The sequence below is a fragment of the Dendropsophus ebraccatus genome, chromosome 3, assembly GCF_027789765.1.
Source record: "Dendropsophus ebraccatus isolate aDenEbr1 chromosome 3, aDenEbr1.pat, whole genome shotgun sequence".
Classification (NCBI taxonomy): Eukaryota; Metazoa; Chordata; class Amphibia; order Anura; family Hylidae; genus Dendropsophus; species Dendropsophus ebraccatus.
In genome coordinates this window covers 180,459,832-180,748,189 of record NC_091456.1, presented here as the reverse complement: position 1 = coordinate 180,748,189, position 288,358 = coordinate 180,459,832, and the positions used below count along the sequence as shown (strand labels likewise).

General features: G+C 43.6%; 1 protein-coding gene across 1 annotated transcript; it reads left to right on the top strand.

Moving 5' to 3' along the window:
* The first annotated feature begins 103,383 nt into the window (after positions 1-103,383).
* On the top strand, positions 103,384-252,056 carry PIK3C3 (phosphatidylinositol 3-kinase catalytic subunit type 3). Its single transcript, XM_069963251.1, has 25 exons — positions 103,384-103,536; positions 104,341-104,529; positions 107,524-107,667; positions 108,693-108,822; positions 122,560-122,646; positions 127,327-127,422; positions 138,560-138,631; positions 138,754-138,858; positions 139,417-139,509; positions 140,232-140,417; positions 151,945-152,099; positions 154,183-154,270; positions 155,086-155,153; positions 155,237-155,342; positions 156,911-157,027; positions 159,986-160,117; positions 160,603-160,731; positions 161,932-162,001; positions 162,415-162,479; positions 165,708-165,792; positions 166,605-166,679; positions 187,584-187,752; positions 196,046-196,136; positions 238,926-239,051; positions 251,213-252,056. Exons 1-25 carry the CDS (start codon positions 103,469-103,471, stop codon positions 251,225-251,227), a joined length of 2,661 nt encoding a protein of 886 aa, XP_069819352.1. The 5' UTR covers positions 103,384-103,468; the 3' UTR covers positions 251,228-252,056.
* The last annotated feature ends 36,302 nt before the right edge of the window (positions 252,057-288,358 follow it).

The following is a 288,358-nucleotide window of genomic DNA, read 5'->3' as shown; positions in this document are numbered from 1 at the left end:
GTCTACAATGCTTTTGAAAAATTTAATAAAAACATAGAAACAGAAAACCTCTCCTGCTCTGGACAGTTCCTAACATAGACGGAGGTGGCAGCAGAGTGCACTGTGTCAGACTAAAAAAATATGAAGGATTCACCTTTAGTTTTAGTTAAAAACAAACAAACCATGAAAAACTGCAGGTACTTTAATAAAAAAAAAAAAAAAAAGGTTTGAAACCGCCCTTTTCTGTATGAAACAACATTATTTCAGAATACAAAAACAACATAAAGTTGGACAGTATGAATATTTTATAATTCTTTTTAATCTTTTACTCCAGAGAGAAAAAAAAATTCTGAAAGTTATACACATTTGAAAATAATTCCTATTTAAAAATCTCAAATCTTACAAGACTTATCAGCTGCTGTATGTCTTGGAGTCTGACACAGTGCTCTCTGCTGCCACCTCTGTCCACATCAGGAACTGTCCAAAGCAGTAGCAAATCCTCATAGAAAACCTCTCCTGCTCTGGACAGTTCCTGACATGGACAGAGGTGGCAGCAGAGAGCGCTGTGTCAGACTGGAAAGAATACACCACTTCCTGTAGGACATACAGCAGCTGATAAGTACTGGAGGATTACAGTTTATTAAATAGAAATAATTTACAAATCTTTATAACTTTTTAACACCAATTTCTTTTATAATATATTCTATGAATATAAATATAAAAAATACCAATAAAGTAATAAGTAAAATAAAAGTGTAGTAAATAAGTAAAATAAGTAAGACATTAATCATTTAAAAAAAATGTAATATTTTTTGTTTCCTATGACCTTAGATCAGTTACACAGTCACACATCAGAGAAACAAATTTACGATACAAAGCAAAAATAATAAAAGAAAGAAAGAAAGAAAAAGAGTAAAGAATAATACTTAGTAATTTTTCCATTTATTTGCTCAGAACATTTTCACCTCCAAATGATGAAACAAGACGAATCGACTCCAGCTTTGAATTAGCAAATGAAAGATTGACAAACTAATAATCTCTTATTAGAGGTATGAAAATGACACAGCGATGAATAAACCTGAAACGGAGGAAAATGATACGAGGAAAAGGCTCCAGCGCTGATTGTCCTGTGTATATGGAAGAGATTTAAATATAATTCTTTGTTCAATAGGTAATCAGGGAAGATTAATGAGCAATTCACAGACTGGGGAGAACCAGAGTTTATTTAAAACAAGACTTGCCGGAGAATTAATGATCAATTGCGCGCAGGGAAGATATTTTTAGGCAAATCGAGAATGGGAGGATGTCAATGCTTTAATCAATTTTATTAGGGTCGGGGAGGGCTTGAGGAACCTTTGGCGCGCCATTGCACAATTAACGCGCAACTGATGATGATGGGATCTAACAACAACAATAATTATAATATTAGGAATATTCAGAACGGGAGACGGTTATGGGGATTAGCAGGAAGAAGAAAAGGCTACAAAATGTGAGGTTGTGTGGAATCGGAACAAGAATTTTTTTATTTTTTTTTTTTAAAGTGATGGGTTATTTTTGCTGTATGTCTATCGGTGATCGGTGTTGGACCGGGGCGCCGGGCCCATTGGAAGAAATTATTCTGTTTCCTTCTATATAGAATACGTGTCTGTCTGCTTTAAACTGCATCAGAATAAAGGCAGGACTGGTCAATAAGGTGTGTGAACCAAACTATTAGCTGTAAACCCCTGATTAAAGATAATGGGGGGGATTTACAAAGACTGGCGTACAAGTACGCCGGTCCTATGTTAGGCCCCATCCCCTTTTCTCCAGCAGGATTCACTAAGAGTCGTACGCCTCTTAGTGAATCCCGCCGGGCGCATGAATATTCAGCAGCTTCCAGCAGGTGTAGATTTGCGTCATGATTTATGCCTGCCAGCAGGCGTAAATCGTAATAAATGAGGCACGGGAGGAGGCCACGCCTCATCACGCCCCCGCAAGCTCCGCCAGCCCGCCCATCGGGCACAAGGGAGGCGAACGCCAAGGAGAAGGGTGAATCTGCACCTTCTCCCTGGCGTATGCCTCTGGCATATGTTTCGTAAATCCCCCCCATTGACTCCAACGTCAGCTCTAAATGTAAATACAGATGCTGGATTCATTCCTGCTAATTGTCTAAAGATTGGGAGTAAAGAATGGCGAGTGAGAGAATTAATAACATGTAGAAGTACTTATGTTGTATATGTTTTGTTTTGCCCTTGCCAGTATTTCTACATCGGCAAAACAAAAAGACAATTAAACATACGGTATAGAGAATACTGCCACTCAATAGTCACAGGAAAAGGGTCTATGAGAATGATAACCCATATGAGAGAAGTACACGACGGGGATCGCAATGCTCTACAGTTTGCGGGCTTGAAGAGAATCGGGCTTTCCAAAGAGGGTGGAGACAGACACCTAAAACTGTTACAGAGAGAAGCATACCTCATATCTTACCTTGAAGCGTTAGGTCCACTAGGCTTGAACGACAGAAACGAGCTACACGTGTTCCTTTAATGTTTTTAATGTGTTGTGAAGTTACATGTTTTATATTTTGTACGTCACCCAGGGGTGGAGTATATAGTCATGTGATGTGTAACATGATGCTGTCAATCACCAGCTAGAGGAAGTGTTCAGCTGAACACGAAACGTGCGTCGCTGTGACCTGATTGCCAAGCTCCCTCTCCCTTCAAATTTTTATGGATTTTTCATTACAATAAAGAAGATATTACGTCCTGGGTGAGTGCCGATTTCTTTATTCTATGTACTGAATTGGATTTGGATTTTTCGTGATCAGAGCACCCCCATATAGGATGTGTTTATAGTGTCTAGTGAGTGATACAACAGCGGGTTAAGCTAAGCTAGTAGTGCCGAGTTTTTGTTCTTCTGGAGAGTAATTGCCGCACCTGATGTTTTCTGACTCTGAGCACACTGAGAGTGAACCCGAAGCAAACATGGAGACAGCAGAAAGCGTCTCGCTCAAGAATCTAGACACTGCACTTGAAGCAGAGAGAGAGGATGCCCAGGCATTTTTTGCGTCATGCAATACAAAAGACGAGCTTCAAGTTCTGAGTACAAAGTCTTTGGAAAATAAAGTTGTGGCGTTAGCCGAGAAGGAGGTGAGACTCTTCTGGACGATTAAATCCCTGCAGTCCTATGCTGATTGTGGGAGAGTTCCCAGAGGACTGAGAGGTTATAAACCACCTTCACAATACCAAGATGACCAAGACTTTGTGAATTGTTGGAATACCGCATATGAGGAACATGCTAAAAATCTAATGCTTATAATTCTACGAAGAAACAAGAAAGAGTATGAATGGGTGTCTGCCGAACTCTCCAAAGCAAAAGCAGAACTAAAAGAAAGAGTGGCGGAAGATCAACTAAGAGTATTTCTAAAGAAAACAGAGAAACGTTTGGTGACTGTTCAGACGGAAACAAAAGAAAGGAAAAAAGGGAAATTCTTAAGGGACAAAATGGACTACGATAAGGGTCGCATTTTTAACTGGTCCAATAAACCAAATATCAGGAGATTGGGCAGTAAAAACAACACTAAAAAAGGGAAAGGAAATTATACCGATTTTGGAACAACTGACTCGGATTCAAGTGTGTCAGATAAAGAGACGCCAAGAGGAGAGGCAGAATTAAAAGGCCAGCAACAACAACAACAAAAAAAGGAAAAACTCCCTTTAGAAAATCCATCAGAAGGGGAAGGAGGAAAAGGAGAGGCAGAGAGGAAACGCAAGCAGAAACGCAAACATGTCTCATGGAGGAAGTAACATCTGTCCGTAATGTGGTGAACATCTCTGGCGTGGACTTAGATGAGGCTTGCTTGTCCCTTCTCTCAAAAGGCCTGAACTTCGGCATTAAAGAGGACTTTAATTTCTCTAGATTTGAAATAGATCTATATAAAAGCATTCGTAAAATAAATCTCCATAAATTTTTTACAACGCAAGTAGGAGGAAGGGAAAATCAGGGTGAACGAGAGGAGGGGGAAATCCCAGCGGTGATAGGGCCACTAGGTTTCAGTGTGTCGGACAATATGTCTTTAAGGGAAAGAGAGTGCATTCATATCCTGCATGATCTAGAAATGGAGGTGGAGGATAGTAGTGCGACAGTCCCGAGACCGACTGAGTTCAGTGAATTTAGAGGTGGTAATAAATCAACCTTTAGTCCTCCACTAGAACCGGGTGGCGCAATTGATCTGTTTACCCAGACAGTCACCAATGAAATCAAAGCACTTGTCTACCCCAAAGCCGGGTCCAACTTAACCTCCAGTGAGAGTAGGGCGCTAAAATGGCTGAAGTCCAGAGCGGACCTCACTATTAGGAGGGCGGACAAGGGGGGTTCCACGGTAGTGATGTCCACGACCTATTATATCACAGAGGCAAACAGGCAGCTTAACAATACGACCACATATAAAAAATTAAAAAGTGATCCCACTCCCAGAATCCTAGAAAAGCTACGAAGCCTGTTGAGAACGACCGTGGAGCAAGGTTTGCTCTCCAGCAAAACGGCAGAAAAGCTTATACCAGCATATGTCAAAAAACCTAAATGGTATTTCCTCCCATCGTCGCGGGGATCGGCTCGGCGACTGAAGCCTTATCCAAGTATACGGATTGGCTATTGCGCCCGCTGCTGCCCACCATCCCCACTTACCTTAAAGATACTGGTGAGTTCCTTCTGGCACTCGAAAAGGTCCCTTGGAGGGAAGGGTTCCACCTGGCATCTATTGATGTCGAGAGCCTGTACACCCGCATCCCACATGATGCGGGTGTGCAGGCGATCGAGGAGTTCTTACGGGATACAGAGAAATCGGATGAATTTATTTCCTTTGTGTGCAATGCCCTTCTATTCATCCTGGGTAACAATGTATTTAGGTTTGGCGAACAGTGGTACCAACAAGAAGTTGGTACCGCGATAGGCACACCAGTTTCATGTGCCTACGCGAATATGTTCCTAGCCATCTTTGAAAAGAGATATGTATTCTCTGCCAACAATCCTTTTTGTGTGAACATTAAGACATTCCTGCGTTTCATGGATGACGTGTTCATAGTGTGGGAGGGTACCCAGTCCGAATTTACGGACTTTCTCAAGTACCTGAATACCCCCAACACTATGAACATGGCATTTACAGGAAATTTTGGTGACCAGAGCTTGGAATTTTTGGACGTAATGGTGAGGATTGACCAGAATAGAATAACAACAGAGGGCTATAGGAAACCCACCACTAGCAACACCTTGTTACATTTTAAGAGTTCGCATCCATTAACAGTTAAAAAGGCCATCCCGTATGGACAACTCCTAAGACTTAAGAGACTGAACAGCCAACCAGAGGGTTATCAGAAACAAGCAAAAGAATTACTCACTAGACTAGAAGAAAGAGAGTACCCTAAAAACATCTTACATAAAGCTTATCTGAGAGCAGAAAAGAAAGATAGAGCACAACTAATGAAAGGAAGAAAAAGGGAAACAGAAGAGAAAATAGATAGATTTTGCTTTTCTTTAGACAATACACCCATGAATGGCGCCATAAAAAATGCCATTAATAAATATTGGTACATCTTACAAAGTGATACAGCACTTAATGATAAAACTAGCACAAGACCCATTGTGACATATAGACGTAATCGCACATTAGCAGATAAGTTGAGAGAGCAGAATAGTGCAGAGAGACATGAGACATGGCTCGAAAAAGGTTCACCTAAAGGGAACAAGAAATGCCATAATTGCACACACTGTAGTAAATTCATTCCTGCTAATTGTCTAAAGATTGGGAGTAAAGAATGGCGAGTGAGAGAATTAATAACATGTAGAAGTACTTATGTTGTATATGTTTTGTTTTGCCCTTGCCAGTATTTCTACATCGGCAAAACAAAAAGACAATTAAACATACGGTATAGAGAACACTGCCACTCAACAGTCACAGGAAAAGGGTCTATGAGAATGATAACCCATATGAGAGAAGTACACGACGGGGATCGCAATGCTCTACGGTTTGCGGGCTTGGAGAGAATCGGGCTTTCCAAAGAGGGTGGAGACAGACACCTAAAACTGTTACAGAGAGAAGCATACCTCATATCTTACCTTGAAGCGTTAGGTCCACTAGGCTTGAACGACAGAAACGAGCTACACGTGTTCCTTTAATGTTTTTAATGTGTTGTGAAGTTACATGTTTTATATTTTGTACGTCACCCAGGGGTGGAGTATATAGTCATGTGATGTGTAACATGATGCTGTCAATCACCAGCTAGAGGAAGTGTTCAGCTGAACACGAAACGTGCGTCGCTGTGACCTGATTGCCAAGCTCCCTCTCCCTGCAATTTTTAATGGATTTTTCATTACAATAAAGAAGATATTACGTCCTGGGTGAGTGCCGATTTCTTTATTCTATGTACTGAATTGGATTTGGATTTTTCGTGATCAGAGCACCCCCATATAGGATGTGTTTATAGTGTCTAGTGAGTAATACAACAGCGGGTTAAGCTAAGCTAGTAGTGCCGAGTTTTTGTTCTTCTGGAGAGTAGATGCTGGATCATTTTGGGTTTTGTTGTGTTGAAAGGGCTATGCTACAACATTGTGGAATATGGGCCCCCTTTGGGATAATAATTGAAAAAAAAAATTATACTTACCTTCCCCAATTCCCTACCTAATCCAGTTTCAGGTGATTAGAACTTCCTGGTTTCATTTCAACATGCATGAAGCACACGCTCAGCCAATCAATAGCTGTAGTGATGACCTGTCTGAGCTAGTGATTGGCTGAGTGGGCACTTTCTGCATGTTGATAGTAAAGTAGGAAGTGCAGATTACCTGGCACTATAGACCATTGGGACAGACTCAATGGGGGAATGGGGCAGGTAAGTATGGTTTTTTTTTTTTTAACCCTGCTGAAACCATATACAATGATTGTGTGGAGTTAAAAAATCCCTTTAATATTTGTTTAGAATGTTGTTACAGCCTAGGCCCAACTGAGTTTCCTCAGTTGGGTGGGTCAGCCTAAGGCTGTTGGGGGTTATAGTCCTATGTGGGCCAGTCTGATGCTGTTAGTAATGATAGTCCTATGTGGGCCAGTCTGGGGCTGTAAGTGGTTATAGGTCTATTCAGTGACATATTCCCATTTATAGCTACAAAACTAACATCTTTCGGATACGTATAGTTCCACTACTTTTCATACTACTTCATGGTTATTGTATTATAATGTTCTTTGTGCAATTCCCCTGCATTACACATTACACCATACTGTGGCTCCGCAGCTGTTGTTGCAGCTGTTATTCGGCTTTTCTATTCACTTTACAGTAAGTTCAGCTTTTCAGTAAAACAACAAAAAAAATTTTTATTCCAAAACACAAAACTTTATGGGATTTAAAAAAAAATAAAATTAACCCTCACGGGTCACAACAAAAACACGGAAGTCAGACATTGTAGCACGGCTAAAACAACTACAAAACCCACTAAACCTAAAAGAACCCGTGCACGCATAAAACTAAAAGACTATTCATGCTACCACAATAACATTGGCTTTTCGCACCTTTTCTAAAAACATGGCCTTTTAACATTTTAATCCAATGATTTACACAAATATATAAAAGTATGTAAATAATACAAACGTAAAAGCTAGAGATGATCAACTCCAGTAACTTCCAGCTTTGTGTCACATGATCAGTCAGACTCATAATGTAAAGCCCCTATTGTCCGTTGTCTTTCTACGCATTGAAAAATCTAAATCAACAGTAGATGTGATATAAAGCAAGTTTGCAATTTACATTCATGTTTTTATTTTTTTACTAATCATGGAAAACACGGCACTTCCTGTTTTCTGACAGTTTTTTTTCTCAAAAAACAGGAAACAGTCAGAAAACAGGAAGTCCTGTGTATCTCAGGCCATCTTAGCGTTCACAGAGAGAAGGCAGTTGTGATTAATGGACACATTGAGCCGTGACTCTCTGTACTGGCCGGAATTCCTATGTTTTTTTTTCAACCAGCACAAGAAAATCTGCCTTTAAGAGACTGGACCTGGACACAGTAAGTATACCTGTTATATAGCAGCCTTTAGGAGACTGGACCTAGATACAAGTAAGTATAGCTGTTATATAGCTGCCTTCAGGAGACTGGACCTGGACCCAGTAAGTATAGCTGTTATATAGCAGCCTTCAGGAGAATGGACCTGGATACAGTAAGTATAGCTGTCATTTAACAGCCTTCAGGAGACTGGACCTGGATACAGTAAGTATAGCTGTTATATAGCTGCCTTCAGGAGACTGGACCTGGATACAAGTAAGTATAGCTGTTATATAGCTGCCTTCAGGAGACTGGACCTGGATACAGTAAGTATAGCTGTTATATAGCTGCCTTCAGGAGACTGGACCTGGACCCAGTAAGTATAGCTGTTATATAGCAGCCTTCAGGAGAATGGACCTGGACCCAGTAAGTATAGCTGTTATATAGCAGCCTTCAGGAGAATGGACCTGGATACAGTAAGTATAGCTGTCATATAACAGCCTTCAGGAGACTGGACCTGGATACAGTAAGTATAGCTGTTATATAGCTGCCTTCAGGAGACTGGACCTGGATACAAGTAAGTATAGCTGTTATATAGCTGCCTTTAGGAGACTGGACCTGGATACAGTAAGTATAGCTGTTATATAGCTGCCTTCAGGAGACTGGACCTGGATACAGTAAGTATAGTTGTTATATAGCTGCCTTTAGGAGAAGGCACCCGCTGCACGGAGCGAGCAGACAGCGGGAATCAGACGCCGAGATTTCTGGTTCATACGAACCAGAAATCCGGCAAGTTTGCTCATCTCTACTGAGCAACTGCTTAACCATAAAGTATAACCACAAAATACAGAATAAAACCCCCCAAAACAAATGGATTTTTTGTGATTTCAGAACTGGGGTGGGCAGGTCAGCATTTATATATATTTCTGGTTATTTTTTCACCCGAGTTCCCCTTTAATATAGAAAACACATCATAAAACCCTGAAGGAAAAAGCAACCAGTACTTGCAGTGTTAATACCTTAACTATAAAGAAGAAAACCATAGGCAGGTTTTGCCTACTGTTATCTTCTTTACACCACACATCCATAAAACAAGCTGGTCCTGTACTCACTGATGGCGAATAGATCTTTTTATAATCGAGCATGTGTCTCTTTAAGACCCTTGGAAGGGGCTTCGGAGCCATTGGACTATAGTGTCAGCTTATTTGTGGAGGAATAATTGCAGACAACATCTAGTCCCATCTCACACTGACAATAATTGTTTGCCGGGCTGGAGTTCTCCTTTATATTTTGTCATAAACCGGCATGAAGCCTCATCCCTGCCAGCTTTTAGTGAAGAGATCCAGTCTATTCATTATGAATTGGGTCACCACCCTAACATCATCTCCTGACGTCTCAGCCTGGAATATGGCAGTAGGCAATTTCTGTGCATCATAAGTGGGCATTGAGATGTTAATCCACATATCTGCTGTATTTTTTCAAGTTTTTTTAGGTTAAACAACTCATTTCAATCCGCCGAGTATATATGCAAGTGTCTCCTGATATCAGCTGCGGATAGGATTGGGGTCAGACATCTATTTCAAAGCGAACGGCTTCTAATGTATAAGTTGTGCATGGAGATAGTGAATAGATGTTCCAATTCACGAGGACAATACAGCCGTAATTAAGGGAATGGCAGGTGACAAGTGTTATTGTCTGATGAAAATACACAGAAGCTTCTAGAAAATCACCGATCCTTTTGTAATATTTCAATAAGGAGACAATATAGTACAAGGGGGCACGTTCTGCCTCCGATGTATTATTCAGATTTTATTGTACGTATACTGGAAACATCCTCTCTATATAGCTCAGGATTGTAAGTGCATGCATATTTAAAGAAGTTCAGTCCATTTTTATGAGGTGGTATCAGGGAGAGATGTAGCAGAGCTGAGTGAGTCATCTAGGTTTTTTTTACTGTACGATGACAAAACCGAAAACTAATATTGATATAATGCTCATAAAGAAAATATGCGGCACTCACCAGCGCTTCTCCAGACCTGGAGAAGAAAAGTAAGGGTGAAACAGCTGTCACCTGTGATGCATAGAAAATACGTAGTTGTTTTTTTTGCAATATAAAGTGGTGAGTGCCGCATATTTTTTTTTATTGAGCACTGGTTGAGCGGACTGTTTTTATTGAGCTGAGCACTCCACTCGCAATTTGAGAAATGTTTCACCTGACAGCATGCAAGGGATTGCTCTTCACATGCCAGTCTCTCCTCGAAGGAGCCCTTGCTGTGCCGGTTTGTCTTTTACTTTACTTTGGATCTAATATTAATATAGCATTTTCTGATCTGTCCTCTTAAAAACAGTGTACCACTTTTGCTGTTTGACCAAAAGAGACATGTTGACTAGTGTTGAGCGAGTATGTTTGGTCTACTATAGTGCTCAATTGAGCATTAGGGTGCTCGTTCAAGCTTGATGCCCGACCAAGCACCTCGAAGTGGGGAACAAAATAGTAAAAAAACTATAAAGCAGACATACTTACCTGTCCACACTCCTCCCTGTGCGGCTGGCTCACGTCCCTTGCTCAGTGACAACCTGCTCAGCCAATCACTGGCTGCGGCGGGAGAGCAGTTGAGCGGGCTGTCAGTGAGTGTGGGACCAAAGCATAGGGAGCGCGGAAACATAATAATGATTGCTTAGGCTACCTTCACACCTACTGCATTTGCAGCAGATTTAACACTGCAAGTCCCCAGAGAAATCCACTGTGATATGCAGCACAGTTATGTCCTATAGCTATGTTTTTAGCGAGAATGTAGCCACTGCCGAGTCTTTATTTAAGATAATGCATTACCTGTCCGCACTCCCGTCCGCTTCTCTGGCTCTCGGGTCACTGGTGTCCCGCTCAGTCAATCATTGCGCTGTCCTGTCGCAATTGTATTGAGTTTAGCATAAACCTTTTACATTTTTTTCATTCAGATGTTTGCATATTTTGTCCCCTAAAGGGATGTTAAAACAGATATACAAAAATTTGAACAAAAAAGTTTAATAGGTTTGTGCACAATACACTACAACTCTGAAATTGCCAGCATCTCGCCAGAGTTCTTATGTGTCTTCCAGAAACCTATTCAATTTTTTCGTTCTAATTTTTGTATGCTGGCGTCTCCCATTGATTTCAAGCAACAAACTCTCAAGTATTTGACTGCCCACTCAAGACTAACTCTGATCCATTTCGGTATTATTAGACATAGGGACATGTCAAAAGTTTTGATGAGCCTGGGTGTCTGGGTGATTAGGAAAACGATTTTGCTTCTTGCCAGTGATTTCCATCTAGCAATTCCATTATCTATGGGGCCACCTAGATGGAGATTATTGAAGGCGGGGAATTAAAACGAGCTACTCAATTACCTCTTGTTCTCCCGATTATTGGAGTTCTCACTAAACAAAACTTCTGCCATGCCCTCATACGCATACTTTAGCATACTCTAGCACTGGCATCATGGTAGATCACATCAGTATGATGCCCAGGCTCCCACTGTATCTACCCCGTGTGGAGAATCTGACTTGGTCACTAAATAGGCCCATCACTAGGCGGTTGAATGGCCACTGTCATAAAAATAAACTTTGCATATATCAAGTGAGTATATGAAACTATGTAACGTATCTTGTAATGCTTTTTTTATCCACACCCAACATGAGTAGAGATGAACAAGCCAGCCAAGGTACGGGTTCATATGAACCCGAACCGTCAGCATTTGAATCATGTTGTCTTCTCAGTTCATGGGGAAAGTGGAGACAGCCTATGTCCCATCTGGAAAACATGGATCCAGTCTAGGTCATAGCTGAGTAATCAGGTTACGGCTACCCATATAAGTCTATAAAGAGAAAAGGAGTGGAGAAGAGTTTCTGTAAAGATTGGAGAGAGACTTCTGTAGCTTGTATTAGCTTTCACCCCAGTTCTGGATTCACAGTTCACACTGCTTAGTACTGCTCTATAATGTCATGAAAATTTCCCACAAGGCACCACCAGTGAGGTATCTATAGAATTCTGCTGCACAGTAACATTTGCAGTAAACTAGACCATTACAATCCAGTGCAATCCAGTATACATCATAATATAATGCAAAAGTCCAATAAAATCAATGGCCATGACACAACACATTTAGTGTGGGTCCGTACACACAGCTGTAAACAAAGTACAAGAAGTAATCATGGAGTGTGGATGATTGGATGAAGGTGATATTCAGTGATGGGTCTCCAATCAGCATTGGCCAATGAGATGGTGCCGAAACTTTTTATCTTGTTCCATTCGAATGAACCATTTAGAGATGATGAGAAGAGATTCTGGACACTTTTCTCATTCTGTTGATAGAAAATAAGTTTCGCCACAATGAAGCCATCTTTAAGGGATGATACTGTGTCTTGCCACAGAGCGTCAAGTATTAAAGCTTTTCTTCAGCAAAGACATATCAAATCAATGACATGGGCAGCAAACAGTCCGGATCTCCATCTGATTGAAAATTTATGGTGCAAATTTAAAAAATTGCTTTATGAAAAGCCTCCGTCCTGCAATCTGTCACCGCTTTACGAGAAACGGGGAGAATATTGTTTATCACTGGTAAGATATATATGTATGGTTCTAAAATAAAACTTTCAATAATGATTATAAAATAACAAAAAAAACTGTTAATTGTCATATTAAAAAAAATGTACTACCTCAACCTCTACCTATAAAACCCTTAAAGCAGGGGTCTCAAACTCAATTTACCCGGGGGGCGCTGGAGGTAGAGTCTGGGTGAGGCTAGGCTGCATCAGGTTTTCCACAAGAAAAGCTCTTACAAAAACATTCCAATGTCTTCAAATGTTTTTATTTTTTCATATGTTAAAACCACATATAGTTGCTGACTAGAGAAATGTAATTATTATTATTATTCAGATTCAAATGTCTGTATTGACAGTTCCTTAACATTTAACTTTCCGAACATGAATGGAACATTGAACATAAACTTCTAAATGGAACATGGCTTCTTCTGCCTACATCTTGCTGCCAGAGATCTGGCAGCGCTTACTCTGGCATAGCCGAGCCACATTTGGCTTAAGGGAGGAAGCAGTTGAGACCCTCAGTAGGGCTTGAAGATGCTCATCAGTAAGTCTGGACCTGTACTTGGACTTATTAAAGTTCAAGGTAGAGAAGAGCTTTTCGCACAAATATGTGCTCCCAAAAAGACACATGGTCCGCTTGAACATTCGTGAAAGCTCTGGGAAGCTGGGGGGGGCAATTCCCTCAAAAATTGCCCAAGCTTGTCTGAAGGGGTTAAGCGGCCGGCGGAATTACATACACGCAGCGGTTGTTCAGACCGCTGTGTGTATGTAGTGAAAGTGATCTGCCAGGACCTAGCCGACTGGGAGCGTTATTAACACTGTGAGTCGGTACGTGTGAAACTTCCCTAAAACGATGTGAGCAAGCACAAAATGGGGCGCACACTGGCCGTATTGTTTTAATTGCTGCACAACCTAACATAAAGGTCACTGTTCACACCACAAGTCTGGCACCAATAAATGCAAAGTCTGGCACATTCTGGGCTAGCCAGGAATCCCTATTACATGAACGCAGACAGCTGCTATCAGATTCCTTCCTTTCAGCCTGCACTACATAGAGCACAGAGAGCACAGTGTCAGTGACACAGGGCCGCACTTACAGTAAAGTTACCATTGAGGTGGGGGCCGCAAACTAGTGTCCCGAGGGCCGCAGTTGGCCCGCGGGCTGCGAGTTTGAGACCCCAGCCTTAAAGGGAAAGTCTTATCAAAAAATAACCTATTGTACAAATCAAGTTTTTAGGTAAACAGAACTTTTAAAAATGTTTGGAAACTTTTTTATTTTTCATTTTACTATCTATATTATAAAATAATCCGAAAGTCTTCCAAATCTTCTCAGGCAAGATGGCTGTCCCAAAACAATGCAGAAAAATAAAAATAAATAAATAAAAAATTTACAATTAGGAAATAGAAACAGAGAAGAAGAAAAAAAAGAACATGCTTTAGTATCTGCCTCCAATTGGTAAAAGAAAATCTAGGCAGTACATTCCCTTTAAGCACAGACTTAACTACTCAACAGCATGGCAGCACTAGGTTTGGTTTCATTGGATTTTCAGACATATCTATTTCAGCCTTAAAATATGAGAAGTATTTTGGAGGTAACTAAATCATGGTCAATACTTGCTCCTCGCTGTGTATTAAAGAAGAACTCCAGACTGAGCGATATTTGGCAGACTGCTTGGGAGCTGGTGCCAGTATCTCGCAGCTTTTGTCCCCCGGTGCCTGGCCCCGTCTGGGTTGAGTGGAGACCTGGCATGTGAAGTGCCAGGCCCACTCAGCCAGTCAGGGGGTCTCACCTCGGTCGCTGACTGCCTGAGTAGGACTAACACATTACAGGTCCCCACTGAGACCCAGCACCTGCCCTGTACACTGTAATACCACCACCACTAGACACACCACTACTAGACACACCTGCCCTATACACTGTAACACCACCACCACTAGACACACCTGCCCTGTACACTGTAACACTATCACCACTAGACACACCTGCCCTGTACACTGTAACACCACCACCACTAGACACACCTGCCCTGTACACTGTAACACCACCACCACTAGACACACCTGTCCTGTACACTGTAACACCACCACCACTAGACACACCACTACTAGACACACCTGCCCTGTACACTGTAACACTATCACCACTAGACACACCTGCCCTGTACACTGTAACACTATCACCACTAGACACACCTGCCTTGTACACTGTAACACATCACCACTAGACACACCTGCCCTGTACACTGTAACACCACCACTAGACACACCTGCCCTGTACACTGTAACACCACCACCACTAGACACACCTGCCCTGTACACTGTAACACTATCACCACTAGACACACCTGCCCTGTACACTGTAACACTATCACCACTAGACACACCTGCCTTGTACACTGTAACACATCACCACTAGACACACCTGCCCTGTACACTGTAACACCACCACTAGACACACCTGTCCTGTACACTGTAACACCACCACTAGACACACCTGCCCTGTACACTGTAACACCACCACTAGACACACCTGTCCTGTACACTGTAACACCACCACTAGACACACCTGCCCTGTACACTGTAACACCACCACTAGACACACCTGCCCTGTACACTGTAACACCACCACCACTAGACACACCTGTCCTGTACACTGTTTCACCACCACCACTAGACACACCTGCCCTGTACACTGTAACACCACCACCACTAGACACACCTGCCCTGTACACTGTGACACCACCACTAGACACACCTGCTCCGTACACTGTCACATCATCACCGCTAGACACACCTGCCCTGTACACTGTAACACCACCACCACTAGACACACCTGCCTTGTACACTGTAACACTACCACTAGACACACCTGCCCTGTACACTGTAACACCACCACTAGACACACCTGCCCTGTACACTGTAACACCACCACCACTAGACACACCTGCCCTGTACACTGTAACACATCACCACTAGACACACCTGCCCTGTACACTGTAACACTATCACCACTAGACACACCTGCCCCGTACACTGTAACACCACCACCACTAGACACACCTGCCCTGTACACTGTAACACCACCACCACTAGACACACCTGCCCTGTACACTGTAACACCACTACCACTAGACACACCTGCCCTGTACACTGTAACACCACCACTAGACACACCTGCCCTGTACACTGTAACACCACCACTAGACACACCTGTCCTGTACACTGTAACACCACCACTAGACACACCTGCCCTGTACACTGTAACACCACCACTAGACACACCTGCCCTGTACACTGTAACACCACCACCACTAGACACACCTGTCCTGTACACTGTTTCACCACCACCACTAGACACACCTGCCCTGTACACTGTAACACCACCACCACTAGACACACCTGCCCTGTACACTGTGACACCACCACTAGACACACCTGCTCCGTACACTGTCACATCATCACCGCTAGACACACCTGCCCTGTACACTGTAACACCACCACCACTAGACACACCTGCCTTGTACACTGTAACACTACCACTAGACACACCTGCCCTGTACACTGTAACACCACCACCACTAGACACACCTGCCCTGTACACTGTAACACATCACCACTAGACACACCTGCCCTGTACACTGTAACACTATCACCACTAGACACACCTGCCCCGTACACTGTAACACCACCACCACTAGACACACCTGCCCTGTACACTGTAACACCACCACCACTAGACACACCTGCCCTGTACACTGTAACACCACTACCACTAGACACACCTGCCCTGTACACTGTAACACCACCACTAGACACACCTGCCCTGTACACTGTAACACCACCACTAGACACACCACTACTAGACACACCTGCCCTATACACTGTAACACATCACCACTAGACACACCACTACTAGACACACCTGCCCTATACACTGTAACACCACCACCACTAGACACACCTGCCCTGTACACTGTAACACATCACCACTAGACACACCACTACTAGACACACCTGCCCTATACACTGTAACACCACCACCATCCAGAGTTCTTCTTTAAGCCTTTATGGACATAACGTTTCTGTCGAAACCCCAATACAACCTCAAAGTAAGACATACGATAACAGGCACCAAGCCACAGTCTCCAACTCTGTAACCTCATTGGGGCAGATTTATCAAAGAGTTTATGGTCAACCATTCTAATGGTACACAGACGGTATCAAAAAGCCTGTTTTCACTAAAGGCCAATTTTAAGAACCTCATGCACCACTTTTTCTGGCATATTTGGAAACAAGTGAGACTTTACCCTTCCAGTATTTTTTACGTTCAATTTTTTTTTTTTAATTATTGTTGTTTCTTTTCCTAGCACCCTATAGGACCGCTGAAGAGTGCTAAAGATTGCCAAGTGCTGTCCTCAACGCTGAATAGAGCGAGTGGTAGTGTATGTAAGTAACCACCACTCAGTGGCTCATGTTCTGTTGACTACTCTTGAGCAGCTCTCTCTATCTGAACCCGAACGCTCTGCGTTTAATTCCTGGCAGCTGTAGAAGTTTGGCGCTGCCCTGGGGCTGCTAAGAAAACGTGGGAACAACCTATGGCCTATGGCTGTATCCATTTTCCAGGATTCCCTAGGGCGGCATCCAACTTCTCCAGCGGCAGAGAATCAAACACCGAGCGTTCAGGTTCAGATAACGTTGTTGACCCTCGATCATTTGACATATCCACTCAACACGAGTCGAGGTCCTGGACAGAGATGATTGACAATGTTAAAGAGCTTCATGCTGCCATGCTCTGCTCCCCTCTACTTCCACTGATTGGCGATCCCCACCAATCAAAATTCTTTAACACCTCCCAGATAAAAATTTATTCTAATGACAGGTAATCGTTAAAAAATGTATTGGCTGTCAGCAACACATCTGTCTGTGTACTAGGGGATGTGCAGCTGACAGACGATTAATGTGAATGATCATTGAATCCCTGGTCAGATGATTAACAAGATGATGATTCGATTACAAACAACTCGGGCTGTGTAATATCCTGAAGGCTGGTTTCACACTACGTTTTTGCAATCCGTTGCATGTGTACATCCGTTTTGATCAGTTTTTCCATTGACTTCCATTATAAAAAAAAATAAAAAATGGATCAAAACGGATCCGTTTTTTTTAGCGGACACAAAAATGAGGGTGACCACGTTTTTGTGTACGCTAAAAAAAAGGGATCCGTTTTGATCCGTTTTCTTTATAATGGAAGTCAATGGAAAAACGGATCAAAACGGATGCACACAGTTGCATCCGTTTTTTTCAACAGTTTTTCATCCGTTTTTTTTTTTTGCATACCCAGCCTTACTCTGTTGACAGCCCCTTTAATAAGGGAGCTTAAAGGTGTACTCTGGTGAAAATCTTTTTCTGTTTCAAAAAATTATATAGATTTGTAATGTAGTTCTATTGAAAACTCTATATACTTATCAGCTGCTGTATGTCCTGCAGGAAGTGGTGTATTCTTTCCAGTCTGACACAGTGCTCTCTACTGCCACCTCTGTCATGTCAGGAACTGTCCACAGAAAGAGAGGTTTTCTATGGGAATTTGCTATTGTCCTGGACAGTTCCCGTCTTGGACACAGGACACTGTTTCACAATAGCAGGAATCCACCACTTCCTGGAGGACATACAGCAGCTGATAAGTACTGGAAGACTGAAGATTTTTAAATAAAAGTAATTTACAAATCAATATAACTTTCTGATTTTTTTTTTTTTTTTTTTGCTGGAGTACCCCAGTATAGGGATATGGTTGGGAGCAACTTGCAATCACTCGGCACCGTCTCTAGTAGTACATCAGGATTAACCAATTATATTCCCTCTGCATCCTTACATTTCCAGGAATATAAGAGAAGTAAATCCAGTGTGTGTATATATATATATATATATATATATATATATATATATGTTGACATTCACAATAAGACTTAGGTCAGTAGCCTCGGTCTTAGAAATTCTGAATCAACTTTTCTAGAACTTAAGAACAGTCGCCTCTTCCTCCCAGGCGGTTTTTCTGCTGCATATATCAATGAGTTTTTTATCTTACAAAACAAGGATGCAAGTCAGCAGCAGGGGAATGTTAGATTCTGGAGGAAACGGTATGCTTCACTTAACACAATGTTTCAGTCTAGCTAGATATTTTAGCTTAGCTGGTCATCTCTCATAAGAAAGCACTGTGAAGATGAAATTGTACACTTTCCAGTTAGTTACAGTAGATCTGTGTGCCAGTAGCAAATGCATTTTCTGCATCATCTTTTCCAGGCTGTTTGCCTGAGGATTGACTGCCATCTAGTGGTGAGAAGGAGAAGCTGTCACAATGATAGGAAACAAAGGTAGAAAATTTGTATATAGTGATGGTGAAAACCAAGAAAGATAGAAGGATAATTGTTACACACTATTCCTGATGTGGATGTAGCAGAGACGAATCTGACGTAACTGAGTTTGTCATCATTTTATATTCACCTACTGCTATATCCGAAGGTGTATGTACCATAGAGATAATAACCCATGTGGCTGCCATAGAAGTGAGGTCCATTTCATACTAATCTTAATAGGTGGTAAGGGATCTGGACTCTATAAGCGCTGCAAAGTTTATTAAAGGCGAAGTCTGACGAAAATTTTTATTACAGTATTGTATTGCCCCCCAAAAGTTACACAAATCCCCAATATACACTTATTACAGGAAATGCTTATCAAGTGCTTTTTTTTCCCTGCACTTACTACTGCATCAAGGCTTGACTTCCTGGGGAAAAAAAATGGTGATGTCACTTCCTGGTTAAAAATGGTGATGTCACTTCCTGGGGAAAAAAAATGGTGATGTCACTTCCTGGTTAAAAATGGTGATGTCACTTCCTGGATAAAATGGTGATGTCACTTCCTGAATAAAATGGTGATGTCACGAGCCGACTCCCAGAGCTGTGCGGGTGTCCCTCAGTGTCCCCCTGCCATCATCCTCTCCAGCAGCCACAGCCCGCACAGCTCTGGGAGTAAGTGCAGGGAAAAAAGCACTTTATGAGCGTTTCCTGTAATAAGTGTATATTGGGGGGATTTGTATAACATTTGGGGGGCAAGACAATACTGTAAATAAAATTTTTTGCTGGACTCCTTCTTTAAGACTTGGATTTCATATGCCCATTTTACTGGCCTAAAAATCAAATTAATGGAGAAGTGAATCTTTTAAAGAGGTTTCCAGAATATAGCTACTTTTCTTTCCCAAAAACAGCACCACCCCCCATCCTCAGGTTGTGGGTGGTATTACAACTCAGCTCCATTTTTTCTAATAGAGCTGCAGTACAAACACATGAACTAAGTATGTAGTGTATGGGAACTGCCAGGACCTGCCGGGCTCGCAGCGAGAATCTCGCTGCGACCCCGCCCGTGTGAATATACCCTAAAGGGGTATTCCGCTCAAACATAGCTTTTCTTATGTTGATGCCCATGGTGAGACTAACAATTCCTTCCATACTTGTTATTATCAATTCACTCTCCTTCCCCCAGTTCTGAGCTGCTCCTTTCTGCTAAAAACACAAAAATCTGTGTGTGAGCTTTTCTCCCCTCCTCACCCCTCCCTTTTGAGACGGCCGATGTAAACAAGCACAAACAACTTTGTAGCTTCTTTGTAATGCTGGAAGGGATAATCACAGTGAGTTCATCAGCAACTTGACCTCAGATTAACCCTTCCAGCATTACAAACATAACATCTGCTACAGATACAGACTGCCAGAGACTTTTTTTACATCGGCCATCTCGGAAGGGAGGGGAGAGGAGAGGGAAAGGGAGAGAAAAGCTAACACACAGATTTTTGTGTCTTTAGCAGAAAGCAGCAGCTCAGAACTAGTGGAAGGAGACTAAATAGATAATAACAAGTATGGAATGAATTGTTTGTCTCTCCATGGGCAGCAACATATGAAATGTTTTGTTCGAGTGGAATACCCCTTTAAGGATGCCCTTGGTGGAGATTTTCCAGGTCATGTATAAGTGACCTGGGGTACTACTGTGTATCCTTAGCTCCTCAGTATCCCACCCATAAACCCAAATCGTGTGTATAGGGTGTAAATAGATTTTTCCCTGGAATATCCCTTTAAACTAGAGAACTCCTTTAAATACTTGCCGCTTCTCTATGCCCAGTATAGACATTCTGTGCAGTAAAATTCATACGACTGGGTTATGATAAGTAATACATAATCTAATGCTAAGGAGAAAAGTCTAACCTCATGGTTTTTTCATTCTGAACATCACATGATAATTATATAGCCGGGATTGATCGTGTACTGATTGTAATTACAACCCTAGCCTTTGGAAAATCCAATTATAAATTATGGTTTGAGACTGCCGCTCAGTCGTTTTGTAGATCCAAGTAAAAAACACAATCTTTCCTACTGCAGCTTTGCCAAATGTCAACCGGTTCTCAAATCTTTTAAATGTTGAGTTTATATTCCGGGTTTTAGTGCTATATTAGGATTCAATAGATGTAATACGTTGCATATATATAAAGCGTAATGTATTTGCTTTAGGCGGCAGGGTTTACAGGGGCTAGACTGACTTCACAAATAAAAGTAGTAAGAAAAAAACATAACTTTTGGAAGGGAAATACAATTATGAGAATTTTTAGCTGAATTAATACAATAACATCAAAGCTACAAAAACAATTGCAAATTACAGCAAATAATATCTTAAAGGGGTACTCCAGTGGCAAAAAGAAATTATTTCAAATCAACTGGTGTCAGAAAGTTACACAGATTTGTAATTTATTTCTATTTAAAAATCTCCATCCTTCCAGTACTTATCAGCTGCTGTACGTCCTGCAGGAAGTAGTGTATTCTTTCCAGTCTGACAAAGTGCTCTCTGCTGCCATCTCTGCCCATGTAAGGAGCTGTCCAGAGCAGGAGAGGTTTTCTATGGGGATTTTCTAATCCTCTGGACAGTCACGGACAGAGGTGGCAGCAGAGAGCAATGTGTCAGATTGAAAGTCAACAGTCAACAGTGACTATTTAAGAAAAAGTGAAACAGATCACTGATTTTAGGGATACCATAATCAAGATAACACTGTTGGCTGCCGGTTAAAACGCTTAATATAGTTTCCTGTGTGGCTCTACTGCGCATTGTTCCCACCTAGCCAGAATCCTGTTCCACACTGATGAGGGGCAACACCCCAAAACAGCTGTATGTGGATGGTTACCTGACCTTGGTTTTTCCCTTGTCATTACATTGACTTATAGGGCCAGTTAATATGGTGGTTTTGTTGGTTTCCCTACAGGAGCCACCCCTTTCTGGAGGGATATCTGGCTAGTCTGGTGTTTTGAGACTCTTTAATGAGGCTCCACAGGCTATTTTGTGCATATTTAAGAAAAATAACATTTTTACATAGTTACCCAGTAATTGGGTTGCAAAATGACCAGTAAGTTCAACCTTTTTAACCTACAAACCCATAAAGTGGATAAAATTATACCTTGGTTCCGTCAGCCAAGAGGTGTTGTTTCCAGGGATTAGTGATGCCGGACGTGTTTGACATGACTACCACATGAAGAGGCCTCACGTCATCTCGGTACAGACCAATGAAGACATGCACCACAGTCAAGAGGGGGACAAAGCAAGAACTCACAAAGGACCTCCCCATCCCAAACAGACACAAAAACTAGTTGTAGCCTTAAAGGGGTATTCCCATATGGAAATGTATGGCTTTTTCATTAATGGCTGATAGATGTGGGTGCTACCTCTGAAGACTGAGGACACCCTGGCTGTCACTGGCTGCAGCTGCATGGAAGTGGGTGGAAGGCTAAAAATAGTTGAGTTATACACGGTTAATAAAAACATGTGTATCAACCACTTGGAAAACCCACCTCCAAAACAACTTTTTACACTTTTTATTTAACACACTTTATAAATCACGGGCATGTTTGAATCCTTTTTTTTTTCAAGCTCCTATAGCTTTCAATGTGACCTGCTAAGCAGATTCTCTTTGAGACTCTAACACGTCCTTTCCTTTTTTTCATCATTGATTTTTATGCTGTTTTGTTGTTGTTACGTTGTTATGATATTTTCAGCATTCCCCATTGAAGTTAATGGGAGCCAGAAACCATGCTCTTTTTAGCATTGCAAACTGATGCTTGTCTGCCCATATAAATACCTACTTAGGATATGTTCCCCCTTCAGGAACATAACGGGCAGAGGCGGCCATCTTGTTATATATACAGATGCTAATAATGATCATGATCTTTATTAGTGTCCATCTATATAATGAGATTGCTGCCTTTGCCTGATATCAATAATGGGAGTTGTGCAAACACTGTAGATGTAGATGGAAGATGTCCCAGTCCTAGACTATGTTTCCACTTTGGAAAAATATTGTGGGACATTGGCCGTCTCATCAAATATAGATGGCTGCTAACAATCATCATCATTATTAGCGACCGTCTATGTAACAAGATGGCCGCCTTCTCCCGCTATGTTGGCAAGGTGGAAACATAGCTGTAGGCTGTTATATAAACTGCATAAAACAGCCAGTTTGACCAATTTTTGTGCCATTTGGTCTATTTTTGGAGCCATTCTTTTCTTTAAAAAGAAATCCTAATTTTTTTATTTTTTTTTTCAAAACTTTTTTTTCGTCTATGGTAAGTGCTATTAAAGGGGTAGTGCGGCGGCCACACACAAAAAAAAAACACAGACACACACATAAAATATACTTACCATCCCACTGGTTCGAATTTCCTGCCAGCCGCATCCCCACCATCTTCGGCTGCCGTCCTCGCTTCCGGGTCCGGGTGCAGTGAATGGCAGAGAAAAGGCTGCTGGTGCGCATGTGCACCGTAAACCTTTTCATTGGCTGGAGCGCATCACATGGCTTCCAGCAAGCTCAGCCAATCAGCAAGAAGTAAGATTTCAGGAAAAAATGGTACTGCGATTAAAGGGATTAAAACTACATTCATTTTCAGCTTCTCCTGCAGATACTGTTAAATACTGTGTGTGTGAACATAGCCTAAGGCTATGTTCACACAACGTTCTATTTTTATAAAGAACGGATGCTGTTCTTTTCATATTGTATTGATATGCCTCGAAATCATTGGAACAATGGCCATTATTTGGCACTCAAAACAACGCCGGTTGTCCAATACATGGTATGAAAACCACGGCCGTTGTTGCATTGAGTTCAATGCATATCATTGTGGTATGAAAAGAACAGCAGTTGTTTCAATGGAAACCAATGACACAGCCTAAGGGCCCTATAATACGGCTCGACAATCAGACTAATCAGGACGATTCAACCAATTATTGCTCCGTGTAATAAAGAGAAAGATCAGCCGGTGAAACGATCATCGGCTGATTTCTTTAGGTTTAGACCTAAAATCATCAGGCGCCTACCGCAGATCACTACGTATAATAGTGCTGCACGGCCGACAGCTAATGATAATAGTGTAAAAGTATAAACAATAACTCACCTTACCGAGTTCTCGGGCATCCTCGGAGGCCTTCCCCGCTGTGTGCAGCTCTGCTTCTGCTCTAGCCAATCACTCAGCCAATCACTGGCCTGTCTCGGCTTGTGATTGGCTGGCGGCCTGTCACTGCAAAGACCGGAGCAGGGACAGCTGCACATAGCACGGAAGGCCTCCGAGGACTCCCGAGAACACGAAAAGGTGAGTTAATATTTATATTTTACACTAAATGCAAGGGCTGCACGGACATTGCTAACGATATCTGCGCAGCCCTTGCTGCCCGATAATCGGCCCATGTAATAGTTTAGTAAACGAGTGCTGATCTAGCAGATTGGTGCTCTTTTACTGCTTATCATCGGGTCGTGTAATAGGACCCTTAGGGGCCTGATCAATAATGTAAACGAGCGCCGATCTGCTAGCGCCGATCGGGCATATTCCACGGCCCGATAATCGTTAAGCAAGGGCTGCAGGGACATCGTTGCCGATGTCCTTGCAGCCCTTGTTTTAAACACCATACATTACCTACACATGTTGCAGGTCTTCTCCTGCGCTCTTTCTTCCTCCCGATCCCGCGCGCAGCAGCAGCTTCGGAGCGGCCTGTCTAAGCTGACAGACCGCTCAGCCAATCACTGGCCGCGGCAGTCCTGGCCAGTGATTGGCTGAGTGGTCTGTCAGCTCAGACAGGCCGCACCGAAGCTGCTGCTGCGCGTGGAACCGGGAGGAAGAAGGATCGCAGGAGAAGCCCTGCAACATGTGTAGGTAATGTATGGTGCTGTTGAAATCGTCGGTCGCCACCGTGCATCACTATTCCACGCAGCGATGCACGGTCGATGCCCGATGATTTTAGGTTTGCACCAAAATAAATAATCAGCCGATGACGCGATCATCGGCTGATCATTGTGTCTATTCCACGGAGCGATACCCGAATCGGGCCGATTATCTCTCCGTGGAATAGGCCCCTTACCCTTGTATACAAAAAGAAAACCTTTGCTTTGTATTGGAATTTACAGTCCTTGCACAGACAAAGTAGCTATAGAATCCTGAAGTGTTAGTTCTCTCAGCTCTCAACTCCCCCCCCCCCCCCCCCCCCAAAAAAAAAAAAAAAAAAATCTTCACGGGGAGAAGAGCTTCTCTACGCCAATAAATGTCATCAGATAATCTGATTCCTTCAATAAAACAATGTAAGTGCATAATTTAACCTACACGGGGGAAGCGGATGGCGGAGAAATAATTTATGGATTTTAAACGTAGGCTCGGTGTAATCTGCGATCCAGATGAAATTAGAGAGACTTCCATCAGTTGGAAACGTTCCATAATGAGAAGCAAAAGGAGGAGGGCAATAAATGTCACCATTGTCAATAGATGTCTAAAACCTGCGCCGAGTCAACACGCTGAAATTATCTCCGTCTCCTGCGGTTTAAGCACCTTGCGAGGTAGTTGTGTGTGTGATCAATTACTGTGGATTTAAATGAGAAGATAAGAAAAGCTTATGGAAATGCCGAGAAAAAAAAAAACGTCAAATAACAACCCGGGAGCAGGAAGTGGTCGAATCAGACAGATTGTATCCATTGGCAGCAAAGTTTAGGTGTTGGATGCTTTTACTGAATTTATAGTCTGGGTTTTATGTGTTTTATTATAGTTATTATATAATACAGTAAATCCACACAATTATTATATTTATTACGAGTAGTAAGAATAGGTTCACGTTTTACTCTCGTATTGAAATATTCAGGGTTTTTTCTTAAAATTTTTTTTTTTTTTAGATAGGAATACAACAGAGGCATGTTGCTGCCCATGGTGAGACTAACAATTCCTTACATACTTGTTATTATCTATTCAGTCTCCTTCCCCCAATGGTGAGCTGCTGTTTTCTGCTGAAGACACAAAAAAACTGTGTGTGAGCCTTTCTCTTTGTCTCTCTGTCCTCCCCCTCCCTTCTGAGACAGCTGATGTAAACAAGTCCCTATCTGCAACTTTGTAATGTCAGGGGATTTATCGTAGAGAGTTTATCAGCAACTTGACCTCAGATTTACCGTCCCGGCATTAAAAAGAAGCTACAAAGTTGCAGATAACACCTGCCAGGGACTTGTTTACATTATCTGTCTCGGAAGAGAATGGGGAGGAGGGGGAGACGGAGAGAAAAGCTCATACACTGTTTCGAAATATAGGGGGCACTACCCATCTATTTAAAAAAATTACAGTGACATATACTGTCCAAAAGGGGTCTCAAAAGACCCTCTTTTAGCATATATAGGACCTTTAAGGGGTATTTTGCTCAAACATAACTTTTTATATGTTGCTGCCCATGGTGAGACTAACGATTCCAGCCATACATGTTACTATCTAATCAGTCTCCTTCCCCCAGTTAACCCTCCCAGCTTTACAAAGAAGCAACAAAGTTGTAGATACAGCCTGCCAGGGACTTGTTTACATCAGCTGTCTCAGAAGGGAGGGGGGAGGAGGGAGAGACAGAGAGAAAAGCTCACACACAGATTTTTGTGTCTTCAGCAGAAAGCAGCAGCTCAGAACTGGGGAAAGAAGAATGAAAAGATGATAACAAGTATGGAATGAACTGTTGGTCTCACCATGGGCAGCAACATGTCAAAAGTTATGTTTGAGTAAAATACCCCTTTATCTAAATCTGAATAGTCCGAAGAAAAGAAGGGAAAAAGGGAAAACGATTGAAACCTTTATATATGTTATAGGCAGGGCCGTATTTACCTCTAGGTACCCGTGGTCCAGTGCCTAGGGCAGCACCTTGCAGGAAAGCAGCAACAGGGAGCAGGGGAGAGAAACAACTTGTTTTTGTTGTTTTTATTTTTTTAGTCTCCCACCTCCTATTCAGACTTGCCAGTAAATCTGGTGTCTCTTCAAGGGTGGTGGTGGTGGGTGGTATTGGTCAGGTCTGGTGTGGCAGTGTTAGGCTGGGTTCACACTTCATTTTTGCAATCCGTTTTTTTTCATCCGTTTTTTGTATGCATCCGTTTCGATCCATTTTTCCACTTCCATTATAAAAAAAAATAAAAAAAAACGATCCAAACAGATCGTTTTTTTTTTTTTGTTGGACACAAAAACATAGTCAACCTCCTATTTGTGTCCGTAAAAAAAAAAAAAAACACCCGTTTTGATCCGGTTTTCTTATAATGAAAGTCAATGGAAAAATAGATCAAAACGCATTTTTTTGCAAAACAGATGAAAAAACGGATTGCAATAAAGTAGTGTGAACCCAGCCCTAAATGTGATGCCTGCTGCTATTACCTACCAACCCTGTGGTAAGAATTTCTTCCGACAATATGTTTATGTTTTAAGCAGTTAAAAACCATTAAAACCACGATTCAGACAATGTTTTTACATGTAGAGAAATGCATGTGGCCGCAATCACGCTCCCCCACACTCCCCAAGATGGGGCGTCCTCAGGTTTAGTGCCTAGGACAGCAGCAGCTAGTAAGGAAAAAATATAAGGGCGGACTACACGGACCAGGTAGAGTTTTTCTGCCGACAATCTTCTATGTTTCTAGATCGCTCAGAATCACAGTCCTATGACCCTCTCAGATCCTTCTGTACATTAGACATAGGCAAGTGAAGGGCATGGCTGTGTCCTTCACTCCCCGCTCAATCCAACTGACTGCAGGAGACGGGTCCCATAGACTTACAATTGCTCGTCAAAAACACCATGAATTGGTGTTATGAGTTGTCTTCTGCCTGAATATAACTATATAATGCACTAACGTCAAACACGTGGCACTCCAGCTGCTGCAAAATCACAACTCCCATCGTGGGAGCCAGTTAGATGGCTGGACAACAACTATATCACAGCTTAATCATGTTGGGGTCAGGAGGACATCATGTCTTCCACTGGATCCTCCCATTCTCCTTGGAGGAAAGTGCACAAGAACTGTAAGTGGTGTAATGTTCCAGATGCAGAAAAGATTGGTTGCATCCCCTCATATAGAGAAGATGACCTAGACTCAACTGGTTTTCCTTTCTCTGGGAAGAGAAGGTCAGGGCTAGGGAGGTTCTTCCTACCAACTACAATGCTCCTCAATGCAATGTAATATACAGTGATCCCTCAACTTACAATACAATATTTTCAACATACAATGTTCCTTTCTGGACCATCGTAACTTGAGACCAGACTTAACATTCAGTATACAATGCTACAGACACACATGTAAATAACTAGATGAGCAACCAATGAAACTGGCCATTTTACTGGTAAATCCCCAGTATTAGTGAAGTCCCTGCAATGGTTGGCTGTCTAGTAGTGATTCGCTGAGTATAGTGTGATACTACATGTCCTGTGCTGCTCTGTACCTGGGCCAGTTTTCCATAGAATTTTGGTCTCAACATACAATGGTCGTCCTGGAACCAATTAATATTATATGTTGAAGGACCACCATACTCAATCACCATCATTTAAAGAAGTGCCCCTAATAAAACAACAGCAGGGGGAAGCATACTACAACATAACACAATAATAACACATCTGGTAGCCTACAACCAATACTGTCATCCCAAAGAACCACGTAGTGGGACACTGCAATAACCTTATCTAGTGTGTTGTGTAAGGCAGGCTGTGCCTATTAATATTTTAGACCTGCTTATTATACGATTAAGGGTGTCTGTATCCTGGAAGGGGATCATGCAGTCAATAAACGGCCCGGCGCTCTACCGCCAGGTATACAGACAACCCCACACGTGTATTAATAAATGCATTAATAGAATAATTGATAGGTTGATTGATTGGAGATATATACATATATACAGTACAGTAATAATGAGCCGCTCGTGAAGCAGCGTGACACATGTTCTTTCTTACCTACGGCGGTGTAAATAATTAAACCTGCTGTTTTGTGAGATTGACACACAGGCAGACGGCATTAACATAAAATAACTTATTACAGAAGTATACCGAAAAATAATTTAAGCCGCACGAAATAATGAGAATAACAATCCAGATTGTCAAAACAATAGAAGAAAAACCTGCATTTCCTTGTTAACAACTTGCAAATTCCCAGCTTACTTTTTAGAGACTGACAGATCAAATACAAAACAGCAGTGTTATCATTATTACTACTAGTATTATTATTATTTTTATTATTATTACTACTATTATTATTATTATTATTATTATTATTATTATTACTAACCCCTTAAGGACCGGGCCTAAAATGGCCTTAAGGACCCGAGCAAATTTTATGAATATGACCTGTGTCACTTTATTAATTAATAACTTTGGGATGCTTTTACCTATCCGGGCTGATTCTGAGATTGTTTTCTCGTGACATATTGTACTTTATATTTCTAGTAAAATTGAGTCGATACTTATAACGAATCTTTATGAAAAAACACAAAATAACGTGAAAAATTGTAAAAAAATGCATTTTTCCAACTTTAAACCTTTTCTGCTTATACAGAAAATGGTTATGCCACATAAATTATATATTAAATAGCATTGGCAACATGTCTCATTTATGTTGGCGGCATTTATTAAACTATATTTCATTTTTTTTAGACAATAGAAAGCGTAAAACATTAGCAGAAAATTTCAAAATTTTCAGTAAAATTTCAAAATCAGATATTTTTAGGGACCTGTTCAGGTTTATAATAAAGTGTATTTGAGGGGACTGTATGTTAGAAAGCCCCACAATGCACCCCATTTCAGAAACTGCACCCCCCCAAACTCTGCAAAAGCACATCCAGAAAGTTTTTTAACCCTTTAGGGGAGTCAGAGAAATAAAAGCTAAGTGTGTAAGAAATTTGAAAATTTTATTTTTCTGTGCAGAGATTTTATTGTAATCCAATATTTTTCATAATTATAAACCTATTACCAGAGAAATGCACCCCAATATTTATTGCCCCGTTTCTGCAGTTTATAGAAATACCCCATATGTGGCCCTATTGCGCTATTTGACGCAACCACAAGCCTCAGATATAAGGGAGCGCCTAGTGCATTTCAATGGCTCCGTTATATTTGGTCATTTCTGACTGTACCACTTCAGCTTGGCAGAGGCTCTGGGGTGCCAAAATCTAAAAAAACACCTCTAAAGGGACACCATTCAGAAAACTACACCCCTCAAGGAATGTAACTAGGGGTGCAGTGAGCATCTGGACCCCACAGGTGCCCCACAGATTTTCCCAACAATATGGCGTGAAAAAAGACAAAAGTATTTTTTACACTAAAACGTTGTTCTAGACTTCAATTTTTCATTTTCACAAAGGGATAAAAGGGAAAAAAAAACACAAAACATGTAGCGCAGTTTCTCCCGAGTACATAAATACCCCACATGTGGACATAAAGTGCCAAGCGGGCGCAGGACGAGCGTCCAAAGAGAAGGAGCACCAATTGGCTTTTGGAAGCTGGATTTCACTGGAATGGATTTCAAGGGTCATGTCGCATTTACAGAGCCCTCGTGCTGCCAAAACACTGGAAACCCCCCACAAGTGACCCCACTCTGGAAACTACACCCCTCAAGGAATCTAACAAGTGGTTCAGTAAGCATATGGACCCCACTGGTGACGGGCACAAATGTGGAACAATGTGACATGAAAGTGAAAAATTTCATTTTTTCACTTTCACGGCACAAATGTGCCCGTCATCAAGGGGTCCATATCCTCACTGTACCCCTTGTTAGATTCCTTGAGGGGTGCAGTTTCCAGAATGGGGTCACTTGTGGTGGGTTTCCACTGTCTTGGCAGCACGAGGGCTCTGTAAATGCGACATGGCGTTCATCATCCATTCTAGCCAAATCCAACCTCCAAAATCCAAATGGCGCTCCTTCCCTTGAGAGGCTTGCCCTGCACCCGCACGGCGCTTTATGTCCACATGTGGGGTATTTACGGACTCGGGGGAAATTGCTCTAAACATTTTGTGTGTTTTTTTCTCTTTTAACCACTTGTGAAAATGATAAATTCAAGGCTAGACCAACATTATAGTGTAAAAAATTAAATATTTCATTTTCACGCCACATTGTTCCACATTTGTGCCCATCACCAGTGGGGTACATATGCTCACTACACCCCTTGTTACTTTCCTTGAGGGGTGTAGTTTCCATAATGGGGTCACTTGTGGGGGGTTTCAACTGTCTTGGCAACACAGGGGCCTTTTAAATGCAACATGGCCCCTCGAAATCCATTCCAGCCAAATCCAGCCTCAAAAAAACTAATTGCGCTCTGTCCCTTTGGAGGCTTACCCTGCACCCGCATGGCGCTTTATGTCCACATATGGGGTATTTCCGTACTCAGGGGAAATTCCGTACTCTACAAATTTTGTGTTTTTTTATTTTTTAGCCCCTTGTGAAAATGAAAAAATCAAGACAAGATTAATGATTTAGAGAAAAAATTTAAAACAAATTACACTAAATGTTGGTCTAGCCTTGATTTTTTTCCATTTCCACAAGGGGTTAAAAAAGAAAATAAACGCAAAGCGTGTAGGGTAATTTCCCCTGAGTACGAAAATGTGCCATATGGGCACAGGGCAAGCCACCAAAGGGACAGAGCGCCATTTAGAGGCTGGAATGGAGGATGGAGGCCATGTCGCAATTACAAAGCTCCTGTTCTGCCAAGACAGTAGAAACCCCCCACAAGTGACCCCATTCTGGAAACTACACCCCATAAGGAATCTAACAAGGGGTGCAGTGAGCATATGGACCCCACTGGTAACAGGCACATATGTAGAACATGTGCCGTGAAAATAAAAAATACAATTTTTTTCATTTTCACGTCCAAAATGTGGCCGTCACCAGGGGGCCATATCCCCGCTGCCCCCCTTGTTAGATTCCTTATGGGGTGTAGTTTCCAGAATGGGGTCACTTGTGGGGGGTTTCTACTGTCCTGGCCGCACAGAGGCTTTGTAATTGCATCATGGCATCCTCTAATGGGAATAGCGGCCATACCTATTTAGCTGGGGAAGAGGGACAATTATTAATTTATTTGGGGGTATTAGGCCAATTATTAGTTTACAAGGTTGAAAATGACAGGTGTCCATCAAATTCAACCTGTGTTGATCCAGAGGAAGGCAAAAAACCCTAGTGAGGCAGACGACAGTAGCCTCATCACAGGGAAATTCCTTCCTGACTCCATAATGGCGATCAGAATAATCCCTGGATCAACGTGACCCCTGAAATAGGAATAAGGGACAGAATTTAGAAAATGTATAACTCCAATGACGTGTGGTGCGCCTTGAAGCGATCCAGTATGCAGAGGACGGGGCGATCAGGACAGGTGTCACACTGGAACATGGTGTCCTTCCTGATCCCCCTGTTACGCCACACTCTTACGCACTTCTTCTGGGGTCTCCTGTTTTCCAGTGTGGGGGACGTCACCTGGAAAATGTTGTCCTGGTGCGATACGGGGTCCTTCACATCCAGAAGCGCTGGGTCCGCTCCATGGCTGCTAAATATTAGGGCTCTGTTACTGCTTCTGATATGTTCGGATCGTGCCGCAAGCTACAGCAGCTCGGGCAGCGAGGGACCGGAAGAGGGGGTGCTGGTATAAAAGTTATCCCTCTACAGGTGGTGGTAACCTTTATCCAGCAGTGGGAAGATCAGTTCCCCAACGATCTCCCCACTAACTCCGAGGATGGGAGGGGGGGAGGCATCTGGGGGCTGGATTTGGGTGTCCCTTCCTACATACACTCTAAGGGTACGTGCACACTGCGGAATGGCGAAGGATAACCCTTTGTGCATTCTGCAGCTGGCACCCACCGGCAGACTGATGCGGGCGGGCGTTTCCGTCCGTGTCATAGACTCCATTCTATGCACGAGCGGATTCCGCTCTCTGTCAAATGTGTTCATTCTTTGGACGGACGATGGAATCCGCCCATGCATAACATGGAGTCTATGACACGGGTGGAGACGCGCGCCTCCTTCAGTCCGCCGGTGGGTGCCAGCTGCGGAATGCACAAAGGGTTATCCTTCGCCATTCCGCAGTGTGCACGTACCCTAAATCTGTAAGTGTACCCTGAGGTACTCTCAAAGAGTTAGTAGAATTTCACGCCATACTGTCATCTCTTATTGGAACGGTACTGGCGGAAAAGACGTGTCTGGGGGGCAGCGTACGCTACGCTACCCCCACACACGTCACTGGATGATGAGGATGATGAGGATGAATGGAGGAAAGAAGGACCCCCCATTCATTCTCACTGGTTGTTTCGGTATCGGAGGCAATAATAGCATATGCGTCCGACACCGAAAATACCCTGGGGGCCATCTTTATACGGGGAATGGTATATGGGGTATGTAAATGTGTAGTGGTGTAGTGTAAAACTTTATTCCGTGTAGTGTAATGGTGTTTTTACATGTTTTTTTAAGATTAAGTATAAAAAAAAAAACCTACGCCAAGAAAGGAGTTGCTGATAAATGCCGCACTTATGTGCGGCACTTATAAGCAGACCGTGGCTGTAGGATATAGGAAAAAAACACTCTACGCCAAAAAGGAGGAGTTGCTGATCAGCAGCGCACTTAAGTGCGATGCTGATCAGCACTCAGCGGCGATAGGGTGGGGAAAAAAAAAAAAAAACCTTTCTTCAACCCTATAGCCACTGATATGTGTATTATATACACTTATCAGCCGCTAGGGGGCAGTAGAACGCAAATTCCGGAAAAAGCCGAAGTTTGACAACGCTGGAGCCAATGATTGCCGATGGGGACCGCCAGAAAAAGACGAAGACGCCAACGAAGACGAGGACGCGATAGGAACCCGGAAGATGCGATTGGGATGCTGGATCCGGTGAGTATGGGTCAATACCTGCTGTGGACACCTCAGCTACCTAGCTGAGGTGTCCACAGCAGGTATTTAACTCTTTCATGGGGTGCTTATATCGCTGTGATCGGCGGGCCGGTCACGGCAATCGGGATGTGGCACCGTGGCCACCATTACTTTTAACAGTAATGGCGGTCGGTGCCGTCCTCGGACAGCACCGACCGCCATTGCTTTCCGGGCCATCGGGTCACCAATGACCCGGAAAGCTGCAGATCGCCGCCAATGGCTGATCTGAATTGATCAGCCAATAGCGGCGATCGTCAGCACGGGAGGGGTTAATCACCCCCCGTGCCGACAAGCAGGGACGGCCTGCTATACATTATAGCAGGCCATCTTCCCCGATCGCTGCGTGTGTACACGCAGCGATCGGGGAAACCGCGGGTGTAAATGTACGCCCGTTTGCGTTAAGGCAAGGGTTTTGAGGGCGTACACTTACGCCCGCGGTCGTTAAGGGGTTAATATTACTAGTACTACTACTGTTGTTTTTTTTTTATTACTACTGCCACTATTGTTATTACTACTACTATTTTTTTTTCTATTATTATTATTATTAATACTAATACTACTATTATTACTATTTTTGTGTTTTTTTGTTACTATTGTTATACGTATTATTACTATTATTTTTAGTACTATTTTTATTATTATTATTATTATTATTATTAGAGAGGAGCAAAGCCAATCTGACAAATTCCGATTCACAGTGAATCGAGCATTAAATTAGCTTTGTAGCAATTGGCAAATTTGCCAGATTCGCTTCGCAAATTCGCTAAACATGGCGGCCGCACATCCTAGCTTATAGTACTGTCTTTTGGTAGGAGCAAGCGATTATTCATATTCCTTTGCACCAGTTCAATCAGTTGTAAGCCCCACTGTGATGCCAGACCCCCCACCCCACACACACACAACCTATATATGAAGTGATTGGCTTCCTGGAGGCGGCCAGTCGGCTGTGTATAGTGAGAGCAGGTTGCAGCAGGCAGTAAGAGCAGGGAGAGAAATACAGAGAGATAGGGACAGAGAGCATAGGAGGGCGGATTTGGTCAGTCCAAATACAACCATACCCATGTATATAGCTTTTCTAATATTTTACTATTTCAAAAACAGTAGAACTTTTTTTTTTTTTTAGAAATAATTATGATTAGCAGTGCCTTATTGTGACTCCTATAGCCGTATGGGAACTCATTTTTTGCTCCATGGTCTATAGTATTTATTGGTACTATATTGATGTAGATTGGAACTTTTGATTGCTACGAAACCAAATGTTTATTTATTTATTTATCTACTTACTTATTTTATTTATGAAAAAGGGTAAAAGGGAAGGAGTTAAACTTTTATTTGGGGAGGGACTTTGTCATATTTTTTGTTTTACATTTTTTTTAAGTCCCCCCAAGGAACTTTTATAAGCAATCATTAGATTGCTTAGACTGTTCAATGCTATGCCATTATATAGCATTGATCAGTAATATCGGCGTTCTTCTCATAGAGTCTGTCTGAGGTAGACTTTGACCAGACTGGCAATAAGACCGCACACAGGTAAGCATTATATCTCCTGCAGTCAGGGAAACCGATTGGGACCCCCACACTGTTGACAGTCTTTCCCCTGGGTACTCTATATTACAAGAGTTGTTTCCTTCAAATAAACTGGTGCCAGAAATTTGTAATTTTCTTCTATTAAAAAATCTCAAGCCTTCCAGTAGCTACTGTATGTTCTGCAGGAAGTGGTATTTTCTTTCCAGTCTGACACAGTGCTCTCTGCTGCCACCTTTCTCTGTGACAGGAACTGGTCTCCAGACTGGAATGACTTCTACTTCCTGCAGAACATACAGCAGCTAATAAGTACTGGAAGACTTATTTATTAATAAGACTTAAGAGTTATTAATAGAAGTGAATTACAAATCTATGACACTTTCTGTTGATTTGAAAGAAAACATTTTTGGTGAACAATCTCTTTAATGGTCAGTATGCCTCTGAGCTATATCTAAAGGTGGCCCTTTTCATTCGCTGGCAGTTATTAAAAATAGAGAGGGGAAGGGTTAAACTAGAGTAAGACTGATCTAGTCCCGGCTTATCCCTTTAAGAACAGAATAATTAAGTGGTGAGGATCCAACATGTCAGACCCTTCTCTCCTCTGACACCATCTGTTGGAGGAGAGTCAGGAGGCTGCTATACACCTTAGACAGTGAGATGAACCTAGTGGTGGTGAGTTTGGCTTACTAGCTTTTGGTGTATGGACACCTTAGAGGTACTCCGTCCAAAATCTTTTTCTTTCAAATCAACTGGTTTCAAAAAGTTATATAGATTTGTAATTTTCTTCTAAATAAAAATCCCATACTTATTAGCTGCTGTATGTCCTGCAGGAAGTGTTTTTTTCTTTTCAGTCTAACACAGTGCTCTCTGCTGCCACCCCTCTGCTGCCACCCCATTTCAGGAACTGTCCAGAGCAGCAGAAAATCACCATAGAAAAACCTCTCATGCTCTGGACAGTTCCTGTCTTGGGGTGGCAGCAGAGGGGTGGCAGCAGAGAGCACTGTGTCAGACTGAAAAGAATACATACATATATACAGCAGCTGATAGCTATGGAAAGACTTGAGATTTTTAAATAGAATTAAATTACAAATCTATATAACTTTCTAAAAGATTTGAAAGAAAAAGATTTTCACCAGAGTACCCCTCTAAAGCATATTTCTTGCCAACCAGGGAAAAGAAAAAAAATGTCTACCGATGTCTACACATGGAGGCTGTTTTGCTAGTATGAGAAAAATTTACTTTTTCTTTAATTTAAGTGGAAATTTTCCAGAGTACTAAAAATGATACAGTATCACATCCCATTTCCCCATTGACTGACAGGTGTCCTTTAAAGCTTCTTTTGTTGGCTGCCTCCATCTTCCAGTACCCCCCCCCCCCCCCTTTGTGACGGCTTTGTCTGAGGTGGGTAGACCACTGCCTAGGCTGATCTCCAAGCCAGCGTTAAGTACAACATGAATAAAAAATGTTTTGTTTTCGATTGTAAGAGGTGAAAATGATAAGAGATAAAGCCGGATTGGTATACATGTGATTCTGCAGCCCTTTCAATTTATGTAGCTTAAGCTTAATTAAAGTGAGAAGCACTTAATCCTATATGTGAGCTGCCTGGGAAGGCTTAGTCAGTAGGAAGCATTTTCTTTAAAAAAAAAAAAAAAGTTGGGTTTACACACAATAAGATAAAAAAAAAAAAAAAACTTACAATGACGACTGATATGCAGCGCTCCGCTACTTAGTCTGTAGCCAAGATCCAATTTACATTCTGTCTCATATTTCTGCTACCAAACAAAATATGTTTCTTTTGCTCCATTTTGCTGAGGTAACAAGGCAAAAAATAAAAAATGAGAAAGCGGCCAGATTAAGCACCAGTACTTAATCTTAAAGCTGCCATAGTGAATATATTCTGTAAAATAATTCCCTTTTAAGCGATATGCAAAATCAGGAAAAGAAAAATGGCTTTGCTTTTTAAAACTTCTTTTTTTTTTTTTCTTTTTTTTTAAATACGATATTTCCATTGGGAGATAATTGTGTTCTTTTCTAAGATGGTCAGCCTTAAAATATATGGCCGGATTATTTCAGAGGAGTAAACATCTAATATACATATATTCCATTTACTGAAAATCAAGAGAAACATTGATGATTCCATTTGGGGGTGGGGGAAAGGTTATGAGACTGGTTAACTTCAAGCAATATTTTCGGCTGAAAACAAAGGGATTTCCCATTAGATAAAAGAGGCATGGGCCTATGGAAGATCTTAGGTCCTTAGGATCAAGGTTGAAATATAGTTCTATGGGTACTAGTGGCCTCATTGACAAGAGTCCTAGACATGACCCAGTTGCTCTTTACTTGGCTTTCCCCATTCATCCGTTTGAATTTCCCATTAGGCTAAACAGGCCCATGCCTATGAAAGACCTTACAGAAATGGGCAATGGGGTCCTTAGGATCAAGGTTGGATTATAGTTCTGTGGGTACTAATGGCCTCTTTGACAACAACCCTAGACAAGAACCACTTGCTGTTTACTTGGCTTGCCCCTTCATCCGGTTGGATTTCCCAGTAGGCTAAACAGGCCCATGCCTATGAAAGACCTTACAGGAATGGGCATTGAGTCCTTAGGATCAAGGTTGGATTATAGTTCTGTGGGTGATAGTGGCCTCATTGACAACAACCCTAGAAAAAAAAAACTGTTGCTGTTTACTTGTCTTGCCCCTTCAGCTGGTTGGATTTCCCATTATGCTCAACAGGCCCATGACTATAAAAGTCCTTATAGGAATGGCCACTGAGTCTTTAGGATCAAGGTTGGATTATTGTTCTATGGGTACTAGTGTCCCCATTGACAATAACCCTAGACATGACCCAGTTGCTCTTCACTTGGCTTTACCATTCATCCAGTTGGATTTCCTATGAGGCTAAACAAGCCCGTGCCTAAAAAAGATTTTACTTTTGGCCACTGAGTCCTTAGGATCAACCACTTGCTGTTTACTTGGATTGTTCCTTCTTCACGTTGGATTTCCCATTAGGCTAAACAGGCCCATGCCTATAAAGGACCTTACAGAAATGGGCACTGAGTGTTTAGGTTCAAGGCTGGATTATAGTTCTTTTGGTACTATTGACTATTGACAACCATTGACCATTGACAACAACCCTAGATAAGAACCAGTTGCTGTTTACTTGGCTTGTCCCTTCAGCCAGGCCTATGAAATCCTTTACAGGAATGGGCACTAAGTCTTTAGGATCAAGGCTGGATTATAGCTCTATGGGTAGAAGTGGCCGATTCATGACAGCCCTAGCCACTCCCCAGTTGTTGTTTACTTGGCTCGCACCTTCATTAGCCTTTGGCCAACTTAAATCTGAAAAATCCATGTTCCCATGTTCTCCTCCTTATAACTTATTTATTTTTGCCCTTCTCTCTAATAATGTTTCCTTCAATCTCCCATGCCTGATTTCCAACAGACAGGGAACTCATGCCCCTTAGAGATGAGCTTGACTCGAGCATGCTCGGGTCAGATCGCTCTGCATTTGAATATCAGTGACTGACAAAGATGGGTGCAGCTCTAGAGAGTCCTGGAAAACATGGATACAGCCATAGGCACGAGTGATGCTCTCTACTGCCCATCCAAATGTATAGTAAAAGTTCAATCTCGGCACTCACCATAAATACTTCGTAATTTTATTGCAGAAGATTTCGTATTCATCACAATTGCAACAGGACGTTTCGACATTAGCCTTTTTCAGCTGTCGGCTAACGCTGAAACGTCCTGTTGTACTTGTGATGAATATGAAATCTTCTGCAATATAATTATAAAGCATTTATGGTGAGTGCCGAGACTCAACTTTTACAATATTGCTGGAATTTTTTTTCTACTATGTGCACCACCCATAGACACAGTAGTGCCGTCTAAAGACTTTTTTTCATCCAAATATATAGTCGCGCCATAGGAAACGATTGTTACACTAAGCACCAGGGACCCTACTAGCTTCCATGACTACTGGGATACAGTATTATTGGGGCATTTAGGAGTCTTGAAGGACTAAGGTACAAAAGTTTTCATCTACATTTTATGCAAACCGTGATGGGTTACATAGAAGGACTCGTATCCGAGCTCGATCAGAAGGAAATAAGCGATGCAGGCAGAAGACGGGAATGTATGAATAAAACTATTATCTGCTTACGAAGGGGGTCATAGGGGTCGAGAAATGAAATGGATTTCAAGCTAATATTAAAGTAGGGCTATGTGATAAAAAGCTATAATAATTTAGACGATCGCGCTGAATGCGGGGATTTGTGAGTTATCTCCAGAGTATTTCATATGTAAATTGTCATTAATTAAATGCGCCTTGTTGTTTTCTAAACTATTACTAAAAGTGCTGCATAAGGCTTTAGATTTTAATTTAAAGTTTCTGCTTTAAGACTTTTTAAAAGCGGAGGACACGCGGGTTGGTTTTAGCAGGCAGCTGTCAGGGATTAATACCTGATGCTTGGAGTATTTAGATTACTCCTCGGTTTGATTAGCTCTTCAGTCAGTTTTTTTTTGGTTTAGTTTTTTTGCCTCTTGTATAAATCATATTAAATAATAATAAAAAAACTAAAAAAGGCTTATTTTTCTAGTACGGATACAAACATTTTATTCACAGTCACTTCTTCAGTTTGATTCAACACTACAAAAAAGAAAAAAAAAAAAGGAAGACATGATCCAGAGGGATGGAGCGCCTTTTGGCATCAAGTCTAGACATTTTTTGTAGGGTTTTGAGTTAACTTGATGTTAAATAATTTATGAGGTTTTACGCCCCTTTGAATGACATTTTGATAATTATTTTGATATTTTAAGACTCATGGAAGACATTTTCTAAAAGTATAGGTTTGCATGCAAAGTTTTCTTTCAGGGACAGGCAGAACGTCATCCATATGTATTGTCATAATTTAGTCTGGACTCTAATTTCCTTTTATCTAAGTTAAGGTTATGAGGTTAAAGGGCATAAGGTAAGAAGGTCAGCAGGTAAGAAGCATCTACAGTATATGTCCCTATAGCACACGGGGTGCTAATGATGAAGATAAGTAACTTGAGCCTCAGCGCCATTTTCGAAAACTTGGTAGTTTATTAGATATGCAAATGAGGTAGTTTGGTGCACTAGGGCGGAGCTACCACCCTCAATGCACTGATCCATCTTGGTCCACTTCTTCTAATGAATATTGGGGCAGCACTCTGCAGTGACCACTCCGGTGCTCATAACTCCAAACCACCAGATGAATATTCAGCAGAAGGGGTGGGCTGAATGGGGTAGATAGGTGCGCTGCCCTGCCCCCAGTGCCCCAAACCATCTAATAAGCATATGGATTAAAGTAAAAAGTTTCCAAAAACCACGCTAAAGATCAAGATAAGAAACTTACCTTCATCCTAAGTGTCCCTTGCGTTATAGGGACATATCAGCAGGTTTTATGCTTCTAAACTGCTGCCCCTCTTTGGACATTGCTTTACTTGCTTAAAGCGTTTCATGACTAAAAGCAAATTATAACGTTTCCCCCTGTTGAGATCCTCAGTGATCAGCTGTAAGCTGAGCTCCATTTTACATGGGCTGATGGGCTTGAGATGACAAGAACCGACCTTGCGCCCACCAGAGGAAATGATCCTGGGGGCCCACCAATAAAGAACCAGTAAGAAACTACATGTTGGTAAGAGTTAGTGGAGGTTCTGAGCTAGGGCCCCCCGGAGGATCCTCTGGTCCTCCAGTGGGCCAGTCCAACACTGACCCTGTGATCAACTGATGCCTCCTATAGACTGGAAATCTGTAGCTGATGAGCCAACTTACTGTTGTTGATGTGTGTCAACTATTCTGCAAGAAGGGCTTCCATTCTGCTAAACATGGCTCATCCATGAATTACATCAGGGATGGAGAACCTTTGGCGCTTTAGCTGTTATGAAACTACATTTCCCATCATGCCTCAGGCATTTTGAGAATTGTAGTTTTGAAATAGCTGGAAGGCCGAACGGTCCCCATCCTTGCATTACATGGATGGCCATCCATTGGAAAAGCCACCATTTAACGTTACTGCACTGAAGAAAAATTGAATCAAAGGATGAAGCCTCTCCATGGATATAATTATATGGATTTGTAATTTATTTCTATATAAAAAATCTCAAGTCTTCCCACTCTTATCAGCTGCTGCTTGTCCTGCAGGAAGTGATGTATTCTTTCCAGTCTGACAGTGCTCTCTGCTGCCACCCCTGTCCATGACAGCAACTGTCCACAGCAGGAGAGGTTTTCTATAAGGATTTACTACTGCTCAGGACAGTTCCTGTCTCAGACAGAGGTGGCAGCAGAGAGCACTGAGTCAGACTGAAAAGAAAACACCACTTCCTGCAGGACATACAGCACTGGAAGACTTAAGATTTTTAAACAGAAGTAAATAAAAAAAAATTATATATATATATATATATATATATATATATATATATATATATATATATAAACGTTCCAACACTAGTTGATTTGAAAGAAAAAGAGTACCCCTTTAAAAAAAATGACATTTTGAGACACCCCTGTCTTACCAAGACAACCCTTATCTTTTACGTTCATGAAGCAACCCTTTAAATCCTTTACTACATCTACATCTACTACTTTCCCACCTCCACGCCTATTCCCATATTCGGCGGTAGTAAAATAAAAAAAGTAAATAAAAAAAGAAAAGAAATACATTGAGCCTGACTTCTGCCGCTGTTTTAAATAAAACAATAAAACAGATTTTTAAATCCCCGGTTATGGTCTTCTTGTGATTTCCTATTCTCCCCTAGCTGTGCAGTAACATAACCTGAACTAGCCAAGAAGCATCTTGATAGCTATTAGTCTACCGGTAAATCACTTTTATGTCGGAAAGCGGAGATCTCCAGCCTTGATTCTACGGAGCCTTCTGACTTTCCGCCATTGTCATTAATACTATGTACATGATGCCCGTGACTGTTAATTTGATACTAACTTAGAAATACAGTATCTATTCTTTATGATGGACAGTCCCGCGAATGGTTATTGTGTAACGGCATTGCATGGAATCCTGATAGACTGAGAAGCGAACATCATTTTTACAGCCACAAAGAAGTTAAATCGGAAGACTTAAAGTTGGAAAGGTGAAATAAATTGAAACAGATATTATTGCTTCCAAACACTCTCAGAAATAATGGCACCTTGACATTTTATCAGTCAGTCATGCGGTCATTCACGGTGGTATCAGCCAAGGCTTGAAGGATTGAGCAGTAAAGAAAGGATTGTCAGCCATAAACATCGCTCAAAACCACGAAAGCCCAAATGAAAGCTTAAGTAATGGAGGACACAATACCCTTGATATTCCAACAATTACCTGCAACAACAGGCTCAGTTCCGAGCCATGGCCATTTTTTTAAAAGTCTTTACTTGTCAAAGCCGGATAACAAAAAAATAAAAGGGAAAAGACGGGAGAATGTCTGGAGGACCAAACCCGAGTGGGTAATGTTAGTGTAATGTACTTAAATGTTCATTTGCTTTTGATATCTCAATAGAACGATCTGTTAAAGGAACATTGCATGTGAAGCTCATGGATTGTATTATGAGTAGTGGAGGGCTCGAGAGGGCAGTGCTTGGCTCACGTAGTCAAAGCTTGGTTTACCGGTATGTTCCTTTAAATGGGACGTTACTGTCAGGACTGGCAAGCACAGATAGGACAGAGACAGTGGCCCCTGAATCTGAACCCACCCACTGACCCTACCTAATTGCCTCGGTCGACCCTAAATGGTCGCGGACAACCACGAAGGCGTTCCCTACGCTGCGTAAGTGAAACACAGAACAATACGGACAGACAAAACACAATATAGAATAGTAGAACAAGCCAAGTCAAACCACACGGGCAACGCAGTACGAAGTCGGTAACACAAGGGATAGTCGAAAGTCAGGCGGAGGTCAGAACACGAGTAGTCAGGCAGAAGGAATTAGGACGGGATACGCAGGAAAAGGACAGGGGGAGCTGGGATCAGAATACACTAATAGCGAGCGATTACTAGCTGGCTTTAACTTTACTTTATACTGGATCAGGAGCCCGAACCAGACACTAATTGGTCCGGTCTCCTGATTCCAGCAACAATGCAGCTGCGGCGCTGCAGACCAAGTGGCAGAGTGATCTGCCACTCAGCCTGCAAGAAAGCCGCATCAGCTGTGCCGGCCGGCTGACTATCACATGAGACCGCGGCGTCCCCTGTTGCTAGGGACGCCGTCGGGTCTCCGTGACGTCACTCGGCTCTTGCGGGCGGAGCGTCGGCGCGCTCTCGAGCCGGCCGCCGGAGCCGAGCCCGAAGAAGACGCCGCAGGAGCCAGGTCAGGTGAGTTCCTGACAGTTACATTAGGGCAACCAAGAGGTGAGATTAGAATTTCAAGCTACCAATGTAAAAAGGTCTACCAATCTACAAATATGGGCCAAACCGGCACTGCAAGAGTGGTGGAGGCAGGAGGAGGAGACATCACTCTGAATGACTTACTGTATATTGACTTATAGGACCACTTAATATGGTGGTTTTGGTGGTTTTCCTACAGGAGCCACCCCTTGGCTAAGTCCTTCCCGGAGGGATATCTGGCTAGTCCTGTAATGAGGCACCACAGGCTCTTCTTTTACATATTCATGTTTCCCAGGGGGTAATGCACCTAGGATTTCACTGCATTGAGCGCTTTCACTATGATCCAGCAGTGTTATCGTTTAGCTGGTCTACCTGAGATCAGCGATCTGTTTCTCTTATAGTTTTACTAGGCATTGCTTACGCCTAGCCAGAATCCTGATCTACACTGATGAGGGGCAACACCCTGAAACGGCTGTATGTGGATGGATACCTGGCCCTGGTTTTTCCCTTGTCATTACATTACAATTTATAGGGCCACTTAATATGGTGGTTTTGGTGGTTTCCTTATAGGAGCCACCTCTTGGCCGGGCCCTTCCCGGAGGGATATCTGGCTAGTCCTTTGTCTCGAGACTCTTTAATGAGGCTCCATGGGCTCTTCTTTTGCGTATATTTATGTTTCCCAGGGAGAAATGCACCTAGGATTTCACTGCATTGAGCGCTTTCACTAGCAGCGAGCAGTATTATCGTTTGGCTGGTCTCCCTGAGATGAGCGATCTGTTTCTCTTATCACTCTAAATGGTCAATATAGCCTAGGAGGGAGGAGGAAAATCAAACAATGCTGAACACAGTGTACATAGTCGGTGACATCTCATTTGTAACACCTTTAAGGGTAAGGGCTGCTTCCCACCAGAAAACTACTTAAAGGCAACAACCACCAGAAAACTGCTTAAATCCCATCCATGCAGCAATATTTGCCTATATGCCATACTATGGAATCTTGAATTATGGGAAAACTAACCCAAACTAAAAAAAAAAAAAAAAAAGGATTTTGGTAAAAAGTACAACAAAAGTAAGAAGTATAGACAAGAACTGGAAGCTTTGAGCAGCGAGATCCCCAGCACCACAGGGGAATCAGCAAAGTACTTGTTTTTTTGTTTTGTTTTTATGTCACCCTAATCACTTATTAATGTTCTTTCCAGGACAATCCTTTTAAAGAGAGTCTCTTAGCTCTAGAGCATGCTGAGAGTTCACGAGTTGTAAAGGCGGTGCTCCCTCTCCCACCCTTTCCTGCTTTTACTGGTTTACTGAGCTCAGTCAAGACAAGGAGGCATGGGGGAGGAAGGAGGCATGCATGCTGTGGCTTAGCAATGCCTCTAAGACTGTTGAGCTCTTAGTATAATCTAGAGCAGACAGGTTCCCTTTAAGCAAGTGCATTGAGTACCATATTTAAAAAAAAAATTGTGCATATGGCTATTGAAATGTTTCGGATGCTTGATCAATCTCAATACCCGACCAAGCACCTCATAGTTGTCGGGTAAAGGTGGCAAACACCATCAGTAACTGATGGCTAAACGATCATTCGACCTATACGACCTTATACCTCCTGCCCATTTTTGCGTTCTTTATACATTTTGTCCATTGAAGGGGCGTTTAAACAAAATATACAAAAAACAAAACTATATATACACAAAATTAAAATGAAAAAATGTAATAGGTTTCTGCAGGACACATTAAGGCTATTTTCACACAACGTATCCGACTGGCCGTTCCGTGACCCCGGCCGGGTCACGGAACGGCCGGTCTGTGCCCGGATCATCACGGCCGGTACTTGAGTACCGGCCAGATGATCCGTCTGGCCACAGAGCTTCCCATAGCGCACAGTCAGAGCCACTCGCTTCACTGTGTAAACTGACAGGTCTTTCTGCGGCCGGAATTCACTGAATTCCGGCCGCAGAAAACTGAAATGTCAGTTATTTGCGGCCCCGTATGGGATCACGGCCGGAGCATAAACGGGCATATCTTATATGGGATCCCATATAAGATAAGGTTATGATGCGCTCCGAAAAAAGTATGATGGCAACAACGGCTGTACTTTTACGTAGTGTGAACATAGCCTAAAACTCTGGTGGGATGCTGACAATTGCTATCACACCGCTGGAGTTCTAATGTGCCTTCCAGAAACCCATTACATTTTTTCATTCTAATTTTGTATATTTCATTTAAACATTTTAATGAAAAAATGTGATAGGTTAACCAGGCACCCTCCACTATGCCGAGCAGGGGGCACTTGGTTAAATGCTTGAATATCCCATTGATTTCAATGGGGTTTTTCACCTGTGTCAAACACTCCAACATTTAAAGCAAATGTACAATCAGGTACATCGCTTCGGGTTTTATAAATTCACGGATTGGCGCCGACTCAAGAATGTGGTTCTTTTTTTGAACCCCAGCCCTCTTATGCACATAGCGCCAGTCTATTCCTAAGCAGCGGTCCAGCACGGAACACTGGGGGCTGGGGGCTGGCAGTGTGACGAAAACCCCTCCCCTCTGTGATGCAGCTCCATTAGAATCGATAGAGCCGCATCACAGGGTGAGGGGGGGTTTTGTCACACTAGGGACCGGCGGGCCTGCCCCCAGTGTTCCGTGCTGGACCATGCTGGACCACGCCACTGGCATCCTCGTGTCGCTGTCCATTCATTGATGTAGAAAAAAAAATTATGGAACATTAACCTTAAGTGCTCGCTTATCACTAATAGATACCAAAGGTTTTCCACAACTTCTGTTCCTATCCTCTTTATCCCTCCTCTATATCCTCTATATCCCTTCCAATACTCCCAATCCTACCAGTCTCAAGTGAAACCTTATATTACCTAGATTATATTAAAGTAAAAACGCAACCCAACGGCTCCGTGAGCCGCACTAATATACACCATAATATCAAGCGTTAAGGTTGCAAAACACGAGCAGGCGAGGAAGTAAATATCCTATACACCAACATATAAAACGGCTTCCATGATATTAGCTACTGTAGCACATTTTATTGCAAAACATATAAAGGTGTGGACAGAGCCGTAAACGCCGCCATCTCGGTTCTACTTATTACTGATGAGCAGCCGCTGAATCCGATGCATAAATTGTAGGTGAGGCCCCATTAAATGAACAGATCATATCTGTGAATCAGAGCAACACGGCTCATCAGATCAATCTTAAACGGGTTTAGCCGGAGTTTTCCTTGCATCCAATAACAAATAAATGACTTTCTGCTGCTTTCCCTTTTATTGAAAGCAAAGTAAATGTGCAGAAGCGTTCATTCAGATCTCCCTCTAGGGAACAGACGGGGAATTAAGATCTGTTAGCGAAAGCAGCCGAAGGTTGTGAGGAGAGAGTGAAATTGTAGAAAACCAAATGACATAACTATAAAGGAAAGAGAGACATCATACAACAGCAATATTTGGAGAAAAAAAATGGATATGATAATGGAGGTCTTTATTCATCTGGGTCAGGATGTACTGTATCTAGTAGACAAGATTCAAAATCAAGGTTATTCCGGACATATATTTGAAGGAATATTCCAGTACTGTAGAAAAAATACAGGGGCCTTGGTGAAATTGAAAAAAAAAAAAAAAAACAATGCTTACCGTCCCTTAGTCCTCTTCTGGTTTCACTACAGCTTTGGTTCTTCTTTTTTAGGTCCCCCTTCACTTGTCTGTTCTCTCTGGATAGGACCTTCTAACTGAGCCAATCACTGGCAGCAGTGTCAGATCTTACCATACCGTTCTGAGAGATCCTGTTCTCGAAAGCAGGTTGAGGAGACAAGCCGCAGGAGATCAGAAGAAGAACTAGAGCTGTAATGGGACCAGCAAGGAACTGGGTATCAATTTTTTTTATCATTATTTTACCAAGGTCCTGCCATTACATAATTTTTTTTTACAGTGCCGGAATAGTCCTTTAGGCTATGTTCACACAACATGCGGACAATGGCCGTTGTTTGGCATTCAAGAACAATGGTCATTGTTGCATTAAAAAATTGCATTGAAATCAGTGAACAACAGCAAGAAATAATTGACATAATTTGTTGGAGATGCAACTCGGCACCGGGGACACTCTATCATATAGGGTGGACATGCCCTGTTATAGCCAAATATTGGCAAGATGTGATACAGGCCATAAACAGAGTATGTAAATCCAAATTAAGACGTGGTCCAGAAGTAATCCTTTTAGGACTACCAACTAAAAACATCCCGCTGAACAAACATACTCTGTGGCCACATTTATTTGCAGCGGCTAAACTCCTCATACCACTACATTGAGTCAGTCAGCCCCAACAATAAAACAATGGGAAGACAAAGTACAACAGATACTGTATGCAGACTAGAAGAATTAACAAGTACGGTCAATCACACCCATGAATAATTCATCAAAACATGGAACCTCTGGTCAATGTATAGAAACAGTAGAAATGTTATAGAAACAGTCCGTAAATGCTAAGGTGAAAAGCACTAAAACGGGAAATCCCCCCCACACACACACATTTTTTCCCATCCCCTCTAACCTACACACATACCCAGTCTGTCTTCTTAGTCAAGTTTGTCCTCCCCCCCCCTTACCTACAACTACATATTCTTTAAAACTAATTTAACTTCCAAACACAATACATGTAAGTTAGGTTCATAACTAGAGATGAGCGAACCTGGAGCATGCTCGAGTCGATCCGAACCCGAACTTTTGGCATTTGATTAGCGGTGGCTGCTGAAGTTGGATAAAGCCCTAAGGCTAAGTGGAAAACGTGGATATAGTCATTGGCTGTATCCATGTTTTCCAGACAACCTTAGAGCTTTATCCAAGTTCAGCAGCCCCAGCTAATCAAATACCGAATGTTCGGGTTTGGACCCTGAACCTGGTTCGCTCATCTCTATTCATAATCTTATGTTCACCGTTACTTGATGTCCTCAGTTGTGAGCAGTTAGCTCACGAAGTTCAAAGAACCACAACTGTTTTGTTTTCTCATGCTTATCTCAGAAATGTTGCATTAGAACAAACTGTCAAATGAACAAAGCCTGTTAAAATTTATATGAGAAATCTTGAACTGTAACAATGTTCCTTTATAACTTTAAAAAGAAAAATAAAGAATTGATAAAAAAAAAGAAATAATTGACATGTTTTGAACATGGATGTCTAGGAGAGTTAGCTGTGTTTTTAAGCATTATCACGTACCATACTTAGTCTTATTTTAGTAGTTCTCGATAGTTCTCCAATTCAGTTCTCCGATTTGCAGCGGATCAGCCATTAAATTAATCTTGTAGCAATTTGCTAATTCATTAAACATGGCGGACACACATGTAAGCTTATGGAACTGGAGCAAGGGGTTATCCATAATCCTTAGTGCCCATCCAATCAGCTGCAAACCCCACGGTGATGTCAGCACCTCCCCTTTATATAAGGTGATTGGCTTCCTGCAGACGGCCAGTCGGCTGTGTATAGTGGAGAGCAGGTTGCAGCAGGGAGAGAAATACAGAGAGATAGAGATAGAAAGGAGGGTGAGTTGTGGGTGGTTTTCTGGGGGAGTATTGAAGCCATTCTATACCAAGTAACTGGGTCCTGGAGCACATTATACAGAGTCAATGGATGCTGGGTGTGCATTATACCAAGTCACTGGGTGGTGGGTGCATCATACCAAGTCACTGGGTGCTGGGTGTGCATTATACCAAGTCACTGGGTGGTGGGTGCATCATACCAAGTCACTGGGTGCTGGGTGTGCATTATACCAAGTCACTGGGTGCTGGATGTGCATTATACCAAGTCACTGGGTGCTGGGTGTGCATTATACCAAGTCACTGGGTGGTGGGTGCATCATAACAAGTCACTGGGTGCTGGGTGTGCATTATACCAAGTCACTGGGTGCTGGGTGTGCATTATACCAAGTCACTGGGTGCTGGGTGTGCATTATACCAAGTCACTGGGTGCTGGGTGCATTATAGGAAGTCACTGGGTGCTGGGTGTGCATTATACCAAGTCACTGCGTGCTGGGTGTGCATTATACCAAGTCACTGGGGGCTGGGTGCATTATACCAAGTCACTGGGTGCTGGGTGCATTATACCAAGTCACTGGGTGCTGGGTGTGCATTATACCAAGTCACTGGGTGCTGGGTGTGCATTATACCAAGTCACTGGGTGCTGGGTGTGCATTATACCAAGTCACTGGGTGCTGGGTGTACATTATACCAAGTCACTGGGTGTTGGGTGTGCATTATAGGAAGTCACTGGGTGCTGGGTGTGCATTATACCAAGTCACTGGGGGCTGGGTGCATTATACCAAGTCACTGGGTGCTGGGTGCATTATACCAAGTCACTGGGTGCTGGGTGTGTTTTATACCAAGTCACTGGGTGCTGGGTGTACATTATAGGAGGTCACTGGGTGCTGGGTGTCCATTATAGGACGTCACTGGGTGCTGGGTGTGCATTATACCAAGTCACTGGGTGCTGGGTGTGCATTATACCAGTCACTGGGTGCTGGGTGTACATTATAGGAGGTCACTGGGTGCTGGGTATACATTATAGGAAGTCACAGTGAGCACAGTGTCCATCTTTATACCTCACTGGGTGCTCATTTACCAATGTCCACTGCTGTCCTGGGAGAAAATGGATATTACGCTGCTGATCAACCAATGTCCACTACTGTCCATGTTGAAAAACGGAATGACTGACAGGCTGATTGACATTTTAATTTTCCAATTTTGACACTGTCACAGCAACAGCCGTTGAAAAAAAAACGCTACTCTGTAATAGTCCCACCATTGTAGCTACTACAGTTTGCCTGTTTTAGGCTATGTTCACACTACGTATATGTCCGGCCGCATATTTTCGCGGCCGGACATATACGTGTTAAACTCCAGCCGGGAATTTACGCAAGTTGCGGCCGGCTACGTACGGACCGCGAACTTACGCCCGTAGTCTACTTACGCGCCCTACGTAGCGATCTAACAGCGGTCTTTTACTTGGGAATCTTCGCCTAGCCCCGGACACCCCACAGAACCTTTTGGATCGGCAAAGAAAAGTGGAAAAATGAAGGTTCATTTTTTACGGCGCCGCATACGATCCAGGCGTAAGTTCGTACGTAGTGTGAACTGTGCAGCCGTACATCGTATAATTTCCATTGTACGCAAACTACGTAAGTCTCCGGCCGCTTATTCACGGAACGCGCTACGGCCGGAAACTTACGTAGTGTGAACCCAGCCTTAGTGTGCGTTCACACATACAGGATCCGCAGAAGATCTACAGCAGATTTGATGGTGCAGATTTGAAGTTGCAGATTCAAGGCAAATCAGATCTGGGCCATGAAATCTGCTGCTGTTATCGCACCCTTAATGAGATTTGTTTGTATGCGATTTGCGATTATTATTCCTGAGTTCTGAGTGATTGGCTCATCTCTATTTTTAAGTATCATCACTTACCATACGTACCAGTCTTATTTTAGCAGTTATCAATAACAGTAACGTTTTAATATACAGTATATCACTTGCTGAGGGGTGTTTCAAGAAGAGGGGGCCCTTTTGGGTTCTTGGCCCTATGAGTTGTTTGTGTGTTTTTGTGCCTTCTTCCCCGTATAAAAACAGCACAGTTAACTCAATACAAGTGTAGAAATGCAAACAATGAGCTCTCACACCACTAGAATATTAACAGAAGACATGAAGATCGTCTGTGACCTTGAGGAGACGCTCCTGGTTTCGCCCGCTCTATGTCCCCATCTGTAAACCTTCTTTTTGGAACATTCAAAACATTTTTTTCATTAAAAAGCTTTTAGGTGTCCTGGTGGCCTGGCAGCGGCACTCTATAACTATTACATTCCGTGATGGATCACAACATAGCTCATCGACCAAGCCAGGGCGCTGAAACATTTTTCTCTCTCCTTAACATGCTTGCCTATTGCCGCTACCTACGTCTTGTGAATTATCATCCATCAATTTTTTTTTATATTAGGAATTCAGACTTTCATTTTTTTTTATAAATTAGCACAATATAGTAAGATTATACCATGTAATAGTTATATATTAACGCGTGAAATAAACTTTCGATGGAATACAGGAAAAGTTTTAAAAATTTTACAAAAAAAAAAATAAATAAAAATAAATGAACAGCAATTTCGTTGATGAGATTTTAGTTCAAGAGAAAAATGTGTGAACCTCTAAAGGTATGAGGCAAGCTTAACGTGTAGGCATTTTGGCAATGTCCAAGAGAGTATAGCCAGAGGTGCCTCCAGCTCCTCTGACCTTAACCCCTAGATGACTAAGGATGTACCAGTGCACCCTGAAAGTCTGTCCCCAGATGACCCTGGGTGTACCGGTACGTCCTGAGCCGAGCGCGCTTTATAGGAGGTGGGGGCCGGCTGCAGTGCAGCGATCGCGCTGCAGCATGTCATTAACCCCTTAGACTCCGCGATCACAGCACGACCGCAGTCCCCTGTCACTTACCGATCAGGAATCCTGCAGTGTGACTGCGGGGGTCCCGATCGTTGTAATGGACTGCTGGAGGTCTCTCACCTGCCTCCGTGCGGTCTGATCATCTTTCTGGTTTCTGAAAAGAAGTGAACGTATTTTTTTGTAAGCCTGAACAACCCTTTCAAAGGGAAAGAGAGGAATCTACCTGCTAATATCTCCCTATTGAGGCGCTGAAGATGAGGGTACATTTTTTACCTTCATCCCGCTGTGCGGTTTCTGTGCAGTTTGTAGTTTAATACCGCATCTAGCAAGGCCGTTTGGAGCACTGGGGGCGTGGCTACTGTAGAAAATGGCGTTGGCCCCCAGAGCACTGATCTCCCCGCCCCTGTAGGCCGGGGGGTGGGCTCGTGGGGCAGACCGGTAGCCCTGCCCCCAGTGCTCCCAGCGGCCTTACTAGATGAGTAATGAAACTACAAACTGCACAGAAACAACGCAAAGGATAAAGGTAACAGACCTCAGCGCCCTGTGAGCAACAGGGAGATATCAGTAGGTTAGATTGATCTAGAGGTGAAAATCTTCATCAGGGTATACCTTAGATATCTGCTCTGGATGTTTTTCCAAATCTGCAACATATCTCTCCTTTAGAAAAAAAAAATCTGTAGGCAGTAATGAGGCATCAAAACTACTGACAGCCCCAAAAAGATGTTAGTGGATGGAAACTTACAAAAAGTCTTGGTCGTATAGCTTGCTGTTTAATGTCTCCCAGGAGATGGGGACCCCTCCCCTCAGCTGTAGCCTTCAATCAGAAGACCACTAGAGCTGTTAATCATTGCTGTGGGGAGGGGCTGGGACAGCTATTAATATAGTGAAGACCCCGCCTCCTGGGCACTTGTAGAGGTGAATACATTAACCAACAATTTTCACGGTCAAGCAGGCTGCGACCTCAGGTATGTTTCCACTCCCAACGTTGACGTCTTTTGGAGGCTGTCAGCAAATTTTGATGCTTTTCGAACAGGTTTTCAGTTTGTAGAAAAAAATGTCAGCGGTATGAGAACATTGATGGACATTCACATTACCCTTTGCTGATATCCATCCCGAAACAAATTTGAAAATAAATGAACTAATCAAGATTACTTTGGAACAAACATGTTAAAATTCCAACGTCAGCATGGTGGTCCGGATCTAGTAATATACGATAAACCCCATTGTTCCAGGTCTACATGGTGTACAGCGAGTGAACCTGTCTAAATATAGAGCAAACAGCGCAGAGTGCCAGACAGCGGAGGACAGGAGGTCAGCGGTGTATCGGGAGCAGGGAAGGCGCAATCTCATTAGCTGCCACCGTGTTTTGACAATAGCAATTATTCCGATTACAATGAAGTTTTCTAATAATGAGAAACTTTATATTCTCCGCTGATAAAGTGCAAAGCCAGCCAATTATCCACAGTAAAAACCTGGAAAAAATCCATATATATCAAATACAAGATTTAACTGTTTCCTTACTAAGCATGTCTTATGTGGCAAAAAAAACAGGTCTCTGTGAAATCTTTTTTCTGGCACCATTATTGGATCAGTGGAATTTTATACATCGCGGAAAGTAACTTTCAGGTTTATTAGATATCATTAGAGATGAGCGAACTTTCAAAAGTTAGGTTCGGCAGGGTTCACCGAAATTTACAGAAAGTTAGGATTTGTCCAAACCAAACTTTAAATGAAGTACATTAAAACAGCTAGACAATTGCAGCTACAATAGTGGGACTATAGGGGTGTTTTTTTGCTGTGAACACTGTCAAGATTTTTTTTTTTCAAGGCAAAAACATGCTTTCTAATGTCCCATTAATTTCAATGGAAGAAGCAGCTCCGCTTGTTCCACGTATTAAAAAGCACTTTTGCGGCAAAATCAGGTGAAAAAAACACATCAAAAACCATGGCAGAAAAGCGTGATGAACACCAACAGGGAGCTGCGTCTCCATTCCTGTGTTTATGCCCCTAAGGAGCTGCATCTCTTTTCCTGTGCTTATGCCTATGTATGAAAGTAAAAGAATGGCAAGCTGTGTGCAGCATGTTGTAGGTGATCCTGAGTGGGCTAGCTACCCGGAGTCAGGCTGGCAAGCTTGCCTGAGCCCCCTCCAAGTACCCTTACTGGCAGAAGTTCATTTACTCACCCAGTTGCAGACCAGGAATTTTAAAGAGAGCCATGATTTGGCCCCGAACACTTGTCGGCACTATCTTGTACCCAGTGAGGAGGTGGAGTACACCGCCCATAAAGGGGCCAAGCAGATGTTGGGCTGCCACAATAATCCAGCCAGATGTGTTGCTTCCGGAACCTAGTTCCTTGGTAGAAGAACATAAAGTGTGGGAAGAAGAAACCTAACAGCCTATGCCGGCCCTGGTGACCGTTGCCAGGATTAGAATCCATCCCCACAGCGGCTTAATCAAGTGGTCCCTCGTACTTCTAAAGGAGTCCCCATCTCACCTTCTCTTGAAGTGGAAGTCCCCAAGTCGGCAGACATCATCTCACCTTCTCCTGTAGTGGTAGTCATTTCCCCAGAACCAGAGGAGATATCTTCCATTGTATTGGCTGCCACTCCCAACTATGTGTGACATCAGGAGTCCATACCTATATGGTCGTTATGGGATTCCCTAGCATATAACTCCAAAGTATACCTATAATGGTGTAATCTGTCATATTCAGGGTGCCATATTAAATGGAATGTTTGAATGGGCACTGTCATAAGAAAAATAAAGTTTTGATAAGTGGAGACCTACCTGTTGAGACCTTCACTGAGATCCTCCAGCAGAATGAGCCAGGAGAAGTGTGCGATAGTTTGCAGCACTGTCCTTCCAAGTGCCTCCATAACAAGTTTGTGGGGCTTCTGGACGGAGATGACTGACAGTAGGGAAATGAAGCCCACTACCACGCTCCTAACGTATTCTCCTGATAGATGTGAATCTCATCAGAGAGAACACAACCAATCAAATGTTTACAGGTCAAAAGTTTAAGGTACATCTTTCAGCCCAATGGAATAGCACGTATGTCTGTGCTATTCCATCTAGAAAACCCCAATGTATATTACCCAAATGGAAGAAAATATTCCACTCTTTTAACCTCCATTAGGTAGCAGAAGTCTATGGATATGTTTAAAGGCAATCAACTACCTCCCTGGTGGTGTGTGAACCTGCCCCAGTACCTAATGGCTGCCAGACACAGCTCTCCAACATTTTAAATTGTTTACCATGACATACAAGGCCATGCACACCCTCTCCCCTCCGTACATCTCTGACCTGATATTCTGCTACTGTCCCTCACGCAACCTTCGACCTCCAATGACCTTCTTCTGCTCTTCCTCCTTGTTCATACCTCACACAAGCCTCCAAGACTTTGCCCGAGCCTCCCCGAAACTCTCAAAATCCACCATCTAGACCTTCAAAAGTAACTTGAAAACCCATCTCTTCAAACTAGGCTACAACCTATAATAATTCTGTATCACACTGTGACTGGCTTCACTTTACCTTCTGTCTCCCTCCCCTTACCTCATAGATTCTAAGCCCTCGCGGGCAAGATGCTCCATCCTCATGTACCAGTCTGCTATTTATCTTATTCATGTAATATGTTTTTGATCTTCTAATGTTTCTGTGTGTTAACCCCTATGACTCGTATAGTGCTCGGGAATCAAGGGTACTTTATAAATAAATAATAATAATAATAATAGAGCCCTGTGGAAAGTTCCATAGGGCTCCATTCTAATTCCCTCCACCGCTACTTTAGCAGCTGCTGCACGTGTTTGCCCCTTCATTCTAACGATCGGCGGGGGTCTCAGCACCCGGACCCCGACTGATACAAACCTCTGACATGTCGCTACGACATGTCAGAAGTTTGTTTAAATAGGTACCCATTAATACAAAGGCCTGCACTCAGGCTGCCAATCAAATGTGAGTGGCTGGGAAGAAGGAGTAGGTCGCTTCGCCCCAATGGTCAGATACCAGGATCTGGGACCGAGGATTTAAGATTTCTTTTTTTTTTTTCTTAGTAGGTAGGAAGGTTATTTTAGCTAAATTCTCATGTTCTCATTAAATGAGACTGTTGGGATATCGTTTTTATTCTATCTCACTGTGTACAAAAAGAAAATGTGTTCATTGGAGGAAATTTTTCATAGATAATACCGTATCATGATATAATAAAAATTAATTTATAATCATATTTATTATATACTGTATTAGCAGCAGTAGTAATAGTAGTAATAGTGGTAATGATAATAATTTTACACTTAACAATTTAATAATACAACAAATCAAATAATGGTAATAATAATAATAATAATAATAATAATAACAATAATAATAACAATAATAACAACAACAATAATAATAATAATAACAACAATAACAATTATTATTATTATTATTATTATTATTATTATTATTATTATTATCACCACTTCTGTTATTGTCATCATTTTAATGATTATTTATCAAAATAACATAAAAATACCAAAAAATAAAAATACCAAAGCTATTAAAAAAAAAACGACTCTTTTCAAAAACATGTAATACAAAGGAATATATTCAAAAGCTCACTATATATTTTTGGAATTATACTATGAATTGTATTATTAATTATTATTAATTATTATTATTATTATTATTATTATTATTATTATTATTATTATTATATTTAAAGCTGCAAAATAAAACCTCACCACTAAAAGAAAGAAAAAAAAAAACTATCTGTATGTAAAGCACTTAAAGGAAAATACAAAAAAAAATATTTTTTTTCCAACATTAGAGAAAAAAATTACATATAGCCGACATAAAGAAGAGCAGAACGGTTGTGAAATAAAAGAATTGATGTATCGCATTGTGCACCGAGTAAAACTATTTTAAAACGTTTATTTATAGTTGAACAATATTGCGGCAGGCAAGATAAAGGCCATAAAGCAAAAGGAAAGACAAAGAATAATTATGGGAGTTATACGTAGCGGAAGATAAAGGCGAGAGCGGGTGAGAGCACAAAGTCTCCCGGTCACGAAAGCTTCCGATGATGAAAGTCCATCGATATAGCGTCTGCCCACTAACCAAAAGCTTTTTCCAAGTACACAAGCCATGGCTGGCTTGATACAAATCATAGGCTTTTATAACAAAGTATCCATCATGGAAGGTGAAGTTCTTATGGGCGCATTATTCTCTCTTTGAAACCCTAAAGAAATAAGTGAGAACATGCCAATAATTTCACTTTTTTGTCTCTGGGTAGTTTTCCCGCAATAGAGTTTAGGCTATTTATTCTTGGGCATCATAAACCTGAGTCTCCTTTTTTACTAGGAGATATGTTTTACAGCCAGTGCCAGTTTCCCAATATCCCAGCCGGAGCCTCGCGCAGAATGGAGAAGCTGTGATCTCTTTCCATTCCGACAAATAATAATAATGGATACGTATGGTCTAATTATCCAAGTCAATGGGACTTTTAATGAGTTGAATCACAAGTTTGGTCATGGAGAGTAAAGAGATTCGAGTAATATGTTAAATCTAACATTTTTCCTCTTCTCTTTTTTTTTTATTTTTTCCCCACTCCATGTTGTGGATACAAATGGATATTGCCTGGTCGTATGGGGTGGTATTAAATTGCTTAATGAGATATTATTTTAATTTTTTTTCCTTCAATTAAAATTCAGCAGTATCACGTTGAGAAGAAGAAGAAGAAGAAGCAACTAAATCTTCAAGCCAAAAATACGTGTAAACAAATAAAGTAATTTTATAATGGAAATAATGACTATAGGAGCTCTACAAAGAGAGGAATTAGAATATCCAGCATGACGAGGATCATAATGGGGGAAATTACAGGTAAGTATGATAAGGCTTCTATGGATAATTTGGCCACTATGGTGACAAAGGTCCCAGAGGTAAAGTGTGTGATGACCAGAAGGTCTATGGGTATGACTGAGATGATGGATCACAGTACAGTACAGGTATAGTTCCAATTAGGGATGGTCCGAACCCGCCGAGGTTCGGGTTCGGCTGAACCCGAATGCTCGGCATCGGATTCCCGCTTTCTGCCCGCTCCGTGCAGCGGGCGGATCCAGCGGGAGGACCGCCTGGAAAACTGGGATACAGCCTATGGCTATGGCTGTCTCCCAGTTTTCCAGGCGTTCCTCCCGCTGGATCCGCCCGCTGCAAGGAGCGGGCAGACAACGGTAATCATTGCGGAGGGTTCGGGTTCGTACAAACCTTGTCCGAACCAGGTTCGGACCATCCCTAGTCCCAATGGTTCCATCAGCTCTGGAGTGCATATACAGTACAGTAGTAGTAAAGTCAGTGCACCACTTTCTCCCGTCCTGTACTGTATAAGACTGCTGGAGTGCATACACAGTACAGTAGTAGTACAGTCAGTGCACCACCATTTCCCATCCTGTACAGTGCTGAGATGGGATGAGGGGACTCTATACAATAGAGCAGTGATTTTAAACCTTTTTTGAGCCGTGGCACACTTTTTATACTTAAAAAATCCCGGGGCACACCACCAACCAAAATGGCACAAAATCACACTAAAACAGTACATCTTATACATATAGTTAATAATATAGATTCTAAATGTATTTATACTCACTCAGTGTGAAACCTGGGCCTGTTTTCTTCTCCCCCCTGTGCTTCTCTCCACCACACTTCTCCCCCCTACTCCTCTCCACCATACTTCTCCCCCCTGCTTCTCTCCTGTGCTTCTCTCCACCATACTTCTCCCCTCTGCTTCTCTCCTGTGCTTCTCTCCCCCATGCTTCTTTCCTGTGCTTCTCTCCACCATACTTCTCCCCCCTGCTTCTCTCCTGTGCTTCTCTCCCCCATGCTTCTCTCCTGTGCTTCTCTCCACCATACTCCCCCCCCTGCTTCTCTCTCCCATGCTTCTCTCCACCATACTTCTCTCCCCTGCTTCTCTCCTGTGCTTCTCTCCACCAGACTTCTCCCCCTGCTTCTCTCCCCCATGCTTCTCTCCTGTGCTTCTCTCCACCATACTTCTCCCCCCTGCTTCTCTCCTGTGCTTCTCTCCCCATGCTTCTCTCCTCGTAGGGCCCAGACGTGCTCCTCCAATCAGCGGAGACCGGGAGTGTGGTGCGCTGCGGCGGGCCGTAGCGCACACGCTGATTGGATGCATGCATCACAGCCCTCCGCAGCGCACCACGCAACCGCCCACATTATAATCCGCCACTGATCGCTGCACATTGGCGGGGAACAAAACACATGGGCACCATAGTTTGGGGAACTTTCCCCGTGGCACACCTGACCATGTGTCACGGCACACTGGTTGAAAATCCCTGCAGTAGAGGATGAGTGAGTAGTTAGTGACTACTGTACTAAAATTTCTAGTTTTGTTGAACATTTCATGTTAAGGCCATGTTCCAACTACGCAAGTTCCGTAGTAATCCTGTCCATTGTAACAGCGGCCGTGATAACTACAGAACTTACGTAGTGGTACTTTCTAAGGAATCCCGGCCAGAGTGTATACACATAGGGGGAGATTTATCAAAGGGTGTAAAATTGAGACTGTTGCAAATTGGCCACAGCAACCAATCACAGCTACTCTTTCCTTTCACCAGAGCTGGAAGCCGAGCTGTGATTGGTTCCTGTGGCCAATTTGCACCAGTCTAAATTTTACACCCTTTGATAAATGTCCCCCATAGTATACACTCCGGCCAGGATCCCTAGAAATTGACACTTTCACACAACTCCGGCCGCATGCTCCATTGTGTGCAGCGGGTAATTTGGATGCAGGCACGCACGGATGCGCCCGCATCCAAATTCAGCTGCAGTAAAGATCATCTGGCCGGTGCTGCAGTACTGGCTGGGATAACACTGGCCGGTCCGTGACCCGGCCGGGTCACGGAATGGACAGTGTCTTACATAATGGGAACATGGCCTTAAAATGTACTGTATAGTATAGTGATGTTCTGTCCTGTACTACAGAGATTTAACTGGGTACTTTTCAATGAATAAAATGATACTCTAGTTAATTATTGGGGAATGCTGGAACCAATTGAACACATTTACATTATTTTCTATAGAAAGACATTGCTCGGTTCTCAAACTGCCCTCCGGAACCAATGAAGTTTCAGAACAGGGGGATTACTGTATTAGTAGTTGTATTGTGCAGAAGCAGTTTAATACCTGAAAACACTATAGGCAATTCATCTTGTGGAGTTAGTCAATAGAAGAGTGATGGTGGCCAAGATATAACCACACCCAATCTGCCTGATCATGAGATAAACAGTACAGTCATTTTAATCCCTTTCTTGCAAATGTGGCATTACAATTCAGCTCTATTCACTTCAATGGAACCGGGTGCGAAACCACATCCAAACTGAGGACAAGAATGACACTGTTTTTGAAGAAAGCGGCCATGTTTTTCAAATCCGGAACACCCCTTTAAGACTTAATAGACAGGAATAACCGCTTGTTTGCTCTAATAATTTTATTTCTACTATGAGGTTCGCACGGGGTAAGAAACACAATGGCTCCATAAGGTCAACATTCAAAATCCGGTGTCAAATATGTAGACTAATATGCAAATATTTTATTTTACCTGAAAGGACTATTTTATACTTTTCCCATCAGGAACTTGTCATTTTTTTTTAATGAATTCTCTATATCTCGCTGCCTATCAAAACTTGCTGCCTTCACACTGTTACTCAGCTATCGAAAAGCATTTGATCAATCCCCCTAGAGTGCCTATGTGTCTTCACTGCGCAAACCAAGCGGCTGACATAGGAATTAAGTAAGTGAATACCAGAGTTTCCTGTGGGGACGAATAATTTAAAATCGAGTCACACAGAAGTCAGATTGGTAGACCCTCATTAATATTCCTGAGCGTACTGAATGCTATCTCCAGCCACTGCTAATTTACAGGTTTCATTGCTCAATTAAGCAGAAAATACAATATGCATTCTCCTGAAAATTCATTTTTTAAATTTTCGGAGTTAAAATACGCATGAACTTGATATAAACTGGCACCACACCAAGAAGTATACTATCAATTGATTGTTAAAAAGAATAATAAAAATAATAATAATAATAATAATACGGTAGACCGCACCGAGCTCTATCTCTATCCTGAGATTAAACAAGCAGGGATCGCGGCTTTAACGTTAGATCGTTCTTCTTCCGAGTTCCCTAAAGAGACCCTCAACTTTGCTGACTTGTAGGCTTCAGTTTTTTTGTTTTTTTTTTATCATGTCTTAATATATGTCTATCACTCTTCTTGTGTTCATTGTACTAAACCAAAGGGAGTGAAATCAATTCGGCTTACCCTCACCGCACTCTTTCTTTGTTAGCATGAAAAGTGAATGTAAATGTAAATGTCTGGCAGACAGACCCCGGCTAAGGTAGGTGGAAGGAGTCCTGAAGAACGGATCTCATTATGAAGAAGACTGTGTTCGATGACTAAACCCTTGTAGTCTCATTGCCTGCAGGCTCCAGCTAAAGCAAACTAAGTTTTACAAATTAGACAGAGGTAAAAATATGGTTTTATTGGCAGCCGGATCTCACTTGAGTTCTTAAAAATTTATGAGCTTGTATATAGATGCCACCCGTGGACTCCTTGGTAACTAGGGGTATCAGACTCATGTGGTCTTATAACTATCCTAAAACAGGCGGGAAATTATTTGTTCTGTGTTCAATGGAATAATCAATTCTGTTCTATTAACTTGGAAGTTGATAGCTTAAAGGGATATTCACATCTCAAAAAGTTTTGCCCTATCCATAAGCTGATTGGTGGCGGTCCAATCACTCGGACCATCTATAATCCAGAGAACGAGGACAAAATTATCCCTGGAGTAAATGGTGGGCACTAACCTTGGCAATATTCAGAGTGAGGGTTGGTTGGATGTGCATAGTGCGCTACATTCATCATACAGACAATAGGTCCCCATCCTTGAGAACTGTGGGGGTCCAGCCATACATGTGCAATAAGCCTTCACTTCCTTTTCTACAGGACCTTTAAACATTGCTTAGAACAGTGCGCTCAGTTTATTTCAGGGATAATTTTGTCACTGTACTCTTGATCACAGGCCAATTAGACGGGCCAATGGCGGTCCGATCAATGATGAAACGAGTACCGATCTGTTTACTGAGCCTATTACATGGCTCAAAGATCATTTAGCAAGGGCAGTGTTGACATTGTTAGTGATGTCCATGCAGCCCTTGATCTAAACTGTTATACATAACTTCTCCTGCCTTCTACCTTCACTTCCACACAAACCATCTTTTTTTTTTTTTTTACAGGTTTTGTATCCCAAAAATTCCGCCACCAGGTCTGGTTTTTGTTTTGTCATGTGAAAAACCCAACAAAATTACTATGGGCACATTCAAAATCTGGTGGTTTGAAAAAAACCCTGGTGTGTACAGTTTTTGAAAACCTGACAATCTTGGTAAATGAGGTCAACAGTCCTTTAACAGTCTTTCAAAGTAGCAGGCATAGCAGCCGAAACAATCCCCATCATCTAAGAGGTTCCAACTCAACTCACAAGAGGCGTGCAATTGATGACTAGGTATATTTAAAGGAAAACATGAAAAACTGGGATTGCATTAGCCAACTCATTTACTTTGTGACATTTATTGTAACATTACATGCAGCACCTGACTAGGGGCCAATCATTTTGGTCATAATGAGAGGGGTGGAGAAGTGTTTAAAACCCAGTTGCATTAAGCACAAGGGGGCCCTTTGAAACCTAGTTTGTGCATAACATGGCTGCTTAAGTGCAGCTTTACTTGAAAGAAACTACTACCCAACTGGGTATGCGTTGGCTATCCATCCAATGGAGGGCCTCCCCCTGAACAGCTGGTATCTATATTGATAGCTAAGTATATCTTGTTCTTGTTTACTTCCTTGTATAACCTCTTTCTTTGTCTTTGTATTTGTCTATGCTACTAAAGTAAACTATGTTTTTTTTTTGCTTAGTTATTGTACAGTAGTTACAGTGTCCGGACTGATTTATTCACAGAATCCCATAAAACACAAGGTTCAAGGATCAAAAACTGAACCAATGTCTGATTAGTTTATCTGGAAAGACAGACATTTTTGAGGCTGAAAAAGTGTGTGTGACCCCCCCCCCCCCTTCCCTTTGTATCGTTGCATCAGATCTGCTGGTCTCCAATGTTATTCTCTGTATTATTCTATGTGCCTCCTTGGGTTAATAAGGCATCCACATATGTACGTACACTATACCTGGCTCATATTTGGAATTCTCTACCTGATCCTCCCACCGGCCGATTTTTGAACATCCACTCGCTGTGCTTAAAGGGAACCTGTCACCCCCCGTGCTGGGGCGACAGGCTCCCGACCCCCCGTTACAGCCCCCTATACTCACCTGATCCCGCCGGGTCCCGCTTCTGGATCCGGTCGGGTCACGGAGATATCAGCTGCTGCAGCCCGGCGCGCGCGCTGAGAGATGAGTCCAACGCTCATAGAAAATGACAGGAGAGTCCAGCGCTCAGTCATTCTCTATGAGCGTTGGACTCATCTCTCAGCGCGCGCGCCGGGCTGCAGCGGCTGATATCTCCGTGACCCGACCGGATCAGGCGAGTATAGGGGGCTGTAACGGGGGGTCGGGAGCCTGTCACCCCGGCACGGGGGGTGACAGGTTCCCTTTAAGGACTAGGTCATTCATCTGTTTGACCAAGTACCTTCATGGTCTTTACAGTGGACTATTACACAAAGCTTAAGGACAAACCTGATCTACACCATCACAGTTCAACCCCCCCCCCATCAAGTTTAATTGATGTAAAAAAATTTTGCTGTTCAACTGCATAATATATAAATAAAAAAAGAATTGGGGGGGGGGGGGGGATAGTGCGTGAATGTTACCAAAAGAGATTTGGGTAACAATGACATTGAGGATATGTCTGATGATGTAATAAAATCTGCATAGACAAACGTTAAAATCCCAGACCTTACACTTTATGGCGGGGAGGGGTAACCTTTCAAAAATGGTGGTTAAAAAAAAAATTAGGCATAAAAATAAAATAGAAATAAAAAGTCCGATATTATATACATAATGCATTATTTCCTAACATATGAGGTTAATGAGCCGAAACTTAAATTATTCAAAAATTATACTTTCATGACATGTTCTTAACAAGAAAACAATGTTACATAAAGGAAGCAAAAGGAGATCTATAATATAAATTACGGTAGGTCTTTATTGTAAAATCCAGTCTGAGGCTGAACAAAAAAGCCTTGTATGCGGTCAGCATGCCCCCTGCAGCTCCTCAAAGAACACTCACTAAAGCCTTAAGAAAACAAGAAAATACAAACCCATTTCACCTATCACCGCTGTGATGAGTACAAACTATGGGGAAGATATTCATTAGAGTGTGTGGGCTGGAAATCTACAAACAAAATGATGCTCACTTCACAATTTACAAAACCCCTTTCAAGTCTGGAAATGAAAGGAAAACAGCGGGGTCATTACTTAAATCCAAAACATAACATTTCCTCTATAAAAAAAAAAAATCCAAAAGCTTTTTTTTTATTATTGACCACTTCTATGAGAAAAAATTGTCAGGAAAAAAAGAAAATTAGGGACAAAAACTTAGTAAACACAGAAATGAAATTATCGGTCGAATAAACGTGAATAAACTTTAGAAGTTTTGATGTGTTTACATGTGTTTAGCAAACCAAACATTTTGGAAAGTTCATGATGAGTTCCTAAAAATGGCAGACGCACTTATTAATACAAATCAAAAACAGGGTATGCTTACCTGTCTGCTGTCCCCCGATGTCCTCCTACGGGTCTCCGGTGTCTCCTGCATGTTCCATCATGCTCAGCCAATCAATGACTGAGACGGAACAGTGCTGCAGACAGTGATTGGCTCTCCTGAGACGAGAGTGACAGCCTGCTCAGCCAATCTTCGGATGCGGTGCTGTCTCAGTCAGTGATTGAGTGACTCTTGAGACGGAAGTGACAGCCCACTCAGCCAGTCACTGACTGATTGAGACAGGACAGCACCTTAGCCAGTAATTGGCTGAGGGGTCTGTCAGACTCATCTCAGAAGTTACAGCCTGCTCAGCCAATCAATGGCTGTCCCATGTCAGTCAGTGATTGGCTGAGTGGTCTGGAGGTGGCTGCGGTGGACACTGGAGACCAGAGAAGGAGGATCCCAGGGAACCATGGACAGGTAAGTATTGATGAGGAAACTTACTAAACTGCACTAAAACAGCTAAAAACTTGCAATAGTTTAGCTATTTTAGTGCGGTTAGTTTGAATTGTCACTGTCGTTTAAATTTTTTTGCAGAAATCAATAGTACAGGCAATTTCAAGAAACTTTGTAATTGGGTTTATTAGCCGAAAAATGCATTTTTATCATGAAAAAGCAGTTTGAAGCTCTCCCCCCTGTCTTCATTGTTCTCTATGGAGAGGGGAGGGGTGGAGGGAGATGAGGCACCAAAACAGGACAACAAAGAGTTAATTTACAGCTACATCACCGGGCTATCTCCTCTGACTTTGACCTCTGAATACAGGCTTTCACACAGCTCCCACTGTGTAATCATTTGTTCTCTGCTGGCGACTAATATCCCTCCTCCCTCTCCATAGATTAGACAGGGCTCGACTGATGTAAACTAGCCAAGATTTACACATAATGAGCAGTAAAGAAAAGGGAGGAGGGGGGGGGGGCTGGGGAAAGGCTTTTTGAATACAGATAATGGCATATTTGCCTAATAAACCCAATTACAAAGTTTCTTAAAATTGCCTGTACTATTCATTTAGATTTAGCCGAACCCAAACTTTTCTTCAAAAATAGGCAAACTGTCGAACTGACCTTTTAAAAGTTTGCTCATGTCTAGTCACGACCCACTAAGGTGGTCAGGCATGCTCAGTAGAACAGCAATTTCCAGGAAGTACTGGCAGTCCGTCTCCCCTGAGCCTGCAAGCCAGGAGGATTGTGGGTAAGTGCGTGCAGCGTTACAGGTCAGAGAGGAATCATGGAAGTGATAGTACACATGATTTTACCAACTTTGCTTCGTGGCTCAAACCCAGTAAAAATAAAATTCAGCATATTGTATGCCACCTTTGGATAAGTAGTTATGACTAGACTTTATCAAAGTAGTCCGGCTATGCCTTGCAGTAATGGGTAGACAGTCATACCGCCACATTACTGACATTTATTGCTAACAAGCAAAGAGTACATGAAATGAACCAGGGATCACTGGCGCCCAGGGCACGGACTGTACTCACATAGGCACCGCTCGCCCATAAATATGCATTGGCAGATAATAACTCTCCATATCCCATAATAATGTAATGAGCTCTACTATGGTCTTCAAACTTTTTTTTTTTATTCAGCACATATTTTCCGCCTGCTTAAACAAGCGGCACTGATGTTTATTTAACTGGCTATTATTCGGCAGTAATACAAATGTATGACACCATGCTCAGAGCAAGCGGAGTGCCCGCAACTGACAGCCGACCACATTCATTTTAGCAGCAAACACTGACATCGCTATCCATTACGTGGGTTTTACCAGCTAGTTATAAAGCCAAATGCAGAAGAGTTTGTCCTTCCTGGCAATGAATAGCTTACACTGTCAGATCAGCGCAGCAGATGTGGGCCTGCACATTAATACATCTTCAAGGAATAACGCCGCTACTGACCTGTCTCCAAATAAATATTCAGCACTACCTAAGCAAGCTATAAATCCAGGAAGGTAATCTCCATAAGGTGAAAACGTACACTGTCCAAAAAGATCCGTACAATATGTAAAATAGCTCTTACCAGACGGAAGAGAACTATCTCCCTGGTGCCACTTGTAGGTCAATAACCAACCATTTAAAGGGGTACTCCGGAGAAAGAAGATATTTTTAAAACAACTGTTGTCGGAAAAGTTATAAAGATTTGTAAGTCTTTCAGTACTTATCAGCTACTGTATGTCCTGCAGGAAGTGGTGTATTCTTTCCAGTCTGACACATTGCTCTCTGCTGCCACCTCTGTCCATGTCAGGAAGTGTCCAGAGCAGGAGAGGTTTTTTATAGGGATTTGCACAGAGCACAGTGTCACACTTGAAAGAATACAACAGTTCCTGCAGAGCATACAGCAGCTGATAAGACTGGAGATTTTTAAACAGAATTAAATTATACCGTATTTTCCAGCGTATAAGGCGACTGGGCGTATAAGACAACCCCTGACTTTCAAGAAGATTGTCAGGGGTTTGTCTTATACACCTGAAAGTGTTAACCCCTGCCTGACCGCAGCTGGGGGTTGACTGCAGCTAAATTGAAAAAAAACAAGCAGTTAACTCACCTGTGGCTCGTTCCCGGCCTCTGCGTGCCTCCTGTCCCGTTTCCAGCGTAGGCAGTGTGACTTACACTGACTGTGCCAGGGATCCCCGAAGCTCCAAAAGCAGCCGAGTGCCTCCGAGCTTCTCAGATGAGATGCTCGGCTACTTGGGAGAACTTCGGGCTTCCCTGGCGCAGTCAGTGTACGTCACACTGATTGCGACGGGAAGGGACAGGAGGCGCGTGAAGGCCGGGAATGGGCCAGGAGGCACACGGAGGCCGGGAACAGGCCCCAGGTGAGTTAAAACAGTTTGTTTTTTTTGTAGTGGTCGCCCCATACGGTGGGGATGCCGCCATTTTTTTAGCTCCTTCACTGTATGGGGCAACCATACCCAGCGTATAAGACGACCCCTGACTTCTAAGAAGATTTTTCGGGGTTAAAAAGTCGTCCTATACGCCGGAAAATACGGTAACTTTCTTTTTTATTTTTTGGGGAAAAAAAATCTCTGGAGTACCTTTAAAGAGCCTTGAAGGTTGGCTTGGGTTATCATTAGAGATGAGCGGATCGGGTTCGGGTTAGAGTCGATCCGAACCCAAACGTTCGGCATTTGATAAGCGGGGGCTGCTGAACTTGGATAAAGCTCTAAGGTTGTCTGGAAAACATGGATACAGCCAATGACTATATCCATGATTTCCACATAGCCTTAGGGCTTTATCCAACTTCAGCAGCCAAAGCTAATCAAATGCCGAAAGTTCGGGTTTGGATGGACTCGAGCATGATCCAGGTTCGCTCATCTCTAGTTATCATCCATGCCGCCACTAAAAAAATCTGGCACATCTGAGGCTAAACTAATGTGGGTTCCCACCACAATTTAGGCCCCTATGGGTGTGATCAGAGCCCTAAAAAAACGTTTTGGCAAATTTTCCGGTATAATATTATTCATATTTTTAGTAGTCTGTCATTTTTTTATGTGATCTGTCTGTATATAGAGATCTGGGTTGTGGTTTTATATGTTTTAGGATATAATCTGGGTCTGAACAATGTAGAGGTCTAGACTAGGATTAGAATATTTTTAGGGTCCAGTCTGTGGTGGGGTGCCTGTCATGACCCCAACCTGTATATTCTACGTCAGTGCCTTCTATGCCCATCCCTGTATGCTCCGACGTTGGTCATGGTGGGAGTTGTCGTTTTTTCTGCAGCTCGATCAGTAAGTATGCCACATTCAATGGTTTCTTGACAGCTCTGCCAAAGATTTTGCTTCACCTACTACATGGACTGTTCAAACCTACAGTATGTGGTTGAATGTGCACACATAAGTCTATAATGGATGAATTTAAAGGAGAAGCCCCAAGTACAAAAAGTACAAAAACGGCAGGCAGGCTGGTGGAAACAGCAAAATAATAAAAAACTGAACTTACCCGTCCCTGTGCCTCCCCTGCGTCACTCCCGAATCCCATTCCCATCAGCCGGTGACAGATGGAAACTTATACCCGTTACGTACCCGGCTTCTCCAGCTGAAATGTCACATCCTCAGCTGAGTGATTGCCCAGGAGGAGAGATACTGGATGTACCCAGATTCCAGCTGTCACCGGCTGATGTGAATGGGACCCAGGAGGGGTACATCGGAGGAACCACGGCAGGTTAGTTCAGTTGTGTATTATTTTCCTGCCCCCACCAGTTTTTGTACTTCCGTGGGACTTCTCCTTCTGCCCTCTACTCACCATGTTCATCCCATGGTGCAGATAAGGGCACTATCTCACCAATCGCTTAGGTGGCAGAAAGTAAGTGCACCCCTTGTATACATGTATACCATACACCATTGCTACCTACGGCTTCCACCACAATTTTGGCTTCCAGAACAGTATAAAAAGTTCTTCCTTCTGAATTAAACATACAAGGAAACGGTAAATATGACAAGTCGCCTGCGTTCTTACCAAGTTACCATCTTAAGAGCAGTCAGCTAATGGTCGGCGCGGAGATGTATATTTCATCAGCATTAATACTCTTTGTATAATTTTGTTTTAATCAGCAAAGCATAACAATTACTATATCTGAATATCAAATACATGTTCACATGAATAAAACATTCCGGCAATAAAATATTTACATATGAAAATGTTTTATTAATTCCTTTGTGACCTGGGCAGAAGTTTTCTTCACTAAGTTCTTCATGTTTTCTCTGTTTGGAGCTCATTATAGTTACTAATGGGATGCAAATTGTAAAAGCCGCTATATGGTAAAATTAGTTTGTAATCCAATTTTGCAACCTCCCATCTACCTTAGTAATTATGTTACTCATACATACAAATATACCGCTCTTTATCTAATATTATTCAAATTAGTCATTTCTGAAGTCAAGCTATGCGGGCCTAGGGAAGTCTGGGACGTGATCTTATAGTGTGTATAGGTGTTATAAATCGGGACCTGGATGGAAGACAAGGACAGACAGACAGTGTTAGCACTAGCGCTAAGCCCCCCAAGACTGTCCCTGCCTACTTGCCAGACCAACCCTAAGGGTCCTATTACATGGGCCAACTACAGCCTGATCATTTTATTAAATGAACAACGATCTGCCAGACCTATTAGATGGCCCAAAAATTAAGCAGCAAGGGTTGCACTGACATCGTTAGCGATGTCCGTTCAGCCCTTGCCCAAACACCTGATAGCTTAACTCTCCCCGCTCCCAGTCTTCTCTCCTGTGCTCCACAGCTTCCCGATCCCGGCAGCAGCAGCGTCTGAGACTTGGAGTGGGGAGAGGTAAGGCATCAGGTGTTTGGGCAATCGGCAGCCATCGGACGCCAATTGCTATTACAAGCAGCGATGCACGGTTGGCGCCCGACGATTTTAGGTCTATAACTAAACCAGCGATTAGTCATAGATCGTTTCATCGTTACACAGAGCCATAATCGGCCAAATCGGCCCGATTCTCCCAATTATCGCTCTGTGTAACAGGGCTCTAAGCGGTAAGTGAAACACAGAACGAGACAAGATAGACAAACACAATAAAGAATAGTCAGGCAGATACAGGTCAGACCGGCAATAGCAGAACAGTACAAAAACAGCCAGCAAAAACAGAGGTCAGAAGGACAGGCAAAGAGTTCTGAATACAAAGTGATCCAATCCAATATGAAACACTGCTGCCGCAACTGCTCCCACCGCTGCCAGTATCAGACAGACACAAGAGCCCACGTGCAGGGGCCTGGCGTTGCCAACTCTTTGCCCTCCCCTCCAGACGCCTCACCTGGCCCAAATCCTGTCCACTGCCTTTCTGCCAGGCACACGTGTCCTTCCACCTTACAGGGCATGCACGCATCGGCCACTCTAGATTTAAAGAGCCAGTGCACCCTTAATTGGTTAATGCACAGAGGGCTTTCATTGTAAATAGAGATGAGCGAACCTGGAGTATGCTCCAGTCGATCCGAACCTGAACTTTCGGCATTTGATTAGCGATGGCTGCTGAACTTGGATAAAGCCCTAAGGCAATGTGGAAAACATGGATATAGTCATTGGCTGTATCCATGTTTTCCAGACAACCTTAGAGCTTTATCTAACTTCAGCAGCCCCAGCTAACCAAATGCTGATTGTTCGAGTTCGGATCGACTCGAACCCGAACCCGGTTCGCTCATCTCTAATTATAAATATCTGCACCTGCCTAGGCTTCCTTGTTGGAGCCTCTGCATGCTAACTCGTAGCTGAGGTCCCAGCTTTTTTGCCCGCCATTCCTTCCCGTGATTCCTTTTCGTTACTGCTGTCCTGGTTCCAGCTGTAAGTTCTGCTGCAGTCCAGACTGTTCTCCTGCCTACGTGTCTCCAGCTGCACCTTGCTGGAGATGCCAGACTCCTGGTCGAGGGTGTGATTGGACCAGCCCCCTGACATCCCCACCACATAGAACACAGACTGACTGTGAACGGAGTGGAGAAGACAACTGTCCATCACTACTCAGCCTAAACCATCTGCAGCCCGGCTAGAAGAAACCAGATGGGTGTGGTGGAAGCTGTCAATCACCACAAAGCTAATGCTGGAGTTCAGACTGAAAGAAATCTCAGCCATAGTTTATGGAAAGAGGACTGCACCGTTGCAGATTTAGCACTGTGCTTCTATGGGATTGTGTATAGGTGAATGTTAGTATTGTTGAGCCACAATTACATTGGCGCTGGAAGTTAATACCCTAATACACTAATACATGAGCACTATTTGCCAGTATTTATCTAGGTATTTTGACAGTCTATGACTATGTTCCCACTATGTATTTTTTTGCCATTTGTCATTTTCAGGCCAAATAACAGCCATTGTTTCATAATGATCATAATATGTGTTTTGGTGCCCTAAAACGGCTATAAAACTGCCAATAAAAAGACATTATAGGAACATATATAACTACTTTTATCAGGCTATTTTCCCACAACATTATTTTTGTGCAAACAATGGGTGTAATATACAAAAACGGCCAATAAGGTCGTAATATCTCGCTAAAATGGCGGTCACCCAACAAGGCGGCTGCAAAATGGTATAGCCTATTACTGATCCTTATTCAAATAATTGTTGTATAACAGGTTAATATCTATAGCTCACACTGTCCCTTATGTTTGGCTATCAAACAGGCTATATACAGTACATATATATATATATATATATATATATATTTTTTTTTTTTCTTAGACTGTTACCTACAGCCATATAACAATCCATGATTAATTATCGATGTCAGAGTTCAGCCTTCTAATTATAACCAGCACCTGAACTTTATCTAATTCCAAATATCCAGATGATTTCCTTTCCAGGTCACTAATATTATTGCCTATAAAACTTATGAGTATAGATTTACAAGGGAAGATTCATTTTAATGAATCATTGGGATGGATCCGGGTTCACATGGCGTCTTCTGCATGAATTTCAGTGCATTGGTTTTAATGGGATGAGGCACCACTGTTCACATTGAGCACACATTTTACCTACATCAGAATGAGTGACATATGATTTATTTTGAGTACATTCCCAGCAAAGTTGCATTGGAGGGTGACGATAAGCACCAATGAATTGGGCTATTTACTGTCTATCATCTCAATATCTAAAAAAAAAAAACTTATGGTAAAAATTAAATGAACCAGAGAATTTGTGCCCAGTATTTTACATTGTATTTTTCTTCTGTCAGAAAAACATGAGCATGTACCCTAAGGATTAGGAATCCTTACATGTAGTGGTGGTCTGATGAAGCAGTATACAAGTTGATTGTTAAAGGGGTATTCTCAGTCGCGCTTATGTTCTCTTATTTGTTAGGAAAAATTCCTAGTATCCATTCCTTCAACTGGGTCATGTGATCACATGGTGACCCTCTGGAAATTGCATGTGTTTCTATGCTCCCGATTGGGTCACCATCACAGACAGTAAAACTTCCTATATCAGGGGTGTCAAACTCAGGCCATCCAGCTGTTGAAAAAACTACAATTCCCATCATGCCTGGACAGCTAAAGATTAAGCATGATAGGAATTGTAATTTTGCAACAGCTAAAGGGCCTAAGGGCCTAAGTTTGACACCTGTGGTCTATAAGATGAAGCTGCATAAATTGTTAAAGTGCTTCACAGGGAGAGACAAAAACTCCCTATACAGTTAATGATAAAGGTTATACAGTTTCTGTCACAGGTCAACCACCCTGACTGTATACAAATAATTAGATATAAGCAAATCCTTTAAAAAATTCAGTGTTAAGTTTGGGGACAGAAAGACACAAAACAGGTGAGGCCCTTATGCTGGCACCAGAGATGAGCGAACCGGGTTCGAGTCCATCCCAATCCGATCGTTTGGTATTTGATTAGCTGGGGCTGCTGAACTTGGATAAAGCCCTAAGGTTGTCTGGAAAACATGGATACAGCCAATGACTATATCCATGTTTTCCACATAGCCTTAGGGCTTTATCCAACTTCAGCAGCCCCCGCTAATCAAATGCCGAAAGTTTGGGTTCAGATCAACTCGAGTATGCTCAAGGTTCGCTCATCTCTAGCTGGCACCCGTCCCGCTGTCCCTGCCTACTTACCGCAACTGCCCTAGGCGGCAGCGGGTAACTGGTCGATGGTCCCTAACCTGTTAGAGTGTATCATAGAAATGCAGGCAAGATGAATGAACACAATAGTCTCAGGGTAAACAAGCCGGGTCAGTAACAATTGGTCAGTGCAGTACAAAATTGGAAGTCAGGAGAGTCATCAGAGGTTAAGCCAGAAATCAGGAAAACCAGGGAATACAATCAGGATACAAACCCTAGCTTAGTTACTTTCACAAGGAGGCTCTATTGCAGGCAAGGAAGCATGGTCCCTACCCTAGTATGGAGGTCGGAGTCCCAGCTCCGGGACATGATTGACCCAGAATCTACAGCCCCAGTACACATAATAGAGCTGACTGACGGTGCCGGACGCCAGTCAGCACGTACTTGCAGAATCAGCTGTACCGGCCGTCACGGTAACTATAGATGCCGCCGCCACGCCCCTAGCAACCGGCAGTGTCCGGAACCGGGCGTGCTCCCCTACTGTAGAACGGAGCGAATTGACAGCGCGATTCACATTGAATTTTGGTTCGCCAGATTTGCTTCGCTCATCTATAGCAAAAATGTCTGTTTTTTCTCCAGAGACTAATTGCCCTTACGATAGTTGCATGCGTGGTCGGAGGTCGGATGTTATCTGAGCCTTTAAGGACATCCACCAACGGGCGCCATAGGCCACTCCATTTACCGATACTTCCCCAACCATTTCTATGCTGCTGCCTTGTTCTAGACTTTGCAAACAGATATAAATATAGAAGTTCATTTTTAAGCATATATTGCTTCCCTCCGATAATTATATAATACCAACCACTGTGTAAATGGCAGCTGACCTGTTAGTAAGTGCAGTGAGGGCCTCGTACCAGGAAAATGTCACATTTGTTCCATTTCTATTTCTAATCCATTTGGCTTCTTGTTCTCGATACGTAATTCAATTTCTAATGAAAGTTCAAATTACAAGTTACAGCTGACGTTTCTTGTTCCATGAAAATGGTTTTATTATATATCGTATAATCCGGACCAAAAATTATGATTACACAGTTTAGAAAAAGAAACGTTTCTTAAAGGGGTCGTCCATCTGTATGCAAAAATGGCTGATGGAAAATTCTGCAACTTTGTGATCTATTTTATGGAACAATAACTCATCATTTTCAGGCAGTGAATGGGCACATCTTACAGAATGTTCTTATTAAAGGAATTATCAAGGATTTAAAACAGCACCACTCTTGTCCTCAGTTTGCATGCAGTATTGCAGCTTAGTTCCACTGAAGTAAATGCAGCCAAGCCTTAATACCACACACAATCTGAGGAGCAACTATTTTTTTCTAATCTTGAATAATCCCTTTAAGGCTATGTTCACACAAGCAAAATGTGGCTGTATTTTCAATGCAGTTGTGATCTCTATTGAATTCTATAGGGATTGGACCTTCAGCCAAGGCAGTAGAGAAAAATGGCTGTAATTGAGTACAATTGTAAAAATATCGTGAACATGCTCATTATTTACAAACATTTTTTGCACAAAGAAAACAAAACAAAAAAAAACGCTGTTTTCTCACCTTTTTCCAGTTTTATTTTTGCTCACAATTTTGGTAGTATTTTACTGTGTGTTAACAGAACTTAAGGGTACAAACCCACTTGCCGGATCCGCAGTGAGTTCCTCGCTGCGTATTTGCAGCGAGACTCGCTGCGGATCCCAGCCCTGTACTTTTAATGGCAGACAAACACGCAGCAGGGATGAGTTTGTCCGCAGCCCACCCCGTTAACTCCCCGGCCGCCGGAGCTGATACTTTACCTGATCCCAGCCCTGGCTTCCTCCTGCTTGCTTCGGCGGCTCCCGGTGTTGTTTACACTGCAGCACTGTGTGTCAGGGGAGCGGCTGTGTCAATCACATTGCTGCATTTAACTGTATGCGTTCCTGATTAGGGCTATGTTCACACTACGTAAGTTTCCGGCCGTAGCTTGCTCCATGAATAAGCGGCCGGAGATTTACGTAATTTGCGTACAATGGAATATATAAGATCTACGGCTGCACAGTTCACACTACGTACGAACTTACACCCGGATCGTATGCGGCACCGTAAAAAGTGAACCAGACCATTGTTTCGGGTATGAGTGCCCAATAGAACCTTATTTATATGTACTTCCTGTTGAAAAATCCAAATAAATTTACTGGCCATGTAAATGATAGGGCCGCGCGGTGCTGTCATTACAGTGCAGTGCATATTCATACAGTTCCCCCGCTCCCAGCATCTTATCACAGATGCTGTCCGAGCAGGGGGGGGCTCTGTTACAGGCACTCCACCTCTGTGTTACCACTGAATTCCATTGGGCTGCTCACACTGTCTGTAGTTTTACAGATCTGACACCAAGCTCTAGCACGTCAAAGATTGTCCCATAGAAGTCTATTGGAGCGCCTCTGATTTTTGTGTTTTTCCGTAATTTTTTCCGGAAGAAACGTCCTTCCCCTTTTTTGCTTATCCGCAAAAAATACGGATTACGGATCCACTACGGCCAAATTTTTGGCCGAAGTACTGACCGAGATTGTGAATGATGGCAGACATCCTATACGGTCCTGAAAAGTGACTGAACGTGTAAATGTAGTCTTATTAACTGCTAGATTAGTATAGGTGTTAGTACTATGTGATGTGTGTCTGTGCTGCTTTGTAGTCGTGCGTTGTACATGGATTTCTCTGTCTCTCCCTCTCTAGGTCCCCGTATATGTGTGAGTGTGTGTGCGCTGAATCGTGCTGTTTAGATCTCAGCGCCGTCTCCATCCAGAAGCCGTCCTCTCTCCCTGACTTCCCGCTGTTTGATAGACTGTCATTTGGCCGCAGCATTCAGAGCAGCCAGCTGGCGGCTGAGCACTAAAGCCAGTGACTTGCATGTGTTTTTCTGACATTTAACAAATGGGAACAGCTTGCAAATCTGCATTAACTCGCTCAGTCACACGCGTAATGATCGGCTGTGGTAGGTGCGCCTTCCCAAACGTTACAACACACACAGCGCAAAGACACAACCAGGCTGTGATAACACAACTCCGCTGCCTCTCCTTTCCTAATGGGAGCCGATCAATGCCGGAGCCTTGTATAGAGCGGGGGATGGTCATTAACAGTCAGCCGACTATTGACAGGGGGGTTTAGTGGCCAATTTATCAAAGGTCAAGTGTTTAAGTAAACCCCTGTTATGGTCTACCTGTGGCTATAATGGAGAGAGTCGCTACTGTGGGACTTTTGACAATTACATTTGCAATTATTGGGTCTGATCATTGCATTACACGCTGGCTATACAGACAGAGAGGCTCAGGTAGTTTCCTAGTCCTTCCTACAGATGAATTACCAATGCTTGTTAAGGCTGGGTTCACACTGTATTTTTGCAGTCAGTTTTTTTTTTCACCTTCCTTATGCAAAAAAAAAAAAAAAAAAAACGGATGAAAAACAGAGGCTTCAAATATATAAAAAAAAAGAATTAAAAAACGGATCAAAACACATCCTTTTTTTTAAACGGGGTCGACCACATTTTTGTGTACGTTAAAAAAAGGATGCGTTTTGATTTTTGTTTTTTTTATACTTTTTTTAATAATGGAAGTTAATGGAGAAACGGATGCACATAGGCGCATTCGTTTTTCATCCGTTTTTTTGCATAAAACGGATGAAGAAGAATGGACTTCAAAAACGCAGCCTAACTACTTACAAGATCTCTGCTTGTTGTTAGTAAATGGGAACAGACTTGGTTACATCCCCAAGTTACCATGTCTGGCCCAAGTCCACAAAACAACAGATCCGTAAAGCGCAGAAGGCCTACAAAGTGTCATCTGTGGGCCACCCACAATCACAGACAGGAGGCCAATAGAATAATGGTGCGTTTACACAGACAGATTTATCTGACAGATTTTTTTAAGCCAAAGCCAGGAACAGACTATAAACAGGGAACAGGTCATAAAACAAAGACTGAGATTTCTTCTCTTTTCAAATCCATTCCTGGCTTTGGCTTCAAAAATCTGTCAGATAAATCTGCCTGTGTAAACACACCATAAGCCCCAGATTATTTATACAGTCACTATAGCAGGGATGGGGAACCTTCTGCCAAACTACAATTCCAATCATGCCTGGACAGCAGAAGGTTTCCCATTCCTGCCCTATAGCGTCGTGGTCCAGGTTCTGACCAGATGTAGAGACTATGGAACCCACAGTTATGGGCATCCCCCCATACAATATAATGGGTCTGATACTGTCTGCCATTGCGCAAAAGCAGGAGAAATGTATTTTATGATCATGTGTAAGGGGCATTCAGCTGTGATTCTTTTTAGCCCGCCACCGTTGTCCCCTACCGTCGTTGCAGAGCAGCTGCATGCAGTACATTAAGACAGTCACCTGCCGCCATCCCTGTTGTCCCCTACCACCAGATGAAGAGCTGCACACAGGCTGCTGTTATCTCGTCGCCTGCCACCATACCGTACACTGTCCCTGCTGTGCTGTATAAGTGTGCTGGGATGAGCTCCCCCTGGGGGCCGGAAGCCGCCATACCGTACGCTGTCCCTGCTGTGCTGTATGAGTCTGCTGTGCTGAGCTCCCCTTGGTGGCTGAAATACACTATAACGTATGTGACAAATGGAGAATAAAGCATGGGGCACTCACCGATAACTTCAAGCTTGATATTCCTTTATTGCATGTGGCTCAGATGCTATGGAAGGTAGGACAGGTCGACTTTCCTGGCAGGAAGAAGTGCTGTTCCGGGGGTGTATGCGCCCGCTAAGTCTACCTGTCCTCCCTTCCATAGGATCCGAGCCACTTGCAATAAAGGAATATCAAGCTTGAAGCTATCGGTGAGTGCCCCATGCTTTATTCTCCATTTGTCACATTTGCACTTTACTTTGCACTTTACAAGCTATCTGAGTCTTTGTCCTGTACCTCACATCCGTGGTATCGCGGTGCCGTCAGTGCCGACTGCACTCTCCAGACTTCTACACTATAACGTATGCTGTCCCTGCTGTGCTGTACAAGTATGCTGTCCTGAGCTTCCCCTGGTGGCCGGAAGCCGCCATATGGTACGCTCTGTCCCTGCTGTGCATGTGACATGTGAATTCTTCTTCATGGAAAAATAAGACACGCCCTGAAAAGAAGACCTAGTGCATCTTTGGGACCAAAATTTATATAAGACTATATATATATATATATATATATATATATATATATATATATATACAAATATATATATATATATTAGAAAAATATTGGAAAAAAAGAAAATTTTTTAGTATCAGTTAAAAAAAATAATGTCCTATGACTATATAATAGCAATTACATAACAAAACAGAGTAGTTATAGTTAAAAACCAGAAGGAGGCCAAGAAAGTTTCAGCTTTTCGGTACACAGCGGGCACCAGTAAGCGTATTCTTAATCAGAAACACTGGAAGATTTAATGCAGAGAACGTTCCTTTCAGCAGTCACCAGGACACCTGACTGTGAAATTACTGCGCGCGCTCTTAGCATTGCCTTCCTATACACCGGGGTGTGCAGCCCCCGAGCTGATGCCTCCAGGCAGAGGGTTTGAAGGAGATAAGTAGCCGAGATGATGGCTGCTTCTCAAATAGCCAGTTCAAGGGAGCAGCATCATTTCTGAAGTGTAGGAGGCGTTTGTATGGTGAACTTAGATAAGCCGGAACGCGGCGGTATTATTTTAATGAGGATAGCCAATTTATCTAAAGGCCGAGCATGCGAGCGAGAGGCGGCTCGGAATAAGTCGTCTGAATACTGAGTGCTGGCGCAGTTTAAGGAGCTTATGGGAAATTAGGATAGATTACATGGAGTAAATAATGCCGTATTGTGGGGGGTTGTCTTCTCATAGCAGCTTTTTTTTTTCTGGTCTCTTACTATATAGACAGATTTTGATGCATAATAATAAGGATATCCCAAGGCTTCTGATTAAGACTCACAGTTTGGAGCTAAGGATAAAAGGAAGCGAAAATATATTGTTGTGGGATATAAGAGACAATTCCAGCACTGGGTTAGAGAAAATAGTCTCCATCTTTCTTCCAGACCCTCGTCATGGTGAGATCAGGGCTATGGTATCAGTCAACATCTGTCAGCGGATCCAGGGGCGAATTATACTTACCATGGGCCCCGGGCTGTTCACCAAGATTGGGCCCCCCAACCCATGTAACTATGGCAGCACTAGCTTTATTTTTTTTCCTCCATAGTGCAGCCTGTAAAGGACCTGTGGTGACATCATTGTCACATGATAAGGTCCTTCAATATATTCACTAATGTTACTGCATTGTCTGCTGGTTGCAGTTTTGCCCTGATTTGTGCAAAATTGCAGTGAAAAGCAGACTTTAAAAAAAAAATCATGCCAGAACTGTAGCCTGGAGATAATACACCACTGAAAGTATGAGTATGTTTGGGTGGCCATGGGCCCCCCAGGAGCTCAAGGCCCCAGGCTGCCGCCCGAAACGGACCTATTACAGTCCCCTACTGAGCGGATCTGTCTAAATGTTCGGGTTTGGCAATGTTCTCCGAACCAAAAAGCTCGGCATTTGATTCCTCACTGCTGCAAAAGTTGGATGCAGCCCTGGGACTACCAGGAAAACATGGATACAACCCATGGCTGTATCCATAATTTTTTTGAAGGACTCCCTAGGACAGCATCCAACTTCTGCATTCACAAAAAGTTAAAGTAGTCCAGCCAGGTACATCTCAACTTACCTCTCCCCGCGCCTCTTCTGGTCAGGGCGGTCGCTCCAGAACCCCTGCCAGGCTCAGGAATCACAACCAGAGCCGATGTCACAACCTGGTTGATTGACTGGCCGCACATACATTTAGTAACTGGGGCGGGACGCTGACGCAGTTACTGATTGGCTGAGCAGGACATGATCACAACTCCTGTGAAAATGCCTTCTTGTGGGGGTCCTAAGGGACGATTATCGTTCGCATAATCGTTAACGATTAACGAGCTCAAACGATCTTAAACTATTGCGAAAGACCTGAAAACGTTCACTCATTTCCATGGAACGATAATCGTTACTTATGATCTTATTTGCGATCGTTTTTTCTTCGCTATTTCTTCGCTATTGCGTTCCTATCTACTGCGAACGACCGAATGATGTCTTATTCAATGCGAACGTTTTGCGAACGTTTTGCGAATGAGCAAGGGTAAAAATAGGTCCAGGTCTTCTAAAGCGATCAACGATTTCTCGTTCGGTCGTTAATCGTTAACTGCATTTCAACCGAACGATTATCGTTTAGATTCGAACGATTTAACGATAATCTGAACGATAATCGTCCGGTGGAATAGGGCCCTAAGGCTAGTCATGGAGGCATGGCAGGCATGGAGAGAGGTAATTAAGGACTGGTTATTATGTTCCCCCATGCCCCTGTCTATAAAAAAAAACTACTTGGCTGGTTCCCCCCAAACCGCTTGTACCTTCGGATAGCTGCTTTTAATCCAAGATCTGTCCTGGGGTCCGTTCGGCAGGTGATGCATTTATTGTCTTAAAAAACAACTTTTAAACTTGGAGCCCTGTGTCAAATTTGCATGGCCTAGCGTGTCTATGCCCCAGACCTGCACCGCCTCTCCGTCCCTCCTTCCTGCTCTCTTCACCATTAGGAATGCTCCATGGCAGGATTTCTCCTATTCATCACTGTTCTGAACACTGCACATGTGCTGGATTGTAAGGCATATGTGCATATTCGGATAAGTGATGATAAGGAGAAATCCTGCCAGGGGCGTTCCTAATGGTGAAGAGGGTGGGGAGGAGGGATGGAGGGGTGGTGCAAGCCTAGGGCATAGGCCCTCTAGGCCACGCCAATTTGACAGATCGCCTAAACACTACTAGAGAAACTTAAGCTGAGAGTCACCAGCGCCAACTACAGAGCCCGGAAGCCTATGGCAAGGTTTTCAGTAACAGATACAATACTGCCAAGAACCCACATTTTGCCTTAAAGGGAACCTGTTAAATGGCAAATATAGTCCAATCTGCGGGCATCATGTTATGGAGAAGAGAGAGTGAAGCAGATGAATATATAGCGGTATGGAGATAGTTCCAGTATATCTTATACTCATGTAAATCTCTGCTCATTCTGGGCCAAGTAGTCATGTGGGTAATGCCAGTGATTGACAGCTCTCTATGTGTACATAATTGCATGAGAGCTGTCAATCATTGAGTAGGATTTTCCATTTGGACTACTTAGCCTAGAACAGGGGTAGGAGACCTTGGCTCTCCAGCTGTTGCAAAACTACAACTCCCATCATGCCTGGACAGCCAAAGTTTCGGACAAACCCAACTGCGCTCGTACATTGCCCATCTCTGTTAGTTGCCAATTACTGGGTAGGACTGTCCACAGGGATACTGGGCACAGAATGTGAAAAGATAGATATGGATAAATGAGAAGTTTTCCTAACAAGTTTCCCACAAAAATAAAAAAATAAATAATAAATAAAATAAATTATATATATATATATATATATATATATATATATATATATATATATACAGTATATATATATATATATATATATATATTATGGTATTTATATAGAGGCAGCTCACAAACCTCTGAAGAGAATATCAGGGTTAAGTATAATGGCTCTACCTTCACCAACCACTACAAATAGATAAAAATAACAAGGTATATAGTCATGATACCTCTGTATTGATAAGTAAGAATAAGTGCCAAAGGTCAATATAAATCATATATAATGGATGTACAGAACGCAGAATTCAGTCAGGAATAACTCCGGGAATATAATGAAAATAACAACTTTTAAAATGTTCATTTAATTTCTACAATTATATATGTATAAAAATAAATGAATACATAAAACATGAATAAATAAGAAATGTTGTGAGTAAATAACAAATTATATATATATTATTAATATTTTTTTTGTGTAGTAGATTAAAGTTGTTATTTTTTATTATACAGTATGCAGGGAGTTATGCCTGACTGGATTCTGCATCCTGTACATCCATTATATATTATTTATATTGACCTTATGCACTTGGACTATTGAACTACATACTTTGCGATAAATATATATATATATATATATATATATACAGGGCTCCAGATGGCGACCAAAATGGTCGCCAATGCGACTGACATTTTGCAAATGGCGCCCAGATTTATTAATCTGGGCGCCATTTGCGACTGGCCCCGGCGGCAGCGCGCTGTCTCTTTAAGATGCGCGGCTGATGCGCGGCTGCCGGGGGTGTCCCGTCCTATCCCCGGCAGCGCGGCGCATCAGTGAGCTGCCTGGGGCCCTGACTTCCGGCACAGGAAGCGCGCGTCAGAGACGCTTCCTGTGTCAGAAGTCACAGCCCCGGCGTACAGGGAGCTCACTGACGCGCCGCGCTGCCGGGGATAGGACGGGACACCCCCGGCAGCCGCGCATCAGCCGGGGACAGCGTCCGAAGAAGAAGAAGAGGATCGCCGGGGGAGCGGGTTGTCAGGTGAGTTTGTGTGTTTGTTTTTTTTAAATACTGCTTAGCATAGAGGAAAGGGGGGGGGGGGGCATCTATAATGGGGGGAAGAGAAGGGGGGGCATCTATAATGGGGGGAGAAGAGGGGCCATCTTCAAGGGGGGGAGAGGGGGGCATCTATAAGGGGAGGGGGTATCTATAAGGGGGGGAGAAGAGGGGGCATCTATAATGGGGTGGAGAGGGGGTATCTATAAGGGGGGGAGAAGAGGGGGCATCTATAAGGGGAGGGGATATCTATAAGGGGGGGAGAAGAGGGGGCATCTATAAGGGGAAGGGATATCTATAAGGGGGGGAGAAGAGGGGGCATCTATAATGGGGGGAAGGAGGGGGCATCTATAATGGGGGTAGAGAGGGTCATCTATAAGGGGAGGGGGCCATCTATAATGGGGGGGAGGAGGGGGCATCTATAATGGGGGTAGAGGGGGTCATCTATAAGGGGAGGAAGCCATCTAAAATGGGGGGGAGAGGGGGCATCTATAATGGGGGGAGAGGGGGCATCTATAAGGGGAGGGGGCCATCTATAAGTGTAGGGCAAACTGGCTGCAGACACTGGGAGATAGATATATGCACAATTATTATTATCAGGGCCCCTCAGGTGTCTGTATTGTAGGGGGTCACTTGCATTAGTCACTAGGTGAGAGATATATCTATCTATATACACATCTTGTGGGGGGTCACTATGGCTGCAGTCATAAGTCCAGCTCAGTATGTATAGACTGTTGCAAGCTTTTAAAGGGAACCTGTCACCCCCGGTGACGGGGTGACAAGCTCCCAACCCCCCGTTAGAACCCCCTATACTCACCTCATCGCGCCGGGTCCCGCTTCTGAAGATGGTCGGGTCACGGAGATCTCAGCCGCTGCAGCCCGGCGCGCACACTGAGAGATGAGTCCAACGCTCATAGAGAATGATGGAGCGCTGGACTCTCCCGTCATTCTCTATGAGCGTTGGACTCATCTCTCAGCGCACGCCGGGCTGCAGCGGCTGAGATCTCCGTGACCCGGCCATCTTCAGAAGCGGGGTGAAGATGAGGTGAGTATAGGGGGTTCTAACGGGGGGTTGGGAGCCTGTCACCCCGGCACGGGGGTTGACAGGTTCCCTTTAAGTTCAAGTTCAGAAGAGTAAGCCTCATTAAAAGGCTAGCCAAGTGAGGCTGAAGTACTGAGTCAGACTGGATATGGTTGTCAAGTTGCAAGTTTCCATGTTGAACGTTTTCAAACTAAGAAAAGAAAGGATCTAAAGGAGGAGGATGAGGAGGATGCTGCCGCGGCCTCTGCACACAGTAAGTCCCATGTAACATAACATTAATTTTACATGGTTTAAAATGTTGGCGACCAAATATTCTATTTGGCGCCTAAATTTTTCAGGTTAGGAGCCAATGGCTCCCAGGTAAATTTTTTAGTCTGGAGCCCTGTATATATATATATATATATATATATATATATATATATATAATCATAGCACATGCATTTAAATCTTCAGAAAGTTTTATAGATTTGCAATTTAAAAATAGATTTGTAATTTACTTCTGTAAGTCTTCTCATACCTATCAGCTGCTGTATGTCCTGCAGGAAGTGGTGTATTCTTTCCAGTCTGACACAGTGCTCTCTGCTGCCACCTCTGTCCAGGATTTGTTCCTGCTCTGGATAGTTCCTGATATGGACAGAGGTGGCAGCAGAGAGCAGTGTGTCAGACTGGAAAGTGTACACCACTTCCTGCAGGACATACAGCAGCTGGTAAGTACTGAAAGACTTCGGATTTTTGAATAGAAGTAATTTACAAGTCTGTATAACTTTCTTACACCAGAGACATTTTTTTATTTCAATTTTTTACGCTTTGGCTGTCCAGACATGATGGGAATTGTAATTTTGCAACAGCCGGAGGGGCGATGGTTCCCCATCCCTGACCTATACCATTATCAACCAATTGCATTTGCAATATATAGTTGCACTTTAAATGCATGAATCGTGCCCCTTCCCAATAGTGCCCTTAGTGGCAGCCTATCCTGCCCAACCACTGCTCGAAAAAAAAAAAAAAACATTATCCATCTCAAGGACAATCAGAGACCCATTTAGCTATACCAATGCAGCACATACAGGAGCATGGGTTACCGTACACCGTGCCTATCCCTTATACACAGAACATATTCTACCTTACATAGAGGACTATTCCTAAAAGTACCAGTTTTGTGCCAGTGCGGATCTACCGCTGTTTATTGATTTCTGCCTCCACGTGAGAGAACCAGTTCAAAACGTATTGAATAAATGCCTCCATCAACTGATATTGAATGAGCTCCTCTATCTTCCTCCACTAAAATATTATCTGAATTCTCATTTAAGCAAAGTCATTTTTAATGTTTGAATAAGGTTTTGCAGCCAATGCTGTACATAGAGCGCCACCCAGTGGCCACTCACTGTTACTGCCTCCTTATTTAGAATTTTTTTTTTCCGCTTTGACTTATTTTGGAGATAAATAGATTTATCTCCATGGATTACAAGGAAGTATGGCGTTCAGCTTGCCTGTGGGGGGTAAACACGCACACATCGCCTTTATGCCCGTGGAAAATAACGTTTTAATCTTGCACAATTCTCAGTAGGAGATTTTATAATGTGGCCTAATAAACCGTCGTGTTAGGTATAAAAGTGTCAAAAAATGACACGTGCAATAAATTCAGCTTTTTCGTACTTTATTTTTCTTTGTAAATCTCTCCTATTTTTTTTCCCCCTAATAAAATAAGATGTAGGTCCTTTTCCCACCCTGGGCCCTAATACAAACATTGGAGTCTGGCCCCTACCTACTGTACTGGTGTCTGCTGTGGAAGAGGAACCTTTGGGCTTATTCTACGGCTGCATCTTATAGTAATGTGACCTGCAGAAATATGGAGGAGATTTATCAGACATGGTGTAAAGTGAAACTGGCTCAGTTGCCCCTAGCAACCAATCAGATTCCACCTTTCATTCCTCACAGACTCTTTGGAAAATGAAAGGTGGAATGTGATTGGTTGCTAGGGGCAACTGAGCCAGTTTCACTTTACACCATGTCTGATAAATCTCCTCCTATGTCTCTATCCATGTTTCCATGACTCCCTGGGGATTCATGACAATGTTTGATAAATCTCCCCCTATCTGCCCTGACATTCTGCCTGTTACCTGTGACAACGGAACTCTGCCTGCCCTGGCCTACTGCGTTACCCATGACAACTGAACTCTGCCTGCCCTGGCCTACTGCGTTACCCATGACAACTGAACTCTGCCTGCCCTGACATACTGCCTGTTAAATGTGACAACTGAACTCTGCCTGCCCTGGCCTACTGCGTTACCCATGACAACTGAACTCTGCCTGCTCTGGCCTACTGCGTTACCCATGAAAACTGAACTCTGCCTGCTCTGGCCTACTGCGTTACCCATGACAACTGAACTCTGCCTGCTCTGGCCTACTGCGTTACCCATGACAACTGAACTCTGCCTGCCCTGGCCTACTGCTTTACCCATGACAACTGAACTCTGCCTGCTCTGGCCTACTGCGTTACCCATGACAACTGTACTCTGCCTGCTCTGGCCTACTGCGTTACCCATGACAACTGAACTCTGCCTGCCCTGGCCTACTGCGTTACCCATGACAACTGAACTCTGCCTGCCCTGACATACTGCCTGTTACCTGTGACAACTGAACTCTGCCTGCCCTGGCCTACTGCGTTACCCATGACAACTGAACTCTGCCTGCTCTGGCCTACTGCGTTACCCATGACAACTGAACTCTGCCTGCTCTGGCCTACTGCGTTACCCATGACAACTGAACTCTGCCTGCTCTGGCCTACTGCGTTACCCATGACAACTGAACTCTGCCTGCCCTGGCCTACTGCTTTACCCATGACAACTGAACTCTGCCTGCTCTGGCCTACTGCGTTACCCATGACAACTGTACTCTGCCTGCTCTGGCCTACTGCGTTACCCATGACAACTGAACTCTGCCTGCTCTGGCCTACTGCGTTACCCATGACAACTGAACTCTGCCTGCTCTGGCCTACTGCGTTAACCATGACAACTGAACTCTGCCTGTCCTGACCTACTCCATTACCCATGATAACTAAACTCTGCCTGCCCTGGCCTACTCCATTACCCATGATAACTAAACTCTGCCTGCCCTGGCCTACTGCGTTACCCATGACAACTAAACTCTGCCTGCCCTGGCCTACTGCGTTACCCATGACAACTGAACTCTGCCTGCTCTGGCCTACTGCGTTACCCATGACAACTGAACTCTGCCTGCTCTGGCCTACTGCGTTACCCATGACAACTGAACTCTGCCTGCTCTGGCCTACTGCGTTACCCATGACAACTGAACTCTGCCTGTCCTGACCTACTCCAGTACCGGTGACAACTGCACTTTTCCTGCCCCAGTCTACTGCCTGTTAATGATTGTTAATACTGTTACTGATTGTTAATAATACTGCTAATGATTTCATAATCCTTAAAGTTAGCCTTGTCAGCTAAAGCCACCTCTGCTGCTCAATGCAATCACCTTCCCAACACTATAAGGATACGTTCACACTGCGGAATCCGAGTGGAGACTTGACAATAGTCAATTCGCTGGGCGGACAACGGAATCCGCCAGCAGATATCATTGAGCCTAGGGGAGTTTTTCAGCAGCCCGCCCAGTTAACCCCCCGCCGCCGTAGCGTATACATCACCTTGTCCCCGCTCTGGCTTGCTTCGGGGCTCCAGGAATATCTTCATATCCCGCTCAGCCAATCAGTGCGCTGCGGCAGGGCAGTGCACTGATTGGCCGAGCAGGACCTGCCGGGACTCCCGAAGCAAGCAAGCCGCCCCCGAAGGTGATGTATACGCTCCGGTGGCGGGGGGGGGGGGGGATTTAACGGGGCGGGCTGCTGAAAAACTCACAACGGGATGTCCAAGTTTGTCTGCCATTGAGTGCTCAGGGCGGGGATCCACAGCAGATTCGTCCAGTGGGTTTGTACCCTAATACAGATATCTTTAAAGGGGTACTCCAGCATATATAGGGATTTGCTACTGTTCTGGACAGTTCCTGACATGGACAGAGGTGGCAGCAGAGAGCACTGTGTCAGACTGAAGAGAATACACCACTTCCTGCAGCAGCTGATAAGTACTGGAAGATTGGAGATTTTTTTTTTTTTTTTTTTAGAAATAAATTACAAATCTCTGTCACTTTCTGACACCTGTTAATTTGAAAGATTTATTTATTTTTTTGCTGGAGTTCCCCATGATTTAATTGTCGTTCATCCTCTGTACAGTCACATCAGGAGCTTTTTGCCTTTAAGCAGATTTTCCTTCTCATAAATTACCTGCACAGACAAAACAATTACAGTCCGTCTTGTCACCCTATGGCGATGTTCCTAAAGGTCCGCTCGTACCCCTGGATACATTAAAAGGTTAAGCAGATAAATAAATGGAGCATTAAAATAGCTGCCATAGACGGCCGCAATCGGGGAGATAGAAATTCACGGTGTCAGGCCCGCTAATATATTGTGTTTAAGCAAACTGTACGGCTGAAGAACTCATCCAGCAAAACAATGTCAGATGAAACGCGGAGGGAAATGTCAGCGCCGAGCCGCCCGGCTGGGGGATCTGATAAAAACAAAGTCCTGAGGGTCTCCGAAGCCGGCGTCTGCCATTTTTAAAAGGAGAAGAGATAAGCGAGGCCTGGTCATATATAAGCATAGCTAATAAACACCCGACCAGCTAGTAAAACACATTACAAATGAAATGGCATGACATTTGCAGTGAGGGGGATCGGTGGTGGCGTCGGAGTTTGTCATCGGCCTTATGGAAACCTGTAGGTTAATCTAATGCGGCTTATCTTACAGGAAGACTAACCAATTACTCATCTCATTGCTTTTCAATTGTTTGTCTAAGTAGATTCGGCCGGCAGAAACTCGCACGGGCTTACAACAATGAAATTCTTAAAGGGGGGCTCCAGAAGGGGGGAGGTGGTGTTAGAAAGTTATACAGATTTGTAAATTACTTGTTTTAAAAAAAACTCCAGTTTTACAGTACTTATCAGCTGCTGTATGTCCTGTAGGAAGTGGTGTATTATTTCCAGTGTGACACAGTGCTCTTGCAGCCACCTCTGTCCATGTCAGGAACTGTCCAGAGCAGGAGAGGTTTTCTATGGGGATTTGCTGCTGCTCTGGACAGTTCCTGACATGGACAGAGGTGGCAGCAGAGAGCACTGTGTCACACTTGAGAGAATACACCACTTCCTGCAAGACATACAGCAGCTGCTAAGTACTGGAAGACTTGACCTTTTTTTAAAGAAAGAGAATTTTTTGTAGCTTTTCAATAAGTCATTTTCTGATGACACTTCCCCTTTAATTCTTTGGAATTGACTAGAGATGAGATGAGCGCTACTCAACCATGCTTGAGTCCGATAGTTAGGCATTTGAACACCGGTGGCTGCAGAAGTTGGATGCAGCCCCTAGGGAGTCTGGGAACACATGGATATAGCCATAGGCTGTATCCATGTTTTCCTGCACTCTCTATGGCTGCATCCAACTTCTGCAGCCACCAGGACAATTGGACTCTATCATATTTATTTCCAGTACTTGTCAGTTGCTTCATGTTCTGCAGGAAGTGGTGTATTCTTTCCAGTCTGACACAGCGCTCTCTGCTGCCACCTCTGTCCATGTCAGGAACTGTCCAGAGCAGGAGAGGTTTTCTATGGGGATTTGCTGCTGCTCTGGACAGTTCCTGACACAGACAGGGGGGGCAGCAGAGAGCACTGTTTCACACTGGAAAGAATACACCACTTCCTGCAGGACATACAGCAGCTGATAAGTACTGGAAGACTAGCTTTTTTAATAGATATACACTTATTTACAATTTTCTGTAGCAACAAAAGTTGAGTTCCAGTATATCCCGAGTTCTGTATGGCTTGGAAACATTAGCCAGTATAATAGTACTCTGCCTGCGGTGAGACTTCACCTATTTGCCGTTCTCGGTTATTGCCTGTCATATACACGCACGGTTTCTGCTGGGAATGAATATAGTTCTGCATTGAAAAACCCTGCAAACAAATAAGGAGCATTTCTATAAAACCAGAAGTCATCATCTGTTTCCATCTTGTCAGGAATCCCATTTAGTCGCTTGTTAGATTTTACCTGGTTCCTATAATACCATGGGATCTGTCACCTGCTGGGCTGATGTGTATACTGTATATAAGGTCCTAATGCTATTCCGCTCAATGGGGGAGATTTATCAAACATGGTGTAAAGTGAAACAGGCCCCGTTGCCCCTAGCAACCAATCAGATTCCACCTTTCATTCCTCACAGATTCTTTGGGAAATGAGAGGTGGAATCTGATTGGTTGCTAGGGGCAACTGAGCCAGTTTCACTTTACACCATGTGTGATAAATCTCCCCCATTAATGTGCCTACACCAGAACATCCTAACCAGCATCTGAATCCTACATCATGAGATACCTATGAGCTAGTAACAGTATAGCCGGGATGGGGGAACAAAGCTAAGGCTTTGGCTGTCCAGGCATGATGGGAATTGTAGTTTTGCAACAGCTGGAGGGCTATAGGTTCCCCATCTCTGCAGTATAGTGACAGAAGATGTGGTACTACGTGACTCCTGCTGTATGTCCTGCAGGAAGTGGTGTATCCTTTCCAGTTTGCTATGGGGATTTGCTGCTGCTCTGGACAGTTCCTGACATGGACAGAGGTGGCAGCAGAGAGCACTGTGTCATACTAGAAAGATTACACCACTTCCTGCAGGACATACAGCAGCTGATAAGTACTGGAAGACTTGTGATTTTTTAATAGAAGCAAATTACAATTCTCTGGCACACATAGTATACGCTCCGCCCGGGATCTCTAGCGGCGCCATAAAAACTGACAAGTCAGTTTTCTGCGGTCGCTACTCATTGAATAGCGGCTGCCGAGAACCTGTCAGTGCGGAGCTGTCTGTGCTGTCAGTGGGGAGTTCTGATGCGCCCGCATCAGAACTCCGCGGCGCTAAAGATCATCCAGATGATCCTATCTGTCACCAGCCGTTCTGTGAACATAGAGGGAGATTTATCAAACATGGTGTAAAGTGAGACTGGCTCAGTTGCCCCTAGCAACCAATCAGATTTGATAAATATCCCCCAATATTTTTTTGTCCTGTTTAATGTCCTTTAAAATGGCAGGCACATGCGGAAACCCTATCGACTATCGATGGTCTGTTGTATCTTTTAGACTGTCGGCGGTCTGGCCAACTCCTTTAGCCGGTACCGGACGGAATGTGCAATAGATGGCCTGGATGGAGCCTAGCCTCGTTCATATGAATGACCCCCATGTAATACCACATTTAGCCTCTAGTGGCCACTGCAAGGCCACTGCAAGGTAATTTCAGGAATCTGACATCGGATTATGGTGAAAAAGGGGTCATGTCTTATTGGTTGTGACCCAGATTTCCAATATACAGATATTATAACAGAATAGAACTTTTAAAGACTTGACAGAAGAGGACGACTCAAGGACTTATATTTACTAGATTATTTCTAGATGGAAAATGCTCTTTACTTCTATCATTCGAGACGGTGAGTTTTCTCCCAAGGGGAATTAAGAAGCAATCGGATGCAAAACTTCACAAAACTTACATAGAGGATTTTTTTTTTTTTACATTTTAAAGCTCCTTCAGGTCTAAACAAGGTGCGGAGAGGAGGCTGGAGATGACATGAAAGCTTTCATCCCGGCTGGCGAGCAAACTTTTTCTAGGTCTATCTGTGCAAGCGAAATCAGATTGCCTGGGGTCAATGAGAGTCCTTGCTCTGCAGCACTTTAAGGTGGAAGAGCCCGGATTAATATTAAGCATGCGGCGAGCCCCTCCACGTGGAGATTGATGGGACCACTGGGAGGACAAGAAAGTGGGGCTTATGAATTTAACATGAGATGGGGAAAAACTGCAGGGACCCTCCGATCTCCGAAGGCGTAAAAAAAAAAAATAAAATGAATGCCCTGCAAATGAGCCGCCGTTCTCTGCCTGCGTTCACGTTTACACATCTTCCTGATATTTTTTTCATAAGAAATGCAGAGCAATCTATAAGATTAATCTGGGTAATTTTCTTGATGAAGTAAGGATTGTGCCGGAGGCTTGGTTATTAGAAGGGGATTTATTAAGGTGGAATATTCCGCCTTCATTAAAGGCGCGCTACCCCACTTAGAATTTTTCTAATTATTTTCTAATATACTTTGTGCTTCGATTTCTCTGCCGGGGATCCGGGGCTACATGCTTACTGTTAGTGAATGGAAATAGTCAGAAGGTGAATGTGTATCCTGAGGCTACGTTTGAGGTGTACGTTGTATTTGTTGTAATCCGGCGTATACTGCAGCGTAACCGTACTGGGTCTATTATATCAATGGACTGAACATGGTCTAATAGTGACTGCTTCTTCAGTGTTTTCTTTGGCTGGTCTCTGAGATCAGTGATCTGTTTCTCTTGTGGCTCTACTAGGCATTGCTCCCCCCGTTAGCCAGAATCCTGCTCCACACTGATGAGGGACAACACCCCGAAACAGCTGTATGTGGATGGTTACCTGCCCTTGGTTTTTCCCTTGTCATTACATTGACTTACAGGGCCACTTCATATGGTGGTTTTGGTGGTTTCTGTACAGGAGCCATCCCTTTGCTAGGTCCTTCGCTGGAGGGATATCTGGCTAGTCCTGGGTGTTAAGACTCATAACTGCGGTTCTGCTGACTTTTTTGCCTATTGAGGTTTCCCTTATTCTGTTAAAAAAAAGCTGCCGTATGTCCTGCAGGAAGTGGTGTACTCTTTCCAGTCTGACACAGTGCTCTCTGCTGCCACCTCTGTTTGTGTCAGGAACTGTAGCAAATCCCTATTAAAAAAAACCTCTCCTGCTCTCCAGACTGGGAAAAATATCACTTCCTGCAGGACATACAGCAGCTCATAAGAACTGGAAGACACCAGATGAATTGAAAGATTTTTTTCCCCGCTGGAGTTCCCCTTTAACTGGCATCTATTCAGGCCATTATACCCGCAATCAGGCTGGGACTTGAGGATACATAAAATGCATCTATAATACACCCGTGCCAAACCAGTGCCTTCTACTCTCCGGCCCGAACACTTAGATGGCTGCACTTTAGGTTCGTTTCTTCACCACATTGAAAGAACTCTGCTTTGTGTTTTCCATCATCTCATCCTCGTTGATAGTTTATTTTTTTTCTTTTACAAACCTAATGTGTTACACCGGTGCACATGGCGTATAGATTCTTTATTTATATTTTCACCTACAATACAAAAAAATAACATGAATCAGACCTATAGAATAGGATAGGATCTTCGTATTCCTGGTAATCTCGTGACTTCGACAACAATTCATCACAGTCAAATCCACGGCCATTACTTACATAGCTGAGGCCTTGCTTACATCACATTGTTCATGTACATTTCATCTGCTGGGAAAGCTACTGACATAGACTCACCGGGGGAGATTTATTAAACATAATACAGGCTGTTTGTTCCTGAAGCTCACTCCGGCCTCGTAACTGCACTGGGGGGGACCTGCCCAGCCTGCCTCTGCCCCCCCCCCCGGCTTCTCCCCCTGCCCCCCGGCTTCTCCCCCTACCCCTTGACTGCTCCCCTGGCCCTCCGGCTTCTCCCACTGCCTGCTCTCACTGCCCCCTGACTGCTCCCCCTGGTTTGACAGCTGCATTTAGAGGCTTAATTAACGGGACCCGCGCCGGCTAATAGAGGCGCTCCCCGACTGCACATATGAGCCAGGAGCGGCGCCCCGCCCGTGGCACCATGACGTATCAGATACGTCATGGGTCGCTAAGAGGTTAAAGAACTCAATGTACACCGAGACCTATGAGGAAATAGCCATTTAGTTAAAGGGGTTTCCATTCAAACATAACTTTGATATGTTGCTGCCCATGGTGAGACTAACAATTTTTTCCGTACTTGTTAATTTCTATTCAGTCTCCTTCCCCCAGTTCTGAGCTGCTGCCTTTTGCTCAAGACACAAAAATCTGTGTGTGAGCCTTTTGTTCCGTCTCCCCCTCCTCCCCCCTCCCTTCTGAGACAGCTGATGTAAACAAGTCCCTGGCTGGCTTTATCTGCAACATTGTAGCTTCTTTACCGCAGTTTACTCTTCCCAGCATTACAAAGAAGCCAGAAAGTTGCAGATACAGACTGCCAATGCCAAAGAGTTGTTGAGGAGGATAGAGAGAGAGAGAGACTCACACACAGTTTTTTATGTTTTCAGCAGAAAGCAGCAGCTCAGAACTGGGGGAAGGAGACTGAATAGATAATAACAAGTATGGAAAGAATTGTTAGTCTCACCATAGGCAACAACATATAAATAGTTATGGTTCAGGGAAGAAAAAGAGTGCTGCACCTCACACCCATGGCTGATACTAGTACCTCTCGGCTGCATAAAAAACATCAGAATTCTGTATGTGAATTGATCAAGCCACACTGCCCCATGTACCTCGTGCAGGTATCTGATACACATGGGTCCCTACACTAAGTCCTTACTGTGCCAGTCAGCGACCACCACCCCCGCAGGCGTGCACAGTCAGGGAAGGGAGGCCATGGAACGGCCCTGCAACCCCCATGCCACAGGACCAGACCCAAAAATGCCACACCAAAACCCAGCCAGCACCACCGGCGGAGGAAGCTGCCCCCAAGCAGCACAAGTCTGGATAAGGTATTGCACTCACCATAGCTATCAAAGATAGAATGGGACAGACAGGAGGGATTAAAACCATGAGCACTCAGATGTCTCCTGCTAATTGCGGTTTCTTCCCTGAGCCACATATAAATAGTTATGTTTGAGTGGAATCCGTGGCGGTCTTTGGCACCAAGCACCCCAAGCGATCGCTTGGGGCCCCCAACATCCAGGGGGCCCCCACGCCCTGCTCTTGTGCTCAAGACCGCTGGACAGGGCCGCTGCCCCGCTCGCTGCTGCCATCTGAACTGTAACTATGAGCACTCGTAATGAGCGCTCATAGTTACATGCAGCAGCACTGACGGGGCGGGAGACATTGGCCCCCTTCCTGTCAGTCACTCTTGTGGCCGCAGGAAGGGTTTTCCCTGCGGTCACAAGTGGCAGCTTTGTCCCTGTGGTGCCGGCGCTCCAGTGACATCACTGGAGCATCGGCGCCAGGACAAGGGGAGTGCAGTCTCTTGTGATCGCAGGGAAAACCCTTCCTGCGGCCACAAGAGTGAAGAGAAGAGAAGACGCCCGGGCCCAGGTGAGTATAAGTGTTTTTTTTATTGTGTTATATACTATATGGGAGGGGGAGCACGCAGGGGTCTGTTTAACTGGGGGAGCGCACATCGGGGGTCTATATAAATGGGGGGAGCACAGAGGGGGGGTATATAACAGGGGGAGCACACAGGGGGGCTATAGACTCCTGGGGCTTCACAGAGGGCTCTATATACTCCTGGGGGCAGCACACAGGGGGTCTATATACTACTTGGGGCAGCAGAATGGGGTCTATATACAACTTGGAGAGCACACAGGAGGTCTATATCCAAGTGGGGGAGCACACAGGGGGGCTATATACTACTGGGGGAGCACACAGGGGTCTATATACTACTGGTGGGGCACACAGGGGGTCTATATACTACTGGGGGAACATACAGGGGGTCTATATACTACTTGTGAGGCACACAGGTGGTCTATATATAACTGGGGGAGCACACAGGGGTCTTTATACTACTGGGGAAGCACACAAGGGGTCTATATAATACTGGTGGGGCACACAGGGGGTCTATATACTACTGGGGGAACCACACAGGGGGTTTATATACTACTGGAGGAGCACACAGGGGTCTATATCCAAGTGGGGGAGCACACAGGAGGTCTATATCCAAGTGAAGGAGCACACAGGGGGGCTAAATACCCCTGAGGGAGCACACAGGGGGCCTGTATACTAGTGGGGGAGCACACAGAGGGTCTATATACAACTGGGACAGCACACAGGAGGTCTATATACTTCTGGGGGAGCACACGGGGGGCTATATATAACTGGGGGAACACACAGGGGTCTATATAATACTGGGGGAAGCAAACAAGGGGTATATACTACTGGGGGCAGGACACAAGGAGTATATACTATTGGGGGCAGCACACAAGGAGTATATATTACTGGCAGTAGCGCACAAGGGGTATATACTACTGGGGGCAACACACAGCGGTCTATTGTTTTGGAACGCGTGTCGAGGGGGGGGCCCCAGACATAACTTCGCTTGGGGCCCCAGAAATGCCAAGACCGCCCCTGAGTGGAATACCCCTTTAATGGGAATATCTGAGTACTTCTTTTACCTCATTCTTGATGTTTTCTCCGTTTTTTTACTGCGTTGCTGTTCATTTATACTCCCTATGTGCAGAATAAGGTGATAGAGTAATTTCATCATCGTCAGCCACTAGAAAAACAAGAACAATTCACATTACTGCTTCATTCTACCCTGTGAAAGAAATACAGTCATTGTACAGTAAGTCGGCATTACGTGACTCATCCGGGGCCTCTTCTAGGTTTTGTAACTTTCTGTAGAATGCCGTCTTCTTCATTCTAAAACAGAAGAACAGACAATAATAACTTCTTCTGTTCAAGTTGGATGAATCCCCAGGGAGTCATGGAAACATGGATAGAGACATAGGAGGAGATTTATCAAACATGGTGTAAAGTGAACCTGGCTCAGTTGCCCCTAGCAACCAATCAGATTCCACCTTTCATTTTCCAAAGAGTCTGTGAGGAATGAAAGGTGGAATCTGATTGGTTGCTAGGGGCAACTGAGCCAGTTTCACTTTACACCATGTTTGATAAATCTCTCCTATAGGCCGTAGACTGGATCCATGTTTTTCATGACTCCAGCATTCAAATGACGATATTCAAACACTGAACGATTGAACTCTAGCATGCTCGAGCAGCACTCATCTCTAATAACTATTTAGGTTAATGGTCCGTTTACATGGGACAATTATCAGTAATGAATTAGCAAAAACGACCGAATCATAGTGATAATCTGCCTGTGTAAACAATCTTAACAATCAAACGGTGAGCGATAAAACGGTGGTCGTGGTCTGTCAGCATGTTCACGAATCATCGTTGTTCGTGTCTCGATCGCTCCTACATCTTTTCGTGTCAATAAATTTTCAACAATTTCACCTGTTGTGTGGGTTGCGATCACACAGACGACTGTTCCGTATGATTCATCGCTTCATCTAAACGTCGGCAAATCGCCGGTCGAAATCGTTTACCGTTCGTTTTCTGTAATTCCGCATTCATTCACTAATTATTCAGTGTACTTGATCAGATGGAGTAAATGATCGTAGTAACAATGGTAACGAAGGACTATCTTTCTGTGAAATATGAGGATTGATTTCAGGTTAACAATAAACAATCTAGTTTGTGACTGTTTATCGTTTAACCCTTTGAGGACCAGGCCCAAAATGACCCAGTGGACCGCGCAAATTTTGATCTTAGTGTTTTCATTTTTCCCTCCTCCCCTTCTAAGAGCTCCAGCACTCTCAGTTTTCTATCTACAAGCCATGTAAGTGCTTGTTTGTTACAGGAATAGTTGTACTGTGTAATGGAGTCTTTCATTTTACCATAACATGTATGACGGAATCCCAAATATATTATTTATGAAGATATAAATTGGTGAAATCGTAAAAAAGAATGCAATATGGTAACGTTTGGGGGGTTCCTGTGTCTACGTAATACACTATATGGTAAAAGCAACATTATACAATTATTCTATAGGTCAGTCCGAACACAACCATATGCAGGTTACACTGATTCTCTAATGTTATATATTTTTTTAATGAAATCCTTTTTTTTGGCAATTAATTATAAATAAAATGGGACTATTGTGACGCTTATAACGGTTTTATTTTTTCACCTGTGGGGCTGTATGGGGTGTCATTTTTTCCGCCATGATCTCTAGTTTTTATTAATACCACATTTGTGAAGATCGGACGTTTTGATCACTTTTTATTATTTTTTTTTTTTATATATAATGTAACATAAAATCGGTAATCCGCGCACTTTTTTCCCTCTTTTCGTGTACGCCGTTTACCGTTCGCAATGACGCTTGTTATATTTTAATAGATTGGACAATTACGCACGCTACGGTATATTATATGTTTATCTATTTATTTATTTTTATATGTTTTATTTATATAATGGGAAAGGGGGGTGATTTCAACTTTTATTGGGGGAGGGGTTTTGGGGTTACATAGTTACATAGTTAATACGGTTGAAAAAAGACACATGTCCATCAAGTTCAACCAAGGGGTTGTGTGTTAGTGTTTTTAACTTTTTTTACACATTTGAAGTCCCTTTGGGGGACTTTTACATACATTAGTCTGATTTGTACACTGATGAATGCTATGCCATAGGCATAGCATTGATCAGTGTTATCGGCGATCTGCTCATTGAGCCTGCCTGAGTCACACTGCGGGGGTCCCGATCGGTAAGTGACAGGGGACTCCCCCTGTCACTAACTCCTTAAACGCCGCGATCGCGCCGTTTAAGGAGTTAGTGACACGCGGCAGCGCGATCGCTGCAGCGTGTCATTACCGGTGAGGTCCCGGCTGCTGATTGCAGCCGGCCCCCACCTGCTATGAAGCGCGCTCCGCTCCGGAGCACACTTCATAGCGGGAGAAACACCCAGGGCGTACAGTTACACCCTAGGTCGTCTGGAGACAGACTTCCATGGCGTAACTATACGCCCTGGGTCGTCTAAGGGTTAAAGTGTCACTGTTGTTTAAAAATTTTTGCAGAAATCAATAGTTATTTTAAGAAACTTTGTTATTGGGTTTATTAGCCGGAAAATGCATTTTTACCATGAAAAAGCAGTTTGAAGCTCTTTCCCCTTGTCTTCATGATTTTCTATGGAGAGGGGAGGGGTGAAGGGAGATGAGGCACCAAAACAGGACAACAAAGAGTTAATTTACAGCTACATTACCAAGCTATCTTATCTGAAGTCAGCACTGACCTCTCTGACCCAGGGGCGGATTAAGTTTACCATAGGCCCCAGGCTGTTCACCAAGCCTGGGCCCCTCACTCCACTGTAACTATGGTAACACTAGCGTGGTGCTAAGAGTTCAGGATAGATAATGTCATAATGTCCTGATTTGTGCAAAACTGTGGTAAAAAAAGCAGCTATTTTTTTTTTTTTTAAATCATGGCAGAACTGTAGCCCGGAGACAATACAACACTGAAAGTATAAGTCTTTTTGGGTGGGCATGGGCCCCCCACGAGTTTAGGGCCCCAGGCTACCGCCCAAAACAGACCTGTTGTAATCCACTACTGCTCTGACCTCTGAATACCGGCTTTCACACAGCTCCCACTGTGTAATCCTTTGTTCTCTGCTCTCTGCTGGAGACCAGTCTCACTCCTCTCCTCTTCATAGAACAGACAGGGCCCGACTGATGTAAAAGAGTCGAGATTTCCTGATAATGAGCAGTGAATGAGAGAGAGGAGGGAGGGGGGGACCTGGGGAAAGTCTTTTTGAATGCAGATAATGGCAGATTTGCCTAATAAACCCAATTACAAAGTTTCTTAAAATCGACAGTACGATTTCTGCAAAAACAAACAAACAAACAAAAAAAAAAAACGACAGTGACACTTTAAAAAAAAAAAAAAAAAAAAAAAATTAAAATCGATTTGTCTAATAGGACCCTAACAGTGCAGGAACTACTTACCTGAGATAAAAGAACAGGTAGATGCCCATGGCTATGACACCAATGACTGGAATAAGGGATGCAGCCACAATGTAATACACTGTTCAACAATGAAACAAAACAAAAAAGAGATTATCAGACATAAAATTCAGAAACAATCAATTACGGTCCGCACTCGGACATGTCCTTTCATTTTGCGGATCTGAAAAAAATTGCAGCATGTGAATAGACGATAGAAAACAATACGATCTAAATTTGTCTGCAATTGCAAATCGACAATGATAGACAAATTTTGGGGACATGTGAATAAGGCCTTAAAAGGATATTCAGCTCAAACATAACTTTTGATATGTTGCTGCCCATGGTATGCCTAACAATTCCTTCCATAATTGTTATTATCTATTCAGTCTTCTTTCCCCAGTTCTCAGATGCTTCTTTCTGCTGAAAACACAAAAACCTGTATGTGAGCTTTTCTCTCTGTCTCCCCCTCCCTTTCGAGACAGATGATGTAAACAAGTCCCTGACTGGTTGTATCACCAACTTTGTAGCTTCTTTATAATGCTGGGGGTTCATCTGAGGTCAAGTTGCTGATGAACTCACTATGATTAACCCTCCCTGCATTACAAAGACGCTACAAAGTTGCAGATACAGGCGGTCAGGGACTTGTTTACATCAGCTATCTCAGAAGGGAGGGGGGAGGAGGGGGAGACAGAGAGAAAAGCTCTCTCTTTTTCAACCTATTTTTAACCTATGTAACTGTCTGCAAAATGTAGTGTGGCGGGTCACACTCAAAGTGTGTTTTTTTGTGTATAAAAATATGAGCTGCCATATGACTTGGAAAGGTGTGCACATTTCTTTGTCTACATTTTTAAAAACTTTTTTTTTATTCCCCCTAATAATGTTTAGCAATAGGTGGCAGGGTGTAATAGGAGTATCACTATGACAGGCCTGTGGGCCTCTTGTTGCCATGACAACCCACCAGCAGCACAGCCTGCACACTGCAGAAGGGCTGATTGGCTGATGGAGGCCTTTCCTTATCTAACCGCCTAGATGTTGTGGTCACTGTGGCATCTAGGGGGTTAAACAGCTATGATGAAAGACACCTGTGATTCCAGCTATTGCTGGCAGTTGTCAACCCCAATACACAGCGGCAGCCGCCATAGGCTGTATCCATGTTTTCCAGGCGGCCTTAGGGCTACATGAAACTTCTTCAGCCACCGGTAATCAAATGCCGCACACTCAGGTGCGTATGAAGCGGAGTGTGATCGAGGTTCGCTCATCTCTAGTGTAAGGTCCAGAAAACATAGATAGTGACCATAAGTGATAGAAAATATTACATTGCAAACCTTCCATCCCGTGTGCCTGTCGCCTTCACTAACTCAGGTCCCTGTGTATTCTCAGTGGTGACATCACTGCCTAGTATGATGTCATCATCCTATGTTTTCACAATATCATATAGCCAACTACTAACTACCACCACTACTAGTATTAATACACTACTCACAAACTGTTAGGGATATTGGGCTTGTGGGTGAAATTTATGGAAAATGTAAAAGGTTCTCTCTCATTTCTTTATGTCAAACAGTTTACTCACAGTCTCCAGCAGCGGCTCCATGTGAGGTCCCCCAGTCTCCAGCAGTGGCTCCATGTGAGATCCCCCAGTCTCCAGCAGCGGCTCCATGTGAGGTCCCCCAGTCTCCAGCAGTGGCTCCATGTGAGGTCCCTCAGTCTCCAGCAGCGGCTCCATGTGAGATCCCCCAGTCTCCAGCAGCGGCTCCATGTGAGGTCCCCCAGTCTCCAGCAGCAGCTCCATGTGAGGTCCCCCAGTCTCCAGCAGCAGCTCCATGTGAGATCCCCCAGTCTCCAGCAGCCGCTCCATGTGAGGTCCCCCAGTCTCCAGCAGTGGCTCCATGTGAGGTCCCCCAGTCTCCAGCAGCGGCTCCATGTGAGGTCCCCCAGTCTCCAGCAGCAGCCGCTCCATGTGAGGTCCCCCAGTCTCCAGCAGCCGCTCCATGTGAGGTCTCCCAGTCTCCAGCAGTGGCTCCATGTGAGATCCCCCAGTCTCCAGCAGTGGCTCCATGTGAGGTCCCCCAGTCTCCAGCAGTGGCTCCATGTGAGGTCCCCCAGTCTCCAGCAGTGGCTCCATGTGAGATCCCCCAGTCTCCAGCAGCTGCTCCATGTGAGATCCCCTAGTCTCCAGCAGCAGCTCCATGTGAGGTCCCCCAGTCTCCAGCAGTGGCTCCATGTGAGGTCCCCCAGTCTCCAGCAGCAGCTCCATGTGAGGTCCCCCAGTCTCCAGCAGCGGCTCCATGTGAGATCCCCCAGTCTCCAGAAGCGGCTCCATGTGAGATCCCCCAGTCTCCAGAAGCGGCTCCATGTGAGATCCCCCAGTCTCCAGCAGCGGCTCCATGTGAGGTCCCCCAGTCTCCAGCAGTGGCTCCATGTGAGGTCCCCCAGTCTCCAGCAGCAGCTCCATGTGAGGTCCCCCAGTCTCCAGCAGCGGCTCCATGTGAGGTCCCCCAGTCTCCAGCAGTGGCTCCATGTGAGGTCCCCCAGTCTCCAGCAGCAGTCGCTCCATGTGAGGTCCCCCAGTCTCCAGCAGCAGCTCCATGTGAGGTCCCCCAGTCTCCAGCAGCGGCTCCATGTGAGGTCCCCCAGTCTCCAGCAGTGGCTCCATGTGAGGTCCCCCAGTCTCCAGCAGCAGTCGCTCCATGTGAGGTCCTCCAGTCTCCAGCAGCGGCTCCATGTGAGGTCCCCCAGTCTCCAGCAGCAGTCGCTCCATGTGAGGTCCTCCAGTCTCCAGCAGCGGCTCCATGTGAGGTCCCCCAGTCTCCAGCAGCCGCTCCATGTGAGGTCCCCCAGTCTCCAGCAGTGGCTCCATGTGAGGTCCCCCAGTCTCCAGCAGTGGCTCCATGTGAGGTCCCCCAGTCTCCAGCAGTGGCTCCATGTGAGGTCCCCCAGTCTCCAGCAGCCGCTCCATGTGAGGTCCCCCAGTCTCCAGCAGTGGCTCCATGTGAGGTCCCCCAGTCTCCAGAAGCTGTTCCATGTGAGGTCCCCCAGTCTCCAGCAGCGGCTCCTTGTGAGGTCCCCCAGGACGGGTGTGTCTAGTGGTGGTGGTGTTACAGTGTACAGGGCAGGTGTGTCTAGTGGTGGTGTGTCTAGTGGTAGTGGTGTTACAGTGTACAGGGCAGGTGTGTCTAGTGGTGGTGTTACAGTGTACAGGGCAGGTGTGTCTAGTAGTGGTGTGTCTAGTGGTGATGTGTTACAGTGTACAGGGCAGGTGTGTCTAGTGGTGGTGTGTCTAGTGGTGGTGGTATTACAGTGTACAGGGCAGGTGTGTCTAGTGGTGGTGTGTCTAGTGGTGGTGGTATTACAGTGTACAGGGAAGCAAGCACTTTTTGTTTTCCATAAATTTCACCCACAAGCCCAATATCCCTAACTTATTGTGAGTAGTGTATTAATAACCACAACTACTAGAGAGGGAACACACACACACACACACACACACACTAAGACATTACATAGTGGAAAACTATTCGGACGAGTGAGAGCCACAAGAGCTTATGATCTATAAGAATTATTTTTGTCTGGGAGCCTCCTGAACATTGCTGGAGAGTTGGTAAGTGTATGACACCTGAAGATAAATGTGCCAATCACAACATGGCGGCTCAGTTATTAATTCACATAGTACAAGCGAAGCTGCCAACCAGAAACGGCAGCCGGCGGAGCTCACGTGATAACAGGATTAGAAAGGCGAAGATGTGTGTTCTCTGATTGGTGGAAATGTGGCCGGTTGCCATGGCTGCGGCTGACCCTATACAGCCAATGAGAGAACGTTTCCGGGTCATGCCGGGTCACGTGATGTTGTTTTTCTGGTTTCCTGTCATAAAGCCGGGAGGAGGTCTGTGCCCCCAGCTGCAGCAATGGGGGAGTCGGATAAGTTCTACTATGTGTACAGCTGCGACCTGGACATCAGTGTACAGCTCAAGATGTGAGTCCTACGTGTGTGAACTGTGACTGACGCTAACCGCGAGCATAACCCGATAATCACCCCCAGCATGTCTTCCCTGCCCCTCACCCAGCATGTCACCCCTGCCCCTCACCCATCGTGTCACCCACTGCCCCTCACCCATCATGTCACCGCTGTCCCTCACCCATCATGTCACCCCTGCCCCTCACCCGTCGTGTCACCCCCTGCCCCTCACCCATCGTGTCACCCCCTGCCCCTCACCCATCGTGTCACCCCCTGCCCCTCACCCATCGTGTCACCCCCTGCCCCTCACCCATCGTGTCACCCCCTGCCCCTCACCCATCGTGTCACCCCCTGCCCCTCATCCATCGTGTCACCCCCTGCCCCTCACCCATCATGTCACCCCCTGCCCCTCACCCATCGTGTCACCCCCTGCCCCTCACCCATCGTGTCACCCCCTGCCCCTCACCCATCGTGTCACCCCCTGCCCCTCACCCATCGTGTCACCCCCTGCCCCTCACCCATCGTGTCACCCCCTGCCCCTCACCCCTCGTGTCACCCCCTGCCCCTCACCCCTCGTGTCACCCCCTGCCCCTCACCCATCGTGTCACCCCCTGCCCCTCACCCATCGTGTCACCTCCTGCCCCTCACCCATCATGTCACCGCTGTCCCAGCCTGTTACGCTCTGCTCCTGCCCCACCAGTCTCTACATGTGGACAGCTTTGGTTTTAGACAGCAATATTTTACATTCTCTGCGGTTCACACAGTAATGTTATGAGCCCTGTTATACTTTCAGTTATTATATCATTTTTTGTATGTTTTTAGAGGAAGCCTGGAAGGGAAGCGCGAGCAGCGGAGCTACAAGGCGGTGCTGGAGGACCCCATGCTGAAGTTCTCTGGCCTCTACCAGGAGGCATGTTCAGATCTCTATGTTACATGTCAGGTCTATGCAGAAGGGAAACCCTTAGCTCTCCCAGTGCGGACGTCATACAAAGCCTTCAGCACCCGATGGAAGTAAGTCCAGTGTGTGACCACGATATATGGGAGCCAGGAGCCCATTTTATTGGGGAAAAGGAGGGAGACCCCAATTCTGGAAATATATCCCCCTCCCGGGGTGTGTCATGGGGAAAGGGATAAAGAAAGAGCCTGACAATAGTTCCTTGACTATTTCCCCATCCTCCAGAGAGGAGAGGAATTTGCATTGCAGATCTTATGACTGTGTTCTTGAAGATAGATCACATGAGCCATTCAGTGCCTGGACAAAGAGAATACGTGTTACGAGTATGATGAACGGAGAGCTGAAACAACTAGTGCTATTCATGTTACTATAATAACTTATTATCAGGGAGCGCTATTTACCATTATACCGTAACTGCTAAGGGAAATGGAACAGCTGCCCAACTTTATAACAAGACTAGACCGGAAAAGGGATAAAGATGAAAGCAAATATTACTATATAGTATCAAATGGTAAAGGGGAACTCCAGATAAGGAAAACTTTTTTTTTTCTATTAGAAGTACATTAAAAGTTATATATATGTATCTATATAATGTATTACCATATCTGTGTGGTTCTGCCACAATGGTAGCTGACTGGAAAGCATTGCATTGGAACCTGTAGTACTGTGTACAACTGCTCAACCAGGAAGTATAGCCACACTAAAATTCAGAACAAAAAAAACCCAAACAAATGGATTTTTGTTAGTTTCAAAGCTGGGATAGATAAGTAAGCAATGCTATTTACTTCTGCAGAAGGTTCTTTTTTTTTTTATTTCTTTTACCTCTACCTGGAGTTCCTCTTTAGGGTAGCTTCACACGTACTGTATCGCTGCGTATTTAGCGCTGTGTTTTTATCACTGCGTTTTTATCGCTGCGTGTTTGGTGCGATTTTTACATGCGAGTTTTGATTTTCACATGAAAATCATGTGAAAATCAAAACTCGCATGTAAAAATCGCACCAAACACGCAGCGCTAAATACGCAGCGATACGGTACGTGTGAAGGCACCCTTAAAGCCAATGTACCACTTTGCTACCTGAGCTACTCTGGCGTATACATCCCAGTGGCATGGAAATAGGGCCGCTCTATACACTGGAGGCGGACCTGGCGCCCATTAGTGTCTCCATCTCATCTCCCCGTGGGGGCTCACCTTCTTCAGAATCAAGTCTGGCTGTGTCACTGAGGGTAGGGGATATCTGTGTACTGGGGGTACTGGTCCTGCTTCCAGTGCCTAGAGTCATCCTCTTTGCATGTCAGAAAACCGACGCAGATGGCTGGAACTAACTGGCGGCTTTAAAAATGGACCAAACTACTGGGATGTACGCGCCAGTTCCAACTATGTGATGTTAAAAAAAAAAAAAAAAAATTAGGTAGCTAATTGGTACATTCACTTTAAAGTGTCACTGTCGTTTGGGAAAAATGTTGACATGTCGTAGAGACTTATCTGGTTCTGAATGTTCAGACCTGTACCGATCAGGAGAACGAATGGGTAGAAGACGTGCAGCAGCATGGTACGCTCCCTTCATCATGAGTCAGGCTCATAATGGAAGTGTATGGAGAGCTACTCTTTTTTTTTTTTTTTTTTTTTTTCTTACGCAGAGTAGGGCGCGGGCCGTGCTGCAGCACGTCTTCTCCCGACTCGTACTCCCTTTCATTAAAGGTCTAAACACTCAGACCTGGACCGATCAAAACTTTTGACATGTCTCTGTGACATGCCCAAAATTTTCCCAAACGACGCTTTAAAGCATTACTGTCACTTTAAAAAAAGTTTTGAACAGTTGGAGTGTGGGTGTTCGGACCACCAGAACAGGGTAGGAGAATCATGTGGCTAAGCGCTTCACTCTCTACTCACTGTTTTTTTTATATTAGGCTATGTTCACACTATGTATATTTTCATAAAACTATGGCCAATTGCAACAACGGCTGTGATTAATACGAAAATATATGTTACATTGCCGTCTATGGAATCCCCGCCGGAGTGTATACAAATAGTATATGCTCCGGATGGGATCCCTAGCGGTACCGTAGAAAACTGACTTGCCAATTTTCTGTGGCTTCTATTCATTGAATAGCAGCCGCAGAAAACCCTGTCAGTGCACAGCATAGCGTGCAGTGGAGAGTTCTGATGTGGGCGCGCACGGACGTGCCCGCATCAGAACTCGGCGGCGCTAGAGATCATCTGGCTGGTACTGCAGTACCGGCCGTGATGATCTTTTCTGAGACCGGCCGTTCCGTGACCTGGCTGGGTCACTTAACAGCCGGTCTCATACTACGTGTGAACATAGCCATATTGTAGAAGTCAGGCTCCATAGCTTTACAGTGGAGTCTGAATCTTTCCGCAAGACTGAGGAAAGAAGTGCTCAGCTGCAAGCTTTCTCCAGGCCTTTCTAGCAATTAGTGGTGGTCTGAGCACCGGGACCCTCACCTGGCCTTATTTTTGGACCAATTAAAACCACAGCTGGGTTACCAGGGACCACCCAGAACAGTGAAGGAATCCTCAGGGTGCCTTTACACAGAGAGATTTATCTGACAGATTTTTTTCAGCCAAAACCAGGAATGGATTTGAAAAGAGGAGAAATCTCAGTCTTTCCTTTATGACCTGTTCCCTGTTTGTAGTCTGTTCCTGGCTTTGGCTTCAAAAATCTGTCAGATAAATCTCTCTGTGTAAATCCACAACAAAAAGTCTTTTTAGCAGCACAAGTATAGGCAGATAATGTGGGTGCACGCCTCACCAAACCGGATCAGGTTGGCATCAGGTAATCCAAAAAAGAGCGGAGGAGACAGCACTTGCAAAAGTAGTCCTTAGAGTTTATTACACAGCAGTGCCACGTTTTGGCATGGTAGCCTTTTAAAGGCAGCTTGCACTCTGGTTTTACACATTTGTGTCGGTTTCATAGCCTTAATGAATCAATGTCTGGGAATGGGATTAGGATGTTTGTACTGTAAATGTGCTCCTCCCTGATTATTACTTATTACAGGTCAGTGATTGAATAAACTTTGCTTCTTTTTAGCTGGAATGAATGGCTAAAGCTCCCGGTGAAGTACGCCGACCTCCCTAGGAGTGCACAAGTGGCTCTTACTATATGGGACGTCTATGGACCTGGAAAAGCAGTTCCCGTTGGGGGAACAACAGTGTCTCTGTTTGGGAAGTACGGGTAGGTCTATAGAATGCAGTATATGGGTAAAGGCTGAGCTTGGGGGAGGGGGTCATCTTCTGTCAGGTTTTTTGCTGGGTTTTCATGTGGAAGAATTACTTAAAGTGTCACTGCCGTTTAAATTTTATTTGCAGAAATCAATAGTCCAGGCGATTTTAAGAAACTTTGTGATTGGGTTTATTAGCCGAAAAATGCATTTTTATCATGAAAAAACAGCTTGAAGCTCCTCTGACGTCAGCACTGACCTCTGAATACCGGCTTTCACACGGGTTCCGCTGTGTAATCCTTTTTTCTCTGCTCTCTGCTGGCGACTAATCTCCCTCCTCCCCCCTCCCCTCTCCATAGGTTACACAGGGCTCGACTGATGTAAACTAGTCGAGATTTCCTGATAATGAGCAGTGAATGAGAGAGAGAGGAGGGAGGGGGGGGGGGGCTGGGGAAAGTCTTTTTGTATGCAGATAATGGCAGATTTGCCTAATAAACCCAATTACAAAGTTTCTTAAAATCGCCTGGACTATTGATTTCTGCAAAAAAAAATAAAAATAAATAAATAAATAAATTGACAATTTAAATAACAGTAAATCTGGCTGGGAGGCCTCTTCGCACACACACCCAATCAGGCGAACAAGGGTTACGGCTGTATCCCTTGTAAGTATATGTCTCCAAAAAAGTATAATTTATGGATATGAACTGAATGGTAGTCACTATTTTAGTCTACGACAATCGGCAGGCCTGCCATGAGTACACCTTGGTATACGCTGGCATGTGATATGTGTGTTAGTAGTTTGATCAGAAGGAGCAGATTTCTTACAGTCAGAAAAACAGCAGCGTTCCCTCATGTCCCTAGCTGCCTAATGGATAAATGAAGCAGCTCCTGGATGGCCGTGCAGCTTCTCTTCACCTCTGTGACTGTATTTTCCTGATATACAGGGCGATGCTATTTATACATTAGTTTCAATGTGTACATTGGCCAAGAGGGCAGATCACCTAAACCTTCTTTCTTTCCTGATTTCATGTGGGCCCAGGATGTTCCGGCAGGGGATGCATGACCTAAAGGTGTGGCCGAATATCGAAGCCGATGGATCAGAGCCGACCAAAACCCCTGGACGGACGAGCAGCTCTTTATCTGAAGATCAGATGAGCAGATTGGCCAAGGTAAGTCGCCATTTTCCAGAACTCCGATTTCCTTTGTTTTTGTAGTTGCCGTGAGTTACAATCTATTCGCACAACATTTTACGGTGTCCATCAGGCGTCCACATAGGGAGGATTTCCTGATCTATACCTATGACACATGCCACTACTTATACAGATGCAGGAATAGTTCTGTAGACAGCACTGTTCCAAGTAAATGTATAGCGGCCCAGTGAAGACCAAAAGGATACGGCAAACAAACACTGAGATGATGTTATCCTAGAAACAGCACCACTCTTGTCTTTAGTTTGGACGTAGTGTTACAGTGCATCCTATTGAAGTCGATGGAGCAGAGTATACATCTTCTATGCAGACTCGTATGTCTTGGTGACTGCAAACAACAGCCCCCCAACGTCATCATTCTTGTCTACCTCCTTCTAGGCATTGTAGAGGCATATGTGGTCTCTTACCGTAACAACGAGAAAAGAAGATTTCACTGTGATCCTGGAAAGAGGTTTTCACAGTAAGAGAAGAACTGCATACAAAAGAGATGCGGGTGTTGAAGACAGCCTCAAATTGTTATCCAGCCATAGAAAAACATGGCTTCTTTCTTCCAGAAACAGCACCACTGTTGTCCTCAGTTTGGGTGTACTTTTCCAGCTCAGTTCAATTGATGTAAATGGAGGTGAATTGTAATACAAGACACAACCTAAGGGCAGGGATGGTGCTGTTTTTTTTAAAGAAAGTAGATGTGTTTGTTTGTTTTTTTTCTAACCCTGGATAACCCCTTTAAACCCAAACCTGTAACCATAGTAAGATGAGGTCCACTACTTAGACAATAAAGAGGGTTCTAGTCTTGAAAGTGTTTTTTACAGTAACAGCAGGAAAACTACAGACCCGTCTACCCAGAAGTAGCCTCACACCCAGCCCTGTATAAATATATCAAGAGGGTATACACTCCATCTACAGTGTAAAAGATTCTAGTCTAGGAAGGAGTCTTTACAGAAAGAGCAGAACGGCCTCTTATTAGATCTGTTCAATCCTTTTACGTCTTTGTTGGATATAAGTTGTAGGCATATTCCATGAGTACTCCCAGTCTTATATCCTTGGCGTATACCACTTTACAGCTGTATATGTCATAACTTTACTCTTTCCCCGTCACCTCCCATGTGGCTGTTACATCTAGTTCATTTTGTATACATGGCCGCTCTTTCTTCTTTCTTTTTTTCCCCCCTTGCTCTTCATACGAGAAGCGCTGACTTTTTGGAAGCTTTGAGCGACAGATGGCACCAGTCCACGGCGGCAATAAATACGTCCGCCATCTCCTGCGCTGATTTACGACATCAATAAACACAGCCTTTGTTTTCGTGGAATAGCAGCGTTTTATAAGGCCGGCTCACCTTCACATTAAAGAAAAACCTAATTAAAGGCTTCGTTTTTACGGCCTCAAGTTATCTGAGAAGATTTAACAGCACCAAGGGCAGAGGGTGGATGGGGGAGAGGAAAGCTCCCGCTGACGGCCTGTTCTGTTCTCTGTTCTGTCTTTAGATTTAAAGGGACAAGTCCCTTGCAGATCTCCTAAAAGGGTTAAATCCTGATTTAAAGTCCATATATTATATCTTAAGAAAATGGCTTCCAGAGGCAGGAAGGCAGGCAGGGAATAATGGCTCAATGTATAACCCCCTCCCTATAATAATGATTGCCAGACCTGCCGGGAGAGCTCTATAATCTCCTATAGGAAATGTTGGGTTTAAAACTTGGCTGTTCTTAAAGGGGTCATCCAAAAAAATGGGCTTTTCCTTCCTGAAACAGCGCCACTGTTGTCCTCAGTTCGGGTGTGTAGGTTTTACAGTTCAGTTTCATTGAAGTGAATGGAGCTGAATTTTAATACCACACACAGCCTAAGGACAGGGGTGGCGCTGTTTTTGCAAGAAAGTAGCTGTGCTTTTGCAAATTCTGGATAAACCCTTTAATATTGGCAATACTTCCCATGGACAGATATCCTGTGAATGTACCTAAAGAGGCTTTCTCCTCTTATGTCACTAGGATATACTATCACCTTATTATAGATGGGGGGGGAGTCAACAATCATGAGTTTTCCTCAGTTCCCTGCGTTGCCGGGTGTAAACACTATAGATGATGTAGCACTACACCAGTGCTATGTCCTCTTCATCCTCTACACATGATAGCCTGTCCTGGTGAAATTGTATCACTTTATGAGATGATAAAATCCTTTTAAAGGGCTACTCCAGAGGGAAAAAAATTAAAACCAACTGGTGAAGAAATGTATACAGATTTGTAAATGTACTTATTTGTAAATTTGTAATTATCAGCTGCTGTATGTCCTGCAGGAAGTGGTGTATGCTTTCCAATCTGACACAGCGCTGCCACCGCTGTCCATGTCAGGAACTGTGCAGAGCAGCAGATATTTTTGTAGGGGTTTGCTACTGCTCTGGACATGTGTGGGGGGGCAAGTCAGGTTCTTGATGTTACCCCTGGCAGCTCCAGGCTTCCAGTTAGCTTATGGCAGGGGGCGGAGATGAGAGCTGCTGAGGCTGTGTGGTGGCGGCGGGAGGGGGGGCGGTTGCTTTCTTGGTGTGACTCCCGGAAGCTCCCGGCCTCTAGTTAGCTTATGGCAGGGGGTGAGAGACGGATGTTGAGAGCTGCCGGGGCTGTGTGGTGGTGGTGGTGGCGGGGGGGAAGTTTGGTGTTTGTGATCGGCCCTGGTACTACTCCTCCCATCATCTGCTCATACAATGAGCGCTCCTGAGCATGGGTCAGGAGCGCTCATAGTATGTGCAGATGATGGGAGGAGTAGTACAGTATGTATCTGTCCCACACACCAGGGAGGGAGGGAGGAGGTAGTTAGATGTACGGGCACCTCGCTACCTCCCTGCTCGGTGCCATCCATCTCTCTCCATTACATATTAAAAAATACATTTTGGCAGGAGTTGTCCTTTAACGTCAGCAATCTGTATACAGTATATGTATTCATACTGCTGCTGCCCCATGCAGTAGGAATATATATAGTTCCTGCTGTGCATGGGCTTTAATGTGTGTGGGGCTATCTTAATGTGATCAGCCCTGCACACATGAATGCACCAAGAGGAGGCATTAATGAGCTTTGGGCTTTGGTGATGAAGGGGTTTATCAGTGGGAGATCTACATTGATCCAAAGACCTGTGGCCCTAGTTGCGGTACCTTATTATAGGGAGGGGAGAGGAGGGGGAGACAGAGAGAAAAGCCCACACAGATTTTTTGTGTCTTCAGTAGAAAGCAGCAGCTCAGAACTGGGGGAAGGAGACTGAATAGATAATAACATGGAGTAGTCTCCAAGAGGGGAGCTCAGGCACTAAGAAACATAAAAATGATTTATCCACGTCCATTGGCTTTAATGTCTGTGCAAGGACCAGAAGCAAGCAGGGAATTATGTGCTTTAATTGTTTCTCATGAACTCTCTTTAATTCAGGAGTCTGGTATGGAGCGAGTGGAGGAAGTAAGTACGTGTGTTCCCAGCATGCACTGGGTAGTGTGGTGAGCTTGCCGCTTTGGGGTCACTGACACGGCTGCCTTCAGGTTGCAGTGATGTGCTGTTTGTGGAGTGGAGTTGTCTTCTTAGCAGATAGATGAGGGGCGAGTCAGACATTTTCCCTTCTGGTGTCATAGAGGCCTCTCTCAGCTGAGTGGCCCATTGTAAAAAGGTCCCAAAAGAGTGATGTTTCCTTCCAGAATCCTGCTGCACGCTAGTTCTGTAATGAAGATTAGGTAATGAAGATAAGTTTTGTCCTGTTTGCTCCTTTTAAACCCTTTTTCTCTTAAAGGAAAGTCTTCATCAGTTTCATGCTTTCTGAAATATGGACAGTCCACTATAACCTATGAAGGGGGGAGGGGCGGAGGGGGATGAGTGAGCAGGAAGAGGAGACAAGCAGCTATTTAGTTTGAAGACTGTCTGGGCACATAAAACACTGGATTTACAGGTCAGAAAGGTCAGTGCTTATCTGGGAACTTGGTGAGATAAGATTGTAGGATGATGTTCTTTTCTGTGCTGCCTTTTCTCCTCTCCATGCTCACTCAGCCCTCTTCAAAATTCTATGAAGGCCCTTGAAAGAGCCCCCGAAAAAATTATGAGCATTATCGTCTATCCTTTTTACCACCTGTTCACGCTGCTCGGGCCTCAGCAGCGATGTACCCTGGCCCCTGCTTAATTGTCCAATGAACCCAGGGATGCTGGATGAATGTAATGCTGGCTGCCCCTCCGGAACAGGAGGTGACAGGTTCCCTTTAATAGCTGTATATCTTTGGCTTAATGTGTTTTTTGCTATCATTTTAGCCCTAAAAAGGGCTTTTGTGGGTCCCTCCTGCCTAATATGACCGAATACCTGACTATCCCTGCTATACACTGTCTCCCTGTCTAATACCTGACTATCCCTGCTATACACTGTCTCCCTGTCTAATACCTGACTGTCCCTGCTACACACTGTCTCCCTGTCTAATACCTGACTGTCCCTGCTACACACTGTCTCCCTGTCTAATACCTGACTGTCCCTGCTACACACTGTCTCCCTGTCTAATACCTGACTGTCCCTGCTACACACTGTCTCCCTGTCTAATACCTGACTGTTCCTGCTACACACTGTCTCCCTCTCTAGCTCTAAGTCTCATCTGAAAACGAATCTCATATCTCATATCCACTAGTTCAATCGAATACCTACTCAATCGAGTAGTACTTTACCTCTACTTCTGATCTTTCCCCCAATAACCCCTTAGAGTGTGCCCCCTTTTTTGTGTCCACTTTTTTTGCTTCTGGACATTATTTCCATTAACATATATAAAGGTTTCGATCATGTCCCCCTTTCCCTTCTTTCCTCCAGACTATACAGATTCACATCCTTATGTCTTTCCTAATATGTTTTATGCCTGACCACCTCCACCATTTTTGTAGCCGTCTTTGGACCCGTTCTATTTTATCAATATCATTTTGTAGTTAAGGTCTCCAGAACTGGACACCTGCTTACATAACATGACAGCTGTGACTAGTAACGGCTAGATCTCTGTCCATTGCTTACATAGGAGCCACATACCCCATACAGGGGATTAAAAGGGTTACTTCCGTAGATGTACAATGTCACTATAACAGCTTGACCCATCTTCTGCTTCCCACAAAACCCCTTTAAATCCCTGTTGACTCTCTTTACTGGTCCTGTAGGCGGTCCTCCTCAGTGATTGACAGTCTTCTCTATACACAGATCGCTGTCAGTCCTGGATTGGGACCTCCCAATGGACTAATCACATATGACATGCAAAACTATACATCAGTCTGTTCAGCAAATCCTCCATGTAATATACCCCCTGCAGCTCAGATGCCATGTTAAAGAGGACCTGTTAACCCCCGTGTTGGGGTGACAGGCTCCCGACCCCCAGCTAGATCCCCTTATACTTACCTCATCCCGCTGAGTCCCGGTCCCGGGACGGAGATATCCTGGTCAAAAGCCAACGCGCACGCTGTGGAGAAAGGTCCGGCGTCCATAGAGAATGAATGGAGCCAGACTCATCTCTGCAGCGCACGCACGGCTCCATTCATTCTCTATGGACGCCGGACCTCTCCCCACAGCGCGCGCCGGCTTCTGTCCAGGATATCTCCCTCCTGGGACCGGCTCCGGGTCTCCTTTAAGTGTGACCTATAGTACATGTCGGTTCTCTTATTGCCTATATTGTTGTCCAGACCTATTTTAAGACAAAGTGAGTTGATGACAGAGAAGGGGAAAGTATATATATATATATATATATATATATATATATATATATATATATATATATAATATAAATCCTGATGCCCCCCCATGGGAAATTTCTAGGTCTGGCTCGCAGCTTTTATCCAGATTTTGAGCTATACGACTTCTTTAGAAAAATCGATATCCCTGAGTGATAAAATGCCGGAGTGATACCACTCGACTGAGCGCTTCTCTCTGACAAAAGTTTTTTTTAAAGTGACAGCAACCATTTACTCAACACCCATGTGACTGAGGCCACGCCCTTTTCCTTGGCCACTATTTATCCTTGTAAAGGCGTTGTAAGCGAGCACTGATCTCGCTGAGCGACACTCGTTTGCAGACCTGGCCGACGATAAGCCTGTGTAGAAGGACCCTCACTTGTCGGGTGAATGGGGGTCTAATCGGGGATGACAGGGTCAAGGTGTATAGGATCACATCCTGTATGATAACTTTCACATATCATTTTTAGGAAGAAAGGATGGCACAATGCAAAACTCTTTAAAAAATGCTATACAGTTGTAGTAATTGTACAGTCAGGAGAGATGAATGGTAACTCTTCAAATAGGCACCTGAAGGAAATATTATGACAGCTTGAGTATAGTAACAGTGAAGTATACAATATAGTAACAAACAAATGGAGAAGAATTATACGTGGATTTTCTTTATAACTATGAACTAATAAAATGCTACAATTTTCTTGTTTGTTGTGTATATTTAACACCTGGCGGACATGTATTGTATGCACATGATAATGGTTTTGTATAAGCCTTGTGCTAATATCTGCACGTGTAGAGAGATACGGTGTTTTGTTTTCTAGTTACATTGCATTCCATATTTCTATCTATCTATTATCTATCTATCTATCTATCTAGGTACAGAGGAGAAAGGAGCCGCACTTCTTCACAGGTGTAGCGGGTGCAGTAGGATGCAAAACCCTTGGCTGGGGGGATCCCCAAGTATCACACGAAAATCCAAAGCACTCCAGCATAAGGTGAAAAAAGGTAGTGGTTTATTACAAAAATGTGCAAAAACACAAGATGCAACGTTTCAGTTCTCTCACAGAACCATTTTCAAGCATGCTTGAAAATGGTTCTGTGAGAGAACTGAAACGTTGCATCCTGTGTTTCTGCACATTTTTGTAATAAACCACCACCTTTTTTCACCTTATGCTGGAGTGCTTTGGATTTTCGTGTGATATCTATCTATCTATCTATCTATCTATCTATCTATCTATCTATCTATCTATCTAATATCAAGAACTTGCAGCACTTCCAAAATAGTGAAAAAACTGGTGGTTTATTTGGTGTAGCAAATAACAAGAAAATCAGCAACGTTTCAGTCTCATCTCGAGACCTTTCTCAAGCGTGGCTTGAAAAAGGTCTCGAGATGAGACTGAAACGTTGCTGATTTTCTTGTTATTTGCTACACCAAATAAACCACCAGTTTTTTCACTATTTTGGAAGTGCTGCAAGTTCTTGATATTATTTGAAGAGGAGACGTAGATCCAGTTTTCATTGCTGGCACTCCGAGCACTACTTTCTGTGAGTGCACTCCGCTCTGCTGTTTATCTATCTATCTATCTATCTATCTATCTATCTATCTCCTATCTATCTATCTATCTATCTATCTATCTATCTATCTATCTATCTATCTATCTATCTATCTCCTATCTATCTATCTCCTATCTATCTATCTCCTATCTATCTATCTATCTATCTATCTATCTATCTATCTATCTATCTATCTATCTATCTATCTCCTATCTATCTATCTATCTATCTATCTATCTATCTATCTATCTTCTATCCATCCTTCCCTAATATAGTTAACAGAAAGTAGTATAAGGATAGGTTCACACCTAATGGATCTGCAGCAGATTTTGCTGCTGCTGTTATGTCAGGATTGGCCCGTATAATGAACCAAAGATTGCATCTGGATGTATACTGTGTAATTACAGCTTGTATCCAGATGCAATCTTTAGGCAGATACTTTGATCTTGAAGTGTGTGAAGAGAGAAGCTTTCAGAATCTTACTTCTTTTCTCTTTAAGATCTGCACTATATTGCTAAAATACTTCCCCCTATATATAAAAATATAACTACTATAATACTGCTCCTATATTCAAGAATATAACTACTATATTACTACCTCCTATATACAAGAATATAACTACTATAATACTGCTCCTATATACAAGAATATAACTACTATTATACTGCTCCTATATACAAGAATATAACTAATATAATACTGCTCCTATATACAGGAATATAACTACTATAATACTGCTCCTATAAACAAGAATATAATTACTATAATACTGCTCCCAATATACAAGAATATAACTACTATAATACTGCTCCTATATACAAGAATATAACTACTATAATACTGCTCCCTATATACAAGAATATAACTACTATAATACTGCTCCTATGTACAAGAATATAACTACTATAATACTGCCTCCTATATACAAGAATATAACTACTATAATACTGCTCCCTATATACAAGAATATAACTACTATATTACTGCTCCTATATACAAGAATATAACTACTATAATACTGCTCCCTATATACAAGAATATAACTACTATAATACTGCTCCTATGTACACGAATATAACTACTATAATACTGCCCCCCTATATACAGGAATATAACTACTATAATACTGCTCCTATGTACAAGAATATAACTACTATAATACTGCTCCCCTATATACAGGAATATAACTACTATAATACTACTCCTATATACAGGAATATAACTACTATAATACTGCTCCTATACACAAGAATATAACTACTATATACTGCTTCCTATATACAAGAATATAACTACTATAATACTGCTCCTATATACAAGAATATAACTATTATAATACTGCTCCTATATACAGGAATATAACTACTATAATACTGCTCCTATATACAAGAATATAACTACTATAATACTGTCCCTATATGCAAGAATATAACTACTATAATACTGCTCCTATATACAGGAATATAACTACTATAATACTGCCTCCTATATACAAGAATATAACTACAATAATACTGCTCCTATATACAAGAATATAACTACTATAATACTGCTCCTATATACAAGAATATAACTACTATAATACTGCTCCTATATACAAGAATATAACTACTATAGTACTGCTCCTATATACAAGAATATAACTACTATAGTACTGCTCCTATATACAGGAATATAACTACTATAATACTGCCCCCTATATACAGGGATAAAACTACTATAATACTGCTCCTATATACAAGAATATAACTACTATAATACTGCTCCTATACACAAGAATATAACTACTATAATACTACTGCTATATACAAGAATATAACTACTATAATACTGCCCCTATATACAAGAATATAACTACTATAATACTGCTCCTATATACAGGAATATAACTACTATAATACTGCCCCCCTATATACAGGGATATAACTACTATAATACTGCTCCTATATACAAGAATATAACTACTATAATACTGCTCCCTATATACAAGAATATAACTACTATAATACTGCTCCTATATACAACACTATAACTACTATAATACTGCCCCCCTATATACAGGGATATAACTACTATAATACTACTCCTATATACAAGAATATAACTACTATAATACTGCTCCTATATACAAGAATATAACTACTATAATACTGCTCCTATATACAGGAATATAACTACTATAATACTGCTCCTATATACAAGAATATAACTACTATAATACTGCCCCCTATATACAGTGATAAAACTACTATAACACTGCTCCTATATACAAGAATATAACTACTATAATACTGCTCCTATACACAAGAATATAACTACTACAATACTGCTCCTATATACAGGAAAATAACTACTATAATACTGCTCCTATATACAAGAATATAACTACTATAATACTGCCTCCTATATACAAGAATATAACTACTATAATACTGCCCCCTATATACAAGACTATAACTACTATAATACTGCCCCCCTATATACAGGGATATAACTACTATAATACTGCTCCTATATACAAGAATATAACTACTATAATACTGCTCCTATATACAAGAATATAACTACTATAATACTGCTCCTATATACAGGAATATAACTACTATAATACTGCTCCTATATACAAGAATATAACTACTATAATACGGAAACTGGAGAGAGTGGAACGGCTGCACATCCCATCTATGGCTGATACTAATGCCGCTAGGCCTATATTAAAAATCAACACCAGAGTGTCTGTATATGAATTGATCAAGCCATATTGCCCCGTGTACCACCGCGCAGGTCCTCTGGTCCACACGGGTCCCTACGCTAACTCCACACCGTGTCGGTCAGCGACCGCCAACCCCGCAAAGCGTGCACGTGCAGGGAAGGGAGGCCAAGGAACGGCCCTGCAACCCCAATGTCACAGGACCAGACCCAAAAAGCCCCACCAAAACCCAGCCAGCACCACCGGCGGGGAAGGCTGCCCCCAAACGACACAAGTATGGATATGGTATTACACTTACCATTGCTGCTCTCACAGAATGGGGAAGACATAAGGTCCAGACATGTGAGCACAGGCATATCCTGCTAATTTTGGTCATGTGGGTCTTATAAAGGAGTGCTAGCTGTTCAGAGAGGGAGAACAGTAAAACACGGAAACTGGAGAGAGTGGAACGGCTGCACATCCCATCTATGGCTGATACTAATGCCGCTAGGCCTATATTAAAAATCAACACCAGAGTGTCTGTATATGAATTGATCAAGCCATATTGCCCCGTGTACCACCGCGCAGGTCCTCTGGTCCACACGGGTCCCTACGCTAACTCCACACCGTGTCGGTCAGCGACCGCCAACCCCGCAAAGCGTGCACGTGCAGGGAAGGGAGGCCAAGGAACGGCCCTGCAACCCCAATGTCACAGGACCAGACCCAAAAAGCCCCACCAAAACCCAGCCAGCACCACCGGCGGGGAAGGCTGCCCCCAAACGACACAAGTATGGATATGGTATTACACTTACCATTGCTGCTCTCACAGAATGGGGAAGACATAAGGTCCAGACATGTGAGCACAGGCATATCCTGCTAATTTTGGTCATGTGGGTCTTATAAAGGAGTGCTAGCTGTTCAGAGAGGGAGAACAGTAAAACACGGAAACTGGAGAGAGTGGAACGGCTGCACATCCCATCTATGGCTGATACTAATGCCGCTAGGCCTATATTAAAAATCAACACCAGAGTGTCTGTATATGAATTGATCAAGCCATATTGCCCCGTGTACCACCGCGCAGGTCCTCTGGTCCACACGGGTCCCTACGCTAACTCCACACCGTGTCGGTCAGCGACCGCCAACCCCGCAAAGCGTGCACGTGCAGGGAAGGGAGGCCAAGGAACGGCCCTGCAACCCCAATGTCACAGGACCAGACCCAAAAAGCCCCACCAAAACCCAGCCAGCACCACCGGCGGGGAAGGCTGCCCCCAAACGACACAAGTATGGATATGGTATTACACTTACCATTGCTGCTCTCACAGAATGGGGAAGACATAAGGTCCAGACATGTGAGCACAGGCATATCCTGCTAATTTTGGTCATGTGGGTCTTATAAAGGAGTGCTAGCTGTTCAGAGAGGGAGAACAGTAAAACACGGAAACTGTTTTACTGTTCTCCCTCTCTGAACAGCTAGCACTCCTTTATAAGACCCACATGACCAAAATTAGCAGGATATGCCTGTGCTCACATGTCTGGACCTTATGTCTTCCCCATTCTGTGAGAGCAGCAATGGTAAGTGTAATACCATATCCATACTTGTGTCGTTTGGGGGCAGCCTTCCCCGCCGGTGGTGCTGGCTGGGTTTTGGTGGGGCTTTTTGGGTCTGGTCCTGTGACATTGGGGTTGCAGGGCCGTTCCTTGGCCTCCCTTCCCTGCACGTGCACGCTTTGCGGGGTTGGCGGTCGCTGACCGACACGGTGTGGAGTTAGCGTAGGGACCCGTGTGGACCAGAGGACCTGCGCGGTGGTACACGGGGCAATATGGCTTGATCAATTCATATACAGACACTCTGGTGTTGATTTTTAATATAGGCCTAGCGGCATTAGTATCAGCCATAGATGGGATGTGCAGCCGTTCCTCTCTCTCCAGTTTCCGTGTTTTACTGTTCTCCCTCTCTGAACAGCTAGCACTCCTTTATAAGACCCACATGACCAAAATTAGCAGGATATGCCTGTGCTCACATGTCTGGACCTTATGTCTTCCCCAGTCTGTGAGAGCAGCAATGGTAAGTGTAATACCATATCCATACTTGTGTCGTTTGGGGGCAGCCTTCCCCGCCGGTGGTGCTGGCTGGGTTTTGGTGGGGCTTTTTGGGTCTGGTCCTGTGACATTGGGGTTGCAGGGCCGTTCCTTGGCCTCCCTTCCCTGCACGTGCACGCTTTGCGGGGTTGGCGGTCGCTGACCGACACGGTGTGGAGTTAGCGTAGGGACCCGTGTGGACCAGAGGACCTGCGCGGTGGTACACGGGGCAATATGGCTTGATCAATTCATATACAGACACTCTGGTGTTGATTTTTAATATAGGCCTAGCGGCATTAGTATCAGCCATAGATGGGATGTGCAGCCGTTCCACTCTCTCCAGTTTCCGTGTTTTACTGTTCTCCCTCTCTGAACAGCTAGCACTCCTTTATAAGACCCACATGACCAAAATTAGCAGGATATGCCTGTGCTCACATGTCTGGACCTTATGTCTTCCCCATTCTGTGAGAGCAGCAATGGTAAGTGTAATACCATATCCATACTTGTGTCGTTTGGGGGCAGCCTTCCCCGCCGGTGGTGCTGGCTGGGTTTTGGTGGGGCTTTTTGGGTCTGGTCCTGTGACATTGGGGTTGCAGGGCCGTTCCTTGGCCTCCCTTCCCTGCACGTGCACGCTTTGCGGGGTTGGCGGTCGCTGACCGACACGGTGTGGAGTTAGCGTAGGGACCCGTGTGGACCAGAGGACCTGCACGGTGGTACACGGGGCAATATGGCTTGATCAATTCATATACAGACACTCTGGTGTTGATTTTTAATATAGGCCTAGCGGCATTAGTATCAGCCATAGATGGGATGTGCAGCCGTTCCACTCTCTCCAGTTTCCGTGTATAACTACTATAATACTGCCCCCTATATACAGTGATAAAACTACTATAACACTGCTCCTATATACAAGAATATAACTACTATAATACTTCCCCCTATATACAAGAATATAACTACTATAATACTGCTCCTATACACAAGAATATAACTACTATAATACTGCTCCTATATACAGGAAAATAACTACTATAATACTGCCTCCTATATACAAGAATATAACTACTATAATACTGCCTCCTATATACAAGAATATAACTACTATAATACTGCTCCTATATACAAGAATATACCTACTATAATACTGCCCCTATATACAAGAATATAACTACTATAATACTGCTCCTATATACAAAGTATAACTACTATAAGGCTGGGTTCACACTACGTATATTTCAGTCAGTATTGTGGTCCTCATATTGCAACCAAAACCAGGAGTGGATTAAAAACCCAGAAAGGATCTGTTCACACAATGTTGAAATTGAGTGGATGGCCGCCATATAACAGTAAATAACGGCCATTATTTCAATATAACGGCCGTTGTTCTAAAATAACAGCAAACATTTGCCATTAAATGGCGGCCATGCACTCAATTTCAACATTGTGTGAACAGATCCTTTCTGTGTTTTTAATCCATTCCTGGTTTTGGTTGCAATATGAGGACCACAATACTGACTGAAATATACATATACTGACTGAAATATACGTAGTGTGAACGCAGCCTAATACTGCTCCTATATACAAGAATATAACTGCTATTTATTACAATTTATGTATTATATCTTTTTTTTTTTTTTTTTTACTACTGCTAACGGGATGCTTGTTCTTGCAGCTCACCAAGGCTCACCGACAAGGTCACATGGTGAAAGTGGACTGGCTGGATCGACTGACTTTCCGAGAGATTGAAATGATCAATGAGGTGAGTATCCAGACACCTCTGTCTTATCCTGGTCTGACTTCTGCAGGAGCCGTGACACCTCATCTATTAAACCTGACTGCCCGAGATGCCGCTCTTTCCCGTCTGTCATTGCAGCTCGCTTTTATTTAAAGGGGCACTATCAGCGTGCTCTGCCCAGGGAACATGCTGATATGCCGCAGAGGATGAGTACCTTATGAGTGGATTGCTGTCACTAATAGTCTCCCCCCCCCCCCCCCCCCGCATTGTTTAATAATTTCCTAATTGCCCTTATGCAAATCTGCTGCCTAAGAGAATTTGGGGCGTCACCCTCCGACCCGAGCACCACTGCGTCCCGCCCAGACCGCCCCCTCCTGTCCTGCCCACTATGCATATTCTTACATGCATAGTGGGCTCTGTGTACCGCAGCTGTGCAGGGAAGCTTTCCCATCGGAGACTGACTGCTTCCCGGCCATGTGCGAGTCATCCGGACCGCCGCCAATCCTCCTGGAGGTCACTCAGGATGGAAGTATAAGTCTATGTTTGTCTCTGAACGTGGGTAAATTGAAGTGATTGTTTTTTATGCAAATTGTTTGAGTGAAAGTGAGTTGTAGGGTGTGGATGATGAGTGTGCATGGTGTGGATGATGGGAGCGTGCATGGTGTGGATGATGGGAGCGTGCATGGTGTGGATGATGGGAGCGTGCATGGTGTGGATGATGGGAGCGTGCATGGTGTGGATGATGGGAGCGTGCATGGTGTGGATGATGGGAGCGTACATGGTGTGGATGATGGGAGCGTGCATGGTGTGGATGATGGGAGCGTGCACGGTGTGGATGATGGGAACGTGCACGGTGTGGATGATGGGAGCGTGCATGGTGTAGATGATGGGAGCGTGCATGGTGTGGATGATGGGAGCGTGCACGGTGTGGATGATGGGAGCGTGCACGGTGTGGATGATGGGAGCGTGCACGGTGTGGATGATGGGAGCGTGCACGGTGTGGATGATGGGAGCGTGCACGGTGTGGATGATGGGAGCGTGCACGGTGTGGATGATGGGAACGTGCACGGTGTGGATGATGGGAACGCGCATGGTGTGGATGATGGCAGTGTGGATGATGGGAGCGTGCATGGTGTAGATGATGGGAGCGTGCATGGTGTAGATGATGGGAGCGTGCATGGTGTGGATGATGGGAGCGTGCGCGGTGTGGATGATGGGAGCGTGCACGGTGTGGGTGATGGGAGCGTGCACGGTGTGGATGATGGGAGCGTGCACGGTGTGGATGATCGGAGTGTGAATGATGAGGGTATGTGTGGTGTGGATGATGGGAGTAAGCATTGTGTGCATGATAGGTCCACACAATGCTCATTCCCATCATCCACACTCCCATAATCCACACCATGCACGCTCCCATCATCCACACCATGCACGCTCCCATCTTCCACACCATGCACGCTCCCATCATCCACACCATGCACGCTCCCATCTTCCACACCATGCACGCTCCCATCATCCACACCATGCACGCTCCCATCATCCACACCATGCACGCTCCCATCATCCACACCATGCACGCTCCCATCATCCACACCATGCACGCTCCCATCATCCACACCATGCACGCTCCCATCATCCACACCATGCGCGCTTCCATGATCCACACCATTCGCACTCTAATCATCCACACCATGCACGCTCCCATCATCCACACCATGCACACTTTCATGATCCACACCATGTGCACTCCCATCATCCACACCATGCACGCTCCCATCATCCCCACCATGCACGCTCATCATCCACACACTACAACTCACTCTCACTCATACAATTTTCATAAAACACAATCACTTGAATTTACACACATTCACAGACGAACACAGACTTATAATTACAACTTGAGTGACCTCCCGGAGCATTGGCGGCGGTCCGGATGAATCGCACATGTGCAGGATGCAGCCTGAGACGGGAGGGGGCGGACTGGGCGGGGCGCCATAATGCTCGGGGTCGGAGGGTGACGGAACAGATTTGCACAAGGGAAATTTGGGAATTAATAAGAATGCAGGCAGGAAGACTATTAGGGCCCTATTCCACCGGACGATTATCGTTTAGATTATCGTTAAATCGTACGAACGATAATGCAGTTAAGATTAACGACCGAACGAGAAATCGTTGATCGCTTTATAAGACCTGGACCTATTTTTATCGTTGCTTGTTCGCAAATCGTTCACATTGAATTCGGTCGTTCGCAGTAGATACGAACGCAATAGCGAATAAATAGCGAAGAAAAAACGATCGCACTTACGATCATAAGTAACGATTATCGTTCCATGGAAATGAGTGAACGTTTTCAGGTCTTTCGCAATAGCGGTCGTTTGAGATCATTAATCGTTTACGATTATGCAAACGATAATCGTCCGGTGGGATAGGGCCCTTAGTGACAGCAATCACATCATAAGGTACTCCTCTTCTGCGGCATACCAGCAGGTTCTCTGGGCAGTGCCGCTTTAAGGAAAAAACAAACACAAACCCCTTTGAGCCGACGTCTCTTCTGCACGAGCGGCGTAATAACAAAACCACATTAAAACGCAAAGATAAGCAGAAGCGGAGTTCATAAAAATATATGAGCCCCAAGCAGGCCAGGCAGCGTCAGCAGTTTTACTCTGCATGGATTGCGTCTGACAGGGCTCACCGTAGGATGGAATGAAAATAAATGGCAGCGATTATTTAGTAATACCCTGTTTATTAATACCAAATACTTTGGTCACGGTGGGTAGATGTCTCTTGCTGAAGTGTAGCTGTGGTAGGACAGGCGTGTCACAGTATGCAAGATGCCGCTGTCCTGATACTAGACCAGGGGGAGGGAACCTCCGGCCCTCCAGCTGTTGCAAAACTACAACTCCCATCATGCCTGGACAGCCAAAGCTAAAGCTTTGGCTGTCCAGACATGATGGGAGTTGTAGTTTTGCAACAGCTGGAGAGCCAAGGTTCCCTACCCCTGTACTAGACTGTCAGTAGTGACAAACAGCACTGTATTTGAATCTGTTAAAGGGACATTCCAGAGGAAATCAAATAACTGGGGTCAGAAAGTTAAATAGATTTGTAAATTACTACTATTTAAAAATGTCCAGTCTTCCAGTACTTATCAGCTGCTGTATGTCCTGCAGGAAGTGATGTATTCTCTCCAGTCTGACACAGTGCTCTCTGCTGCCAGGATCTGTCTGGCCAGTAACAACTCCCCATAGAAAACCTTTACTGATATGGTCAGTTCCTGTCATGGACAGAGGTGGCAGGAGAGAGCGCTGTGTCAGACTGGAAAGAATACACCACTTTCTGCTGGACATACAGCAGATGATAAGTACTGGAAGACTGGACATTTTTAAATAGTAGTAATTTACAAATTACTAGAGATTTTTAACCCCTTAACACAATTTTATATCCGGCTACATCATAATGCCTGTTACGGGGGTACAGAGAGATCTTTCAAATCAAACTGGGTTCAGAAAGTTATATAGATTTGTAATTTGCTTCTATTTAAAAATATTCCAGTACTTATCACCTGCTGTATGTCCTGCAGGAAGTGGTGTATTCTTTCCAGTCTGACATAGTGCTTTTTGTTGCCACCTCTGTCCATTTCAGGAACTGAGAGCATTGTAGCAAATGACAAATCTATATAACTTACTGAAACCAGTTGATTTGAAAGAAAAAGATTTTCACTGGACAGCCACTTTAAGGCAGTACATATATACTCTATTGATCCCTATGAGCAATCCTAGTCCGGCCTAGAGGGTTTACGAATTACTGTAAAAAATAAATTAATAAACAATGTTTTTTAATAAATAAAATAAAAAAAAACCTTCCCGTAGTAAAAATTTTAACTTCTCCCTTAGTATTTTTATATATTTGCATAAAACTGATGAAAAAAAAACTGATTGCAAAAACACAGTGTGAACCCAGCCTTAAAGTGTCACTGTCACTGTAAAGTGTTTTTTTTTTTTTTTTTTTTTTGCAGAAATCAATAGGACAGGTGATTTTAAGAAACTTAGTAGTAATTGGGTTTATTAGTAATTTGCCTTTCCCCAGGTCCCCCCTCTCTCCTCTCTCATTCACTGCTCATTAGTAGGAAATCTCGACTCTTTTACATCAGTCGTTCCCTGTCTAATCTATGGAGAGGGGAGGGGGGAGGTGGGAGATTAGTCAGCAGAGAGCAGAGAACAAAGGATTACACAGCGGGACCTGTGTGAAAGCAGATATTCAGAGGTCAGAGAGATCAGTGCTGACTTCATAGGAGATCGACCCAAGAGAGCAATTTCTTTAAGTCTTCTTCATCTTACTCTGTTGTAAACGTATATACGCAGACTGTGATTTTCTCCTTTTCTCTCAAGTTAATTGAAGTGGCTTTTACTGTGCAGGTTTATTAGCCCAAATCCCTTCAAACGTTCTTATTAAATCTTTATAGCAGCTCTCCTGTAATGAGCTGCTCAGCCCCCAAATGTCAGTGGCTGTATAGTACAGGAGCCGCAATCCCACCGCTGGACACTAGAGGGAGCCCTAGAGCTTTACTTTACACTTCTCCTATCCTAGTGATTCCCAGCCTGGGCACAACTACATCTCCCAGCATGCCTTGACTGATGCAGGTGGACTCCGTGAATATGCAGAAACACGCTGATCCGATGTTAACAGACTTTTCCGTCTTTTTTTCAGAGCGAAAAGCGCAGCTCCAATTTTATGTACCTGATGGTTGAATTCCCCTGCGTGAAGAGCGACGACAAGGAATACGGAATAGTTTACTATGAAAAGGTAAGGGGGGGGGGGGGGAGATTTATCAAGCACTTTTTTTTTTCAAGAAGCTGCAGATTCGCAAGTTTCAGCAAAAAAAAAAAGTGCTTGCTTCACCACACAATGCTCATAACTAGAGATGGGCAGACTGGTCTGTCTGCGCCCGTACTCTTTGCATGTGGTTACTGGTGGCTGAAAAAGATGACTTCAGCCCTTGGGAGTCTGTGTATCCATGCTTTCCAGGCAGCCTTAGGGCCCTATTCCACCGGACGATTATCGTTCAGATTATCGTTAAATCGTTCGAATCTAAACGATAATCGTTTGGTTGAAATGCAGTTAACGATTAACGACCAAACGAGAAATCGTTGATCGCTTTATAAGACCTGGACCTATTTTAATAGTTGCTCGTTGGCGAAACGTTCGCATTGAATAAGACGTCGTTCGCAGTAGATACGAACGCAATAGCGAAGATAAAACGATCGCAAATACGATCATAAGTAACGATTATCGTTCCATGGAAATGAGTGAACGTTTTCAGGTCTTTCGCAATAGCGGTCGTTTGAGATCGTTATTCGTTAACGATTATGCGAACGAAAATCGCCCGGTGGAATAGGGCCCTTAGGTTAGGGCTGCATCCAACTTCTTTATCCACCAGTGATAGGATACAGAGCGTTCAGATGATCCATGACCATAGCCCACCCAGGAGTGTATGTGGTAGACTGGCTGTGAGGGTTCTGGATAGAATGCCGTTTATCATCTGGATTGATTTTCAGCATGCCGATCCTGAAGACAGACCGCACTCTATCCAGAACCAGTGTATAACATATACACTGACACACAAACCCTTACAAGGGTTGTACATCTTTTTTTTCTTTCAAATCAACTAACTGGTGCCAGAAAGTGCCAGAGATTTGTAATTTACTTTTACTTATTATTTAATTTACTTTTTATTAAAAAAAATCTCCAGTCTTCCAGTACATATCAGCTGTTGTATGTCCTGCAGGAAGTGGTGTATTCTTTCCAGGCTGACACAGTGCTCTCTGCTGCCACCTCTGTCCATGTCAGGAACTGTCCTGCAGCAAATCCCCGTAGAAAACCTCTCCTGCTCTCCAGACTGAAAAGAATACACCACTTAGGGTCCATTTACACAGAAACTGCCAAAAATTTGAAGCCAAAGCCAGAAACAAGACTATAAACAGAGATCAGGTCATAAAAGAGAGACTGAGATGTCTCCTCTTTTCAAATCCATTCATGGCTTTGTCTTCAAATCTTTGGCAGATAACCTTTCTGTGTAAATGGACCCTTACTGCAGCTGATAAGAATTGGAAGACTTGAGATTTTTTTTTTTAAAGAAGTAAATTACAAATCTCTTCCACTTTCTGGCACCAGTTGATTTGACAGAAATTTTTATTTATTTTTGTCAACTGCCCCTTTATTAAAACAGGAGCTGAACGCATCCGAGGCAGCGGCTGTGTGAGCAGAGAGGAGCATCATAAAATAAGCTTTGCCCCACCCTCATATCCTGCAGTCCATCTCCATGTCTCTGTTACTAGAGACAGATTAAGCCTAACAACAGGCAGTGATCAGCAAACCTAGGGGCTGAAACCAGACACATTTTTAGGGGATAAGAAAGCAAAAATGTTAAAAGCAATGACATAGGCCTTGTTCATGTGAGTCTTCCTGCCATCATATGAACACATAGGGGGAGACTTATCAAACATGGTGCAAAGTGAAACTGGCTCAGTCGCCCAGATTCCACCTTTCATTCCTCACAGACTCTTTGGAAAATTAAAGGTGGAATCTGATTGGTTGCTAGGGGCAACTGAGCCAGTTTCACTATACACCATGTTTGATAAATCTCCCCCATATTGTGTAAGTGTTAGCATTTGTTTAACATTAACTCCGTCATGATGTCTGTCGTTCCACCATGAAAAGAGCGATGAATGCTGCACTTTTTCTTTCTTTTGTTAGGGTGCCTTCACATATAAAGTTTTGCAGCGGATTTCACCCTGTAAGTGTAAGTGCTGCAGCAAAATACGCTCCACTGTTAGCCCCTGTGCACTTAACCCACCGCTGCGCTAATACATTACCTGCCCATACTCCCGGAACAGCACACTTATTAGCTAAGGGTGCGCTTACACTTACAGGATCTGCAGCAGATTTGATTTGCTTTAAATCTGCAACTTCAAATCTGCTGCGGATCTTGTACATGTGAACACACCCTTAAAGGTCTAATCCACGGGCCGACTGTGAGGAGCAAACGAGCGCTGTTAGCTCTCGTTTGCTTCTCGTTCCCCGCTCGCTGCTCACCACAGAGTATTGCCTGTACGTGTGAAGGCACCCTTAAAGGGATTATTCAGGATTAGTAAAAACATGTCTGCTTTCTTCCAGAAACAGCACCACTCTTAGGGTCCTATTATCACTCCGTGGAATAGAGACAACGATCGTGTCATCGGCTGATCGTTTATTTAGGTTCAAACCTAAAATCATCGGGCACAGACCGCACATTGATGCGTGGAATAGCGATGCGCGGTGCGCGATCAACGATTTCACAAGCAGTATACATTACCTAAGCATGTTGCAGGTCTTCTCCTGCGCTCCTTCTTCCTCCCGGTCCCGCAGCAGCTTTGGTGCAGCCTGACTTAGCGGACAGACGGCTCAGCCAATCACTGGCTAGGACCGCCACAGCCAGTGATTGGCTGAGCGGTCTGTCAGCTCAGACAGGCTGCTCTGAAGCTGCTGCTGCATGCGGGACCGGGAGGACCAAGGAGCGCAGGAGAAGACCTGCAACATGCTTAGGTAATGTATGGTGTTTAAACAAGGACTGCAAGGACATTGCTAACGATATCCCTGCAGCCCTCGCTAAACGACTATCGGGCCGTGTAATAGGCGCAGTAAACGAGCGCCAATCTAGATTGGCGCTAGTTTACATTATTGATCGGGCCGCTATTGGCCCTTAGAATAGGACCCTTATTCTCAGTTTGGGTGTAATACCAGACACAACCAGAGGACAGGGGATGGCACTGTTTTTGCAAGAAAGTAGCTGTTATTTTCTCTAATCTGAAAACCTCAGAGCAAAGCCTGGAACACAGTTGTGAATAGACCCAGCCTGCAGGGCCCTCCTGTGTCTGTAATACAGATACGTATTATACCATGTTGGCCTCTGTGCCATGGTCCTGTTTTCCCGTCTCTTCCCTTTCCCCTGATTAGTCCGCACTCTGTCGTTTTGTCTCTTTCTTCAGCGTCTGAGTCAGAGAAAACCCCTGAGTATGTGATAAAGTATAACAGGCTGCTGGCAGGAGAGGTGTTTTTCTCATTTTATATTGTCATGGCAGACAGGAATTTATTTTAGATTGCCTTCCCTGAAGACATTGATAAGTGACGACTTACAGCGCCAGATGTGACCAGAATTCTGCAGTCCGCCCTTCTACAGTACAGTTCTTAGGAAGTTTGACTGCAGATCTTTTTTTTTTTTTTATAAAGTAAAATGCCTCCTAGTCTTAACCATACATGTATATGTACAGTACCCGGGTATATACTGTATGTCCTGGCCCATAGAGTCAGATGGAGCCGCAGCATTTATGTCCCACAACGTTGGGGGAGGGGAGGGGGATTCCTTCTGTACTCAAAAATCTGTTTTCCTACTTCCTCCCCTCACTTCAGAAGAAGCAGGATTTCTGTGTCTATTATGCTCTGTTAAGAGGGGTGAGAGAGCACGGAGAGGAGAAAAGCAGGGCTGTACAAGACACCGTCCTGCAATCTTCTTCCTAGATAAGCACTGACCTTTGTGACCTCTGAATCCAGCATTTTATGTGTCCAGACAGTCTGCAAACTGCTGGGCTGCTTCTCTGCTCACTCTGCTCGCTCTGAAGCTGCTGACACCACTGTCCAGAGCAGGAGAGGTCTTCTATGGGGATTTGCTGCTGCAGTCATGGGGCCTTTCTTATTAGTCCGTTGGCTGTCATATTTAAAGGGGTTATTCAGCTTTAGAAAAACATGACCGCTTTCTTCCAGTAACAGCACCACTCCTGTCCTCTGTTTGGGCAGGGTTTTGCAGCTCAATTCCACCTAAAGTGTATCTACCATTTATCAGTGGGGGTCTGGGTGCTGAGACCACTGGCGTTTGCCGGAAGTTCCATAGGCTCCAATTATAATTCCGTCCACTGCAACTATACTAGTGAGAGCTGAGATGAAGTAGCAGAACGTGCGCTGCTAATCGCTTCTGCCCCTTCATTCTAGTGATCCACAGAGGTCCCAACACCCAGACCCCCCAAGTCGCTATGACATGTTAGAAGTGTGTTCAAATAGTAGGTAACTTTTTAATGGAACCGAGCTGCAAAACTATGCCCAAACAGAGGACAGGAGTGGTGCTGTCACTGGAAGTGCTCTCTGCTGCCACTTTTGTCCATGTCAGGAACTGTCCAGAGCAGTAGCAAATCCCCATAAAAAACTCTCCTGCTCTGCACAGTTCCTGACATGGACAGAGGTGGCAGCAGAGAGAATACACCACTTCCTGCAGGACATACAGCAGCTGATAAGTACTGGAAGACTGGATTTTTCTAAATACAAGTAATTTAGAAATCTGTATAACTTTCTGACACTGGTTGATTTAAACATGTTTGTTCCTATGGAGTACCGCTTTGAATTGTCTTCATGCTACTGTCCTGTAATGTGTCAGAAGGGGCATAGGCCTGTCAGACACCAAGATCCCAAGTAGGTGGCTGATCTCCGCATCCTCCCTCAGTGCAGGTGACTGTAATCTCCAGTCTCATCCCTGCACTAGCATCCTTTCATCCTATGGCTGGGGCCTGGTTCCGCTCCTCATCTTTCATGATGTCTGAGTGTCTGGAATCCTGCGACGCTCTGCAGCGTTCCTGGTAATTAGACAGCAGCGTCACCCGGTAACTTATCACGGCCGACCAAGCGCGATCGCCTGTTACTGAGCGCGGCTGAAGCCTCGCTGCTTATAAGTGATAACACACCGCTGCTAATGCCTTTATGTGTCAGCGTATTAATGGGGAATTGTATCTTAATGCCATGCTCAGTTGAAAGAGAAAATTGGAAGTCTGTGTGAGCCGACGAGACGTGATTTACTGCACGGAGGAAGCGGCTTCATCACAGGCGTTGCTGCTCAAAACCCAAACCTCAAGCGTGGCGGCTCCAAATAGTTTTACGGGTTCAGCTCTCTCGTAATTTTGCCAATAATTGACTTTAAAGTCATGTCATCGTTATACACCAGCCACTCACCGACTTCCTGGAGAAAGGTTTTCTTTTTTTTTTTTTTTGGGGGGGGGGGGGAGGGAATAAGAAACCTCTATCAAAGAGGTGTTCCAGGAAAAAAAAAAAACATAGCCTATCAACAGGAGACCTGGCACCCCCCCACGATCAGCTGTTCGGCCCCCACACTGTAAGGAGTACAGGGGGGAAAGCAGCTGGCTCAAAGTCTGTGCAGTGGTGCCACCATATTACTTCAGCTTTGACTGAATTGGAGCTGGGGCTGCAGTAACCTGGTGGCGCCACTATGCTGAGTACAAGCCAACAGCTTCTGGCCCCATTCTCCTTGTAGGAAGGGTGTCAAACAGCTGGTGTGTGTGTGTGTGTGTGTGTGTGTGTGATTGGGGGGGGGGGGGGGGCAACCTTTTTAAGGGGAAATGGTCAGCAGGTTAGAATTATCTAACCTGCTGATATCTCACAGATGAAGGAAAGTTTTCCTACCTTCATCCTTTGTGTCATTTCTGTGCTAGTAGGAATTGAATCTTTATGCCGGCCTGTCCACTTGACTGATATTCGTTGATAGCCGCTGGGGGTGGATCAGTCCGCTGAGAGTGGTAGCCCCGCCTCCGGTGCACCAAGTTGCCTAGTTAGTATAAAGATTAACCTCCTAATAGCATGGAAATAGCGCTTTCTTCCCCAGCGCTCTGTGCAAAACAGGGAAATATCAGCAGTTTAAATCATTCTAATCTGCTGATAATTCCCCTTTTAGGAATATCCCATAGATACACCATGAATTTTTGTTGGGGAAATACCCCTTTAAAGGGAACCTGTCACCCCCCGTGCCGGGGTGACAGGCTCCCGACCCCCCGTTAGAGCCCCACATACTTACCTAATCCCGCCGGGTCCCGCTTCTGGATCCGGTCGGGTGACGGAGATCTCAGCCGCTGCAGCCCGGCGCGCGCTGAGAGATGAGTCCAACGCTCATAGAGAATGACGGAGCGCTGGACTCTCCTGTCATTCTCTATGGGTGATGGACTCATCTCTCAGCGCGCGCGCCGGGCTGCAGCGGCTGAGATCTCCGTCACCCGACCGGATCCAGAAGCGGGACCCGGCGGGATTAGGTGAGTATAGGGGGCTCTAACGGGGGGTCGGGAGCCTGTCACCCCGGCACGGGGGGTGACAGGTTCCCTTTAAGAAATCTTCAGATTTTAGGTTATCGCGCACCTGTTGTTTTAGGATAAACTGCCATGCATGTACATGAAGATTAGTACTGTATCTGGCTATCGTATATCTTATATATGGCATTTCCTCCAGGTTTCTTCCCTGCAAGCTAAATCTGTAACTTTTAGTTCTCCAAGATCAGGTGGGCGGAGGCTAGTGGCTATGGCGTCTGCACACAGAGGAGGAGATCCTGCACTGTCTTTGTGTACAGCCTAAAATGCTGCAGCATGAAAGCAATGATAAAACTGTAGTAAGCAGTGTAAATTGTTTATAAAGCCCTGGGGTGAGATTTCTTACTTACGGAGATGTCTCTTAGCTGTCTCTCACTCTCTTTCTCTGACTGTGTCTCCATGCTCTCCCCCCTCCATAGACTTGCCTTCTTGTAACTGTACCTGATATTTCAGAGTAAAAGACAGGGAGAGAGGTCAGGCTGTTTGATAACAGGTGAAGGAAGCAGTTTTATCTGATAAGATATACAGTGGTACCTTGGTTTAAGAGTAACTTGGTTTAAGAGCGTTTTGGTTTAAATGCTCACAGTTTTTCAAAATTGTGACTTGGTTTAAGAGCATTGCTTTGGTTTAAGAGCTCCCTGTACTGGGTAGGAGGGCGAGTGGGGGAGGGGCAAGGCCTGCATAGCGAGGTCTACAGCACTGTACTCTGACCCAGGAAGTCTCCCAACCTTCCAAATCTCCAAGATCAGGTGGGCGGAGGCTAGTGGCTATGGCGTCTGCACACAGAGGAGGAGATCCTGCACTGTCTTTGTGTACAGCCTAAAATGCTGCAGCATGAAAGCAATGATAAAACTGTAGTAAGCAGTGTAAATTGTTTATAAAGCCCTGGGGTGAGATTTCTTACTTACGGAGATGTCTCTTAGCTGTCTCTCACTCTCTTTCTCTGACTGTGTCTCCATGCTCTCCCCCCTCCATAGACTTGCCTTCTTGTAACTGTACCTGATATTTCAGAGTAAAAGACAGGGAGAGAGGTCAGGCTGTTTGATAACAGGTGAAGGAAGCAGTTTTATCGGATAAGATATACAGTGGTACCTTGGTTTAAGAGTAACTTGGTTTAAGAGCGTTTTGGTTTAAAAGCTCACAGTTTTTCAAAATTGTGACTTGGTTTAAGAGCATTGCTTTGGTTTAAGAGCTCCCTGTACTGGGTAGGAGGGCGAGTGGGGGAGGGGCAAGGCCTGCATAGCGGGGTCTACAGCACTGTACTCTGACCCAGGAAGTCTCCCAACCTTCCAAATCATAGCAGATCCACTTCAGGTTGGGGCTTGCATCAGAGGACAGGACTGTGGGGGTAATCACTCCATAGCTGTAACCCCTCTCTCACCGGACAGAGAGCGCTGCATGTATGTGCCCACATCTGTCCTGCTCATTCCTTCCTGCTCCCTGCAGTCTGTCAGTCCTGATTGGTCCATGCTGAACACACACCCCTTCCCCATTGCTGTCATGTGACCACACAGACCTCTGACAGCAGCCCTGCTTCTCTATTCTAGCCTGTTGTACTACGCTACTGCATCATAGGGATCTGCAGTTTCATCCTGTATTTACAAACTGCGGCAGTTTTTCAGGTTTATGCCCTTACTATACATTATACTCCACATGCTGATTGATATACTGTACAGTAACTTATAATATCACATATTAAGCTGTTTTTCATTGTTTGTTTATTTGTTTTACATGTTATTCAGAATATTAAATCATTACTTTTGGGTTGTGGAACCAATTGTCTGCATTTCAATGATTTCCTATGGGAAAATTTGCTTTGGTTTAAGAGTGGATTTGGATTACAAGCATGGTCCCGGAACGAATTATGCTCGTAATCCAAGGCACCACTGTATTACGTTTCTTATATACACATGTGCTATTGATCTAGGCAAAGTTTGTTGAAATGGCAGTGCCTGTTTAACTATTGTAGTGTAACCTTACCCTAATGCCCACTGAAAACATTAACTATTTGTGGAGCATAATATACATTGGTAATTACAGCGGCCTTTTTATATGTGATAACAATGAGCAATAAGAACATGTCACTTTAATCGAAAAAGAGAAGCACTTTAAAGGCTGTGGAGTTCCTGTTCTGTCTAGTCTCTAGGCTGGTTATGGGCTCGGGCTCATTTCTTGCTATAGTCAGAGAGGACACAAGCACATCTGACCTATGTACTCTATTTCCAAGCTTAGCATAAAAGGCCCCAAATCACCCGAACTATTCAGACTGAGTGCAGCACAATGGAGACGGCTTCTCACAGCTCTTTGTCTTCTTACTCGGTTTTTCAAATGTGCAAAAATCAAAACACTTGACTGATGGCGGCCCCTCGACTCCTATTATACTGTCTGAGAACGAGAGCATGTGCGGCCCGCTCCTTCACCCTGCTGAACCCTGTTACAGGTGTCATACACCTATTACTGTCCAATGGAAATCTGGTAAAATGCATACTGGGGGGCACACACACACACACACACAAAAATATATAAAATATATGTATAAACAGGGTGGATTTGTTTTAAATCAAACTGATTTAAATCACGATTTAAATCACGATTTAAATCACTAGTCAGGAAGGCTTGATTTAAATCAGTGATTTAAATCAAAGTTTTTACCTAAACTAGTTCTTGCTACTTTAACATGCAAGTAGATGAAGATTTTTAGAATCACTTTTTATATTACTTTTTTCTCCCCAGTTTAATGGGTTAATCATTCATATTTGGACACCACTGTTCTGTTGTACTTAGGAAGGAGAAAAATAATCCTGAACTTAATAACAATTTAAATGGATTTATTCAACTGAAACAATAACAACATTACAGCATACGTTATTTGCTTAAACAAACATCCATGTTAACTAATTTGGCTAAACAAAAAAAAATAAAAAATAATAAAAATAATAATAATATATATATATATATATATATATATATATATATATATATATATAATTTTAAGAAACTGTCAGTCCAGCCAACACATGAAAAACTTAAGTACTACTGTCCCTGCAGTCCTCTGTAGCGCACTTGTCGTCATCTTAATCTTCATCATCTTCTTCTTTGTTCCTATTCATAATCTGGAAAAGAAAAACAAGCTTTCCTGCTTTATTGGGTCCCAACCGATTTCTCAATTTAGAATGAATGAGTCCAAAGGAAGAGAATATTCTTTCAACGCCTGCAGAAGAAGCTACTGCTGTTAAAAGTGAAATCATTACTTGAACAGTCTCTAAATCCAAGCGCTTAAGTGACTTCCACCAGTTTACTGGTGTGACCTTCCTTAAAATATCTTCAGCAAACATATATTTCTTGAATGGTTCCCCCTTAGCTCTGAAGTTTATTATAGTTGGCATTAAAGATGGATGATTGCTGGATACCCATGTCATAGCTAACTCCTCTTCCTCAGCACTTAGGTTTTGACCCTAATATTGGATATTGACAATGTTTGCCAAAAAATGAGCTGGAGTCAGTGCTTGTCCCATTCGTTTGTTTACTGCTTGTAATTGAACTCTGTCCATGTGTAGTTCTGTTTTTAAGTGTTCACTCAGTTCCTTCCAAATTTCGACAGCATCCGCAATAAAACAGCTATTTTTCTGTATTTTATTTAAAGCTTGAGAGATGGGTTTCAGGAAGCTCAGCATAAGTTCAACATTCCTCTTAAGCCCAATGTTGAGGATTTTGGCCGTGACAGTGCCATCTATTTTATCTCGATTTTCTTCACAAAGTGTCATCAGAAAAGGCCAGTTTTTGATATACTGCTCAAAACAGTCCACCACAGAGTTCCATCTAACATCTTGTGGGAGCGTTAGCTTGGTTCCACCCATCCTTTTCAGAGCTGCTGCAGCAAAATGATTATTACGGAAGTATTTAGCAATTTCAACAACATTAGCCTTTATTTCTGGAACACTTAAGTCTTTGGCTAAGAGGTGCAGCAAATGAGCACTGCAACCATATGTTATTATCAGCTTTGTATTCCCTCCCTGCTCTTCTAAATCTCTTCTCATCTTGGATACATTTGCAGCATTGTCAGTGACCAAACTGCGTACTAGACACTTGAATTTTTGTTCACATGTCGTTATAGCTTTTACTGACACTTCTTTTAAGTATTCTGCTGTGTGTGCATTTCCTGACGTATCAGTTGTTTGTGCAAGGAAGACTTTACCTTCTTCTGTTGTTATACAAGCACATACAATAGGATCATTGTGGACATTACTCCACCCATCAATACTTAGGTTAACAATTTTACCCTCCAGAGCTGTTGCACATTGCTCCATTAGATTCACATTCTTCTTGTGTTGTGCTGATCTATTCCACTCCAAACAATCAGAAACATATTGTCTAACTTCTTGGACTTGGTACTGAAGGGGATGATTCTGTATTCATAGGTTTGTAGAACAATAGGATTAAGGTCTTTTTCTCAACTCTGTTCATGTTGTAACATTTGAGAACATATACAGCCTTTATTCTACTCAGTTAAACAACTCAGCTTTATCTCATGATGGAAGAACCTTTGGATGGTAAAATATTTTCCTCAAAAAGCAGTTTATTGAAAAAAATCCGATTTAAATCAAAAAAATCCGATTTAAATCAAAAAAATCAGATTTTTTTGATTTTTTTAAAAAAATCATTGATTTTTATCCACCCTGTGTATAAATATAATTTTTTTTTTTTTTTTTTTAAATCTATGCTTGGTGTATTTTTCTCTTTTGATAAGTAATCACGCCAGCTATGTCTTGCAGGATGGGGATGAGTCCACTCCAATTTCCACCAGTTCTGAGATTGTTCGTGTTCCTGATCCCCAGATGTCTATGGTGAGTGTCTGATTCTTTTTTCAGGGTGCTGTTACGTTGTCATTTATAGTAAATCAACTTATAAAGTCGATTTAAATGAAATCCTCATTCCTGTTTTTTTTTTTTCTTTTGATGCTTTATAGGAAAATTTGGTGGAGAGCAAACACCACAAACTTGCCAGAAGTTTAAGAAGTGGCCCCTCGGATCATGATCTGAAGCCAAACGCTGCCACACGGGACCAGCTCAATGTGAGTGCTCAGTATATAGAACTGTCTGTGGTACAGGATATCTGAGACATGTGATTCCACCATTAACTTACATGGTGTCTCTGTAGATAAACTCTACATCAGGGGCCTAAGGCGTCATGATAACTGACCGAGTCTGAGTCAGCACTAAGAGAGTCTCATAGTAGTGTAGGCCTGTACCTCCAAATGCGTTTGGTCTTGCTGCTTTTCATTATAGGTTACAATACTATCCATATCCTCAAAGAGTAGGACTCTTTGCAGCTTTATCTTTTTTTTTTTCGTCTTGAGTACCATCAGCACTTTTATCCCATTTGCATTCAAAACGGTATTAAAAAATTTGTCTCCTACAATGCACTTCTGTACAGACACTGACCAGGTAGGGGGCAGCACAGAGCTGTGATGTTCTGCAGCTTAAAAGGAAAACTGCAGGTGCTATTATGGGTGTGACTGTATTGCAGGACATCAGTATATTACTTATCTTTATATATAGATTTTACATGATATATGTCTTTCCTGGATCACTACAAATTTCATTATATGTTGCTTTTTTGCTATATGCAGATCATTGTCAGCTACCCCCCAACCAAACAGCTGACATCGGAGGAACAGGACCTGGTGTGGAAGTTCAGATACTACCTCACCAACCAGGAGAAGGTTAGTACTGTAGGACTGATGCTCTCCTTAAAGAGGTATTCCACTCAAACATAAGTTTCTAACAATTCATTCCATACTTATTATCTCTTCAGTCTCCTTCCCCAGTTCTGAGCTGCTGCTTTCTACTGAAGACATAAAAATCTGTGTGTGAGCTTTTCTCTCTGTCTTGCCCCTCCCTTCTGAGACGGCTGATCTAAACAAGACCATAACTTCCTTTCAACATTACAGAGAAGTTACAATGTTGCAGGTAAAGCCTGCCAGGGACTTGTTTACATTAGAAGGGAGGGGGAGACAGAGAGAGGCTCACCCTCTCTCTGTCTCTGTCTTCAGCAGAAAGCAGCAGCTCGGAACTGGGAGAAGGAGACTGAATAGATAATAAGTCTGGAAAGAATTTTTAGTCTTACTATGGGCAGCAACATATAAAGAGTTATGTTTGAGTGGGACACCCCTTTAAGCTTATATATTAGAGAACTGAATGCACTTTTCCCTTATTGGCACACAGGGCTGTAGTAGTTCTGCATTGTGTGGAATAAGTTCTAGATGCTGGAGATCATACATATATCTGTGTATTAGCCAGGGGTGGAGAGCTGATGCAGATGGAGGGATCACATGTGTTGTCCCCTGCAGTGATGTCCATGTGCCCAAATAGATTCCCATCTTACATCACCGTGCCCCAATACCACTGGGGGGGATATTCATGTATTCATTCATCTATATTGTAGGCATTGACAAAGTTCCTGAAATGCGTCAATTGGGATTTGCCTCAGGAGGCCAAGCAAGCTCTGGAACTTTTGGGGAAATGGAAACCGATGGATGTAGAAGACTCCCTGGAGCTCCTGTCATCTCAGTTTACTAACCCAACAGTGCGACGTTACGCCGTAGCCCGACTCCAGCAGGCGGATGACGAGGTAGGTGCTGGGCATGGCCAATATGTCTGACCTCACTGGATTTCCTGCAGAGTAACATGGGACTCTCATGTCCTGACAGGTACAGGAACATCTCCGTGTGTTGGGGTGGGGGTGGGTGGTAAATAAACCAGCTGACAGAAATGTAGTTGATGTCTTCCTGTATGTAAGCGGTGTTAGGCCTGTACTGTAGCGTATCAGTGGTATAGTACCGATATGTGGTAATAATGGTACGGTACCGATATGAGGTAATAATGGTATAGTACTGATATGTGGTAATAATGGTATAGTACCGATATGTGGTAATAATGGTACGGTACCGATATGTGGTAATAATGGTACGGTACTGATATGTGGTAATAATGGTATAGTACTGATATGTGGTAATAATAGTATAGTACTGATATGTGGTGATAATGGTATGGTACTGATATGTGGTAATAATGGTACGGTACTGATATGTGGTAATAATGGTACGGTACTGATATGTGGTAATAATGGTACGGTACTGATATGTGGTAATAATGGTACGGTACTGATATGTGGTAATAATGGTATAGTACTGATATGTGGTAATAATGGTATAGTACCGATATGTGGTAATAGTATAGTACTGATATGTGGTAATAATGGTATAGTACTGATATGTGGTAATAATGGTATAGTACTGATATGTGGTAATAATAGTATAGTACTGATATGTGGTAATAATGGTATAGTACTGATATGTGGTAATAATGGTATAGTACTGATATGTGGTAATAATGGTATAGTACTGATATGTGGTAATAATGGTATAGTACTGATATGTGGTAATAATAGTATAGTACTGATATGTGGTGATAATGGTATGGTACTGATATGTGGTAATAATGGTACGGTACTGATATGTGGTAATAATGGTACGGTACTGATATGTGGTAATAATGGTATAGTATTGATATGTGGTAATAATGGTACGGTACTGATATGTGGTAATAATGGTATAGTACTGATATGTGGTAATAATGGTATAGTACTGATATGTGGTAATAATGGTACGGTACTGATATGTGGTAATAATGGTACGGTACTGATATGTGGTAATAATGGTACGGTACTGATATGTGGTAATAATGGTATAGTACTGATATGTGGTAATAATGGTACGGTACTGATATGTGGTAATAATGGTACGGTACCGATATGTGGTAATAATAGTACGGTACTGATATGTGGTAATAATGGTATAGTACTGATATGTGGTAATAATGGTATAGTACTGATATGTGGTAATAATGGTACGGTACCGATATGTGGTAATAATAGTACGGTACTGATATGTGGTAATAATGGTACGGTACTGATATGTGGTAATAATGGTACGGTACTGATATGTGGTAATAATGGTACGGTACTGATATGTGGTAATAATGGTACGGTACTGATATGTGGTAATAATGGTACGGTACTGATATGTGGTAATAATGGTACGGTACTGATATGTGGTAATAATGGTATAGTACTGATATGTGGTAATAATGGTATGGTACTGATATGTGGTAATAATGGTACGGTACTGATATGTGGTAATAATGGTATAGTACTGATATGTGGTAATAATGGTATAGTCCCGATATGTGGTAATAATGGTATAGTACTGATATGTGGTAATAATGGTATAGTACTGATATGTGGTAATAATGGTATAGTACCGATATGTGGTAATAATGGTATAGTACCGATATGTGGTAATAATGGTATAGTACCGATATGTGGTAATAATGGTATAGTACCGATATGTGGTAATAATGGTATAGTACCGATATGTGGTAATAATGGTATAGTACTGATATGTGGTAATAATGGTACAGTACCAATATATGACGTCCCCCACTCTACCAATAGTACATTAGGTCGGCTTGGAATAGATTTACACCGACACCCCCTGTCCACACGGGCACTGGATGGCTGGTAATGCTGCCACCGGTTCCCAGTTTAGATATAATACTATTATATTGGTCCAGGAGCCGGCCCTGTAGCGTTAGCCCAAGAACATGGGAGTGTGGATTTGTGGATAGAGATAAAAGAACAACCCAAGATTTAATGGAATATTTGCTTGCCTTATGGGAGTCTGCTTCTTTATGCTTTCAGTGTCACGTTCAGTATCTAGGGATCCACTGAGATACACACTGAGGTTTGAATCTTTTCTGTGTAGCAGGTAGGGAGGTTACCTGATGGACCCCACTGAGCTATATTGTGTTATGCTAGTAGAGTAGAGTATGTTCCGAAAGTGACAGAAACTGCATCAAGCTGCAACTCTAATGTGAACGGGGGTATACTGCTTCTGCTGTTTCATAGACAGGAAGGAAGAAAGATCACTTTTTATTGTAGAATTGAAAGTCTCCTCATTCTATATGTAAATGGAAAGCGATGATCACAGATACGGAATCCATCAGACAAGCGCCATCAGCCCCGGGAAGAGTTAAGCCGGAAGCTATTAGAGCAGAGCTGCGGAGGCAGGATAATCTCCCCGGCCGTACTTGTCAAACGCTGACCTCTTCTTATAATCTGATAGAAATTCCATTACTTGTTTGAAGAATGATATCGATTCAGACGCTCGGGGGTCAGGCCTCTCATCTCTCCAGCTGGCAAAGTGGCCAGGAAGATTCAATTTATTTCCAAGTTTTGCTGTAACCTTTGAGCCGGGAAGCGGCGACAGCAGCATAGATTTTCTCAGACGGGCACAGAGGCCGGTGTCTCTGTCTTTTCTTTCTTTCTTATTTTTTCTGTAAAACTTCGGAAGAAGTAAGTGGGTTGAAAAAAATCTGTTTGAATAAGATTGAAGGGGCGCGGCGGTGTCGGCTTCAAACGCAGGGGGCAGGAGCGAGGGTTCAGAAGATGGATGATTTATGGGTTTTTTAAGCAGTTTTGTTTGCTTAAAGTGGTCAGAATATTGCACAAGGGTTAGAAAAAAATGCAGCTACTTCTTTTGCTAAAACAGCGCCGCCCCTGTCGTCAGGGTGTGTGGGGTATTGCAATTCTGCTCTGTTCACTTCAGTAGAACTGATCTGCAAAACCCACAACCAAACTGAGTACAGGAGTGGCGCTGTTTCTGGAGGAAATTGGACATGTTTTTTCAAACCGGTACAACCCCTTTAACCGCAGCAAGTTTGGTCGCCTCCAAGCTGGTGAGGAGGGTAATCCTGCTTCCCCATCACACATAAAGAAAGTCTGTGAGCCCTGCTTCTCCATCACACATAAAAGAGGATTTTTTTGGTACTCACCGTAAAATCCCTTTCTTGTGGCTTCATTCATGGACCTGATAAAACTTTGAAAAAGTGTGAACTGAAGACCAGGTGGCGGCCTTGCAGACCTGGGACACTGAGGCCTAATGGCGAACCGCCCAAGAGGCCCCCACAGCTCGAGTAGAATGAGCGGTGACCCGAAAAGGAGGAGCCCTGCCACGAACGCGGTAGGCCTCTGCGATAGCTGCCCTGATCCAACGCCCAATGGTGGTCTTGGAAGCCGCCAGCCCCTTGCGCGGACCCGACGGGACCACGAACAAGGAATCCGAGCGGCGGAAGGAAGCAGTGACGGACAAGTAGATCCGTATGGCCCGGACAAGGTCCAAACAATGCAGGGACCGTTCCCTAGGATGGGAGGGCGCAGGGCAAAAAGAGGGGAGAATGATGTCCTCATTAAGGTGGAATGCAGACACGACCTTCGGCAGGAAGGAAGGAAGAGGACGAAGCACCACCTTGTCCTTGTGAAGGACCAGATAAGGGGAGCGACAAGAGAGCGCTGCCAGTTCAGACACCCTACGGATGGAAGTAATCGCCACCAGGAAGGCAACTTTCCAAGAAAGGAAACAAAGAGACACCTCCCGAAGAGGCTCAAAGGGAGGACCTTGTAGAACCTCGAGGACTAAATTAAGGTCCCAGGGCTCTAAAGGCTGACGAAAAGGAGGGGCCAAATGGACCACCCCCTGAAGAAAGGTCTTCACCTGGGGGCGGAAAGCGAGAGCCCGCTGAAAAGAACAGACAGGGCGGAAATCTGCGAACGCAAGGTGGAATGACTGAGGCATTTATTCAGCCCGGATTGTAAAAAGGAAAGGATCTTGGGCGTGGAACACACCAAGGGGTGAAAATTATTCTGTTCGCACCAAGAAAAGAAGGCCTTCCACACGCGATGGTAGATCCGAGCTGACTGAGGCTTACGGACCTTAAGCATGGTTTGGATGACTGGTTCTGAGAACCCACGAAACCTCAATACAGCGGCTTCAACAGCCACGCCGTTAAACTCAGCTGAGGTAAATTGGGCTGGAATATTGGCCCTTGTGAAAGGAGGTCGGCCCGCAGGGGAAGGCGCCAGGGGGCGTCGGCCAGGAGGTGCACTACATCGGCGTACCAGGACCGGCGCGGCCAGTCTGGAGCGACAAGAATGGCGATAACGCCGAGTGCCTTGATGCGCTTCAGGACTCGTGGGAGAATGGGCAGAGGAGGAAAGGCGTAAACCAGGGAGAACTACTCCCATGGGGTCAGCGGCTCCTGGTGCCGCCTTGACGGTTCAGATAAGCAACGGCGGTGACGTTGTCGGTCTGAACACGGACCGGGTAACCCCTCAGGAGATAGGTCCACTGAGCTCCAGGATATTGATGTGAAGCCGAGCCTCCATCGGCGACCAAGAGCCTGAGCTGTGTGGCTCCTGAAGACAGCCCCCCACCCGGACAGGCTGGCATCCGTAGAGACGACCAGCCAATTGAGGGGGAGGAACGAGCGGCCGAGGAGGACCACCGGAGACGTCAACCACCAAAGAAGCCAGGGGACAGGAGGATCTTCTTGTGGAGAGACAGAGGGGACCTGTCCCACTGAGACAGAATCGCTTGCTGCAGAGGGCGCGAATGAAACTGAGCAAAGGGGATTGCCTCGAAAGAGGAGACCATCTTGCCCAGGACTCGCATGCAAAGGCGAATCGAACAGGAATCGAGCAGGGAGGCAACTTTGTTGGGAGGAAGGAGGACGCGGGCCGTCTCGGTGTTGAATAGCATCCCGAGAAACTCCATAGAGCGGGAGGGAAGTAGGGAAGATTTTTGGTAATTGATCACCCAACCGAAATTGGTCAAGAGATCGAGTGTGATCTGGAGGCTGGACAAAGTGTCCTGCTTGGAGCAGCCCTTTACCAAGAGGTCGTCCAGGTATGGCAGGACAGCCACCCCCTTTGACCGAAGCAGAGCCATCAAAGGTGCAAGGATCTTGGTAAAGACCCGAGGCGCCGTGGCGAGCCCGAAGGGCAGGGCAACGAACTGGAAATGTCCAGAACCGACGGCGAAACGTAGGAAACGTTGATGACTGGCTGCTATGGGAACATGCAGATAGGCGTCGCGGATGTCTATAGATGCAAGAAATTCGTCCTGCTCTAGAGACGCGACCACCGACCGCAAGGATTCCATGCGGAACCGCCGAAGGCGAACAAACCTGTTCAGCCGTTTCAAATCCAGGATAGGACGGACCGAGCCGTCCTTTTTGGGGACTGTGAACAGATTGGAATAGAATCCCTGGAAGTGCTCGGAGGGAGGAACTGGGACCACAACTCCTTGAGCTAGGAGATTCTGAACCGCCCGAAAAAGCTCGGAAAGCCGTGCCGAAGAGCGTGGGAGATTTGATGGAAAAAAGCGAGGAGGTGGAATGCACACAAACTCTATTTTGTACCCTGAGGACACCACCTCCCGAGCCCACACATCGGACACATGGGCGAGCCAAATCTCCTTGAAGGAGAGCAGACGACCCCCTACTTGAGGGAGAGACCCGAGTGGGGAAGGACCCTCAGGAAGAAGACTTGGGTGCAGGACCATTAGAAGGGCGAGAACGGGGCTGCCAGGAGGGGCGGGGTTTGAAGGAGGGCTTCCTAGAAGGAGCTGGAGGCGTATCCTTAGCCGGGCGACGACGTGCCGGAGGCTCAAAGGAGCGGAAACGGCTGGAACGCCTGGGAGGCTGAGGCCGCCAGGAGCGGTTTTGAGGGAGCAAGGAACTCTTCCCCCCTGTAGCGTCCGAGATTATTTTATCTAGTCGCTCCCCAAAAAGTCTGTTCCCTGCAAAGGGAAGAGAAGTCAGAGCCTTTTTGGAGGCGGCGTCAGCTGGCCAGCATTTTAACCAGACAGATCGTCGGATGGCTACAGAGTTAGCCAGGGCCCGCGCAGACAAACGAGTGGCTTCCTGCGAAGCGTCGCACAAGTATTTGGACGCATGCAGAATCTGCGAGGCCAGAGACAGGAGATCCTCACGCGGGGTGTCCAGGGAGTGGTCATGGACTAACTGCCTGGCCCAAGAGGAACAAGCCTTGCTGACCCAGGATGCAGCAAAGGTAGGACGTAGGGCCGAACCAGCTGCAATAAAGACAGACTTCGAAAAAGCGTTGATTGTCTTGTCCACTGGGTCAGTGAGTGAAGCCCCATCTGCCAGAGGCAGAGTAGTAGACTTGGAACGTTGTGAAACCGGAGGGTCCACCGATGGGGGCACCGTCCATGTTGTGACCAAGTCAGGGGAGAAGGGAAACAAAGCCTCGGAGCGCTTAGAGGATGGAATCCGCCGGTCAGGGTGATTCCACTCCTTGGCTAGGAGATCTTCAAAATCCTTATGGCTGGGAAAAACCAAGGGCTGTCGCCTATGGCGACTGAAAGAGACTTCACTCCTGGAAGTAGAAGGGGACTCTTCCTCAATATGTAAGGTGTCCCGCACTGCACGGATCAAGGCCTGCACTGCAGAGGCCAGCTGAGTCAGAGGGGTCCCCCGAGGTGGCGGAGAGGGGTCGCTGGGAAGCGGAACAGCCTGCAGTGGATCTGTCCGGAGAAGGGTCTGAGGAACACCTAGAGGGTGACCGTGAGACAGAGAGTCTAGATCTCTTATGAAACCGGCCTCTGGAAGGGGAGTCAGGAGATACCCTGGAGAGTCCCGCTGCTGGAGGCGCCTGGGAAGGCAACCGCTCAATGGCATGGATCATAACCTGGGACAGCTTAGAGAGGTCACCGATCGCCTGGGACAGGGACCTAGCCCACTCAGGGCAGGCTACATCTGAACCTGGAGGGGGGGCCTCCTGGGAGGTGGCACTAGGGTTAAGGCATAAGAGACAGAGGGGGCCAGGCTGACCGCAGGGGAACTTTTTATTGCAACGAGCACACGCAAAGTGTGTCGCCACCGCCGCAGGAGTGAGCTGCCTAGGGGGGTTGTCCCGGGGACCAGACATGGTAGCTGGGGCTGTTAGCCTGGGGAGTGGAGGAGAGGGATATCACCCACTGGGTGAGCCTACCCGACCCTGGGGCTGCTGCCGCACTGGATGCTGGAGCTGCACTGGTTGCTGGAGCGAGCTGGAGCTGCACTGGATGCTGGAGCTGCACTGGTTGCTGGAGCGAGCTGGAGCTGCACTGGATGCTGGAGCTGCACTGGATGCTGGAGCTGCACTGGATGCTGGAGCTGGGGCACGCTGGAACTGCTGCACTGGATGCTGAGCTGTTGCTGTGCACAGGGAGCTGAGGCTGCTGTACTGGCAGGCAGTGAGAATAGCAGGTGGCCACAAGCTGCTGCGCTGCAGAGATGAGAGGAGAAAGGGAGGGGGCACAGGAAGGAGCTGGGGGAGAGAGTAGCCAATAAGAGGCAAGCCAGCGGGCGGGAAGGGCCGAAAACGGGCGGGCGCTCCACCCCCGTGAAGTCACTCGTGCGCGCCGACGCGGCCTAGCTCCGCCAGAAGCCGGGGGCTAAATTTATGGGCAGGCCGGCGGCAGTGAAACGGCGTCGCGGAGCGCTGAAAAACGCGGCCACCGGAAGAGAGAAGAGCCCGGTAAACCCCTCGGCCGTCCCCTATGGAGCTGCTGCCTGCGAGCTCACAGAGACGCCCTCCACCCCCTCTCCCTGAAGAAAGAGGAGCTTGGACTCAAGCTGCCTGAGAGGGGAGGCAGGGGGGAAGAGAGGCAGGGAAGGAGGGGAGAGAGGCAGGGAAGAAGGCAGGGAGGAGAGCTATGCTGTGGGAATACTTGGGTGCCCTGGTAGGATGACCCCCCCCCCCAGACCCAAAGGAGGCTAGGGACAGGAATACTCACCTGTCCGGCGTCTTCAGGTGCACACAGGGTCACCCCTTCGGTCACCTCGCACCTTGGTGGGGCACCGGTATCCTGCCGCAGGGAGCGGGCGTTGGGGGACGGGTGACCGGCGCAGGGAAAAGAACTTTTCCATGCACCCTCAGGGGGAACTACGTCTGATGTGGCAGCCCACGCCGACTGTCCCCCTGATAATCTAAAAGAAAAGGTAAAGAAATAAAACTAAAATAAAAAATAGAGGTGCATGGCACCTGTGTCTACCTCCTACGGACACTAGACTAAAACTGAGTTAGCCTGGTGCCTGTAGGAGGGGTATAGCCTGCCAGGCGGAGTCACTTCTTCTTCTGTCTAGTGTCGCCTCCTAGTGGCAGTAGCCTATACCCACTGGTGCTGTGTCCCCAATGACAGGCACAAGAAAGTCTGTGAGCCCTGCTTCTCCATCACACATAGAGAAAGCCTGCGAGTCCTGCTTCTCCATCATCACACATAGAGAAAGCCTGTGAGTCCTGCTTCTCCATCATCACACATAGAGAAAGTCTGTGAGCCCTGCTTCTCCATCATCACACATAGAGAAAGCCTGTGAGTCCTGCTTCTCCATCATCACACATAGAGAAAGCCTGTGAGTCCTGCTTCTCCATTACACATAGAGAAAGCCTGTGAGTCCTGCTTCTCCATCACACATAGAGAAAGCCTGTGAGTCCTGCTTCTCCATCATCACACATAGAGAAAGCCTGTGAGTCCTGCTTCCCCCATCAACACACATAGAGAAAGCCTGTGAGTCCTGCTTCTCCATCATCACACATAGAGAAAGCCTGTGAGTCCTGCTTCTCCATCATCACACATAGAGAAAGCCTGTGAGTCCTGCTTCTCCATCATCACACATAGAGAAAGCCTGTGAGTCCTGCTTCTCCATCACACATAGAGAAAGTCTGTGAGCCCTGCTTCTCCATCATCACACATAGAGAAAGCCTGTGAGTCCTGCTTCTCTATCATCACACATAGAGAAAGCCCGTGAGTCCTGCTTCTCTATCATCACACATAGAGAGAGCCTGTGAGTCCTGATTCCCCATCACACACAGAGAAAGCCTGTGAGTCATGCTTCTCCATCACACATAGAGAAAGCCTGTGAGTCCTGCTTTTCCATCACACATAGAGAGAGCCTGTGAGTCCTGCTTCTCCATCACACATAGAGAAAGCCTGTGAGTCCTGCTTTTCCATCACACATAGAGAGAGCCTGTGAGTCCTGCTTCTCCATCAAACATAGAGAAAGCCTGTGAGTCCTGCTTCCCCATCACACATAGAGAAAGCCTGTGAGTCCTGCTTCTCCATTACACATAGAGAAAGCCTGTGAGTCCTGCTTCTCCATCACACGCAGACAAAGCCTGTGAGTCCTGCTTCCCCATCACACGTAGAGAAAGCCTGGAACAGGGCTCACAGGCTTTCTTTGTGGGTGGTTGAGGGTAGCAGGACTCAGGGTTTCTCTATAAGTGATGGTGGGGTAGGAGGACTCACAGGTGTTCTGCATAGGGAATGGTGGGGTAGCAGGACTCACAGGCTTTATCTATAGGGAATGGTGGAGTGGCAGGTTTCGGATGCTTTCTTTATAGGTGATGGCAGGGTTGCAGGACTCATAGGCTTCCTCTATAGGGGATAGTGGGGTAGCAGGTTTCGCATGCTTTCCCTATAGGTGATGGCAGGGCTGCAGGAAGCACAGACTTTCTCTACAGGGGATGGTGAGTTATCAGGACTCGCAGTCTTTCTGTATAAGTGATGGTGAGGGAAGCAGGGCTCACAGGCTTTCCCTATAGGGGATGGCAGGGTTGCGGGACTCACAGCCTTTCTGTATAGGGGATGGTGAGGGAAGCAGGGCTCGCAGGCTTTCCCTATAGGTGATGGTGGGGTAACAGAAGCCTGTGAGTATGTAAATAGCTTTTTACCTTACAATACTAAATCCTGTTATAGGAAAATACATAAACCAAAGCTAAGCACGTCCCCTCTCTTACCCACTAGAATACATAGGATACACAATAGTGAGAAGGATGTTTTAGATTGTTCATAGTATTCCCTGCAACCAGAGACCCCAATAATGATCTGTACTCTGGGGATATCAAGTGTTCTCCAAGTGTTTGATTCCCCTGCAGCGCCCCCACTGGAGGAATAAGGCATTACACAGCTGTCCTGTCCTTTAGAGCTGCATTCCACCCTGAAGATTCCCTCCCCCGCCATTAGCTCAGGGATTCCTAATAGACGATTAGTACATAGGTTTTCTAGAACAGAGCCTGTTCTTTATGTTGAGAATCCGGCCATGGTGTGACTCCCCCATCATGCTGTAAGTTACTGTAAGTATACGGGGGATACAGAGAGACTTCTCCCTTTGCACTTGCTTTGTATGCGCTCCATGCCATCTGCATATATTGATTTATACCATGTATTCAGTGGAATGTATCGCACACCATTAGCGTCGTCTTTTATGGATTCTCTCTGCATATATTTAACATGATAAGAATTCCTGTCCCTCTTCAAGGACGATTCAGCGCTCAATGACAGAACAGATGTCACAGTTTAGAGCGTCATCTCTCCTCCGGCCTCTGTTCGGGGGCCCCGTTTCTCAAACACTCCACCAAAGCATTAGTCATGTTTGCCGGTAGCTGGTTAAAATGTAATAATTTACACAGTAACATGGATGCTCCAAACAGTCATTATACTTGTACTTCAGCAAAACTATGCACCATATGGACTGTTAAAGGGGAACTCCATCTTTAAAGGGGAAGTTCACAAAAAAATTCTTACATATCAAATGGTGCCAAAAAGTGACAGAGATTTGTAATTTACTTTTATTAAATAAAAATAAAAAATCAAGTCTTCCAGTACTTATAAGCTGCTGTATGTCCTGCAGGTGCTCTCTGCTGCCACCTCTGTCCATCTCAGGAACTGTCCAGAGCAATAGAAAATCCCCATAGAAAACCTCTCCTGCTCCCTAGACTGGAAAGAATACACCACTTCCTGCAGGACATACAGCAGTTGAAAAGTACTGGAAGGTTTGAGATTTTTTTTTAATAGAAGTAAATTACAAATCTCTGGCACTTTTTGGCACTAGTTGATTTTAAAGATTTTTTTCTTGTGAACTACCACTTTAAGGTATAGTTTTTTATAATTGGGGTTTTCTCTTTGGTACGTGTGTGTGTGTATATATATATATATATATATATATATATATATGTGTAGTATACATGTTTATCTCTATACCTTTAGTCATATACATGTATATGCATGACCCTGATTCTGATCCAATAGGGGTCACATGCATTATGGTCTTATGGCTGTTCATAGCCACGGAGACCCGAACTTCAGCCAGCAGGGTGGAATTCACCGCTGATCAGGCTGCGGGCAATTTATCATAGTGCTTGTGAATACACGTCGGGAGTGTTTGTGTTTCATTACCATGTTTGTTTTTCTCTATAGGATCTGTTGATGTACTTACTGCAGTTGGTTCAGGCTCTAAAATATGAAAACTTTGATGATATAAAGAGCGGACTAGAACCAACAAAGAAGGACAGCCAGGGAACCATGCTCGACAGCATGCTGACCTCCGGAGCAAACCCCGGGGACATTGACAGGTAAAGCAATCCTTAAAGGGCTTTTCCAGGCAAAATGAAATGATTAAAGTGTCACTGTCATATATATATATATATATATATATATATATATATATATATATATATATATATATATATATATTGTGGACATGTCACAGGTGAAGTGTTTGAGGGGGTGTACATCTCACCTAGGTTACTTCATAGTGTGAGGGCTCGTTCACACAGAGCAAAAGCAGCTGAATTTCTGCGCTGAATCAGCGCTGAAATTTCGGCCGTTAAAATAGGTGCAGAGCTAATTTCCATTGTGTTGAATGGAAATTCTGCTCTGCAGTTCACACGGTGGAATTTCCGCACTGAACTAATCTGCTTTCCGCCAGAAGAATGAACATGTTCATTCTTCCGCTAGCGGAAGCCTTTACAAACCAATGGGGCTCTGATTTTCTGTTTCAGCACGGAATACGCGCATATTCAGCGCGGAATACAAGCGTAATACAAGCGGAAATTACGCGCTGAATCAGCGCGGAAATTGGGAAAAAAGGGGGGGAGGAGGATTCTAGTATATGTTCTGGTATAGTCTAGTTTACTCGCCAAATACTCGCTGAATTTCAGCGCTGAATGCATGCGGATTCAGCGCGGATTCCTCGAGTATTCCGCGCTGAATTTGTCAAGAGCTGATTACGAGCTGAACACTTTCCTAGCGGAATACGCAGGGATTCTGCTTACATTCTGCTTATTTTCTGCTCGGAATTCAGCGTCAGTTGATTTCAGGCGGAAATATTTCCTCGCGTAATCCGCCCCTTTTGCTCTGTGTGAACGTAGCCTGAGATGGTAAGTCCAGGAGGCATCTGTGCTCAGCAGTGTTATGCTGCTGAGCTATTATTTACTGTTGCCGGGCCTAGATTTACATGGAATGGCAGGTAGGTTTTGGTAGTGGGACTTGCCATTCCCTCCCCTCGATCCAGTTCAGGTGTTGGGATCAGGTGAGCTCTGACCCTAATCAGCCTGAGAAGGTAAAAACTCACACAGTGTGCAGATGGGGGCTCTCAGCCAGGGGTGAACAGCCTGCATGCTGGTTCTCCTGGGAGCAAGGAATACAGACGCTGCTGGAGCATATATATACCCTGCGCTATCCAGGTGAAAGACGCACTGTTTGTCTAGTGTCAGATAGGTGAAGAAACCTGTTAGTAAGCGCCCAGACGGGCAAGACCTTTTTGTTTGTTTTATTCTTAAAGCACGGTGCTGCTGGGTTTTGTTTGATGGACTGTTTATGCTGCAAATAAACGCCAAGCTGTTATTTTACAAGTCCAAGTCTGCTGTGAACTGTGTCCAAACACCCCATCCCCCGGGAAGATCCCTACAATATATATATATATATATATATATATATATATATATATATATAATGACAGTGACAGCGACCTTTGGTCGCTGGTACTTGCCGCTTGGCACCACTACACCGATATCTGGAGTGCTGCATTTACTTTGTTGAATATATATATATATATATATATATATTCAATAAAGTAAATGCAGCACTCCAGATATCGGTGTAGTGGTGCCAAGTGGTAAGTACCAGCGACCAAAAGTACAAGGTAATATCCAATGGAGAAAACCACAGCACATAGAAGGATAGGATAGGATTATTTCCCCAAACCACGACATTTCGCTCTCTACACTGCTTGAAATTTATGAAGTAGCCCACCGCTTTCCAAGTCTCAAGTAGTTTCCAGGTGGATAATTTCTAACATGTAGCAAGGGGTCAGGTATGAAAAGTAGAAATGATACTCACCTACCCCCATCCTCTGCAGCTGCTCCTCTGACAGCCGCTGGACCCCACTCATGTTCATGCTTTCTAGTCGCTAGTAAGGAGTTGTCTCTGCAGCAACTGCCCTCCACTCAGCTGTGGCCTGTGATTGGCTGAGATAATGCATCGCAGCAATCAGCAAGCGGCAGTGACAAACAGGGACCAGAAGCCATCAGCAAGGCAGCTGCAGGGGATCCCTAGCTTTACGTGAAAAAATAACATATTAATCTATATGAGCTGCTTGATGAGACTCCATGGTCCTATATTCCTGATTTTAACAATTCTTTTATTTTATGTCAGTTCGCAGATTATTTCTAGTACACATCCACAGTCCTCATCTCCAGCACCTTCCAAGACCAAAGATGGAGGCGAAGCTGAAAATCTGGAGGTAATCTGCTGTCTATCTATCTATCTATCTATCTATCTATCTATCTATCTATCTATCTATTTATCTCCTATCTATCTATCTATCTATCTATCTATCTATCTATCTCCTATCTATCTATCTATCTCCTATCTATCTCCTATCTATCTATCTCCTATCTATCTATCTATCTATCTATCTATCTATCTATCTATCTATCTCCTATCTATCTATCTCCTATCTATCTATCTATCTATCTATCTATCTATCTATCTATCTATCTATCTCCTATCTATCTATCTATCTATCTATCTATCTATCTATCTATCTATCTCCTATCTATCTATCTATCTATCTATCTATCTATCTATCTATCTCCTATCTATCTATCTAATATCTATCTATTATCTATCTATCTCCTATCTATCTTCTATCTATCTATCTATCTATCTCCTATCTATCTATCTATCTATCTATCTATCTATCTATCTATCTATCTATCTCCTATCTATCTATTATTTATCTATCTATCTATCTATCTATCTATCTATCTATCTATCTCCTATCTATCTTCTATCTATCTATCTATCTATCTATCTCCTATCTATCTATCTATCTATCTCCTATCTATTATCTATCTATCTCCTATCTATCTCCTATCTATCTATCTATCTATCTATCTATCTATCTATCTATCTATCTATCTATCTATCTCCTATCTATCTATCTCCTATCTATCTATCTCCTATCTATCTATCTATCTATCTATCTATCTATCTATCTATCTATCTATCTATCTATCTCTGCATTCCCGTCATAGGCAACTCTTTATTTTCCAGCAAGACCTCTGCACCTTCCTTATATCCAGAGCCTGCAAGAACTCCACCCTGGCCAACTACTTATACTGGTGTGTAGACATTGACTGGTGACTCTTTTTTTTCCTTCTGGATATTCTGGGTTTCTTCCTGACGCTGTGTTCTCTCCTTGCAGGTATGTTATTGTTGAATGTGAAGACCAGGACACCCAGATGAGGGATCCTAAGACTCATGAGATGTACCTTAATGTCATGAGACGCTTCAGTCAGGCACTTTTAAAGGTATTGCTACCAAACAAGCACAGATCTAGACTAAAGTGGTAGAGTATTAAAACAAACTACTTTCTTGCAAACACAGCGCCATCCCTGTTCTTGGCATTACATTTCAGCTCCATTCCCCTTAAAGGAACTAAGCTGCAAAACCCCCACACCCAAACTGAGGACAGGAGAGTACTGTTTCTGGAAGATGTTTAAAGCCTTTAAAAGGGCACTCTGGTGAAAATCTTTTTCTTTCAGATCAACTGTTTTTAGAAATTTATATAGATTGGTAATTTACTTCTATTTAAAAATCTCCAGTGTTCCACTACTTATCAGCTGCTATATGTGCTGCAGGAAGTGATGTATTATTTCCAGTCTGGCACAGTGCTCTCTGCTGCCGCCTCTGTCCATGTCAGGAACTGTCCAGAGCAGGATAGGTTTCCTATGGGGATTTGCTCTTGCTCTGGACAGTTCTGGACATGGACAGAGGTGGCAGCAGAGAGCACTGTGTCAGACTGGAAAGAATACACCACCTCCTGCAGGACATATGGCAGCTGATAAGTACTGGAAGTACAGGAAATACTGATGGTTTCATGAAGCCGTCTCTTGGTCATTGTTTCCTGACCACGGACGCGCAAAGGTGACCTAAGGGGTCATAAACTGGCTGCAGAGTTTGACCCCCTTACAAATCCCCTTTTCTTATAAATGAATGGGGTTTTACAAACAGTCCTGTATCCAGTTCTTCTACATATATGCTCTGTAATGAATACTCAGATATCACTTACTACTTATAGTAGCGTCGGTTCAGTTCCTCTAATGGTTTCCAATATAGAAACTGTCCAAAGTGTGTACTGGGAGTGCGCATGGCCAGCAGGACGGCTACAACCAGTTACGGCGTTCCAAGATAGGTCTGTGTGAAGTCACACGGTATCTCTATGGAATCTCATCCTACGTGTTTCAGCGTAATCATTACGCCTTCGTCAGGGATGTGGGCGTATTCCTCTCGTGCTCCTTTTATGTGAATCCCCGGACCGCCTCTCTATTCAGTCATCTCCCTATTGGATATTTTGCCAGTGGTGCAGGTTTGTTACAATTTCATCTTCCTCTGCACTGCTGCGGGTTTGTTACATTTGCACCTACACCCATTTCTTTCTGGGCTCGTTGTGATTGACGTTCCCTGACGAAGGCGTAAGGTTTACGCTGAAACGCGTTACTGATTATTTATTTTGTGGGAAGGGGACCCTTCTTTTTACATCCATAGCAGCGTACTACCCACTGCCGCACTAGCGCCATACAACACGTGTATACTGATTAGTAGTACATAAAATATACAGATTTCCTGTATACAATTCATTGCTATGGGTAGTAATTGTGGATTCCCTGGACTATGTGACAGTGTTCGGAGCTGAGGTCGCCACCTCTGTGTATTCACAAGACGCCGATTAATAAAACGTTAGTCGCTCGGTTACATAATAGCACCCAGCACTTGGAGGAGCAGCGGCTGCATTGTCGTACAAGCAGATGAGAGCCGCAGTAACAGGCGAGACAAGTTCATCTTTATTTTTCCCCTTCCTTGCTGTTCCCTGCTCCAGGGCGATAAGTCTGTCAGAGTGATGCGCTCGCTGCTGGCGACACAGCAAACCTTTGTAGATAGACTGGTTCATCTCATGAAAGCAGTGCAGCGTGAAAGTGGCAACCGCAAAAAAAAGGTACGTGCCCGTCTCTCCTCCTCCTCCTCCCTGTGCACCCGGCTGCCATCTCCACTGTGTGGTGTGCGCTGAGTGTTCGTCTGCCCTGTCTATTCTGTGTAACATAACAGCTCATATATGATATATACAGATGTAACAGAGACCAATTTGTTATTACGCTTCGGTGCTTGGAATTAACTACAGTCCTATGAAAAAGCAATAATAACTGGTTATAGGTAAATGTGAGATGGATAGGTAGAGAAAGACAGAAGGATGGACAAAAAATGAGAGGAAGAATAGACAGTATAACCATATAGACCCTGTCTTATAACTTTTGTATCTATCTATTGTCTCTCTCCTATTTGTCCACTGTCTGTCTGTCTATCTATCTATCTATCTATCTATCTATCTATCTATCTATCTATCTATCTATCTCCTATCTATCTATCTATCTCCTATCTATCTATCTATCTATCTATCTATCTATCTATCTATCAACTATCTATCTATCTACAGTTAGGGCCAGAAATATTTAGACAGTGACACAATTTTGGCGAGTTGGGCTCTGCATGCCACCGCATTGGATTTGAAATGAAACCTCTACAACAGAATTCAAGTGCAGATTGTAACATTTAATTTGAAGCGTTAAACAAAAATATCTGATAGAAAATGTAGGAATTGTACACGTTTCTTTACAAACACTCCACATTTCCGTCTTAAGTCTGGATTTGAGCAAGTGAAATGCATGTTCAATTGGGTTAAGATCTGGTGACTGACTTGGCCATTGCAGAATGTTCCACCTTTTTGCACTCATAAACTCCTGGGTAGCTTTGGCTGTATGCTTGGGGTCATTGTCCATCTGTACTATGAAGCGCCGTCCGATCAACTTTGCAGCATTTGGCTGAATCTGGGCTGAAAGTATATCCCGGTACACTTCAGAATTCATCCTGCTACTCTTGTCTGCTGTTACGTCATCAATAAACACAAGTGACCCAGTGCCATTGATAGCCATGCATGCCCATGCCATCACGTTGCCTCCACCATGTTTTATGTGGATGTGGTGTGCCTTGGATCATGTGCCGTTCCCTTTCTTCTCCAAACTTTTTTCTTCCCATCATTCTGGTACAGGTTGATCTTTGTCTCATCTGTCCATAGAATAGTTTTCCAGAACTGAGCTGGCTTCTTGAGGTGTTTTTCGGCAAATTTAACTCTGGCCTGTCTATTTTTGGAATTGATGAATGGTTTGCATCTAGATGTGAACCCTTTGTATTTACTTTCATGGAGTCTTCTCTTTACTGTTGACTTAGAGACAGATACACCTACTTCCCTGAGAGTGTTCTGGACAGTTGATGTTGTGAATGGGTTCTTCTTCACCAAAGAAAGTATGCGGCGATCATCCACCACTGTTGTCTTCCGTGGACGCCCAGGCCTTTTTGACTTCCCAAGCTCACCAGTCTATTCCTTTTTTCTCAGAATGTACCCGACTGTTGATTTTGCTACTCCAAGCATGTCTGCTATCTCTCTGATGGATTTTTTTCCTTTTTTCAGCCTCAGGATGTTCTGCTTCACCTCAATTGAGAGTTCCTTTGACCGCATGTTGTTTAGTCACAGCAACAGCTTCCAAATGCAAAACCACACACCTGGAATCAACCCCAGACCTTTTAACTACTTCATTGATTACAGGTTAACGAGGGAGACGCCTTCAGAGTTCATTGCAGCCCTTAGAGTCCATTGTCCAATTACTTTTGGTCTCTTGAAAAAGAGGAGGCTATGCATTACAGAGCTATGATTCCTAAACCCTTTCTCCGATTTGGATGTGGAAACTCTCATATTGCAGCTGGGAGTGTGCACTTTCAGCCCATATTATATATATAATTGTATTTCTGAACATGTTTTTGTAAACTGCTAAAATAACAAAACTTGTGTCACTGTCCAAATATTTCTGGCCCTAACTGTATCTATCTATCCATCTCCTATCTATCTATCTATCTATCTATCTATCTATCTATCTATCTATCTATCTATCTATCTATCTTATCTCCTATCTATCTCCTATCTATCCATCTCCTATCTATCTATCTATCTATCTATCTATCTATCTATCTATCTATCTATCTATAACAGGAATTTCCACGGCACTCCAAAGTAATCAAAAAATTGTGATTTATTCCATGGTGAAAACAGCACAGCAAAGTGTCAAAATAGCGACGTTTCGACGACCTCCGTCGTCTTTTTATCTATCTATCTAGAGATAAAGAAATTCGACTGCAGCACATCCAGACTTTCGTGATGAAAAGTGAAAAATTTATTCCATCCGTAAAACACAAGGGAAAAACAGCGACGTTTCGCTCCTCTGATAGGAGCTTTTTCAAGCTGGCTTGAAAAAGCTCCTATCGGAGGAGCGAAGCGTCGCTGTTTTTCCCTTGTGTTTTACGGATGGAATACATTTTTCACTTTTCATCACGAAAGTCTGGATGTGCTGCAGTCGAATTTCTTTATCTCTGAATAGACACCTGTGGACCAAGGTGTGGCAGCAGGCACCCAGCAAAAATTTCTTGTGAACCTGAGTGCTGCGTGTACTTTGTTCTTTCTATCCATCTATCTATCTCCTATCTATCTATCTATCTATCTATCTATCTATCTATCTATCTATCTATCTATCTATCTATCTCCTATCTATCTCCTATCTATCTATCTATCTATCTATCTATCTATCTATCTATCTATCTATCTATCTTTATACCCTGCATAGTCCTAACACAATGTACATCTATCTATCTATCTATCTATCTATCTATTTAATTTAGAAAGATACTGTAGATAGGAGATAGATAGAATTAGTTCCTGATCTAATTTAAAAAAAAAAATATTATTCTGGCCTATTCTTCTTCAGATCTTTGCCCCTGTATCTCTTCCTTTGCCCCTATATCATCAGCCTTTGCCCCTATATCATCCGCCTTTGCCCTTATGTTGTTCCAGAATGAGCGGCTTCAGGCCTTACTGGGAGATAATGAGAAGATGAACCTCTCGGAGATTGAGCCCATTCCTCTACCACTAGAACCTCAGGTGAAAATCCGAGGGATCATCCCAGAGAAAGCCACCTTGTTCAAGGTAATCCCCACAGCCTCATGACTACCACTTTAATCAACTCTCTCAGAAACTGTTAGCGACAATCATGCCTGCTCCATTGAAGTTTTCGTTAGTAAACAACGAGGGAGATTTATCAGACCTGTTGTAAAGTGAAACTGTGTCAGTTCCCCCTAGCAACCAATCAGATTCCACCTTTGATTCCTCACAGACTCTTTGGAAAATGAAAGGTGGAATCTGATTGGTTGCTAGGGGCAACTGAGCCAGTTTCATTTTACACCATGTTTGATAAATCTCCCTCATTAAACCCATCAGTGGTGGCTGTCATGCAAAGGCTAAAGCCCAGTATAACTTATATACCAGTGAGATGACGGTCCCATGACAGTATGATAACCAGTCAGTACGAGAGCTCTAGACCTGACCAGTCCGCCCGCTTCCCGCCAGTGATGACAGACTACATCATGAATCTCTTATCATTACTAACATTGGTGTCACGTTTCCCTCTCTAGAGCGCCCTAATGCCGGCAAAACTCTACTTCAAGACGGAGGACGGCGGGAAATATCCAGTGATATTCAAAAATGGAGACGATCTGCGGCAGGACCAGCTTATCCTGCAGATCATTTCACTAATGGATAAGGTAAGCGAGAGGGAGGCAGGGATTTCTGGAAGCATTGAGCAGACTAAAGAGGTTCTGCAGTGGCATCAGTGACAGTGGTCTCCATTATACATGTGGTTTATAGAATTGCCCATGAAAGGTCTGAGGGGCAGCATGAGATTGTACCCCTCCCCCCCCCCCAAACATGGCCATCCTCACAGTAAACTCCGGCAAAGGGCTGTCCAGCTTTTTACTAAACTTTACTGAACTAACTTTTGACATCAATCCTGAGACCTGCTGCAGTCCCGCGATACATCTGAGGGGCGTGCACAGTAATGTCAGTAATTGTGTATGGGACAATGAAGTGGGAGGTTGCACCCTGACGCTTCATTCAGAGTTCGGTTTGGGAGGCTCAGTGTTAACATTATAGATGACAAATCAAAAAATGAAGAAAATGGGAGAGGGCACTCACCATATGTTGTCATCTTCTTTCTTTCAGTGCTTAAGGGTATAAACCCACACACCGTATACGCAGCTTATATACTACTGTGATACACAGCAAATACGCAGCAGATTAGATCTAAATAGCTGAACACAGCATCAAATCTCCACCATCACACCTGCTGCGTATACGGTGTGTGTGTTTGTACCCTAAAGGGGTATTCTCCCCCAAGAGCTAAAAAAATGAAATGCTCCCAAACCTAGCTGGTCTTACTCACCAAGTCCCCCTGAGTATTTTGAGCCATATCCTGTCTTTCTAGCTGCTGCCGTTACTGAAAAAAGCCGATATATACATGCAAGATGGTGGATTAACTTTACCATAGGCCCCAGGCTATTCACCAGGCCTGTAACTATGGCAGTACTAGTGTATTGTTCATAATACAGGATAGATAATGTTATAATGCCTTGAATTGTGCAAAATTGCTGTAAAAAAGCAGTAATTTTTTTGCAAATCATGGCAGAACTGTAGAGTATAAGGGTAGTATTACATTCCATGTAATAGTACCCTAAGTCTTTTTGGGTGGCAATGGGCCCCCCAGGAGCTCAGGGCCCTGGGACACCGCCCGAAACGGACCTATTATAATCTGCTACTGTGTATATGTATGTTTATGTATACACACATATACATACATACATAGGGTGTATATATCTGCTGGTGTGTCCCAGGGGATGAAGGCATGTATCACATCCGTCGTGCACACAGTGACGTACATAATGGTCTCTGTTTTTTTTTTTCTCCAGCTTTTACGGAAGGAAAATCTGGATCTGAAGTTAACCCCTTACAAGGTTCTGGCAACGAGCACAAAGCACGGTAACAACTCTACAACCTCCGGCCCCCTGATCTCCACAGTACAATTGTCTCCTGAGTCGGTCCCTGTAATTGGCGACTATTAGTATCCACCAGTATGTGACAGCCCATTGTACATACACCCTGTGGGCCAGAAACACACTGCTCTTTCCCTTTATGCATGTATTTTGTTACATTGGTCACATATAATTGAGTGGCCATTTAGTATATATCCTTTGTTTGTCTAAGAACGGCCTCTACTGTACATTGGCTTAATGGGAATCTCAGTAAAACCATCCTGGGGTCTGATCTGCACATAGTGCTTGTTTACTCGTCATGTGGGGAGCGACTGGTATATAAAGGGTGTGATGGAAATAAGCCGCTCTAAAGAGCTGACATCTGTATCTTCTGTATGTAACGCAGCATCCTCTTTACAGGATTCATGCAGTTCATTCAGTCAGTGCCTGTTGCTGAAGTGCTGGCCACTGAGGGAAGTATACAGGTGGGTATATGCAACAAATTATATTCTTGTATATAGGAGCAGTATTATAGTAGCTATATTCTTGTATATAGGAGCAGTATTATAGTAGTTATGGTTCAGGTAAGAAAAAGAGTGCTGCACCTCACACCTATGGCTGATACTAGTACCTCTCGGCTGCATAAAAAACATCAGAATTCTGTATGTGAATTGATCAAGCCACACTGCCCCATGTACCGCGTGCAGGTATCTGATACACATGGGTCCCTACACTACATTATAGTAGTTATATTCTTGTATATAGGAGGCAGTATTATAGTAGTTATATTCTTGTATATAGGAGCAGTATTATAGTAGTTATAGTCTTGTATATAGGAGCAGTATTATAGAAGTTATAGTCTTGTATATAAGAGCAGTATTATTGTAGTTATATTCTTGTATATAGGAGCAGTATTATAGTAGTTATATTCTTGTATATAGGAGCAGTATTATAGTAGTTATAGTCTTGTATAGAGGAGCAGTATTATAGAAGTTATAGTCTTGTATATAAGAGCAGTATTATTGTAGTTATATTCTTGTATATAGGAGCAGTATTATAGTAGTTATATTCTTGTATATAGGAGCAGTATTATAGTAGTTATAGTCTTGTATATAGGAGCAGTATTATAGTAGTTCTATTCTTGTATATAGGAGCAGTATTATAGTAGTTCTATTCCTGTATATAGGAGCAGTATTATAGTAGTTATATTCCTGTATATAGGGCCAGTATTATAGTAGTTATATTCCTGTATATAGGAGCAGTATTATAGTAGTTATACGGTTCAGGGAAGAAAAAGAGTGCTGCACCTCACACCTATGGCTGATACTTGTACCTCTCGGCTGCATTAACAACATCAGAATTCTGTATGTGAATTGATCAAGCCACACTGCCCCATGTACCGCGTGCAGGTATCTGATACACATGGGTCCCTACACTAAGTCCACACTGTGTCGGTCAGCGACCACCACCCCCGCAGGCGTGCACAGTCAGGGAAGGGAGGCCATGGAACGGCCCTGCAACCCCCATGCCACAGGACCAGACCCAAAAATGCCACACCAAAACCCAGCCAGCACCACCGGCGGAGGAAGCTGCCCCCAAACAGCACAAGTCTGGATAAGGTATTGCACTCACCATAGCTATCAAAGATAGAATGGGACAGACAGGAGGGATTAAAACCATGAGCACTCAGGTGTCTCCTGCTAATTGCGGTCATGTGGGTCTCACCAGGAGGAGTGCAAAACACGGAGAAAAGAGAGAAACAAAATACGGTTCAGGGAAGAAAAAGAGTGCTGCACCTCACACCTATGGCTGATACTTGTACCTCTCGGCTGCATTAACAACATCAGAATTCTGTATGTGAATTGATCAAGCCACACTGCCCCATGTACCGCGTGCAGGTATCTGATACACATGGGTCCCTACACTAAGTCCACACTGTGTCGGTCAGCGACCACCACCCCCGCAGGCGTGCACAGTCAGGGAAGGGAGGCCATGGAACGTCCCTGCAACCCCCATGCCACAGGACCAGACCCAAAAATGCCACACCAAAACCCAGCCAGCACCACCGGCGGAGGAAGCTGCCCCCAAACAGCACAAGTCTGGATAAGGTATTGCACTCACCATAGCTATCAAAGATAGAATGGGACAGACAGGAGGGATTAAAACCATGAGCAGTCAGGTGTCTCCTGCTAATTGCGGTCATGTGGGTCTCACCAGGAGGAGTGCAAAACACGGAGAAAAGAGAGAAACAAAATACGGTTCAGGGAAGAAAAAGAGTGCTGCACCTCACACCTATGGCTGATACTTGTACCTCTCGGCTGCATTAACAACATCAGAATTCTGTATGTGAATTGATCAAGCCACACTGCCCCATGTACCGCGTGCAGGTATCTGATACACATGGGTCCCTACACTAAGTCCACACTGTGTCGGTCAGCGACCACCACCCCCGCAGGCGTGCACAGTCAGGGAAGGGAGGCCATGGAACGGCCCTGCAACCCCCATGCCACAGGACCAGACCCAAAAATGCCACACCAAAACCCAGCCAGCACCACCGGCGGAGGAAGCTGCCCCCAAACAGCACAAGTCTGGATAAGGTATTGCACTCACCATAGCTATCAAAGATAGAATGGGACAGACAGGAGGGATTAAAACCATGAGCACTCAGGTGTCTCCTGCTAATTGCGGTCATGTGGGTCTCACCAGGAGGAGTGCAAAACACGGAGAAAAGAGAGAAACAAAATACGGTTCAGGGAAGAAAAAGAGTGCTGCACCTCACACCTATGGCTGATACTTGTACCTCTCGGCTGCATTAACAACATCAGAATTCTGTATGTGAATTGATCAAGCCACACTGCCCCATGTACCGCGTGCAGGTATCTGATACACATGGGTCCCTACACTAAGTCCACACTGTGTCGGTCAGCGACCACCACCCCCGCAGGCGTGCACAGTCAGGGAAGGGAGGCCATGGAACGGCCCTGCAACCCCCGTGTTTTTTATTTAGCCAAGCGGCACTAGTATCAGCCATAGGTGTGATGTGCAGCACTCTGTTTCTTCCCTGAGCCACATTATAGTAGTTATATTGCTGTATATAGGGGGCAGTATTATAGTAGTTATATTCTTGTACATAGGGGGCAGTATTATAGTAGTTATATTCTTGTATATAGGGGCAGTATTATAGTAGTTATATTCTTGTATATAGGGGGCAGTATTATAGTAGTTATATTCTTATACATAGGGGGCAGTATTATAGTAGTTATAACAGATAGCTCAAGGAGAAACAGACGACTCGCACCAAGCCCAAACAGAGTCCAGCAAACAGATGAGTGTAAATATGCCACTAGTAATGTTAGTAGATCCTGGTGGTGCCCATTGCAGACAGAAGAATCCAAACATTGAAAACAGAAGAAATCTGACACCCACCGTAGTCGGATCAATGGGTTTATTCTCAGGGAAGCATGCAAGGGAGGGAGGATCAGCAGACATGCTATTCCTGGCATGCTTTCCTGAGAATAAAGCCATTGATCTGACCGTGGTGAGTGCCAGCTTTCTTTTGTTTACAATTATAGTAGTTATATTCTTGTACATAAACAGTGTACTATTATAATTATGTATTTGGGGCTAGGTGGTAGTGTTATTTTAGTTCATTTAAGGATTAAAATGCAGTGCTGAACATTTTATAATAAAGTTTTTTTTTTTTCTTTCTGCAGAATTTCTTCAGAAAACACGCCCCAAGTGACAAAGGTCCATATGGAATAAGCGCAGAGGTGATGGACACATATGTAAAAAGCTGTGGTAGGTTTTCCAAAACAAATTTGAAGTTAAAAATACATTTTATTTATGGGATGGTGGGGAGAGTAGTTTTAAAGCAAATGTAGAGATCTCTCCTATAAACCATGAAGGAAACAAGCGATGTACTATAAATGATATAATAGGACATGGGCTTATGTACTGGTACAGACACAGAGTAGAACTTTTTGTCCATTTAAAAGATGTCAGGGGGGGTGGAGGGTTTTGCTCACAATCTGCAACTTGTTAGTTTGGGGTTTAGGTCAGGACTTTGTTAAATTTTGGTTTTTAAACAAAAAGGCAGCTTGGAACCTGACACCCGCCAAATCAGGGGAAGCATTGAATATCAGAAGAGAGCTTTCTAACATATATATATATGTATATAAATTTATTTATTTTTTATTTTATTTATTACATCGCTTTAATGAAGTTATATTAGTTTGTAATATATCCTCTACGTACCTTTTTATGTTGAGTTGTAGCGGTAAGGGATAACACAGGCCCCTCCGCTGCCGCCAGTGTTTGTGTCGGGAACTGCTGGGCTGTACACGCCCCGATCCCGGCTCCTTTGCTTTGTACCATAGTGCCGCTGATACAGAGCAAATGAAAAACGTCAATGCTTATGACACTGAACTTCTCTTAATGGCCTTAGTACCATCAGTGTTTATATGTAGCGATTGCATGGCTGCGTACTTGATTTGATGCAAGTGTTAAGCAGGGGTGTCAGCATACGTTTTGCTATGTATATAGATGCTTATTGATTGCTCAGCTTCTTTGCTCACTATGTCTTATTGTTGTCATTGTGTTCTTCCTTGCAGCTGGATACTGCGTCATTACATACATTCTTGGAGTTGGAGACAGACATCTGGACAACCTCTTGTTAACCAAAACAGGTTGGACGAGATCTTACTTTATTTCAATGGTTTTTGTGTTGAGTATCTATGACATTAGCATTATATATTATATTATATTTTATATATATATATATATATATATATATATATATATACACACACACATACGTATACAATGTTTTAAAGCCTGTCATTTGCAGTAACTTTTGATGTGTCCTTAAAGGGTTTCCAGTCCAGTTCAGGCGTAGTTTGTAATTAAACTCCATTCACTTGCAAAACCTACACCCAAAGTTGAGACAAGACTGGTGCTGTCTCTGGAAGAAAGTCGCCAGGTTTTTCTAACGCTGGATAAAACCTTTAGGCCGCGTTCACACACTGTAAAACATTGTCCGTTCTGTGACCCGGCCGGATCACAGAATGACCGGTGTCAGTGAAGTTTATCCCGGCCGGCTGCAGTACCAGCTGGATAAACTTCTTTTCTATTTAATGGGAATGCTGGTGCATCCATATGTGCCCGCATCCCAATTCACCATTGCAGACAATGAGAAGTGCGGCTGGAGCCGCACTCTCCACTGTGTGCACTGTCAGGGTTGCACGGCCGCTATTCAATGAATAGTGGCCGCACAAAACTGACATGTCCGTTTTTGTTGCGGCCTCTAGGGATTCCGGTCAGAGGGTATACTATGTGCGTAGTCTACAGACTGCAGCACAATGTAAATTTTCTAGGAATTCACAAACTCCGGCCGCTCTGTGACTCTGCTGGGTCACAGAACGGCTGTTGTTTTACGCTGTGTGAACATAGCCTAACTGTGTTGGTTGAGACGGTAATACCCCTTTATCTAACCTTACACCAAAATGTAACCTCATAGTTTTGGTGCAATATTTGGTGCAGACGAACCCTGAGACCTTTCTTTTGCTTGTGGTCCTAGCTATGTAAGCCAGCTGTCCTGCACATTTGCAATAGTAAATAACTCCAGACTGTGTTTGTGTGCAGCTAAAGTCATATGAAACTCCATGGGGGAGATTTATCAAACATGGTGTAAAGTGAAACTGGCTCAGTTGCCCCTAGCAACCAATCAGATTCCACCTTTCATCCCTCACAGACTCTTTGGAAAATGAAAGGTGGAATCTGATTGGTTGCTAGGGGTGACTGAGCCAGTTTCACTATACACCATGTTTGATAAATATCCCCCTAATTTCTCCTATACTTCTATATTATCTGTGGCAGGAAAGCCTTTGTAGAGTGGGATTCAGAGTCCAGAAACACTACATCTCCCACTATGTTACCCAGCAGGCCGCAGTGTTGACAGCGTATCAGTGTCGATTGATCCCTTGCGGCAGCCAGATGAATTGTAAATCCTCCTGTAACTCAAAATCAGTAAACCCTTTAAGCTACTGCAAAACCTATGTGTACTTAGTATGGATCATAGGATTCTAATAATCCAATATGTACCTAACTGGTTACTAAATGGATGGAATATAAGGGATGATAGATAAACTATAAATTAGCCTAAACCTCTCAACGTCCGTTAAAAATCTTCTAAAAAAAAGTGAGCAAAGGTCATAGGCTGACAGATGGTGGAGGTGGAATGACGTGAACTTTGACTTTTCTAAAGCCCGGGGGCCTTTGTTGAAGTGAGAAAGTGAGACTTTTTATTCCAGACGGAAGTGACAAGGAGGCGCATCCAAGTTCCAGTGCTGAATCTGGTTGCCCCGCCTCCTTGACACTTCAGTCTGTAATAAAACAAACCTCAAGCATGCTGCATTTTATTAGCGATGGCTAAAGAAGCTGGATGCAGCCCTATGGCTTCCTGCAAAACATGGATACAGCCATAGACTGTATCCATGTTTTCCTGGGCTCCCTGTGGGTACATCCAACAACTTCAGCCACTGAACGCTTGAGGTTCGCTCATCTCTACTGATCGCACCTGGTTTATGATAGATTATCAAATACTGTGGTTTATTAAGCGGTCACAGAAAAGTATAAGAAACCAACATTTAAAGGTGGAGACCTCTTAGGGCTTGTTCATGGCATATTCAAGCCCTAACACACATTAAAGGGGTATTCCAGTCAGAGAAAAGTATAAGAAATCAACATTTAAAGGTGGAGACCTCGTTCATGCAACATTCAAGGCCTAACACACATTAAGGCCACAAACACACTTGGCGTATCCGCAGCGGATCCCTACCCTGTACACATATGGGCAGACAAACCCGCAGCAGAATGGACATCCCGCTGTGGGTATGTCAGCAGCCCACCCTGTTAACCCCCCGAACGCCGGAGCGTATACATCGCCTGGTCCCCGCTCTGGCTTGCTTCGGCGGCACCCGGTGTCTTTACGTCCCGCTCAGCCAATCAGTGCGCTGTGTCGGGGCTGCGCACTGATTGGCTGAGTGGGACACATCCGGAATCCCCGAAGAAAGCCGGAGCGGGGAGCAGGTGATGTATATGCTCCGGCGTCCCGGGGGGTTAACATGGTGGGCTGCTGACATACCCACAGCGGGATGTCCATTCTGCTGCAAGTTTGTCTGCCCATATGTGTACAGGGCAGAGATTCGCAGCAAGGAATCCGCTGCGGATACGCCAAGTGTGTTTGTGGCTTTAAGGGGTATTCCAGTTAGGTAAATACATGTTAAAGTGACACTGTCACCCCCTTTTTACATGTTTACGTGACACTGTCACCCCCTTTTTGCATTCTGACTTCTCTACACAGGTGTAAAGGGTAAATTTAGCAGTTTTCATACCTTTTGTTATATCATACGTCATGGTGCTTGTTTAAGTAAAAAGTGGTCTTTTATCATCTGCAGATTGTGCTAAGTGAGCGGCACAATCAACGGCAACACTTAGCCCTGCCCACAGCGCCACCATAGGCCTGCTTCATGGCAACGGCGCCACTGAGCCCTGCACACATTGCACTGTAGTCCCCGCCCCCTCGACGCCTATTGGTATGGGCCAACCTAGAGAGGGTGGGGTCTAGACCTTTAGGCCAGCCTGTTCCAGTGGTCGTCGAGGGGGCAAGCCTATGTGCCAATGATGTCACAGAGGAGCGGGGCCTACGGTGGTGCTGTGGGCGGGGCTAAGTGGCGCAGTTGACGTGAAACACATGCAGCAAAATCTGCAGATGATAAAAGATCACCTTTTACTTGAACAAGCACCATGACGTATGATGTAAAATACGGTATGAAAACCGCTAAATTTACCCATTACATCTATAAAGTCAGAATGCAAAAAGGGGGCGACAGTGTCACTTTAAATCTCCCATTCTCAAAATGCGTTGCTGCCATATCTATGCTCATATCCATAACCCTGTTTATTTCCGTGGCCTGAATGTAGCCATCTTGTAACCATGATTCGTGTCATCTTTAGAGGGTATACAAGATTTTCAATAGGTACCGAGATTGCAGTACCCTGCTGCCGCCACTAGACAGGGAACGGCGCCAACTGCTTCCTGCTCTGTTGTCATGCACCAAACAGACGATTGGCCAATCATCTAATAATAGCCTAATCCGTGGATAGACTATCAATTATTTTATCATCTGAACATTGATACATCAGCTCTTCATATATATGTGCCTATAAAGCACACATTGTAATGTACATCTAGTCTTAGAGAGACAGGTTAAAAGAAAAAGTGGAACTAAACTAGACTTTTACGGTGAATGTTTTTTTAAAGGTGATAAATTACTCTTCACATTCACCAACACCTCTTTCCTGACTGATGTGACAGACTGTGTTTTGTATAAACATTCCCGTGTCTTTCTGCATGCGAGGTGACAACCTCCGAACCTCTCACATAGGTAATGGAATAATTTTTCTTACAAAATCTTGGGTCCCTCTTTGTGCTGGACTGGTAATCCTACAAAGAACTATCAAATGACTTGATATGAGACAAAAGAAATTAGAGATGAGCGAACCTCAAGCACGCTTGCATTAATCTGAATCCGAACATTTGACATTTAAATACCGGTGGCTGAAGAAATGGGATTCAGCCCAGTTGTAGAGAGTTGTGGAAAACATGGAAACAGCCCCTGCGCCCCGGGCACAATAGAGAGCTATCAGCGAGTTCTTCTACCCTGATGATAGTTCCCCTTTCAGGTCCCCATAGATCTTACACTTTTCTTATGTCAGTGGAGATAGGGGTCAGACGTGATGAAAACGGGAGCAGGTCAGAGGAACAGGAGCGGATAAGCATGGTTTCTTTATTAGGTTACAAACCCACTTGGCGGGTCTGCAGCGAGTCTCCATGCTGCGTTTTTGCAGCGAGACTCGCTGCAGATCCCGGCCCTATGCTTTTAATAGCAGACAAACACGCAGCAGGGATGTACATCCCTGCTGCGAGTTTGTCTGCAGCCCACCCCATTAACCCCCCGGCCGCCGGAGCTGATACTTCACCTGATCCCGGCTCCGGCGGTTCCCGATGTCTTAAGTAAGCCGGAGCGGGGACCAGGTGAAGTATATGCTCCAGCCAGCCGCCCGGAGCCCCGGCCGCCCGATCGCCCCCCCCCCCCCCGCAGCACCGATCGTTCACACGCCCCCCTGCAGCCCCGGCCGCTCGATCGGGGGGGGCGTGCGATCGGTGCTGCGGGGGGGGGGGGGCCGGCTGGCTGGAGCATATACTTCATCTGGTCCCCGCTCCGGCTTGCTGAAGACATCGGGAACCGCCGGGGCCGGGATCAGGTGAAGTATCAGCTCCGGCGGCCGGGGGGTTAATGGGGAGGGCTGCAGACAAACTCGCAGCAGGGATGTACATCCCTGCTGCGTGTTTGTCTGCCATTAAAAGCATAGGGCCGGGATCTGCAGCGAGTCTCGCTGCAAAAACGCAGCATGGAGACTCGCTGCAGACCCGCCAAGTGGGTTTGTAACCTTATAGGAGAAGTCCGGTGAAAATTTTTATTGAAGTATTGTATTGCCCCCCCAAAGTTATACAAATCACCAATATACACTTATTACGGGAAATACTTATAAAGTGCTTTTTTCCCTGCACTTACTACTGCATCAAGGCTTCACTTCCTGGATAACATGGTGATGTCACTTCCTGGATAACATGGTGATGTCACTTCCTGGATAACATTGTGATGTCACGACCCAACTCCCAGAGCAGTGTGGGCTGCGGCTGATGGAGAGGATGATGGCAGGGGGATGCTCAGTGTCCCTCCAGTGTGCTGTGTCCCTCAGTGTCCCCTTGCCATCATCCTCTCCAGCAGCCACAGCCCGCACAGCTCTGGGAGTCGAGGTGAGACATCACCATGTTATCCAGGAAGTGACATCACCATGTTATCCAGGAAGTGACATCACCATTTTATTAAGGAAGAGACATCACCATGTTATCCAGGAAGTGACAACACCATGTTATCCAGGAAGTGACATCACCATGTTATCCAGGAAGTGACATCACCATGTTATCCAGGAAGTGACATCACCATGTTATCCAGGAAGTGACATCACCATGTTATCCAGGAAGTGACATCACCATGTTATCTAGGAAGTGACATCACCATTTTATTAAGGAAGTGACATCACCATGTTATCCAGGAAGTGACATCACCATTTTTATTAAGGAAGTGACCTCACCATGTTATCCAGGAAGTGACATCACCATGTTATCCAGGAAGTGGCATCACCATGTTATCCAGGAAGTGACATCACCATGTTATCCAGGAAGTGACATCACCATGTTATCCAGGAAGTGAAGCCTTGATGCCGTAGGAAGTGCAGGGAAAAAAGCACTTTATGTGCATTTCCCGTAATAAGAGTATATTGGTGATTTGTATAACTTTTGGGAGGCCATACAATACTTCAATTAAAATTTTCGCCGGACTTCTCCTTTAATAACACTAGATGAGCCACCGTTAATCAAATGCCGCATGCTCGGATTTGGACGGATCTGATCACGCACATCTTTGAAGCGAAAAGCAGGTATGGATCATAATGAATTGAGTAACTAAAGACAGATGTAACTTCTCCTTTTTCTTTAATTCCTGGTGTATAGAGTAGAAGCAGCATCTGCTCTTTATATCTTCTCATTCACTTTCATCTAGTTTCGTCTTCACAGCTGCATAACGAGACCTGAGCAGTACTGAAATACTAAAAGAGGTACTGATGTAGCAGAATTAACATGGTGCCTTGAAGCGAATGTACCATCAGGTACATTTACTTTAAAGTGTCACTGTCGTTTAAATTTTTTTTGCAGACATCAATAGTACAGGCGATTTTAAGAAACGTTGTAATTGGGTTTATTATTATTTTATAATGAAAAATTAGTTTGAAGCTCTTCCGCCGTCTTCATAGTGTTCTATGGAGAGGGGAGGGGTGGAGGGAGATGAGGCACCAAAACAGGACAACAAAGAGTTAATTTACAGCTACATCACCGGGCTATCTCCTCTGAAGTCAGCACTGACCTCTCTGACCTCTAAATACCGGCTTTCACACAGCTCCCACTGTGTAATCCTTTGTTCTCTGCTGTTGACTTATCTCCCTCTACCCTCTTCATAGAACAGACAGGGCTCGACTGATGTAAAAGAGTCGAGATTTCCTGATAATGAGCAGTGGATGAGAGAGAGGAGCGGGGGGGACCTGGGGAAAGGCTTTTTGAATGCAGATAATGGCAGATTTGCCTAATAAACACAATTACAAAGTTTATTAAAATTGCCTGGACTATTGATTTCTGCAAAAAAAAGTTTTTCACATCAATATCCTTTTTTTGAGCCGCTGCAGTTCCCGCACATAGCGCTGGTCTATTCCCAGTGCTCGGTAATAGACCGGCGCTGTGCACCGTAACCGAGTAGCGGTTCAAAGAAAGGAACTCTGCATCGGCTTCCCTGTGCCGGCGCCGTTGTATTCATGTGCAAAACTTAAAGCAAATGTACCTGATAGTACATTTGCTTTAACTCTTCAACTCTGACTGGTAACTCTGCTACATCTGTACCTTCTTGACATCTCTCTTTATAGCTAGGCTGCCCCTCCATACATTTGGACCAGAGGTGTCAAACTCCTTCCAGCAGAACTACAATTCCCATCATGCCTGGCGCCTGTGATTCAGACTGTCTCAGCTCCTACAAAATGTTATTCCTAGTCTCGGACGTTCTCATTCTCAGACATTCATCACTACTATACTGCTTGTAATTGCGGACAGTACATTATCCATTGATTTGAATAGACCCTTTTACAAATCAGTCGTTGCTGCAGGTCCGTAAAAGAGCTGTGATTGCAAAAAAACACGGCTCTGTATAATGGCTTGCCGGTATTTTGGGGGCCACGGATCAGGGCCCTTTTACGGTTTTGTTAGGGTGCGGTGTATGGGTGTGCGCCAATAGGGACGGATACACATCCGAATATTTCCAGTCCCCAATAACGGACAGGATTACTGATGTGTGAATATGGCCTTGCACTAATTCCAGGTTTGGTTAGGTTCACACCGCGTTTTTGCTATCTGTTTAATGTATACGTAAACGTATGTAAAAACCGATGCTGCTCTATGCCGTACGCCGTACTGTAGGATCTGTTTTATTTGCATTTACTTATAATAATAATTATTATTATTATTATTATTATTATTATTATTATTATTATTATTATTATTATTATTATTATTATAATAATTATTATTCTTATTATTATATTAATATTATTATAATGATTAATACTTTTTTAAATTAACAAAGACATGATTGACCATGTTTCGCTGTACATTAAAGGGTTACTCTGTCCAGAGCAGGAGAGGTTTTCTTTGTAGATTTGCTACTGTTCTGGACAGTTCCTGACATGGACAGAGGTGGCAGCAGAGAGCACTGTGTCAGACTGGAAAGAATGCACCACTTCCTGTAGGACATACAGCAGCTGATAAGTACTAGAAGACTGGAGATTTTTAAATAGAAGTTAATTACAAATTTATATGACTTTCGGAATTCACTTTTGAAAGAAAAAGATTTTTGCTGGAGTACCCCTTTAATATGGGAGACCCAGGACCCTCGTTCTTGTGATCATATTGAATTCGATAAGTAATGTAATGAATGGGTCCTGTTCACCTAATATATTACCGATTTAGTAGAAATCCCATGGAATGAATCCCCCTCCTGTATTTCCTGCCCTCTTCTACATTAGAATCGATGATATTCGTGCATGTCGCAGGCAGCATTAAATACAATTACCGTTTTAATCTCACTGATTGCGAGCTGCGTAATTTTCCCGTGTCTGTCATGAATTTTATGCGTGGAAATGGCCGATTTATTTCGGTAAACAGAAGGCTTGTTCTTGTTGCTAGGTGGGAAAAAAAAAAAAAAAGAGACCGGATGGGATTGACGTGTTCTCCTGAGGGTCAGCAGAGGGCGCTGTCAGTCCACCTCACAGTCCTGCGCACAAGGCTTAGCGTGCACACAATATTCTTTTGTTTTCTTGTTTAGCGAGAGGCGAGTCACGGAGAAGATGTTTTGTTTATTAAATTGCTTGTTTTTTTTTGTTTTGTTTTTTTGTTTTGTTTTTTTTTTGCTTCCAACAATTTGAACCATAAATTGAGTCTGCAGATAGATAATCACATAGTGCAAAAATGTTAGATTAAAAATCCACGCTCTATAAAATGTCACGCATGGCGTCTCACCCTGTGTGTACCAATGTGCCCTCTCTCCTGTCTTGCTGGAGCCAGAGATCTGGTGAGTGCTAATTACCTGCGGATGGTCCGTACACCGTGCATCTATCTATGATCTATCTCCTATCTATCTATTATCTATCTATCTATCTATCTCCTATCTATCTATCTATCTATCTTATCTATCTATCTCCGATCTATCTATGATCTATCTCCTATCTATCTATTATCTATCTATCTATCTATCTATCTATTATCTGTCTATCTATCTATCTATCTCCTATCTATCTATCTATCTATCTATCTATCTAACTATCTATACATCTATCTATCTATCTATCTATCTATCTATTATATATCTCCTATCTATCTATCTATCTATCTATCTATTATCTGTCTATCTATCTATCATCGATCTATCTATCTATCTATCTATCTATCTATCTATCATCGATCTATCTATCTATCTATCTATCTATCTCCTATCTATCTATCTCCTATCTATCTATCTATCTATCTCCTATCTATCTATCTATTATCTATCTATCTATCTCCTATCTATCTATCTCCTATCTATCTATCTATCTATCTCCTATCTATCTATCTATCTATCTATCTATCTATCTATCTATCTGTCTCCTATCTATCTATCTATCTATCTATCTATCTCCTATCTATCTATCTGTCTATCTCCTATCTATCTATCTATCTATCTATCTATCTATCTTTCTATCTGTCTATCTCCTATCTATCTATCTGTCTATCTCCTATCTATCTATCTATCTATCTATCTATCTATCTATCTATCTATCTTTCTATCTGTCTATCTCCTATCTATCTATCTCCTATCTATCTATCTATCTATCTATCTATCTGTCTCCTATCTATCTATCTATCTATCTATCTATCTATCTATCTCCTATCTATCTATCTCCTATCTATCTATCTATCTGTCTCCTATCTATCTATCTATCTATCTATCTATCTATCTATCTATCTCCTATCTATCTATCTATCTATCTATCTATCTATCTATCTCCTATCTATCTATCTATCTATCTATCTATCTATCTATCTATCTATCTATCTATCTATCTCCTATCTATCTATTTATCTATCTATCATCTATCTATCTATTATCTGTCTATCTATCATCGATCTATCTATCTCCTATCTATCTATCTATCTATCTCCTATCGATCTATCTATCTATCTATCTATCTCTCTATCTCCTATCTATCTATCTATTATCTATCTATCTATCTATCTATCTATCTATCTATCTATCTATCCTCTCCTGGTGGTGGCATCAGCAGAGAGCACTGTCAGACTGGAATGAAAACACCACACCAAGTCTTCTAGTACTTATCAGCTGCTGTATATCCTGCAGGAAGTAGTGTATTCCTTCCAGTACTCCATGTTGTCCATGTCAGGAAGTGTCCAGAGCAGGAGAGGTTTTCTGACATGGACAACAGGGAGTACTGTGATATGTCTTAATGGCTATTTTTTTCCCCATCAATGAAAGCGATCAGACTTCTACAGCCCCCCCCCCTCCCCCTCCCCCTCACTATTCCTTATTAGCGGTGGTGTATTCTCTTCCCATGTGATGAATGTGGCCCCTCTCCCTGGCGTAGTCCTAGTGAACACTTTATCTATATATCTGACACCTTACAAGAAATTACATTGGGCTATATAACTCCTTTTCATCAATGCAAACAGCAACAGAAAATTCATATATAACCTGTAATCAGAGTCTAATCTGCTCATGTGTCAGCCGCTTCCCCGGAGATCGCATTATACTCCTCAACAAATGGCCGCCGAGTGGCTTCTAATTGTATTACGCTATCCTCCCTTCAGCTCCACTTTAATTTTCAGACTATTCATAGTGAAGCTGGATACATATTGAACTTTCTTCAATCATTTACCTTGAAATGTATTATCTCCAGCTTGGTAGTTGTCGGCCATTGTATCGTTAACCGACCACCAGTGGTTTAGGTCACATGTTCTTTATCGATTCAGTACATAAATTAAAGGGGTTGTTCATATAAAAAAAAAAAAAATTCTTTCAAATCAACTGGTGCCAGAAAGTGCTAGAGATTTGTAATTTACTTCTATTAAAAATCTCCATTCTTAGAGTACTTATCAGCTGCTGTATGTCCTGCAGGAAGTCGTGTATTCTCTCCAGTCTGACACAGTGCTCTCTGCTGCCACCTCTGTCCATGTCAAGAACTGTCCAGAGCAGTAGCAAATCCCCATAGAAAACCTTTGGACCGTTCCTGACATGGACAAAGATGGCAGCAGAGAGCACTGTGTCAGATTAAAAAAAAAAAACAACACCTTTAAAGCCCCCATGCACTACCTTACCTGAAAATGAATTACAATTTCAGACAACAGTATAAAAATCCTATTACTCCGGGCGATTATTAGCTGAACAGGCCAATATCGTTCTCTGTAATAGAGGTAGTAACAAACAAATGTAATAGATGTAGTAACAAGCAAATGTAATAGAGGTAGTAACAAGCAAATGTAATAGATGTAGTAACAAGCAAATGTAATAGAGGTAGTAACAAGCTAATATAATAGAGGTAGTAACAAGCTAATATAATAGAGGTAGTAACAAGCTAATATAATAGAGGTAGTAACAAGCTAATATAATAGAGGTAGTAACAAGCTAATGTAATAGAGGTAGTAACAAGCTAATATAATAGAGGTAGTAACAAGCAAATGTAATAGATGTAGTAACAAGCTAATGTAATAGAGGTAGTAACAAGCTAATGTAATAGAGGTAGTAACAAGCTAATATAATAGAGGTAGTAACAAGCTAATGTAATAGAGGTAGTAACAAGCTAATATAATAGAGGTAGTAACAAGCTAATATAATAGAGGTAGTAACAAGCTAATATAATAGAGGTAGTAACAAGCTAATGTAATAGAGGTAGTAACAAGCAAATGTAATAGATGTAGTAACAAGCTAATATAATAGAGGTAGTAACAGGCTAATATAATAGAGGTAGTAACAAGCAAATGTAATAGATGTAGTAACAAGCAAATGTAATAGAGGTAGTAACAAGCTAATATAATAGCGGTAGTAACAGGCTAATGTAATAGAGCTAGTAACAAGCTAATATAATAGAGGTATTAACAAGCTAATATAATAGAGGTAATAACAAGCTAATGTAATAGCTGTAGTAACAAGCAAATGTAATAGCGGTAGTAACAAGCTAATATAATAGCGGTAGTAACAAGCAAATGTAATAGATGTAGTAACAAGCAAATGTAATAGAGGTAGTAACAAGCTAATATAATAGCGGTAGTAACAGGCTAATGTAATAGAGCTAGTAACAAGCTAATATAATAGAGGTATTAACAAGCTAATATAATAGAGGTAGTAACACGCTAATGTAATAGAGGTAGTAACAAGCAAATGTAATACAGGTAGTAACACGCTAATGTAATAGAGGTAGTAACAAGCTAATGTAATAGAAGTAGTAACACGCTAATGTAATAGAGGTAGTAACAAGCAAATGTGACCTGCTGAAAAATAAATGGCCTACACATAGCAGAAAACTTCCTGCCTTTTCATCATCTTCTACTGTCAATCAGCTTATCGATTAGTGGGGATCAGCTGATTTAGGAGTTCCTGTCTTAGCCTCTCTTAAAGGGAACCTGTCACCAAGACAATGTTATCTAATCTTTCGGCATCATGTTATAGAGCAGGAAGAGCTGAGCAGATTGATATATAACTTTGTGGGAAAAGATTCAGTATAACTTGTAACGTCCCCAATAATCCTGTGGTAAGGAGTCCAGTGGGCGGAGTCACTCAATGGACTGGACTCCTTAGCATGAAAACATTAGCAATTTTAACCAGTAAATTACTGGTTATACTGAATCTTTTCCCATGAAGATAGATATATCTCAATCCACTCAGCCCCTTTTTCTCTATAACATGATGCCGATAGCGTAGGTAGTTTTTATGAGTCAGGGTTTGAGTGTGCAAACCCTGATCGATCAGAAGAATGAGCGGGGAGCCGACTGCACTGTCACATACTTTTGTCTCTCTTCTGTGTCTAATATCTAGACTGCCCCATAGACCTACATTACTAGTCAGTGAATGTAACACGGATCTTCTAGACTTCTCCCAGCCCGTTCTCCTGAACACTCAGACCCCAACCAATCAAAACATTTGGTACTTTTCCTTGACATACAAACAATTTTTTTTTCTATAATGTTTATGACAGTGCCCATTTAAAGAGTCCTGGCTTTTGCATTGTGGTGCGTATTATAGCACATGCTCTGTGTGTTTGAATGCAGCCTTTCTTCTTCCCTCTGGTCTTTTTCTAGCTTAGTTTTGTTCCTATTCTGTTCATTTAGTCAGTTTTTAATCCTTGTGTAATCAATGTCTTGGTATCAGTTTTGATTGTTAAAGGAGAAGCCAGGCAAACATATTTTTATTAAAGTATTCTATTCCACCCCAAAAGTTATACAAATACCCAATATACACTTATTACGGGAAATGCTTATTAAGTGTTTTTTTTCCCTGCACTTTCTACTGCATCAAGGCTTCACTTCCTGGATAACATGGTGATGTCACTTCCTGGATAATATGGTGATGTCACTTCCTGGATAAAATAGTGATGTCACGACCCGACTCCCAGAGCTGTGCGGGCTGTGGCTGCTGGAGAGGATGATGGGAGGGGGATGCTCAGTGTCCCTCCAGTGCCCTGTGTCCCTCAGTGTCACTCTGCCACCATCCTCTCCAGCAGCCACAGCCCGCACAGCTCTGGGAGTCGGGTCGTGACATCACTATTTTATCCAGGAAGTGACATCACCATGTTATCCAGGAAGTGACATCACCATGTTATCCAGGAAGTGACATCACCATGTTATCCAGGAAGTGACATCACCATGTTATCCAGGAAGTGACATCACCATGTTATCCAGGAAGTGACATCACCATATTATCCAGGAAGTGACATCACCATGTTATCCAGGAAGTGAAGCCTTGATGCAGTAGTAAGTGCAGGGAAAAAAAAGCACTTTATGTGCAGTTCCTGTAATAACTGTATATTGGTGATTTGTATAACTTTTTGGGGGGAATAGAATACTTTAATAAAAATTTTCACCGGACTTCTCTTTTAGGCATCAGGGATATTTGCAGGGGTAATGAGGAGTAGTGGTGTCTGGTATGAGTATAAGTGTTCAGGAATATATTAAGGGAAAGATTCAGGGAAAGTTAAAAGGGTTAGTCAGCATTAGAAAAACACATCCGCTTTCTTCCAGGGACAGCACCACTCGTCTTTAGTTTAGGTGTGGTTTGCAGTTAAAGGAGACTTTTCACCCCCAACCAGAGCAGAGCCCGTCAGACCCCCCGGTAGAGACACGGATACTTACCCTTTCCTGCAACTCCCGTTCCAGAAGCCGAAATCGCCGCCTGACGGACTGCACGCACTCTATGTAAATGACCAGGGATAAGTTCGACGTTTATAGGAAATCACTGGAGCACTGCTTTCCTATGGACGTCAGACTCATCTCTGGTTATTTACAGACAGCAAGCACAGTCCGTCCAGCTGCGATTTCTCCGCAGTGGGACCGGCTTCTGAAACGGGACTTGCAGGAGGGGGTAAGCTTTGCCCCAGGTGCCGGGGTGAAAGGTCTCCTTTAAGCTCCATTCACTTCAAAAGAACTGAGTTAGAAAATCTGCACCCAAACTGGAGACAAGAGTGACGCTGTCTCTGGAAGAAAGCAGCCATGTTTTTCTAACGCTGAATAACCACTTTAATTAGAATAAAGTATTGTGGTTTGCTTTGATCATCATCATCTGTCTGTGCCGCTACCGCCTGGATGGAGATCACTGCCAGCTAGGTAGTCATGATTATAGTGTAAAAACAGGCCAAAAAGTTAAAAAAACAAATAGATAAATATTGCAAGCAAATGGTTAATTGTGTGATGTCCCCTACACCCTGTGATCTATAGTGGAGACTAGCACACAGAGACCCTATTTCTACCACTGCTTCGATTTTAATAGAGATCTCTGATCTACATCATCTATCACTGAGGTTTTTTTCATTGATGTCATCCCAGTGCCCTACTGTATTTCAGATAAGCTCTAGATTTATGGCGCTCAGGATATACGGCCTTATTATAGGGACAGTCACTGTAAATCTTTTTCATCTGTGCTTATTAAAAGGAAAAGAAAATCTATGTACGTACATATTAATGGAGACATTGCACTTTTATTTCCAGCTGGTGCACCCTGAGATGCGCCTCTGGGTGCACTACAGAGCCACGCTGTTTGTAATGTACAGATCAGATGACTTGCCACATAATAATAGATGTCTTCTGTTTGATGGGCCCTTACATTAAATGGAAAGGAGATCTTTAGAGGAAGAGTTTGCAAATATGTCTTCTAATCTACATGTGGGCTATGTGTGCTGCTCCTTGTTTAAAAGAGGTAGTGTTATAATACTGCCTTGTATGCATACAAATATAACTACTATAATACTGCCTTGTATGCATACAAATATAACTACTATAATACACAACATGGACAGAGAGGAGCGGTCGCACATCCCACATATGGCTGACACTGGTGCCGCTAGGCCTATTTTAAAAACCGTCAGGGTGTCGGTATATAATTTGATTAAACCATAATAGCCCTGTGTACCACGTGCAGGTCCCCTGGTGTATAACTACTATAATACTGCCCTGCATGCATACAAATATAACTACTATAATACTGCTCCTATATACAAGAATGTAACTATTATAATGTGACAACGGAAGAAGAGAGAGGCTGGGGCACTCACCGATATTCCAAGCAAAAGTCTTTAATCCGATAGATCACAATCCATGGTGGAGGGAGGACAGATGGAAGGTCCTTCCCGGCAGGAAGAAGCGCCGAGTGGGCGTGAAACGTCGTTCCGGGGTATAGGCGCCCGCCATTCCATCTGTCCTCCCTCCACCATGGATTGTGATCTATCGGATTAAAGACTTTTGCTTGGAATATCGGTGAGTGCCCCAGCCTCTCTCTTCTCCCGTTGTCACATTGCTTACTCTTACTCTTTAGTCTGGGAGCACCACAAGTACAAGCACATCAGGTTGGGTCCTTCACTATACGTCCTTTATTGCTAGCATTGCTGACAGTGCCGACTGCACTCTACTGCTATAGTAACTATTATAATACTGTCCTGTATGCATACAAATATAACTACTATAATACTGCTCCTATATACAAGAATGTAACTACTATAATACTGCCCTGTATGCATAGGAATATAACTAATATAATACTGACCTCTATGCATAGGAATAGAATTTCTATAATACTGCTCCTATATACAAAAATATAACTACTATAATACTGCTCCTATATACAAGAATATAACTACTATAATACTGCTCCTATATACAAGAATATAACTACTATAATACTGCCCCCTATATACAGGAATATAACTACTATAATACTGCTCCTATATACAGGAATATAACGACTATAATACTGCTCCTATATACAAGAATATAACTACTATAATACTGCTCCTATATACAAGAATATAACTACTATAATACTGCCCCCTATATACAAGAATATAACTACTATAATACTGCCCCCTATATACAGGAATATAACTACTATACAACTGCCCCTATATACAAGAATATAACTACTATAATACTGCTCCTATATACAAGAATATAACTACTATAATACTGCTCCCATATACAAGAATATAACTACTATAATACTGCTCCTATATACAAGAATATAACTACTATAATACTGCCTCCTATATACAGGAATGTAACTACTATAATACTGCCCCCTATATACAAGAATATAACTACTATAATACTGCTCCTATACACAAGAATATAACTACTATAATAGTGCTCCTATATACAAGAATATAACTACTATAATACTGCTCCTATACACAAGAATATAACTACTATAATACTGCTCCTATATACAAGAATATAACTACTATAATACTGCCCCCTATATACAAGAATATAACTACTATAATACTTCCCCCTATATACAAGAATATAACTACTATAATACTGCTCCTATATACAGGAATATAACTACTATAATACTGCCCCTATATACAAGAATATAACTACTATGATACTGCTCCTATATACTTGTATATAGGAGCAGTATCATAGTAGTTATATTCTTGTATATAGGAGCAGTATCATAGTAGTTATATTCTTGTATATAGGAGGCCGTATTATAGTAGTTATATTCCTGTATATAGGAGCAGTATTATAGTAGTTATATTCTTGAACATAACTAGTATAATACTGCTCCTATATACAAGAATATAACTACTATAATACTGCTCCTATATACAGGAATATAACTACTATAATATCACCCCTGATATACTTTCTTAGCACTCCTTGTCTCCATCTCGGTGTTGTCCTCTTCCAGTTACGTGTTAGCACCAGTCACCTCATCCTCATGTACGGGGATCCAGCAGAAATCTCATCTTTTAAGATTTCGCAGGTGTTTTACACTGGTAAATTATAGCATAGAAAAATGGATTGTGGAGTGGCTGCCATCTTTGTGTTCCTCGGCTTCAGGCCATTATCCCCTGACTGACAGCAGAGCACTTTACTCCCGGCACAGCGTATATCCCTCCCTGGCAGGCCGAGGTCTTACCGTCCATCCGCATTAGGCCCGGGGTTTGCTATGTATCTGGATGTAGGCCGAGCCGGAGTTTCTCCTTTGTTATAAGTCTCCAGATTCAGACAGGAGCTCTCCACCCTACTCGCTGATCCTCTCTGTACTGATCTATAAGGGGACTCATTTTCCTACACTCTGAATGAAGCCTCCGAGCCATGAATTATACAGCGCTGTGTCCTGTCAGATAAACCTCTCTCATATAAGAGAGCGATGGGGACACCGGGCCTCCGAAGTGCTGTCACTTTCCACTCCATGACGCCAGCTTTAGAAAGTGCTGAGACAGACTATAGCTTTGGCTCTAGGGTAACTTTTAGGTGGCATCGGTGCCACCACCATGTCTACATTGGGGTTTACGCGTGCAAGGTAGTGAAGCCGTCCGGCTTTAATCACCCTAAATGACAGTGACGGGTGGGGGGAGGGGAAGCAGGTGTTTGTTTTCAGCCGCTACGTCTGCAGTTTTATATCGGCTTCTTCTTTCGGGATTCTCTCTCCTATCAGAATCGTTTATCGTTGATATGAGCGGTAAGTGACGGCTCAGAGGAGTGAGGGTAAAGTCAGAAAGCTCTCTAGTATGAATCATTCAAGGGCATAACATGTAATGCTTAAAGGGGTACTCTGGAGTAAATCTTTTTCCTTTCAAATCAACTGGTTCCAGAAAGTTATATAGATTTGTAATTTGCTTCTATTAAAAAAATCTCCAGTCTTTCAGTACTTATCCGCTGCTGTATGTCCTGCGGGAAGTGGTGTATTGTTTCCAGTGTGACACAGTGCTCTCTGCTGCCACCTCTTTCCATGTCAGGAACTGTCCAGAGCAGGAAAGGTTTTCTATGAGGATTTACTACTGCTCTGGACAGTTCCTGACATGGACAGAGGTGGCAGCAGAGAGCACTGTGTCAGACTGGAAAGAATACACCACTTCCTGCAGGACATACAGCGGCTGATAAGTACTGGACAGCTGGAGTTTTAGAATAGAAGCAAATTACAAATCTCTGGCACTCATTGCTTTGAAAGATAAAAAAAAGGTGAACCTTTAAAGATGAATATTTTTTTTTAAATTGATGGCGACTGCCAGGCACAGGTTGGAAGAGCTGTGCTCATCAGCCATAAGATACTGGGGCCAGTTAAAGGGGTTATCCAGTGCTACAAAAACATGGCTTCCTTCTTTCATAGACAACACGACTCTTGTCTCCAGGTCAGGTACAATTTGCAATTAGGCTCCATTCACTTCAATGGAACTGAGCAGCAAAACCCCGCCTAAGCTGGTGCTGTCTCTGGAAGAAAGTTGCCATGTTTTTGTAGCGCTGGATATCAGTTCCTTTTAAAAGCTGTATGGGGCCATCAGAATTACTGACAGCCTGACAGAGAATAAAGATACTTTCCTGGCCCCCTCCTCCAAATTATGAATGACAACAGCAGTAGTTTCCTGCCACAGCTTCTGAAAAGCTCTTAAAGGGGATGTCTGGCCAAAATAAAAAAAAGCTGCTGTTAGGGCCCAATTCCACCGGACGATTATCGTTCAGATTATCGTTAAATCGTTCGAATCTAAACGATAATCGTACGGTTGAAATGCAGTTAACGATTAACGACCGAACAAGAAATCATTGATCGCTTTATAAGACCTGGACCTATTTTTATCGTTGCTCGTTCGCAAAACGTTTGCATTGAATAAGATGTTGTTCGGTCGTTGGCAGTAGATAGGAACGCAATAGTGAAGAAATAGCGAAGAAAAAACGATCATAAGTAACGATTATCGTTCCATGGAAATAAATGAACGTTTTCAGGTCTTTCGCAATAGCGGTTGTTTGAGATCGTTAACGATTATTTGAACGATAATCGTCCGGTGTAATAGGGCCTTTACTGACCACTGCCAGGCCTGCAGTCACTGGGGCGGGACATCATTGTAATCACTGACTGGCTGAGCAGGTCTTTCCCGCGGGTTGTTTTTTTTTTTTTTTTTAGTCCCCCTATAAAGTATTGCAGTGTACTGTCAGGGCTGTAATATCAGTACGTTTTGAGGGGACTGGGCTGCCATGAAAGTAGATTCCACTGCATAATCACCTCACTAGCTCCTGTCCTTTAAGCCCCTGATTTTGACCATGGCATCATGGGGGTCAAACAACCACTGTGTGAGTGACTTCCACATGACTTACCTGTACACTATGGGGGAGAGTTATCGAACATGGTGTAAAGTGAAACTGGCTCAGTTGCCCCCAGCAACCAATCAGATTCCACCTTTCATTCCTCACAGACTCTTTGGAAAATGAAAGGTGGAATCTGATTGGTTGCTAGGGGCAACTGAGCCAGTTTTACTTTACACCATGACTGATAAATCTCCCCCCATGTTTCCATTATCATAAACGTGATCAACCATAAAAGAACATATAACAGGGAAATATTAAAGTTGAGCGCAGCTGGAGCATGCTAGGGTCTGATCATTTGATATTTGATTACCGGTGGCTGAAGAAGTTGGATGCAGCTTTAAGGAGTCTGGGAAAACATGGATACAGACATAGGCCTATATAGGACTCCTTAGAACTGCATACAGCTTCTTCAGTCACCGGTAATCAAATGCCGAACTATCAGACTCTGGTAATCAAATGCCGAACTATCAGACTCTGTTAATCAAATGCCGAACTATCAGACTCTGTTAATCAAATGCCGAACGATCAGACTCTGTTAATCAAATGCCGAACGATCAGACTCTGGTAATCAAATGCCGAACGATCAGACTCTGGTAATCAAATGCCGAACGATCAGACTCTGGTAATCAAATGCCGAACGATCAGACTCTGGTAATCAAATGCAGAACGATCAGACTCTGGTAATCAAATGCCGAACGATCAGACTCTGGTAATCAAATGCCGAACGATCAGACTCTGGTAATCAAATGCCGAATACCAATCAGACTCTGGGAATCAAATGCCGAACGCTCAGACTCTGGTAATCAAATGGCGAACGATCAGACTCTGGTAATCAAATGCCGAACGATCAGACTCTGGTAATCAAATGCCGAACGATCAGACTCTGGTAATCAAATGCCGAACGATCAGACTCTGGTAATCAAATGCCGAACGATCAGACTCTGGTAATCAAATGCCGAACGATCAGACTCTGGTAATCAAATGCCGAATACCAATCAGACTCTGGGAATCAAATGCCGAACGCTCAGACTCTGGTAATCAAATGGCGAACGATCAGACTCTGGTAATCAAATGCCGAACGATCAGACTCTGGGAATCAAATGCCGAACGATCAGACTCCGTTAATCAAATGCCAAACGATCAGGCTCCAGTTGCATTATCCTATATATCTATTGCTGCCATTAGGAACATCAGGAAGTAAAATTGCACTGGTTACACTCATACCCACTGGTAATAACACTATAATCCCTGTCTGATCATAAAATTAATATGCGATCCATGTGTGATCCTGAGACAAAAGACAACATGATGAAACCTACTTATCCTGGCGGTGATAACCCTGCCAGATGGTAGAGACGCCCCCTGGAAGTAATGATGGAAATGCATATACATTACTGTACAGAGAGCACCACGTTCACATATAGCAAGGATGCAGTATGATGAATAATGTACCGCACACCATCTACACACAGAATCGGGGTATTATACACTGCGCTCACTGCTTTTTTTATTCTTTTTGTAGGGAAACTATTCCACATCGATTTTGGTTACATCCTAGGAAGAGACCCCAAGCCTCTGCCACCGCCAATGAAGCTGAACAAAGAGATGGTGGAAGGAATGGGAGGGACCCAGAGCGAGCAGTACCAGGCTTTCCGCAAACAGTGTTATACCGCTTTCCTACACCTGCGGAGGTAGGTGTATGTGCCAGGTCATAAATGACATTTATAACGATAACCTCATGCACTACCATTCTCACCAGAATGTCAGGTCAGGAGGATATTAGGAGTACTGTTGCTCATGTGAAGTGACATGCTGCCCTCTGCTTGTGTGGTAATGTGGGGAGATCACACTGACCTTTACTGGTGGGATGATGAGCAGGACACACTGCCCCCTGCTGGTGTGATGATGTAGAGAGGACACACTGACCCCTACTGGTGTTATGATGAGCAGGACACACTGCCCCCTGCTGGTGTGATGATTTAAGAAAAACACACTGCCCCCTGCTGGTGTGATGATGTAGAGAGGACAAAATGCCCCCTACTGGTGTTATGATGAGCAGGACACACTGCTCCCTGCTGGTGTGATGATTTAAGAAAAACACACTGCCCCCTGCTGGTGTGATCATTTAAGAAAAACACACTGCCCCCTGCTGGTGTGATGATTTAAGAAAAACACACTGTCCCCTACTGGTGTGATGATGTGTGGAGGACACACTGCCCTCTGCTGGTGTGGAATGAGGAGGACACACTGCCCCCTGCTGGTGTGATAATGTAGGAAGGACACACTGCCCTCTGCTAGTGTGATGATGTGGGGAGGACACACTGCCCACTGCTGATGTGATGATGTGGGGAAGACACAATGCCCCCTGCTGGTGTGATGATGTAAGAAAAACATGCGGCCCCTGCTGGTGTGATTATGTGGGGAGAACACACTGCCCACTGCTGGTGTGATGATGTGGGGAGAACACACTGCCCCCTGCTGGTGTTGTGGGGAAGACACACTGCCTCCTGCTGGTGTGATGATTTAAGAAAAACCCACTGCCCGCTGCTGGCGTGATGATGTAAGAAAACACACTGCCCCCTGCTGGTGTGATGATGTGGGGAGAACACACTGCCCCTACCAGAACGGTGCCAAGGAAGAAAGACATCCCCTCCTCCTCAGCCTCTCCTGTGCAATCGGGACATATAGGCAGGTTGGATTTGTCTCACCTACTGATAGTTCCCCTTTAAGTACAGGGTATAGCTGTCTATTCCACAGACATTGCCATCAATAATACTCAACCTCATTTGCCGCCCTGGGATCACATAAAAAATAGGATTAGGCAGTGAATTTGTTTACAAGCAAATGAGCCAAGACTTAGACCTTGAGCAGGTTATCAACATTTGTCCCAAATTGCCCAACGAGACACCACGTTACCCTATCGATCACATACTCCGCCATTTCCGGGGGCACTTCAAGGACCGTGTCCAAACGAATCTACTGATACATGACCCTCCATATATTACAAGGCAGGTGTGTAGGGGGGGGGGAGGAATCGCCATTCGGCAATAAATTCTAATGAGAACTATTAAAATAAAGAAAAACGTCCCTGTATAATTGTAATTGCAGGAGTAGTGGGGAAATGATCGGCTTCCTGCCCTTATAATTATGCGGCATGATAGAACAGATACGCCGCCGTAACACTTCATCCTATAATTAATATCGCTCCTCACCGAGGCCTTGGTTAGAATTATAATGTCCGGGGTCTGGTGACTTTTCATCAGATATCAGTCGTTGAGTGTTTGTACTGATGTAGCAGTGCTGGATGTGTATGATTTTTTTTTTCTTTCTATGTCTGTGTAGTGTTGGTTTAGTTGGGGCTGGAAACTTATTACAGTGCCACTTGGCTGGCTTTGCACAATGGCACCTTGAAAGCTCAGCCGGTGACACTCAGCAATCTCATCACCCTGGCACCTGGCAGACTTGTCATGGTGATACCAAGCAGATTTGTTACTGTGGCACCTGGCAGGTTTATTATGGGGGAACCCAGCAGGCTCTTCACAGTGACACTCCATAGAACGTGATGGTACCTTAAAGTGCCACTGTCGTATTTTTTTTTTTTTTTGCAGAAATCAATAGTCCAGGTGATTTTAAGAAACTTTGTAATTGGGTTTATTAGGCAAATATGCCATTATCTGCATTCAAAAACACTTTTCCCAGGTCCCCTCCCCCCCTCCCTCGTCTCTCATCCATTGCTCATTATCAGGAAATCTCGACTCTTTTACATCAGACAAGCCCTTTGTAACCTATGGAGAGGGGAGGGGGAGAAGGGAGATTAGTCACCAGCAGAGAGCAGAGAACAAAGGATTACACAGTGGGAGCTGTATGAAAGCCGGTATTCAGAGGTCAGAGAGGTCAGTGCTGACTTCAGAGGAGATAGCTCGGTAATGTAGCTGTAAATAAACTCTTTGTTGTCCTGTTTTGGTGCCTCATCTCCCTCCACCCCTCCCCTCTCCATAGAGAACCATGAAGACTGGGGGAGAGCTTCAAACTGCTTTCTCATGATAAAAATGCATTTTTGGCTAATAAACACAATTACAAAGTTTCTTAAAATCGCCCGTACTAAACAACAGTGACACTTGGGACAGGCTTTTTAGTGTGGCACACAACAGACTCTGCTTTGAGACACCTACCCTATCCTCCACTGTAAAAGGACGCTGGTTGACCTCAGGGAGATCAACCAAAACACCGCAGAGACACCATCACGTGTCTCAACGTCAGTGTATTCTAGAACATTGCCCCCTGCTTACTAGTCATTGCTCCCACTAGCCAGAAACCTACTCCACACTGATGAGGGGCAAAAACCCCGAAACAGCTGTCTGTGGATGGATACCTTGCTGAGGTGGTTTCCTTGACTGGAGAACGCCTTTGGCTTAGTTGTTCCTTCCCGTAGGGAAGGTCTGGCTAGTTCACTGACGTCGAGACATGTGATGGTGTCTCTGCAGTGTTCTTTTGCATATCCTCCACTGTAACACCTACCAGGCCTGACGTTGGCTTCTCTGCATTGGCACACCGGTCCTGTGACACCTGGCTCCCTCAGCATTGTGCCACCAGACCTTAGCTCAGCTATAATGTTGATCTGCACATTCTCATTTCTGCGGCAGATATATTCTATGGCTGAAAACCTGTGGAACTGGAATATATAGGGGACCTTTTGACACAATCTCTTACGTCTTCCCATTTTCCTTGGATTTAGAAGCTTTCACTCCGTCTCCTCCTCAGATCTCCAGAGAGAATCACACTGCGGGACAAGCCGAAGCCATGGCGCCAACCTTGTAAGCCTACCGACCTGGTGGCCGGGGGACTGATTGTTTCTGCTCTGATCTTTCCCTTCTCCCCAGACTAGCCTTTTTTTTAAAAAAAAATCCTCCTGTTTTATAGAGTTTTACGTGACCTGATGTGTCTCCGCCGCTTCCTCAGAATCTTGATCAGCCGCCATTTAAGAGAAGAAAAGTGTTGAGCGACAGATCGTCTCCAGATACAAAGTTCCTTAAACAGTTTTATAATGAAAGAGATTAGGTATAGATTGTGTAAATTCTCTGAAGCTTTGGGTTGCCAAGGAAACCCGGAAAACACATAATACCGCCTATCGTCTGCAGATACGTCTGATTTTAAAGTTCGGGTTTGTGAGTTTGAAAAAGGCTTTAATAGCGGCCCAGTGGGAATCCAGAGCAAGAGAAAGACGAGAAAGTTACAGGTCCAATGCGAACGCACAGAGAACTATTCTGCCAGCTTCTCATGTCCACAATTATTTCGTTTTTTTCTACTTCTTGCTCGTATATGTACATCTTCTGTACGGCTTGACTATGAAATATATATGATATGATATATTGTCACTTCACGATCATCACGAAGAGATGGCTCCTCTATACTTACACCCCATGGGGGAGATTTATCAAACATGGTGTAAAGTGAAACTGGCTCAGTTGCCCCTAGCAACCAATCAGATGCCACCTTTCATTCCTCACAGACTCTTTGGAAAATGAAAGGTAGAATCTGATTGGTTGCCAGGGGCAACTGAGCCAGTTTCACTTTACACCATGTTTGATAAATCTCCCCCAAGTCTACAACCTCTTCTATCCTTCCCTACATCCCTCTCTAAGTATATTGACATCTTCTTCCATCTTTCTCTTATTTTTACAGTCTACATCTTCCTCAATATTTGCTTCCCATATATCTCCATCTTGCTCCATACCTCTGTATATCCCTATCCTCCCTCTTCTTTGATTCATCTCTCTAGTGTTTTATGCTCTTCTATCTTGTATATCCACATTTCCTTCAATCCTCTCCTCATTTATGTCACGTTCCTCCGCCTAACCCTCTCCTATATCAAGATTTTCCTCCATCCTCTCCGCTTGTATATCTACATCTTTCTCCATACTTAGGGTCCTATTCCAAGGGCCCATGAGGGCCCGATCAATAATATAAACTACCGCTGGTCTACTAGATCGGCGCTCGTTTACTGGGCCTATTACACGGCCCAATAATCGTTTAGTGAGGGCTGCAGGGACATAGTTACCGATGTCCTTGCAGCCCTTGTTTAGACACCATACATTACCTACACATGTTGCTGGGCTTCTCCTGTGCTCCTTCTTCCTCCCGTCCAGCTTCCGTGCAGCGCTCAGCCAATCACTTGCTGCGGCAGTTCGGGCCAGTGATTGGCTGAGCGGTCTGTCAGCTAAGACAGGCCGCACCGAAGCTGCTGCTTTGCGTGGGACCGGAAGGAAGAAGGAGCGCAGGTGAAGACCTGCAACATGTTTAGGTAAGGCATGGTGCTTGTGAAATCGTTGGTCGCCTGCTGCACATCGCCATTCCACGCAGTGATGCATGGTTGGTGCCCGATGATTTTAGGTTTGAACCTAAATAAACAATCAGCCGATGACACGATCATTGGCTGATCGTTGTCTCTATTCCACGCAGTGTCAATCGGCCAATTATCACTCCGTGGAATAGGCCCCTTACTTCCCATATATCTATCCATATATCTTTCTATATATTCCCATATATCTTCCTCTATCCTTCCCTGCATCGTTCTCCCAGTATATCTCCATGTTCCTCCTCCATTTCTACAGTACATCTTCCTCTGATAAGGTTGCCTTTTAATTTGCCTGACTTTATGGAGCCAGACACTCCCCAGGATAGGATGGTTCCAAATTAGAGTTAGCAGCTGCAGTTCTGCTTACAACTTAAAATCACAGACACAGACAGCTGGTGTACGTATCTGTTACATAAGTTTGGGAAGCGCCCCCCTTTATTGGTTTGTGTAAACTTTTATAGACAGAATATGGGGCAGTACTACTCATGCGCAGTGTATTCACTTGAAATACATAAACTTTCAATACAGGCGGGGTTTCAAGTCACAAGACATATACATATCACACTCTGATAGGTCAATCTATAGATGGTCAGCAGTTACCTGTCCTGCGCAGTCAGGCTGGTACAACGTGTTGTTTACCATAAATTGTTTACATAACAGTGTCTCTTTCTTGCGTCTGTATTGTGACTGCGATGTAAGTTGAAGGTCCTGTGCTCATTGGCGTGCTGCCAGCATTCCTCTCCTTCTTTCAGACCATCTTTCTGTCACGCTTTGATCACATACTGATTCAGAGACCTGTGTATATATATATATATATATATATATATATATATATATATATATATATATATATATATGTGTAGTCCCACAGGTACGATGTAAGCAGGTAGGGTCACATCACCTAGCCTTATCATCCTCCATACTAACCTTCCGTATAGCTAAATCTTTGTCTCTTCTCCTTTTTCTACAATCTACATCTATCTTCATCCTCCATTCCAGCATACAGCATCGTCCTTCCCTCCATTATATCTTCCTCTATCCTTCCTTCCATTAAATCTACATCTTCCTCCATTTTCCTTTTATGCGTATACACCTCATTCTTCATCTATGCCATCATATAGTCAGCAGGAAAATCAGAAGCAAGGTGAGAAAGTATTATTTTCCATCAATAGTAGTAGATTCCCCAGTTGCCGAGATAGCAGGAGGTCCCAATGATGGAACCCCCCCCCCCGCGATATGACACCTATCCCAGAATACTTGGACATCTGGCAGACATCCATAACACGCCTCATGGTGTGAGATGGTGTATGGAATTGCTATGGCAAAATGTATAACTTAGTGCAGTTCAAGACAGGTTAGGGTTGGACACATGTATATCTGCCTCTTCTCCCATGATTGGATGTCCCGGCTCTAGAGGGTTGATATGACATTGCACCTTCTGGTGTCATTCCAGGGAACTTTCCATTGATCACAATGTCATTCCTAGATAAGTAGCAGAGTAACTCAATCAGCTTCGATTTTTTTAGAAACTATATCTCTGCTTTTCCCGTGATGCAATTAGCGCATCCTCTGCCTGGTGACCTGCACGTCTCTCGGGAGCCGCCGCCGTCCGTCCTTCATGTGACTGCTGTCCTCCAGCCCTCTCGCACTCTCTCGTGTGTCACTGACAGTGTTATCTGTGTTTTGCTTGGAGATGTTCACCTTGTAAGGGAATATAGTTAAAAGTCGGTGGTGGGGGGGGTCTTGTAAACCATGGGAATGTTGTCCTGTGGGACTGGCAGTGGTCACTATATTGATCAGCCTTCTATTGGCAGGACTCTATACATGTATTGATAAGTTGTGGACGCCATTGTGTACGCTGAATGGTATTGGCCTTTTGTAGCTGTAGCTTTAGATTTTTGATAAGCACTCAGCTCATCCTTGGTGAACACCGAGACTCCAAACAGTCAAAACTTTGGACCTGTCTATTTAACATGTCAAAAAGTTCTTGAAGTGACAGTAACTAAGGCTTTTTGGATGTATTAGAGTGGTCACTTAAAGTGTCACTGTCGTTTTAATTATTATTATTATTAATATTTTTTTTTTTCAGAAATCAATAGTATATGCAATTTTAAGAAAACTTTGTAATTGGGTTTATTAGCTGAAAAAATGAATTTTTATCATGAAAAAGCAGTTTGAAGCTTTCCCTCCTGTCTTCATTGTTCCCTATGGAGAGGGGAGGGGTGGAGGGAGATGAGGCACCACAACAGGATGACAAAGAGTTAATTTACAGCTACATCACAGGGCTATCTCTGAAGTCAGCTCTGACCTCTGAATACCGGCTTTCATACAGCTCCCGCTGTGTAATCGTTTGTTTTCTGCTGGGGACTAATCTCCCTCCTCCCCGCTCCCCCTCTCCATAGGTTACACAGGGGCACGTCTGATGTAAAAAAGTCGAGATTTCCTGATAATGAGCAGTGAATGAGAGAGAGGAGTGTGTGTGTGGGGGGGGGGGGGGGTAAAGTCTTTTTGAATGCAGATAATGGCAGATTTGCCTAATAAACCCAATTACAAAGTTTCTTAAAATCGCCTGGACTATTAATTTTTACAAAAAAAAAGAAAGTGACACTTTAAAAAGAAAGAAAGATATGGAGCGATAATCGGCCAAATTGGGCCAATAAGGCCGATTATCGCTCAGTGTAATAGTGTTCAGGTTTGGACCTAAAATCGTCGGGTGCCGACCACATCACTAAGTGTAAAAATGATGCACGTCTGATGATTGCTCAAACACTTGTTACCTTACCTCTCCCCGCTCCCGGTCTTTTCTGTGCTCCGCAACTTCCCGGTCCCAGCTGACAGGCCGCTCAGACGCCCGGGAAGCTGCGGAGCACAGAAGAGAAAACCGGGAGCGGAGAGAGAGGTAAGGTATCAGGTGTTTGGGCAAGGGCTGCATGGACATCACTAACGATGTCTGTGCAGCCCTTACTGCTTGATTATCAGGCCGTCTAAAAGGTCCAGTAAACTAAAAAGGGCCAATTTACTAAAATGATTGGGCTGCAGTTGGCCTGTGTAATAGGACCTTTATGGTGCGTTCACACCTACAGGATCTGCAGCTGATTTTCTGCAGCAGATTTCATTTAAATAACTGAACACAGCATCAAATCTGCTGCAGATACTGTAGGTGTGAACGCACCCTTAAGGATTTAAATCTGTATAGTCTAGACTCTAGAGGAAAGAAGAGAAAGGGAGGACATGATTGAAACCTTTATAAGGACTAAATAAGGTTCAGGAGGGAAGTGTTTTTAGAACAAAAACTGAACTCAAGAACAAGAGGACACAGTGAGAGGTTATTGGGGGCAAGATCAGAAGCAGAAAATATTATTTTTCTGAAAGAGTAGTAGATGTTTGGAACAAACTTCCAGCAGATGTGGTTGGTAAATCTACAGTAAGTGAATGTAAACCTGCCTTCTATATACATATATCTATCTTTTGGAAAAACACTCGATTACCAGAGTAACCAGCAATCACACCTGGGGTGTCTCCCATATTACCAGTCAATGATTTCATGCTACAGAAAGAACATTAAAGTGTGTTAAGTACTTTTTCATTGCACTGTAATCATTCATTAGATTATTCCCTTCTTTTTTTAGATATTCCAACTTGATCCTGAATCTTTTCTCCTTGATGGTTGATGCCAACATACCAGACATCGCCCTAGAGCCAGACAAGACCGTTAAAAAGGTAAGTACTCGCTTTGTTTTCCTGGTTTCTCTTTGTTATAGGAATCCATATACTTGACATACTTGCAGCTCTCGCGGTCCCCTGATTGGTCTCTGGAACTGTCAATCATATTTGGGAGGAGGGGCAAATAAAACAAGGCGCCTTACTAGAAGAGCCCGCCTCCTGGACACTTGCTCTTGTATTCATTCTTTTGAATTGAATAGATTTTAACAATTAATAGAAACACTCCTTTTTCTAAGACCTAATTCTTTTCATTTTCCATTTACAAACTTTTTTGTGGAGGACTAATTGTACTTTGCTATAATCGGTAAGGTGTGTCGGTGCCAATACTTGTAATTGGAAGAAAAAGAACATTTTGCAACTTTTCTTTTTACGCAGTGAATGTTACAGTAAAATTTGCATGTTATCTGTATGTGGTGGGTTAGTACGAATGCGAGACACAATTTATGTAACTTTTTTTTAAAGAGGTTTTTTTTTTGTTTTTATGAATTTTACTTTTCCAAATATAGAGTTGTATGAGAGATTATGCGCCGTGATGTGATCTACTATGATTTACAGGCCTAGTCTTTGACTGGCATGGAGCTGGTTTAATCAAGAGTGCAACCAAAGAAAGTATAACGGCCTTTAACCCTTTGAGGACCAGACCCAAAATGACCCAGTTGACCGCACAAATTTTGATCTTTGCGCTTTCGTTTTTCCTCTTCCCCTTCTAAGAGCTCTAGCACTTTCAGTTTTCTATCTACAGGCCATGTATGTGCTTGTTTGTTACAGGAATAGTTGTACTGTGTAATGGCGTCATTCACTTTACCATAACATGTATGATGGAATCCCAAATATATTATTTATGAAGATATAAATTGGTGAAATCGCAAAAAAGAATGCAATATGGTAACGTTTGGGGGGTTCCTGTGTCTACGTAATACACTATATGGTAAAAGCAACATGATACTATTACTCTATAGGTCAGTCCGAACACAACCATATGCAGGTTACACAGATTCTCTAATGTTATAAAAAAAAAATTTTTATGAAATCCTTTTTTTTGGCAATTCATTATTAATAAAATGGGCCTATTGTGATTATAACAGTTTTATTTTTTCACCTACGCGGCTGTATGGGGTGTCATTTTTTCCGCCATGATCTCTAGTTTTTATTAATACCAGATTTGTGAAGATCGGACGTTTTGATCACTTTTTATTAAACTTTTTATATATATAATGTAACGTAAAATCGGTAATCCGCGCACTTTTTTCCCTCTTTTCGTCTGCGCCGTTCACCGTTTGCAATGACGCTTGTTATATTTTAATAGATCAGACAATTACGCACGCTAAGATGTATTATATGTTTATTTATTGTTATATGTTTTATTTATAGAATGGGAAAGGGGGGTGATTTAAACTTTTATTGGGGGAGGGGTTTTGGGGTAGTGTAATAGTGATTTATACTTTTTTTTTTTTTTTTACACATTTGAAGTCCCTTTGGGGGACATGTACATTTATTACTTTGATTTAATACACTGATCATTGCTATGCCATAGGCAGGTGCAGGCTCAGTGCAGCAGATCGCCGATCGGACCGCACAGAGGCAGGTGAGAGACCTCCGGCAGTCCGTTTTACCGATCTGGACCCCCGCAGTCACTTACACTTAAACGCTGCGTCCGCGCGGCGTTTAAGGAGTTAATGTCACGCTGCAGTGCGATCGCTGCAGCGTGTCATTAACGGTGTGGTGCTGGCTGCTGATTGCAGCCGGCCCCCACCTGCTATGAAGCGCGGTCCGGAGCGGAGCACGTACGTACCGGTACGTCCTAGGTCGTCTAGGGGTTAAATGCGCTGGCACTATAATACTGATAACAATAGGGACGGTCTGCTGGCCGTGTAATAGAAGCAGCAATAACAGTTGTCCGGGCAGCAAAAATTGGACAAGAAAAAAATTGTGTGTGTGTGTGTGTGTGTGTCTGTGTAAGGCTGGGTTCAACCATGTTTTTATGTACGCTAAAAATCAAGTTGTGAAATCACCTCAATGGGATTGACTTAAAGGGGAACTATCTGCAGGTTAGAGGAATTTAACCTGCTGATATGTGCCTATTGCACAGGAGACACCAAGGAGGAAGGTATGTCTCTTACCTTCATCCTCTGCCCCTTTCCCTTGCAGTTAGTCATTTACTACTACTTGGTCCAGTAAGACTGTCCCCATAGCGCTGATCCATCCCTAGCCGGTCCGCCCCTTTCTAATTATAACCAATGGAGCGGGCCGCATCGGCACTATGGGGGCAGGGCAGTGCTCCTAATGGCCCTTAGTGCTCCAAATGGTCGAACTGGACTGTGGAGCAAACTACTGTGCAGAAAAATGGACAGTCAATCAGCTCACCAATGGTTCATGTGAACATCTCCATCCACAACTGAAGGACAGATCAGAAAGCCAGGCCGACTCCCGGTGGACATGTGCAAAGAAATGGAAGATGCGATCCAGCTCCAATAAGATTACAATCTTGTAACTTTATTTAGAACATCAAAAATAAAAATAAAAACGTTGACGCAATGAACGCCGATGCGTTTCGGAATATCCTTCCTTAGTCATGGCATATCACAAATGGTACATTCACAAGATTAAATAGTAGTACATAGTAATCCAAACGCTGATAACAAATTGCACACACATGCAAGGTACATGCCATAGAACAAAAATCCACAAAACACGGAAACTGGACAACACAAACCAGTATAGGACATCAGGCTTACAAGTATGCAGAGATATACACAAGGCATATACTAGCAAGGATATAAAAGTATATTCATACTGCATGAAAAGTGAACCACCATAAGGGTTGCGTTCACACCTACAGGATCCGCAGCAGATTTGATGCTGTGTTCAGTTATTTAAATGAAATACGCTGCGGATCCGGTAAGTGTGAACGTACCCTAAGTGTGTTTGTATGTCCCTGCAAACAAATTAGAAAGTAAGTACAAAAAAAAAAATTAAAACTACTAACTGCATTGGAACGGCACTGAGGATGAAGGTAAGAGCCATACCTTCCTCCTCGGCGTTCTTGTGCTATAGGGACATAACAGCAGGTTAGATAGTTCCCCTTTAAACCAACTTAGGACACATGCTCTAATAAATAGGACATCCAGTCACATGACCCTCCGTCAGCCGGCATAGCACGGCCTAAATCACCTTTAAGGGTGCCTTCGCACCTACCGTATCGCAGCAGAAAATCCGCTGCGGATCCGCAGCAGATTTAACTAAATGAATGAACACAGCATCAAATCCGCACTTACAAATCTGCTGCGGATCCGCAGCGGATTTGACAATGCGTATTTAATGCTGTGTTCATTCATTTACTTAAATCTGCTGCGGATCCGCAGCGGATTTTCTGCTGCGATACGGTAGGTGTGAAGGCACCCTAAAGCAAGAGAAAGCGTCTGCTCAGCGACCGAGAAACTCTCCTATTATGAAGTAATGCCTTCCATTCCATTGCCGGTCGCCCCGGCTCTTACACATGCAGCCGGCTTCCCGCAGCTCAGTGTTTAATCTACGCTCGAAAAGAGAGTTCACGACTCTATTAATAAAGGGGCCCGGGCAGAAGCCTTTCATTTCAGTAAACAGATTATTAGGAGTCAGGGAAGACACTTTACATAGCTGTGAATAAAATCCAGTAATCAAGAAGACGGCGTGGTAAGGAGCCGCTCCGTGCCCAGGATTACAATGGGAAAACATCAGACATTAGGAAGATGGAGAGAGAGCATTACACTCCAATATTACAGCTCCCAAATATTTATCCCATCGCCGTATCTCATCCTCGCCGCCTGGATCGCACAATGAGCAACACTCCATACTCGCCGGTACAATATTTCTCTCTGTTCCATTTAACATCGCACTTAACTCAAACATGGGTGCCGATTCATCCCAGCGCTTGATTTAAGGCACGGCTAACATGCTGCATTACTACGGCCGTCCTCCGGGGGAGCCTTGTTCCCAGGGATTGTTTGCAGGGGCTGTACAGAGTGTATAAAATACACGGCGACAGGGTGACTGTGAAAGCAGACACTGTTGATGCCCCTGCAAGGGTTAACACTCATCTTTTGCACAGTCCAGAATGATAACCTGCTTTGCAAGGACACTAGGAATAGGAGAGATTCATGGCTACAATTTACATTATGGAGTGTAGTAAACCTCTTGTTTGAGATCATGTTGGTTAACGGGATACTCCGGTAAAAATAGTGTTACTTGTGTCACTGTCGCTTAATTTTTTTTTTTTTTTTTTTTCTTCAGAAATCAATAGTACAAGCGATTTTAAGAAACTTTTTAATTAGGTTTATTACCCTAAAAATGCATTTTTATCATGAAAAAGCAGTTTGAAGCTCTCCCCCCTGTCTTCATGGTTCTCTTATGGAGAGGGGAGGGGTGGAGGGAGATGAGGCACCAAAACAGGAGTTAATTTACAGCTACATCACCGGGCTATCTCCTCTGAAGTCAGCACTGACCTCTCTGACCTCTGAATACCGGCTTTTACACAGGTCCTGCTGTGTAATCCTTTGTTCTCTGCTCTCTGCTGCTGACTAATCTCCCCCCTCCCCATAGGTTACACAGGGCCCGATTGATGTAAAAGAGTCGAGATTTCCTGATTATGAGCAGTGAATGAGAGAGAGGATGGGGGGGGGGGGGGCTGGGGAAAGTCTTTTTGAATGCAGATAATGGCATATTTGCCTAATAAACCTAATTACAAAGTTTCTTAAAATCGCCTGGACTATTGATTTCAGGTAGGGGGGAATACGACAGTGACTCTTTAAATGAACTGGTGTCAGAAAGTTATATAAATTTTTAATTTACTTCTATTTAAACAAAAAAAAAAAAACTACAGTCTTCCAGTACTTATCAGCTGCTGTATGCCCTGCAGGAAGTGGTGTATTCTTTCCAGCCTGACACAGTGCTCTCTGCTGCCACCTCTGTCCATGTCAGGAACTGTCCAGAGCAGCAGCAAATCCCCATAGAAAACCTCTCCTGCTCTGGACAGTTCCTGACATGGACAGAGGTGCAGCAGAGAACACTGTGTCAGGCTGGAAAGAATACACCACTTCCTGCAGGACATACAGCAGCTGATAAGTATTGGAATACCAGAGAGTTTTTTTATTAGAAGTAAATTAGAAACCTCTGGCATATTTTGGTAAACAACCCCTTTAAGAACACGGGATGTATGATAATTTTTTAAGATTACAGTACTGTACCTGCACTAGTCTTCACACTGCACATCTTACGCATAAGTCATATGATGAATGTTCTGGGATATCAGACACCTCACCTGCTGGATCCACAGACACAATCCTTTCCAGCTCCTAACAGGAACACAGTTCCCACACAGCGGAGCCGTCAGTCTGCAGCCGAGGTGTAAATAAGTGCAGATTTATGGGGAGCAAAGTGATGACTCAGATCCCAGAGCGGCAGAAGACGAGTGAAATTACCTCGACTTACCTGTCTGTACACCGACTCCATAATCCAGAACAGTACACACCATAAAGAAGTCTACTTTACACATTCCAAGACTTAAAGGGATACTCCGTCAAAAATCTTTTTCTTACAAAACAGAAAGTTTTACAGATTTGTAATCTATTTATGAATCTCCAGTCTTCCAGTACTTATCAGCTGCTGTATGTCCTGCAGGAAGTGGTGTATTCTTTTCAGTCTGACACAGTGCTCTCTGCTGCCACCTCTGTCCATGTCAGGAACTGCACAGAGCAGGGGAGGTTTTCTATGGGGATTTTCTGTGCTCTGGACAGTTCCTGACATGGGTTGGCCAAATGGTTTTCTGGGGGCCCAGGAACGCCCTAGGGCTTCATAGGAGCTCAGTTGCATCATTTTTTAGGATTGAATTTTATGAAGACAGTGAGACTTACCAGGGTCAAAAGAGCGAGGGGGTGCTGATTGTTTACCCGTAAAGGAGCATTTCCATCACAGAATGTTACCGTATGGGGGATAACTAGCTGACTGCAGCCTCCCCCCCCGATCATAAAAATGCGGACCCGAGTCTCCCGTTTGAATGAAGGGGTGAAAGGAGCCGAGTATAGCTGAGACCCTAATTGATCAAAACTGTGTACATGTCCTTGTAAGAGTTTTTTTGTAATGTGACTGACTTGCAGAGAGCTGCAGTACCAGGCCCAGCCACTACAAAACGTATGGCACTGTGGCTGATGATCTAGGCATGGGACACAGCACTCACCATAGTAATATGGCCCCTTATCTTTTTGTGGTTGGGGTCAGATCCCCCAAATCTGGCATCAAAGGCCCAGAATACTTTTTAATGCATCCAATTTAGAAAATATTTAGCTTCCTAATGTTGAAGCCGGAATGTCACGGTGTTAATAGTTGGACATTTACCCACCGTTTTGTTGCCTTCTTTTAAAAGTCTTTAATGTTGTAGAAGGTTATGAAGCTACTTAACAAGAACTTGATCTTTAAATGCTACGATCCATTATTTTATAGAAAGTTACGGTGTCTCCTTGTGTTTTATGAGTTCCAACTTCATCACGGAGAAGAAGAACTTAATTACCGCACAATGATAGAAAGGAATCACAAGGGCACGTTCCCTCCTGTCTGCCAACTTGTATCGGCCGTCTAACAGAATGATATGGATGATATCTCCTCGTGTTATGCAGTAATCAGCATCTGCCACTAGATGGAGCCATCAGCAAGTAGTGGCATCATATCATATATCCTGTGAGCTAATTTGGCCAATCAGATTGAGGGAATGGCACGTGTAATGTGACCTACTGTACTGTGTACTGTGACCTTCTACTGTATCTTTATACTGAATTACTGTACTGAATTAGGGGAAAGGGAGAGGTCAGCAGCACAAATGGGAGGTTTAAAGCAAAATGCTTTACTGACTTACTGTACATGCTGACAATAAATGGGCTGTCACTGCTTTACTTTAAATAGGTCCTCCTGGAAAAGGTTAAAAAAAAAAAAAAGAGGGAGTGCAGGGGTTGGTTGGAACACAAGGAAGTGATACTTACCTGTCCCGGTGTCCCCACAGTCCGGTGTCACTACTCAGTCACCCTCCGCTCTCCTGTATTTTCCGATCCTGTTATGTCATGGCCCCGGTCAGCCAATCAGTGACTGACATCACAGGACTGGGAGAAACAGGAGACCGGAGGGTGACAGCAGTGGGGCTGCACAGGCAGCAGGATGGGTAAGTATCACTTCATTTTTATATTCCTACCGACCCCTGCCCTCCCTGTATTTTTTTTTAACCTTTGCCCAGAGTACTCCTTTAAGGAGAAATGATTACTTTACCTATTTTGTAAATAAAAAAGGGACTAAAGGGATGTTTTCCTTTAAAGGGAAACTTTTAGCAGGTTTGACTATTCTGACATTCTATTGGTCACGGGGCACCGAGGGTGAAGGTATGTCTCTTACCTTCATCTTTTGTGCCGTTCCCGTGCAGTTTGAAGTGTAATCCTGCATCCTGTAAGACAGTTTGAAGCACTGGGGGGCAGGGCTACTGCCCCCCCCCCCCAGAGCACCGACCATGCCCCGGCCAGCTGGCTCCACTGATAATCATTGGAAGGGGCTGGCCACCTGGGGTGGAGTGGGGCTGTGGAGGCTGTGGCCCTGCCCCCAGTGCTCCTAAGGGGCCTATTCCACGGAGCGATTATCGCTCTGTGGAATAGAGACAACGATCAGCCAATGATCGTGTCATCGGCTGATGGTTTATTTAGGTTCAGACCTAAAATCATCGGTCACCGACCGCACATCGCTTCGTGGAATAGTGATGCGCGGTGACAACCGACAATCTCACAAACACCATACATTACCTACACATGTTGCAGGCCTTCTTCCTCCAGCTTCAGTGCGGCCTGTTTTAGCTGACAAACCGCTCAGCCAATCACTGGCCAGGCCTGCCGAGACCAGTGATTGGCTGAGCAGTCTGTCAGCTCAGACAGACCGCACCGGAGCTGCTGCTGCTGCGCGCGGGAGGAAGAAGGAGCGCAGGAGAAGCCCTGCAACATGTTTAGGTAAAGTATGGTGTATAAACAGGGGGTGCAAGGACATCGGTAACGATGTCCCTGCAGTCCTCGCTAAACGATTATCGGGCCGTGGAATAGGCCTAGTAAACGAGCGCAGATCTAGCAGATCGGCACTTGTTTACATTATTGATCGGGCCCCCATCGGCCTGTAGAATAGGATTCTAACGGCCTTACTGGATGCAGGATTACACTACTAACCGCACTGGAACTGTGCAGAAGATGAAGATAAGAGATATACCTTCATCCTCAGCTAACCATGCATAATAGGGAGCGATCAGCAGGTTAGATTTGTCTAGTTTCCCTTTAAATACTGTACAGCTAATCCATTCTTATATGTCTTCTAACCTGCTATATTGTCCATAGGAGTCCTACCTAGCCCAAAAACCACTTCTCAGAGGCTCCGGCTTCCTTTCTGGCACATGCCTGCCATATATATGTGCAAACAGAAGATCCCCCCCCCCCCCCCCCAATCACAGTGGCTGTAAACTGGTAACTAAACCCCCGGTGAGCCGGTGTCTAATCCTCTTACCGCTCCCCCCCCCCGTTGCTGCTCATCTGATCAGGTGCTAGCTATAATACTTCCAGGCCATAGCACATGACCCTAGGACATAAAGCCGCGTCTGTCAATCTTTCCTCAGTCCAGATAGCACGGTGGTGTCTCGCGCATGTTTGCTGCAGGCGGAATATGTTTGTGCATGGTGACCCGAGTTGGCGATGATTTGTCATGCTCTCGGTCGGAGTGACGGATAAGCTTTCCGAGCCTTTGCTTACGGCGTTATGTATCACGGACAATGTCAGGACTCCTTCTCTCTGCTGATGAGATGGCATTCACTGCACTGAATGGAACAGGCTAAACCATGTGTTGTATGAACCACCTATAAATACCCTCAGCACTACACATTCTCACACAGTTTACTCCCCCCCCCCCCCCAAAAAAAAAAAAGTTTACTATTTAACAAAAATTGCATGTCCAGAAATCAGCCAAACCCCCCCACACCCGTGGCAAGGAATACATGCTACAAAACAGTCTACAGATCTCAGGGTCCTAGCACCTGGGTCCCAACCAGTCGTAATTTTTTATAGATCTCTGTCTGAAGAGGTTCACTTTAAGGCTGTGTTCACACAACGCGCAGCCAGCGGCCATTGTTGCACTGAAAATTGCATTGATTTCAATACACAACGGACAGAAATAATTTAAATGTCAATTATTTCCACGGCTGCTGCTGTTCAATACACTATGTGAACAATGGCCGTTGTTTGCATTGATTTAATGCAACCTATTTCACTATGAGAAGAAAGGTCGTTGTTTTATTTGAAGACAATGTCCGTTCTTGTTAAAAAAAATAAATAAAAATGTTGTGTGAACATAGCCTAAAAGTTATGAATATCATGGTTTCCACAAACCATGTAAATCAAGTGTACACATTTAATAAACTTTTTGATATATCTTATCAGACAAAAACACCTTTCCCTCATTGGGATCTGTTTCTGTTTCTCTTCACCTCCAAAAAATATTTACTCTGTAAAACTGCTCAGATCCATCTTAAAGGGGTGACCCCCCCCCCCCCACACACACATACACACACACAACCGATGTGAGAAAGTTATATAGATTTGTAAATGAAAACATTTAAAAATCTCAAGCTTTCCAGTACTTATCAGCTGCTGTATGTCCTGCAGGAAGTGGTGTCTTCTTTCCAGTCTGACACAGTGCTCTCTGCTGCCACCTCTGTCCAGGTCAGGAGAGGTTTTCTATGTGGATTTGCTGTTGCTCTGTACAGTTCCTGACATGGACAGAGGTGGCAGCAGAGAGCACTGTGTCAGACTGGAAAGAATACACCACTTCCTGCAGGACATACAGCAGCTGACAAGAACTGGAAGACTTGAGATTTTTAAATGGAAGTAATTTACAAATCTATATAACTTTCTGATACTGGTTCATTTCAAAGCATTTTAATTTCTCCAGGGTACCCCTTTAAGGTGTGATATGATATGTCCCCAGTCCATGAGGGTACAACAGTAGAAGTTATATGTTACGTGTAAGACGAGCCCATATCTGTGTATCCATAAGAACAATCCCTACCCCAATTCTCTGTCCTCTGAGGGTTATCATAGGAAAACTAGGTCTCCATAGCAACTAATGTGGTCGCGTCTTTGTGTGCTGGAAAACGAAAGATTCCGATTTGCAGTTAAAAGGATTGTTCATACCATAGAAATGTGTCTCCTATTCACTGTATGGGAGTTCAGTGTCCCAAGTCCTCTCCTCCTCCTCATGACTGCAGTGAGCTACAGCTGAATCGATGGGTGTCCGAACACAGGAGGTGATGCCCACTTTAGTATAAGGTCCCTATTACACGGGACGATTATCGTGCGAAAAATCGTTAAATCGTTCAAATTTAAAGGATAATCGTTCTGTGTAATCGAAGGCAACGATCGAAAAATCGTTCGTATGTCGTTGATCGTTGATTTAGATGTGAACCTAAAATTATCGTTAATAATCGTTCGCTGTATTTCCGCATTTGTTCACTAATCGTTCAGTGTAATTGCACATTGTTCATTGTTTTGCTGGGATCAGAAGGAGTAAACGATCGTAGTAATAATCGTAACTAACGACCATCGTTCTGTGTAATATGGTGAACGATTTCAGGTAACGATAAACAATCTCGTTTGCGATCTTTTATCGTTAATCGTTAAAAATCGCTCCGTGTAATAGGACCCTAAGGCTTGGCTCTTTTAATCGTCCCCATAGATGGTGGTAGGAGCGGCACTGCGCATGCTAAACCAAGGCTTTATTAAACTCCTCCTCACTTGGGCAGTTTGAAAAAACAGAAGAGGGGAGAATGTTTTCAGATCAGCTGGTGTCAGACGAACGTCTTACCGATTTGTAAATGATTTGTATTTTAACATCTCCAGTCTTCCAGTACTTATCAGCTGCTGTATGTCCTGCAGGAGTATTCTCTCCACTCTGATTTGTATTTTAAAATCTCCAGTCTTCCAGTACTTATCAGCTGCTGTATGTCCTGCAGGAAGTGGTGTATTCTCTCCACTCTGACACAGTGCTCTCTGCTGCCACCTCTGTCCATGTCAGGAACTGTCCAGAAGTTAACGATCTGATTTAGCGGCTGTGATGCTATAGGGATACTTTCCCCTAAAACTTACTAAGCAGTGGGAGGTACATTTTATTTTAGGGGTTTCTCGTCTTTCCTTTCAATGCAGGAAGAGTTTTCTGCAAAGAAAAGCACTAAAATAGGGATGCAAGACATTAGTGTATATTGATCAAATGGGGCTCAAATTACTTCTATTCAGAGATCTCCAGTCTTCCAGTACTTATCAGCTGCTGTATGTCCTGCAGGAAGTGGTGTATTCTCTCCAGTCTGACACAGCGCTCTCTGCTGCCACCTCTGTCCAGATCAGGAACTGTCCAGAGCAGGAGAGGTTTTCTATGGGGATTTGCTGCTGCTCTGGATAATTCCTGACATGGACAGAGGTGGCAGCAGAGAGCACTGTGTCAGACTGGAGAGAATACATCACTTCTTGCAGGACATACAGCAGCTAATAAATACCGGAAGACTTGACGTAATTTACAAATCTATGTAGCTTTTTTCACCAGTTGATTTTAAAACATTTTTTTTTTATCTCCGAAGTACCCCTTTAAGACGTAAGACAAAAAAAGTTAATTCTTTATATTGAAATTGATCACAGAGTTATTGATCAGCTATGGATAATAATGCAGACCATAGAATGAACATACCTATTTGTACAAGCAAAAAATCAGTCCACTTAAGGCTCCTGCGTATAGAGTATCAGATTAGTAAGTGATCTATTACACGACGCCATCGATCAGAGATCACACAATGCCTCAGAGAATGGCGCGGGATCGTGCTTTATGTTCCCTGTGAACCCCTGACCTTTGTGTAGCCTTTGGTATTACCTAACGACCCGCGGAGATCGATACCAATGTCTTGACTGATATGACAGTCTTCTTCCAGACCGCGGCTCACTGACACGCCATACACTTCTTCTTGTCTCTGTGAAATATGGCGTCTAATTAGCGACCGCGGCGGCCTGCCGAACCGATCCCCGGCCGCATCATCCTCTTGCTATTATTTTAAGCAATGTGCGATTTTTCCAGTTTTTAATACGATTTCTGTGCTATTGAAATTGCTTTAGTGAAATGATAAAAAGACGACAAGCCCTCCCCTCCCCCTCTCTTTCAGATTGAGTGACGCGCACGTTCAGAGTCATTTAACAAGATAATACTGAGACTTGTTGGGGTATTAGGCCTCTGTTCTCAGCTGCGACATTGATTTTTTTTTCTCCCTTCTGTAAGCGTTAAACAAGAAATCTATAGAAAGTTCAAGAAATTTAAATTAGCTAAAGATCTATTTGAATTGACCGGTAAAATGAATTTATGCCGCGTGTTTGGACCTTGTCAATACCCATTTGTGCTGCGAAGAGCTTACGTTTTTATGTAAAGTTAAATACAAGCATTTCCCCTTTAAAATCATAGACCTTGCATCCTCTACCCTCTATAATAGGGTGATTATGTTTAATTTTTTTTTCATTTATTATTCGCACAATTTCTTAATTTGTTTCTGGGGAAGCCTAGTCACACTCCGTACGGATGCTGCAAATACTCCTGTCGCTATACTCACTACAGCTATCTACTGTAGATTGCACATCCAAATTCAACAATAAGGTGCCCAACTTAGAAAATACAGTTCAAAATGTGTAGCGAAGAAGCAGAAATGCTCACTCACTATCTGCAACTTTTAAATCTTCAGTTTATAACCTACCACTACATGCATATGATTGCCCATTTCACTATAATACTGCTCCGACCCTATATATAGGAATATAACTGCTATAATACTGCCCCTATATACAAGAATATAACTACTATAATACTGCTCCTATATACAAGAATATAACTACTATAATACTGCTCCTATATACAAGAATATACCTACTATAATACTGCCCATATGTACAAGAATATAACTACTATAATACTGCTACTATATACAAGAATATAACTACTATAATACTGCCCCCTATATACAAGAATATAACTACTATAATACTGCTCCTATATACAGGAATATAACTACTATAATACTGTTCCTATATACAAGAATATAACTACTATAATACTGCCCCTATATACAAGAATATAACTACTATAATACTGCCTCCTATATACAGGAATATAACTACTATAATACTGCTACTATATACAAGAATATAACTACTATAATACTGCCCCTATATACAGGAATATAACTACTATAATACTGCTCCTATGTACAAGAATATAACTACTATAATACTGCTCCTATATACAAGAATATAACTACTATAATACTACTTTAATCGAGTCCCTCGTGGACTCCGCACTTACAAGTCGCCTTCCCAATACCAGGACGACGAGGCGTTTTTGAGAGAATGGCAAGAGGCGCATCATCTGCACGCTCTAAACCTCACTAAAATCGTGCTGAAAAAAAGCCAAATCGAATATGAACGGATCACCACAGAGTTACTAAAAAGCAAAACGGAATACCGGACAAGACTCCCCGATAACGAGTCTACGGTTTTTCTGAATAAGCTAGAGAAGCGTTTAGTTACTCTTCAAACAGACATTAAAGATCGGAAAAGGGAAAAGTTCGTGAGAGATAAAGCCGATTATGACCAGGGGAGAATTTTTGACTGGAACACAAAAGGCAGAAAGAAGCCTAAATCAACCAGGAGAACACCTGATTTCTGGACAACTGATTCCGAGTCCAGTCAGTCTGACAGTGGGCCGAATTATCCCCAAACGTCAGCCCCTTTAGGCGGCCGACCCGCAGGGGTGGGAAGAAGAGGAGACGGCCCCAATCGGGGCCCACTGAAGAGAAAACAGGTCTCATGGCGGCGATAGTAGACCCTCCAATGGTGGTCAATTTGACAAACGTCACCCTCCCGGACGGATGCGATTCTTTGCTCAACAAAGGACTTAATTATGGCATAAATGAAAAATTTTCCATCACAACCTTCGAAGGCGATTTACATAAAGCAATACGCAAGATGAACCTCCATAAATTCTTCGCCACGCAGAAAAAAACAAACCCCACCAGCAGCGTCTCTGATATACAGTACCACATCGGTCCACTGGGGTTTTTTCCTCCAACCACCTTCGATACCCGTGAACAAGGATGCCTTGCAGACCTCATTTCCATGGCGAACAGTACCACTGAAGTTGATATGACCCCTGTCTCGGTATCCACAGATACCCCTTTTACTGGGGGAAACCCCTCCACTTTTTCGCCCCAAGTTACCCCAGGGAGCCCATTGGATTTGTTCCACAAGGCTGTCCTGAGAGATGTCAAGGCACTCTCCTACCCGGCACCTTCCTCCAACTTGACAGACCGTGAACATCGAGCCTTGAAGTGGCTTAAATCCAGGCCCGATTTGTTGGTCCGCCGTGCGGACAAAGGCGGCGCTGCCGTCATAATGACCCAGGAAGATTACCATCTAGAGGCAACACGACAATTGCAGGACACTACTACTTATAGTAGACTGAGTAGAGACCCCACAGTCTCGATCAAGGAGCAGCTGCGCTCCCTGCTGCACACCCATGTGCAGACTGGTGCCATAGACCGTAAAACGGCCGAGCGGCTCATCCCCGAGTCCCCCCGTTCCCCCAAATGGTATCTGCTCCCCAAGATCCATAAGTCGCTGAGCCGCCCGCCGGGTCGTCCTATCGTCTCGGCGGTCGGCTCAGTGACCGAGGGTCTCTCACAGTACTTAGATTGGGCACTTCGCCCTATTTTGCAATGTTTTGTCACATATCTCAAAGATACTAATAGTTTCCTGCAGGTTTTGGCCGATGTCCACTGGCAACCCGAGTTCGCCTTGGCCTCCGTGGATGTAGAGAGCCTCTACACCCGCATCCCCCATGATGCGGGTGTGGAGGCTGTCGATTGCATCCTCGGTCGCCTTGACAAGCCTTTAAACTTTCGTAATTTTGTACGGGACGCTTTGTTATTTGTGTTGAGGAACAACTGTTTTACCTACAGAGGAGATTGGTACCGTCAGGAGACCGGCACCGCTATGGGCACGCCGGTCTCCTGTACGTATGCCAATCTCTTCCTGGCACAACTGGAAATGGATTTAGTTTTTGCTCCATGCAATCCTTACATCACGGGTATCGTTTCTTTCCACCGTTATGTGGACGATATTTTTGTTGTTTGGAATGGCACCAAAGAGGAATTTCAGGGTTTTGTTTCTTTTCTGAATGATCACAACTCACGTAATATGTTTTTTACATTTTGTTTTGGAGGCCATACACTTGAGTTCCTTGACGTTTTAGTTGAAGCCTCGCCCCAGGGTCTTACTACCACTGTTTTCCGTAAAAAAACTGCCGTAAATTCTTTGTTACATTTTAACAGCTCCCATCCTTTGCAGACTAAAAGGTCAATACCCTTCAGTCAGATGCTGCGTTTGAAACGCATCAACAGTACTGAAGAAGGTTTTCAGCTGCAAGCTACCAACCTCAAGGCCCGCTTGCTCAATAGAGGCTATCCAGCTCACCTCCTAGAAGAGGCACACGCTAGGGCTAATACTCTTCCCAGAACCTCCCTCTTGTCTGATAAATCCCACAGACAATCCAAGAAGGTCTTCGACCCTAGCAATAAAAGATTCACTTTTGCGCTACAGAACAGCAACCAAAATGATATGGTGACCAACATTATTAAAAGACACTGGTTTTTGTTACAGCATGATAGTGACCTTAGAGAGGTAGTTGACCGGAAGCCACTTATCACTTTCAGAAAGAACATCACCATAGCCGACTCCCTGACTGAGAATCGCGCCACTCCGAATAGGAACTGGCTAGATCGCAACCTGCCGGAAGGCAACAAGCGATGTGGCACTTGTCATTACTGCCCCCAATTATTGAACAAAGCCTATGTCAACCTTGGAGGCAGAGAGTGTTTTGTCCGCGACTTTATAACCTGCAGAACGACCCACGTCGTCTATGCCATCCTTTGCCCTTGCGGCAGATACTATGTCGGTAAAACTAAACGTCCGTTGTGGACACGTTTTAAAGAACATCAGTATTCTGTCCGCACGGGTAAGGGTGTCCCCAGGTTGATCGATCATATACGTACTGCTCATAATAGTGACACTAAATCATTACGGTTCATAGGTCTAGAACGTATAGATCCCCCCAGCAATGGAGAGGATAGACTAAAACTTCTCCTCAAGCGAGAAACCCGATGGATTCTACGCTTAGATGCTACCGGGCCAAGTGGCCTGAACGAGAGGAACGATCTAAATACTTTGTTATAACTGACCGCTATGTCTATTTGCTTTTGTTGTAGGTTTTTTATTCTTGTCTTTTGTAACAACTTTATTGATGTTTTTTTTTTTTTTTTCTTGTCCTTTGTAACGACTTTATTGATTGTCTTTCAACAACTTTATTGTTACCTGCATTGCTATTTAAGCACCTCCCCAGCACTTACAGGGCGTTCCTAGCCCGACGAAGCGCCTCTGTAGGCGTGAAACATTTTGTTGCTCCTGCTGAACACACCTGCTTCACCATCTCCCCTCTCCCCGCCTAGCCTACTCTGATGTATCGGAAATAAACCACTTGCATCTTCAGTCCGGTGAGTGCGAGACTCTGTTTCTTGATCCTTGTTCATAACTACTATAATACTGCTACTATATACAAGAATATAACTACTATAATACTGCCCCTATATACAGGAATATAACTATTATAATACTGCTCCTATATACAAGAATATAACTACTATAATACTGCTCCTATATACAAGAATATAACTACTATAATACTGCCCCCTATATACAAGAATATAACTACTATAATACTGCTCCTATATACAGGAATATAACTACTATAATACTGCCCCTATATACAAGAATATAACTACTATAATACTGTTCCTATATACAAGAATATAACTACTATAATGCGGTTCAGGGAAGAAACAGAGTGCTGCACCTCACACCTATGGCTGATACTAGTGCCGCTTGGCTAAATAAAAAACATCAGAATTTTGTGTATGAATTGATCAAGCCATACTGCCCCATGTACCTCGTGCAGGTATCTGATACACATGGGTCCCTACACTAAGTCCACACCGTGCCAGTCAGTGGCCACCAACCCCGCAGGCGTGCACAGCCAGGGAACGGGGGCCATGGGACGGCCCTGCGACCCCCATGCCACAGGACCAGACCCAAAAAACACCACACCAGAACCCGGCCAGCACCGCCGGCGGAGAAGGTCGCCCCCAAGCAGCACAAGTCTGGATAAGGTATTGCGCTCACCATAGCTGCAGCAAACAGAATGGGAAAAAAACAGGAGGGATTAAAACCATGTGCACTCAGGTGTCTCCTGCTAATTGCGGTCATGTGGGTCTCACCAGGAGGAGTGCAATACACGGAGAAAAGAGAGAAACAAAATGTGGCTCAGGGAAGAAACAGAGTGCTGCACATCACACCTATGGCTGATACTAGTGCCGCTTGGCTAAATAAAAAACACATCAGAATTTTGTGTATGAATTGATAACTACTATAATACTGCTCCTATATACAACAATATAACTACTATAATACTTTAAGAAGTCCTTGGAAATTTTTTATTAAAGTATTGTATTGCCCCCAAAAAGTTATATAAATCCCCATTATACACTTATCACTGGAAATGCTTAGAAAGTGCTTTTTCCCTGCACTTACTACTGCCTCAAGGCTTCAATTCCTGGATAACATGGTGATGTCACTTCCTGGATAAAAGGGTGATGTTCCTTCCTGGATTACATGTTGATGTCACTTCCTGGATAACATGGTGATGTCACTTCCTGGATAAAATGGTGATGTCACTTCCTGGATAACATGGTGATGTCATGACACAACTCCCAGAGCTGTGCGGGCTGTGGTTGCTGGAGAGGATGATGGCAGGGGGACACTGAGGGACACAGCACACTGGAGGGACACTGAGCATCCCCCAGCCATCATCCTCTCCAGCAACCACAGCCCGCACAGCTCTGGGAGTCGGGGCGTGACGTCACCATGTTATCCAGAAAGTGACATCACCATGTTATCCAGAAAGTGACATCACCATGTTATCCAGGAAGTGACATCACCATGTTAGCCAGGAAGTGACATCACCATGTTATCCAGGAAGTGACATCACCATGTTAACCAGGAAGTGATATCACCATGTTATCCAGGAAGTGACATCACCATGTTATCCAGGAACTGAAGCCTTGATGCAGTAGTAAGTGCAGGGAAGAAGTTTGGCTCCTCTGAACACCTTGCTTGGGCCACAGCTCTCCGCGCTCCCCCCATAGACAACGCTTACTGTAGGACCCTTTAATTTAAAAGGGAATATTCATCAGCAGTCGGTGGATGGGATAAACCTGCCCCGGGATATTTTACTAGCCGCTTGTGTCCAAAACAAATTTGTAATTAAGATGATGGTATTTGCTCCGCCGAAGACTTGAGAAGAGAAGACGCTGTAAATATTGGACTTATGACATGGGCCGGGATCGGGTTTGAAGTCGGTTTAAATGTTGCTGTAATGATTTATGTAAGCAAACTTATAAAGACATTTTATAAGTCTATCTATACGTCAGAGTCCAATCATACACGTGATACAGTATAACAAGCCCACTCCCCGGGTTATTGGAGCATTTCCCGTAATAAGTGTATATTGGGGATTTGTATAACTGTTGGGGGGAAATACAATGCTTTAATAAATTTTTTACCCCCAGTGATGTCCCTGGTAGTCCTAATAAACCCCCAGTGATGCCCCTGGTGGCTGATGTTAACTCCCCCCCCCCCCCCAGTCATGCCCCTGGTGGCTCTAGTTAACCGACCCCCCCCCCCTCCCCCACCCAGTCATGCCCCTGGTGGCTCTAGTTAACCGACCCCCCCCCCCTCCCCCACCCAGTCATGCCCCTGGTGGTTCTAGTTAACCGCCCCCCCCCCTCCCCCACCCAGTCATGCCCCTGGTGGCTCTAGTTAATCCCCAGTGTCAGTCTAAATAAAAAAAAATAAACATCCCACTCACCTTTCCTCCACGCTGCCCAGGCCCTCTTCTCTCCCCTCTAGTCTGCGCCCGTCTTCTCCTGCAGGCAGAGCGCAATAAAATTACATCATCAAGCGCAGCCCGCAGGAGAAGGAAGACGTGCGCCGCTCTGGTGGGGAAGGGCCCAGCACAGACAGCATCCTTCCAGTGTGTGGCAGCTGTCACAGAGACAGGAGGGTGCTGTGTATGCCGGCTCCTGCCCCACCAGAGCGGCGCACGTCACAGGAGAGCCGTGGGCCGCATCGGGAGGTCTTAGGGGCCAGAAGTTTCCTACCCCTGCAATAGGGTCTATTCTGACCCTTATAACACTTTACAGGGCTCCAGACTAAAAAATTTACCTGGGAGCCATTGGCTCCTAACCTGAAAAATTTAGGCGCCAAATAGAATATTTGGTCGCCAACATTTTAAACCATGTAAAATTAATGTTATGTTACATGGGACTTACTGTGTGCAGAGGCCACGGCAGCCTCCTCCTCCTCCTTTAGATCCTTTCTTTTCTTAGTTTGAAAATGTTCAACATGGAAACTTGCAACTTGACAACCATATACAGTCTGACTCAGTACTTCAGCTTCACTTGGCTAGCCTTTTAATGAGGCTTACTCTTCTGAACTTGATCTTAAAGGGAACCTGTCACCCCCGGTGACGGGGTGACAGGCTCCCAACCCCCCGTTAGAACCCCCTATACTCACCTCATCGCGTCGGGTCCCGCTTCTGAAGATGGTCGGGTCACGAAGATCTCAGCCGCTGCAGCCCGGCGCGCACACTGAGAGATGAGTCCAACGCTCATAGAGAATGACGGGAGAGTCCAGTGCTCCGTCATTCTCTATGAGTGTTGGACTCATCTCTCAGTGTGCGCGCCGGGCTGCAGCGGCTGAGATCTCCGTGACCCGACCACCTCCAGAAGCGGGACCCGGCGCGATGAGGTGAGTATAGGGGGTTCTAACGGGGGGTTGGGAGCCTGTCACCCCGTGACCGGGGGTGACAGGTTCCCTTTAAAAGCTTGCAACAGTCTATACATACTGAGCTAGACTTATGACTGCAGCCATAGTGACCCCCCACAAGATGTGTATATAGATAGATATATCTCTCACCTAGTGACTAATGCAAGTGACCCCCTACAATACAGACACCTGAGGGGCCCTGATAATAATAATTGTGCATATATCTATCTCCTAGTGTCTGCAGCCAGTTTGCCCTACACCTATAGATGGCCCCCTCCTTTTATAGATGACCCCCTCTACCCCCCATTATAGATGCCCCCTCTCCCCCCCCATTATAGATGCCCCCTCTTCTCCCCCCCTTATAGATACCCCCTCCCCTTATAGATGCCCCCTCCTCCCCCCCATTATAGATGCCCCCTCCTCCCCCCCATTATAGATGCCCCCTCTTCTCCCCCCCTTATAGATACCCCCTCCCCTTATAGATGCCCCCTCCTCCCCCCCATTATAGATGCCCCCTCCTCCCCCCCATTATAGATGCCCCCTCCTCCCCCCCATTATAGATGCCCCCTCCTCCCCCCCCATTATAGATGCCCCCTCTTCTCCCCCCCATTATAGATACCCCCACCCCTTATAGATGACCCCCTCTACCCCCATTATAGATGCCCCCTCCTCCCCCCCATTATAGATGCCCCCTCCTCCCCCCCCATTATAGATGCCCCCTCCTCCCCCCATTATAGATGCCCCCTCCTCCTCCCCATTATAGATGCCCCCTCTTCTCCCCCCCTTATAGATACCCCCTCCCCTTATAGCTAGCCCCCTCTCCCCCCTTGAAGATGGCCCCTCTTCTCCCCCCATTATAGATGCCCCCCCTCCTCTTCTCCCCCCATTATAGATGCCCCCCCCCTTTCCTCTATGCTAAGCAGTATTTAAAAAAACAAACACACAAACTCACCTGACAACCCGCTCCCCCGGCGATCCTCTTCTTCTTCGGACGCTGTCCCCGGCTGATGCGCGGCTGCCGGGGGTGTCCCGTCCTATCCCCGGCAGCGCGGCGCGTCAGTGAGCTCCCTGTACGCCGGGGCTGTGACTTCTGACACAGGAAGCGTCTCTGACGCGCGCTTCCTGTGCCGGAAGTCCCCAGGCAGCTCACTGATGCGCTGCGCTGCCGGGGATAGGACGGGACACCCCCGGCAGCCGCGCATCAGCCGGGGATACTTAAAGAGACAGCACGCCGCCGCCGGGGCCAGTCGCAAATGGCGCCCAGATGAATAAATCTGGGCGCCATTTGCAAAACATCAGTCGCATTGGCGACCATTTTGGTCGCCATCTGGAGCCCTGCTTTAGTTATTAATTTAATTTTAATTATTACGTTAAAGTAGAAGTCCTGAGGGGGGGGGATAACTAGAGCCACCAGGGGCATCACTGGGGGTTTATTAGGACTACCAGGGGCATTACTGGGGGTTAACTCTGGCTACCGGGCATCCCTAAGGATTCACATCAGGTACAAGGGACATCACAGAGGGTTAACTACAATAGCAGGGGCATTAGGGAACAATACCTTGTCTTGCCCCGGTTGCTGCAAACCCATACTACAAACTGCCGCACACAGTATGCGGCTCTCGAATGATTTTATTTATGCCCGACCGGTTCCCCACCCCTGGCCTATTGTAATTCTCCCCGATTTTCGCAGCATATTTTATGGAAAAATTAAGATTGTCATGACAAAGTACAATTGTTGTTGCAAAAACCTCCAAAAATTGTTGTTGCAAAAGACCTCCAAAAGTGCAAAAAAGAAATGTGGCTCCGTCTCTAAGGGATTAAGTGGCGATCAAGTTTAGAATTGTAAAAAAAAAAAAAAAAAAAAGAAACGAATACTGCGTGTTCTTCATTAGCCGGGTGCAGTGTGATTGTGCAGCTTATTATAGCTCATGGGGTCAGTGTTATACGTCACTCTATCACCTAACCCATCACTGAGGAGGGTTGTGGGGGCAGTATCATTGTGCAGCTTATTATAGAACATGGGGTCAGTGTTATACGTCACCCATCACTGAGGAGGGTTGTGGGGGCAGAGCTGGTGTGTCAGATAGCATATGCGGGGGGTTAGTAAAGTATATAAGGGCACAGCTTGTATATTCATCACCTTGCTTTCTGCAGATGGCTTACAGAGTGTAAGGATTCATGTTCTGCATAAAGGGAATCTATCCTCAGGTAATGCTTCCCTATGTGAGACATAGAAGATTGTCGGCAGAAAAAGCCCCCCTGCTCCATATGTATATATATATATATATATATATTTATATATTTATATATATCAGGCAGGTTTACATTTACTTACTGTAGATTTACCTACCACATCTGCTGGACGTTTGTTCCTAGTATCTACTACTTCTTCAGCATACTTTCTTGTGGTGTTTCCGATCTTTTCCCCAATTACCTCAGATTGTGCCCTCTTTTCCTTGTGTTTAGTTTCTTCCCCCCTGCACTTTATTTAGCCCCATAACATACGTAAAGGTTCCCATCATGTCCCCCCTTTTTCTTTTTTCCTCCAGACTATACAGATTTAGATTCTTGAGTCTTCCCTGATATGGTTTATGTCTGAAACCCTCCACCATTTTCGTAGCCGTCTCTGGACCCGTTCTATTTTATCAATATCTATTTGTAGTTGAGGTCGCTCAGCATACCATTATATATACAGCCCAGCATACCATTATATATATATATACAGCCCAGCATACCATTATATATACAGCCCAGCATACCATTATATATATATATATATATATATATATATATATATATATATATATATATATTATATAATATATATATACACATACAGCCCAGCATACTATTATATATACAGCCCAGCATACCATTATATATACAGCCCAGCATACCATTATATATATATATATACACACATATATATACAGCCCAGCATACCATTATATATATATAAATATACAGCCCAGCATACCATTATATATATATACAGCCCAGCATACCATTATATATATACAGCCCAGCATACTATTATATTTACAGCCCAGCATACCATTATATATACAGCCCAGCATACCATTATATATATACAGCCCAGCATACCATTATATATATACAGCCCAGCATACTATTATATTTACAGCCCAGCATACCATTATATATACAGCCCAGCATACCATTATATATATACAGCCCAGCATACCATTATATATATATATATATATATATACAGCCCAGCATACCATTATATATATACAGCCCAGCATACCATTATATATATACAGCCCAGCATACTATTATATATACAGCCCAGCATACCATTATATATATACAGCCCAGCATACTATTATATATACAGCCCAGCATACCATTATATATATCTATATAGCCCAGGATATGATTATATATACGGTCCAGCATACGTTTTGTTTTCCCTACCGCCTAGTTGCACTAATAACTTATTTTAAGGCTATTAGAAATGACTACTCCTGAATCCTTCTCTTCTGAAGTCTTCACTAACTCAGAACTGCCAGAGCAAGATCCCAATTTGCACACAAGTTCACTTACTTTTTACTGAGCATTTTTTCCCCAAAATCTTAGTTTTCCTTACCTGCGGACTACATAGTTTGTGTGCTCTGTAGTCCATAATATTCATGAGCTGCTGCTGCTCCACCTTACCCACAGCTGGCAGCTTTCTGTCTATTGACGGTATCGGTAGAAACTAGTTATACAGAGCTGGGTGGCTTTATGTTTATGCTATATGTGTCCATCCAGTTGTCATTTTGTTAGTTGCAGCATGTTGATGGTTTGATCGCAATTTGCATGATAAGAAATCGGAGTCCTTGACATTTGCACATTTGTGATAAGGTAATAGTAGTGAGTTGCAGAGGATATGACGTGATAAGAGTGACAGGTGCAATAAATGTAATCCCAGGTGGTACGTCGGCTGGCTGCTAGGCCCAAATGGGGTAAAAACACAACTAATTCCAGTGGGAATGGGCGCATAATGCTCATAGATAGAGCAGAACAAATTAATTTTCTCATTTTAATTATTACTTAAATTATTATTATTTATAATATATTATATTATATTTTTAAAATCAGTAATTTAATATTTATTATATATCATATTATTTATTAATTTATAAATTATTTAATATAATATTAAAATTACTTTTCTCATTTAAATTACTATTTGGAGCATAGACAACATAAAGCTAAAAGAATAATCCACAAACAAACCCCTTTTTCTACAGATACACCGAATATGACAGCAGGATAAATCATCCAGCGGTAATCTGTGTAACCTTGCTATTTTCCTCCGCCGTTACCGTCGCGTTCAGCCCGTTTAAGCAGATTTTATTTGCAGGCATCATATATTTCCACGTGTGAGAAAACAAAAGCTTTACAGTTTTTTATAAGAGCTCCAGATGGTCCCTACGTAAATCCAGTCCCAAAATTAAACTTGAAACTATCATTGAACGTCACGGACAACCTGGCGCCGATCGTCCCCGTGGTTTATTGCTTTGTTACAGATCTGTCTGGCTGTCTAAATGTTGGTATAAGCCGCAGCTGAATGGCGGACATTTCTCATGCCGTCTCATGAAAAGAATTCTGGGATTACTAGAATGAAGGGCTGCACGGTGACATTTGGCACATTACGACCTGAGATAATGTAACATCATTGCCATCACTTCGAGAGGTACTCTATCAAAAATCTTATTATTTCAAATCAACTGGTTTCAGAAAGTTATATAGATATGTAATTTACTTCTATTTAAAAATCTCACGTTTTCCCATACCTATCAGCTGCTGTATGTCCTGCAGGAAGTGTTGTATTCTCTCCAGTCTGACACAGTGCTCTCTGCTGCCACCTCTATCCATGTCAGGAACTGTCCAGAGCAGCAGCAAATCCCCATCGAAATCCTCTCCTGCTCTTGACAGTTCCTCACATGGACAGAGGAGGCAGCAGAGAGCACTATCTTCTTCCGATTTGTTCACCTAAAGAGTAGTGGTCTCAACACAAAATGTTTGCTATGCTATGACATATGAAAATTTTTTTGGGTGGTAGTGCCCATTTAAAAGTGTGATCGCACTTACACCACCATTCCCTATTAACAGTGTGAGATAAGATCCTTTTACACGAGCCAACATGGGGCTGTGCAAGGATGCAAACAAGCGCCAAAATTGATAGTATTGCCCCACAAAAGTTAAACAGCTAAATATAATGGGGGAGATTTATCAAACATGGTGTAAAGTGAAACTGGCTCAGTTGCCCCTAGCAACCAATCAGATTCCACCTTTCATTTTCCAAAGAGTCTGTGAGGAATGAGAGGTGGAATCTGATTGGTTGCTAGGGGCGACTGAACCAGTTTCACTATACACCATGTTTGATAAATCTCCCCCATAGTGCTATATTATCTGTATATTATCATTTACTGCGACGGGAGTCTTGTACTCCATAGGAAAATGCTTCTGTCACGTATCGCTGGCTAGGATCGGGCACCATTTTGGGTTTGTGACATGTCCAGTATAATGTCTGCTTGGTGAGCCTGGTCTTGGCATCAGGGGTGTAAGAGGCTAGAAGGCCGCCTCCTTCCTGCCCCCACTACCTGTGTCCTGCGAGACTTGGTAACTGAGCAGATCTGCTCAGTTACCAAGTCTTTCAAGATGGTGGGGCGTGGGGGAAGTGGGGTGGGGAAAAGGCTATGGAAGTGCCAGAGATGTCCGATCACTGTACCATTTCTGCTGTAAGAGTTTGCCCTGGATATATTAGCAAGATGTTTTAAGAGGAAATCAAAAGAACACTAGTAGTCATATTACCCACTATTAAAGGGGATATGTCACCTAAATTTTCTTTTACTGATTAGCGTCAGATACTAAAACTTGTTTTAATCTAATCTGTTTCAGTTTTCTTACTTTTTTTTTTTTATTTCATCATTTTTACATTGTTATGGGGGGGCAGCCATCTTGCCAGAGCTTTCTTTTTTTAACAGCATTTAGTGGCATGCTTTCCAGCAAGACTCATGGACATAGACAACAATAGGCAGTCTCTCCCTCTGAGCGTGCTCTGTTCCCTGTGAAAAGGTCATTCCACAGGGATCCGCTATTGTCTTCTCTATCAACTAAGGTCACATGTTGGTGCAATGCTGTCCAGATCACTTTACAGCAGCCTCCTCTTATCACAACAGACATAACAGGAAGTCTCAGCTTAGTTTTAGCCCCAGTGGTGATAATGAAAACTGTAAGATATCAGGATTATTATTATTATTATTATTATTATTATTATTATTATTATTATTATTATTATTATTATTATTATTAATATAGATAGAAAAATGGAAAATTAGGAAAAATGTCACCAAAAATTATTTTAAAAAAATAAAACTTTATTTATACAATAAGTCATTTTCTGATTAAACATTCCCTTTAAGATCTGGCACTATGCCTATTGGGAAATAGCAATGATGTGGAGGTTACCCCTCACCTAAAAAGAAGAATTTTATCAGGTTCCCTGTGTTATTGCCCCCCCATACCACGTCCGGGAGACCCCGTAGATCATAATGTTGTTAGATCCTACTCACATTTCCACTCATTTGTCTCAATGTTGACCTTCAGAATCAGCGTCTCATTTTGTGCGGGGTTCTTTCATAGTCCTCACTCATTTACCAGTGTTCCTAGCCGCTCCGCTCTGCCCCCTGCTGTTACGGCATGGGTAGCAAGCCATTAAAGCGCACCTCCGCTCCCTCTCCGCCACGTATCTTTTCTCTAATTGTCATCTAAAGACGTTTAACCTTCTTTCTTTGTCAATTACACAAAGCTTTTCCAGAACCAAGGAGATTTGACTGCGCCCTTGTCGTTTAGAGTCATATATAAAGGCTTGTACCGGCCGTTGTAAGAGAACATTAGACTGAAAGGTCAGTGCAGCAATGTTATTACCGCACCGCAGAGTCTATTCTCCAGCTTCTCCGCTGCACAGAGTTCTTTGTCCTTAGCTTTCCGTAACCACATATAAAATGTAATAGTACCACTTTACAGAAGTCCCAACCTGGGGCTTCGCTCTACATATTGCTTTTAGTTGGAGGCGTTCCGATAAGTTCCTACTATAACCTCTGATAGTCCAGGATCCTGATAGTCTGCCCATTGTTCTTCCTACAAAATTGCCCAGAAAAATACACAGATTAGATGCCTACATTGTCTAGCAGAATAATTCAGTCCCCCACACCTGGACATTACAACCTGGAATAAAAATGTTATTTAGATTCAATGTAATAGACCTGATAGTGTGGTCCGAATTATTGGGGTGGAATGAAGGGGGGGGGGAAAGCTTAAAGGGGTACTCCCCTCCCCCGGCTGCTCACTAATTCCATCAGTTATAAGGGCCATTTCATACAGAGAAAAAGGAATTCCGCGACGGAGCTCTCTGCCTCAGTCTCACAGTGTGTCTCTATGGGAGGGCTGGCGCGCCTCTGCTTCCGTCACTCTTCGTTCAAAGAATTGACATGCGACAGAAGCGGAGGCATGCAAGCCCTCCCATTGACACACTGAGGCAGGTGGAATTGTGAACTGGCTCTAAGGGTCCTATTACACGGGCCAATGGGGGCCCGATCAATAATGTAAACAAGCGCCGATCGGTGCTCGTTTACTGGGCCTTTTACACGGCCCGATAATTATTTAGCAAGGGCTGCTGGGACATCGTTACCAATGTCCTTGCAGCCCTTGTTTAAACACCATACATTCCCTGTCCATGCTGCAGGTCTTCTCCTGCGCTCCTTCTTCCACCCAGTCCCGTGCACAGCAGCAGTTTCAGAGCGGCCTGTCTGAGCTGACAGACCGCTCAGCTAATCACTGGCCGCAGCGGTCCTGGCCAGTGATTGGCTGAGCGGTCTGTCAGCTAAGACAGGCCGCACCGAAGCTGCTGCTGCGCGTGGGATCGGGAGGAAGAAGGAGCGCAGGAGAAGACCTGCAACATGCTTAGGTAAAGTATGGTGTTTGTGAAATTGTCGGTTGCCAACGGTGCATCGCTATTCCATGCTGCGATGCGCGGTCGGTGCCCAATGATTTTAGGTTTGAACCTATATAAATGATCAGCCGATGATGCGATCGGCTCATCGTTGTCTCTATTATAGGACCCTAAGTCTATGAGACTACATTGACACAATTAGCAGCCGACGTAGTCATACAATAAGCCCTGCCCTATGCAATCCATTGGAGGTGCACTCCTCTAGAGCAGGTGTAGATTTCTGCCAATATTTACACCTGGCACTGGAAAATTAGGTGCCTCCTCCACGCCTTTCTGCACTCCCCCACCCATCAAGTGAGTGGGACTTACACTTGGCTTACACCATGGATAAGCTAAAAATCTGCCCCTTTTCCATGGTGTATAACAGGAGCACACATTGCTAGATTTGCCCCTTTGTCTCTTTATACTATACCTCTTATAAGAATTATATAATAATATTATTAGTTTTAGAGGTTTCTTCTTCTTCCTTTTTTTTTATACTGATTTTCGAACAGCACCATAAAGCTACTACTGAGATACAGAGCATATAAAGTAATTATGATAATTTCCGATTGACTTAGTTTACCACGTATGATTCATATTCACTGAAATGCTGCCAAAGTTTCCAAGAATCCATAGAAGAAAAGGAGCAGAGCAGGGGAACATAGGATGCTTAGAAAAGAAAAAGGAGCATGTATAATATCAAATTCATTGCGCCAGTTGATCACAAAAAAAATTGGCATCCATGCCATCCACCAAATTTATTATGTGTTTCATACAGTTTACTAGAGTTTTAGTGTCTGGATAAAGGAGAATGGTGCGAAGTTGTAAAATGTGCCGGAATTATGAATAATCCATAGTCACATAGTATTGGGGTAAAGTAAAGCCAGCCAAGAGGTGACGTAAGGAGATTTAACTAACATATCGCGTTAGATGAGCTAAAGGCAACATACACCGTCTCTGGTTCTGTGTTAATTTTTCTGCGTTCTTAATTCAAGGCAGTATTAGGCTACGTTCACACACCATGAAAATGGCGACCGGTCATTATTTTCATTAAATGACCACCGTTAAAAAGGGACATCATTTTGGTTTTCAAAAACTTTCATCAATTTTTGCAATATAAACCTATAAAAATAAGTTGCCTAATGTAGGTTAAATGTCAAGGCCAAACATAGGTCAGCATAAGCAAATTCAGGTAGAAGCCTCATAACATCTATTACTAACATTAAAGGAGAAGTGCGGTAAGGAAGATAAAAAAAGAAGTTATAGTCACCTGTCCCAGCACCCGCGCAAAGCCACGTCTCACTACTGGACCCAGTTGGCTGCCTTCTGAGCTCCCCGCTGGCTACGTCACAACCCGGCTGAAGGATGCCCCGCTCAGCCAGTCCGTGACTGGGGCGGGACACTGCTGCAGTCACTGATTGGCTGAGCGGGCTAAATCCCACCCATCTGTCACGGTCATGACGTACTTGGAACCCGTAAGAAGATGACAACCAGCGAGGCCTGGGAGCTCCGTGATGTGCGGGAGCGTTAAGCATGTTGGCTTTTTTATTCCCCCCCACCCCCTGACCGTGATGAAATTTTGGCCCCCTGACAGACTTATCCTTTAAGATGACATATGATCGGGAGTACAGGGGAATATAGCAAATCACCCTAATCAGGTCCCTAATAAGGGTCCTCTAAGTCATATTCATAACTTCCACCCAGACCAATCGTTCCACAATGAAACCTCATACAAACACCTAACAGAACACATTAGACAGCGACAAAACATACGCACGTAAGTCAAAAAGAACAACAATCTATCCCTCGCTCCTCCCTGTATGTAGCTAAATCACCGATCTAAATATGATATCCAGAGTTGCCATACCTTTCAAAGCCATTCCTCTTTATTATTTAAAATAGAATGGAGACGATCATTGACCATTATCCAATTCGTTACGGCCGTCATTTTGACAGTGTGCGAATATAGCCTTAACAAATCTCCCTCAATGATACCAAAGCAGATAAATGAAGGCCGGGTCCTCAAGTTGTGGAACCGGGTAACATGCAAGTTGGTGTGGTTGTCACATTCACTGTCACAAAAAAGCATTGTGCAAAGTTTGATAGTTAGTAGCAACCTTGTCAATTTTCATACTGCCATGGTTTTTGCTACACTGCGGTCTCATCTTGGGTCTACTCCAATATACGCTTCTGCTAGCTTGTCCTATTGATAGATAAGTTGCTTGATACAGTAAATTGCTAAATCTAGTAGCATGTTGATCTTCTTTTAGTCTTCAGAGCTACAACTGTTCCTCGAAGCATAGACTTCACTAGGTGCTGAAATTGTTCTGCAGGAATACAGGGATATTGGCCCTTGCTGTTGCATAGTAGATGAAAGGCTGACGTGTTCCAAACAGCTCAATATGTCATACCCCAGAGATATCTATAGAACTAAGAACCAAGAAGGTAGAAGAAACAAGGAAAGCTCACGGGTGTGTTCCTGGAACCCGTCCATGACTATACAAACTTTTGTGAAAGGTAGCATTGTCATGTAACATCCCTTACTCCATGAAACTTGGTCAGCCACAATTCTAAAGGCCCTATTACATGGGCCGATGCTGAGGAAGAAGCGAGCACCGACCGGTCACTACCTCCTCATTCCCCGCTCGCTGTCTGTGTTGCGGATCCACTTATTAGTAGCAATAGTAAAGTGGTGCTGGAGAAGGGTCGAGACCAGTGAAGCATAAAAAGTAGGTAATACACACTGTTAGTTGCAAATTAAAGTAGTTTTATTCACATTGATGGTAAGGCAGATGGATGTAAAGTAACGTTTCGGTCTTCATGACCTTCATCAGATTCATCATGAACTAAGTGTAAACTTTTGTTATGAGAAGTCCTGGTAAGGCTAGGTTCACACTGCGTTTTTGCAATCCGTTTTTTTGAGAAAAAAAACGGATGCGCTTGTGTGCATTCGTTTTGATCTGTTTTTCCATTGACTTCCATTGTAAAAAAAAACTGTTCAAGACTGATCCGTTTTTTTTTTTTTCACGGACACAAAAACGTAGCTGACACTACTTTTGTGTTTGTTAAAAAAAAAACGGACCCATTTTAATCCTCCTTTTTTTAGAATGGAAGTCAATGGAAAAACGGATCAAAACGGATGCACACAAATGTATCCGTTTGTTTTTTTTTTAATACGTTTTTTTGCAAAAACGCAGTGTGAACCTAGCCTAATACAGCTTTTGAGGACAGCTACAGTGCTGGGAGGTCTTGGTAAAGGCACAGACTGATAGATCCTGGCATCCATAGGGAAAGTGTGAAAGCCGTGCCTGGACTGGGAAAGGCTGTACCTCCAGTCGGGGCCTTCATTGCATCTTTATAAGAGCACTCGTATAGAGAGGCATTGGAGACCCTGATTTCCAGCTTCCCTAGCTACAGAGCTGAAGAGATTATGTGGTCGCCCACAGAATTTGAATGGTGCTCTAGGACCGGATTGAAGGTGCACCGCAGGACACCAGTCATCATTGGTAAGTGTATACACCAAACAAAAGAAAACCTGGTCCTCAAGAAAGACAAAATTAATATGATAAACGTGAAATGTAGGGACTAATGGAGGTATTCAATAAGTACATTAAAAAAATGCATAAAACCAAGGGGGTTCAATACCGGTGATGATAATGGAATGGTATAAATATCAATGATTAATAGATAACGCAAAACAGTAAATGGCCAAATAAAAAATAATAAGATGAAAAAATGAAATGCAAAAAAAATAAAATTAAAAATTAAAAAAATAATGAAAAAAAACAAAACAATGAAAAGTGAAAAATAGAAATAAAAATACTAAAGTGTATGATAATGTCCGATTATGAGACCGTACATAAAATGTCTCAGGAATTCATATTCATATTTGAAATATAGTTAGCGACCTGTATCCATACAGAGTGCTCGGAAAGTAGCTGGCACTGGACTCTGCTCTCTTTTAACGTAGGTGTCGGCTTGCACGTGCGCTTTTGTTGCCCGACGAACCTCGTGGTGTTTTTTGGCGGTTTCTTTGAACAGCTTAGGTAAAATGATGCAGTTGTGTAGATACAGGGGATTGAATGCAATAAAGTATATATAATAAGTATATAGGCCAGCCTGCTATGGAGGGGAGGGATTTATTTTATTTTTTTTTTTAAGTGGAATGCTTCTTTAAATTTTATTCTGCATTCCTTGGTCACGTGTCTAATCTCCATACAGAGAAGCTCCAAAGGGTTGGTGTCCCAGTGGCCATTCAGTGTACAGAGCGTGAGGGCGTTAAAGTGTCAGAAATCAATAGTCCAGGCGATTTTAAGAAACTTTGTAATTGGGTTTATTAGGCAAATCTGCCATTATCTGCATTTAAATAGACTTTCCCCAGCTCCTTCCTCTCTCTCATTCACTACTCATTATCAGGAAATCTTGACTCTTTTACATCAGTTGGGCCCTGTATGTTCCATGGAGAGGGGAGAGGGGAGGAGGGAGATTAGCACAGAACAAAGGTTTAAGTGGGAACTGTTTGAAAGCCGCTATTCAGAGGTCAGTGCTGACTTCAGAGGAAATAGGCCGGTGATGTAGCTGTCCTTTTTTGGTGCCTCATCTCCCTCCACCCCTCCCCTCTCCATTGAGAACAATGAAGACAGGGGGGAGAGCTTCAAACTTCTTTTGCATGATAAAAATGCATTTTTCGGCTAATAAAACCCAATTACAAAGTTTTTTAAAAATCGCCTGTACTATTGATTTCTGCAAAAAAAATTTAAACGACAGTGACACTTTAAACTAAATGTAAAACCGCAATGAGTAGCATGTAATGTAGTGAGAAGCCAGAAGCTGAACCACCCTCCTATTTTCAGGCTTATTTTATTCCCAGTGATGTGAGCGAGTCAATAATTCATGCTCTGCGGGATGTTCGGAGGAGCTGTCCCCCCAGCAAATCATGCTGTCGCTTCTCGTCCCCTCTTGCTCCCTTCAGAAATATCGCCTTTGAAGGTGCCGGCTCAAATTTACATATTCAACACCAGGTGAACATAGAAGCGGCGGCTCGGACTGATTAATGGAGCGGGGTCCTGTCTGTCGTAGAATGTACCGGCAGCATGGAGCCACATCCTAAGCAAATACCCCCCCAAACGTGGGCAACCTAAGCAATACAGAATACAGGAAATCAAGAGGAGGCCTATCTATAAAACACACTCCCCACAAGCATCGCTCTGATCTGTAACCCGGAACTCATGTAATGTCATCTGAGGCAGTGCTTGTCTGCTTTAGAACAGAAACTAAATATCATTGTTTCTATGGCGAAATTCCTTTTTATCGGCTTAAGGCCGAGGCGAACGGGAACAATTGTTATTCTGTTTCCCCATGCATTGGGTTACTTAGACCTTTTCATGCAACATACTGTAGCTGTATAAGGCTTTGTTTTTGTTGCACTTTATGTCGACACCTTGATTTGGTACATATTAGAGATGGGCCTATGGTTGTATCCATGCTTTCCAGGGCTGCATCCAACTTCTTCAGCCATTGGTAATCAAATACCGAACAATCTGACTCGCGCTCATCTCTAGTACATATACATTAGTGTTCAATTTATATTCATTTGTATTTTGCAGAAAAGACACAATTGTGTTTTTTATTGTTATTTAATCTTTTTGTTTTACTTTTGTGTAGGAGAGTTCTTGATTACTATTTTTTTAAATCTAAAACACACACATATATATATATATATATATATATATATATATATATATATATATATATATATATATATATATAGTGGTGCCTTAGATTCACAGAAATCACTGATATGCAGACAATTGGTTCCACACCCCAAAAATAATGATTTATTATTATGAATAATATGTAAAACAGATGAAACAAACAATGAGAAACAGCTGAATATGTGATATTATAAATTACTGTACAGTATAGCAGTCAGCATGTGGAGTATAATGTATAGTAACTGCATAAACCTTTATAACACAGCAGCAGTTTGTAGATACAGGATGGAACTGCAGATGCTGATAATACAGGAGAGTAGTACAACAGGCTAGAATAGAGAAGCAGGGCTGCTGTCAGAGGTCTGTGTGGTCACATGACAGCAATGGGGAAAGGGGTGTGTTCAGCATGGACCAATCAGGAAGTGAGAATCACAGAGCTGTGCAGAAGGACAGAAACTTGATATACAGCAGTGTGTATAGCTGAGTGTAAGTGCAGGCACATTATAGCAGGAGTGGAGAGGATCAGCAATGATTTGGAAGGTGAGGGAGACTTCCTGGGTCAGAGTACAGGGCTGTAGACCCCGCTATGCAGACCATGCCCCTCCCCCACTCCCCCTCCCACCAAGTACAGGGAGCTCTTAAACCAAAGCAATGCTCTTAAACCAAGTCACATAGTAAGGCCTCATTTCATCACTATTTGTTGTTGAGCAAATACTGAATTCTTTGCAACCCATTCATTTCTATTGCTCTATTCATACATCCTGTAAATTTGCAGGATCCACAGTCTGCAACGCAAAAGATAGGACAGGTTGTAATGCAGTCTGCAATTGTAGTGCGCACATTCCAATAGAAGTCTGTGGGAAAGTGCAAAATTTGCACAGAACACATTGTAAACTGCGAAAACATCCACAATTGCAAATCCGCATTTTTTATGACATCAGCAAGCTCATTTTTGCCTTCCGTTTTTTGTTGTTGTTTTTTTGCGGATCCACAAAATACAGAGCACACTACGGCAGATTACACATTTCATCCTTGAAAATATACTGATGTGTGAATGTGGCCTAACGGTGACAATGTAATCCACATGACTGATGACTATACCTTCCATCTGTGGGCAACCAGTTAAAGTGGTGTTCCAGCCCATGGTAAGAAAAAAAAAAAAAAAAAAGGTTTGGAAATAAAAAGAATCTGGCACTCACCATGGAACTGGAGAAGTCTTCAGTTTATTGTAGACATCGGGGAGCAGGCAAGGAAGGGGGAAGGTGCTCTGGACTTGACAAAAGTGCACCCAAGAGTGAAACGATTACCTCCTGAAACGTACCCGATCACACCTTTCCCTTTCCTTTGCCTGCTGATGTCTACAGTAAACTGAAGACTTCTCCAGTTCCATGGTGAGTGCCAGATTCTTTCACTTCAATATCTATTCATTGCCTTGCCTCGTCTATGCACCGCCTATGAAGTCCGTTCAGACATCGGCTTGTGCTGGTTATAGTCCTAAAGTCACTGATATATCAGTGGTGTCGACCATCCGTTTATTTATTTATTTTTTTTCATGGAAATAAATAAAATGCTGCTAAGACAGAAAAAAAAATATATAATAAAACATTCTATTTACCTAGCCCTGGTCCCTTACTGCTTACAGCTCCTGTTTTTCTTAGTCCCCCGGTGCCTCTCTCTTCTTTTTGGTTCAAATATGAGCACTGACCTTCCACTCAGCCAATCACAGGCCCGGATGGGACACTGCTGCAGCCAGTGATTGCATGAGCGGGCAGATCCTGTACTGAGCGCTCACCTTGGAAGCTGGAAGAAGACAGAAGCATCAGGGAACCGGAAGGAGAAAAACGGGAGACTAGGTTAGTATGATTTTTTATTTTATTTCACTGTCCCAGAAGAATCTTATTATTTATTTATTTTATTCTATAGGCTGGATTACGTTTTTAATCCTCCACTCAGCCCCCCTAACGTTTCTGTTTTTCTTCCCTTGACAGGACTCTTAGGAGAGACTGTGAGAGTCCTGATCCCCCCACCTACATAGGCTGATTACCTGGCAACTGAGCGTTACTAGGATTGATTTTCCCAAAAATCAGCCAGTTTAAAAGAGCCAGCGATCAGCTGATGAATAAGAGAGTGCTCATTGGTCGGCTAATCAGATCTTGTGTAAGGTCATTCATATTGTGGCTGAGTAACCTGGTGATGTGCAGACAATAATGAGACATTTAGAGGGTCTGATAACTGAGTCTCGTAAAGGCTGTGTAGGTAAATTAACCGTAGCATGTTGGCCCATGCAAAAGGACCTATACATAGAAGCTGTCAATAACTAGGTTTGGGTTGGGTTGCCAGGACTCTTACCAGCTTTTAGGAGTCCTGTCAAGATTTATTCTGCTATTTACAAAGAAAATCCTGCTTTATATCCTATAAACCTATATATCCCAGAGCTCATCTTCTCTGCCTCTGTCATATACTACTCTCAGATAGGGCAGCTGTCTTTCTCTCTCCCCTCCCCGTCCCATCTTCCTCCTCCCCCCTCCATAGACTTGTAGCTAGCTCAGGGATCAGATTGCATATCCGGTAAACAAAAGTTGTTACTGATTGTAAGAGTTGATGACAATTTAGCTCTATAGCAGGAGAAACAAGCATTTTTGTCTGATAAGATATATTACAAATTGTCTTATATTCACTTGTACAATTCATCTATGCAAAGTTCACTGAGAAGGCAGTGCGTGTTTAAGTTGGTTTTGGAACGTGTCCCCTGGGATCATGTGACGTCAGCTCTACCTTCTGTTGTCTCCTGCGGTGCGGAGAGCTGTCTGACATTTGCTTGTTTATAAGACAACTGGTGAATAATAGCCTAATACAACCAAACAATATTTTCTTCCATTTGATCATTATTTAATATCTCAGACAGACAGAAGATATTAATCAGATTTTTGTAATAAAGCTTCATGTTGGTAACAGAGCGGCTTTAGAGTTCTCTGTGGGAGGTTTACAAGACAGAAGCGAGCGGCGTGCTGAGCGATGAGAGGCTCTTATACACATTTCCCATCCGAGAGATGAAATACCACATAAAATATTCCTTTCGGCTCCATTAAACTTTTCCTTTTTATTCATTATCTATCTATCTATCTATCTCCTATCTATCTATCTATCTATCTATCTATCTATCTATCTATCTATCTATCTCCTATCTATCTATCTATCTATCTATCTATCTATCTATCTATCATCTATCTATCTATCTCCTATCTATCTATCTATCTATCTCCTATCTATCTATCTATCTATCTATCTATCTATCTCCTATCTATCTATCTATCTATCTCCTATCTATCTATCTATCTATCTATCTATCTATCTATCTATCTATCATCTATCTTCTATCTATCTATCTATCTATCTCCTATCTATCTATCTATCTATCTATCTATCTATCTATCTATCTATCTCCTATCTATCTATCTATCTATCTATCTATCTATCTATCTATCTATTATCTATCTCCTATCTATCTATCTATCTATCTATCTCCTATCTATCTATTATCTATCTATCTATCTATCTATCTATCTATCTATCTATCTATCTATCTCCTATCTATCTATTATCTATCTCCTATCTATCTTCTATCTATCTATCTATCTATCTATCTATCTATCATCTGTCTATCTATCTATTATCTATCTATCTATCTATCATCTGTCTATCTATCTATCTATCTATCTCCTATCTATCTATCTATCTATCTATCTATCTATCTATCTATCTCCTATCTATCTATCTATCTATCTCCTATCTATCTATACATCTATCTATCTATCTATCTATCTCCTATCTATCTATACATCTATCTATCTCCTATCTATCTATCTATCTATCTATCTATCTATCTCCTATCTATATACATCTATCTATCTATCTCCTATCTATTATCTATCTATCTATCTATCTATCTATCTATCTATCTATCTCCTATCTATCTATCTATCTATCTATCATCTATCTATTATCTATCTATCTCCTATCTATCTATCTATCTATCTATCTATCTATCTATCTATCTATCTATCTCCTATCTATCTCCTATCTATCTATCTATCTATCTATCTATCTATCTATCTATCTATCATCTATCTATCTATCTATCTATCTATCTATCTAATCACATCAGTATTTGATTGTCGCTTAGTCTTGAGAATCATGACTTTGTATAGTGAAAAGCAGAAGAGGATGTTTTACACCAACCCGACTGATACAGATGTAGCTGCCACTAAATGTATCTCAGCATCACAGTGTAGTGCAGACAAGTGGGCTGTGGTGCATACATTGTACTATGTATATTTATATCAGGGTCGGCAACAGCACAGGGCTTACCCAGGCAAGTGTCGGGGGCCGACATCGCCTCTAGGGGCCCGGTGTTCTGATGTTCAGCCCCCTCACTGTAGTGCAGGGTGAGCGCAGAACATCAGAAGACAGAGAGCAGGATCTGCCAGCTTCCTGCAGAGAGAGAGGGATGAAAGACCTGATCACATGACCCACAGGTCCTCAATACTACAGTATGGAGATTAGCAGGGCAGAGAGGAAGAGAAAGAAGACTGAGCTGTAAGTGCTGTGTGTGTGTCTGTCTGTCTGTAATGTGCGTATGTGTGTGTGTGTTTCAGTCAGTCAGTAGTGTGTGTGTGTCGGTCAGTAATGTATGTGTTTCAGTCAGTAACGTGTTTCAGTCAGTAATGTGTGTATGTGTGTTTCAGTCAGTCAGTGGTGTGTATGTTGGTCAGTAATGTCAGTCAGTAAGTGTGTGTGTGTGTCAGTAATGTGTAAGTCATTAAGTGTGTGTGTCAGTCAGTATTGTGTGTATGTGTGTGTGTTTCAGTCAGTAATGTGTATATGTGTGTTTCAGTCAGTCAGAATGTGTGTCAGTCCGTAATATGTAAGTCATTAAGTGTGTGTGTGTGTCAGTCAGTAATGTGTAAGTCATTAAGTGTGTGTCAGTAATGTGTGTGTGTGTGTGTCATTCAGTAATGTGTAAGTCATTAAGTGTGTGTGTCAGTCAGTAATGTGTGTATGTGTGTGTTTCAGTCAGTAATGTGTGTCATTCAGTAATGTGTAAGTCATTAAGTGTGTGTGTGTCAGTCAGTAATGTGTAAGTCATTAAGTGTGTGTCAGTAATGTGTAAGTTAGTAAGTGTGTGTGTGTCAGTCAGTAATGTGTAAGTGTGTGTGTGTGTGTGTTAGTGGTGTCTTAAGTGATTGTGCATAATGTATGGATTAGGGGCCCGCTGAGGCTCTGTCACCCAATGACCTGCAAAACCTGGAGCCGGCCCTGATTTATATCTATGCTTCTCTTCCTGCTGTCTCCCGGCCAGCCTCTCCCCTATCCAGCCTGATATATTTACAGTGAGGAGCAATGCAGTACTGTACATCACCACCCAGTCCAATATGGCATTTAATAAGAGTCCTGTTACATATCAGCATACCAGAGCACCGGGGTGTTTGGTGGCGGCTACGTCTGCAGATCCTCCTGTATGTACAGCGGCCCAGATATGGGACCCACTCTATGAAATTCATCAAAAATACTTTCCACTAGTGTCATCAAACCATTGTTTACTCTTAAAGGGGTAGTTCACCCAAAAATTGTTCTTTCAAATCAACTGGTGCCATATCAGGAAGTGTCCAGAGTAGGAGAGGATTTTTATGGGGATTTGCTACTGTTCTGGACAGTTCCTGACATGGACAGAGGTGGCAGCAGAGAGCACTTTGTCAGACTGAAAATAGTACACTACCTCCTGCAGGACATACAGCAGCTAATAAGTACTGGGAGATTGGAGATTTTTTAATAAAAGTAAATTACAAATTTCTGGCTCCAGTTGATTTGAAAGAAAAAAAAATGGACTGCTCCTTTAATATGGGAGCCAGTATGGGTGAGGCATCTGTTTCATGGCGCATGCTGAGGAATAACCCTGTAGTATGTATAATTACCATCATTTTTGGTTGGCTGTTGCAATGGTCCCCCTGTTAATGTATAGATCAGCATGTATGAGTCACTAAACATGATGTAAACTGTGACTGCAGTCTGAATAGAGCCTCAGGCGTGAGCTGCTGCTGATGTTGGAGGGTGGCGCGCACCAGACTCTGGTACCAGGTTGTCTTACACATATGTACCCTGAGGATAGCGCGCAAGTACGAGGATTTATCAGAGAGGAGCAGCAGCATCATTTAATTTTAATCAAAACTAAGAACATTGATTTTATTTCCTGTCTTTCCCCTCTAATATCTGCGATTCACACGAGGTTCGCTCAGGTCATAAGGCGCCTAGAGCTGTAGACAGTGCTGTACATGGAGGAGCTTCTCTCCTAATTGGGGACGGGGAGTAGAACAGGTTCGCAGAATAACATTTCTCTCGTTAATTATCCGACTGTTCTTATGGTTGGTGACATAACGCCTACTGAGTAACGTTTCGTTTTTTCCATTCTCTCTATCTGCATTGCCGCAGCCATGTACAGATGTGTCCACCCTCACCTTTCCTTTAGTTAAAATTATATTGTTTTCCCCCTTTTCCCTATAAGAAGTTCTCGGCACCATCCTTAAAGGGGTTATCCAGTGCTACAAAAAAATGGCCACCTTCTTCCAGAGACAGCACCGATCTTGTCTCCAGTTCAGGTGTGGTGTGCAATTAAGCTCCAGTCACTTCAATGTAACTGAGTTACAAAACCTGCATCCAAACTTAGGACAAGAGCGATGCTGTCTCTGGAGGAAAGTGGCCATGTTTTTGTACTGCTGGATAACCCCTTTCAGTTTATATTCTGGACATTTCATATTTTAAGCCCCTTCACAGAATCATTGGAATGGGCTGACCTAAAGGCATAGGCCCCTCCCCCTTGGACCCACCCATTGCAGAGGGGGGCGGACCTGTGCCTCAAGGTCAGCCCATTGCAATGATGCAGCTGAGAGGGTGGGGCCTAAGCGGTGATGATGTCTCTGAGGTGGTGGGGCCTATGTAGGTGGGGATATGGGGCACAAAGGCTGTGAAACCCCGCCCATGTGGCACTGTTCACCAACATTTTTAAGGGCAGAGACCACCAAGAAATCTTTTATATGGTAATATATGAAATGTCCAGAATAGGATGACAGTATTACTTTAACCCCTTTAAAACCTGAGAAGCCAGTCGGGGGCCTGTGAGAGGCAGTCTGGTCAGTGGCTGTACCCGACAGGCGTAATACAGCCCAGTATAGTGTATGATACCTACAAATAGGAGGTGGGACAGTAAGATAACACTGTATATACACCCCATGATATCACTGTATATACACACCATGATATCACTGTATATACACCCCATGATATAGTATCACTGTATATACACCCCATGATATAGTACCACTGTATATACACCCTATGATATCACTGTATATACACCCCATGATATAGTATCACTGTATGTACACCCCATGATATAGTATCACTGTATGTACACCCCATGATATGATATCACTGTATATACACCCGATGATATAAAATCACTGTATATACACCCCATGATATAGTATCACTGTATGTACACCCCATGATATAATATCACTGTATATACACCCGATAATATCACTGTATATACACCCCATGATATCACTGTATATACACCCCATGATATCACTGTATATACACCCCATGATATAGTATCACTGTATATACACCCCATGATATAATATCACTGTATATACACCCCATGATATGATATCACTGTATATACACCCCATGATATAATATCACTGTATATACAACCTATGATATCACTGTATATACACCCCATGATATCACTGTATATACACCCCATGATATGATATCACTATATATACACCCCATGATATAGTATCACTGTATATACACCCGATATATCACTGTATATACACCCAATGATATAACATCACTGTATATACACCCTGTGATATCACTGTATATACACCCTGTGATATCACTGTATATACACCCCATGATATAGTATCACTGTATGTACACCCCATGATATAGTATCACTGTATATACACCCGATGATAGAATACCACTGTATATACACCCCATGATAGAATACCACTGTATATACACCCCATGATATAGCATCACTGTATATCCACCCAATGATATGATAACACTGTATATACACCCCATGATATAATATCACTGTATATACACCCCATGATATAATATCACTGTATATAAACCCCATGATATAATATCACTGTATATACACCCCATGATATAGTATCACTGTATGTACATCCGATGATATGATATCACTATATATACACCCCATGATATAGTATCACTGTATATACACCCCATGATATGATATCACTGTATATACACCCTATAATATCACTGTATATACACCCCATGATATAATATTACTTTATTTACACCCCACATGATATATCGCTGTATATACACCCCACATGATGATATCACTGTATATACACCCCATGATATATTACTGTATATACACCCCACATGATATGATATCACTGTATATACACCCCACATGATATATCACTGTATATACACCCCACATGATATAATATCACTGTATATACACCCCACATGATATGATATCACTGTAGTGTATATACACCCCACATGATATAATATCACTGTATATATACCCCACATGATATGATATCACTAGAGAAGGAACTTTTTATGTTTTCCATAGATTTCACCCAGAAACTAACTATCCCTGACTTATTGTGAGTGGTGTATATTGCTGTGAACATGTGTACAATAATTTTTCCTGCTATTATACACTCCCACGTGAATGTGGTTATTAATGTATAGGAGCGTGTTATAGCTGGTTACCATATAATGTGTGAGTTATACATCTGCACGTCTCCGGAGGCCGCTAATAGCTGACAGCATTGTGCTCCTCATGAGAAGAGTCTGCACAAGGTGCTGACGTCCCCGCTGCTCTTCTCTTGCAGCTCTTCTTCACCCGTCATTTTATCTTCACGCTTTCTTCTTCCTCCAGGTGCAGGATAAATTTAGATTGGATCTGTCTGACGAGGAAGCCGTGCATTACATGCAGACGCTCATCGATGACAGTGTCAACGCTCTCTTTGCAGCTGTGGTAGAGCAGATACACAAGTTTGCCCAGGTAAGATATTGCCCTGTGTTGCCTCTTCCTCAGGCCTCATTAGCAGTTTTTTTTTTGTTTGTTTTTTAAAACCAACACTGATTTAAAGGGATACTCCTGCAAAATGTTTTCCATTCAAATCAACAGGTGTCTGTAATTTTTACAGTTTTGTACTTCTATTTAAAAATCTCAAGTCTTCCAGTACTTATCAGCTGCTGTATGTCCTGCAGGAAGTAATGTATTCTCTCCAGTCTGACACAGCGCTCTCTGCTGCCACCTCTGTCCATGTCAGGAACTGTCCAGAGCAGCAGAAAATTCCCATAGAAAACCTTTCCTGCTCTGGACAGTTCCTGACATGGACAGAGGTGGCAGCAGAGAGCGGTATGTAAGACTGGAAAGAATACACTACTTCCTGCAGGACATACAGCAGCTGACAAGTAGTGGAAGACTGGAGGTTTTATAATTAGAAGTAAATTACAAAATTGTATAACCCGCTGCGGAATCTGTTGGCGCTATACAAATAAATATATTTTATTATTATTATTAACCCCTAAACATTGACTGATACAGACATGATTTGACTTCTTTCTGCACATCCCTATATTCTAAACCCTCTGTATATCACATCATTCACATCTGCTTTGTAAGCCCAGCTGTCACAGTACTACACACCGAAGCGTACCGCTCCTTATAGGTTTGCTCTATCTGACCAACACTCGGCAAAACATTCTTTATGGATGTTAGTAAGCAATGTTCCTTCAACTTTCATATGAAGCAGAGCTGTGTTTGCTACTGTTATAGATGTGGGAAAACCCACAGAGCTATTAAGAGGTAGCAACTAAAGGGGTGCTCCAGATAAAGAGTAATAAAAGTAGTTTTGAAATCAGCTGGTGTCAGAAAGTTATATAGATTTATAAATAACTCCCATTTTAAGAAAAGTCTGTTCTGTCAGTACTTATTATCTGCCGTATGTCCTGCAGAAAGCAGTGTTTTCTTTCCAGTCTGACACCGTGCTCTCTGTTGCCACCTCTGTCCATGACAGGAACTGTCCAGAGCAGTAGCAAATCAACAAAGAAAACCTCTTCTTCTCTTGACAGTTCCTGACATGGACAGTAGGGGCAGCAGAGAGCACTGTGTTACACTGGCTAGAATACACCACTTCCTGCAGGATATACAGCAGCTAATAAGTACTGGAAGACTGGAGATTTTTAAATTGAAGTAATTGCCAGCTGATTTGGGGGGAAACTTTTTTTTTTTTTTTTGCCGGAGTACCCCTTTTAACATAAAGAAAAAACCTTTAAACAATATGTCATTCCTTTTTAAGAATTTGACTACTTCCCTAGTCGTCAACCACTTTGTCACAGATTTCATTGCTGGGGGTCCCTACCGGCGTAATCCATGGACCATCTGGAAGCCCTTTGTAGAGTTTCTCCGCTATGACAACAACCCCCTCCCCCGCCATCGTTCTATAACTATCAAAAGATTGTTGGAGATCCAAAACCTTATTTTCCACCTAGATCCCAGACATCCATCACTGACTGACAGAGCGCAGTAAATTCTATCACCTAGAACCACGTGCGATTCCAATGACATTCATTGACGCCGCAATAAAGAGAGCTCGCCGCGTGGGTCCTGAGCGGAATATTAACAATACTGTAAATAAGACATCCTCTCCCGGACGCGGATGACGGGCGGCAGCTTCTTATTTATCGCACTTGGCTTTAATGATTTGTTTTGTTGTAATTATTAGAAGCGGAGGAGAAGCCGCATCACCAGATAGCTGCACTCCCAAATACACTAATGAGAGGGAATGTGGGTTTTCTGTAATGACAAGTCATCAGCCAGGCCGCATTTAGAGGGAAAGACGGAACTTTATCTACAAGATTCCCAGATAAGGAGGTTACGGTACATCACCATCATAATAATAATAGGAATGGTCAAGGGAAGCTATCACGACCGTGCATACATACATTGGTGATAGCTGTGAAACCTTAAAGGTGTAGTTTACCCATTTTTTTTCTTTTAAATCAACTGGTGCCAAGAAGTATCAGAGATTTGTAATTTACCTTTTAAAAAAAAAAAATTCAAATCTTACAGTAACTTTCAGCTGCTGTATGTCCTGCAGAAAGTTGTATTTTATCCAGTCTGGGGAGCAGGAGAAGTTTTCTATGGGGATTTGCTACTGCTCTGGACAGTTCCTGACATGGACAGAGGTGGCAGCAGAGAGCACTGTGTCAGACTGGAAAGAATACACTACTTTCTGCAGGGCATACAGCAGCTGATAAGTACTGGATTACTTGAGGGTTTTTTTTATGGAAGTAAATGACAAATCTCTGTCACCATTTTATTTGAAAGAAAATGGTGAACAACCCCTTTAAATAGATCAATGCTTTTGGTATTTATGTTATGGTATAAAAACCGTATATGCAAATGTGTTAGGTGCACTAAGAGTGGTTCTAAGCCCCTGTTAAACGTTATTTACACCCACCGTGCCCCACAACTCATAAATATTTATGATCGCTTCTATTGCTGATGTTGGTACCAGCCTGGCCTACATCCATGATTGCGCAGGTACCGCTGCAATGCTCAGTACCTCTTACTTGCATGCACAGGATTTGGGTGGGCCACGACCCCACAGCAGCAGAGCCAGTCATGTGTATTTATGAGGAAGGATTTGGATTAGGGTTTTGGCACCTCCCCCGCTGCAGCAAACAAACTAATTTGCATATAAGTTGAGATGACCGAATTTATAGTAAGTTCAGCTTCACACTAAGCCAATTGCTCGCCATTTGAATCCCGTGACCTATGGCTGCATCCATCTTTTCCAGGCAGCCTTCGGGCTGTATCCATCTTTTCCAGGCAGTGTGATACAAGGATAGAGTGATCAGGTTTGTGCAAACCCAAACTTACTGTAAGTTTACTCATCTCTGCATATATGTTTTTACTGCAAACCTCAAGGGAGTAGTGTATTAAAATACCATAGCGCTTATGTATTCAGCAGCTTTCACATCATACCACAAGGACTGTATCTACTATTGATTCACTTTATCTGCTTCAAGGAACAATATGCAGGCCACCAAGCAATTACAAGGACGGCCTCTACAATATACGGTTATGGTCCCTTTCCACCACCCCACGAGCCATATAAACTTTTCCATGGTTTCCTATCCCCTGAACACAGGCCTTCATATCTCCAAGGGCTAAAATAGGCATGAGCCCTTTGGTGCGGAACCCCTATGTATGGTTCTCCTGTCCCTTAAACCATAAAAGAGAAGGATTATTATATTGAGAAGGTGCCATCCTCCTAAGGTCTTTATTAAAAAATTATGTTAAGTTTCTCTTCTACAGCCTCTGCAGCTTAGTAAGTGAGCCATATTTTCTCTCCATACTTGTACACTGTCCATGCGATTTCTTCTCTGAAAATAAATCTGTATGGGTATGTTCACATTACAGAATCCACACGGATCACCCGCCGCGAATTCATGCTATAGACTCCATCCTATGGTCGGGCACATTCCGACCATAGGATTCATTTTTTGGAAGAACGGCGGAGTCTGCCCGACTATAGAATGGAGTCTTTGGCACAGATGGAAATGCGAGTGTAAACAAACCCTATCTGTAAAAAATTGTATCTGCTCACCTCTCTATCTACAGCCTATGTGAGCTGTCCTTCGAGGTTTCTCACCCAATTGTCTGCTCTTTTAGCTGGTGTGTAACCCTGCTGCTATCGCTAGAACTAAGAGAGCAGAATATGGTAGGAAATGAAGACTATTTGGACAGTTGCTTCTTTACGTATTCAGGAAACAAACAAAACAACAATAGAACAAAACAATCAAAAATAGTGTGGCAGAATTTGAGGTTGTGTTTTTCGGTTTTCTTGTATTTCCATCTTTTCCTTTTTACTAGTTTCAGTCATTTCAATTCTTTTTGTTCTGCCTACTTTGGAAATCATTGTGTAACTCAAGATCAATACAAGACAAGCAAAGCAAAGGATTTACAAAGTCAACATTTGATGTAGAGTAAAAGAGTGAAATGTTCCAAACTGTTCATCAAAGTTAGATTTTTAGCTTTATAGCGTACCTCCTGTGATACTCCTCAGGGTGTTTATAGTCTATAATTATATGAGTGTTTCTGTGCTGTTTAGTAGCTTCATTCATGTACAGTATACACAACACGGAACAGGGTGAAGCCCATATACATAAGATTTCTATAGGCCAAATCCGCAACCATGGAATCCTACCCAAGGGGTAGTTCACAAAGAAAAAAAAAATATTTCAAATCCACTGGTCCCAGCAAGTGCCAGAGATTTGCAATTTAGTTCTATTCAAAAATCTCAAGTCATCCAATACTTATCAGCTGCTGTATGTCCTAAAGGAAGTGGTATTCTTTCCAGTGTGGAGAGAAGGAAAGGTTTTCTGTGGGAAACCTCTGTCTGAGTCAGGGACTGTCCAGAGCAGTAGCAAATAACCATAGAAAACCTCTCCTGCTCTGCACAGTTTTTGACATGGACAGAGGTGGCAGCAGAGAGCACTGTGTCATACCAGAAAGAATACACCACTTCTTGCAGGACATATGGCAGGACGGGACCCCGTTACATCCAATGACTGGCTAAATATCTCTTACATGTCACGACCCTCTCTAACCATAAAGCCGCCAGGGACCCGGGGAAATCCATAGAGATGAGCGCATGCTGAAGTCTGATTACCGGTGGCTGAAGAAGTTGGATGCAGCCCTAGGGAATGTGGATAACATGGGCACAGCCTATGGCCTTCGGTGCAGTTAGTCCTGTGTTCCACGGTGAGACCATTAGGAGCACTGCCCCACCCCCATAGCGCTGATCTGGCCCTGGCTGGCCCACCCCTTTGTAATGATAATGAATGGAGCGGGCCGGATGGATCAGCCCTATGGTGGCGGGGCAGTGCTCCTAACGCTCTCACCAAACTGTGGAGCACACGACTAACTGCCCCGGAATGGCACAGAGGATTAAAGGGGTTATCCAGTGCTACAAAAACATGGCCACTTTCTTTCAGAGACAGCACCACTCTTGTCTCCAGTTCAGGTGTGGTTTGTAATTAAGCTCCATTCACTTCAATGGAACTGAGCAGAGAAACCCCGCCCAAGCTGGAGACAAGAGCAGGGCTGTCTCTGGAAGAAAGTGGCCATGTGGGGACTATCAGCAGGTTAGATTTGTCTAACCTGCTGATAGTTCCCCTTTAACATTTAGGTTAGTCGAGGCCTCACCATATTTTGTCAGCAGGTCTTACTCCTTACATTGCAGGAGACCTACAATTTTTGAGCGAGTATCGAGCCACAAAGTGAAGTGCTCTGCTCCCCCGGCTATATCTAGAGATCGATGGGAGTCTCAGCACTGAGATCCTGCCCGGTCAAAATTTTTGACATGAAAAGTTTTTTTTTTTTTTTCGTTACATTTTTTTACACAAATGACAATAAGACTTAACCATTCTTATGTGTCTAAAATAAAATTAAGGAAAAAAATTCAAAAACTATTTAGCCATTAGGTTCCACCGTGGTTCCGTGGTAACGGAGTTAATTTTCACCTCGCAACTTGGTTTTTAATTGGGCCAAAGACAAATATTTATCTTCCCGCCAAGAATTAGAGAACGTCTGGTGCATTCACTTTCTGTCAATGAGACTCCCTCTCTCCCATCCTCCTCTCAATAATAATTCTGCCAAGGCGTCCTTGGAACATTGGCATACAGTCTGTAGTGATTTTTTCCATGCCCATATGTGCTAGATTGCAGCGCAGGATATAGTGCGGTCATAAAATCTGCAATCAAGACTGTGAGAGCTGGAGGAAGCAGCCAGTCGGTGCATGACAAATAAACGTATACTATGTTGACTATTGTACGGCAGCGTGACAGCTTACCGATTACTACTTTCTTCAACCCGGTTTTATTGCTTTTAATTTTCTAGCTACTTTCATTGAGCAAGGGAATTATATATATATATATATATATATATATATATATATATATATATATATAAAGAGTATTTATTGAATGTTTTACCGTCAAAATTAGAACACGTTGCTTGTGGGTAGAAAAAAAAATCTTTAATTTCATGCCTCTACCCTGAATTTTTATGGATTGTTATCATCCCTTTTAAAAGCTTTTCCTTAAGGCATATATAAATTGTAAAGATTTAAAGAAAAGCAACAAATTCACAAGTGGCTCTTATATATTAATTTTACAAGTGGTTTCTTTTTTGAAAAGTTGTCAACTTTTTGTAAGCGTTTTTTTTTTTTTTTTTTCCTTCTTTGAAGAAAATTATTATTTTTAACCATTTTATTTAAAGGGAATCTGTTAGCACCTGAACAGGTGCCTAGATGCTGATAGTTTAATACATTGGTACCTCGGTACTCAAACAGTATTTTCAAGGAAAGTTTTCTTTGGTTCTCAAACTCTTGCTTCGTTCTCAAACACTTTTCGGGCCCCCAGTCTTAAAGTACAGTAATACTGCGGTATTCGAACTAAAATTTACCTGGATGTAACGTTCAGAATTCAAACTTTGCTCGGTATCTGAACGTTTTTGTGTGCGTGGGTGGTGGGTTGTACCTGGTGAGTTTAGCACTGGTCAGGCTTCACATACACTTACTGTATAAGACTGCTGGAGTGTATATACAGTACAGTAGTAGTACAGTCAGTGCACCACCATCTCCCATCCTGTACAGTACTGTATAAGATTGCTGGAGTGCATATACAGTACAGTAGTAGTACAGTCAGTGCACCACCATCTCCATACTGTACTGTATAAGACTGCTGGAGTGCATATACAGTACAGTAGTAGTACAGTCAGTGCACCACCATCTCCCATCCTGTACAGTACTGTATAAGATTGCTGGAGTGCATATACAGTACAGTAGTAGTACAGTCAGTGCACCACCATCTCCATACTGTACTGTATAAGACTGCTGGAGTGCATATACAGTACAGTAGTAGTACAGTCAGTGCACCACCATCTCCCATCCTGTACAGTACTGTATAAGATTGCTGGAGTGCATATACAATACAGTAGTAGTACAGTCAGTGCTCCACCATCTCCCATCCTGTACTGTATAAGATTGCTGGAGTGCATATACAGTACAGTAGTAGTACAGTCAGTGCACCACCATCTCCCATCCTGTACAGTACTGTATAAGATTGCTGGAGTGCATGTACAGTACAGTAGTAGTACAGTCAGTGCTCCACCATCCCCATCCTGTACTGTATAAGACTGCTGGAGTGCATATACAGTATAGTAGTATTACAGTCAGTGCACCACCATCTCCCATCCTGTACTGTGTAAGACTGCTGGAGTGCATATACAGTACAGTAGTAGTACAGTCAGTGCACCACCATCTCCCATCCTGTACAGTACTGTATAAGATTGCTGGAGTGCATATACAATACAGTAGTAGTACAGTTAGTGCTCCACCATCTCCCATCCTGTACTGTATAAGATTGCTGGAGTGCATATACAGTACAGTAGTAGTACAGTCAGTGCACCACCATCTCCCATCCTGTACAGTACTGTATACGATTGCTGGAGTGCATATACAATACAGTAGTAGTACAGTCAGTGCACCACCATCTCCATACTGTACTGTATAAGACTGCTGGAGTGCATATACAGTACAGTAGTAGTACAGTCAGTGCACCACCATCTCCCATCCTGTACAGTACTGTATAAGATTGCTGGAGTGCATATACAATACAGTAGTAGTACAGTTAGTGCTCCACCATCTCCCATCCTGTACTGTATAAGATTGCTGGAGTGCATATACAGTACAGTAGTAGTACAGTCAGTGCACCACCATCTCCCATCCTGTACAGTACTGTATACGATTGCTGGAGTGCATATACAATACAGTAGTAGTACAGTCAGTGCTCCACCATCTCCCATCCTGTACTGTATAAGACCGCTGGAGTGCATATACAGTACAGTAGTAGTACAGTCAGTGCTCCACCATCCCCATCCTGTAAGGTATAAGACTGCTGGAGTGCATATACAGTACAGTAGTAGTACAGTCAGTGCTCCACCATCCCCATCCTGTACTGTATAAGACTGCTGGAGTGCATATACAGTATAGTAGTATTACAGTCAGTGCACCACCATCTCCCATCCTGTACTGTGTAAGACTGCTGGAGTGCATATACAGTACAGTAGTAGTACAGTCAGTGCACCACCATCTCCCATCCTGTACAGTACTGTATAAGATTGCTGGAGTGCATATACAATACAGTAGTAGTACAGTCAGTGCTCCACCATCTCCCATCCTGTACTGTATAAGATTGCTGGAGTGCATATACAGTACAGTAGTAGTACAGTCAGTGCACCACCATCTCCCATCCTGTACAGTACTGTATAAGATTGCTGGAGTGCATATACAATACAGTAGTAGTACAGTCAGTGCTCCACCATCTCCCATCCTGTACTGTATAAGACCGCTGGAGTGCATATACAGTACAGTAGTAGTACAGTCAGTGCTCCACCATCCCCATCCTGTAAGGTATAAGACTGCTGGAGTGCATATACAGTACAGTACTAGTACAGTCAGTGCACCACCATCTCCCATCCTGTACTGTATAAGATTGCTGGAGTGTATATACAGTACAGTAGTAGTACAGTCAGTGCACCACCATCTCCCATCCTGTCCTGTATAAGACTGCTGGAGTGCATATACAGTACAGTAGTTGTACAGTCAGTACAACAAGCTGCACATCAAAAGTAGAAAAAATGTACAAATAATTTTATTTAGCACAACTACTGAATACAAACATTTGAAAACACTAAAAACCACACACATAACAAGCACAGGACCTGATAGGGTTCAATGTGCAACCACACACCCTCCAACCAAAATAATGGTACTAGGAGCGGTCTATGAAAGTTTAGCAATAACCATGATGCAAATGCTCACTAAATAAGCAATGATTAAAAAGTCAACCACAGCTACGGGGGGGGGGGTTTGGGTGGTGGTAAGTGAAGCAGAGTCCCCATTAGCCTGCCTCCTGCTCCCCGTTGCCGTGATGTAGTTGCAGGCATGCACTGTTTCTGGCAAGGGCCATGGGCAGATTTGCCAGTTCGCACCTGTGCCGACGTTTCCCTTCTACGGCGCGCTCCTTGTTCACACATTTGCTGTAGGGCAGAAGAGTGGTGCGTGCGCGTTAAACGTTCCAACTGAAGGCATTGGCTCCTGGCCCTCGGCGTGCGTGCGTTGCTCTTCCTCCTTATGGCACATGCTCGATTGGTGGTACCAGGAGGCAATTTTATAGTGTTTTGGTTTTTTTTGTATTCTTTATCATCCCAACACTTTCTTGTGTTATCTTTTATTTTAATCCTTTGTATAACAACAAATTAATGCTAATCATTCCTCCTGTTTACAGCACAAGCTGCAAAGTGATAGGAAATGTCAGCCTGTTGTGAGGGCCGACTAGTCAGTGTTAAAACTACAGTAATTCAATACATTAAATACAGTGACAAGGAAAGTTAAATTATCCCCTCAAAAAAGCTGTTAAAATGTTAAATACTAGAATTAAAGAGCTTACCCAACTAGGTAAAATATATATTGAACTACCCCACCTTCCTAGAAACTAACAATTCCTTCCATTATTATCTATTCAGTCTCCTTCCCCCAGTTCTGAGCTGCTGCTTTCTGCTGAAGACACAAAAATCTGTGTGAGCTTTTCTCTCCTTCTCCCCCTCCTCCCTTCTAAGACAGCTGATGTAAACAAGTCCCTGGCAGGCTTTATCTACAACATTCTAGCTACTTTGTAATGTTGGGAGGGTTTATCTGAGGTCAATCTGATGAGCTCACCATGATTAATCCTCCGAGTATTACAAATTTGCTTTAGAGCTGCAGATAAGGACTTGTTTACATCAGCTGTCTCAGAAGGAGTTAAGAACAGAGACGGGCTGAACAGCTCAGATACAGTTTTTTGAGTCTTTAGCAGAAAGCAGCAAGATCAAAACTGAGGGAAGGAGACAAAAAAAGAAAAAGACATGTATGGAAGAATTTGTTAGTCTGCAGAAAGGGGGGGGGGATGAATTAATATGTATTCACCCTAACTGGATAACCCCTTTAATCTAAGCAAAATATCCTTTCCTAACCACAGGTTTCAGATTAACTTCCACATGAGCAACACATTATTGTAACAATCACTCTTCACCTCGTGATTCTCCTGCCCCCGGACAGTCATATCTGTTAAATGACAGCTCCCATGAGGTCGGCTTTCATCTGATATCTTGTCTGTTTACTCCTCTGGATAAATGCGATGATGGCTTCAGTGGAAATATAAAAAACTAAAATGACCTTTTAGAAGGGATCTGATTTGGTGTCTGTATTAGGAGGACGCGTAACTCTTCTATTATGTGGAAGGGGAAAAGGTGTAATTTTTCTAAGTTCAGAGAAGCGTCTGGCTTGGGGGCTTGGGCATTAATCTTGTAGAGTCAAGCGGTCACTTTAGTCTGTTGTCAGAGGCCCTATCGCTATAGATATATATTAGTACAAAAACTTCAAAAATCAAATGATTTTGTAAAATAATGTTGAGACCATTGTGCATGTGCAGGGTCACCTCTCGATTTATTTTCTGCTTGGAGGATTTGGCAGCCCCATTCTGGAGATAGGTGCGAGTAGGCCATTCCCCTTTCCATCAGACGTGTATAGCATGCAGATACTTAAATGATGTTTATAATTGAGACGGTGGAGCCAGGTTAGGCTGTGGCAATCCATGAAAAGATGTAAGAAATAACCCATGCCTTTTTGAAGGTTGTTGTCCTGTGGGAGTAATACACCTTTTTGCTAGCAGTAAGTTTGAATTCAGTTTTATTTTATTGTTTTCAGTAAAAGAAACGTACAGCAATAAGGGTGCATTCTTAATAACTATTTAAATTGAGAGAATTTTTTAAAAGGGGAGAAGACAGGGTAAAAAAAAAAAAAAAGATCAGTACTCACCTCACCTCATCTTACAGTGGCTGCTGTTCTGTATCCCTGATGATCTCCACTTTCTGGTCCTTGACTGGCTGCAGACTTTTCTAATGTTTGGCTAAATAGGCATTACCTTGTGGCAGGACCTGGAACTGGGGATCAAAGGGGACCCAGACACCATCAGAGCGATAGTATCAGGGGAAAGCGAAGAGATATACTAATTTTTTTTATTTCATTTTATATTTTTATTTTTTAACTCAATCTGCTCCCCTTTTTTCTTTTATTTTACTGGACAATCCCTTTGTTTTTTTGTTTGTTTTTTTTACAGCCCCTATACAGTAGCTACTATTTTTACGTGGCCACAGAACCCATCACTTACTCCATGCAACATACCTGAAAAGTGTGCGGAGCCATGGAATGTCTAAGGGTACTATTAAACAAAGTGATTATCGTCCGTCCTTGGCCGATTTTCAACCGTTACGCTTGATAATCGTTTCATGTAATAGCTCATGCCAAAAGGTAACAATCGTCCGGCATGCCCAATGTCAGATGATTATGTCAGATACGATAGTATCTGTCTGCTGGCCGTCGCACCGCTTTACCCGCTGCTATCTTCTATGGACTCAACCCCTACTCACCATTCAATGTCGAGGCGTGTTATAGCATTGATGGTGAGCGAGGAACAAGTAGCAAGCGAGAGCTGACATGGCAGGGCCCTCTTTTACAGCCCTAAGTGTCTTGAGAGTAGGCCTGGGTGCCCCCTCCCCGTATTGACTGAAGTTATTATATTGATGCAGGTTGCTTAGTATGTGGCCTCTGGTACTTACTCAGCAATGTTCTGGTAAAGAGAATGGAAGAACAAAGAGAGAACAAAGAAATAAAATCGTAATTTGCAACAACCCTTTTATTCTTCCATGCAACATTTGCCGCCTTTAATTGTATATAAATTACATAAAAACAGTATAATAGTGATAAATGACACTGTAATCTGTGTAATTCATCTGTTTTTGCTCCGATACCAGACATTATTATGCACACATAAAAAGAAGGTAAAAAACATTCCGTTACACCACCATATAAATCAAACAATAAATTGCATTTCTCAAAAGCTTCTTTCTGAAAAGGTCAATAAATGAATTTCCCTTTCGGCTTATTTAAGCTCTTTAAAATTGAGAATAGAAGTCATTTACGGCGTATTTATGAATGTAATGGATGATCATTTCCCAATTTTTTTTACTTTATTTTTTTTTTTCAGTACTGGAGAAGATAGAGGCAAGTATTATCTGCTCGGCGGAACATGAAGAATCCCGGACGAAATGGCAAATTTAAAAAATGAAGTGTCGTTACAGACTATGAAGCGGGTGCTCAATGCCTGTATACTGTACAACAGCGGACGTTTATAGACACATCTTTATGTTTCACTATTGTGCCAGTGAAGAGGAAGAAATACTGAAGTTTTTTACGACCAGTTCCAGGCATAAAGAAAGAGGCGGGAGGCATCGTAAATCCAAAAAAAAAAAAAAAAAAAAAAAAAAATTGTATATATTTTTTAACCATTCTACATGGTTAGAGAGGACTATTGTTTTGTCGAGGACGATCGGCTCAGCTCATCCCAAGCAACGGTGTTATCTGAAGATAATTTACAGTATGACCCTTCGAGATCACTTAGCCGTTAATGGGCGCCATTAAATATTAACAAGTGGCGGTCGTAAACCAGTAGAATATGATGCTTTATGTAAACAGCAAATATGCTGCTGCGATCAGGAGCCGTCTACCAGGACGACAGACATCATAAATTCTAGATAATATCCCAAATGGTTATCACTTCTCTGTTCTCTTCTCCTTTTTCTATCCGGAGAAAAACAGAGTCCGACTTTCAAGTAAAATGCGTATTTATTCTCTGAACATTTAGATTTCAATATTTCATTTTCAGGCAAGCACATAATACCCTATTTCTGGGCAATCGTCAGAAAAATCACAGGCAGCCCACCGTGATAACTCTGGCTCTGTAATCCATAATAACGGATATGTAGGTGCAACTTCTGACTAAAGTGTTATCATTCAAAGGACTGTGGCTAAAAAAAAATAAAAAGTAAAATAAAAAATATATATATATATACATCTATGTACTGGCTTTTCAAATGTAGGCACAACTACACCTAAAACCGGAAATTCTCTATTTCTGTAGGTAAATGTCAGTGTTCAAAAAGACCTATCAGCTCTCTTGATGTGATGAAATACTTGTATTTCCTTAACAACTGAGTAATACTATTCTCCTTGTCAGTGGGGCGATACAATAACACTGGCTTTTCCGAAGAGACACTGTGACCCCCTTTTTGCATTATGACTTCTTTACACAGGTGTAAAGCAGTTTTCATTCCTTATTTTATATCATACGTTATGGTGTTTGTTCCAGTAAAAGTGATCTTTTATCATCTGCGGATTGTGCTATCTGGACGAGGCTTCGCGGCTGAAGCGCCACTTATCCCCGCCCACAACACCACCACTGGTCACGCCGCAGTGACATCATCGCATAGGCCATGCCCCCTAATCATCCATTGGTATGGGCCAACCTAGAGGGGGTGGGGCCTAGACCCTTAGGCTGGCCTGTTCCAATGGCTGTCGAGGGGCGGGGCCTATGCGTAGATGATGTAACGGGGCATTGTGGGCAGGGCTAAGTGGCGCTTTGGCCGTTAGGCCACGCCCAGATAGCACAATCCACAGATGATAAAAGATTACTTTTAGTGGAACAAGCGTATTGACGTATGATATAAAATATGGTATGAAAACTGCTAAATATACCCTTTACACCTGTGTAGGGAAGCCATAATGCTAAACGGGGGTGACAGTTTCACTTTAAAGGAGAAGTCCGGACAGACCTTTTTTTCACAAGGGGAGGAGGAAGATAAAAGAAATAATATGCTCTCACCTCCCAGGTCCCGCCTCGGCTGCTAACTGGTTGAGCTGACCTGACTCATCACAACCCAGGTCCCCAATCAGAACAGAAAGCAGCCAGGGACCGGATTGGTGGTATGTGGCCACCAGCGCTGCAGCCGGGGAGGTGAGAGCATGTTATTTCTTTTATCCTCCCCCTCCTTCGCACTTGTAAAAAAAAATTGGTGGTTGTCCTTTGCTGAGACCCCCGCCAATCGCTAGAACGAAGGGGCAGAAGCACTTAGCAATGCGTCCTCTGCCCCTTCATTTCCGCTCCCACTGCTAAAGTAGCAATGGAGAGAATTATATTGGAGCCCTATGGAACTTCCGGTAGATGTGATTGACAGAAGTTCTTAGGCTCCATTATCATTCCGTCCACTGCTACTTTTGCCTTGAGGGCAGAGCGTATGCTGCTAAGTGCTTCTGCCCCTTTGTTCTAGCTATTGGCAGGGGTCTCGGCACTCAGACCCCCACCTATACAAACCTCTGACATGTGGCTTTAATATATAAAAAGTCTGCACACTATAAGGCCGAGTATGACACTGTATGACACTGGCCGTTCTGTGACACAGCCGTGTCACAGAACGGCTGGTGTCAGTAAGGTTTTTTTTTTTTTAAATGCCCACATTTTAATTAACCATAGCCGACAATGTAAACTGCATCTGGAGCCGCACTTTACCTTGTCTGCTCTGTCAGTCTTCGTGCTCATGTCAGTTATCGGTGCAGCCGCAAAGAATCCCGGCCGTTATTCATATAATAATCTGCAACAACGGCTGCTATTAATTTAATAAATATGTTGTGTGAACTTCGCCTAAGGGTGCGTTCACGCGTACAGGATCCGCAGCAGATTGAATGGTGCAGATTTGAGGCTGCCCAGGCATGATGGGAGTTGTAGTTTTGCAACAGCCCGAGAGCCAAGGTTCCTCCTACCCCTGGTGTAAAGTTACAGTATGTGAATGGAGTTGTCCCTTAAAGGGGAATAACACAAAAAGTGAATAGTTTTTGGTGCTAAAAAGAGTGGCTTTTGCACACTAGCGGTATGAAACAGCAGATGATTTGATATGCAACAACTGTATCACTCCTCCCATAGGGAGTCTGTTTTGCATACTCTAGAATATCAGTGTATTTATAACTGGAGATAATTAATTTGCTACTTGCTCTTTCATAGCTTTGGGGGCACTTACTTTGTCTAGTGCCAACAACCCCTGGTTATAGAAATAAAAAACGATCGAGAATATAATTATTGTATTAAAGCCTGAGCCCATGTATTCATCCCTTCTCCCATTTGTAAGGATGGATAGTAATTTCAGATTAGCCGCTATCCTTATAACCCCTGGTCCTTCCATATAACTTTCTCTAATAGGAAACTCCCAAGATTTTGCTGCCATCTCTTTTGCATACTCATTATAAGATTAAGCCTGATACCTAATTGCCGATTTACATTAATGTGTTAAAAAGGGAGGTGAAAAATTTCCTACTTGCTCTTTCATAAAGAGCTTTGAAGGCGCTTGTTTTGTCCACAACCAACAACCCCTGATTATAGCAATAAATAATTATAAAGAATATAACTATTAACGCCTATGCACAAGAAAATAAAATGTATAATATGCTGTCCCTGTATGCAACAATATAATTACTAGAATGTAAATGTAAAGAAATAGAGTCTCGCACTCACCAACTTCACAGATGCAGGTGGTGTATTGCAGACACATCGAAGCTGGTGCAGCGGGCTGCACCAGCTCCGATGTGTCTGCAATAAACCACCTGCATCTGTGAAGTTGGTGAGTGCGAGACTCTATTTATTTACATTTGCTCTCTTCTGCTTTGCCTCTGCACCGCAACTCAGTCGCTTACAGCCGCAATCTCCTGTCCCATACGTCCTGACCTAGTGTTCCCAATATCAGCTGGTGCCGGTCGTCATCTCCTCCACACCACATAATTACTAGAATACTGCTCCCTATGTACAAGAATATAACTACTATAATACTGCTCCTATATACAAAAATATAACTACTATAATATTGGGTGAGAGTGAACCAACTGGCACCAGCTGATATAATCACGCAGTGTGGACTGCTGAATAGGAGGCAAAACAGCAATAACTGTGTGTGTGAACTGTACTGTGGTGCAGGAACCAGAAACAGAGTATCATACGGGATAAGAGAGAGGAGTCCGCACTCACCAGTCAATAGAAGTAGGTTTATTCACTCCAAACGCCGAAGGCTTCAGCTGGGAGGGGGAAGATGTTATGCAGGTACGCTCTGAACAGCTACAATTGTTTCTCGCCTACTGGGCGCTTCGTCTGGCTGTGAGCAACGTCAGGGGAAGTGGGAGGTGCACTATATACACATGTGATATGCAAATGTGAAGGAATACAATGTGATAGTGAAAACACAAAACAACACGCAAATATTATAACAAAGTATTCATGTCGTTTCTCTCGTTCAAGTCGCACGGGCCTGTGGCATCTAGCCTTTGGATCCAAAGAGTTTCCCATTTGAGCAGGAGTTTAAGCCTGTCGGAACCATCTAGGGTGGGATGCACCCTTTCTAGACCAAAGAACCGTAAGAGTTTAGTGTCCGACTGATGTACGTTTCTGACGTGTTCTATTAGTCGGGGTACGCCTTTGCCCGTCCGTATCGAATACAAATGTTCCGTAAACCGCGTCCAAAGAGGTCGCTTGGTTTTTCCAACATAGTATAGCTGGCATGGGCAAAAGATGGCGTACACGACATGGGTGGTCCGACAGGTTATTAAATCACGTACTAAACAATCATGGCCCCCTAAGTTTGTGAAGGATGTATTGTACATTTGGTTGCAATAAGCACAAGTACGGCATCTCTTGTTACCTTCGGGCCGGCTACGCTGTAACCAATTCACACTGCGTTTATTGGTGTCTTTACTAAGCAGATCACCGATAGTAGAGTTTCTCTTAAAGGTGATGAGGGGTTGTCTTTCTCTTAAAGGTGATGAGGGGTTGTCTGTCGGCTACTACGCTAAGATCGGGGTCATGCTGCAGGAGGAACCAATGTTTCTTAATGATGTTACACATCGTGGTATTCATATGGGTATTCTGCAGGGCAAAGACGAATCTTTAGTTATCAGTAGAGTCTGAGAGAGGATATCCCCTAGTGCGAGACGGGACCTGAGTTCACTGGCCTGTCGGTGGAACCCTTCATCTGTGTCATTGATACGTTTGATGCGTAACATTTGGCCATAGGGAATAGAATTCCTCACTTGGGGGGGGGGGGGGGGTGAGAGCTCTGGTAATGGAGCAAAGCATTGGCTGCAGTGTGCTTACGGAAGACAGTGGTGTGTAGCTCAGTGTCTGTCGCTGTGACTAGAACATCTAGAAACTCTGATCTCCTGCCTCCTAAACAATAAGTGAACAACATGTTACCTGTATTGGTGTTATTCAAAAAATTGACAAATTGGCCAAATTTCTCTGCAATGTTTCTCCATATAATGAACACGTCGTCCACATAACGATGGTAAAGGACGATGTCGGTGAAAAAGGGATTTTGAGGGGAGAAAATCAAATTAACTTCCATCCATGCCAGGAAGAGATTGGCATACGTACAGGAGACCGGCGTGCCCATGGCAGTGCCGGCTTCCTGTCGATACCAATCCCCCCTGTAGGTAAAGCAATTATTGTGCAATACAAAAGAAAGGGCCTCCCTGATGAAACCTCTGAATTCCGATGATTTCCCCAAGCTCACAAGGATGCGGTCAACGGCCTCCACACCCGCATCGTGAGGGATGCGGGTGTAGAGGCTCTCCACATCCACGGATGCGAGGGAGAAATCGGGGCACCATTCAACTTCACGGATTGCCAGCAAGAAGTCATTCGTGTCCTTCAAATATGAAGAAAAACACGGAAGGATGGGACGTAGAGCCCAGTCAAGATATTGGGACAGACCCTCAGTCACCGAGCCGACCGCCGAGACAATAGGACGGCCCGGCGGCCGGCTCAGTGACTTATGGATCTTAGGTAAGATGTACCATTTAGGTACTCTGGGGGACTCCGGGATGAGTCGCTCCGCAGTCCTGCGATCAATGACACCAGAGGAGACATGTTTGTGCAATAGTTAACGAAGCTGTTCCTTTATTTTGGGTGTCGGGTCTTTGTCCAACTTGACGGAAGTCCGATTATCTTGAAGCTGACAACAGACCTCCTGGTGGTAGAGTTCTTGCGTCATAACGACAGCGGCGCCGCCCTTATCCGCTCGCTTCACCAGCAAGTCAGGTCTGGATTTCAACCAAGTAAGGGCTCTGTGTTCGGAAGGAGAGATATTCGAACCAGGGTGCGGGTAAACCAATGCCTTAGCATCTCGTAGGACCGCCTTCTGAAACAAATCCAGGGGGCTACCTGGGGTCACTTGTGGGGTGAAGGTGGAAGGGTTGCCCCCCATGAAAGGATTCTCAGTGGAAACCGTCTCCCGTATAGCACCGATGTCGTCCTGAGTGTCAAGGGTTGCGAGGTTCAATGGACACTCTCGTTCTTGAATGCCAAAGGTCGTTGGGGGAAAGAAACCCAAAGGGCCGATGTTGTACTGAATATTGGATGCCATTGTGGGTGTGGGTGTTTTTTTCTGAACAGCAAAAAATTTATGCAGACTGATCTTGCGTATAGCTTTGTGTAAGTCGCTCTCAAAAGTAGAAAAAGAGAATTTTTCGTTGATGCCAAAATTGATCCCCTTAGATAGCAGAGACTCACAGCCCTCGGGGAATGTGACCCCGGAGATGTTCACAACTGATGGGGGGTCATTTAACAGCGCCATGAAACTTGTTTCCTCTTGATGGAACTTCTGTTGGGCGCGCCTCCGCCTCTTGCCTCCCCTCCGGGTTTTCCTCCTAAAGGGGGGACAGTGCTGGCACTAGGTGTGTTGCTGTCAGATGCGCTTGACTCTGAGTCGGTGGTCCAAAAATCAGAGATCTTGCTGCTATGCCTCAGCTTCCTCCTCAATCTCTGATTCCAATCAAAAATGCGGTTATGATCGTAGTCAGCCTTATCTCTTACGAATTTCTCCCTCTTGTGGTCTTTCAGATCAGCTTGGAAGGAGACAAGACGCTTGTCCAATCTGTTGAAAAAACAGTAGACTGACTCGGTAGGCGAGTGCGGTACTCCATTTTGGTTTTAAGCAGTTCAGTAGTAACTCTCTCGTACTTCTTGAGTATCAATTTCACCAAATTCAGAGCATGTAGGTGATGTGCTTCTTGCCACTCTGTGACAAAGGCTGGGTCATCCTGAAACTGTGATGGGGATTTGCAAGTACGGTGTCCCCTCGGCACTCTGCCGCTGATGATATATGACTGCAAGGAGTTCACCGTCCAGAAAGACTTAATTTCTTTCTCTGCCAAGCTGGTAATACGGTTCTCCAAGGATTTGATGCCGATGACTTGAACCTCCTCTTTCAAGTTGCAGGAGGTAAAGAAAGCACCTGCGTCCTCCCTCCCAGCACATAAAGCTTCTACAGGTGCTGAGCCTCCTAAGTCCATGCCAAAGTCCAATTGTGGATCACGCTGTGCCTCGGTTGTCGGAGGAAGAGACATGTTGTAATATCGGGTGAGGGTGAACCAACTGGCACCAGCTGATATAATCACACAGTGTGGACTGCTGAATAGGAGGCAAAACAGCAATAACGGGGTGTGTGAACCTGAAGTACTGTGGTGCAGGAACCAGAAACAGAGTATCATACGGGATAAGCGAGAGGAGTCTGCACTCACCAGTCAATAGAAGTAGGTTTATTCACTCCAAACACCGAAGGCTTTAGCTGGGAGGGGGAAGATGTTATGCAGGTACGCTCTGAACAGCTACAATTGTTTCTCGCCTACTCGGCGCTTCGTCTGGCTGCGAGCAACGTCAGGGGAAGTGGGAGGTGCACTATATACACATGTGATATGCAAATGCGAAGGAATACAAGGGCTGTGAGTCTCTGCTATCCAAGGGGCTCAATTTTGGCATCAACGAAAAATTCTCTTTTTCTACTTTTGAGAGTGACTTACACAAAGCTATACGCAAGATCAGTCTGCATAAATATTTTGCTGTTCAGAAAAAAAACACCCACACCCACTATGGCATCCAAGATTCAGTACAGCATCGGCCCTTTGGGTTTCTTTCCCCCAACGACCTTTGGCATTCAAGAACTAGAGTGTCTATTGGACCTCGCAACCCTTGACACTCAGGACGACATCGGTGCTATACGGGAGACGGTTTCCACTGAGAATCCATTCATGGGGGGCAACCCTTCCACCTTCACCCCACAAGTGACCCCAGGTAGCCCCCTGGATTTGTTTCAGAAGGCGGTCCTACGAGATGCTAAGGCATTGGTTTACCCGCACCCTGGTTCGAATATCTCTCCTTCCGAACACAGAGCCCTTACTTGGTTGAAATCCAGACTTGACTCGCTGGTGAAGCGAGCGGATAAGGGCGGCGCCGCTGTCGTTATGACGCAAGAACTCTACCACCAGGAGGTCTGTCGTCAGCTTCAAGATAATCGGACTTACGTCAAGTTGGACAAAGACCCGACACCCAAAATAAAGGAACAGCTTTGTTCACTATTGCACAAACATGTCTCCTCTGGTGTCATTGATCGCAGGACTGCGGAGCGACTCATCCCGGAGTCCCCCAAAGTACCTAAATGGTACATCTTACCTAAGATGCATAAGTCACTGAGCCGGCCGCCGGGCCGTCCTATTATCTCGGCGGTCGGCTCGGTGACTGAGAGTCTGTCCCAATATCTTGACTGGGCTCTACGTCCCATCCTTCCGTGTTTTTCTTCATATTTGAAGGACACGAATGACTTCTTGCTGGCAATCCGTGAAGTTGAATGGTGCCCCGATTTCTCCCTCGCATCCGTGGATGTGGAGAGCCTCTACACCCGCATCCCTCACGATGCGGGTGTGGAGGCCGTTGACCGCATCCTCGTGAGCTTGGGAAAATCATCGGAATTCAGAGGTTTCATCAGGGAGGCCCTTTCTTTTGTATTGTACAATAATTGCTTTACCTACAGGGGGGATTGGTATCGACAGGAGACCGGCACTACCATGGGCACACCGGTCTCCTGTACGTATGCCAATCTCTTCCTGGCATGGATGGAAGTTAATTTGATTTTCTCCCCTCAAAATCCCTTTTTCACCGACATCGTCCTTTACCATCGTTATGTGGACGACGTGTTCATTATATGGAGAAACACTGCAGAGAAATTTGGCCAATTTGTCAATTTTTTGAATAACACCAATACAGGTAACATGTTGTTCACTTATGGTTTCGGAGGCAGGAGATTAGAGTTTCTAGATGTTCTAGTCACAGCGACAGACACTGAGCTACACACCACTGTCTTCCGTAAGCACACTGCAGCCAATGCTTTGCTCCATTACCAGAGCTCTCACCCCCCCCCCCCCCCCCCCAAGTGAGGAATTCTATTCCCTATGGCTAAATGTTACGAATCAAACGTATCAATGACACAAATGAAGGGTTCCACCGACAGGCCAGTGAACTCAGGTCCCGCCTCCTCACTAAGGGATATCCTCTCGCATTCATAGATAGTGCTTATTCCCGAGCCCTCACAGTAGATAAAGCGTCCCTGAATCACCCCACTAGCAAATCTAAACGTACCTCCTCAGACTCTACTGATAACAAAAGATTCGTTTTTGCCCTGCAGAATACCCATATGAATACCACGATGTGTAACATCATTAAGAAACATTGGTTCCTCCTGCAGCATGACCCCGATCTTAGCGTAGTAGCCGACAGACAACCCCTCATCACCTTTAAGAGAAACTCTACTATCGGTGATCTGCTTAGTAAAGACACCAATAAACGCAGTGTGAATTGGTTACAGCGTAGCCGGCCCGAAGGTAACAAGCGATGCGGTACTTGTGCTTATTGCAACCAAATGTACAATGCATCCTTCACAAACTTAGGGGGCCATGATTGTTTAGTACGTGATTTAATAACCTGTCGGACCACCCATGTCATGTACGCCATCTTTTGCCCATGCCAGCTATACTATGTTGGAAAAACCAAGCGACCTCTTTGGACGCGGTTTAAGGAACATTTATATTCGATACGGACGGGCAAAGGCGTACCCCGACTAATAAAACACGTCAGAAACGTACATCAGTCGGACACTAAACTCTTACGGTTCTTTGGTCTAGAAAGGGTGCATCCCACCCTAGATGGTTCCGACAGGCTTAAACTCCTGCTCAAACGGGAAACTCTTTGGATCCAAAGGCTAGATGCCACAGGCCCGTGCGGCTTGAACGAGAGAAACGACATGAATACTTTTGTTATAATATTTGCGTGTTGTTTTGTGTTTTCACTATCACATTGTATTCCTTCGCATTTGCATATCACATGTGTATATAGTGCACCTCCCACTTCCCCTGACGTTGCTCACAGCCAGACGAAGCGCCGAGTAGGCGAGAAACAATTGTAGCTGTTCAGAGCGTACCTGCATAACATCTTCCCCCTCCCAGCTGAAGCCTTCGGTGTTTGGAGTAAATAAACCTACTTCTATTGACTGGTGAGTGCGGACTCCTCTCTCTTATCCCGTATGATAACTACTATAATACTGCTCCCATAAACAAGAATATAACTACTATAATACTGCTCCTATATACAAGAATATAACTACTATAATACTGCTATATACAAGAATATAACTACTATAATACTGCTCCTATATACAAGAATATAACTACTATAATACTGCTCCTATATACAAGAATATAACTACTTTAATACACGAACTGGAGAGAATGGAACCGCTGCACATCCCATCTATGGCTGATACTAATGCCGCTAGGCCTATATTAAAAATCAACACCAGAGTGTCTGTATATGAATTGATCAAGCCATATTGCCCCGTGTACCACCGCGCAGGTCCTCTGGTCCACACGGGTCCCTACGCTAACTCCACACCGTGTCGGTCAGCGACCGCCAACCCCGCAAAGCGTGCAGGGAAGGGAGGCCATGGAACGGCCCTGCAACCCCAATGTCACAGGACCAGACCCAAAAAGCCCCACCAAAACCCAGCCAGCACCACCGGTGGGGAAGGCTGCCCCCAAACGACACAAGTATGGATATGGTATTACACTTACCATTGCTGCTCTCACAGAATGGGGAAGACATAGGGTCCAGACATGTGAGCACAGGCATATCCTGCTAATTTTGGTCATGTGGGTCTTATGAAGGAGTGCTAGCTGTTCAGAGAGGGAGAACTGTAAAACACGAACTGGAGAGAATGGAACCGCTGCACATCCCATCTATGGCTGATACTAATGCCGCTAGGCCTATATTAAAAATCAACACCAGAGTGTCTGTATATGAATTGATCAAGCCATATTGCCCCGTGTACCACCGCGCAGGTCCTCTGGTCCACACGGGTCCCTACGCTAACTCCACACCGTGTCTGTCAGCGACCGCCAACCCCGCAAAGTGTGCACGTGCAGGGAAGGGAGGCCATGGAACGGCCCTGCAACCCCAATGTCACAGGACCAGACCCAAAAAGCCACACCAAAACCCAGCCAGCACCACCGGCGGGGAAGGCTGCCCCCAAACGACACAAGTATGGATATGGTATTACACTTACCATTGCTGCTCTCACAGAATGGGGAAGACATAGGGTCCAGACATGTGAGCACAGGCATATCCTGCTAATTTTGGTCATGTGGCCAGATGAAGCGGGAAAGTTAGCCCGCGAAACGGCTGTAGCCACAGTGCACAGCACCCTTGGACCTGTCTCTCCCTGCCCTGAAGTTGCCTGTATGATGACATCTTGTAAATAAACCACGATTACTGCATTAACCCGGTGAGTGCCGCTGGCTTCTACTGTCTATCTCAATGGCTTGTGCTTATATAACTACTATAATACTGCTTCCTATATACAGGAATATAACTACTATAATACTTTTCCTATATACAAGAATATAACTACTATAATACTGACTCCTATATACAAGAATATAACTACTATAATACTGCTCCCTATATACAAGAATATAACTACTATAATAGTGCTCCTATATACAAGAATATAACTACTATAATACTGCCTCCTATATACAAGAATATAACTACTATAATACTGCCCCCTATTTATCTGGTAAACCCCTACCCTTCCCTCCTGCACTTTGATATGAAATCATGTATTCTACTACACTAGACATCTCCTGACTCCTTAAAGACCTTTTGGATTTCCTCTGGTTTATTTATCACTTTGATCATGAGATCTGTGGAGATATTTGAACTCCGTTTTCTTTCCTTTAACTTTTATCTTTTTTCTGTCTGTCAGGATTTGTATAAACATGTACCTCTGTGTAGGCATTTTCCTGCTATAGTGCCGACCCTTAACCATTGTAGATTTAGAAAAACATTGACAGTTTTTGAATACATGCAATTTCATGGTCACCTTTAAATCTATTAACTCGCCATTAAGTTCACAATTATCACTGACTATATATGCCACATAATCAACATGACAAGTGAGCTATGGATCAACAACTTGGTTGCCTGTTGCTTTGGATGTCTCGGGTCAATCTCCACAACAGTTAGTGATTGCAGCGGATTTCCCTCTTTAGACGCACTGGGATCCTGGGATCACATCCGTGTCCAGCTATCGATTTCAGGTCATAGGGTCAGTGAAGTCAGTGGTATGTAGCAGACAGTATCATTTTTGGCCTGCATCCGACTGCTATGGAGTAAAGTGCTACCTTGCTCGAAACTGCAGCAGGTCTCAGGAGAGAGACCTGGAGCAATCAATGACTTTTGACACACATCTGAGGACCTGTCAAAAATTAGTGTATGTGACAGTAGTAATTTAAAGTGATACTGTCGCCCCCTTTTTGCATTATGACTTCTCTACACAGATTGTAAATTTTACAGTTTTTATACCTTATTTTATATCATATGGCAGGGCTTCGTGGGGGCAGTGCCACTTAGCCACACCCACATCACCATGTAGCCCTGCCCCTCAGTGACATCATCAGCACCTAGACCTTTAGGCTGTCCCTTCCAATACCTGCTGAGGGGGCAGGGCCTATGCGCTGATGATGTCACAGAGGAGCAGAACAATGTGGGCGGAGCTTATTGGTGCTGCACCTGCAAAGCCCCGCCCACGTGGCAATCCACGGATGATAAAAGATCACTTTTTACTGGAATAAGCACCATGACATGATATAAAATAAGGTGTGAAAACTGCTAATTTTACCCTTTACACCTGTGTAGAGATGTCAAAATGCAAAGGGCGGGGGGGGGGGACAGTGTCACTTTAAAGGGTCCCATCATATTAAAAACTTTGCTTTCGAGAGGTATTAGCAGAGCTGGATCCAATATGCTCGCTCCAGAATTTACATAATGTATATATAATGCATGCAAGGACATTTAAAGATGATAATATGCAAACTAATTAGCAGAAAGCTCCATTAACATTAAGAGGGTACCTCTAAGTTATTTATATCATGCATAGTTATGTATTCTTTATGTAAATGTATCCTAGACGGTCCTCTCCATACGCAGCACACACCAGAGCCGATGCAATGTATCTTGGTTTGGTAGCGGAGATCACACTTTGCTCAGTAATGAAGCATGGGCTGGCTCTTCTAATAGATTGTCTCTAAAGAGATTTTTTTTTTTTTTTTTATCTATCTGATTAAGGCCACATTCACACAACATAAGTTTTCATTAAACAATGGCCATTGTTGCAGGTTTGCAACAACGGCCGTTATTTAATGACAGCGGCCGATCACATTGAACTCTATGGAATCCTGGCTGGAGTGTATACATACTGTATACACTCCAGCTGGGATTCCATGCAGCTGCACAAAAAACTGACATGCCAATTTTGTGCAGAATTGACTGTACAGACAATGTAAAGTGCGGCTGTGGCCGCATTTTACATTGTCTGCTATGGTTGATTGGAATGCGGGCACACCCAAATTCTAATTAAAGAAAAGTGATGTTCATTCGGGATGAACTTCACAGACTGCGGCTGTTCTGTCACACGGCCGTGTCACAGAACGGCCACTGTTATACAATGAGTAAACCCGGCCTAATAATGAGACTGAAATAGAGAATGCCCTGTCCTGGTGGCAGCCTAGTTAATTGCCACCTTCTTTTCCACCATTCTAGAGCCAATACAGCTTACAATAAAATAGAAGTTACTTTAGATGTTTTTCATTTCAGCTGTTTTTATATGTTTTTTTGTGGTCCTTATATGGTTGTCAGTTCCCTAGCCTGTTACATTTTGGGTGGGGTTTGCAACTCATTTCCTTTGAAGTAAAGTAATAGCAAAACCCCCAAACCCAAAGTAGAGACAAGAATGGTGCTGTTTCTGGAAGAAATCTGTTGCAGAGAAGGAAAGTGAAGTCGGGTTTGCTGTGTCCATTATAACCTATGGATGGGAGAGGGTCCTAGGGGGATGAGTTAGCAGGAAGAAGAGAGATCCAGTCAGTGCAATGTGCAGTATAGCAGCCAGCACGGGACAATATCCTGCTATTTTACATCATCAAGTTCCCAGACCAGCACTGATCAGTCTGACCTGTGAATCCAGGTTTTCTTTGGCCAGACAGTGTCCAAACTGCAGGGCTGGTTCTCTCCTCTTCCTGCTCACTCACCTCCCTCGTCCCCTCCCCCTGCCATAGGTTATAATGGGCCCAGCAAACCCGTCTTTACTTTCCTTCTCTGTAAAGTAGATGATTTTGCCTTGATAATGAACAGATTAAAATTGAGAGGGGTAGGGGCTGTAATACAGCCTGGTGAGTACAGAAGGAAACTCTTTTACCTAATAATAACCTATTACAGAGTTTCATTTTCCATAGAGCCACTTCAGATGGAATTTTTGGGGGCCCCAGTGGTTGGATTCCCCACTGTTTGTTAATAATGCCTTATTCTGTGGATAGATCATAACTAATCCGTATGGGAATACAAGTAAGACCATTATGAGCAGTGATTTTTTTTTATCTGTGGTGTCCCACTACGGGTGTTTTGTGTCTCTCGTTTGCACCTCTCATAAAAGCTTCTTACTCCAGGTTAAAGTGGTGATGGAGTGCACTTTGAGGTTTCGCCACTTGATGTCAGTATTTTCTGTATGTATGCTCTTATGTATTGCACAGCTGAAGTTAGGAATGGGTTACTGTTATATGCATACCATGTGCTTTTGCTGACCTATAGGAGATGCTCTCTACATCTGGCCTATCTCTTTCTTTTTTTTTTTTGCACACACTCATTTCCACCACTCACAGGGTAGTTTACTTAGCCCTGTAGGAAATAGTCACTTGGTGGGAGGAGGTGCAGCATCAGTTCTTACCCAGATTCTGGTGGGAGAGGGACACACAGAGCCGACGTCCCTGCTGTAGCCAAGTCAGTTCAGTTCAGTCTGGTCTAGTCTAAGACACGTGTGGTCAGATACTACTAGAGACAACCAGTTCTTTCAGTACTTATACTATATCTACTATGCAGTGCTAAACACTACAAAGGGAGAAGAGTCTGGGAACATCCTAGCCCATGCCGTGAACCAGTTATAAAAGTGCAGGGCAGTATCCTGATACACAAGAGGAACTAGCCTGGATAGGACAAAGCTACCAGAAGGTCTACATATCCTATCTCGCAGTGCAGGTAACTGGGACACCCCCGGGAGCTAAGCTTCACCCAGGTAACCACGACTGGGGCCTGTATCACCTTAAGAGGATGAGTCACTCGACACTGTAGGGCAGAAGGTGGTCAAACTTTAGTCTATACAGGGGTATAGACTAGTAAACTTCTCACTCTAAAGTATTCTCTCAAGTTCCGGCAGAGTACATTGCTACAATGGGTTGGGACTCCCTCAGCAAACTCCTGTCCTCTACGCTGTTCTGTTCTACTCCCAACTCTTCAAGCACAGCTACAACGACCTCTACTCTACTCAACTTCCTAAAGCATCTCCTCAGCACAAACGAGTTAAAGCACTAAAGTATGTGTAAAGATTTATCTACTTACTGCAAAAGTATATTGTTCTTCCAAGAGACTGTACAGTAAAGCTGTTATATTTTTATATCACTGGGACTCAATGATCTTTTCTTCCGCACCAGCACCTATACACACTAGCCGCACACCTTGGGTTATTTTTCCCCTTTCTGTGTGTGGCGGTACCAATAGTCCGGGTGGGTTCATTGCCACTCAGGACTACTGTGACAAGAGCCCAAGGGACACATCACAACCTGGCAGGTTACTAACCATTTGGGGAACACTACACTACCGGCCACAACACTAAAGCAGCTACCAACATCCCACCTGTGTGCTGGACTAGCACTGGCGTCACAACATTACCATCACCAGTCGTAGCAACCACCACATTCCCACTATCTTGTCAGCGCCAGTGACCCTCGCTGACGTGTGTCCATTAGAGTCAATTAATTCCAAGAAGGATACGTTTAAAAATATATTTTATTTCTAATCTTTAAGATATACAACATAACATGAAGAAGATACAAATATTTACAAAAGAGTCTCCAAAAATAGGTCCGTGGTCAGTGGGAGGTTTGTAGGGCTGTCAAGTCCTTGCTGGAGGGAATCCTGTATATGTCCACAGAGGAAAATGCCACGTCCAGTCTCATTTACAGACAGTACCACCAATATTTTCTGACCAATCAATAGAACCAATAGTAGAGGTGATCAAGCTACCACCGGACAGTTACCAAACCAAGATCATCTAGTTTCTGAACTGTTCCAGGGTGAACAGACCGGCCAACATGCCCAACGCGTTTCAGTATCAAATGTCGGATACGTCATCAGGGGCTAAACGGTCATAGCGTCATATACGTCATAGATTTGACAAGATAAATAAGACATCACATGAGCACATAATGCATGGCTATTATTGCATGCCAGTATCTTATATGTGTGTGATGCCAATATTGAAGCGCTGCTGTATCCTGTACTCACTGTACCAACCGTCCAGGTGACCAACAGATATTTATCCCACCGTACGTGACTGATTGCGGGTATCTGTCATGTTCAAGAGTCAGCCTGGGTACAGACTCACATCCAGGACCAGTAAACAGACAGCGCTTCCTATGGAGACCTGCTCCCGTCCTCCTGTTTCTGCGGAGACTCCGCAGAAACAGGAGGACGGGAGCAGGTCTCCATAGGAAGCGCTGTCTGTTTACTGGTCCTGGATGTGAGTCTGTACCCAGGCTGACTCTTGAACATGACAGATACCCGCAATCAGTCACGTACGGTGGGATAAATATCTGTTGGTCACCTGGACGGTTGGTACAGTGAGTACAGGATACAGCAGCGCTTCAATATTGGCATCACACACATATAAGATACTGGCATGCAATAATAGCCATGCATTATGTGCTCATGTGATGTCTTATTTATCTTGTCAAATCTATGACGTATATGACGCTATGACCGTTTAGCCCCTGATGACGTATCCGACATTTGATACTGAAACGCGTTGGGCATGTTGGCCGGTCTGTTCACCCTGGAACAGTTCAGAAACTAGATGATCTTGGTTTGGTAACTGTCCGGTGGTAGCTTGATCACCTCTACTATTGGTTCTATTGATTGGTCAGAAAATATTGGTGGTACTGTCTGTAAATGAGACTGGACGTGGCATTTTCCTCTGTGGACATATACAGGATTCCCTCCAGCAAGGACTTGACAGCCCTACAAACCTCCCACTGACCACGGACCTATTTTTGGAGACTCTTTTGTAAATATTTGTATCTTCTTCATGTTATGTTGTATATCTTAAAGATTAGAAATAAAATATATTTTTAAACGTATCCTTCTTGGAATTAACTGCATTTATACGTAAGGATAAAACTATTGTGGGATTGGTGTACCCGATATTACACTATTGTTTGATCCATTAGAGTCAAGCCTGGCTCCATCACCGAGGGGATGGGATATTGTTACACTGGGGGGTGCCAGTGCATAGAGCAGGTTGATGCACAAGAACAAAACGGCACTGATCACAGGAACCGGGCTGTGTTATCTTTGTGCCGGTGCCAACAAGGTAGTGGGGGGGGGGGGGAGGAATAGCTTTAAAAATAAAAAAATAAATTATACTCACTTGCTCCACCCTCCATCACTGTAGTCTAAAGGGTGTCGGATCCTTACTGATCAGCACTTCCTGCTCTCGCTTAACTCACAGGACATGCCCACTGGTGATCACTGGCCATAGTGGTGTGTGATTGGCTGAACAGTCATGTCCTGTATGACATAATGAAGCACATATCAATATTCATGGGAACCAGGCACTGTCAGGACGGTAGTGGCAGGGCTTGAGTATACCTTATGCTTTATGAGAGCCTGACGCCACAAATAAAAAAATTTTGGCACAGAACAATCCCTTTTTTATTAAGTGATGTATCCGAGATGTATTTCAGTATAATATATAGGCATAAGGCTTAATATATATATGTAAAAAATATATATATGCATTTCATTCCCCTGTTGGACGGATGTTATGATTTGCGGCCAGATCTTCTAGGTGAAGCTTTGTAATAAATAAGTATAAGGAGTGATATACTACATTGTCTCCCGGAGTATCGCACCAACATAAATAATAGGAACCCCCTGCTGTATATAGAGAGCCTCGCACTCATGTCTGTATGTTCTCAGCATTTTTTTTTTTATTTGCGCCATTCACTTTCTATACTCGTAGTGCACACAAAATATCTGTTCATTTTCTTTGAACATTCACTTCAGAGGGAGCGGAGCTACAGTAATCTAGCACAGATATCACACAATGTGCAATCTGTATCGGGCTGTGTACATTTTATATGGGGGGCAACATCGCTCTGACAAATAGCTGATTTAATTATATATATATATATATATATATATATATATATATATATAATTATTATTTTTTTTGTTTTATTTTATTTTTTTAGGGTGGGGAGGCAGATCTCACCATCCTTCTTATAAAATTTTGATGGATAAGGGTGAGTTCACACTAAAGAATCCACGCTAATAAGTTCCAGCGGATTCCGTTGCTTGTACCCATTCACGGCAGCGTGCCTCCATGCCCGTACCATAGACACCATTCTATGGCCGAGCTGATTCCGCTGTGAGCCAAAAGAATTGACATGTCAGTTCTTTCGGCGGAAGACTGAAATCGCCCGGCCATAGAATGGTGTCTTTGAAACCGGCGGAGAGGCGCGCCGCCGTGAACGGGTACGAGCAACGGAATCCAGCGGAACTTATCTGCACGGATTCCGTAGTGTGAACCCACCCTTATCCTGGAGATCGCTTGTAAACCAAATACATGGCACTTTCTTGTTTTGTGAGTGATAAAGTAGATCAAGTTTGCCTCCTCAAAACTTTTAAGCAAATCTCCGCACATGATAGGTATTAATCATCGGATCGTCTTCATACACAAATTGCATGTTAAACAGATCTAGATGTGTATTCTGAGACTGAAGATCTGTAAATCTGAAAAAAAAAAATAGCATAGGAAAAAAATTTACATTGTTAAAGGGGTACTCTGGAGGAAGAAAAAAATGTCCTCAAATCAACTGGTACCAGAAAGTTATACAGATTTGTAAATTACTTTTTTTGTTAAAATTGAAGTCTTCCAGGACTTATCAGCTGCTGTACAAACACGTACACACATGTGCAGCACACTATTTGGGGCAGCATGGGACACACACCCCACAGCAACAGACCAACCTATGTATAAGTGAACTCTAGGCCGTGTTGCATCAAGCATCAAGAATGTTTCGCTAAATGAGCTGGAGAGAGTTGTGTGTTTGTCCATATTCACTATAACATACGCCAGAAATAGTGAATTATAGTCGAAATCTACACCACCAGACCAATTGGATGATGTCTCTGTGAGATACGTTTTTTTGGTGACAGGTAGTGTTAAGCAAATTTGCCGAAAGTGTGCACATGGCCTAAGGCTATGTTCCCACACTGTACAAACAATGGCCGTTCCGCTACCTACGGCCGGAATTAATGATCATTATCATAATTATCAATAAAAAATGGCTGTTCATAACGGACGGTCATTGTTTTTACAGTGTGTGAATATAGCCTAAGGGTTAAACCACCAGACCAGCTTCATAACATAGGGACACATTGCTCCTTTCCTCTGGTATTCTGTTAGCTGTTACTTTTGTATATTCTGAATATAAGAAATGTAAATTGCGGCGGTTGTCTGGGTAGGGATCTCCATTGTGGCATTCTCAGTAACTTCAGGGTGGCCCCTGGGTAATACCCTCCATCAATTAGCTAAAGTGAAAGCTACAGTCTCTTACCCCGGAGGACCCAGCATGTCTGCGCATTACAAAGAAGCCAACTGATTTCAATGCAAACCACGTAATACTTCCGTCCCCCTGTGGTGGCGCTGCAGGGGAATTACATACAATCGCCATATTCCACCATTATAAACGTAATCGACTTATCCTCGATGGAAGCTTCTAACAAAGAGTCAATGTCCAAAGCAGAGGACCCCTGTACATTTCCTATACGGATATACAGCAGTTCTTCTTGCCGGCTTCATATACCGATCAGCCATTGAAAGAGTAATTAAAATTCCTCTTTTTAAATGTCATTTTTTAATAATTTACCCCTTCACTCCAACGAGTGTGTAATATGGTTGTATCGCTTCCCCTCAGGACAGATCTGTGTCTTCCCAATCTCTTAGAGTATTTTCTAATTCTCTTACTGTCAGGGTTGTGCACGCTCCACTTCTCATTATCCTTCATTCTATGGCACCTGCGTAGCCTTCCATTGGTGGAGCCGTAACCCACCGGCGCTTCAGGGGCTGAGTACAAATGGAATATGGAAAGGGAATGTGCACATAGTCCCAGGTTTACTGAACACTGACGGGATTATGCGGAATTTCTAGGCTCTGCACGATAAACTCTGAGGAGATTCTCTCTGGACATTCCCTAAGTTTGCAAGGGAAGGGGGTAGGATTCATTTTTTTCTAATGTGAATATAGGGGGGAGATTTATCAAACATGGTGTAAAGTGAAATTGGCTCAGTTGCCCCTAGCAACCAATCAGATTTCATTTTCCAAAGAATCTGTGAGGAATGAAAGATGGAATCTGGTTGGTTGCTAGGGGCAACTGAGCCAGTTTCACTTTACACCATGTTTGATAAATCTCCCCCATAGAGGGAAATACATGGACTTAATTATGGAATATAAGATGCCTAGGCTCAATTTTCAAAAGAGGTTGTCTGTTTTAGAAATCCCATTTACCAGGAAATTCTGAAATAATCGAGGGCAATCCCTGTTCAGGACCTTTATTTATTAGCCAGGGGTGTAACAAGGAGCATCTCTCACACTGGTAAATGTGGCAAATCCATATATACCGGCAGCTTGATAGATAGAAGCAATGTAATACTTACTTCTCTCCTAGAATGCTGTTTTGTACAAGAATATAACTACAGTGGTACCTTGGTTTAAGAGTAACTTGGATTAAGAGTGTTTTGCAAGAAGAGCTCACAGTTTTTCAAAATTGTAACTTGACTTAAGACCATTGCTTTGGTTTAAGAGCTCCCTGTACTGGGTGGGAGGGGGAGGGGAATGGTCAGGGGACAGGACTGTGGAGGTAATCTCTTCATAGCTGTAACCCCTCTCTCCCCAGAGAGTGCTGCATTGTATGCCCGCTTCTGCCCTGCTCATTCCTTCATACTCCTTGCAGTCTTTGTCAGTCCTTGTGTTTCCCATCCTCTCTATTCCTTCTATAATGTGCCTGCACTTACACTCAGCTATACACACTGCTGCTATAATGTGCCTGCACTTACACTCAGCTATACACACTGCTGTATACACTCCTTATATCTATCCTTCACTCCCTATATCCAAGCACTTACACACTCCTGTCATCTTCATCTCAAAAACATCTCCAGAATCCGCCCATTTCTCACCATTGACACCGCTCAGACTATGACTCTCGCCCTGATCCATTCCCATCTTGACTACTGTAACTCCGTACTAATCGATCTTCCTCTCTCTAAGCTCTCCCCTCTCCAGTCTATCCTGAAAGCAGCAGCCAGGCTCATCTTCCTCTCCAGCCGCTATACCAACGTCTCCCTCCTGTGCCAGTCACTGCACTGGTTACCCATTAAATCCAGAATCCACTTCAAACTCCTCACCCTCACCCATAAAGCTCTCCACAACTCTGCCCCTCCATACATCTCCTCCCTCATCTCCACCTATCATCCTTCCCGTGCTCTGCGCTCTGCAAATGATCTAACCTTAACATCTTCCATAATCAGAACCTCTCATTCCCGCCTCCAAGACTTCTCTCGTGCTGCACCAGTTCTCTGGAACGCCCTACCCAAAGACATCAGACTCTTACCCAATACTCACCGTTTCAAGCGTGCCCTGAAGACTCATCTCTTCAGGCTCGCTTATAACATTCCCTAAACTTGTTTCCTCCTTCTGTTTCCCTCGCTCTATCTCTGACGGTTCCTGCACTCTATGGGGGAGATTTATCAAAGGGTGTGGAATTTGGGCTGGTGCAGGCTGCCCACAGCAGCCAATCACAGCTCCTCTTTCCTTTCACCAAAGCTGGAGGCTGAGCTGTGATTGGTTGCTGTGGGCAGTTTGCACCAGTCTAGATTTTACACCCTTTGATAAATCTCCCCCTATATGTTTACTTGCAATCAGATATTGGCGTTGTTACTGGCTCGTCCTCTATTTCCAACTATGTACAATGGCTGGACCAAGTATACAATAATATACTGTAACTACTATAACACTGCTCCTATATACAAGAAATAACTACTATAATACTGCCCCTATATACAGGAATATAACTACTATAATACTGCTCCTATATACAAGAATATAACTACTATAATACTGCCCCTATATACAAGACTATAACTACTATAATACTGCTCCTATATACAAGAATATAACTACTATAATACTGCTCCTATATACAAGACTATAACTACTATAATACTGCCCCTATATACAAGGATATAACTACTATAATACTGCTCCTATATACAGGAATATAACTACTATAATACTGCTCCTATATACAAGAATACAACTACTATAATACTGCTCCTATATACAACAATATAACTACTATAATACTGCTCCCTATATACAAGAATATAACTACTATAATACTGCTCCCTATATACAAGAATATAACTACTATAATACTGCTCCCTATATGCAAGAATATAACTACTATAATACTGCCCCTATATACAAGAATATAACCACTATGAGGCTGGGTTCACACTACGTATATTTCAGTCAGTATTGTGGTCCTCATATTGCAACCAAAACCAGGAGTGGATTAAAAACACAGAAAGGCTCTGTTCACACAATGTTGAAATTGAGTGCATGGCCGCCATTTAATGGCAAATATTTGCTGTTATTTTAACCCCTTAGTGACCACCGATACGGCTTTTTACGGCGGTCACTAATGGTCCTTATTCTGCTGCCATCAGCTTTTTACGGCGATGGCAGAGAATAAGGCTGCGGGGCCGGGACGGCCCCCACCCCATCCCCCCGGCTACCGGAGGTAGCTGAGGGGTTGGGGCAGTGTGTGGGGTCCGTCCCAACCCCCCCCCCCCCCCTTACCGACGATCGCCGCTATTAACGTTATAGCGGCGGCCGTCGGTAAAGAGGATTACCGGTGCTGCCGCCGCCTTTCATCTCCCCCCGCCGTGAATCTACGGCGGGGGGAGATAAAATAAATGTCCCCCAGACCTCAGATCAGCCCCCCCTAGTAGGGCGATCACTAACCCCCCTCCCCCGGCGGCCATCATTTCCAAGATGGCCGCCGCCATCGCTGTGAACCGACTAATGTCGGTTCACAGCGATGGAAAAGTTAAAATGAATGAAAGCCCCATGCTCTCCGCTACCTCCGGTGGCGGAGAGCATGGGGCAGTCATCGGGGACCCCCCTGTGGGGTCCCGGTACAAGCGATCAGCGGTATATACTATATACCGCTGATCGCTTGTACCATGTGCTCCCCGCACTTTTTATCCCCTGTCACCATGAATGATTGGTGACAGGGGATAAAAAGTGATGTCCCCCCACCCCCCAAGTCGCCCCCCACCCCCCCTGTCACCCCCGTCCCCCAGTAACCCCCCTTCCTTCCCCATATACTCACCGGATCCACGGAGCTCCTTCCTCCTCGACGTCCTGGCTGGTTATGAAGTGCGCATGCGCTTCACAACCAGCCAACTCTGAAAATTTAAAGTGACAGAGACCAATTTGGTCTCAGTCACTGAACTATGATTACTGTGATAGAAAATATCACAGTAATCATAGTAATACAGTGAAAATAAATATGTAAAGTACAAAAAGTGACAAACATACAAAAAAATAAAACACACACTTTTTATTATAGTAATAATTGCAGTTTACTCCCAAATTACCCCTAACCCCTCCCCAGATTACCCGTAACCACCGCACGTTGCCCGTAACCACCACACGTTGCCCGTAATCACCGCACGTTGCCTGTAACCACCACACGTTGCCCGTAACCACCGCACGTTGCCCGTAACCACCACACGTTACCCGTAACCACCGCACGTGGCCTGTAACCACCACACGTTGCCCGTAACCACCGCACGTTGCCCGTAACCACCGCAAATTGCCAGTGACCCCTCCAGATTGCCCGTAACCACCCCAAATTACATGTACCCACCCCAGATTACCTTTAAGCACTTCAGTTTATCAGTAACAATCCCAGATTGTCTGTAACCCTTCCAGGTTGCACATAACCCCCCCAGGTTCCCCCTAATCATGCCAGATTACATGTAACCCCCCCAGATTGCACGTAACCACCGCGCGTTGCCTCTGACCACGCCACAATGCCTCTGACCACGCCACGATGCCTCTGACCACCACACGTCGCCTCTGACCACCACACGTCGCCTCTGACCACCCCAAATTGCCAATGACCCCCTCCAGATTGCGGTGCCCATGTCAGATTACAGGTACCCACCCCAGATTGCCTATAAGAACTTCAGTTTATCTGTTACCACCCCACGTTGCCCGTGACCACAGCAGGTTGCCCATAACCACCCCACGTTGCCCGTGACCACAGCAGGTTGCCCGTAACCACCCCAGGTTGCCCGTGACCACCCCAGATTACCTGTAACCACCTCAGGTTGCCCATAACCACCCCTGGTTGCCCGTAACCACCCCACATTACCTGTAATCTCATTTTTTTTATCTTATTTTAGTAACTGCGCTATTCTAATAACCATTACTAGCTGCGGTTTTGCTCCTGTAAATTGGCGCTCCTTCCCTTCTGAGCTCTGCTGTGTGCCCATACAGTGGTTTATGCCCACATATGAGGTACCGTTGTACTCAGGAGAACCTGCGTTACAGATTTTGGGGTACGTTTTCTCTCCTGTTCCTCGTCAAATTGAGAAATTTCAAACTAAACCAACATATTATTGGAAAAATTCGAGTTTTTCATTTTTACTGGCCAATTTTGAATACTTTCCTCTAATACCTGTGGGGTAAAAATGGTCACCACACCCCAAGATGAATTCTTTGAGGGGTGCACTTTCCAAAATGGGGTGACTTTTGGGGGGAATCTATTCTGCTGACACTACAGGGGCTCTGCAAATGCACCTGGCGCTCAGAAACTTCTTCAGAAAAATCTGCACTGAAAATGCTAATTGGCGCTCCTTCCCTTCTGAGCCCGGCTGGGTGCCCATACAGTGGTTTATGCCCACATATGGGGTACCGTTCTACTCAGGAGAACCTGCTTTACATATATTGGGGTGAGATTTCTCTCCTGTTCCTCGTGAAATTGAGAAATTTCAAACTAAAGGAACATATTATTGGAAAAATTCGAGTTTTTCATTTTTACTGTCTACTTTTGAATACTTTCCTCAAATACCTGTGGGGTCAAAATGCTCACCACACCCCAAAATAAATTCTTTGAGGGGTGTACTTTCCAAAATGGGGTGATTTATTGGGAGATTTTACTCTGCGGACACTACAGGGGCTCTGCAAACGCACCTGGCACTCGGAAACTTCTGCAGCAAAATCTGCATTGAAAAAGCTAATTGGCGCTCCTTCCCTTCTGAGCCCTCCTGTGTGCCCATACAGTGGTTTACGCCCACATATGGGACACCATTGTACTCAGGAAAACCTGCGTTACAAATTTTGGGGTACTTTTTTCCTCTTGTTCCTCGTGAAATTGAGAAATTTCAAACTAAACGAACATATTATTGGAAGAATTCGAGTTTTTCATTTTTACTGTCTTCTTTTGAATACTTTCCTGTTATACCTGTGGGGTCAAAATGGTCACCACACACGAAGATGAATTCTTTGAGGGGTGCACTTTCCAAAATGGGGTGACTTATGGGGAGTTTTCTCTCTGCTGACACTACAGGGGCACTGCAAACGCACCTGGCGCTCAGAAACTTCTGCAGCAAAATTTGCATTGGAAAAGCTAATTGGCGCTCCCTTCCTTCTGAGCCCTGCTGTGTGCCCATACAGTGGTTTACGCCCACATATGGGGTACCATTGTACTCAAGAGAACCTGCATTACAAATTTTGGGGTACTTTTTCTCTCATATTCCTTTTGAAAATGAGAAACTTTAATCTAAACATATATATTATTGGAAAATTAAAATTTTCCATTTTTTTACTGTTTAATTGTGAATACTTTCCTCCAGCCCCTGTAGGGTTAAAATGCTCATTATACCCCTAGATTAATTCTTTAAGGTGTGTAGTTTCCAAAATGGGGTCACTTATGGGGGTTTTCAGGATACCAGACTTCTAAATCCATTTAAAAAAAGAACTGGTCCCTAAAAAAATCAGTTTCACAACAATGTGATAATTTGCTGATAAATTTCTAAGCCCCATAACACCCTAAAAAAGTAAAATATGTTTACCAAATTATGCCAGAATAAAGAAGACATATTGGTAATGTGACTTAGTAACTAATTTATGTGCTACGACTTTCTTTTTTTAGAAGCAGAGAATTTCAATGTTCATAAAATGCAAATTTTTTTAATTTTTCATGATATTTTGATGTTTTTCACAAAAACCACACAAAGTAGTGACCAAATTTTGCCATTAACATAAAGTGCCATATGTGACGAAAAAACAATCTCAGAATTGCTAGCATACGTTAAAGCATCACTGAGCTATAAGAGCATAAAGTGAGACAGGTCAGATTTTGAAAAATTAGCCTGGTCATTAAGGCCCAAACTAGCTGCAGCACGAAGGGGTTAAAACAACGGCTGTTATATTCATATAATGGCAGTTATTTACTGTTATATGGCGGCCATCCACTCAATTTCAACAGTGTGAACAGATCCTTTCTGTGTTTTTAATCCACTCCTGGTTTTGGTTGCAATCTGAGGACCACAATACTGACTGAAATATATGTAGTGTGAACCCAGCCTAATACTGCTTATATATACAGGAATATAACTACTATAATACTGACCCCTATATCAAAGAATATAACCACTATAATACTGCTCCTATATACAGGAATATAACTACTATAATACTGCCTCCTATATACAACAATATAACTACTATAATACTGCCCCTATATACAAGAATATAACTACTATAATACTGCCCCCTATATACAAGAATATAACTACTATAATACTGCTCCTATATACAGGAATATAACTACTATAATACTGCCTCCTATATACAAGAACATAACTACTATAATACTGCTCCTATATACAGGAATATAACTACTATAATATTGCCCCTATATACAAGAATATAACTACAATAATACTGCTCTTATATACAGGAATATAACTACTATAATACTGCCCCCTATATACAAGAATATAACTACTATAATACTGCCCCTATATACAAGAATATAACTGCTATAATACTGCCTCCTATATACAAGAATATAACTACTATAATACTGCCTCCTATATACAAGAATATAACTACTATAATACTGCCCTGTATGCAGTTTTTTTTTTTAAATAAATCCACCTGCTACATGAGCCCCTATAATCTTAGTAAGGCCCAGTGTATGTAACTTGTCATCTCTAGATAGCAGGCATAGCTTAAACTGCCATGTTGTGTCACTATTTAATCTATTGCTTAATTTTTACAACTCTTTGAAAGTGGCCATTATATAAACCCAAACAGTGACCACCAATGTAGGATTAAGACACTACATACAAGTACGTGCAAAACTGCTTTCCAATGTCCTGTACGATAATAAACTGAAAAAAAAAAAAAAAACTACAAAAGTGTTTGTCCTGCAGGAATCTAGCAAATTAGCGTTGTGTGTTTTTTTTCCCCACCGTGTTATTGTCAGTGGGGCAATAAATTTCTATTTCCAATTTTCTTCGCTGGACGCGATCCATGTGTGCTGCCTCGCAGGCAGTGGTTTAATCTGATGGCTTCTTTCATCCTCTCCTTAATTTGCATGAAGGGAAATGCAACATCATCGCCATTTGTTTTAATTGCAGAGCCACTGGCTATCCTATTATCTGCCAGAATTTGTTGAGGTCGGGATCGTTCCAGAGCCACTTTACATGGAGCCTCGCTGTTTAATGGCTCGCACGTTTATTTCTCCTTGGCGGGTCGGTCGGAATAAAAGAAAATATTTATTTTTCGGGTGTAATTGGTTAATATCATAACCCGGGACAATGAATTATTCAATGAATTACAGGTTACCAGCATCACCTTGTTGTGACCTATACATTTATTCTGTGGTTTAGACATGACTAAGGCAGTCACTAGTAATTAATATGAAGCATCATTAATGGTCATAAATATGCAAATCACCCGCATTATTTAAAGGGGCATTTTCTATCATTTGTACATACCCTGTGTTATTGGGTCTATAATGAGATCACTGTACAGTGGTATCTCGGGTTAAGAGTAACTTAGATTGAGAGCTCACAGTTTTTAAAAAATGTAACTTTAAGAGCTCCTTGTACTGTGGGGGAAGGGCATGGTCTGCATAGCGGGGTCTACAGAACTGTATTCTGACCCCGGAAGTCTCCTCATTCCTTCATGCTCCCTGCAGTCTCTGTCAGCCCTTGTGTTTCCCATCCTCTCCATTCCTGCTATAATGTGCCTACACTTACACTCAGCTATACACACTGCTGCTATAATCTGCCTGCAGGTACACTCAGCTATACACACTGCTGCTATAATGTGCCTACACTTACACTCAGCTATACACACTGCTGCTATAATCTGCCTGCAGGTACACTCAGCTATACACACTGCTGCTATAATGTGCCTACACTTACACTCAGCTATACACACTGCTGCTATAATCTGCCTGCAGGTACACTCAGCTATACACACTGCTGCTATAATGTGCCTGCACTTACACTCAGCCATTCACACTCCTTTATAGGAGTTTCTGTCACTATCCTCCTGCACAGCTTTGTGATTCTCACTTCCTGATTGCTCCATGCTGAACACACCCCTTTCCCCATTGCTGTCATGTGACCACACATACCTCTAATAGCAGCCCTGCTTCTCTATTCTAGCCTGTTGTACTACGCTACTGCATTATGGGGATCTGCACTTCCATCCTGTATCTACAAACTGCTGCTGTTTTTTTTCAGGTTTATGCACTTACTATACATTATACTCCACATGCTGATTGCTATACTGTACAGTAACTTATAATATCACATATCCAGCTGTTACTAAATGTTTGTGTTATTTGTTTTACATGTTGTTCAGAATAAAAAAAATCATTAATTTTGGGGTATGGAACCATATGTCTACATTTTAATGATTCTTATGGGAAATTTTCCTTTAGTCTAAGGCTATGTTCACACAACTTATATTTTCGTAAAACCACGTCTGATTTATACGAAAATATACCTGCCATTGCTGCCTATGGAATCCCTAGTGGCGCCGCGAACAACTGACATGTCAGTTTTCCGCGACTGCTATTCAGTGAATAGCGGCTGCAGTACCCCTGTCAGTGCACACTATGGATCGAGCGGCTCCGTCCCCACACTCCATAGTGTGCTGTGGGGAGTTCTGATGCGGCGCCAAAGATCATCATATTTATTATATTTTCTACTACTTGCTAGCTTACTCTCCGACCTTCCCCAAACTACCGCAAGCCCCGCTTTGTATCAGTATATCAGTTTGGAGTGTTCCTTTAAACTTCCTCTAATTAAGGTCATGGACAATTTTCAAACTTTTTGAAATTCAACTTTTCTTCAATATGGCCTCTCGAATCTGATGTAGGTCAAGCACCAAAGATCTGGTGCTGATTGATAGAGTCACATGAAGGGTGACCTTTATCAAAGAGGATTTAACAAAAAAATATAAATCCCCCAGCAAAGGATTAAGTATAAAAAGTTGTATCGAGGAGATTGTAATCCCCTTATAGAAGAATCAGAGCTTGTGAGAAACGAGACATTTTCACCGGGAGGGATATTGATGGACTTTGCCTATAAGCTGCAAAAATAGTTACTTTTTACAAGTACGTATAAGACCGGGCTCTGGGATTGGATTAAGAAGTTGACTGGCGTGAGTTGGCGGTGATCAAAGTCAGGAGTGTACTCTACAATCTGGATATCTGACTACCAGAGCTGTATTTCCATTATCTGGCGGTGTGCAGCCACTACTAGGGTAGCCAGCGGCTATACAGCTAGTATTGACCTTCAGGGAAGCTTTGTTGGGCTATGTTCCAACTTCCGTCAGAAGGCGGCCATCTTGTAAAAGGAGAAGTCCCACCAACTATGAAATCTGTGGGCAGGCGGGGGTGAAAATAACAACCAAGGTAACTCACCCCTCCTTGTGCCTTCCAGCACCACCGCTGGGTTCCGTTTGCAAAAGCCTTGACGTTTCTGCTGCAGATGCCGGGTGCGTGACGTACCCGGTTTCCTGCAGAAGATGATGACCGTGGCTGCGGTGAACAGGATCCCAGCTATGGTGCTAGGAGGCACGTGGGCTGAGTGAGTAAGCTTGTTTGTTATTTTCACCCTTACTTCTGCCTGCAGATTTTAAATTGGTGGGACTTCTTCTTTAAATAAATGGCCGCCAATAATGATCAGTATCGTTATTATCAGTCGTCTAGGTTACACGATTGCCGCATTCCTCGATATTTTTCAGAACTGGGAACGTAGCCTCAACCTGTATGTGTTAAGTAGTAGGTAGATATGAGTGCAACTTGAGGATGCTCAAGTCCGATCATCCGGTATTTGAATACCGGTGACGGAAGAAGTTTGATGCAACCTTAGAGAGTCTTGGAAAACATGGATTCAGCCATAGGCCATCGCTGATTCTCTAGGTCTGCATCTAAATTCTTCAGCTACCAGTATTCAAAGGTCAAATGATCGGACTTGAGCATGCTCCAGTTGTGCTCATCTCTAGTAGTAGGTGAATGTCATTCAGTATTGGCCTTTCTCCTCTCCAACTATAGACTCCAAAATGAGATACTACTAAATACCATTGCTAGTAACTTTAGTATTACTGATTTCTACAGTCACCACTTCCCCCACAGGTGCCCATACAAGGGGCCTTCTGGTCAAGGCTTCTGAACCCAATGGTTGGATCCTCATCAACTGTTCAACTATGGCAAATCCTTGGAAACAGGGGGCAAGTATGGAGCAGTGGAGATGGGTTTGTAAAGAGATGGTTTTCGGGTTTGCAGGTGTTCATGATAGGTTATAACTAGGGATGGTCCGAACCGAGTTTGGTTCGGGTTCGTACGAACCCGAACTCTCGGTAATGATTCCGCTGTCTGCCCGCTCCGTGCAGCGGGCGGATCCAGTGGGAGGACCGCCTGAAAAACTGGGATACAACCATAGCCATAGGCTGTATCCCAGTTTTACAGGCGGTCCTTCCCCATTAAGACTAAAGTTTTACAATCCAAAGGTGTACAAAATAAATTTACAGTTGCAGATTTCTATAATTTACACTAATTTCCTAGTGTATATTATAGTGGATGTGACTTGCCATGGAAGCTCACAACCCCTCCAGCTAAACCCACCCACATTTGTGATTTGAAAGTTACATATATGTTAATGAATCACACTTTTTGTGTTATTGACACTTGCTAAAAAAAAAAAAGTCACTTTTTTAATTATAAAAAAACTGATTATGTGAATTACCAAATTTGCATTTGTGCTACATAGACCATACCACTCTACTGTCTGTCCTAGAAATGAACGCTAGATGATGAAATCAAACACAATACAGTATTGTGAAGTAGTAGTTTCCATATAAATTCCCACTAGGGATGGTCCGAACCCGCCGAGGTTCGGGTTCAGCTGAACCCGAACGCTCGGCATCGGATTCCCGCTGTCTGCCCGCTCCGTGCGGCGGGCGGATACAGTGGGAGGACCGCCTTGAAAACTGGGATACAGGCTATGGCTGTATCCCAGTTTTCCAGGCGTTCCTCCGGCTGGATCCGCCCGCTGCACGGAGCGGGCAGACAGCTGTAATCATTGCGGAGGGTTCGGGTTCGTACGAACCCCATCCGAACCAGGTTCGGACCATCCCTAATTCCCACACATCTACTTGTGAGCCTGCTGCCACATGGTTACAGACTGCATAAAATATTCCCTGCTTCTTGGTAACCTTCTAAGAAGTGCTGAGAGGGGCCAGTAACAAAGTGGACATCAACCCTTATAGAGGTTTTCTACCTTAAATTAACTTGCCCCATTCCATAGGATAGAGGACCTCTGTCCCTATTGCTATATTGAACTCTTTCTGGCAGCCATATAGAGAATAAATGAAACCACCAGAGAGAGCAGAGTAAAGCACTTAGCTCTTTCCAGTGGCTCCACAGAAAAGAAGTAGAGCTGCGGGTCAGGTTAGACCCCCCACAGTCTCTTACTTGTACCCAATCCTGTGGATAAGTCAGTTTAATTTGGAAGACCTCTTTAAATCTGGTAAAGTTTTTTTTCCTGTGCTTTGTCCCCCATGAGAGTTGAGGCATTTCATGTACTGCAGGGGGATGCACCAAAGACATTGTGGCCCAGAATAGTCCTGGCCTCAGGTTGGATGTAAAGCAGCTCTGTGACACCACCTTTGGGAGGTAGCTTTCTTTCTCTTCTTCTTCCATAAGGAACATCAGAACATGGCTGTGAATTAAAAAAAAAAAAAAGTTGAGCCAGGACATCCCCAAAGGGTGACCCATCTGTAGACAACTGTTTCAGGGTTCTTGCCCCTTATTATTACAGAGCAGGGTGCTGGGTGACAGCAGAGAGGCTTGATTCGGAGTATTGAAAGGGTAATGTTTCTTTTGGAGGTATTCCTACAGTCTCCAGACACAGGCACTCCATTTTTAGGGGGAAAGAGTGTGAGTGGTAGATCTCTAGCACCTAAGGGTATGATCACACTACGGAACCCAGGTGGATCACCTGCGAGGAATGAACCTGTTCATTCCTCGGGAGGATGGCGGAGTCTGCCTGACCATAGAATGGAGTCTGTGACATGGGCGGAGATGTGCCCGGAGGTGAGCAGGGGTGAGCTGTGTAATTCACGGCGGGTGATCCGTCCGGGTTCAGTAGTGGGAATATACCCTAAGTCAGCACTTTTTTTAAGAAAAGAGAAGGGAATGGTGGAAGTGTCCTACAGAAGATCAATGATGTTCCTGAGTAGGGATGGTCCGAACCCGCCGAGGTTTGAGTTCGGCTGAACCCGAATGCTCGGCATCGGATTCCCGCTGTCTGCCCGCTCCGTGCAGCGGGCGGATACAGCGGGAGGACCGCCTGGAAAACTGCGATACAGCCTATGGCTATGGCTGTATCCCAGTTTTCCAGGCGTTCCTCCCGCTGGATCCGCCCGCTGCACGGAGCGGGCAGACATCGGTAATCATTGCGGAGGGTTCGGGTTCGTATGAACCCCATCCGAACCAGGTTCGGACCATTCTTATTCCTGAGCTTTTCGAGTTGTTTTTTTTTTTTTTTGCCCATAATATTGACTCCATACCCAATCATGGAAATGTCCCCACATTGTCTCCTAAGTGAATAGATCGGTAGCATGCACGTTCGGCTGCCACTCCATTCATTTGGAGAACAAGATGTCATGATCGGTTGAAGTGTCAACGGTCAGATCCCCAATGATCAGATGCTTATTTCCAATGCAGTAAATAGCTAATACTATAAATTATAATGTACTCCCTTTAAGAGAGTGCATGGGATGGAATTGTTCCTGGAACTCATGCAGGAAGACAACAGTGACTTAAAGGGGTTATCCGGGTAACAAAAACAATATTCTAAACAATCCCTCTTCCCAATACCACCCTGTATTTAACATACATGTATAACCTATATTGCACCGTTTCCCTGTTTTTTTCTTATTCTTATCCACTCTGGATGTCTAAAATCCTCTACTCTGGCTCCACTCTGACCACACTCAGCTCCCTCTTCCCCCCTCCCTTTGTAGTCACAGGACATGTGATCTCCTTTCTGGGGGCCAGGTAAGCTGTCTATTGACTTGGTAACCCGACCCCAGGAGATATCTGCATCATCTCCATGCACCTGTGCTGCTTCCATAAACTTACATGTGTCCCTGAGCCTAGGTTTCTGTAATATGAAAAGTTATAGTTCTATCTCTGCATATTGTAAGTGTTATAGATGTCTGGATGGAACTATAATGTTTTCATTCACAGTCAGCAAACAGAGATCTAAACCTACACTACACCCCCTACACCCGGTAAACAGATGCCCGTTATGCAGCACATAGTCAGTGAAAAAAAAAGAGGAGTGGGCAGGAAAGAGAGCTAAGGGGGTGAGTACACAAATGGATTGATCAGGGAAATGCATGATGGGAAATGTAGTTTCCTCTCTTGATTATAGACCGGCTTTTAGAAAAACTTGTAACTCAGGAATGGCAGCAGGGGGACTTGGTTAGTAAGACCAGCTAGCATTTAATTTTTTCGCTCTTAGGTGGATAACCCCTTTAAGAAGACAATTTATTTCTCAAGCTGAAGATTTCCATCTCAGTTCTTCTTTATGCTTCTTGACGTTTCAAGAAAGACGGAAGAACTTCAGTCATCCATCCCCAAAGTTTTCTGTTCTTCACTCCACCGTGACACAATATTATAGCCCGGCGGTTTACATTGGCAAATGAGCCGAGATTAAGTCAACTAACACTCAATTAATCTGACAGTGGCGGCAACGAGACCCATGATTAAGAGCAGTACCTGTCTAATTCCGTGAGATGAATGACTTGTAAATCTTGGAACCTATTTCTAATGAGACGATGAGAGTGTGTAAGAACACTTTATGTGGAAAACATCAAGAACATTCATTACCGCTCGTACTACGATAAAGACAAAGTCATACAATGGAAGCGACACGTAAACAGTATAACCATTATGGTGTCTCAATCAGAAACTGTCTCCGTCTTTACTTATCTGTGGAAACGGGAACTGGTTATCTTATTCTTGTGCCTCCATATGTCACCACTCTGAGGCAACACGATTGGCTGGCCCCATGGGGCTAAAACACAGCAGTTAAAGGGGTAATCCATGCTTAGAAAAACATGGCAGCTTTCTTCCAAAAGCAGCACCACTTTTGTCCTCAGTTTCGGTAGGGTTTTGCAGCTTACTTCTTTTGAAGAGGTGGCACTGTTTTTGCAGGGTAATAGCTGTGTTTTTTTCTATATTTTGATAACCCCTTTAGTGGCTGGCCAAATTTTTTAGCAAAATTATGTAGCTATTGGTTGCCGCATTTTTGGGAAGAGGGTAAATTACGCACCACTCATTTTTCACGGCCGGATTCACTAAGAGACGCACGTCTCTTAGTAAATACGGATGTCCGGGTCCCTGACCTGGCTTCCAGCGGGTGTAGATTTGTATCATGGTCATGATAAATAAGGCACGGGAGGAGGCCACACCTCCTCCCCACCTTGCCATACCCCCAAGCCCCCATGCAGCCTATTATGTGAGCAGGGAATATGGCAGGAGTACGGCAGGGAGAAGGGGTGACTCTGCGTCTGGTCCCTGGCCTATGCTCTTGCCAGTGTTGTTTATTAAATAATTACCTATCATTTTGTTTATACAGCAGCTTTAATACAAATCTGTGGGTCTCTATGGTAACAGACAACAATTAAATCCTGTGTAGTCTGATCCTACAATCATACTTTCTTCCATCAGTCCTCTGCTTCTTGGTAATTTACACAATATATGTTTGTGTAAATCTTGGAAAAGATAGAAGTAAAAAACTGCAGGATCAAAGTACAGTAGTTTATGCTTGCTGCTACCATGGAGAAGTATGGTGAGTAGAGTTGAGTAAACTTGCTGAACCTGAATGCTTGGCATATGACTTCCGATGGCTGGAAAAGTTGGATGGAGCCCTATCACTTAGCCATAGGCTGTATCTAGGGCTTCATCCATCTTCTTTAGGCAGCAGGAGGCAAATGCTGAACTTTTGGACTCGGCAGAACCGTAATGTTCAGCAAGTTCGTTGAACACTACCGGTGGCTGAAAAAGTTGAATGCAGCCCTAGTTAGTCCGAAAAAATATGAATACAGCCTATGGCTATGTTCACACAATGTATATTTTTGTAAAAGTAATGTTGCAAACGGCAACATTGGCCGTACTTTTTACAAGATATACGTTGCTTTGTCTTCTATCTCTCAATGCACCATATAAAACTGACATGTTTGAATAGCGGCTGCAGAAAACCCTGTCAGTGCATACTATGGAGAGAGCAGCTCCGGCCGCTTGCTCCATAGTGTGCATTGGGGAGTTCAGATGCGGGCGAACACGGATGCATCTGCATCAGAACTGTGCATCTGCAAATATCATCTGGCCGGTGCTGCAGTACCGGCCAGGATGATTTTTTTCAGAGACCGGCCGTTCCATGACCTGGCCGGGTCACGGAATGGCCGGTTTCTTAGGTAGTCTGCACATGGCCTATGGCTGTATCCCTGTTTTCCAGGCAACCTAAAGGCTGCATCCAACGTCCTCCACCACCGGTAGTCAAATGCTGAATGATTGGACTGGGTTACGCTCGTCTCCACTAATCACCCGTCGGAAGAGGTGCATGAGCCGATCGTTCTATCAAAGTCATGTTCTGTTATTCCGATTAATGAGCGACTCTCTTGTACAATGAGTTTCCCTAATTGGATTCATTAGGCTGATTACAAACCCTAATCATCGAAACACAAGTGTCAGGGCCTGAAAAATGCTATGACTGACTGATAATGTAATCAACACTGAAAAGTGACCATAGGGGGAGCAGCTGAAAGGTCTACAACCATTACCGCTACTGCTGTAAGGAGAACATGATTTTAAACAGTTTCACAGATCCCGGCATCATAATGAATCATGATGCCGGGAGCTTCGAGTAATCTGCCTGAGCATAGAATGGAGTCTATGGCATGGGTGGAGAGTCAAGCAGTGGCGAGCGGAGGAATCTGCCGGAACTTCTCAACGTGGATTCCTCAGTGTGAATGCCCCCTAAGAGTGTGTGTAAGCTAGCTATTTCATGAAAATATGTATTTCCTATTATTAGTAAATTTTGGTCGCTTCATTAACCCTTTTTGTATAAAAACTCTAAAATTTCATAATA

Excerpts from the sequence above, each read along its gene's own strand:
- PIK3C3 (XM_069963251.1), top strand. The coding sequence starts at position 103,469 with ATGGGGGAGTCGGATAAGTTCTACTATGTGTACAGCTGCGACCTGGAC. Across the intron at positions 104,530-107,523 it reads GCCTTCAGCACCCGATGGAA|CTGGAATGAATGGCTAAAGC; the intron begins GTAAGTCCAGTG and ends GCTTCTTTTTAG. Across the intron at positions 155,154-155,236 it reads CTGGCCAACTACTTATACTG|GTATGTTATTGTTGAATGTG; the intron begins GTGTGTAGACAT and ends CTCTCCTTGCAG.